General features: G+C 45.4%; 7 protein-coding genes, 2 long non-coding RNA genes and 3 other non-coding genes across 26 annotated transcripts; all 12 read left to right on the top strand.

Annotated features, from left to right (window-relative positions):
* The first annotated feature begins 20,719 nt into the window (after positions 1–20,719).
* MED18 (mediator complex subunit 18) lies at positions 20,720–29,689 on the top strand. Of its 3 annotated transcripts, XM_048502182.1 has the most exons (4): positions 20,720–20,755; positions 23,435–24,741; positions 26,697–26,777; positions 28,985–29,689. In XM_048502182.1, exons 3-4 carry the CDS (start codon positions 26,705–26,707, stop codon positions 29,536–29,538), a joined length of 627 nt encoding a protein of 208 aa, XP_048358139.1. In that variant the 5' UTR covers positions 20,720–20,755; positions 23,435–24,741; positions 26,697–26,704; the 3' UTR covers positions 29,539–29,689. The 3 variants fall into 3 exon arrangements, with proteins under 3 accessions (XP_048358139.1, XP_048358138.1, XP_048358137.1); XM_048502181.1 differs by lacking the exon at positions 20,720–20,755 and having other exon boundaries at positions 23,034–24,741; XM_048502180.1 differs by lacking the exons at positions 20,720–20,755; positions 23,435–24,741 and adding an exon at positions 24,775–25,841.
* A 21,090-nt stretch (positions 29,690–50,779) lies between these two features.
* On the top strand, positions 50,780–173,143 carry PHACTR4 (phosphatase and actin regulator 4). Of its 4 annotated transcripts, none has more exons than XM_048501322.1 (14): positions 50,780–50,866; positions 78,019–78,066; positions 133,733–133,909; positions 134,570–134,650; positions 140,272–140,436; positions 144,057–144,431; positions 150,874–151,456; positions 152,877–153,094; positions 154,307–154,463; positions 162,262–162,317; positions 164,430–164,491; positions 164,916–165,053; positions 167,673–167,749; positions 171,069–173,143. In XM_048501322.1, exons 2-14 carry the CDS (start codon positions 78,039–78,041, stop codon positions 171,082–171,084), a joined length of 2,133 nt encoding a protein of 710 aa, XP_048357279.1. In that variant the 5' UTR covers positions 50,780–50,866; positions 78,019–78,038; the 3' UTR covers positions 171,085–173,143. The 4 variants fall into 4 exon arrangements, with proteins under 4 accessions (XP_048357279.1, XP_048357280.1, XP_048357278.1 ...); XM_048501323.1 differs by having other exon boundaries at positions 50,795–50,878; XM_048501321.1 differs by lacking the exons at positions 50,780–50,866; positions 78,019–78,066 and adding an exon at positions 118,397–118,699.
* A 1,954-nt stretch (positions 173,144–175,097) lies between these two features.
* On the top strand, positions 175,098–181,886 carry LOC125435775. 3 transcript variants are annotated; one of them, XR_007244916.1, is made up of 6 exons: positions 175,098–175,144; positions 176,304–176,391; positions 176,770–176,835; positions 178,616–178,748; positions 180,454–180,510; positions 181,117–181,886. It is a non-coding gene; the product is annotated as an uncharacterized LOC125435775 (long non-coding RNA). The 3 variants fall into 3 exon arrangements; XR_007244917.1 differs by lacking the exon at positions 175,098–175,144 and adding an exon at positions 175,154–175,300; XR_007244915.1 differs by lacking the exon at positions 175,098–175,144 and having other exon boundaries at positions 175,328–176,391.
* LOC125435980 lies at positions 176,486–176,692 on the top strand. Its single transcript, XR_007244959.1, has one exon. It is a non-coding gene; the product is annotated as a small nucleolar RNA SNORA73 family (small nucleolar RNA).
* Positions 176,844–178,110, top strand: LOC125435776. Its single transcript, XR_007244918.1, has 2 exons — positions 176,844–177,356; positions 177,791–178,110. It is a non-coding gene; the product is annotated as an uncharacterized LOC125435776 (long non-coding RNA).
* LOC125435978 lies at positions 177,903–178,109 on the top strand. Its single transcript, XR_007244958.1, has one exon. It is a non-coding gene; the product is annotated as a small nucleolar RNA SNORA73 family (small nucleolar RNA).
* LOC125435977 lies at positions 180,141–180,347 on the top strand. Its single transcript, XR_007244957.1, has one exon. It is a non-coding gene; the product is annotated as a small nucleolar RNA SNORA73 family (small nucleolar RNA).
* A 2,768-nt stretch (positions 181,887–184,654) lies between the features above and the next one.
* RCC1 (regulator of chromosome condensation 1) lies at positions 184,655–199,350 on the top strand. 4 transcript variants are annotated; one of them, XM_048502058.1, is made up of 11 exons: positions 184,719–184,775; positions 186,500–186,622; positions 187,773–187,852; positions 189,870–190,057; positions 190,829–191,008; positions 191,102–191,225; positions 192,230–192,352; positions 193,624–193,773; positions 194,194–194,313; positions 194,918–195,070; positions 197,657–199,350. In XM_048502058.1, the coding sequence occupies exons 3-11, from the start codon at positions 187,795–187,797 to the stop codon at positions 197,827–197,829; spliced, it is 1,269 nt and encodes a 422-aa protein (XP_048358015.1). In that variant the 5' UTR covers positions 184,719–184,775; positions 186,500–186,622; positions 187,773–187,794; the 3' UTR covers positions 197,830–199,350. The 4 variants fall into 4 exon arrangements, with proteins under 4 accessions (XP_048358014.1, XP_048358015.1, XP_048358017.1 ...); XM_048502057.1 differs by lacking the exon at positions 186,500–186,622 and having other exon boundaries at positions 184,655–184,775; XM_048502060.1 differs by lacking the exons at positions 184,719–184,775; positions 186,500–186,622 and adding an exon at positions 184,848–185,102.
* A 1,971-nt stretch (positions 199,351–201,321) lies between these two features.
* Positions 201,322–211,900, top strand: RHBDL2 (rhomboid like 2). Of its 4 annotated transcripts, XR_007244900.1 has the most exons (9): positions 201,572–201,704; positions 203,692–203,935; positions 205,116–205,264; positions 207,103–207,215; positions 207,540–207,640; positions 208,342–208,402; positions 210,073–210,134; positions 210,238–210,373; positions 211,542–211,679. XR_007244900.1 is itself a non-coding variant. In XM_048501968.1 (8 exons), exons 2-8 carry the CDS (start codon positions 203,726–203,728, stop codon positions 211,722–211,724), a joined length of 879 nt encoding a protein of 292 aa, XP_048357925.1. In that variant the 5' UTR covers positions 201,322–201,440; positions 203,692–203,725; the 3' UTR covers positions 211,725–211,900. The 4 variants fall into 4 exon arrangements, 3 of the variants coding, with proteins under 3 accessions (XP_048357925.1, XP_048357924.1, XP_048357923.1); XM_048501968.1 differs by lacking the exons at positions 201,572–201,704; positions 210,238–210,373 and adding an exon at positions 201,322–201,440 and having other exon boundaries at positions 211,542–211,900; XM_048501967.1 differs by lacking the exons at positions 201,572–201,704; positions 210,238–210,373 and adding an exon at positions 201,415–201,552 and having other exon boundaries at positions 211,542–211,900.
* Positions 211,901–217,230: 5,330 nt separating this feature from the next.
* Positions 217,231–219,863, top strand: GJA9 (gap junction protein alpha 9). 2 transcript variants are annotated; one of them, XM_048501965.1, is made up of 2 exons: positions 217,231–217,295; positions 218,712–219,863. In XM_048501965.1, the coding sequence occupies exon 2, from the start codon at positions 218,727–218,729 to the stop codon at positions 219,861–219,863; it is 1,137 nt and encodes a 378-aa protein (XP_048357922.1). In that variant the 5' UTR covers positions 217,231–217,295; positions 218,712–218,726. The 2 variants fall into 2 exon arrangements, with proteins under 2 accessions (XP_048357922.1, XP_048357921.1); XM_048501964.1 differs by having other exon boundaries at positions 217,237–217,359.
* Positions 219,864–219,935: 72 nt separating this feature from the next.
* Positions 219,936–221,368, top strand: LOC125435675 (MYC binding protein). Its single transcript, XM_048501970.1, has 5 exons — positions 219,936–220,084; positions 220,192–220,264; positions 220,359–220,407; positions 220,518–220,650; positions 221,281–221,368. The coding sequence occupies exons 1-5, from the start codon at positions 220,070–220,072 to the stop codon at positions 221,323–221,325; spliced, it is 315 nt and encodes a 104-aa protein (XP_048357927.1). The 5' UTR covers positions 219,936–220,069; the 3' UTR covers positions 221,326–221,368.
* A 3,033-nt stretch (positions 221,369–224,401) lies between these two features.
* Positions 224,402–241,136, top strand: RRAGC (Ras related GTP binding C). Its single transcript, XM_048501963.1, has 8 exons — positions 224,402–224,763; positions 225,633–225,836; positions 226,450–226,649; positions 229,326–229,440; positions 231,173–231,315; positions 232,682–232,830; positions 234,512–236,876; positions 240,952–241,136. The coding sequence occupies exons 1-7, from the start codon at positions 224,479–224,481 to the stop codon at positions 234,661–234,663; spliced, it is 1,248 nt and encodes a 415-aa protein (XP_048357920.1). The 5' UTR covers positions 224,402–224,478; the 3' UTR covers positions 234,664–236,876; positions 240,952–241,136.
* Positions 241,137–253,780: the final 12,644 nt, after the last annotated feature.

Here is a 253,780-nt window from a genome sequence, read left to right as displayed (position 1 = left end):
AGTGGAGATTCATGGATCAGATCATAGCCTAATACTTTAACCACTACACTGTTGGTTATAGATGCTGGGGTAGGGTTAATAGAGTGATAAACCAAACATTGGCTTGCTTTAACAGACTGCAATCCATTGAGCTCTGTGTTGTGTTTTGAATTGTCTGTATCCAAATGGTTCTGGGTGGACTGCAAAATACACTCGTCCCCATAACAACCCTGCTAGAATAAAAACCTGCTGCCTCAGTCCACGTGTGTTTGCAGAGGGCTGCAGCATCTGCTCTCTCACCAGTGTGAGCCAGTCTGCCTCTGTATCAGCACCTGCTTGGCCACTGGATCTTGTACTCCTTTCTCTCTCTATATATATAGTTATACTTGTGTTTTATGGAAGTCTGACCCAAGGGTGCAAGCCCTGTTTGCTGCAACCAAAAGAGTGTGTTTTAATTTGGATATCTAGAACCAGCTTACAACATTGTTCTCCCCACCTTGCAACATTAATTCTGTGAGGAAAGTTAGGCTGAGAGTTATTAGCCCAAGACCACCCATAGAGCTTCAAAGACAGAGTGGGGGGGGGGGGGGGACTGAGCCTGGATCTCCCAGACCTGAGTCCGATTGTGTTGCCAAACTGACCATCTTGTGGCACTTTTAGAGACTCTCTCCACCTTAAAGGAGTCTCAAAACAGCATACAATTCCCCTTCCCCTCCCCACAATACATACCTTGGAAGGCAGGTGGGGCTCGGAGAGTTCTGAGAACTGTCTAGCTCAAGGTAGCTCAAGCTTTAGGTGGAGGAGTGGGGAAGAAAAACCTCATTCTCAGATCAGAGTCTTTCTCTCTTAATCACTACACCACACTGGCTTCCCACTTTGGTAAAAGTGGTCATAAGTCAGAGTCTGTGTTAATATGCATATCTAATAATAGCTGCCTTGAACCTAGTAGGTGATTGTCTCACTACAGGAAGTATTCTTCCTTGCAGGTTTATGCAATACCAGTCAGATCCATCCTGTTTTGACAGCATTTATTGTCTATCATTAAAGGCATACACAAAGAACACAAAGTTTTACATAACATTAATAAAAGTGTTTATCAGGCTAAAACATTTCACACCTCGAGTACAATTTTTAGTTCATGTTTTCTTAGCTGCCAGGACAAGCCATGATACTCCATGGGTTAATATACAAGAAAAGAAAATTCAGTGTCTCTATGTCTGATGATGAATTCAAGCTCTGCATGGTTCCAGGCTCTGTGTAAAAAGGGCAAAACAGTATAAAAAGGCAAATTCTCTGCAATTGGGGCTCCACAAATACATACCGGTAAGTGTGAAGGTTTTGGGAGTAGTGATCATGGGTATAGTCAGAAACCAAACAGATGATGTAGTTAGAAGTAGTCCACACCCAGGCTTCGTAGAGCCTTCAATTGTTTGATTGGATCTTTATTTTCTGCAGTACCTTTCTATGTAAAGCTACACACCTTGTATTGGGAAATTGGTATTTCAGAAGTTGGACAGTTGAAGCCAATTTGAGTCTCTTGTGGGGAAGAAAGGCAGGGGTAAAAATGAAATTTTTGAAATTAAAACCCTGTTTTATTACTGTGTCATTTTTGTCCAACATTCTCTGTGAGGCTGATTACAGAATTATCAAACAATGCAAGAAATACCAATATAAAACACACAATAAATAATAAAATGAAGCTGGAGTGTCCATTTGGGGAACAAAGGAATATGCTGTCTAATACATCTAATAAACTGGATTGTACTTCTACAGAACAATGACAGATGTTATAATACAGCCAGTGAACAATGTGGTACAAGCAGGGAGGGAAAAGAAAACTGGAAATGTTTGTAGTCTATCACAAGAGAACCTTTGAATTTCAGGTGTATTTCACATGCAGTTATCTGTTTCCCCTTTGGTTTTCCACACTCATTTCTTTTATATACTTAAGAGTATTTTTATCATGTTCTTTCTCCTCCAAGGAATGGCATACATAGTTTTCCTCAGTGGTAGGATTCAAATACTTTAACAACCGGTTCCGGTGGTGTGATTCAAATAGTTTAACAACTGGTTGTATACAAGCACCATTTTAACAACCGGTTCTGCCGAAGTGGTGCAAACCTGCTGAACTGCACCACTGGTTTTCCTCTTTATTTTATTCTTACAACAACATGGGCTGCCTACTCTGGGATGTGAAATTCATAAAGATTTTTGGGGTAGAGTCTGGAGAGGGAGGGGAGGACTTTGGGGATGGACCACCGAGGATATAATGCCGTAGAGTCTGTCCTCCGAGGCAGCCATTTTATCCAGAGAAACAATGTGTAGCCAGGTGAACTCTGGGAGATCTTTCCACCTCATGTGGAGGCTGACAATCTTAACCATCTTGTGTGGTACATTGTGTGGCCCAGTAGGGTTCACAGGAAGTAGGGATTTGAACAGTGGTGGGATCCAAAAATTTTAATAACAGGTTCCGATGGTGGTGGGATTCAAACAGTGGCGCCGCCACACACGCACCTCCAGTCCCTATTGGGCAGGGAGGTTGCTTTAGTAACCCCTTCTCGGCACTCAGAAAAAATAGTAACCACTTTTAGAGAAGTGGTGAGAACTGGTCGGATCCCACCTCTGGATTTGAACCTGGGTTTATTATGCTGCTGACCACCACACTGTCTCTCGTATTTTCATGAAATGTTCTGAAAACTGAAAGGAATTGGCCTGACAAGGGCTGTAAAGAAATGTGCAGCTTTGACATGGGTAGAGTTGGATGCACCCTTAGTACAGAAGATTCTGGATATCTGATATCTGATTACTTCTTCAGTTTACAGAGATGGATTTGTGGCCATTTCTAATCCAGTTTCCTACATGTTGGCTCAGGATGGAGGAAAAGAACTTGGGAAATTGTCTTGAGTTCCATTTGGACCAGTCACACAGCTAAACAGTGTGCTACAGATCCTTTGTTGTATGGCAATGTGACAGTCAAGGCTTAGTGCTAAAATTGCTTGCATTTATCATGCCACTGAGTGATAATCTTGGGCCGTACTCAGCAGAGGAAGGAACCCCAGAAGATTAGTCAAGATGCACAAATGGCATTCACAGTATGATGGACTGTTCTAGTCAGGGTTTCCATCTGGCCTGGGAAATTCCTGAATATTTGGGGGTCGTGCCCAGGGAGAATCAATTTTGGAGGATAGGGAACTTGGTAGGGATGTGAAGTCATAGAGCAGAACTTTTTTGAGCCTACAGGTGCCTTAGGAATTTTTGGTTGGAATTTTTGGTTGAATATGGATCAGCCCAGCCCTGTGTGTGAGTGCAGTAAAGCAGGTCTTCCGAACAAATATTTGCAAAAAGGAAAACTTACATTTATTTCAAGTAACTTTGGATCACAAGCATTGTTCCAGGTGAAAAGTAGATAGAAACCTTATACTAATGAGATAACTTTTCCTATCACAAGTGGGCATTCTAATCCTATCACAAGTGGGCCATCACTTATGTGCAAGTATGATCTGTGGGAAAGCCCCGGCAGGAGCAAGTAGCCATTACATTGTACCCGGTACAAAGGAGAAGAAGGAGGAAAATGGCTGCAGGTTGAAGAAGGAGGAGTTGGTGGGCAGAGCCTAGACATGGAGAGCAAACAATAGAACAGCTTAGAGCAGTGTTTCTCAACCTTTTCGAGGTCAGGGTACCCTTGACCTCACTCTTCATATCTCACGGTACCCCTGCTGCCACCCTCCACCGTCCCCTCCCATTGCCCCTGCTTGCCACACACCCCACCTTCCCCTCCCAGGGTGAAGGGAAGCACGGGGGGGTGGCTGCTGACCTTGTGGCAGGCCCTGCCCCATGGGCCAGCTCCATGTCCTTGCTGGCGCCGGTGGGAGACACCACAAAAATGAGGGGGCGCGGTAGTGTTGCCGCGGTACCCCTGGGACATGCTCACAGCCCCCCAGGATACCACCGTACTCTGGTTGAGAATGGCTGGCTTTGAGATACATAGCGCCAGTGGTGGGATTCAAATAATTTAACAACCGGTTCCAGTGGTGGGATTCAAATAATTTAACAACTGGTTGTTTACAAGCACAATTTTAACAACCGGCTCTGCCGAAGTGACGCGAACCTGCTGAATCCCACCACTGAATAGCGCCTCCCAATTGTCCAGGAATGCAAAAGTTACTTATTCATTTTTGAGGCAGGGTGACAGGCAACACTACAAAATGGGTGCCATAGCAGGCTGAGCTGAGTGACCCCCCTGGTGCTCCCTGGTCCCAACTGCCTCACAGCTGACCCACTGCTGGTCTTGTTAACAGAATCCTCAATCCTTCTCAAAGAAGCAGGAGAGAGGATCCAGGTGAGAAAAGCTCTGTTATTTGCACGAAGTTCACTGGCTCTGCTGACTTTTCTGAACCACATGGTTGGTGCCTGGAAAAATACTGACAGGTACCTCCGTGGTGCCCATGGGCACCGCACTGGAGAATCCTGCCCATCCTCTGAAGTTGCCATTTTCACCAAGGGAACTGACTTGTGAAGTCTGAAGAGCAGTTGTAATTCCAAGAGAACCCCAGACCCCACTGGGAGAATGAGAAAGCTTTCATTTTGGCTTTTTGTGGCACCCTTTCTGTCCTGGCTGGCTGTGTAGGAAATCAATGCTAGTCTTGGCTGGAGAGACTCAGCCATTTATGGAGGTGTTTTTGAGTGCCCAAGGGTTTGCCACGGCTGGCAAGAAGTGCTCAACCTCAACTTCAGGAGTGCCTTTGGAATAACACATTTATCTTCAAATAGCAGAGGTGGGCGTGCACGGTTGCGACAGAAAGCTTGGCTGTTTTGCTACAGATAACAGCAGTACAGCATGCAATGGCATTTCATACCACTTTCTGCGGCACTGACTGTTGTCAATTAGTCCCTGCTGCAGGTCCACATTTGGGGAACATCAGCCTGTCTTTTACTGCTCTACTCAGCAGAGTTTGAAGGCTTCTTCCACCCAATGAATGCTTTCTCTGGCTAGTTTGTTTTGTTTAGCATGCGAGAGACCCTTTGATCAAATGTTAGTGGTTGTATCTTCCACTGGACAGCCTCTACTTCCTCCCAGTATGCCAGGGGTGCAGTCCAATGTCAGACAGCCCCACTTTGTGCCTGCTCGGCTCAACTAAGCATCCTATGAGATACAGACAAACAAGCCTTAAAACTATGGATTGAAAGAGTCACTTTTCTCTCCTGCTTTTTAAAAAAATATTCAGACTGATGAAAAGTTCTGGAGAACTTAAAAGCTCATAGACCACGGGTGGCCAACCTATGGTACCCCAGATGTTCATGGACTACAATTCCCATCAGTCCCTCATGCTGGCAGGGGCTGATGGGAACTGTAGTCCATGAACTTCTGGAGCACCATAGGTTGGCCACCCCTATCATAGACAGTGTTATTAGTTGGTCTTAACAGAAGCTATTCCACGGCTTTTTGTTTTGGATTCTCCTCTGAATCCTTGAAACTTTGGGGAGGGTGTTCCAAAGGTGTGGGGAGGGAGTCATTTTACCACTGCACTAACATTGCCAACCTTCAGGTGATCGCTGGAGATCTACTGGGATTACAACTGATCTCCAGGCAACAGAAGGTGGATTGTGTGGCATTGTATTCCTCTGAAGTCCTCCCCCGCCCTTCCCAAACCCCGCCCTCCTTAAGCTCCACCCCCGAACCTCCAAGTATTTCCCAGTCCAGAGCTGGCAAACCTACCTCTGCACAGCAGAAGTTGGGAAAAGATGATGAAAGGGAACCTCTGTGTCCAGAGGCAGTTAACCTTTAAGCAATAGGATGTGACATCATAGAGATGCCCTGTTTGACCACCACGATGCTGAATTAGACAGACCACTGGTCTGATCCAGCAGGGCTCCTCTGATGCCCTAAATGGGCTTCATCAAGTCAGTCCTAGTCTGAGGTGGTTGAATGTGATAAGATAAGGCTGGAAAAACTCTACATCCAGTGGTGATTAGTTCATTAATGGCAGCTATGCCTCCATCATCACCTGTCAACAGGCATTGTTTGCACATGTAATAAAGGTTACTGCTGACAAAGCAGGTACATGCTGGAAGGCTCAAATTGCTTGGTAGCTTGCATGCTAACTGTGTGTGTGTGGGGGGGGGGGGGTGTCATGTGAGCCTGCCCGTCTGCATTTGGTGTGCTCCAATACTCCTGGCACAAAGAGGAGTGTGAGGTTCTTGATCAGTGGATGGTTTGCTGCACGCATAAATTAGATCCTTTGCAAGCTGGAATTCAAAGACAAGAAGAACAGTTTTGTTCCAGCTGGTTTTTGTACAGTATGAACTATGGTTCTGTGCTTGGATCTGACTTTAAACATCAGCTCATGACTAGAAAGGGAACAAGTGGGCAACGCCTTGACACCCCTTGTCCCCAAAGGCCCTTTTTGCAGGGGTGGGGAGTAGGGGTGGTGATTTGGTAATCCTGAATCACAGAAAAAGCCACAAGAAACCCCTTATCAGGATTATTCAGGTTTTTGCCAAATCAGCCTGGTGCTGAAAAAACCAAACATGATTCAGCTTTTTTGACCAGGGGCGCAACTGAATGTCGAGCACAGTGTTCAGTCGCAATTCACTTTGACTTGAGAAGGGACGGCGGGAAGAACTGGATTTTTTTTAGGTTAGAATACTAAAAACCTGAAAGAAATTCAGTAAAAGCTGAATAAAACTGATGGATATCAGCTTTATTTGACTTTACCAGAATGTCTGTGTTTTTATTATCTGAACCCAAAATTTACTAATTTTTATCGGTATTTATCCTTACCTAGGAGCCGCGTGGCGTAATGGTTAAGTGCTTGCACTGCCACTCACACGGTCAGGAGTTCGAGCCCCCTGTGGCTCAGATATCCTGGCAGCTGGCTCATGGTCAACTCAGCCATCCATCCAATCCTTGGTCGGTAAATGAGTATCTAGCACATAGCTAGGGGGTAAAGAATAGCCGGGGAAAGCAATGGCAAACTACCCCACAAAAGAGGCTTGCCTATGAAATCACTGCTCTCAGTGGTACTCCAGGGTCAGACACAACTGAAGGGGAAACTTTACCTTTATCCTTATCTACCATAACAGGCCAATAAGTGACTTTGGGCTAGTCACATATTCTCCACCTAACCTACCTCTCAGGGCTATTATTGGGATCACATGGAGACAGAAAGAAATTGTAAGTTGCTTTTGCCAAAAAAAAAAAGAGGGGTATATCTATGTAAAATAAGCATTAAATCAGCTCACATTGATCCTCCCATATTCCTGTGGCCTCAAAACCAGGGCTGGGGATGATGCTGGATGAAAGAAGCAAAACTCCACTTTCTTGCATGCTAAATCGTGTACTTTCAATTCACTTCCCGTGCACTTGGCTGCTGAATTTTATTGTGTGAAATTGCAAGGTCTACTTGCAAACGATGGTTACATTGCATCGCAAGTGGATGTTCAATGTGTGGAAAAGCAAAAATGGAGTTGTAAGGACAAGATACATTCACCCACTTATTCTCAGGCCTACCCACAACACTATCTTGCTGCTCTGATCCAGACAAAACTGCTCTGCAGGAGGGAGGAGAGGAAAGGGGGGAGGTGGCTCCTTCTACCGCCAGCTGCACGGAGGGAGGGTTCTGTTTGACCCCCTGCACAGGAGCTCAAGGCTTCCTTAACAGTGTTGTGTTCCCCCACCTCCTGCCTCCCTGTTGCCCAGGATGATAAGAGTTCTGCAGGAAGGACTGTTTGCTGAGAGTTATCTGCCTGCTGTGAGTTACTCATCAACCTTTGAGGAGAACCCTGGCTGTGCAGCGCCACAGATGTGAGGCAACTACGGGAGGGGGTGGGAGAGTATACAGAGCACTGTGGGTTCAGGAATTTGCCACGGCTTGATATGATTATTTATTCAGCAAAAGAGGTGTGGGATTGCACAGCCTCAGGTGGTCAGACTGTGGGTCCTGATAGTTGTGTAGGGCACGACTGGTGCAATTGTAGCTCACTAAGTGGTTTGTAAGGATGCCAATCTCCAGGTGGGACTTGGGATCCCCCGGAATTACAGCTCTTCACTACAGACTACAGAGATCAGTTTCCCTGGAGAAAATAGCAGCCTTGGAGGGTGGAGTCTGTGGCATCACCCCACTGAGCTCTCTGCCCTCCCCAGGTTCTATCCCCAAATCTCCAGGAGTTTCCTAACTTGGCTCTGGCACTCTATGATCCCTGCCAGAGAGGCTCTGGCAACCCTAATACTAAGAGCCAGTGTGGTATGGTGTGGTGTTGACAACCTCTAGGTGGGTCCACCATAGTATAGCGCAGGGGTAGGGAACCTGCGGCTCTCCAGATGTTCAGGAACTACAATTCCCATCAGCCCCTACCAGCATGGCCAATTGGCCATGCTGACAGAGGCTGATGGGAATTGTAGTTCCTGAACATCTGGAGAGCCGCAGGTTCCCTACCCCTGGTATAGCATAAACAGAGTAGGTGCACCTGTAGATCAGTGGATACACCACACTGCACCAACAACTATAAGAATTCCTATACTAATCAACTATATATGTACAAAATGCCCAAACATTGCAGTATATTGTGTTACTGTGCTGATAGATAGATAGATAGATAGAGAGAGAGAGAGAGAGATTGAGAGAGAGAGATTGATAGATGATAGATAGAGAGAGAGAGAGAGAGAGAGAGATTGATAGATGAGAGAGAGAGATTGATAGATGATAGATGATAGAGAGAGAGAGAGAGAGATTGAGAGATTGAGAGATGATAGAGAGAGAGAGAGATTGATAGATGAGAGAGATAGATAGATAGATAGATAGATAGATAGATAGATAGATAGATAGATAGATAGATAGATAGATAGATAGATAGATAGATAGATAGATAGATAGATAGATAGATAGATAGATGACAGACAGATAGATGACAGACAGACAGATAGGACACACACATATATGAATTATGCTTATTTAGAGTTCATGTGAAGTTTTATTTATAATAAGAATTTTAGCCCGTGTATTGTTGTTTATAATGTTATAATTGTGCTGTGCGAGAATGGTGATTATTTGAAGATTGCTTATCTAAAGACTGATTTGTAATAAGAAATTCAGAGATATGACAGATGTCTGTTTTAAAGAAATAGTTTAGTAATTTTTATTAGAGACATATATAATTGATTAGTATAGGAGTATTTATGGCCATTGGGGCAGTTTATTCAGTAACCTCCAGGTGGGACCTGGGGATCCCCAATAATTATGTCTCATCTCCATAGATCAGTTTCCCAGGAGAAAACAATTGCTTTGGAGGGAGAACTCCATTATAACCCATTGAACTTCTTCCCCTCCTCAAATCCTAACTTCCCTAAGCTCCACTGTCAAATCTCCAGGAATTTCCCAACCTGGAGTTGGCAACCCTAGGTTAGAGCATCAGACTAGCTGTTGAGAGACCCCGGTTTGAATCCTCACACGGTCAGGGGACCTTTCTGAGACAGGATGGCCTTGGAGCCCCACTGCTGTCTCTTAGCCCAGCCTGCTTCACAGGTTTATTGGCATGCGGATAAAATAGAGGAGAGAAAAATACGGCAAGGCGCTTTGGGGTCCCCCTTGAGGAGAAAAATGGGATATAAATGCTGAAATGACAGTGCACATGACTTGCATGTGTGCAATCCCTGGCATTTTCCCATTTAACAAAATCTTGGGAAACATCTGGCAAGAGACTTTTTACTGATTAAAGACAGTGCTAGAAAGATTGTGTTACATGGACCAAGAATTAAAATCAGCTCGTTACGTTGAGTACTTTCGTGAAAAGCTGATTGTTGCGGCAATGAGAACCTGCAAAACTTACCATATTTCTTTGAGGTTTATGCAGTCTTTTATTCGAGCAGGCATGACACTCGTATTTCTTTATTTCCTTGCTTCATCATTTGCTTTTATGGTTTAGATTCAAGGGGACTGGGAAGTTATAAAAACTACGCAGTGAAGACTAGTAAAAAAATAAATATAGAACAACGTGACAAAAGTGGGTTTTAGTATTCAAACAAATAGAAAAGCAGAACACAATCCAATAAACAGAGAAGTACAGTACATACAAAAAGCAATGCAGGGATGGCGAAGCCATTTTTAAAAGTGTAAATCAACATAGATCAAATTCAGCTAAAAACACTGGATCTGTTCATTGTGTTTTGCTTATTGGAACCTTTGGAAATAATTTCCGCTGACTTGGCTTCCAAGACTGATTGTGGGCTTCAAGGTGCTGCTAGAGATTATACTTCATTCCAGGTCAGGAAGGGCAGACAGCTCTGCTCAAGGACGAAGTCTGGAGCTCAAAGGTTACATCCACTGCTGAATAAGGCCATCTCTAAAGTACTGGCTGTGTCTTGGGGACGTGGAATTGGGGCTAGCCCAGAGGTGTATGCCCAGGACTATAGGTCCATGTATTTCAGAACTGCCTACGCTGACATTTCTATGGTTGCCAACCTCCAGGTGGGAGCTTGGAGATCTCTGGAATTTTAACTGATCTCCAGGCTACAGAGATCAGTTTCCCTGGAAGAAATGAGAACTTTGGAAGGTGGACTCTTATAGCATTATGCCCCACTGATGTTCCTTCCTCTCCCCAAACCCTGCTCTCCGCAAGCTTCACTCCCTAATCTCCAGGAATTTCTCAACCTGCAGCTGTCAAATCTGAGAGCGTATGCAGCCCAAAGGAGAGAATTGGTTTGGTGTAGTAGTTAGCGTGTCAAGCAAGGATCTGGGAGACCCAGGATCAAATCCCCACCCTGCCATGGAGGCTTCATGGGTGACCTTAAGTCAGTCACACACTGCAGAGGCTTAGCAAGGGGGGAAAGCGCCCAGTGCATGGTGCGTCCTCCGCCCCGGAACGCCCCTGCCCCGCCCCATCCTGCCGTGGCACGCCCCCGGCACACCCTCGCCACACTCCCATAGGGGTGTGTGCCATGTGCATTGCACCCCCCGTCCCTTGGAGCTACGCCTCTGACACACTGTCATCCTATCCTACCTCTCAGGATAAAATGGGGGAGCGAAGAGTGATGTAAGCTGTTTTGGGTCCCCACTGTGGAGGATGGCAGAGTATAAACAGCATGGATAAACAAATGAATATGGAACAAACTGTTGGAATAAGCGACTCCTGCATGCCTGGACACTGGGGGGTGCTGTATATCACTCTAACTGTGATGTTGCCTCTCTTGTTTGCCCTCCTTGTCTGGGCCAGGAGACCGCCCACTAACTTCCTTTCTTCCCCATGCTAGCTTCACTTCTGCTCTAGCCTTTGACCCGAGCGCATGGTCAATGGCAGCCTGCTCAGTGGGGCCTTTGCCACTGCAGCATCCACTCACTTCCACACACGTGATGGCGCGTTAGTTGTGCCCACTTGTCATAGGGAAAGTAATCTCTTTAGATAGGGTTCTTTCTATTTACTTTTCTTGGAACAAAGTTGTGAACTGAAGATGATTGAATAAATGTAAGTTTTACCTTTTACATTTATGTCTCTGGAGAACTTTCTAAAAACTGCATTCACACGCACTACTGGGCATATCCATGACTCTAAACGAAATCTAACACAAACAGGGCAATATCTTCAGGTAATCTAAACACAACCTTTCTTCCCCTTCATTTAAAACTGTTTCCTTCTAGGCTCATGATATGGTACGTTGTCCTCAGTCCAGCTGTGACTGAATCTCGTAGAGCTGTTGAAGTTTACACGGCCTCCTAGACGGGCAAAGATTATCAGTTGTAAAACAAGCCGGTTTTTTCCAGAGTGGGTAAACCTTCAGGTGACCTCAGAATTCTCTGCACAAAAAGCTGCCTTAGGATGAGGCCATTTGGAAGAGGGTTGTTTTTTTAATCTGAAAACTGTTTGGATGATGCCTGAAGCAGGCCCTTTGGTGCACCTGATGCCCTTCAGTTAGACCAAACAGAACTGAAGAGCTTACCTATGTGTTGGCAGGTGCTTAGTGGATTTGATCCGGCCAGCTTTTTGAGTGTTTCACCTAACTGCCTTCTGCTTCTGGCATGGTGTATTATTAGGGTTGTCAGCTCTCGTCTGGGAAGTACCTGGAGATTTTGGGGGCAGAGCCTGAGGACAGCAAAGTTGGGGGACTGAACTGGAGTATAATGCCATACAGTCCACCTTCCAAAATAGCTATTTTTTCCAGGTAAAGTGAGCTCTGTCACCTGAAGATCAGATGCAACCCCAGGAGATATCCAGCCACCAGCTGCAGGTTGGCAATTCTATGTTTTGTACCTGGAGGTCTCCTGATCCCAGAATACACTGAGTAGTCACAGAGCCCTCTTTTCCTCTTCACTTGTGGAGTTGCTTGTTAGGTCCAGTTCAGCACCTTGTTTAAATTGGGCTCTTGGCCATCACATGTAGCACCTCAGCAAAGAGGGGCCTAGAGATCTCCCAGAATTACAGTTGATCTCTGGATGACAACGTTGAGTTCCCCTTGAAAAAATGGCTACTGTGGAGGATGTACTGTATGGCATTATATCCTGCTGAGCTCCCATCCCTCCCTAAACCCTGCCTTCCCCAAGCTCCACCTTGCAAAATCTCCAGGACCTTGCCAACAATGGAGTTGGTGCCTCTAGATCAGTGGTGGCGAACCTATGGCATGGGTGCCAGAGGTGGCACTCAGAGCCCTCTCTGTGGACACGCGCAGAGCCCCCCCCCCCCCCCATCGAGGCTGGCCTGGGCCACTGGGCTCAATTATTAGCATTAAACCTAAGACCTAGTTTTGGGGAAGCAGTGTAGTAACCCTGTTAAGCGTTGTTAAACCCCACTGACTTTCATGGGAAGAACTAAAGCGCGATATTTTATCTGGGAGTAAGCTCGGTTGCTGACAATGGGCTTGCTTCTGATTAAACCAACCTAGGGTCGTGATTCACCCATTGGAAGAGTTGCATGGTTGCATCAAAGCAAAGCCACCAACTACCACCAAGCTTACTCCTGAGTAACGCACGCCTCGGAGCCAACCGTTTTTCTAAACTAAAACCTCTGCCGTGTTGGCACTTTGCGATAAATAAGTGGGTTTGGGGTTGCAATTTGGGCACTCTGTCTCCAAAAGGTTCGCCATCACTGCTCTAGATATTTGAAACCCATATAACATTATTTTCCCCGTTTTGGAGCTGCATGTGCCACTCCAAAATAGGACAAATAACTTGGAGGTCGCGGTGTTTTGGCACTGGAGAGGGCAGCAGCTCCTTTCCCCCCTACTCTGTGGTACTGAGACAAACTGGTCTCTAGAGGACCTTTAACATCCCATTACCCCACAACTGCTGTGTGTGTGTGGAGAAGGCAAGTCAGGCCTGTGTAGTTTGGACCAGAGGATAGCGGGTTTGGGGGAGGGAAGGGGCTTTGGGATAGATCCAGGGGCGTACCGCCCAAGGGGACATATGGGGTCAAATGTCCCTGGGCTGCGGCCATTTAGTTGCCCCCCCCACACCCTTCCTTTCCCCCTCTCCTTCCCCCCGGGTCCATACACTGACTTAAAGAGAAATGCAAAAAAAGTTGCTTGGTCGTGGCGAGGGATTTTGCACTGGGTTACATTTTCCCTAGATACGCCTCTGGATGCATCCCACTGTCTTTTTCAGTGATGAAAGAGAAAGGATCCCTCTTTAGGGTGGCTTGGGAACCCCTTGAAATTTGAGGGTGGAGGATGGGTGGAGGATTATCAGTGTATATTGCTATAAAACCCACCTTCCAGGGCAGCTATTTTCTCCAGGGGAACTGTTCTCTTCCTTCTGGGATCAGTTGTAATTCTGGGAGATTCAGGCCCCGTCTTTAACTCACAGAAGCTGTTGTGCTGAGGATCTTAACATCTGTGGGAAAGAAATTGAGTGGAGAAGTTTGTGGGATCCTATGCTTTATCTCTATGTAAAAGGCATGTATCAACTTTGCGATTCCCATCTGTTTTGATTGTTGCTCCATCAGCCCTCTCCCTGCATTCCTGTGGTGTCATATGGCTCCACCTCAAAATCTCCAGAAACTTCCCAGCCCAGAGTTTGCTATTTATAGGCACTTGCCTGGATTTTTAAAAAACATAAGAAAGAGCCTGCTGGATCAGACCAGAGTCCATCTAGTCCAGAACTCTGCTACTCACAGTGGCCCACCAGGTGTCTTTGGGAGCTCACATGCTGGATGTGAAAGCAATGGCCTTCTGCTGCTGCTGCTCCCAAGCACCTGGTCTGCTAAGGCATTTGCAATCTCAGATCAAGGAGGATCAAGATTGGTAGCCATAGATTGACTTCTCCTCCATAAATCTGTCCTAGTCCCTTTTAAAGCTATCCAGGTTAGTGGCCATCACCACCTCCTGTGGCAGCATATTCCAAACACCAATCACGCGGTGCATGAAGAAATGTTTCCTTTTATTAGTCCCAATTCCCCCCCCCCCCCCAGCATCTTCAATGTACGCCCCCTGGTTCTAGTATTGTGAGAAAGAGATAAAAATGTCTCTCTGTCAACATTTTCCACCCCATGCATAATTGTATAGACTTCAATCATATTCCCCCTCCTCTCCAAACTAAAGAGTCCCAAATGCTGCAGCCTCTCCTCAAAAGGAAGGTGCTCCAGTCCCTCAATCATCTTTGTTGCCCTTCTCTGCACTTTTTCTATCTCTTCGATATCCTTTTTGAGATGTGGCAACCAGAACTGAACACAGTACTCCAAGTGCGATCGCACCACTGCTTTATATAAGGGCATGACAATCTTTGCAGTTTTATTCTCAATTCCTTTCCTAATTATCCCCAGCATAGAGTTTGCCTTTTTCACAGCTGCCATGCATTGAGTTGACATTCCCATGGAACTATCAACTAAGACGCCCAAATCACTTTCCTGGTCTGTGACTGATAGCAGTGACCCCTATAGCGTGTATGTGAAGTTTGGATTTTTTGCCCCTATGTGCATCACTTTACATTTTGCTACACTGAACTGCATTTGTCATTTTTTAGCCCTTCACCTAATTTAGAAAGATCTGCTTGGAGCTCTTTGCAATCCTTTGCAGTTCAAACCACCCTACATAATTTGGTATCATCCGCAAACTTGGCCACCATGCTGCCCACCCCTACTTCCAGGTCATTTATGAATAGGTTAAAGAGCACTGGTCCCAAAACGGGTCCTTGAGGGACACCACTCCCTACATCTCTCCATTGTGAGAACTTCCCATTTATACCCACCCTTTGTTTCCTGTTCCTCAACCAGTTTTTAATCCACAGGAGAACTTCCCCTCTTATTCCTTGATTGCTGAGTTTTCTCAGTAGTCTCTGGTGAGGAACTTTGTCAAAAACAATGGAAGAACTTTGTCAAAAACAATTATCAATAATCCATTGATAGAGAGCTCAAACGATGTTAGGCTACCATCTGTTATGAATTTTCTACTCAACGGTTCCTGTGATCTTGTTTGTGAGAATGTTGCAAGTTTTTTGAGGAACTACTTGGTCAGGCGCAATCATTGCCTACATAGTAGTAACGGCTAAATTATTTTATGTGTGCGTGAATGTTGTGAATGTTCAACGCTGTTTTAATGTATTTTAATATTTTAATGTCTCAGTTAGTAGATAAATGCCCCTTTTTACTAACTCTGTAATTTATAATGCCAATAAAGGCTTTGGATTGGATTGGAAAAAAACAAAACAATTATCAATAATATATAAGCATTTTTTACAAAATTATCAATAGTATATATATATTTTTAAATCCTGCTGGTGTCAAGAAGGGAGGGTGAAATGGCAGGTGCAAAGGGAGGAATTGTCCAGTGCAGATTTTCCATTGAGACTGCAATGGGGAATTAATCCTGGGTAGAAGCAAGCATCCCGGGCTCTCCTCTTGGAGCCATCACCTCTGCCTTGTGTTTGGAGCATCTGAGGCCATAACTGGCAACAAGAGTCAGCATGATGTAGTGGTTATAAGTGTTGGACTGAGACATCAAAGTTCGAATCCCAAAAGAAGCTTGCTGGGTGACCTTGGACCAATCACACATACTCTGGCTAACTTCCCTCACAGGATTGTTGTGAAGATAAAATGGAAGACAGGAGGACTAAGTTATCAATTCAATTCAGTTCAATTCAACCTTTAATGGCATACAAAACTGGAAATACACTTACAATTCAGAACATTTAAATATTGGTATTTAAAATGTTTTCCAAGAACTTAGCCACTGCCAAGGTGATCGATGGACTACAATCACGTAACAAAAAAAGCGAACTAAGTTATCTGCTTTGGGTCCCTACTGGGGAGGAAGGCGGAATATAAATAAACATAAACTACTGTGAAATAGACAATAGAGGCATCGTCCCACTGAGCTGTAACTCCTCTTTGTATCTGTGCAGACAGAAACAAACGACCCTTTGGGGTTTTCATCATCTTTTCTGGAGCTCAGAGGATGATGTAGAGCCAGGTTGCCATCTTGCCAGCTAGGTCTTGGCAGTAGGGAAGGCAGAACTGTTTTTGTGTCACTGAGTCACACGCCTCCAAGCCATTCCAACTTGTTTTTGCAACTGAACATGCAACGCCTCCAACAAAGCTGTTTGCAGCTCTGGTGTGGCTGGAAGATGCCTTTGTTTGTGCCCTAGAACGCGGCAGCTAAATCTCCAGGAGCAATAAAATGCTTTTATTTCTACAACTGTGCTTGATTAATGTGAGCCCCCAAGGCAATAACCAGGGATGTGATAACCAGGGAGATAACACCTCCGGTTGTTCTGCAAACATCTGTTTAGAAGCATGATTAACAAGCACCTCAACAGAGAGGTCATTTAAGGTGCTCACGGTTGGCAATGTGTAATTTTGCTAGTAAAGGCTCTTTCCATGCAAGAAATTTACAATGTTTTGGGGCTAGAAATAAAATGTTTCCTCCATGAAGTTCTGTGTTGTCCCCCCCCCCCCTTTGTTTCCAAAAACATTTCCAACCAGTTTGTCTCTGTTTCTTTTTTTACCCTTTTATAGCAGATATTGGTCAATTCCCCACGGTCAATTTATCGTGTGATACTCACGCGAAAAACACGGTTTAAGCAAGAACTCCCCACTGCTTAAGTGCCAAACATGGATTCATCCCGGTTCTGGCACACGCTCCCCCACGTATCCTGTGTTTTTTCAGAACCTGCATTGAAGTGCACCTTTTTCCCAATCACGCTCTGAAGCCGGATCAGTGGGGAGAAACGGAGGACTGATGCAGCTTATTCTTCCTGCCCTTCGAACCTTCCAGCCAATCAGAGCACAGTGGGCTGTGCACAGAGCGCACGCAGCCTTTTTTTTGTGCCGCGCTAGGCGTGGCTACGAAGGAATATAAATAGGAAGCTACGGTATAATGATTTTCATAAATTGTTTATGTGTGGCTACATTCGAATGTAAAAACGAAAAGAATTATAACCTGAATTTTCAATCAGGGGCAGAGTAGGGTTCCCGCTCCAGTAGAATAGCCAATCAGAAGGCGGAGAAATTCTGCCTACGCAGCTATGTAGTGACGTAGCTACGCGGAAAAAAAGTTTTTTAAAAAGTTCCCGCCCCAACACAACACAACAGCCAATCAGGATGAGGAAGAACAGACCTGTCGAGCAGATTGCGTGTTCATGGGGAGTGTTGAATCTGTGATAGACATTGAGGTCTATCTGGAGAAGGTGAGTAGTAAAGCGGGCAGGTCAAAAATGTTCTGGAAACATTCCAGGTGACTTGTGCAGAAAACAACAAACACTGCAGTTTTTTAATGGATAGGATCTTCCAAGAAAAACCATGTTTAGTATCCTAACGTTAGGCACGTGTTGCTAGATATTCAAGTGCAGATCAGAGAGTGAGTTTGCTTTGGGCTAGTTCTTTTCCCTCTCAGTCTAGCTTTTTTCATAGTATTGTTGTGAGAATAAAATGGAGGAAGACAGAATAAGCTTTTATTACATTATTTATAGCCCTCCTTTCTGACTGGAAACTCTATGATGAAATTGGCCAAAGTAGTGGTGCGCAATGAGGGCTTCCCCAAGTAAAACTATCTGAAGGTGCCCTGTTCTTGGCTGGAACAGAGTGGAAGACACACAAGCAAGGTGTAACAGTTCAAAAACAAGGTTTATTGCTTAGAGAATTGAGACCCTAACTCCTCCCAGGGTCTAACTAAGGCTCATTCCGCACATGCAGAATAATGCACTTTCAAACTGCTTTCAGTGCTCTTTGAAGCTGTGCGGAATGGCAAAATCCACTTGCAAACAGTTGTGAAAGTGGTTTGAAAACGCATTATTTTGCGTGTGCGGAAGGGGCCTAAGATAAGGTACTTGCTTGACTGGTGAACAAACTTGAAGCTGTAGACTTTTATTCTTTCTTGGCTCCTTTCAAGAAAGTCCACTTGTCTATGCTTCCTCCTGGTTCCTTCAATCTTTTGTCTGGATTCTATTTTCTGTTGACACCTTAACTTTGCATTCTCTAGACTATATACACTATATATTTAGTCTATGCACCATAGGCGTAACAGATATTGCAGCCTTCCAACTCCCTAGGCACCTTAGACTGAGCTAAACAGGGGCATTGCTGGGTAATAAAGGAAGACTGCCTCTAGGAAAATTTCTTAAAGGGACAGGGGCTGACTAAAATTCCCTCCCTTAGAACACTATACAAGGAACTCAACCTATTATAACTATAGGGCAACTGATGCTTAATAAGAAAACAATAAAAGCTTCTCTGGGGGCATGACAAGGCGGCTATGGCGGGAGGCCTGACAGCCCTAACTTAAGATGTGACCTTCTTTCTATTATGTTAGCTAGAACTAGTAACAGAAGAACCTCTCTATTTTTTTGGCTGCTTTTATTTCCCTGGCTTGTGATTCCATGTTATTTGTATTTTGTTAATAATCAGCCTAACTGGTTGTTTAAGTACAGCTGTTTGTTCAGAACTGCTGGGGAATTCTACCTAATCTTATCTCCCACCCAACCCACATCAATGCCTTAATCCTTTTGGCCAAGTCACGGAGGAAGTGGATGCTAATCCTGTAGCAGAATTAAATAGTTAATGATTAGAGAAGTGGTTCTTGATCTCTTGTCCACGATGACCCAATAGGTTTGGAACACCATCCCAGAATGCCTCCCCCGTAAATCACAGATCGAAACTTAGGACACCAAAGCAGCACTACAGACAAGCCAATTTATTTACATTGATATGTTTATAATATCTGTGTTCAATATACATACCTCAGGTGTATTTTCAATGAGCCCCTATGCCCAATGCCCATCAGCCAATTTCTAATGTTAGCTTTGATTCCTGTTTGTGGAGTGCCACTTTTTAAAGCACCTGCGTGGAAAAATGGAGGATCTGGGATTTTAACCTCAGGGTGTGTGAATAGTATAAAATGCAGTCTTTTCAGAGGAGGTATGGAGATTTTCTTTCATTTAATTTGCACTGCTGCTTTTCTCTCAAGTGGCTTAAGCCATTCTCCTGTCCTACATTTTATCTTCATGACAAACCCTGTGAGGTAGGTCAGATTGAAATTGTGCGATTGGTCCATGGCAGATGGAGGATTGGAATCTGCATCTTACAGATCCTAATCCGACATTTTGACCATTACACCAAGCTGGCTTTCAGGACAAAAGAAAAGTAGTATTCACCCAAGAAACTTCCATGGCAGAGAGGGATTCAAACCTGCATTTTTCAGATCCCAGTCTGATACTCAGACCACTACAGTCATTTGGCTGTCAGCAAAATGGTTCCATAAACTCTCAAATGCCCTCAAACACCCCACTTTTTAACACCAACAAAAATGAAGAATTTAGCTTTCAAGGTTGTAATGCAGGAAAAGATTGGAAAGTTATGACCAAAAACTCATAAATCAGAAATGAATTTGCTTTATGAACAGGCCTCTATTGTTTCCAAAGTATGTTTCAGTAAAGTGTTAACATCCAGGTGGCAGTGGGTGGGGTGCGGTGGGAGAAGAAGGAGAGGAGTCAAACTTGGAGTGCTTTCAAAGTGTGATGTTTGCACTATTGGGAATCACAAAAACAACTCGTGCATAATTTAAACATTCTGTCATTATATTTTTTTTTAAGCCCAGATAATCTGATAGGACCTGATGCTGTTGCGTTCCTGAAGCTGGACTTATGTTTGCAAAACTCAGGTTAGGGCGTAGTGTCTCCCAGAATTAGAACGTAGATTACAGCGATGAATTCCCTTGGACAAAATAGCAGCTTTGAAGGGTGGAATCTACAATATATCATAGAATCTAGGAGAAACTGAAATCCTAGAGGGACATCAAATCCCCTATCAGCTCCTCCCCAGGCACTGCCCTGAAGCTCCAGGCTGGGCTGGCCAAACGCAAACCTAGGTAACCTAGGGGCCCCTCTGCACTGTAGAATTCGACCTTAGTTTGACGTAGGTCTGACCCGGGTACACCGCACAGCCGTAGCGTTGGACTCGTGTCTGTCTCGGCTCACCACCCTCTCACTGTTAAATTTTCGAGCTCGACTGGGAGGTGCAACTTCCTGGTGAACTCGGGTTGCACTCAAGCCGAAGCCAGCGGAGTGTGGAATCTCCCTCGGCTCAACTCTGCCAGCCAGCCAATCACAGTGCAGTATTTTCGACCATGCGCAGAACGGGAGACTCGAGGCAGCAGCGAGAAGCGCGCCTTTAAAAAATCCTCCTATGTAGCTCCTACGTAGGTAAACGGGGGGGAAAAGGGACGCGCACTCACGTTTCCCGCCATAGAACGGCAGCCAATCGGGAATGAGGAGCGGAAGATGCGAGGAGGTGGTCCCGCCCTCTGAACTCGGCTCCAGAGACACGAGTCAGCTGCTGCGCGGAGAAACGGAGGAGTCGAGCTCAGGTAACGATTTCCGCGGACACGAGTCAAACCTGAGTCGCCTTGTGCGTGCGGAGAGGGCCTAAGAGTGCCAAAAATAAGAGGGGGCTGCTCTACTGGTCTGAAGGAAAGTTTGGTGTTGATTGGTTTCTAGCATCTCCTTATCTGTTGAATGTCTTCTGTAGCTATTATGATGGAACACGGAGGATTTTTAAGAAACTGACATTTAAATATTGTTCGTTTTGAAAGCCCAGTAAGTAAAATGTTCCTTCTAGGCTTCTTACTTTCCCCTTGCTTGAATGGGACTGCCAAAGTCATACTGTGCCTAGGTGCAAAAAAACCCCTTGGCCTGGCCTGGACTGACAACAGTAGCCACACTGGCCTTGTAGTGCTCCTAGAATAGATCTCTGGGGCAGCTATTCTTGGGGCCTGGGTATAGTTCTAGTCACCCCACCTGGAAAAGGATACGGGGGGCCTTGGGCATGCCAGCCTCCAGGTGGGGCCTGGGGATCTGCCAGAATTACAGCTCATTTCCAAACTACAGAGATCAGTTGTCCTGGAGAAAATGGATTCTCTGTGACATCGGACTCTATGGCATTGTACCCCCTCTTTTTTCCTTGGGCTCCATCTCCACATATCCAGGAATTTCCTGGAGCTGGCAACCCTGCCCTCTCGTGCCTCCCACTGATGGCAGTTGGCCCTAATAGAGGGACAGAAAAAGGAAAATCAAATAAACTGATCAAAACGTTGGAACAAGAAAGGGTTAAGAGTTTGGGGTTTTGTAGCTTAGAAAAAAGACAATGGGATGGGGTGGAGAAACAACAGGTAGACATAATTGATCAGAACATGGATGGGAAGAGCTTTTTCTTTCTCCTCCATCATTCTAGGGCTCCAGAGCCCCCAATGACAGGGAGTAAATTCAGGACAGGGAAAAGGAAGTGTTGTCTTTCAATAACAAATAATTCGCATATGGAACAGGATGGGGTGATGGCCACTGGTCTGTCTGACTTGAGAAGGAAATTATAGGCCAATTACCCACCTGTGTCGGGGCGCGTGGTGGGTCTAGAAGCTCGTCACGGCAAGAAATGTTGTCCCATCGCACTTCTTCTTTGCAGTGCACCAAGAGAGGAGGCACGTTGGGCCAAGTTTCCCTGTCCTGACGCGCTTCCTCTTGTCCTGTGCGTGCTTCTCACTTTCCGCGGGGAAAGTGAGAGCACTTCTGGCACAACTTTTTGTGCCAGACTGGGGTGAGGGCAGGGAATAGCTGGTAGTGAGTCTTCAGCCATAGATAGATTAATGGAGGGTATGCCCACTGATACTTATTATTTAACTCTGATGGATGAATAGAATCTCCATATTCAGAGAAAATATACTTCTGAATACTAGTAGCTGGGGGAGGGATGGTTTTGGCCCCTACTTGTAGGTGTGTGGCAAGACACTGTTGGCATGGTTCCCAACTCCAGTTGGGAAATTCCTGGAGATTTGGGAGTGGGTCTCAGGAACCATAGCATTTGGGAAATGGAGGAACCTCAGTGGGATATAACGCCAAACATCTCACCCTCCAGAGCAGCCATTTTTTCCAGACAAGTCCATCTCTGCTGTGTAGAGGGTAGCTGTAATACTGGGAAAATTCCAAACTCCACCTGGAGAATGGGGACCTTAACTGTCAGAAATAGGCTGCTGAACTAGATGGACCTTGGGTCTGACCTGGCAGGGCTGTTCTTACCTTCTTAAGCCACCGTGGAAAAGCAAGGTGAAAAATAGAATAAGTAAATAAACACCTTCTCTGAGTCAGATGTGTGTTTTCTGAACTGCTTTGCAGCCTTTTGGTAATCCGATGATTCAGAAAGTCAGTACATTACAATCTTCCTCAGTCAGCACAGAACACTCGGAAGTAGGTAAGGGAAAAATACACAGACCCACCAGGACAGGATGTTTTGAAGCAACACAGAATAAGCTCTTCTTGGGCAACAAAGCACTCACCTTTCTCTCACTGCATTTCCTTATTCCTTAACTTTGGGCTTAAGGTCCAGCTGTTTATACACATTTTATCATATAAGACAGTGGTTCTTCACCTTTAATTCCCTCCCCCCCCGCATGTTAGCAACATCATCAAATTTCCCCACACCCTGAGGGGAAAAAATCAGGACATCACTCCAGACCAGGGGTAGGGAACCTTTAACACTCAAAGAGCCATTTGGACCCGTTTTCCACGGGAAAAGAAAACACTTGGAGCTGCAAATAATTTTTGACATTTAAAATAAAGATAACACTATATATATATATATATAGTGTTAGAGCCGCAGGTTCCCTACCCCTGCTCCAGACAATTATGTTTACATGGACAGTTTCAAGTGGGTAGCTAGTTCTGAGTCAAGCAACACCCAAAAGACTAACAAGATTTCCAAGGCATAAGCTTTCAAAAGAGGGGTGACACAGACAGCAGGCCTTGGATGGAGGATTTTCACTGGGAGGCCGGACATTGATCACATGGGCAATTGGTTTATGCTGCTCCCTCCACCCTGAGAGTAAAATCCCAGAAGTCAATTTTTCCATCTGGGTGCTCAAAAACATGTCCCTGAGCAAATAGGAACCAAGGCTAGCATTAAAGAATTGGTCGATGACCACTGGGCACAAGGGTCTCATTGAATATATGCTTGTATGTCTTGTATGCATGTCATAATTTTTTCTCTATAAATATAGGAGCAGGATTGGAGTCCAACAAGTTCTGAAAGACCTTCAAGATTTCCAAGCAAGGGTTGTCTACTTCCAGAGGGCACCTGGAGACCTCCCATTATTACACTTGATCTCCAGACGACCACAATCATCTCCCATGGGGTGGGGAAATGGCTACTTTGGAGGGTGGACTATATGGCATTATATTCTGCTGAGGTCCCTCCCCAAATTTTGTCCTGAAGTCACAGCTGGATTTGGCTGCCCGCCACAGTCTAGGCGACGAACGTATTTTTGCTGACCCATGGAGTCTCATGGATCTCAGTGGGTTTCCAGAATGCTCTGTGGGATCCAAAGGCTACAAGCTCCCTGGATGATATGATCAATGACTGGATTACTAGATTCTCCCAGGCCTTGATGGGATTGCTCCCTGGCATCTTCTCCGTCCTCCACTCCCCAAATACCATGGTTCTTGAGACCCACCCCCAAATCTCTTGGAATCTAAGCAGGGTCAGCCATGGTTAGTATTTGAATGGGCAACCTCCAAGGAAAGCCAAGGTTGCTATGTTGATTCAGGCAATGACAGACCACCTCTGAATGTCTCTTGCCTTGAAAACCCCATGGGGCTGCCATGAGTCAGGTGTGACATGGTAACACTTTCCACCACCAGTCATAGTTTGTATCCTGCCCTCACTTCAAGGAGCTCAGGAGTTCCCATCTCTCTTATATCCTTACACCAACCCTTTAAGGAAGGTTAGGTTGACTGGTTGTTACTAATCCAAGGTCCTGGTAACATTTGAACATTTGAACTAGCCTGAATTCCACACCACAGCCATACTGGATCTTGAATTGGTCCAAAGATTTAATAAGCATAGAGTGTAAGGGATCCTCAATCTTGTTGAGTCACTGGGCACTTAATGACCACCATGGTGGATGTGGACGACCACAAAATGTGGAGAGATTTCAAGACAAGTGTCCTCCTATGATGGAGACAGGTGCTTTTGCATTGTTTTCTTTGAAGCAATTCCTGCTTCAGTGAGAATGGTGGAAAAGCAGGACTGGTTCTTTGCTTTGGGGAAAAAGAAACAGGCACCAATGCACATCAGTGGGCAACATGTTGGGCTTCAGTGAGCCTGCATATGCTACTGAATGGTGCATTCCGTTTTCAGCACTGCTCAAGAAGTTTGCTATATCTGGTAATGTCAAGAATGAAGCTCAACAGCCCTTAGTTTGTTATTTCTGAACACCATCGACAACACAGCAGGAACTCCACCCACTTCAGCCACACACACCAAAATCTACAGTGGATGAAAAACTCCAAACAACCCTAACGAGAGGTACAGTACACAGTTCTCCAGCACTTTGGCCTCATGTGTATAAAGAAAGAAGGAATGTAATTGTGCACCACTTTGTAAACATCTACAAAAGATATCTTTCCCTTTTCACAACTTCCAGATTCCTTTCTAAGGCAATATTAAATGCAATTAATCACATTTGTTTGTTAGGATGCAAGTTACTCAGTTTCACCCACTCTACTGGCTGCAGTCCAGGGACTTGCAAACTCAACGTTCTTATTGCTGGACTGGGAAAGCAAAAATGGCAGTTGCAGGCTGCCTTCACTATTGCCAATTGAGCAGCGTTGGTGACACTTTGGTATTAGTCATTGTTTTGCACTAAAAAGCAAAGATCTTTCTCACCTTCTCACAGTTGGAAGTTTAGGATGGAAAGAAGCATGGAACATCCATCTACTGGCTCAGACTATTAGTGCTGACTTTGATAGACCATTTGCTCTGATCAGCAATGGGAAACGTTCAGATTATTTACTATCTGAGCCTTTTAACTGAAGATGCCTGGGACTGAACTTGGGGCTTTCTACAGATGAAGCAGATGTTCCAGCACTGAGTCATAGCCCATCCCCATAAAAACATGTCAGATATTGGACACATGAAGCTGTCTTATACTGAGATCACTGGTCTATCTAGGTAAAACAGAGAAGGTGAGAATGTTGTAAGCTACTTTTGGATAGACATTCCTAAGGGAGAAAAGTGGTCTATAGCAACCAATAAGATCAGTATTGTCTACTTCAACCAGCATGGGTGTTCAAGGTCTCAGACAGGCATTCGTAGTACTTTGGGCGTATGATAGATTTTTAACAGAGGAAACGACCTAAAAGCCAACTGGGGGCGGGGATATAAACTGAACGTCACGAGACAACATGGCTGCCTCCACTGAGAAGCGACCCTCTGTAAAGCGCCATCTTTAGGCAAAAGAGTGGGGACATTCTCTAGCAGGTTTCCGTACACTGACGTCACAGGCGGGCGCCGTAAGATTCGCACAGGAGAAAAACGCGTGTGGGTTTTGTTCGGAAAGAGGCAGGTGGGAAGCACGTGAGAGGCCGCGCAGGACCGAAGGTGCTTGGAGCTTTGCCGGCATTTAGGTATCGTGAGTTTACTTTTGCGGAAGTTTCTTCTCCGTTTCTCTAGGCCCATCCTGAAGTCTTAGTGCCTTTTGCAGCCGACTGGAGATGAGAGTCTTTGGGCTGCCTTCTTAAGGTCCATGTGGTTTAAGGTCCATATGGACGGTCAGTTCTAGACTTAATAAGTCCCCTACAGGTTTTTTTTTGTTTTTAAGCTGCAGCCCATCTTGCGGCAGGTAGGATTTTTCCCCAAGCTTGCCTTGCCCCATTTAAAGTCAACGTTATTGAACTCTTGCAATTAAAGATATTTTGTGCTCTGGCGCATGAAATGTCCATCTCGTTTGCAGTAAAGGTTGTTTAGATGGCTCGTTTATTATTTTGAATCCTGTCCTTCATCTAAGGAATTCAGGATAGTTAGTGTCTTTGGTTCCCTCCTCCTCTGTCTTATGTGTCCTCCAACTCTGTGAGGTGGACCAGGCCTTAGCAAATTTTCTTTGGCTTTAAAAGCCAGCACAAAAATTTAGGAGCCAGACTTGTAAAAGCCACACTTTTTCAGGGTAATGTATTACCATTAAAAAAAAATACTAGGTCCCACAATGAAATTTGTAGCCACTGGGCTACCTGGGGCTGGGAATTGGTCAAGCCCTGAGGCAGACTAAGGTGAGAGAGAGAATGAGTGGCCCAGTGGAAATAATGGCAGGACAAGGATTTAAAACTCCTGGTGGCTAAACACCATTATGTAACACTTTTAAAACATTACCAGAGCTCTATTTTATTATCTTGTCTGAACTTTCAAGATTTTCTTTTCCTAAAGCTGTAAAGGAAAAGCAGAGGAACTTCGTACTTGATTTTGTTTTCCTGTTTCTTCAACAACAGGTGATACCATGGAGGCGCCTCCTGTCTCTATGATGCCAGTCACTGGTGGTACCATAAACATGATGGAATATTTGCTCCAAGGTAAACTGCAGGCAAGAATTCACTTGGATTTTTTTTTCCATTTAACATACTGGAGGCTTGTGAAGAATCTTGGGAAATCGTGCATTTGGCTGCCCTAATTTTTTTCCCCAGGATTCTTTATAGCTCAATCCAGAGCTGTGGCAAACAAGGACAGCACCACTTGAGTTCTGGTCCACCCACTCCATGGGGCTTTCCCGCAGTGCAGGAAGCCTGAAAAAGTAAAAGAAAAAAGAAACAAACCTCCAACTTCCCCATAGGGGAGAATAGAGGTACTCTGCGAAAATTGCAGCGTATCTCCATTGGCAGCTCTGCTGGCATAAGGGAGCCGGGAGGGGTCTGGAGTTCAGCCAAGGTCAGCTCTGCCCCTGAAATGCCGGCAAAGCTGGGCACAGCAATTAAGCATCGGTGCGAGGCTAAGTGTCATGGGTGCTGCAGCAGTCATGTGCCAGTGGATTTTTAAATTCATGCTGCATTCAGAGGAAGATCCCCTTCTCCCCAGATTGTGCTGTCCATCTCTCAGATCCCTGAATCCACCAGTTTCTCTTCCTCATGTACCCCCTTCCTTGTTTGTTAACCATCAGCTGTTCTCAGCATTCTGTTTCTTTTGGCAGATGTTTGTCCTCATTGGGATTTTTTTTAATGAGTTGTGCTACTTGGTTGATTTACAAAGTCTTGCTTTTTCTAGGTACCTGGAGAATTCTTTTGAGTATGGTGAGACCCAAGTTTTGTACATAGGTGGCTTGGTCATCCACCCAAGCAACAGCCAGTTTACTGTTGAATAAAGTAAAGCAAAAGTCGCATGTTAAAGATGTGCAAAATTTACTCTGCTGTAAGTTTCCATGAGTCAGAGCTCACTAAACCAGAATACACGTTAGTCTTTGAGGTGCCACTGAATTTCATGCAAGAAATGAACATGGCTACATTTGGGGAATTATTAGATACTAGCAGGCCCGGCCACACTTCACTGTGGCTTTAGAGGCGGGGTTGGAACCGAGGAGGAAGGGGAGAGCCATACCAGCTGTTTTCCGCGGCTTGGCTGGGAACGTGTCTCCCTGGTCTCCCTGGGTCTGGCAGCAGGGGGTTTCTCGGCGTGAATGTGCATGCCGCAGCAAAGGCAGGCAAGCCACGCCCCCCCGAACGGCAGGCCCTCATTGGCCCAGCTGAAGTCTGGGGAAATTGGCAGTTTACGGGGCTCAGGTGTGACCTGGGACCCCGGCGAAGGGCACATTACCTGCTCGCCACAGGAAGGGACGTTGCCTGAAAATTTGGGGGTGATCAGTCCAGCCGTTTCGGCATTAGGGCGTGACTACCAAAGTCACGGTTAGCTTTTTATATATATAGATAGCAAGCAGTTCATTCCACATGGCTCCACTTTGAAGTGTATTTCTTCTGTAGCCAGCTAGCTATATTTATTTAAACATTTGTATCCTGCCTTTCTGCCAAGTAGGGCCCTTATGGCAGCAAACATCAGTTAAGAATACATTAAATCAATACATTAAAACAGCTTACGTTAAGTCCCCTCAAATCTCAACTGACTTATGGCGATCCCACTGGGTTTTCAAGGCGAGAGACAAACAGGTGGATTGCCATTGCCTGCCTCCATGTAGTGTAGTTCCTTGGTGGACTCCTATTCAAGTACTGACCAGGGTCAACTCTGCTTAGCTTTGGATTGCTAACGAGATTTGGCTACCCTGGACCGTCCAGGCTAGGGCTTTAAAATAATATGCACGGAGACATATGTAAAACTAAGAAGGAACGCCAGTAAGGAAATGCAAGACAAAACAGAAAAGTCTTTTCCCATTTGTGGAAGACAATGGTCAAGTAGGACCAGGCCTGTTTCACATATTTAGTTGAGACAGACCCAGAATTCTTACCATGTATATACTCAAGATGGAGCCACAGCCTTTCCTGGCTCTTTGTTGAGTGTACCTGTTTGCAAAGAGCAGCCTTGCACTTTTTTCCCATGCATGCTGATAAATGGAATGTGTGAAATATCTCCTAGTGCCAAGGGGAACTCTGAAAGCGCTCTCTCTCTCTCTTTCTTTAAGATCTTTGTGGCCTTTGGAATAATGCTTTGGGATGTTTTTGTAATGGCTTTGGTTTCTGAGATGCATTTGCTCTCACAGCTTTGGACAAATGGCAGGACAACACAGAGGGATCTTTTGCTTTTGTTAATGAGCGTGTTTGCCTCTTGTGTGCTGTTCCAGGGAGTATTTTGGATCAAAGTCTGGAGAGCCTGCTTCATCGACTCCGTGGTTTGTGTGACAACATGGAACCGGAGACCTTCCTGGACCATGAGATGGTGTTTCTCCTGAAGGGGCAGCAAGCCAGCCCTTTTGTGCTGCGTACACGCCGCTCTCTGGACAAACCTGGCACTCCTTGGCATTTGCGGTATCTTGGGCAGCCGGAAATGGGAGACAAAAACCGCCACGCCTTGGTGCGCAACTGTGTGGACATTGCCACTTCGGAGAACTTGACAGATTTCTTGGTGGAGATGGGTTTCCGCATGGACCATGAGTTTGTGGCCAAGGGCCACGTGTTCCGAAAGGGCATTATGAAGATTGTGGTGTACAAGATATTCCGCATCCTGATCCCAGGGAACACTGATAACATTGAGCCCTTGTCTCTCTCCTACCTTGTGGAGCTCAGTGTTGTAGCACCGGCAGGACAGGACGTGGTCTCGGATGACATGAGGAGTTTTGCTGAGCAGCTGAAGCCTTTGGTGCAGTTAGAGAAAATCGATCCTAAAAGGCTGATGTGAACACGCTGGTTTTACTGACTGAGGAGCTTCTGAGAGCTTCAAACAGCATAGAGAGATGTGTAGGAACAGAAGAATCAGGATGATCTGGTTGGCTTCAGAATCTTTGGTGTCTTGTTTTCCGGTGGTTCCAAATAAAAAAAAATGGCGATTAGTCTTGTGCTGCTTTTGAATTGCTCTTTCTGGACACTGGAGTTAGAGTCTAGAGCTGTATGTAAAGCTTCTTTGGAGAGCTGTGTGCGAATCTTCCTTCGGCCCGATTAATCGGAAACAGTCTGGATCCTGGCGCAGCAATGGCTCGTGTAACTGTCATCATAAGTGATATCTTCACATTCCTGTTTGATATACCAAAGTGTGATTTGTTCCCATTTACCAGAACTCCCTCTGAGTTTAGTTTACTTCCTGTTTTTCCTGCTGTCCGAGGGAGGAGTTGCTGCTATGCTGAGCCGAAGGCAGTTTTAAACAGATGGTACTTTTTTTTTTACTGCAATGCCTGAGGTCTGTCTTAAAAGCAAAAGTGCCTCTCTTCACAATTAAGGCCACAGCTGTATTCAGTGAGCTTGAGGATTCACTCTTTGCTGGAGAAAACAAGAAACCAGTCCTGGGAAGGTTTGCTAAGAATCCTACTCTGGTCTGTTCAAAGAACCTTACTCTCAGGAAAGCATCTTCAGGAATTCCTTGCTTGGCAGACCTGGCTATTCTGATCTGTACCACTGTAACTTTCGGGCTGGACAATGGTGGTGTACTTTACATGGGGCGGTCTAGAAGTGGCATGAGCCGACATTGACAAGTTTGCCCACCCTGTTGCATAAGTGGCACCTATGCCAACAGGGAGGGCAAATGAGGCAGCAGACAGGTGCCACATGGTCCTGCTGTGCCCAACTTGGAAGAGGTGGCTTCCCCAAGAGTCACGCCAGCCTAACTGAGCATGTATTTGCAACTGTGGGTCGATGAGGGGCATACCTGTGGGTGGAGCCGACTTTTGTCAGCTTCTACTGGGCTTTTGGCCTGGGAATGTCCCCCTCAGGGTCACAGCTGAAAGTCCATTTTGCCGTATGGGCCCTTTTCAGGTGGCTGGGGTTTTTCGTGTTTGCCGTGCCTTTCCATATCACCTGAAACGCTTTTGGAGGTGGTGTGGCAGCAACGCTGTCCCTAGCTGCATCGCCTTCTGGATTGGGTTGTAAAAGAGGGGGTTTGCCACTGCCTGCCCCTGCATAACAACCCATGTTTTCCTTTTTGGTCTCCCCATCCAAGTACCAACCAAGGCCACCCCTACTTAGCGTCCAAAGTCTGGTAAGATAGAGCTAGTCTGGTCTATTGGGCTGCTAGCTGTTTTGTGTACTATGTTACAAAATAAGTACATTGGGGAAAATTGCCATTTGCCTCCTGCCTTCTTAAAAGTTCTTCCCATGTCAGCCCTTCCCTCTGGCTGCTATGAAGGGAGAGGTGAGATCGTAAGCGCTCCCCCCCCCAATCAAGCTGGCATTCATGAGATTGTTTGGCAGAGAGACAGTGTGATGTAGCGGTTAGATGGTTGCACCAGTGAAACCAGTTTCAAAGCCCTGCTCAGCCGTAAAACTTTCTAAGATAATCTGAGACCAGTGTCTTTCCCATAGCTTAACCTCCTTCACAGGCTGTTGTGATAGTAACACTGGAGGTGGTGATGGGGACCATCTACATTGCCTTGATCTCCTTGGAAGAGGAACAGAATAAAAATATTTCAGATGGGCAGCCATGTTGTCTGCATTAGAACAGCAAGATTTGGGTCCTGTAGCCCCTTAAAGGCCGACGAGGTTTCCAGGTGATAACTTTCTGAGAGTCAAAACTGCCTTTGTCAAATCCCCTTCTTGTGTCTGATGGAGGGAGTTTTGACACTCAAAAGCTTATCCTGGACATCTTGGTCTTTAAGAAGAAGATGATGATTTTGGATTTATATCCCACCTTTCTCTCCTGTAAGGAGACTCAAGGTGGCCTACAAGCTCCTTTCCTTTCCTCTCCCCACAACAGACACCTTGTGAAGTAGGTGGGGCTGAGAGAGCTCCAAAGATCTGTGACTAGCCCACAGTCACCCAGCAGGAATGTAGGAGTGCAGAAACACATGTGGTTCACCAGATAACCTCTGCCACTCAAGTGGAGGAGTGGGGAAGCAAACCCGGTTCTCCAGATTAGAATCCACCTGCTCTTAGCCACCACATCTCACTGGCTCTTTAAGGAGCTGCTGGACTTAAATCTTGCTGCAGAATAGAAATGTAATAGACTCCTTCCTCACCTGTGGCTGTCTCCTACAGCAGCTATTCCACCCACTCACTCTGAATCAGCTTTATGAGTTAAAAGTGTAATCCCTGTTTGCTTTTTTTCTTCTCTGCTTCCTTTTCCTTTTTTTATATTGGGATGTATTAGATAGTGAGCAATTGCTTTTAATTGGAAACAGACTCAGGTGTAATGGCAGATAGGCGATCTATAAACGAAGCAATATAATTAAGGAGAATGTCATATCTAAAGTGTCGTCATTGGACAGTAAGTCTCATTCAAAGGCACTTTAATGACAAAGGGCTTTAACTGTGGTTATATGAAGTGATCACCCAATCAACTTGCTTAATTGTTTCATGGGAACAGAATGTAATTTTGCCTTGGGGCCGAAAATATACCTACAGCATCCTTTGCACCTCACCGAAGAAATACTCTGCCCTTGTGTTATGATGTCATTGATTTACGACTCATCCTCCCTGGGCTGGACCTTTCAGAACCACCGCGATGGTTCCACTACATAGTTTCCATTGTGTTGACATTAATAATAAACGTGCAGGTAATTATAGTTAAGTGGATGGGGAACATTTTAATGAAGGTGTTGTGCCAAAACAAAACTGAAGAAAAAAGTTTTCTAACGGTTGCCGAGGGCTTCAAGTCAGGATGGGGAGATGATCGGAAAACCTTTTACATGCCAAAGGCTACCTTTGAGAGGAAATGGATGCCTCTTAATGAAATGCAGGAGATGAATCTGAGTTGACGCAAGGTGGGAGCTTCCTTGGAGGTCTCTCTGAGCCCCAGAAGGGATGGGATGTCACAAGAAGCTGAGCTGTAACTGGAGCAGAGAAAGGGAACTGTTTGGGAATCCATCCTACCAATCAGCATCTCTCTCATAGATTCTCTATGTACTTAGTATTTTGTACAGGCAGATTTCTCCGCTGCTCCTTTTATTTTTGACCTTTATATTGGTTAAAAGCTGAGCTGTTGTCAATATTCTTTCCTTTCTGGAGCATTTTAAGTCCTCAACAAGCTGTTTCCCCTTCATTCCTTTAGTCTATTTCCAAAATTCTGTTTTTGTGCATCTCTGGAGAGTCATCCAAGTTGATTGGAAGCCCCTACTTTTTCCTGTGGGTGTTGTTCCTCTGTACAGAGGTGAGATGACTGAGTATTAGAGTGACGCCAATACAGCCCAAGTGTATTGTGATAGTAACATCACAAGAATTTAGCCCCCAGATTGGAATTACAGAGCTCCAGGGTCTGTGAAATCCCTTGAGAATCTCATGTATGCTGGAGGAAAGTTCAAGATAAAAAAGAATCCTTTTTGGTTAAAAAAATGAGCATATTTAAGCTTAGAAGGTAGGCATGCATATAATTCAATGTTAAATTTAACAATTACAGCAAGCAGAAAATTATTAGCATACTTTTGTTACACAGTGCACATGTCAGTTTTTGTGATTTTATTCTTCGAGTAGCAGTAAAGCCCTTTATGCAAACAAATACAATGGGCTCTAGAAAGCTGTAGAGAAGTGTGCTGATGAGCTTCTTGTTGGCCTGGTTGGGTCAGACTACTGACAGATTGGCAAGAGCCTTGTGGCTGACGGCATCTTTCCTTCTTGCCCTGTCCTCTGCCCCTCCCTAGTAGTAGAGAGGCCTGCCTTCACTCCCCCATCCCTCCTCCTGTTTGCTGTGAGTGACGCTTGGCTCTCCTCAGGGCAGTCTCATCTCTTTCCCATGGTCAGAACTGGTGTTGCATTGGGTGATGGAGGGCAGAGAGGCCTGGCGGATGCAGCTTCTAGTGGCCTCCTTTCAAGTCGCAAAGTGCCAGAGCAGTTGCTTTGAATGGCCACTGTGAGCAGGCCTTGCCCAAGGTGCTTTTGCCAGTTGAGGAAACTGGCAGTGGGCCTTTGGAATGGCACGTAATAATGGGTTAAGGCTTCACACCTGAGATGGAGTTGTGTTTCTTGGGAGGTGGGGTGGGAGGGAGGGAAGGTGTATTGGTGATTATTGTACTGTTAAAGCAAAGGATTGTGGGAGGTGTAGTCCATTTGGCGCCTCTGGTCAGAAATGGAGCCCTCTGGGCTACATCTTCCAGAATCCTTTAAGGAGTAAGTTGTCGGGAACACAGTTTGCCTTTTGTATGGTAGGATAGTGTTAAATTTTCATTTCTTAAGATGAGACAGATGAACTAGTCGAATATTGCAGCTGAAACTTTGTTTTGCATGTATTAATTTCTCAAGCACTGAAAGACCTTTCCCATCTGGTTTGGCATAGTGTTGGAGAATATAAGCTTCGGAAATCTTGGTCCCACTTGGAATTTTCCCTGAAATTCAAATGGCTGATCTGTTCCTGCAGATGGTCGGTGGTAGGATAAAGGAATGCACCCACATCAGCTGGAGAAGAGACTTAAAAAACTGAGTAATAATGGAACGAACCTCTGTAGAGTGTGGGTGTTATTTAAATGAGGTCTGGTTTCAGGAGAGCTGTTATGGATTGTCAGAACAAGATGACGGTGGTATTGTGCTTTGATTTTTTTTTTTACAACTTTTGAATTGACATCTAAAGTGCTGTGTCAACATGAAAGAATTTGTGATGGTTTGTAATAGAATGAGTTATCCAGGTGTCACTCGCAGGTGACCTGTCCAGCAATATTTCTTTGTTGCAGTGACAGGTTGTTACATAATGTTGATGCTTCACACATGCCTCTGAACTGTTAGTTGTCACGAGTTAATCCAGCACTATCTGCTGGGATCAAAGGAAGACTGTCTGCTCACTAGCCAAAGCAGGTTCACTGAAATACATAAGTTAGACAAAACCTTTTAGAAAACAGCCATGATTAAAAAGAATGGTTAAAACCCTGGTTAAAAACACTCCCTGTGATAATAATCTATTCAAATATGACAGGTTTTTTGTGCCATCAAATTGACTGCCAACTTATGGTGACCATGCAGGGTTTTCAAGGGAAGAGACATTCAGAGATGTTGCCTGTTCTGCCATTTGCACTGCGGTTGCAGGGGCCAGCCAGAATCGCTAGGATCCAGGAGGCAGCATGGTTCGCACAGAAACGTGTTTCCATGCGAATTGCTCAGCTGATAATGTACCCTGAGAATCCTCTGCCCAAGAATCCATCCCCACCTGAGAACCCCCCCCCCCCCACCTACTTGCTCGGCATGGTGGCGGCCTATTAGAGCATCCATTCTAGTGGCAGTCACTTGGGGAATCCACCATAATGGTGGATGGAAGGGGGTGGGTATTGAATGTTCCTTCTTGCCATAGTTCACACAGGCAAGCAGGAAGCATTTGCAACCCGAGTTAAAGGGAAAATGTTGTTAATTTAGCCATTTTCATTTAACCTGAGTTCAGGTCAATAAAATGGGTTAGAAGCATTTAGAGGGTGAGTTTTAAAAAGTCCTCAACCCATTTTTCATGGCCTGTTCAGAATCACCCATGGTTAGCCATTGCCTGCCTCCCTGTTGTGACCCTAGTATTCCATCAGGTCTCGCATCAAAATACTAACCAGAGCTGACCTTGCTCAGCGTTTTAGATCTGACAAGATCAAGCTTGTTTAAGCTATCCATATTAGGGCATACAAATGTGTTCATCAAGATTATTTTTTTCCTTTGCAATTTGTCATGCTGACAGTGAATCAACAGTCACAGTGTTCTCTGTTTGGTGGGTGGGTGAGATGGTGTAGAAGTTGTGAATGTGAAGAAGTCTTTGTTCAGCGTGATGTAGTGGTTAAGAGCAGGTGGGTTCTAATCTGGAGAACCAGGTTTGATTCCCCGCTCCTCTACCTGAGTGACAGAGGCTTAGCCGGCTATGCACAGTTCTCTGTGAACTCACTCAGCCCCACCTACCTCACAAGGTGTCTGTTTGGGGAGAGGAAGGGAAAGGAGCTTTTAAGCCACCTTGAGTCTCAGGAGAGAAAGGTGGGATATAAATCCAAACTCCTCCTCTTCTTCCTCTGTCTTCGTCTTCTTCTTCGGAGTCCACAGAAGGTGAGCAATAAACAGCAATACCGAAGCCTACACTATACACCTTTCCACTATTTTGACCTAGATCTTCTATCAAGAAAAGGGGGGGGGAAGATGGAGGGGGAAAGAGGAATGGTGGAGGACGTACAATTAAATGTGCATGCTAGTGATTGGGAGGTCGGCAAGATGAAATAAAGCAGACAGCTTATAAGAATTCCCTCCCAGTACAATCTTCCCTTCACATATCTGACAAAGCGAGCTATGACTTTTGAGAGCTCACTGAAATGAGTGTCTTGAAAGTTTAAGCTGCCACGGAACTTGAGAAAAAAACGCATTTATTTACCTTTGCCAGTGTTCGAATCTTGGTTATATCAGTAAAGACATATCTTGAATTAAGCTGGCATTTCCTGTATTGTTTGTGTGTGTGTGTTTCGCTGTCAAATCACAGCCAGCTTACAGGCTTTCAAGGCAAATGATGTTCAAATGTGGTTTGCCATAGCCTGCCTCTGAGAAAATTCAGTATCTGAGAAAATGATGGTTCCTTGATTCAACAGAGCCACCTCCTGGATGCCATGAGAACTACTCCATTGCCACAAATCAGATGATGCTAACAAACAGAAAAGTTGTGTAATACCTTTTTCGTTAATACCAACCAAACTATCCCCAAATAGCATGCTAGCATTTGCCCCATGGAATCAAGCAGAATTACCAGGTAAATTTATCCCATTTGGGCTCAGCTTACTCTATCAGCTAGTGTATCACCCGGAATTAATCTCCACATTTGTTGATGATTATCCTTGTTTTTTTTTCCTCCTGCTGTCTATCTTACAAGGGATCGGTGTGTTCCAGTTCATGGCTGCTGGACTTTACATCCTCAGAGAGTGTGTGGGTTTTTTCCCCTCCTGATTCTCTGACCTAGCAGCGTTTCATGCATCCTCACTCAGAACTGTGTAATCCCATCAACAGAGCCATCCTAAGAAGAGTGAGTCTATTGAATTCAACACATTAATATACAAAGCTACCTTATCCTGAATCAAGTTACTGTCCCATTGAGGACTGTCTACTCAAACTGGCACCTCCTCGCCAGGGTTTCAGGTAAAGATCTTTCTTATTACCTATTACCTGATCTTTTAATGGGAGATGCCAGGGATTGAACCAGGACAGGGGTGGCCAACCTATGGCACTCCAGATGTTCATGGACTGCAATTCCCATCAGCCCCTGCCAGCATGGCCAATTGGCCATGCTGGCGGGCAAATGATAACCAACCCATTTTATGAACATCTGGAAGTGCAGTCAACCACCCCTGAACCAGGACCTTTCACATGGCAAGCATGTACTTTACCACTGAGCCATGGCCTTACTCCAAATTAATGGGCTTAGAAGGTTGTAACTCTGTTTAGGATGCCACGGTGAATCTGCAACACAGCCTACATTTTAAGACTCTAGAAGCTGTACTTGGGAGGTTTCCCATTGGACCTAAAAACATCTGCCCCCATTTTGGGGAGGGGGGGAGCGGGTAATGGACCAGATAAAAACTTCTGCAGAACATAACGGGTTGTGCATAGTTTGGTACTAATAGAAAAATGAAGATTATCCTCTTTCCAGGCTTTCTCCTTCCTTACTACATCATTACTCAAACCAGGGTTGGTACATTCTTGGAAAGATCACAACCAAAGTGTATTTGTACACTGTGTGGATGTGAAGGGGCACAGGTTGTAGGGTACCACCCACTCTGGTACCATTTTCTTTGCCCAAGCACCTTGCAGAACACCCCTCATCACAAAGCTATTTGGGGCCTTGAAAATTTGATCATTGGGAATCTGTTGTGGGGTTGTTCTCAGCATAAAAAGCAACTGCCTCGTATTTGGCTGGGGGGGTCAGTACTTATTTTGTGTATTGATTTCCTTTATTTACAGCCCGCTTTTCCCCCCAGTGGGGATCCAGGATGGCTTACATTGTCTTCCTCTCCTCCACTTGATCTTCATGACAACCCTGAGGTTAGGCTCAGAGAATGTGATTGGCCTAAGGACACCCGTGAGCTTCCACGGTAGAGCAGGGATTTGATCCTGGTCTGACACTCTAACCATGTTGGCTCTTACGTCATCAGTTCACCCTGTTAGAGAGTCTCTTGAGTTTGATTTCCCACATATTGTATTCCTATTTTCAAAAGCCAGCATGATCTAGTGATTAAGGCGTGGGATTAGGACCTGGGAAACCCAGGTCCAAATCCCCATATGGGCCATGGAAGTTTGCTGGTGGACCTTGGGCCAGTCACAAGCTCTCCGCTTTGATCCTGGGTAGTATTTGCAGCCTATAACATCAGTTTCCATGTTTTTCATTTAGACAGTGCTTTTAATACTTGTGAGATCCAGGAACAATCTTGAACCCTAAGCAGCAGCATGGGACCCAAAGAGCAGCAAGTGCATGATGGGAAGTCATTTGACATCACAGTCATGCAGCAGGAAGAGGAGAGTCCTAGAGTCTCCACACCAGTCTCTGCTAAGAAGGAATACTTTCCGCCACTGAGGGATGTCACCTTGCACGGGATGCTCCGATTAGCATGTGAGCGAAGTATTATTGCTGTCAATGCATGTGCACTAGCACAAAGCAGTAATAAGCCAGCAGTCCTATGAAGGCTCACGACTTTGCAACTGGAGAGGTCTGCAACCCACCTGAGAGTCACAGTTCACAGGTCGAGGGTCCCCAGGTAGAGGGAGGGGTCATGGCTCAGTGGCAGAACGTCAGCTTGGCATGCAGAATGTCCAGGGTTCAATCTCCAGGTAAAAGGACCAGGGAGGAGATGAAAAAGACCTCTATTTGAGACTCTGGAGAGCCACTGCCAGTCCGAGCAAACAGTGGCTTTTTCCATCAAGCTACTTACATAATTTTGAAGATGTTTTTGATCCTAACATTCAGGAGACAGTTTGTCCACACTCCCTTTCTCAAAACGTTGTTTCCTGGCCACCATTTTCCCCCCATGCATGTGCTGTGGCAATGCTTCATAGTGTTGCTGATTTGTGATGTCAAAAATGGGGAGGGGGGGGGGCACCAGAAATAATAAATTTTAAGAGAAAAGGCAATACTGATCAAAAGTTTGGTTCAGTATAAGGCAGCTTCATGTTTGATTTATAAAGGGGTACTTTTTCCTGATAATCTTTATTTGCTAGAGTACGTGTGCTACTTTCTGGCATCTCTCTCTCTATATACAACTTGCTGTTCCACTAGTCAACAACATTATCTTCTGCAAGGTCAAATGGTTCTCCTGACTCTGAATTTTACTAACTGCCTCAAGTTACTTATTAACCATGGCCCGGAGCAGAAGTTCCTGGATTTTCATGTTCCCACAGTTTGCTTCCCTGCAAATCTCAAGATGATGGATGGGCAAGACAGCAGCATGTTAATGAGAGAAGAAAAGAAAGCTTTTGTAACCTTGTGTGTATACTTTACAAAGCAGTCTGGCAGCTTGCAGATGGTAGAAGCTCAGGCCTAACCGTAAAGTTACTGGATATGCAGATTGCATAGGCAGGTAGAAACAGTGTGGTCTAACGGCTAGTGTGTCAGACTAGGATCTGGGTTCCAATCTCTGCTCTATCATGAAAGCTGACTGTGTAACCTTCAGCTAGACACTTGCTCTCAGCCTAACCCACCTCTCAGGATAAAATGGAATTGAATGAATGAATTATAAATTATAAATTCATTGCATACAGCCACAGGCCTTTACAATCTAAAACATATAAATATCAAGTTAAATTTAAAACTAGTAATATAAAAAGAAGTTTAAAATTACAGCCATCATAAAATTTTCAATAAGACCATGTTTAATAAAATAAATACATAAATAAATAATAAATGTTTGCAAATCAAAAGGATAAAATTCAGTTCTAGAATTAAAACAATAATTAACATTATTTTTATAGCCTAGAGATAAAATTCAGTTAGTTGCTTTCTTTGCCCTGATTTTCCTAGCTGTCAGAGCAAAAAGTGTGGCTCTGTAAGAATCTGATAACAAAAAGGTTAATTTCCAGAAGTCAGATGAGAAATGTAAAGTAGTTCGTATATTAGCCAGGAATTTATTTCTAGGGTCACTGTATACAGGACATACCAAAACATAATGGATGAGAACTCCCACTGAATTGCAGCTTATGGAGGGATGGGGAACGATGTTGTAAGCCACTTGGCTATTCCCACTGGGGAGAAAAACAGAGTATAAATATATTTAAATAAATACATTCGAGGTTTCAAGAGACACTTGGTGAGACGCTATCCATCTCCCACCTCCCACATTTTCATGCGATTTAGAAAGACAAGCATATAGCAATTGATGCTCCCAGTCTTAATTGCTTCTCTTTACCTGTTTGGGCAAACCAGGGGCTGCCACTGCTAGAGGGAACTACCTATGTGCACTCTCCTACTTTCTCCTACTAGTTACAAGCTGCTGATTCTAGCAATGTTCCCTGCTAGTTCAGGCTTTTTGTGGAGGGGGAGAGGAGGTTGTCTCTGGATAGCAGCATGCAGCAGTTATTGCTGCTTCATGAGCTGGCAGATAGGCTCATTCCGCACATGCAGAATAATGCACTTTCAAACTGCTTTCAGTGCTATTTGAAGCTGTGCAGAATGGCAAAATCCACTTGCAAACAGTTGTGAAAGTGGTTTGAAAACGCATTATTTTGCGTGTGCGAAAGGGGGCATAGACTGGGGAGAAAAAGGCAATGTATCCACTATAATAGTGGTGTGCTAACCAGTGGAAGGCAGCAGGGATGGGGAGGCAGCCCCAGTCCATCCAGGGACCCCCAACCAGTCCCTGAAAATGCAGCTGCTTTCTAAAATGGGTGCTTCCCAGGCCAGAGTGCTTCAGCAACTCTCCTACAGTGCATACTCCCAATATTGACCCTGGGATACATGCTGGCGTACAGCAGTGGATTGTGTGTTGCACTAAGACCTGAGAGACTGAGGTTCAGATCACCATTCTGCATGAAAGTATGCTGGGTGACCCTGGGCCTGTGAGACCTACCTCACAAGGCTGTTGTGAGGATAAAGCAGAGAAGGGAAGATCATTGTATAGCACTCTAAGCTCTTGAGGGAAGGACAGAATAAAAATGCCCTAAATAAATATATCTTGTATCATGGGAAAAACTGTAGAGTAGTAATCCTGATTCCATTTCGTGCTACTTGTCAGTGCTTTTCTTCTAAGCCTGACAGTCATTGTTGGTTTTATTGCAGCTGTGTGTACAGTGCCTCAAGTTGCAGTGGACTTATGCTGCCTCTGTATGGTTTTCAAGACAGATGAGCAGAGGTGGTTTACTGTTGTCTGTCCTTGTGTAGAGACCCTGGACTTCCTTGGTGGACTCCCATATTACTATCCAAGGTTGACCCTGCTTAGCTTCAGAGTTTTGATACGAATGAGCTGTTCTAAGTCATTCAAGTCACGGTTTTGCTGTAATGACGCACTTGTTTATTGAAATGTGGGTTGTTTCCTATTATTGTTTGTAGAACGCTAGTTTAGGTGGAAAGTATTTAAAGATCAGACTGTGTTCACAATATTTCATGAATGCAGTGTTTTGATTCTTACACCGTCACCAACAGCAATTCTGCAGTGCTGGTCTGTATATTAATAGCACTGTATTGCACATGGAGAACGACATCCCAGGGAATTCAAGACAGAAGCAAGATTCAAACTGGGCATTTGCTAATTTGTTGCTGAGTTCTCAAATGTTCTTTACCCCCTGGTCATAAGGATTGTTTAGTTGTCATGGCTGGAGGGCCCCTTTTTTCAAAGAAGAGAAAACAAGTGTCTTAAGGCTAAGCAATCTCTCCAAAGTCAAATATAAAAGGTAATGCTGTTGGCATTGCTGATATCTGCGTCATACATTTGTCGGATTGGCAGTTGGCAAAACTTCCTATGTATTCAAAGGGGAAAGTTCATATCTCTTTTTTTCCAAGGCATAGGGGAGGAGTCACAGCAAACTTACTGCAAACTAAAAGTATGTTGTAAATAGATTTTCTAAAATAAGTTATTGGTGTTTGTACTTAAGGTGTAGGACTAGAAACTTGCAATAGCTTGCAGAGAACAGCAGAGGTCATTTGTTCTTGTAGTTTATTTATACATATGCAGATTCTTAATAACTAGGTTGCCATCAATAACAGCATAAGGGCCTTTCATGGTCCATCTAGTTGCATTCTTTGGGGTGGGGAAATGTGGGATTCTAAAAACAAATAGACACGTTTTATGCCAAACAAGGAGGTGACCAATTCTCTAGGCTTTTAAAAGCTACCTGGGATGCTTTTATTTATTTTTATTAATAAAGTATAGTTGCTGTTTTGTGGTGCCATCCCATGCAGATTTGATCCAGTCTAAGCCCATGGATTTCAGTGGGCTTAGGCTGGTGTAAGTCTGCATAGAACTGCACTGTTGCCCTGTCCCAGGAAAAAGTGAACATGTATCCTGTAGCACCTTAAATTCTAATAAAATTATGATTTGTTTAGCGCATTTTCATCTTACCCTTCCTCCAGACCCCTGAAAGAATACAGAACAGGCTTTGTTCAAAATGAAAAAGGCAATATAAATTATAATCAACAACACCAAAAGAGAACTTTTAAAAACCTTTTAAAATTCCCCATCCGTCTTAACTTTTTTTTTCATAATATCAAGTTTTAAAGGCAAAACCAAGATTCTGGTGGTATCTGAAAGCCATTGGTTGCCATCTGATACATACTTCTCCCTAGAAGCGAAAATGACTAAACGGAGGCTGTTGTATTTTGGTTACATTATAAGATGACAAGAGTCACTGGAATAGACAATAATGCTAGAAAACGGGCCAGGAGGAAAAGAGGAAGGTGATTTGGAGGTCATTAATTTATAAGTTGGAAGCAAGCTGATAGCTCTTCACACACACACACAAAGCCCCCAGACTGCAGTGGAGCTTACCTCTGAGTAAGGTTGCAGAGGTTTGCTTGGGCTCTAATGTATTTACTAGATATCAGAGGACGTGATCCACTGCTGCCAAAGCAAAATTTGCCAGTTTTAAAAGGGCAAACAGCAAAAAGTCTCTGCTCTTTCTCCATAATATTCAATTTGTATTCTGTATTTTGCAGATTTTCTATCCTTTAAAACACACACGAGAGCCACCCTGGTGTAGCAGTTAAGGTGCTGGACTATGATCTGGGAAACCCAGGTTCAAATCCCCACTTGCGCCATGAAAGCTTGCTGGGTGACCTTGGGCTAGTCACACCCTCTCAGGCCTGGCCCCTGCTAGTATTTGGATGAGAGACCTCCAAGGAATACCAGGGTCAGGGTCATGAGGTGGAGGCAGACAAGGGCAAACCACCTCCCATTGTCTTTTAACTTGAAAAATCCTATGAAATTGCCATAAATCTGTTGGAATTTCCAGCCTTGTTTGCATACAGAAGCAGCAGGGAATTCTGGGAAGCTGCACGAACGTTCTAAAGGTGACAGTTAAAATCCGTTGGTAGTGTCCTGTTCCCTCACAGTCTAGAGACTGCCTGACAGACTAAGTAAAAAGATGTTCTCTGTGCTCTGTAAACCAAATGATATATAAAAGTGCTCTGACTATATAGTAAAAGATATTGTCACACAACCAAACTGTAACTATGAGCCGTGGATGTAACTATATTTGTGATACTGTATATGTTTTCTCTCTCAGTTCTCCTTGTGTTTTTATGAACTTCTGAGGTAAAACGGCTGGTCTTTTCAGAGATAAACTATTCTAATTTAACATGCCGCACAATCCACATTTCCGCTCGTCACTTTGCTTGACAGGATTACACTAAATATACCCGAAAAATCCTATGAAGTTGCCATAAATCACACACAGAACCAACTTGCCAGTATTTAAGGGACCCTGAAAAATACCACTGTTTTTAAACCACAGCATAATTCGTTTTGCAAATCCTGGCTCCTTTTGGGAAACACACAATCGCCATTTGACAAAAAGCCTATGCATCTTGCAACCCCTTCTATCTCCCCTTTTGTGAAGGAACCCACATTCAAAAACAAAACACACTTGTTTCTCAAGATCCCCCCCCCCCATCTTTTCCCTGTTTTCAAGTCATTTAAATTCCACCACTTAGGGGAGCCACAACCGTCTTTCCCGGTGTGCTAGCCGGCTCCCTTAGCCTTCTAGCCGTGGCCCCCAACACCCTTCCCTGCCTCCCCTCAGCAGCACATGCCGTTTTCATTCATCCTGTGGAGACGGCAATTTAGCTTATTTGATGGAAGGAAATGCACCTCGGCTGTCCTGAGGGACGGACTGTGACACTTGAACTCTGCAAGACATTTTCATCAATCCAACTTTATTGGGGAAAATAAGTTGCTTCTGTGGTTGCTGGTGTTCTTCCATATTTATGGCTTCAGCTGACCTGAAACAACGTCTACTTCGCCTTGTATCTCACTGAACCATTTCCAGGTTCTTGCTGCCTGCCTGTTGGGTCGGTTGAATCCTTCTGTTATTCCCTGTGACCCCTCAACCAAACCTATGCCCTTGGTCATGTCTCCAGCTCCTTTCTTCCCTTTGAAGGCTTACCTCGCTCCATCGGGACTCTGTGTTGTCACAGCTGACCACCCAAAGATTTTCTAAAAAGTCAAATACCTGTGTGTGAACATGATGGCTTCCCTCAGCAGAGGAGTCATCAGAGTTCTGTAGGGGAGAGAGTGTTGGTGAATGCTTTGTCACTTTCCACCTGTGGAAATCGTCTATGAGATGGAAACCACTGAACTGATGACTGTCAGTCATGGCATAAATTGAACTTCCACGTTCAGGAACAGCCTGCTTTTGAATACAAAGACTGGGCAAAGACTGGGGGAGGAGGGCAGCTGGTTAATTTTCTCAAATCAGCAGGTTAGTCTCTTCTCTGGAGAAAAAGCTGGTGGACCAGCTCCTTTCATGTTCCCCTGGAATTACAAGCAATCTCTCAACAACAGATATATCAGTTCCCCTGGAAGAAATGGCTACCTTAGAAGGTGGAGTCTGTGGCATTATACCCCACTAAGGTTCCTCCCCTTCCCCTTCTCATACCTTTTCCTTTTTTGGGCTCCATCCACAAGATCTCCAGATGTTTCCCAACCCTGAAGTGACAATCCCAAAGGCAACCTGTCTTTCAGATCTATTGAACTGTCCCTGAGGGTCCATACTTCTGTGGAAGCTGTGCCCTGAAGATGAGATTCTAGGGAGAAAGAACTGAGACTACTCTCCATTCTCTGGCCTGTCTGTGCTTCCCCTGTTCTGCTTCCCACTGGCTTCTGGCCTTTTTGTTTGGAAGACAAGATTTCGAACTAGACAGGTAGTCTGATCCAGCAGGGTTCTGTTAATGTACTTTTGAAAGGGTGAGATAAATTCCAAGCATTCTATCAAAGATTGCAGTAGAGGCAATCTACTTCAAATTACCAGAAGGTGGGATGAAACACTGAAGGAAGATTTTTACCTCAGACTTCACTTTCTGACCTTTCAGGAAGCCTAGCCCCTGCTGAAATCAGGACAGTTCACTAGACACAGGAACGGCCTGATCCAGGAACGGCCTGATCCAGAAAGCTCTCTTTGGGACTATGTTTTCTGTCATTAAAACTACCACCCAAAGTTCTCTGCCTTTTCGTCTGTGCCAATGACTTTTATGTGCATCCCCCAGCCTCTCAAATGGGGGAACAATAGGTAAAATCGTTCTTGCTGGTGTTCCCTCCATGGTATTCCCCGAAGAATTGTCCTGCTCTGAGCCCCACTGGCTGGGGGCTCTGTTTTCATCCAGGGTTGCTAGCCTTGGTGCTGGGCAACAAAACTGTAGCAGCAGATACCTGTTGGCTCTGGGCAAGGCAGCAAGGAAAGTGCCCAGCAAGATCCCAAGCCAGAATCTCAATGAGTTCTGGAGTATTCCCTTCATGGAGAATCCATGGAGAAAGGGGCTTCTCAGCAGCTGGCTCTTGAAGGGAAGCAAACCAGCCTTTCGGATTGCTTCACACTGACCGAAAATCACTTAGTAAAGTACTGAATGCACTATCCTATAGGGCCTGGACCCTGGTTGGGAAAAGATAGCTCTCCTGCCCAGACGTGTAGCAGCAATGGGGATATCCGGGCCGGCTTGTTCTGGTTGCTGCCATTGACATCATGTGTCGGGAGCGGGGTCAGGGGCGTTTCAGTGGCGGGGCATGTTGGGGACATTTTGGGATGTTTCAGGGGTGGGGTGGAGTGGGGCGGGAGGGGGCACGTGGGCAGCTCATGCCCCGGTGCAGTTTCTTCACTGCTCCTGCCTGCATCTTCGCACAGCCACATCATCTTCCCACAGCCCCATCATAGGTACCATTGAGGGTCCCAAGCTGTGCTGCTTCTCGCTCATCTGCAAATCTGAGCCCTGCAGGGGAGGATGGACTACAAATGTAAATAATAAATAAATTGCACCCGACTCAGCGACATTTGTCATCTGGGAGAACACAATGGCCTCAATAAAGGGAGAGATAAACAGAGCTCCATTTCTTCTCCTTGCTATTGTCCAACTGCTGATTTCCTGCTCCTGATGTAAAGAATTCTTCATTGTTGCTCTTGATGTCTTTATCAAACTGTGCACCACATAATTTTTTTTGCATCCCTGATTGTCTGCTTGCATTTCATTTTTTGCAAGTGTAAGTTTTGTGTTTGCCTGGTTTGACAATACCTTCCATTTTGTGAAGGAAGCCTTTCCCCTCTAATAGCTTAATAGCTTTTTCATCCTGCCTATTAGCTATAACAGTGACTGCATAGAGTTGGTGTTAATGAAAAGACAGGAATCAAATACAATTGTTTATTTATTGACTTAATTTATCCCCCCCCCCATCTCCAGTGGGGAATTAAAGCAGCTGACATACTCCTCCTTTCCTCCATTTATCTTCTTAACCATCCTAATTAGGCTGAGAGAGTATGACTGAACCAAGGTTATTCAGCAAGAGTGGGATTCCAATGTCTATCTCTCAGTTTCTAGTCTGAAATTGTAATCATTATACCACAGTGTCTCTAAATAAAGAAATATCTGCACCGATGTTTAATTGTCACCTATTTATGAACCAGTTTGGAAGACAAGTTTAGCTGAAATGTAGGATGAAGAAATAGAGGAAGAGGAGGAGTTTGGATTTATGTTCTGCCTTTCATTCCTGTAAAGAGACTCAAGGCAGCTTACAAACGCTTTCCCCTTCTTCTCCCCACAACACACATCTTGTGCAGTAGGTGGGACTGAGAAAACTCCAAAAAATGTGACTAGCCCAAGGTCACCCAGCAGGTTTCACATGGAGGAGTGGAGAAAACAAATGTGGTTCACCAGACAAGAGTCTGCTGCTCGTGGGGAGTGGGAAATCAAACCTGGTTCTCCAGATTTCAGTCCACCACTTTTAACCACACTGGCTTGGTGATCAATAGTGATAAAAATAGCCTTCAGTGCATATTTATGATGTGTAATGTATCATTCTGGCATGAATTATGAACTGTTAACATACTGAACATTCAACGTTCAATCATGGTTAGTTTGGAACACATGTAATGAGGTTGCTGTCAAGTCACTTATACAATCTTCTCTGATTTTCAGACTAAACAGGGGAATAGCTAAAGCTGATAATCCAGTAGTGGGATTTGGCCTTTTGAAAACTTAATCAAACAAACAGTCAACCCATTTAAAAATCATATTAAAAGAGCAAAAAAGTAGGAACTGGTTTGATGGGGAACATTGAAATTAATAACCAAATAAGAGTATTATATAAATACTATCGACAAACTAATTCTAGTTTGGTTCTGATCTTCCTTCAAAAATTTTAAGAACTACCTTAGGCAGTAAATGACAAATAAAATCATCATGAAATCATCTGCTTTCATGAGTGTATCTATGTACCCCTCTTTGCCCTTCCAGGTGAATGATACCCCTTCAGTCAGGTTCCATTTGAATCTCACTCCTTTCTTTTTTAAAGTGTCTGTAAAGGGTGTAATGGTGGACACCTCCTCCACCACTGCATAGGTGGATTTCTTGATCTTCACCTTCTCATATGCAACAGAATGCCCGAAGGATGTTCCTTGCCTTTTCTCCTTGACCAAACATGGAGAAAAGGGTTTTACTAATGTGTAAGACCCTTTCTGCTTGCAGTTGGAGAGTTGCAAAATGCACCAGCTCCTGAAAGCTGCTGCTGCCCAGCTCCACACCACACCGGAAGTTGTGTGTGGAATCACTTTTCCAACCTAATTTGCAAGCAGCTGCAAGTTATTCTCTTCTCCTGGCTTGGAGAAATGATGTTGCCTGACTCCATGCAGTACTGGAAGTTTAACCAGGGTTCTCAGGAACTCTTGAAGTCATGCCTGAAGGCTCAGTTTGGATACTTCTGGGCCTGACACCCCTGCAACTTGAGTATGCATGCCCTGACTACCACATTTGCCAAGGGTTCCTCCACTTGCAAGCTGTCTTTGCATCCTTCAGTCAGGATAATTTGAAGTTCCTGGATGGCACGCATGGACGCATGAAGCCATTCTTGCACATTTAGCTTGGATATTTCAGGATCTCTCGCTTTTAGGGAAGACTTTGATATTTCAATCCATTCCTTAACATCTTTTGTGAAAGATTCAGGAAATTCCTTTTGGGCTTTCTTCATGGATTCTTCAAGCCATCTCTTCAGGTTCCATGTGACTGTTTTAGGACTTTCTTGTAGTGACACAGATGCTTGAAGCACATTCCTTATAGATGTTTTACAATCTCTTCTTATGTTTGCTATGAATGTTTCAAGCCACCCCTTTCTGAAATGCAATCTGGGAAATATCATTTCTGTACTTGGCTGCATAAACTCTCCCATCACATCCTGCCTGGATGCTTCAGGTTTTCTTTCTCTGATGGATTTTCCTGATTGTTCTAGAACTCTCTTTCTTGGGAGCTATATTATGTTAGGCAGTTTAGTATTTGACTGCTTAAGCTCTCCTACCACATCCTGCCTGGATGCTTCAGATTGTCTTCCTCTGTTGGACTTTCCTGGTTGTTCAAGAACTCCCTTTTTTGGTGCCTTTATGATTTTAGGAAGTTTAGTACTTGGGTGCTTATTATATGTCCTCAAATCTCTTCCTGTGTGGGTAGAGAGTTCAAGCTCATCCTTTTTAAGCCTCTTTCTGTTCATTCAGGTTAGAATGTGCATATTTTTGATCTATGTCCACGCAGTTTATCTCTGACCATAAGATATACTCATGAAGATGATCCACGCAATGTTCGTAATATTTTTTCTTTGAGTTGTCTAATTTCCTATGAAAAGCAAGTAATGTATGTGTAGTACATCTCAAGGAAATCATCTCACAGTCTCTTAAAAAAATCTCTTCAAATAGACTCTTTCCAGATGGTTCAAGCCCTCTCTTTTTTAGGCATTCTTTGGACCCAAGCCCTGTATATCCTGCATGCCCATTGGCCATTCCTGGCCACAAGGAGCAGCTGCAAAGCCTTGCCACTCTTCCCCCACCCCACCTGGACACTTTCCCCCTCCCTAATACTCACCTTCCAACCCTCCCACTATTATAAGCCTTACCTTCCAACCCGCCCCCACCCTCATACTCACCCAAAGAGGCACACCTCTGAAATGAAGGGATACGTTTTTCCAGGGCGTGCCTGAACTTCTGACAGGAGCTTTGGAGTATGGGCTAGGAATCACAGGACAGTCACATGGGTAAAAAGAGGCAGGCAGACAGCCCCTGAAGGTGAGTGCATGAGCATAATGCAAACCCATATTAATTTGCACAAGCTTTGAAAATGTGTCTCTTTAGCTTTTGTGACAATCAATGGCCGGGATGCTCTGTGCATTGAAGGTAAAGTAAGCTTCATGGAACTCTAAGGATCTTATTTCCAAATAGGATTCTTTGGAATCCAAGTATTGCTCTATTTTCAGAATCTATCATGATTCATATTAGTAAAATAAAGTAGTATGGAAATGAGAAAGTATATAAAACAACACATCTCACACACTCCCCCCAAGTTCCAGTGGACAATGGAAAAAACAGCAGTGGTTTTCTCCCCCTTGAATCAGTTTGACAGTGAGAAAAAGCTGTCATTGCTACTCGGAGGGGATAGAAATTGTTTGGTGTGTGCAGACCTTAGGTAGCTAGTTGGAATTACTTTCCTTGCAAATTTCAGAGAGTGGCATGGAAAATGTCATATCAGACACGCTTTCAATCTCTTTTCAATCACTTTATCCCCTAAATAATATCTCTGTCACCTTATTTCATATTGAAAGCATGGCCCTGGAAAATAACAACTGGAGAAAAATCAACTAAATTTGATATTAATGGCCACAAAATTGAACAGGTGAGGAACTACAGATACCTTGCCCTTGTTTTCAGCCACGATCTTTCAAACGTAAAACAGCCTTGACATCCATGTTGGGAAGAACCATAAAAAGAAAGAGAAAGCAAAAAATAATCTATTTTTCCTGTAGAGACCTTAGCAAATCATACAGAATCATGCTCCTAGGAAATTCCTTGGAGAAAATATCTGAAAGTTCAAAACAATTTTGGTGGTGGCTGTGTAGAGATGGTTGTGTAGGGATGGCTGTAAATTGGGGGTGTGCGGATTGCAGTCCCCCCAATGCCTAGTGCGGATTGCAGGGATGTTCATCGGGGGATGTTTTGTATTTTCGCTGTTTTGTATTTTCGTTGTGTGGACACAAGGCACAATGTGTGTGCACGATGACATTAAAGTTATTCTATTCTATTCTAATTTGAAGTTGGTATAAGAAATATAAACCTAGGTATGAGATTGCCGTCTGGCATTGTAGAGTGGGTTTTCATCTGTGTAAACATAACAAACGAAGGGAAGATTTCCATGTGTTCATTACGAACACAAACACAGATACAAACACAGATCCAGATTCACCAGGTGACTGAACTGGAATGTCATTGTGCTGCCTGGAGTTCAGAGCGGCCCAACTGTCAGGCCTGGTGGCCCGTCCTTCCTTCCTCCCTCTCGAGCGGCGCACACCTTCCCTCGAAGACTTCAAGTCCCGTCATGCCGCGCGGCTCTTCTCTCCTATCAACGGCGGGGCTTCCGGCGGTGGCGACGGGGACCTTCAGCGGCCCCGCAGGGACTCTGAGGGACAGGAGGCGGCGCGAGGTGAAGGGAGGGCGGCCAGGTGAGAAACCAGGTGGGGCCCGTTCCCCTCACCTGCCTCAGGTGTGCGCGTGCTTCCTCTCATGGCGGAGGGGGGTTCTTGACAAGTTTCCTCGACAGTTACCTTTCCCGTGTACGGGATCCCCCCTTGGGAGGGGAGGGTTTTCCTTCTTTCTTCGGTTGCCATCTCCCCCCTCCCTTTTCTCCTTCGCTTCTCCCACCCCGTTCAGTCGCGTTCAGGCTCTCCCCAGCCTTCCTTTCCCTGCTCCTGGATTTCTCTTCAGCTTTTCTTCCGTTTCTTGGTTTTTGTCCCTTTCCTGGGAGCGATGCAGCCCCCAAAACGAAACAGGAGCCGAGGATCACCCACAAGGCTCGCAGGCTGCGGGCATTTGTTTGCCTTGGAGGTGCTGTCTGCCGCACTCCTGATTAATGGTGCTTTTCAAAGGAGGCTGTTGAAAGTTAGCCTTGGTCTAAGGAAGAGACTTCGCACTCTGGGCTGTGGGATACCTTTGTTTCCAGACCGATACGGAAGGATGAGTGAGCTTTTGAGCTCTGCAGATAATCTTAAAGAGGCTGGATGATCAAGAAAAGGGGCAAGGAGGTAGTGAACAATGATATTGGAGGCATCTCGTCCTTTCCTCCACTTTTGGAGGCAGAGTGTTATCTATGCTGTTTATAAAATATTTTGTAAGGTGCCCTTATCACTAAAAACGCTCTCCACTTCTTCTCCCCCTGAAAGGTAGGCTTGTATGAGTGCTCCCTCTTGGCTCTCCCTCGCACATCAGTTTGGACTCTGGTATCTCGTTAAGTGTGCGTGTGTGTGTTTGTCTCTCTGGGCTTTTCTTTCCCACCTCCTCGTTCGGCTTGCACTGGCATATTAACACACCACAGCCTTTGCTTCACGCAGACATGATTTGCGCCACAAATCTTACAGAGTTGTGGTGTGTAACTCTGGACTACCTGCCTTTGTGAAATCAGGACTGAGTAGCAAAATAAAGAAAAGTCTCCAGCTGATTTTCATGCTGTATGTTAAAAACTAATTGGGGGGAGGGGGGACTGATGGATCTGTTGCTGCTGTTTTTCAGTCCAGAAAATAATTTTGTCTCTCCCCCTCCCCCTTCCTGGTAACTAGCACTGTAAGTTGTGCCAAATATATCTGTTATGAGTGTATGTGGGGGAGAAAAGGAGTGACTGGTAGCTTCAATTGGAGCCTTTGTGGGATGGTAGAATTTTTGGATTCTGAATTACTCTGAAAAAGGAGTTCATCCTCATAGCTTGTAGCTTCAGGGATTGAGCAGAGTGGCGTATTTTTGAGAGGAAGATCTGAACAGTTGTCTTCTGATCAGCCTTTCTCAAGCTGAGCCCCAAGTAAGATATTTGTCCTCCACTTTTTGACTCCTCCTCCCATCTAGCAGCCAACCAGGACTAATTAAAGGATTCCAGTTTACAATGTATGAATCACCGCTTGTCTCACTGTAGAGGATCTATGCCTTCCAGTCATGGTTATCTAAGATACAGTTCTTGCGTCTTTTCCTCTTGGATTAGGGAAGTGTCCTCATTTTCAGAGAGCAGGAGGCAAATATTTGAAGTTTCTCAAAGCTGGGATACTTTCCTTCGTAACCTCAGTGTAGGTTTTGTGAATTTTAAAGCATCTGTTCTCTCCTTAATATTTTTATTGTGCTATTCTGAACAAGCAAAACACACATCTCATATAAGCATAGTCAGTCATTGATGATGGTTTTATGTATATTTTCCAGGCTTCTTGCATCTTGTCTGTGAAGTCATACCACCTTCTGTCTTGTTTCCCATCCATCTGCTGGATTTCCTAGTTGTAACTGAATTATTTACGTTTTTTTGAGGACCTAGGATTGTATCTGTGCCAGCTGTGACCTAGACTTGCCGTGTGGAATGAAAAGGTTGAGCTGTTAAAAAGAATTAAAACTGTTTGTTGTGGGTTTTCCAGACTGTATGGCTGTGGTCTGGTAGATCTTGTTCCTAATGTTTTGCCTGCATCTGTGGCCAGCATCTGCAGAGGTGTATCACAGAGAGAAGTGTGTTACACAGTGTACACACTGGACACAGTGTGTAACACACTTCTGTTTGTGATACACCTCTGAAAATGCCGGCCACAGATGCAAGCGAAACGTTAGGAACAAGATCTACCAGACCACGGTCACACAGCCTGGAAAACCCACAACAAACAGTTGAATCTGGCTGTGAAAGCATTTGACAATTAAAACTGTGTCTGGAGCTCCTTTTCAGGATCTTGATTGCTAAATACAGGAATATTTTCCTCCATTGCTCTTTGCTTTACTTGTATTACTAGAATGTGGAAAGTGAGAGGAACGTAAGGAGGTGGGCTGAGATTTGCTGCAGGAAGCTTTCTCTTATTAACTTTCTGAAAGTGGACATTATGGTTTTCTATGAAATAAGTATGCTGGTAAAATGGCTTATGGTCAGCTACTGTAGCTGAAAATCACATCAAATGGTTATTCAGTGTCAAGTGAAGATTAAATATAAGATTTAAACCCGACAGAAATTTGGCTATGAGTCATAGAATCATAGAGATGGAAGAGACCCCCTAGGGCCATCAAGTCCAATCCCCTGCAATGCAGGAACACACCATCAAAGCACTCCTGACAGATGGCCATCCAGCCACTCTTTAAACACCTCCAAAGAAGGAGACTCCACCACACTCCGAGGTAGTGCATTCCACTGTCAAACAGCCCTTACTGTCAGGAAGGTTTTCTCTGATATTTAGGTGGAATCTCTTTTCCTTCACCTTGAACCCATTATTCTTGGTCCTAGTCTCTGGAGCAGCAGAAAACAAGCTTGCTCCCTCCCCAACATGACAGCATGACAGGTCTTGGTATCAAGAAAGCAGGTGGGAGTGTTGATTTGTTTTAGAGCAGTTGCTTGGGATGAAATGTTGAATGAGTCCAGCAAAGCAAGGAAGAATTGTGTTAACACCGATTACCCCTTTTGGGAATGGCGCATGTACTTGGGCTGGATCCTTCAGAAAATTTCTGTGTGCACCAGAGTGCTTACAAAAGCAGAAGTGCTCAAATCTGTTAGTATGTGCTAAGTGGAAGCTGAATGTCTCCCTGCTACCTTTTCCACATGTACAAGACATAAAGCAAGGGATTTTTTTCCTGATACAGCTTGAAATGTAAATTAAATGAAACCATACTGTACATTCCCTTATTCCACATGCCCACTGTGTTTTATTAAAAATTATATGAAGGCACTGTGTTCGAGTGGCTGTTGTGCTGCTTCTTGCACGGGTGGGATGATGCTAAGCCCAGTTTTGGTTCTGCTCATCCATTACTGGATCCACCCTCTTATTCATTGGCCAGTTACATGCAAATGTAACAGGAAGTCTTCTTGATTTCCATGGCCCACACTGTTTTTTTCTTCTTGTTCCTGTGTCAAATATACTTATGTAAATATGTGTACCCTGGCCTGGATGGCCAGGCTAGTTTGATTTTATCAGATCTCAGACTCTAAGCAATGCCAGACCTAGTTAGTACTTAGATGGGAGACCATCAGGGAAGTATTGGGTTGTTGTGCCAAGGCAGGCAATGGCAAACCACCTCTGTTCTGGCTGTTGTGCATTTTCTGGACTGTGTGGCTGTGTCTGGTAGTTTTTGCTCCTAATGTTTTGCCTGCACCATGGCTGGCATCTTTAGAGGCATGTCACGGAAAATTGTGTTTCTCTACACATCTTACTGTGATGTGCCTCTGAAGATGGTAGACACAGATGTGGGCGAAAGGAGCAAAAACTACCAGACCATGCCCACACAGCCTGGAAAAGAAGAGGAGTTTGGATTTGCTTCTCTTGTAAGGGGTCTCTCCTGTAAGGAGTCTCAAAGTGGCTTAGAAACTAATTTTCTTCCTTGCCCCACAACAAACATCTTGCGAGTTAGATGGGGCTGAGAGCGTTCATATACAACAGCCAGTTGACTCCAACTGTGAAAACCTTTGACAGTACATTGGACTACCTCTGTTTGTCTGTTGGGAAATGACATATATTGTCAGTCTGTTTGTCTGAGGGAGATGACATATATTGGCTTGATACTTCTTTCTACCATCAAATATTTGAAAAAATATATATTTAGGCACGGCACACATTTGCCTCCTTGAAGCCTGATTTGTCCTGTCAACAGTATGAGGTTGTGAAGACTGAGCATGACAGAATGCTCTGTATCACATTACACTGCAGGTGGGGAACACATTTGATTAAGTATTTTCCTACATAACAATATTGGGAGAGCATACAAAAATGCAAACCACATGCCTGCAGTTTGAATTTGGTGCCGTCTCCACTAGCATTTTGGGGTTCTGTTCTTTTGCACAAGTATATGAACTTGTCCTCCCGAATAACACTTGGTGCTTTTGAAGTGAGCTTTAGTCCGTGACAGTTTATACCACCATAAACCTGTTAATCTTTAAAGCACCACAAGGCTCTTTGTTGCAGTAGATACAGGACAGGCGATTGCATCTTTGTTTCCATGCTGTTGAATTAGTAGTCTGTGGTTACATAGACTTTCCGCACTTTAATTTTGAGAATCTTGAGAGCCCAGTCACTTCTGCTGACCTAGATCTCGCTGCGCAGTGGTCCTGCGTGATTGATTCCCTTGTCCATCTCTGGAGCTGCTGCAAATTGCTGTGGAGAGATTAGCCTATTGCTGGAGGGGGTTCCAGAATGAAAAAGGATATTGGGTGAAAGTAAGGGAAAATAGCCTTAAAGGCTAGCAGATTTCATTGTGATGTGGTCATAATAAAGGAGACTTTTACCAAGGAGATTTTTAAGGCGGCAAAAGGAGTGATTTGTTGTTTGGAAACCCATTTATGCTGCTTAACAACAAGTTTGAAAAAATTGTTTTAAAAAATCAGTAAAATCACAACTTCAATACTAAAATTTAAACCAATAAACAGCAGATAATGTAGAATATTCCACAGAACCTTAAATGAGCTTACTGCCCATTTCAAATGTAACATTCAGCAACCCTTTTGGAAATGTATATGATTTGGTTTTACAAATATTTTATTTGTTTATTTTATCATATTTTTATCCCGCCCTTTCCCAGAGGGCTCAGGGAGTGTTACAACAAGTTAAAAGCACAGTAAAATATTTGAATACCAAAATTAAACACTAAAACTATAAAAAATGCCTACAATATTCTAAAAACGGTTGATTAAGAAATAGTTTATAAAAAGAATAGATGGCAACTTAAAAGAATTCAAACTGTCTTGTTCCCACTCCTCCCCCCATTCTGGAGGCTGAGAAGAGATGTTGGTGCCGACTGGCTACTTGGAAAGGCCTGGTGGAACAACCAGGTTTTACAAGCCATGCAGAATGAAGATAATTTTTGTTCCACCAGACTGGAACTAGAGCCGGAAAAAGTCCTGAGCCAGCTGACAAAAGGTTCATCACCGATGAGTGGAGGGGCCTTAGAGGGCAATATGGGGAGATGTGGTCTCAAAGATATGCAGGTCCGAAACCACATACGGCCTTAAAGGTCAATACCGGAACTTTGAAGGTGACCCGGAACTCGACTGGCAGCCAGTGCAGATGTTGAAGAATTGGTGTTGCATGTGAACGGGAAAAAGAAAAACGGGTTCCTTTATAATGACCGCAACCCGTTACACATTTGCTGTGCAGAATTGACCCACGCTGGCCTGCTTCATTGTCCAGTTGCAGTCAGTGGCACTTCAGAGTTGATTGCTTTTGTTACGGTGTTGTCGCTTTGTGCTGCATACGGTACAACGTTCTGGATTTCTCCCCTTTGTGTGCACGTAAAACTGTGAGATCATTCCTTTTGTCGAATAGGCTTTAAAAGTTCATGGGAGGTAGAATGTTCTGTGGCTGCAAAGCTTGCCACCGGGCTTTGTGTAAAGAACTTTTCTCCCCAGCATTTATTTTTAGCTGTTAATTAGTAGTGTTTGCTGATTCTGGGAGCGTTTTTGCGATAACGGCTGCTTCTGGGTGTTGCTCAGGAGGGAATGGTGTCATGAATGACTCAAACAGTTGATTTTTAAAAAATTTGAGCTTTTGGCTCCATCTTTCCCCAAAGGCTAAAACCACGTCATAAAACTACTGCAACAAAAATCTAAAAGGCATCTAGTTCCATATCTTGTTTTGCTTCTGGCAGCAGTGAGCTGTCCCTTGACTTCAGCCAAGCGAAGACAGGGCAAACCAAAGCTAAACCACTCCTGTCTCAAAGCCCACTGAAATGAAAGGACTTAGAAAGTAGTAACTGTACTTAGGGTTCACTATTTGTTGATAGGCAGCCCGAGACCTTGCCAAATCCTTATTTACACAATAACGCTGCTCTGAATTGGCTTTATTTGCTAATGATGTGCAGTTCAACCCTTTCCAAGCCACGCAGTCTCCTGCGGCTGTGAACCAGACGGCATGCTTGAGAGGCAATGAGGTGTAGCTTTTAGTGTCCCCTTCTGCTGTGGAAGCTTGCTGGGTGACCTTGGGACAGTGGCACACTCTCAATCTAACCTATCTCCAGGGGCGTACCGCCCAGGAGGACATATGGGGTCAAATGTCCCCCGGGCTGTGGCCATTTAGTTACGTGGGGGGGAGGAAATTGCCCCCCACACCCCTCCTCCTTCCCTTAGGGTCCATACACTGACTTCAAGACCTGGTGCAAAAAACGTTGTTTGGTTGTGGTGGGGAGGGGAGGGTGGCCGCCCATAAAGGGAGGGGTGTGTGTGTGTGTGTGTGTGTGTGTGTGTGTGTGTGTGTGTGTGTGTTGCACCGGGCTACATTTACCCTAGAAACGCCTCTGTCTATCTCACAGGATTTTTGAAAGGGATAAATGGAGCAGGGCACAATGGTATGAGCTACTTTGGGGCCCACTCTGGAGAAGGATGGGGTATAAACAAAGTAAACAAAGAAAGCATCAAGCACTGCTAATTTTAAAGCTTGCTGTAGTCTTATTGCTCCCTTTCCCCCCTCTCCTTGTCTCTAATCCCTACGGAGATATCTGACCTTTCTTTTCTTTGAAATCTCTTTGCAGAACTTACCTTTTCAATGCAGTGCTTATTTAACCCCAGTCCTCACCCTCAATTGCCATGAAACCCAAGTATTTATAACTAGGGGCACTTCTGCACGTGCAGAATAATGCACTTTCAATCCACTTTCAATGCACTTTGCAGCTGTGCAGAATAGCAAAATCCACTTGCAAACAATTGTGAAAGTGGATTGAAAGTGCGTTATTCTGCATGTGCGAAAGTGCCCTGTGTGTTTCTTTTTCTTCCATGTAATTCCCATTGCAGTGACTTCTCTTTACTTTTCCTTCCGGCTGCCTAAACTTTCAGTGGCATTGCACTATAGGTCAGGGACTTGTGTCCTTCCCCACCTTGTTTTAATCAGCCAAATAGAGTGATAGTTCTACAAAGTCAGAATGTGATCTAGCTTGCACCAGTGCAAGAAAAGCGTCAGCCCTTTGCAGACGTCTCAGATGACTGTTTTACGGAAGGAGAGCCTTGCTGCGAACACTTTAATGCTGGGAGAACAGGAAAAGTCTGGTGGAGCAGTTTTCTAAAAATTCTATTGTGCTTGTGTTGAAATTGTATGTTGGTGGTGAGCGAGGGTTCGCGGTTGCTTACTTGAGGCTGGACACACTGTTTAGCACTCACATGGTGTTTGGGTTGTTACGAGCTAACTGACTGTGTCTTTGCGGGCGTTGGGAAGCAGCACTTGGTGATGGAGGACGGCTGTTGGGATAGCAAGATTGTGGATGCTTTGCTGCCAAGCATAAGTTGTGGAGCACAAGTGATTCTCCAGATTAAGGTTCCAAACCCAGGTGCATGATATTTTATGGTACTTCCTGCCACATCATAGATTGGTATCTTGCTGGATCAGCTAAGTATTATACTATCTTGATGGAAAGCCGGCAGTGGCAAGTCACTTCGGAATGTCACTTGCCTTGAAAACCCTCTGGGCTTGCCTTAACCTGGCTGCAGCTTGATGGCACTTTCTATCACCAACAGAAAACAAAATATAGAATGAAAGGCCAGGCAAACTAAATGGTAGAAAAATAATTATGAAAAGAGTTTCCTTTTGCCTTTGTTTGTTATGCACTCTTGCTCTAAACCTGTAGATTGAATGAAGAAGTAGTCAAATTATTTTCTTTTTGTGCCTAGGAGTATCAACTTGTGATCTGCTTTCCATTTTAGATAAACTTCCTCTGGTTTCTGCAGCATCTTAACCGGGCAATAATAGCTTACTTCCAGTATCAGCTGGTTTTAGCTGGATAACTAACACTTTGTTATAGAACTGCACATATTTTGGGGGAATTGGCAGTCACTGAATGAAAAGGTTTGCTGCTAGTCCAGGGGTAGGGAACCTGTGGCTCGAGAGCCGCATGCGGCTCTTCTGCCCTTGCACTGCGGCTCCACGAGCCGAGCTGCTGGCTCCATCCTTGCCTGCCCTGCAGGCCGCAGGGCGGACGCATCCATGCGCTTCTCAGAATGAGCGGAGTAAAAGGTAAAAATACCCCAATATATAGTGTTATCTTTATTTTAAATGTCAAAAATTATTTGCGGCTCCAAGTGTTTTCTTTTCCCATGGAAAATGGGTCCAAATGGCTCTTTGAGTGTTAAAGGTTCCCTACCCCTGTGCTAGTCCTTATGAGGGAGGCTTGATGTTGCGAAGGGAAGTGAAGACTTATTGTGGAGGGAGGCATTTAGCATGGCCATATCAAACTTCATTTTTAAAAATACATAACTTAAAGCATGTATTTGTCCTGTGTTTCCTCCAAGGAGCTCAGGGAGGCATGTATGTAAGGTTGCTAGTTCTGGATTGGAAAATACCTGATTTTGGGGATGGAGCCTGAGAAAGCGGGGTTTGTGGAGGGGGGACTTCAATAAGGTATGCCATAGAGTCCATCTTCAAAAGTAGGTATTTTATTTTTAAAAAATTATATTTGTACCCCTCCCATCCCAGCTGAAGCCAGGCTCAGGGTGGCTGACAAGAATTAAAACATAAAACATTAAAATTCCCATAATAAGTAGCTTAATTCTAAAAAGTACATATACATCTCAAGATGGCTGTTTCAAGAGGAGCCTCAGACCCCAAACCTACTAGTCTATGCTACCCCACTGATCTCATTTATTATAACTTATAGGGGGGACCTGTTTTATTCTGTTTTATTCTCACAATTTATTACAAATTATTTATTTCTGTTTTATTCTCACAACCAGTTCTGCAAGTAAGGTTAAGCTGAAAAAGAACTGATCTGACTTTGTGAGAATGAGAACTGGCTACTCCAAAGTACATTTTATAACATTGGGGTTTTTTGAACCTTGGCCTCTCATGTTCTAACCACTGCACAACACTGCACTTTTAATATCAACTTGTATGTGAGACAGTATGTTATTTTAGTGACTTGCGTCTCATCTGGGTCGAGATGTGAATCAGGTTACAGTAGTTCTGTTCGTAAAGTTACAGTGAATGTGTGTCCAATCTGTGTACAGTGTACATTTCATTTAAAAAAAAATATGTGTGTTGAGTGATTCTTATGGTAGATTCAGTGCCTGTACAGCCCCACATTTACTCAGGTACTGGTTCTAACTGCAAAGTGAATGCGCATTGGCCCTTTCTCACAAACAGGTGTACACATGCACCTGCAGAATATGTATGTGTTCGCTGAAATAGGTGGACAGGGCTAGAGTAACTTCCTCTTGGTGTTGTCCTACTCTCATTAATTACAGTAGGGAAAAGATCCAAGCCCTTAATTTGGCTGTCACACCCAATTCATGTTGCAGGCACGAATTGCAAATCAATGCTAAACGGTGTTGAAAAAAAACCATTTCCTGGGCAGCTGGTGCGAGATCAGTGGACCATTCCATTAATTGTCTCAGACTTTCTGTAGCGAATAGTTAACTTCCAGTATACCTGATGTGTCTGTTCACAGTACTGGAGACCTGCTATCGAAGCAGTGGGAATACGGAAGAGTTTATGTTGACATGGGATGAAAACCATTTGCTTTTTGTTATCCAGTATGGTTTTTTGTTCCTTTCTGTTGATATCCCTGTAACAACAGGAAATTGATGTGTGAAGAGTTATCTGAAGAACAAAAATTGAAGCCTAAGTAAATCGTAAACAGGCATTTGGTGTAACAGCGTGTTAGTGGTGAAGATTTCCCTTGCCAGCAAAACTGTGTGCCATTTAAGTGATGTATGCCTCATGCTACTGAAGGAGAAAGACTAGGAGGAATCTGTTCTCCTAATGATGCTTTCCCTGGTGCAAGAGGTTTTTCAGAGCCTTGGCCATTGGAGAAGTTCCTTTACACAGAGGAAAAACCCATTGCCAATGAGGTAGGTTTTGCAGGATTTAGTGGTGACATGCCGGGAAAAGGAAGCCTCAGTTTGTGCTGCCAAGAGTTGGCCACTCTTTTCTCATTTTTGTAGACTAATTTGAGAGTAATGCCCTTTGGCAGACAGATGATCAGCTCATCATAAAAACTGGATTTGTTTGCATTTTCAGTTAGTAAATAAGGTTTGGATTATCTCCTCTTTTGAAGGATTTGTTCTGATTTGGCTGCTTTAGCCGTTCAGAAATACCCCCTCCCCTTTCTTGAAATCCATTTTGCTGCCTGTCAGCCTCCAGGTTGCAAAACTCTTATGTGAGTCTCCCGTCTGACTGACTTGGAAACATTCCAGGTGGTGGCTTGGCTGTATTAAAAGTGATTGTTCTTTTTTCCCCCCTGGCTGTTAGGAGGTTAGAGGGAGCTGGAAGATGGAGATGCAGTTCTTCTAGTCCAGTGAAGGCAAACCTATGGCACTCCAATTGGCCATGCTGGCAGGGGCTGATGGGAATCATAGTCCACGAACATCTGGAGTACCATAGGTTCTAGTCTGTTGCTTTGCGGAACGAGCAATCTCTTTGTTTAAAATAGTGGAGTTGTCATGAATTTGGTAAAGAACTCTTAGGAAAGGCCTACACCAGGGGTCTGCACCATGGCATCCGCTGACACTTTTCCTGGTTCCTGCCAAATGTTTTTACAAGTTGACTGGGGCTAGGTGGGTCTTTAGCCTAGCGAGGCTTCTGATTAGTGACTGGAGATTTGATGGGCTAATTCTAATTTTAAAAAGAAGAAGAGTTTGGATTTAGGCCCTGTCTTTCTCTCCTGTAAGGAGTCTCAAACTCCTTTCCCTCCTCTTCCCATAGTGGACACATTGTGAGGCAGGTGAGACTGAGAGAGTTCTGAACGAACTGTGACTAGGTCAAGGTCAAGCAGCAGGCTTCATGTGTTGGAGTGGGGAAACAAATCCAGTTCACCAGATAAGAGTCTGCTGTTCATGTGGAAGTGTGGGGAATCAAACCTGGTTCTCCAAATTAGAATCCATCTGCTCTTAACCACTATACTCCACATTTCTCTTTTGGGAGCAGCTGCCACCACATGAATTTTCATTGTAGAAGCCACTTTGTGGCTTTCTGCACCTCGTGTGGCAGCCATTTTGTGGCTATATCTCTTCTTTGCTGTGTCGGAATTCCAAAGGTGACCCCAGGATCATAAAGGTTGGGGAACTCCAGGCCTGCATGGTCCATAGCCTTTGCTACAATCAGTAATTAAAAGGAATCTTTAATTTTGAAAAATATCAATATTTCTAGTCCTCACTAGAGAGACAGAGGTTTTAAAACAAAAGAACAACAACCTCAAATGACCTGAAGGAAGGAAGGCAAGTAAAAAGCAGCTCAGTCATTAGTTCTTAACTTTCCATCGGTGTATGTAACATCATTATTTTCTTCTAGCGTCCTTCTTGGAGCACTGATTAAACCTCACCACATCTGAGGGTGATGGCAAGTAACAGATGTAAACTGACAGCCAAATGCATTTGGGCTGCTGGTTTCTGTCGGGTGCCATGGTACATTTATGCACAAAATGTACTTACCGTAAATGCAAATTGCTGGGGCACTCAAGCCTTTGATGAATTTCCGACGAGGCACTTGATCCCTGCTTGAAAATTTGACTTTCAAAACTGGCAGGTGTGTTGAGGATGTCCGTGGAACACAGAAAGAATTATGACAGCTTGAGTCTTCGAACGTTTAATAACTGATCTCAGTCTGTTCAATAATTCATCCGTGACCATTAATGTCCCAGCAAACTTCGCTGCTCTGACCTGATTGGCTCAGTCAAGCCCATCTCATCAGAAGCTCAAGCAGATTCAACCCTTGTTAGTACTTGGATGGGAGAGATCGCCAAGGAAGTCCTGGGCTGCTGCGCGGAGACAGGCAATGGCCAACCATCTCTGTCAGTTTCTTACCTTGACAACTCTACGGGGTCGCCATAAGTCAGTTCTGGCTTGACAGCACTTTCCAGCACCACTAAACCAGCACCCAGGGGTCCTCTCCCCACAACAGACACCGAAGTGAATTGGAGGGACTGAGAGAGTTCTGAATGAACTGTAACTAGTCCAAGGTCACCCAGCAGGCTTCATGTGTAAGAGTAGGGAAACAAATCCAGTTCATCAAATAAAAGACCGCTGCTCATGTGAAGAAGTGGGGAATCGAATCCAGTTCTCTGAATTGGAGTCCACCTGCTCTTAACCAGCATACCACGCTGGCTCTGGTGGGGGACCACATAAAAATACAACAGGTATCCTCACGTTGATGTTGAAATCCGATCCTAACCAGCTGAACCCCCCAGCATTGGTTCCCGGATCTCACAACAGCACAGCTCTTGCGATCAGAGGAAGTTGGTGCCATTCTTTTGAGTTGCAGAGAAAAGATGCACGAAACTCCTTTGGCTAACTGGCTTCTGCAGTCTGTTCCTTTTATGGGCCTGTTTTTACCTAGTGGGGTTGTGGAGAGCTGTGTAAAAAAGCATAACTATGTTGAATGTCATGGAAAGACCAGGGTTATGCAGAAAGTATTCTGAGCTTAGATGAACGAATCTATCTTCCGCTGCCCATTCACATTACAGGAAACAGTGCATGAAGTGTTTCTCACTTCCTTGTGTTTTTAATTCTGTGCTCTGACCCTGGCTGATAGTTCCGGTGCTTTCACTCATGTTACTTGCATCGGTTTGGAAGCCCCCTGTCTGGTATTTGCTGCCCTCAATGTGAGGATGTTACTTAGTAGGCGTAAAGGTGAACCTTGTATACCTGGGGAGTTAGTCACTCGCTCACGTTGCATTGCTTTAGGGAACGGGGATTTCCTTTTGGAGTCATGTGATTGGGGTTCCTCTTTTTTGACACGTCATTGCTTGAATTGCTTACAGTTGGGAGGGTTCTGGCTGCCATTTATGTTTTGGGGGTAGTGCAAAAAAGAGCCCAAACTAGGAAGATTTGCTGGGACAGACTTCTCAAGTGAATGCCTTTACCATCTTCTACGGATTCATTTATTTAGAAGTTTATCATGCCCCCCCTCCAAAGAACTGCTGAAGGTAAGTGAAATGTTTGTTCACAGGCAGCATCTGTTAAGTTTTCAGTTTTCTATTTTATTAAAATGTTCAAAATACAACAAGTGCATATGTATTACACAACAAATACTCCATAGGGGTGTTGTGTGGTTTCCGGGCTGTATGGCCGTGTTCTAGTACCATTTTCTCCTGATGTTTTGCCTGCATCTGTGGCTGGCATCTTCAGAGACATGTGGCTGGCATCTTCTGAAGATCCTCTGAAGATGCCAGCCACAGATGCAGGCGAAATATCAGGGGAAAATGCTACTAGAACATGGCCATACAGCCTGGAAACCACACAACACCCCAGTGATTCCGGCTGTGAAAGCCTTCGACAATACATTAAATACTCCTTACTCCTAGCTGTAAAAATGAAGGTACGTTTGCAATCTGAATCAAGCGGAGTCTTTTCCACTGCCTCATTTCTATTTCGTTAATTTTTCTGCAAGCGGTAGCCGGGCCTTAGTAATGCTATGGTGTTCCCAATCTTGTTCAAGCCTTGATAGAGTAACCGAATGTCCATGACTGTTTTGACCTTCTTGTTTGCAGTTTTCCAGGGGAATGTGGAAAGTGGCTATTTGTGCAGCAGGTGTCCAAACTGCCCCATTCCTGTCCAGCTATGTTGGACTAATTGCTGCCGTGAGGTTGGGATCAAAATTGTAGCCACTTAACACTTTCCAGATGAGATTTTCATAATCAAGGCATGTGCTAAAGTGTCCAACATGGTTCTTTTGCACTGTCAGTTCATAACATTTACAAGGCCCTGTTGAACTTGAGAGTTCCGGAATGAAGAACTGTATGAAGTTGCCTTATATAGAAGTCAAAGCACTGTTCCATCAAAAATTGTCTATCTTACTGGCAGCAACCCTCTAGTCTCAAGCAGATAGTGGTCTTTTGCATTGCCTACTCCCTTATCTTTTAATTGGCGATGCCAGGGATTGAACAAGGGACTTCCTGCATCCAAATTTGATGCTCTTCCTCTGAGTTCTAAAATCTGGCCAGCCTGAAAGCTTTTAGCCATTTGCAAGGCATCTTAGGTTCTGATTGGCAGGCAGCTGTATATAGTCCTTGCAGGTTCCGGAGAGACCTTCAACTTTCAGCATTCTATTGCATTCCAACAGCTAGTGATCTCGATCTAATCAATTGCTCTGAGTTTAGTTTACCTTTTAACCACCCACTTTCTATCTTCTAACCTATTTTTCCCCCTCTTATAGATGTTCTGTTTGGATTTTGACCTCCTCTGCTGCCTTTGAACCTGATGAGAATTTGTGTAATTCGTGACCCAGGCTAGCTGATCTCATCAGGTCTCAGAAATTAAGCAGGGTCAGCTCTGTTTAGTACATGAATGGGAGACTGTCGAGGGATACCAGTGTCATTATGCAGAAGAAGGCAATGGCAAAACACAGTCTTTGGCCTTGGAAACCCTAGGTTGCCACATCAGCTGCAACTTTGCACACACACCCGAGTATGGCCTGATATCTGTTTTTGCCACCAAACATTTTTTGTAACAGGTTGTAGTGGCTTGTCCAGGCTGCGTGGCCATGGATCTTGTTCCTAACGTTTCACCTGCATCTGTGGCTGGCATCTTCAGAGGTGTACCACAGAGGGAAGTCTGTTACACACTATGTCCAGTCACTGGACACACTGATTACTTGGTTACTCATTGGTTACACTCTGGACACAGTGTATAACAGACTTCCCTCTGTGGTATACCTCTGAAGATGCCAAATCAATTAGCTGAATAACTATTAAGGCTGAATCCCTGAACTCCACTGCCACACAGCCCGGAAAACCCACTACAACCAATTTGAATCTGGCCATGAAAGCCTTCGACAATACATCTTTGTAACGGATTCCAACTGTGGGAAAGCCCTGCCCTTTTGGTCAGCTTGGTTACTGATCTGTCAGTGCACACTCTGATGAGTGAATGGATGGATTCCTCAGGAACCTGGCTTGGCATATGACGGGTTTGGTTGCTTTTTGCAGGTGGAAGATTGATAAGAAGTTGTCGGCCATAAGTAAGAAGGCATCAGCTTTATTAATCTGCATTTTGTCAGTGTAAGGAATTTGCAAATGAACTCATAATTTTGACAGGGCAGCTGCTTCTGTTTGTCCCTTTCTGCGGCTATCCGTTTCAGAGTTAAAGGTAGCTCCCCACTCAGGAGCTAGCTGCTGCAGACTTGGAAATATTTGACAGGCTTGTATCATATATTCCACATTATTCAATGCTGTGTTATCGGAATTGTGTGTAAAGGGGCATTGAGGTGCAGCCAACATGGCAACCCAGTAGGGTTTTCAAAGCAAAAGACTAACCGAGGTGGTTTGCCATTGCCTTACTCTGCATAACTGGTACCGTATTCCTTGTAGTCTCCCATCCAAGTACTAAGCCGGGTTGACCCTGCTTTTTCTGAGATTTGACAAGATCAGGCAAGCCTGGACCATCTGGCTCAAGAATTACACAACTTCTCATCAGTTTCAATTGGCTAGTTTTGCAGGTGCTTTGGTTGGTTTTCCAGGTGCTTGGGGTTTTTTTCCTGCCACAGAGTCATAGAAGAAGAAGAAGAGTTTGGATTTTTATCCCCCCTTTCTCTCCTGTAGGAGACTCAAAGGGGCTTACAATCGCCTTGCCCTTACCCCCTCGCAACAAACACCCTGTGAGGTGGGTGGGGCTGAGAGAGCTCTGAAGAACTGTGACTAGCCCAAGGTCACCCAGCTGGCGTGTGTGGGAGTGCATAGGCTAATCTGAATTCCCCAGATAAGCCTCCACAGCTCAGGCGGCAGAGCTGGGAATCAAACCCGGTTCCTCCAGATAAGAGTTCACCTGCTCTTAGCCACTACGCCACTGCTGCTCCATATGACTACCCATCTGTAACAGAGTATTAAAAGTGGCTTTTTCATATTCTCTTTTGGGAAGCAAGCTACTCTTTTCAAAGCTGTGGCCTTATATTCAGTTTTCTGGGTTCTGGTGTTCTTTTTTAAAACTATTGCAACAGGTTTTTACATTCTTGTCGAGTGAGGGTTTAGCAGTATCCTAGCCATTGGCTTGTGTTCAAGCGTGTTGCGCTTTAAAGTAAAGGTCATTGGGCAGGAAGCTGAGTTATTCCCGCCCATGTACAGTTCATAATTTTTTTTGTCTACTAGTTGTCAACATTTGAAAGCATCAATTGAAAGAATGTGGCTGATTCATGGCACATTTGTTCTGAACAAGTGGCAGCCTGTAGAGTCCTTGGCAGTCGCTTACTACAGAAGGTCTTCTTCCAGAAAATCATGTTTAAAGGCTGCTCTGAAAATTTGTGCATTTGTCTTTACTGGGCTGAGGCGTGTTTGTGTGTGCGAGAGGGGACTTAAGTGACCCCCTTGGTCCCAAGTTAATAATTCAGAATATGTTTATACAGGAGGCAGCATTTTATGCTGGAGACAAGGAGGCTGGTGTTCAAAGCCCATAGGGTCATTTGATCAAAAATAACTCTTTGCAGGCTGTTTGAAGATTGGAGAAAGATCTAAAGCACTTCTCAAGCTAGGTAGATTCTGTAATTAAAGCAGCGTAGCTGAAAAGAGTCCGATCGCCTGGAGACAGTAGACTTGAGAAACCCTTAACGTCCACATCAAACACAGCCCGGGTTGTAAAGTATCATAACACTGTTGGTTGCCAAGCACACATACAGTTATGTGCTTCTAAAAGTTATTCAGCAGTCTGACTAGCCCTGACTAGCCTGCTGTGATCACAGCTTGGGAGCTAAGCAGGGCCAGTCATGACCACCAAGGAAGACGGGGTTGCTGTGCAGGGGAAGGCAACGGCAGAGCACCTCTGTTTATCTCCTGCCTGGAAGACCCCCTGCACAGGTCCTGGAGTTGCCATGAATTGCTTGCAACTTGATGGCACACAGTTGTTGTTGTTATTCACATCAGCTAAAGTGTGGGGTTAGTTTCTGACCTGTAAACTACAGTGATGTCTTCTTCTCACTGCCAGAAATGTGAATTCCACTAGAGCTGATTCTGATGTCCAGCCTGCCGTAAGAGCAATACAGATCTGTCGCTCCGTCAGTACAGTGAGGTAGAGGCTGTCATTGGTTGGCGCAATAGTGGTTAGCGTGGTGATTATAATAACCGTTGGCAATATTTGAGAGAAGTGCCAACTTGAAGCTGACGTAACCTATTTGAGGATGATTTAATTTGGAGGAAGGCAATGGCCAGCCATCTTTGCCGCCCCCCCCCCCCGGTGCCTGAAACACCCTGTTGTGACTCAGCAGCACGTCCTTCCAATTCCTGAGACCCCAGTTCTCCCTGGGAAACCAGTTTCTGTGCTCCTCCACCCAACACAAGTGGGAGCTCACATGATTGGATGCTCTACTGTCGGATTCTCAGCCAGCCTTGTTCAGGATTGCTCTTTAGGTGACAAGGAGGAAACTTCTAATCTCTCTTTTCTGTGCCTCCTTTCCTGCGTGCTGGGTTCTGCACACCCATTCTGCCAAGTGAATCTTTGTCTCACAGGCTGGCTACCTGAAGTTTCTAGCTGAACCCCATTATTGTCAAATGGTCTCCTGGATACTTCCCTGAGTTACTTGGTTATTCCTCCCCACCCCCCAATGCAACAGTATATTATTAAACTAGGCAAATTGATTTTCTGCTGCCTACTTTCTCTAAGGATTATTTAGGAATCTAATCTAACCAGTGTTTGAAGCAGCGACGAGAAATCAATGAACGTGTCTTCAGGTTTTCTCTAGTAATCTGGCGATCGTGGATTACCTGAATATCAAATTACAGCTTTCTAGGACTTGTGGGAGTAAGCATTTTGATCGCCTTGCAAGTGAAACTTTAGTACCTTCTATGACACAGTGGTTCATGCACAATAATACATTTTTTTCACATTTTTACTGCCACGGCATGGACAGTTGTCACTGGCAGCCTGACATGTGTTGCCAAGTCTTCTTTGGTATGCTCATGTGACTAACCTTTAATTGCCATGTGGCATGAACTTATTGGATATCAAATACACTCAGTTTTATGTGCAAAGATTCTTGATTCTCATATGTTGGTTGGTCAGTCGGGGAGGGAAGTAAAGGAATTATTATTCCAAGCACACAGAACAGCCTCTAGGCATAAGCAGGGCCGAGTAAACATTGTAAACATTTTGAAGGGAAGTGAAATTGAGCTGTCCACTAAAGGCAGAAGAGGAGTCAGGGTTGAAGGGATGGAAAGCTCTCTCCTGTGCTTTTCAGGGCTTTACTGATGAGCGGGTAGGGAGGCTGGATCTACAGTAAGTACTTTGGATTGAATTAATCCGGTGTTTTGGACAGGATTAAAGATTTACCTTGTAAGAAGGTAGTTTTGCCCCCCCCCCCCTTCCCTACAAGTGTGACTTTTTTGGAAGGCGCAGCTTCTTAAAGAAGCATGTTGTTTGGCATCCCTTGCCACAATAGAAAGGGAACATTTTACGCAGGAAAGTTTCATCTTTTAAACAACACTGAGAACTGTATGTAAATATTAAAGAAAAGAAGAAGAGAAGAGTTTGGATTTATACGCCACTTTCTTCAACTGTTAGGAGCCTCAAAGGGGCTTACAAACTCCTTCCCTTTCCCTCCCCACAACAGACACATTGTGAGGCAGGTGGGGCTAAGAGAATTCTGAGAGAACTGGAACTAGACCAAGGTCACCCAGCAGGCTTCATGTGGAGGAGTGGGGAAGGAAACCTGGTTCACCAGATTAAAGGCTGTCGCTCTTAACCACTGCACCATGCTGGCATACTGTGGGCTGGCACAGTCAGATTCTGCATGGGCCAAAAACAGCGGTGTGAAAACGGTGTGAAAACAGTGTAAAAGGGTTTACACCATTTTCACACTGTTTTCACACCGCTGTTTTTGGCCCATGAGGAATCCACCATAGACTGTCCAAGTTTTATGTGGGTTCCTGTGATGATCTTGCCTGTCAAAATACTGAATTATATATGTAGAAGAACCATAGGGTTGCCTATTTCTGCTTCTCCCCTATAGCAGAAAGCAAAACAATTATTTATTTACTATATTTATAGTCCTCCTTTCTCACTGAGACTTGAGGTGGATTACGCAGCATAAATCAATGCAATCAATAGGATAAAACATCTAATAAGCAAAGGACTAGGTCCAGGATTACAGAAATTTAAAACAACCATAGGATATAGATATGAATGTTATAGAATGCAGATACAGTGCAGAAAAATGATATTTTTTTGTTTGTAGTTCAAAATCTTTGCAAAATTCAAAACACACACAACGACAAAAATTCACCAAATTATAAAATACTTCTGCACCAAATATTAACCCTTAAACCCTAAAAAACCACAATTTTTGAACACTTAGTCATTAAGCATCAAAATGAAATTAAATCTTTGGCTCAGTTACTGATAAAAAGTTTCAATTTCTCTATTGATTCTTATTTTAACATTTCTCAACCTTCAAAACCACTAGTCAATAATTTTTCCCTGTTTTGTCTAAATACTCTATCAAGGGTTGCCAATTGCCCATGAACTTCATTAAGTTATTTTGTTTACAGTGCAAAGAAATGGAATCACATCAGTAGAAAATAATGCACTGACAGCAGGATAATATGTACATCAAACAGATAACACATCCTACACATGGCGATACACTCCACAGTCCCCTTTACCCTTTTAAAATATATACAAATATAGCTGGTATTCTAGCAGTCTACACTGTTTCTGCTCCTCTCCCTACTTGTAGTCACTGGTAGAAATGGAAAAATAATTAATGATGACTCTGTACTAGGTGTTATGGGAAGATGCAGGGCTGCTGTTTTGGTGCCAGAGATCTGCATCCCTTGTGTGGTTATGGTTTTGAGAACTGTGAGAGTCTCCCCTCCCCACCGCTCTTGCAGGGTGGGCCAGTGCCTTGGTGAACTACTCACAGAGCAAAGAAACACACAGAGGTTAGCCATTTCCAACAGGCGGAGTGTAATGGCAAGCAGTTTACAGCACGTTTGCACCCTTCTCCACTCTTTCCTTCCTTTCCCCCTGGCCTTCTCTCCTGTGTTCCTTTTATCCCTGCCAAAGGCATCCCTCCCCCCCTTGGGCTCCCTGTTCTACAAGTCTACAAGTGGTTGGCGGGCTATCTGCTGAGCCCTGCTGGCTCGGGATTGGCCCATAAGGGCTCTAGGCCTTCCTCCCTGACCACAGCCTGTTCCGGGCTGGGCTGGCCGTGCACCACTCTGTGGAAATGCTGAGGCCTGTTGATTGCAGCTGTGTTGGGCTGTGCTGGCCTCACCCTTCTCAGTGGAATGGCTGAGGCCTGCTTCTGCTGTCCAGATAATTCAGCCAGTTCCCTGCAGCTTCTCCTGGCTTCTGGCTTCCAGGAAATTCTGGTATCTGTAGGTAAGTCCAGGGGTGGAATTGCCAGTTGCCGGGTATCTTGAGGTCCTTGGCCAACCATCTGGATAAGAAAGGAGTGTGTGGGAGCCTTTAGAGTGTTAGGAGGTAGCCCCGTCCCTGGACAGAAACCTTTCTGGAATATTATGGCAGTCAAAGGTTGTTGTTGAATGTCACCTGATATTTTTAGGCATATTCCATGCGTACCATTTCTGGTAAGCAAAATGGCACTTCGACTCAGCTATTAACAATGTGTTTGAATGTCATAGTAGAAATATAATGCTTGGATAGTTATATGGTATATTGTAGTAATGCACTGCCGACCCAGCAGCACCGTGGTAGAACGTTGGGACGCCAACGGACCTACGGCCTTGCCGGTCGCACCGCACCCCCACTCCTCATCCCCCCATGAGTCACGGGTCATGAACTGTCTGGCTCAATCACCGGGCGCAGAGACAATGGTCTTGCCCCCAGGTGAGGATTAGGCTCAGACGCTTACGCTCCTTTCCGCACGTAGCCAGGTGAGATCATGCATCACATGATGATCTCCCGACCTCCCGCCTCCCGCTCTCCCGGAACTCCCCGGTCCTCCCTCCCTACCGCCCCCCGATAGAATAACAATAAAAGGTGCCAGGAACCTGGCATGCGGGGAGACTGCAGCTTCCCAGAAGCCGCCGGACCTCCCCGGTCTCTCCCGCTGCTGGCGATCTCCACGCAGATGTTATCTCCAGCGTCTCGTAAGACTCGTTCTTGCGCTGACCACGTGGAGTGGGCAGCTACAAGCTGGTGCGAAACCGGGAATCCTCGAACCTCCACCCATAACCTGCGTCACGTGCATTACCTGGGAAGGGCAGCTGATACCTGCAGTCCAGCTGGATCCGGCGCTCGTCCAGGGACCACCCGTTTGGTATCGCCTGTCCTCTCTGAATGCGGCGCATCCAGGGTGCAGCGTCCTAGGACACTCTCGTCCGGCCGGAACACGGTGGTATGGGAGCTTGCAAAAGCAGGAGCTTATGACAAACGTTGGCGAACTGGCGTTAGCGAAATGCGGCAGGTCCCGTAAAGAAGAGGAGCTGCGCCAAATGGTTGAGGAGATTGAGCTCGGTGTCAACTGGTACCCAGAGGATGGTGAATCTGGGACTAAGGGGAGAAACATCGGGCACTCTTCGCTGACAGAGCCTCGTAGCGCCGATGTCGCTGCTACTGGCGATGGAGACAATGTTATGTAAGCCATCAGCCTGCAGACCTATGGCTCTAAGCCACTTGCTGTAGGCCGCCCTCAGCTTCCGATCTCTTTCACCTTCCAATTTCCAACCCGGAATTTTTTCTCTATCCGGCTAGAATTGGGCGCCCTGTCCCTCCTTCTGCCCCCTTGCTGCGCCTTAGCCCATTTCAAATACTCCCGGCGGCTCAGCCGCCCCCCTCCCCACTGCTCCGCCTTCATTTTTCCAATAGCCACGCACCTCCCGGATCAGGCGCCCACGTAATGGCTGGCGGGTTTCAAACTCTCGCCAGAAGCGTGTTAGCTTAGCGATCTGCAAAGGAAAAAGAAACCCTGGCGGAAGGCGATGCTGATATTCACCAGCATTGTGCCCGTCCATTTCACAGATACCGAGGGGGAGGAGGATGGCGTTGTTAAGCGAGGGTTGTCAGTACCGCCCTTAAAGCTGCCTGGCATCCTCACTGGAAGCTCCGCCATAAGCTGATGCGGGGGCGTGGGAGTCACCAGCCCCTATATGTGCGAGAGGCATGCTAAGAAGTGATTAGAGGGAATCACTTAATGGTTCCGGGCGACTGGAAGACCACCTTCGCATGCTCCTGGAGCCCTGCACAATTTGTGATCTGGGAGAGCCGAGTTCCGCCAGCAATGCTTTAGCAGGGCCTTGCCGCCTCGGCCCGCGCCTACACCGCCGCACAGCACACTGCGGCTTCGATGCCTTCAGTAACCCCAACAATCAGATTGTCCTGCGGTGGCCACCCCTTGCGATTAAGCACCGCCTCTGAATGCCTACAAGAGGCGTTTTGAAAGAATCCCCAATACGGACAGCCAACCCAAAGTTTTTTCTAGCACCCGGCAGAAGCCTCAAGGGGACCCCTGGCACTGAGTTTGTGAACCAGGCTCCGGGAGGCCCCTCAAGAGAGCAGGTTGATGCTTAGAGAGGAGGCCCAGAGTAGAACTCCTTAGCAAGCGCCTTGCCAAGGAGAAGCGCCTCAGCTGGAGATGCCGCCAGCCCGATCACAGGCCTAGGAAGGAACCCCAGAGCTGGCCGACATGCTCAAAGCTTACTGGATATGGTCTCGGGTCTTTAAGCCCACATCAAGAAAACCAGCCTTCTACAGCCCTACTCCGCTGCCGTGAGACAGCCCGAGGCGAGATGTCTCAATTGCGGCAAAGCCAGGACATTTCAGGAGGAATTGTAGGCTGCCTGGCGGCGGGGGCCACCACAACCCTGGCGGAGGGGTCACCTGCTCTCCCAGAGGCGAAGACCCCCCCAGGAAGGAAAGTCTAAGACCCGAGGCGGCTCCCAATGCCCGCTGGGGAGGCCAGCGCCGGGCATCTCCCCAGCCGGAACCAAGATCCAGCACCTCAAACCCAGCCGGAGCTCCCCCCGCCAAGCGAGATCTTTGCTGCCCCGAAGCTCGAATTATAGTGATCCCACTCCCCACGGAGACCATTGGGCTGGTCTTGCCAGCTTGCTCCCCCCTACGTCTATGCCACCTCCTGCTCCTGCTAACCCCTTCTACTTCCAAAGAGTCACCATGCCGCGCCACCGCAGTGCCCCAGAGATAGCGCAGCATTTCAAAATCTCTGCAGAGTCCACGGTCACTGAATTGCACAGCAGAAAGAAATGCTGGCCGGAAGAGGACTGCCGGGTTTTGAACCACTCACTCAGAATGCCCCATAGCCAATCTACACGGGACAATGAGGGCATGGAAAGGGGAAGATGCTTGCGCACAATGGCCTTAAGCCAAAAGTCCCTGCGTGAAGAAGAAGCCCCCCTTGGCCCTCTCTCCAGCTGTAAAGGTTCAAACCAGATCTCATAGCCTCTGAGCCTGTACCCAAAGCCCTAAGCTCGAAGGCTCCCAGTGGCAGCACAAAATCGTCGTCAGCATACCTCAGGAGAGAGCCAAAATCTCCAAAATCAGAGTTGCAGTCCTCCCTGCGTTTACTTTTATATGTATTGCTCTGTATGCCCTATGTAGTGTTCTGTATGTCTTGCCCCCTTTCAAAGAGACCCTAAAGTTTTCCCCTCATAAGGGGATTTTTCCGTGCTTCTAAGCTATGCTCTTGTGCTTCAATTAAAGTTTTTCTCCCTTCTGATTATGTGTGCCAATGCAGCTTGAAAGGCTTAGCCCATTACAGCATCCGCCATATGCATGGAAGGACACAGCTTCGTCGTGTTCCCCAGGATACCCGATGGGACCTGCTTCAAGAACTGCATACATCTTAGTTTCAGAACCTTCAAAACTCTCCTTCAAACCTCTCGCTTGAGAACCTTTTCGCCGTCCATCTATAATTGTGAATTGTTCAAGTTGCTTTGCAAAAAGCCACACCCTTCTCCTAAAGCCTTGGTTGCAATTCCCTGCCTTGTATCTCTTAGCGCCTTGAATGTTGCAAGTGATGCGATTTGTCGAATGGGCCAACCTAGCCCTATGCAGCTTGGCCAAAGGCTCTTAAGCGAAAGAAAGGGAGTAGTTCCCCCCCATCGACCCAATCAAGGGTCTCATCCAGCAGACCATATCCAAAGGAGTACTCTTCTCTATTTATTCTCTATCTATCAAAAAAAATTGCCAGCCCCACTCCAGGACTCGAGGCTTTCCATAAAATCATCTATAAGGATTAACTCAGCCAGCCGCATAAAACCCTGGGAAAGCGTTGCTTGTTAACTTTCTCTTCCATACAGGAGTCCAGCTACGCCATGCCAGGCCAGCCCCATCCCGAGGAGATGGGCGGGGCCTCCCTGGAGAGGATCCGACCCCGCCGCCCTGTCGAGGAGGGCCCGATTGCCCCAGCCTGGGCGAGATGGGAGGGATCTCTCTGGAACCAGCACACCCATTTGCTTCCACAAGGGATCCCACAGCCCAGCTGGTGCCCCCCCTGGGGAGCGGCAGCCTGGAGCCAGCTGTGGCTCAGAGGTTGATGCAGCGTGTTGCTTATCCTCATCTACAATGCAGCTATTCTCTCTCTCCCTCTCTGCCGCCCCCCTGGCTGAAGCTTGGAGTTGCAGCCAGGGTCATTCCTGATAGATTAACCCTTGGAACTCTCCGGCTGTTCTCAGCCGGCAGATATTGTTTGGGTCAGCCTTCTCTCTCCTGACCTTTGCTTCGTGAGAATCACTTGAACCTGCAATGCTAAGGAGCTTATCCAGTAGCTCTCCCTAAGCTCTTGAGAAATCCATGGACTCTAGCGCCATCGGCTCTAGCAGCTTTGGTAGTCAAACAGCAAGAGCCATGCATTGGACAATTCGCAACCGCGGTTGCCTTCCTTCCATTATCATCAGCCTATGTATCGTTTAGCCATGTTTTATTGCCTGTGAACCAACTATTCAAGTTATTGCATGCCTTAATTTTAGAAGTTATATTTATTTATTTGTTGCTGCATTTCGCCTGTGTCTGCGGAACTCTGCTACCGCCTCACCATCGTTCTGCCTCAGGCTTCACCCGAGCCCAAGCACAGCCACCCGCTCGCCCTTCCTCGACCCCCCTTGGAGGCAATGGCAGCCAGCTCCTAATAGAAGCCCAGTGTGTTTCCGCCAACTTCCCTTGTGGGAGTCGGACTTGTTTCCTGTAACACCATAAGACTATTGACCCGGCTAGCCTGTGCCCTTAGAAGTCATCAACTCCACCCCATTGCTCTGGATGCCCTGGCCTCCGAGCAGCAGGAACTTTCGTCAAGCGACTTTAGATAATGTCATTAGCCAGCCATTGATTATTTGTTGTTATTGCATCACCAAGGTTGTAGATGTACATAATGTGTTGTTTTAATGCTACGGTAATTCCCAATTGATCCATATGAGAATGCGTGAGCTGCAAGAAGTTGTATCTAATCTGAAATATGATGTTTTGCCCCATTGGTGGTCAGCCTCTGGAGCTGGCTGCGGGAGGATGGTTGAGTGCTATTGTACAGCTCTGCATTGGTTTAATTGTGTGCCCTCGTTAGCCAGGATCTTGTTTTAGTTCAATCGTGTCTAATAATGCCTGTAGCGTGTAAAGAAGCCCTCGAATTTCCCTTACCCATAGCCAAGTTCTAATGTTACACAAACAGCTTGGTCAGCTTGACCAGGCAATGGAGGAGACAAAGCGTCCTTTAAATGCGCCCCTTAGCATTTGGTCCCCTTTTCTAAAATGTAAGGAGGAGATGGTGGTAATGCACTGCAGGCCAACAGCACGTGGTAGAGCGTTGGGGCATGTAGCGGACCCCTCTGACCTTGCCGGTCGCACCCGCGCCGCACCCCCACTCCCTCATCCCCATGAGTCACGGGTCATGACTGTCTGGCTCAATCACGAGGCGCCAGAGACAATGGTCTTGCCCCAGGTGAGGAGATTAGGCTCAAGCCTTCGCTCCCCTTTCCGCTTGCGTAGCCAGGTGAGATCATGCATCACATGATGATCTCCCGACCTCCGCCTCCGCTCGGAACTCCCCGGTCCTCCTCCTACCGTGATAGAATAACAATAAAGGTGCCAGGAACCGGCATCGCGGAGACTTCGCTAGAACCGGACCTCCGGTCTCCCGCTGCTGGCGATCTCCACCAGATGTTGCTCTCCAGCGTCGTCGTTCTTGCTGACCATTAGATTAAGACTACAGTATATCCTGAATTATGTGTTTCCATAAGTGTGTTGGAACAGAGTGATGATGATTGTGTGTGTTGTACACAAAAATGTACACACTTTCTCTAATAGATTTTGAGTCCAGGAACAGAACAGGGCAGCACTTTATACCTGTGGGTGGGCAATGTTGTGTGCAAAGCTGATGTTTGTTTGCTACAGGCTTCCGTAACTCTTTTCTGCCACAAGGTGGTAAAAAGCAAGCAAAGGAGGTTTAAAAACAAAGCCACCAAATAATTCACAAAGTGAAAGTTGTCTGTGGCCCCATCATTTTGAATGTGTCTATGGCAGCCACACGAGGCCCAGGTGGAAGTGGGTGCTGGTGGCTACCTGGCTGGAAGTAATCGCTGCCGGACCAGAAGGGGTGGACCACTGTTGCTGGGGAAGCGGGATACATCCTGGTGCTGGGGCCTTCAAAGGCTGGTGATGGGCTTGGAGGGAGGAGGTCAGAGAGCCACAGTGGTCTTTGATCCATTCCTTGGCTTATAAAATAAAGATTCTGCTCCTACCCACTGTTTGACACAATGGGAATTTCCCACTAACGTTTCCCACTATCCTCCTTTGCAGAATTTGCCCAGAAAACTGGAATGTCAGAGGAAATGGAAAATAGCATTGGTAAGTATTTCCCCATTTTCTTTCAGGTCCAGTGTTTGTTAAACTCTATCTCTGCTGTCCATTAAAAGTGGAAGTGTGCATTTCATTTTGAATCTTGATATCAGGAAAGCTTCAGGTGAGTAGCCACGTTTGTCTGCAGTAGAAGAGCAAGATTTGAGTCTAGTAGCCCCTTAAAGACCAACAAGATGTCCAGGATATAAGGATTTGAGAGTGAAAACTAGTAGGAACTGCCATTTTTACTTCTGTCTGACAAAGGGAGCTTTGACTGTCAAAAGCCTGTACCTTAGAAATCTTGTGAGTCTTTAAGGTATTGCAGGACTCAAATCTTGCTTTTGGCATGGATCTTATAAGCTTTGATTTCTGGTAGCTGCCTGGGAGAAAAATACGTTAACTGTCGGATTTTGATCAGTGTTGGTTTTAAATTTGGAAGAATTTCTCTCGTGGTTTTGGTTTGGAAACCTCCACAGACTTTACATTTACCAAGGCCCATTTTCCAGCCTTGGTGAGTCAATAAAAGGCAGTGGGAGGGATCAAGGCCCTCTCTGGGGCTGTTTAGGCCTTTGCGGGAGAATTCATCAGAGCCAGGCTCAGTAGCAGCTGTGGGGCAACTTGCTACCACATGATTCGCATGATTCACCTAGGCCTGACTGTTTGCTATTGGGTCATAACTTTCTCATGTAGAGGCTGCAAAAAGGAGGGAAAGTAATAAGGACTGCTAGGTCAGGGATAGGGGAAATAGTTGGAGAGGTCCCCGGCAAATCCTTGCGGGTTCCCGACTTTAATTCTCGTAAAACGGTTACACCACTGAAATTCAACCTGCTACTACGCCATGAGTGTGCTTTGGCAGAGCAACCGATGACTGGAGGGGAAATTTCAGAAATGCTGGTCTTTATTCTGCCTATTATTCGCTCAAAAATCCTGTAAGGTGATTAAGGCTGAATAGCATGACTGAGTCATTCAGCAAGCTTCATCACAGAATAGGGATTCTGGGCCTCCCAAATTCTGCTGTGAACTGGCAGCAAAATGTGTTTCCACTTTGTCAGATGTAAAAATTACGAATATAGGAAACCCACCTTGTTCATTACTGTGTTGAGACATGATCGGAATTACATAGCTTGTGACTTAATGATTTTTCTGGCAGCCTGTTCCCCAAACAGTGTGGCCGTGGGTCGAACGGTGCTGGTTGTTCCCATGTAGTTGAAAGCTGCCTTCAGTGTGTTGCTCAGTTCCCTGGCACCGTTCCCTGCTGCCTTGTCCAAGTTCCATAATGATGGGGGTCCATTATTGGAGGGGGTAGCTTGGGACAGATTGGAAATTGGTCTACAAGCACTAACAATGTGGTTGGCGTGATTGCAGCTTTCGTGATGTTGGCAGGGCTTCCACCATGCGCTGTAATTGCTCTTTGGATTGAATGCATCAGTTCTGGTGATACCCTTGAGGCTGGTCTAGACCAGGCTGTTGAGCACTCTCTTTGGATGAGTTGAGTTGCAGTGTCTATTCCCAGATGAGTTTTGAAATGCTCTCTCTCTCCTTGGAATAACCCCAAATTTCTGACTCCTTCCTCCGGTAAAGCCCATCTTTATTTTTCTCTATGTACATTTTCATGCTATTATACATGGTGGGATCTGTCCATGTCTTCCTCCTCCATTTTACCCACAAGACAGCCCTGTGAGGCTGAGAGAGAGAGTTGTTCACTCAAGGTCAGTGAGTGAGCTTTGTGGCACAATGAGGATTTGAACCTGGGTCTCCCAGATCCCAGTCGCAACACTTCAGTCATCGTACCAAGCTGGCTTTGGGTAGCACGATGTGAAAATGTTCTTGCTGTGAGTTTCTAGCATTGCTGCTGTATAGACTTCAGCTCTCTTCAAGTTTCAGAGAACTCATTCTCTGAGGGCAGGGGGTATTTTGAGGGCAGGGGGTATTTTATGCTCAGTGTGCATGTGTGCCAGTGCATAGAAATTAAGGCACCATGTGCCTGCCCTTGCCAACACTGTTGTATGTTAAGCTCTCAGTGAGCAGTGTACTTTTGGACAATAGTGTTTTCTTCCTACATATTTATAACAAAAGAACAAGTGCCTTCTTTTGTCTTTTAAATTAGTATAGGAAGGGTTGTTAAGAGTATATGTTTGTTACAGGAGAGCCTTTGATGTGTAGCAGTGAATACAGAAGGCTAACATGGTCATACTTACTATGAAAACACACAAAGCTGCCTTCTACTGACCTAGCAAGGTCAGGACTGTCTGTTCCTTGCTGGACGCTGCTCTTCAGGGTTTCAGGCAGAGTCCTTTCGGGTCTTGTCCACTGGAAATGCCAGGGATTGAACCTTCTACACCAGGGGTCGGCAACCTTTACCACCCAAAGAGCCATTTAGACCCGTTTTCCATGGCCCCGAAGATCTACCAAGCCGGAGAGGCGGCTCCACACTGGTTCAGCCCCTCCACTCACCTTTCCTTCCAGCCCTGCTCTGGAGGGACACACCCACACTACCCTTTGACCTCCAGGCCACGTGGAGCCGCAGTATAAGGCTGAAAGAGCCACATGCGACTCCGGAGCTGCAGGTTGCAGACCCCTGTTCAACACGCAAAGCAGTACTTTGCCACTTAGCAATGGCCCCTTCCCAGTTGACTTATATGGATCCATATTCTTGGTCTATTCAGGTTAGTAGTGCCTACTCAGATTGGCAGCAGCTCTCTAGGATTTCAGGATGAAGGTGTTTTTACATCACTTTCTATGTAATTGGAGGTACCAGGTATTGAGCCTGGGACCTGCTACCTGCAAAGCAGATGCTGCATCACTGAACCAGGCCCTCTCTACGAAAGTATAAAAAGTGTTCTACAAGTATATTTATTTTTCCTACATAATGTGTTGGGGTTAAGGTGGCCTGTGTTGTATTCTAGGTTTATTCTCTAATAATCCCACTTGCAATCCCCCTTCCTGGCTGGTAGCTATTAAACTAAAAAATGAGGTCCTGTAAGGTTTTCACTCAGCACTGAACTATGTTAAGTACGTTAGTTTCCTTTAAAATCCCGCAATGGATCTATGGATGCATTCTATACAGTTCTAAAAAAACAGCCTCTGATTACAGGTTTCAGGTGTCAGGAGATTAATAATGTACTTGCTTGTGGAAAACACTTGACTGTAACAGTGAAAAGCTTCTTTTAAACACTGGATCCCAGGAGATTCTTAGGTTCAGCTGCCATCATAAACATTCAACTACCCCTTTTGATTTTATTTACTTTCTTTCTGCCTAGGGGATCTAAGCGGCTCACTTTATTTTGTTTTTCTCCATTTTATCCTCACAACAAACCTGTGAGGTAGGTTAAGCTGAGTGTGTGACCGGTTCCAGGTTACCTCCTTATCTTCCACAGCGGAATGGGGATTTAAACCAGAGTCTTCCAGATCCAAGTCATTCTGTAACCACCAGCCACACCGACTTTTGACAGGTTTATTTTTGAAGGTGGATAATAAGAGATTCCTGAGACCATTTGCTTTCATGGGTGTTTTAGTAGCCCTTAAGGGGACAATGTTTGTATACACTAAAAAATTCTGCATGGAAGCAGGAGAATACAGAGGTTCTCCTCAAATGCTGTATTTATGTTTATTGCATGCGTTGTTTTTCTGTATGTGTTTTTATAGTATGTGGTATTGTCAATGGAAAAATTTCCATCTGTTCTTGTGTGACTTTTGTGATATGTTTGGTGTTGCCGTTATCTGTATGTTTAGCTCTGCTTCAATTCCCATACAGTTTTGTGGGTGCTATGATCTTGCCTTTTGGTTTGGGACCTCTCTCCTTTCGCAAAAGCCAGGCAGAAGTCTCTGCCTTTTCAAGGAGTTGGGAGAAGGGAGCTGCCATGCCCAGCCGCCTAATGAGAATAACCCAGAAACAAAATACCTTGTTCTAAAGACCAACCAAAGTAACATGCAACATCGTGCAAGCTTTCAAGCTCTCCAGGATTCTTCATCAGTCTCGATGTTTAAAAACCAACACCCCTTCCTCCCCCTCCCCCCCAAAAAAATAGCAGGGAGGAGAGAACTATTTTCAGGCCATGAGCTTCAGTTCATTGACACACTTGCCTGCAGTTGCACATCTGTTTGGTTTGTGTGTTTATTTTAAAAGCTGAAGTTCGTACCTTCTGAATTGGAGTCTGAAAACATTTGCTCAGTCAACACAGCTTGCTTGGGCATCAGCTGCTGCAACTGCTATAGTCCATGCAGACTTGCCTAGATTCGTTCATTTCCCAAGTATTAACTAAGGACTGCTAGGGTCTGTTTCCAGCATGCTGGCTAAAAGAGAGCTTGGTGGAGTTGACCTTGAGGATTTACTTGATTAGCTTAGCAGAATATAGCACTTATTTCTGTGGCTTTAAAAAAAAACCCATGCGTTTCCCTCTGGGTGAGTTGTCTGACTTTTATCCTTTTCTCTTTTAATTATTTGCATAATGCATGTCCAGTTGTTGCTCTGATTTTGCGTGCTTTCCGGGAGGCACTGCTATACACTTTGTTGGCCACTGGGAGACTCCTAAGACAAGCAGAAGTCTCTGCCTTTTCAAGGAGTTGGGAGAAGGGAGCTGCTGTGCCCAGCCGCCTTATGAGAATAACCCAGAAACAAAAGCTGTGCACCACGAGCAAAATAATACGGTACAGTGCACAGAACTCCATCTATTTGCCTTGTGATCTCCAGAGGAGCAAGCAGTATTGCTTCCTGAAGTTATAAACCTTACTGAAGAGCATCTGTAATGTTTGGATGAGTCTGAGGACTTGGTATGAATCAGTGTGTTAAATGTTCAAGTGGTGTATGTTTCTGGCAGAAGCTTGATAAATTATTCCTGCTGAGAAGCTTTTTCTCCCCGTTAGAATATGTGTGCCCTCTGTCTAGCTAGTGGGCCTGCTTGAGGCATCTCACGAAGTTAAAAAACATAATGAAATAGCATAAGAATGATCAGTGAAGAAAACAAGCAAGCATTCAACAATATTCACAAAACAATCTTCAGGCCCGAAGTAGCTACTACTTTAAAGGGTAGAGCCTCTCAGTTTAATATCATGGGTTTTTTAAAAATTGACTTGGCCTCTAAAGGACAAAAAGGTAGGCGTCAGGCAAGCTTTAAGGGGGGAGAGCATCCCAAAGATGCGGTGCCATTTGATTCTCCTCCGTAGGAAAGCAAGACTTGGGAAGAGGACCTTATAACAGCGTTATGAACCCAATACATGTTCACTCCCCCTACCCTTCCCACATAATGTCCAAGCAACTTTTATAGACTGAGTTTGTTTTGGAGGATGAAGCACCACGGACTTCTGGCACAATTGTAGTCCTGTTTGTATGGATGTAGATGTAAGCACACTGAATTTCATCAGTCCAATTCTAACCCAGCTCCCCAGTCAAATTCAAGTCTGTTGTTTTTTGTGTCTCTCTTCATGCGCCATCCCCAGATAGGGCAAGCTGGTTTCAGTGTCTTCACCTATGCAGGGATGCAAATTGTGTCCCACCCACATACCAATGATAAGGGTTGCCAGTCTCCAGGTGGATGAACAAAACGAGGTTTGCACAATAGCTGGCTATCAGTCAAAACAAACTGAATTGTTTTTCCAATTGACTTCAATTAACATATACAGATAACAAGCAGAGCTGTCCAGCAAACTTTTTTCTAACTTCAAACACTGAACAGTTTCAATCAGGCCTATGTACAAAGCAGCAGTGTCAACTTAATGAACATTGTTTTGTTCCTGACACTAGTTGCACATACCCCCACCACCCACCCCGTTGTGGAAACGTGGTCATCTCCAGGTGGGGCCTGAAGATCTCTCAGGTTTATAATGGATCTCGTGAAGACGGAGCTCAGTTCTGTCGGAGAAAATGGCTGCTTTGGAGTGTGACCTCTTTGACATTTTATCCGACTGAGGCCCCTCCCCCCTTCTTAAACCTCACCACCCCCAGGCTTCCCATTCCAGACGCAGTAACTTTAACCAAGGATCTGGCTGTGTCAAAGCTTTCCCAAAGCCTTGTGTGGCAGGGCAGCATGATTCACAGTTGAAGTACTAGGGGGAAATAGGGCTGTGAGATAAGGGAAATAAAGTTATAAGATAATGGGAGAAGCCCGTTTCTCTTCTGAGTTGACACAATCCTAGCAACCGGCAATATCCTGCATGTCACTGGAGATAGGCACATAGCCGACTATATTTTTCTATCGTGGATCTTTATATTATTTATAAAGTGCCCAGTAGTGCACTGAGGTAATCCTTTTGTGTCAGAGTACTGCAGTTAGAGCTCTGCTTAGCACCAATTTCAGCAGAAGTCAGTTTCAGGTAGCCAGCTCGAGGTTGATTTGATTCAGCCTTCCAACCTTCTGATGTTGGTGAAGTGAGCACCCTGCTTGTTGGGGGTAAAGCGTAGGTGACTGGATAAGGCAGTGGCAAGCCATGCTGTAAACGCAGTCTGCCTAGTAAATGTCTTGATATGATGTCACCCCGCGGGTCATTAGTGACCCAGGACTTGCTTTACCTTTTATAATAATGCTTCATCAGTGGTAAGGGTTTGTTCCGGTCCACTGTACTGTAGGTTTACAATGTACAATGTGTTGCTATCACATGATTGCGTTTCACTACTGTAGTCTGTGCCTTTTCCCTTTCCAGCTTGCATTCCTCCTGCAGCAGTGCCCCTTCTGTGAAAGTGGTGTCAGTACACAGAGTGCCTATTGAAGACCTTGCTTCAATGCTCATTTTTTCCTCTTTGCGTTTGGGGTACGAAACTGGAAGTGAGCCTGACCAGGAGAAAATATTTTCAGGGTCAGTGTGGTTTAGTTGTTAGAGTGTCAGAATCAAAGCCAGGTCTCCCCAGTCCTATCAGCCATGGAAGCTTGCTTGGGTGACCCTGGGCCTAACCTGTCCCGGAGGAGGAGGAGGAGTTTGGATTTATATCCCCCGTTCCCTCCTATAAGGAGATTCAAAGGGACTTATATTCTCCTTTCCCTTCCTCCCTCACAACAAGCACCCTGTGAGGTAGGTGGGGTTGAGAGAGCTCTGAAGAGCTGTGACTAGCCCAAGGTCCCCCAGCTGGTGTGTGTTGGAGTGCACAGGCTAATCCGGTTCCCCAGATAAGCCTCCACAGCTCAAGTGGCAGAATGGGGAATCAAACCTGATTCCTCCAGATTAGGGTGCACCTTCTCTTAACCACTGTGCCACTGCTGTTACACTAACAGGGTTGTTAGTATAACACGGAGAAAAAGAGAACGTAAGGTGCTTGAGGTCGTCACTGGGAGACAAGTGGGGTATAGATGAAATAAATAAAATTCAGGAGGAGAGAGGACAGAGGCAGGTAGACATGGGCAGAAGGAGGGGGAAGCTCCCGTTGTCTGGAGTTTCTCTTGCTCTTTTCATTTAAGTAAATCTTCCCACCTCCTATTCTGCATGTAATTTGGGTAGATTCTGGTGTATACAAGCAGATCAGCTGGCATCACATACCGTTTGGATTGTCGCCCCTGGTGCAGACCTTACCTTTAGCATCTGGAAACAAAAATTACTGCTGGCTGTAATTCACATGTAATTATCTCAGGGCAAGCTTTTGAATGGGCCACTCACTCCTTGTCCAGAATGTAGTCTTTCCAGTTGTTCTTGCCTGTTTGACAAGCTCCAACTTGGCATTATGCCCCCACGTTTCTAATTACTCCAGCTACGCGCAACTCCTTGTAAATCTTGTCGGCTAGTTGTTTTGTTCTCAGGACTCTAGATGGCATACATGTGTTGAATTTTTTCTTTGTCTGTGTAGGATACCAGATCAGATTCCTGTTTGTTGCTGTTCCTGAGTTCTAAGGATTCACCCAATCTGGAGGTTTCTGTTGTTTAAGAAGAAGCGGAGTTTGGATTTATATCCCCCCTTTCTCTTCTGTAAGGAGACTCAAAGGGGCTTACAAACTCCTTTCCCTTCCCCCTCACTACAAACACCCTGTGAGGTAGGTGGGGCTGAGAGAGCTCAGAAGAGCTGTGACTAGCCCAAGGTCACCCAGTGTGGGAGTGTACAGGCTAATCTGAATTCCCCAGATAAGCCTCCACAGCTCAGGCGGCAGAGCTGGGAATCAGACCTGGTTCTCCAGATTAAAGTGCACTTGCTCTTAACCACTACACCATGCTGGCTCTGTAAATATGTAAAGTCAGTCTTCACCAATGACATTTTAAAATTCTTCAGATGTGATGCTGTCAAACTTCAAGGGTTTGAACATTTGTTGACTTTTAGGAATAGATATTTACAGTACAATCCTAACAATGTTTTCCCAGAAGTAAGCTTGACTGAGTACCATTCAGAAGGATTCTCAGTGGATCTGCTTAGGACTGTTCTGTCAAGTATAACCAAGGAGACCGAGCTGTGTTACAGTGGTCTTCATCTCAGCTTGTCACTCAGGGATAAGGAATACATTGTGAGACATCTTATGCAGGTCAGAACATTACCAGGTTTTTTTTTATTAGCACACAGTTTCAGGTGGGTGGCCATGTTGATCTGCAATAGAAGACCAAAATTCAAGTCCAGTAGCACCTTTAAAAAAACCAAGTTTTTGAGAGGCAGATTGTTCTTTGTCACCATCTAAACTTCTGCAAGAGGTTGTGTGCATGCTTGCATAGGTTTCTGGAAGATGCTGAAATATTCTTGTGGATAGCCTCTACTTATAATTTTGCTGAAATATTTGTCTAACAGAACTTTGTCCCATTTTCCCTTGGGGGAGCTCGGAGTGGAGCACACAATTCTCTTTGACCTCCGTTTTATTCTCACAAGGGTTCAGTGAATTAGGTCAGACTGACTGGATTGCCCAGGTTCACACAATGAGTTTCATGAGCAGGGATTTGAATCCCGGTCTTCCCAAGGCCAGTCATTGAACTCTTAACTAATGAACTATGATGTAGCCGCTGTGACTGTTGCTTCCTGAGGAATGCGTCTGTGTAACTTGGATTGCCAATGGGCCAGGATTGCCAATTGACAATGAGAAAAATGCCTTATATCTTTAATAGCTGCTTAATGTATAGAAACGGACAGTCAGAAATTTTCATGTCACTGTAGTAAACAACATCAAAAGGCATTTGATGCAAATCAAACTGGTGAGAACGAATGGCAAGAGGTGATCAGTTTAACACAAGCGTTCTGAGGGCAGGTTGGTTCACTATCAGGTTGGTTCACTAAAAAAGGAAGCCTATCTTTAAAAAACCACTGTCCCCTTCAAAGTGGTAGTCTTCTGTCACTCTGAATGGTGCAAAGTATCTGCTACAGATTCTTGAGAATCTCTATTTAGGAATTCTAAGCCTCATGGTATAGCAAATACACCAGTAGCTTTTTTCAAAAGTGTAGAAATAGAACACAAATTCTGCACGCACTGTCACTCAGTTATGCCCTGCCATTGCACCCAAGTCAGATTTAATTCAGCTTATAGGCCCACAGCTTCTAACTTATCCATATCTCCCTTGCAACTGTTTTTCCAGCCAGTTACGGTCTGGAGAAACTCGTCTGCGGGACTTGGACCAAACCTTTCAATCAAAGCAAACTTTGCTCACAATAGCTAAGTGTTCACTGCAAGTACCAACCTTTCATTTCTTTTTGGCAGAGTTGGCTAGGGGTGCTTTGGTGCAGCAGGAGACATGGAGACACCCCCCTCTACTGAAATAAAACAAATATGATTTGGTATACCTGGTGACCTGAATTCCCCTTCTGTGCTTTCTTTCTGTTTGAAGGAAGCACCTTAGATTTATTTCCAATTCTGATAATTTGCTAACACCATCATAAACTGAGGGATCACGGCAAGCTTTGCTTTGCTAGTGCATAGCTGCTAGTTCAGTAAAACTAAGAACTGTAAAGAGGGTTATTTCTGACATATATGAAGTAGCCCTGGGAGCTACTTCAGTCTAATTCAAGCCTTTACACATTTTCTGTGGTCCTACAAGCCAACTTAAACAGTTAGGTGCTAGACTCATTTTTCAGTCTTGAGGGTTACATATGTTAATGACCACATTTTAAAATTACCACTACCATGAAAATGAATCCTAAACTCCTCATGGTTTCTTGTGATTTTATTAATTCTGGGACCTTTTTTTAAGGGTATTAAATAAGTATAAGGCTAACTCTGGTTGCCCTCACCACAACAAAACCTAATGTCTAACTCCAGCCTAATTTCTCCCCAGTTTCACATAATTCCATCATTGCTTTAAAAAGCTCCATTCAATTGGATTTTGGAGTCAGTATTGGAAGTAACTAGCTAAGAAATTTCATCCAGCATCACTGAGTGGTATGAAGTTAAATTCACAGATAAGCAAGAATTGACAAGAATATAATGCTTGAGTGTTTTTGTGTTATACCACAATACATTCTGGTACAAAGCCATCAATAAACTTCGTGTTGCATTTGGCCAGCTTTTTCACTCAATCTTCCTAATTCCCTTCATTATTACTGTTCTAGTTCCACCTGACTTTTGCCTATGAAGGTTTCATGATCCCAAACATACCCTTTTTGGTTATCAAAGTGGATTGCTTCCTCTCTTTTTCTCCAGTAGGAAAACTAGTTGGATCCAACAATTTATACTTCCACTGAGAATTGCTGATGAAACAGTTGCTATGATTGCTGCGAATGCAAGGCTCCACAATGAGATTTTTAGACACTGTGGAGATCTAGGGCCTGGGATTGCTTTGTCAAGCCCAGGTCTAATATATGAATCTTCTCTTTCCTATGTTTGCCTTCAGTTCCTCCTTGTGGCTGGGTGTTTGGGAACAGTCCAGTCAGGGGCGTAACAAGGCAGCCCCGGGCAAACTGTAGCCCTGGGCAAAACCTGAGTTGGATGCCCCCCCCCCCCCCAATAGGCGGCCACTCCACCACGACCAAATTTTTTTTGCACCAGGACATTGGTACCTGCAGGGGGTGCATTTTTAGACATATCAGCACCAAAACTTCAGCATATCATCAGGAGACTGCCCTAATGATACCCCCCCAAGTTTGGTGCAGTTTGGTTCAGGGGGGCCAAAATTATGGACCCTCAAAACTGTAGCCCCCATCTCCTATTAGCTCCCATTGGAAACAATGGGGGATAGGGGCACCCCCTTTGGGAGTCCATAACTTTGGACTCCCTGAACCAAACCTCACCAAACTTCGGGAGCATAAGGACAGTCTCCTGATGATACGCTGAAATTTTGGTGCCGCTAGCCTAAAAACTGTGCCCCCTGCAGGCCAAAAATGGAAAACCACTAAAATACCCAAAAACGAACCCAGCATTTTGATGCCCCCCACAAGGTGATGCCCTGGGCAGCTGCCCACCTTGCCCAATGGGCATTACGCCAGTGAGTCCAGTTCTTAGCACAAAAGATGTGAAATTAATGTACTGAGCAGCAAAAATAACATTTCGGTGCTGGGGCCTGAAGACTCTTGCTACTGGTCAGATTTGATGCGTGGCTATTCTTGGCACACTTCTCTTCCTTAGTTATTGAATGAAAAAAAGTATGCAAAAGTATCTATAAGGCGAGAAATAGAGATTAAAGTTGGTTTGATCCCATGGATCGTATAGCAGAAGGTTTGAGTCACTTTTATTTTGAGCAGGGTTGAAAGCTTGCATGGTACAAATGACTTTGGTGTGGAACATGCTGCTTTGGGGTTGGCTTTCCAAGGGGATCCTGCACTATTGATTGCATGTGTGAACTGGGCTGAAGGCAAGCCTCAGGAAGAATTTCAGATGATTGTTAGGGAAGGTGATCGCTCCACCTTCTTGATGTTGCAGATCCACCTTCTTGATTGGTTGTGGTGGGTTTTCCGGGCTGTGTGGCCGTGGTCTGGTGGATCTTGTTCCTAACGTTTCGCCTTCATCTGTGGCTGGCACCACAACCAGTTGAATCCGGCCGTGAAAACCTTTGACAATACACCTTCTTGATGTTGCAGAATCGTCTTTGCGCTCATTTTCCCTTGTTTCAGTAGTGACGACTGGGTCAGAGTGGCAGCAGATTTGTTGCCATGTTTTGACTTGGGGCCCCTCTTCTAAAGCACACCAGGCTGTGTTCCTTGTTCCTACGATCTGCATGTTTGCATCCTAAGAGACGAGAGTGAAGGCATCAGCTTGAACAGCTTATACACATTTATGCCTGGAGAAGTTGGAAGTATATAAAAGTGGTTTCGAGAACTCCAAAGACAGAAAGAACAGTTATCGTATGACCATGTTGTCGGGGGCTTGAATCCCTTATATGGCATTTGTGCCAGAGGATTCCTTTCCTAAAGCTTGCAATCCTTGATTGTAACAGCAAGCCTGTCATTCAAAGCCCCGTTGGATTCCTCAACGACATTTCCAACAAAAGGAAGCTGATGGTCTGGTTTTTGAAGACGCTGAATCCACTGGTGACTTATCTCCTGTTTCCCATTTGGAATGGTACATGCTTCATCTGTTGACATGGGTACCAGGATATATAGTCAGATCCTTGGTCTATCAAGACCAGTCTTGTCTACGTCTGATCAGCAGCTGCTCTGCAAGGTGTCAAGTGCAAGTCTTTTGCATCGCCTACTTGATCCTGACAACTGGAAATGCCACAGACTGAACCAGGAACCTTCTGTATGTCTTCCGTGTTTCGAGAAGATTCTCAGCCCCTGTGCCGCAATCCCTCTCCTTGGAAATCTTGGACCTTGAAACTTGTGAGACAGCAGCCTCCTCCATGCCCTCAACCTCAGCTAAAGGCTTGTCTGCTGTCTTTTTTTTTTTTTTTGGATTCTGAGGGGGAAACCCCCCAGAAAAACTGACATGCCTGCTAGTCTTAGTTCTCATTGGACTAAACTAATTTTTGTATTGTTGAAGGCTTTCACAGCCGGATTCAACTGGTTGTGGTGGGTTTTCCAGGCTGTGTGGCCGTGGTCTGCTGGATCAAAACGTCAGGAACAAGATCCACCAGACCACAGCCACACAGCCCGGAAAACCCACCACAACCAATTTTTGTTTCGTTGATTCTCCAGGCTTCACAGTTGCTCAGAAAGCGAAATAGTTGCCTTGTATTCTTTGTGGTACTGTCCAGGACTCTCGACTTCCTCCTTGCAAATGATATTAAAGTATTGGTTTTACTGAGTTATCCCTGGCATGCCATTTGCAATGACCATGTTGGAATAAGTGTAGCATTCATAAGCGCATATTTGGAGGCAGTGTGTCTCTGAATTCCAGTAGCTAGGGGGCAGTTCTTCCCTCAGTAGTGAGAAACTGTCTCTTACTGAGTCAAACAGAGGTGACCAAAAACGATCTCATGAAGTTAACGGACAGATTTTTATTTACTGATGTGTTTATTTTGCTGTTGTCACATCTGACTTAACGGCTACTTTTGGTGGGGTTTTTAAGGCAAGAGATGTTCAGAGGTGGTTTGCCAATTGCATGCCTCCACATCACAACCCTGGTATTTCTTGGAGATCTCCCATCCAAATACTTGCCAGGGCTGACTCTGTTTAGCGTTTAAAATCTGATGAGATCAGGCCAGCCTGGGTTATCCAAGTCAGGGCAACTGACTGATTAACAAGTAGCAAACCACCATGGATTCTTAGAATGCTTGTAAATAATAATACAACAGTAACGGGCAGTTCTCTGTTTAAGTTTTATTTAATTATTTTAAAATATATTTATCTGGTCTTTAAACTCTGTTTGTAATGTTTTGCTTGCTGCATGGAGGATGCTTCAGATAAACAGATAGAAATTGTGGGGTTGGCATAGAGGTGGAGACCGGTTCATTCAGCTTCTCGGCAACCTCCCTATTGTCCTCCAGCAATTTCTACTTGCTTGTGACCCAGCTGTCTCCCTGATTCCTGTTCTGTTGTATTCAGAGGAAATGTTTGTTTCTCTTCAAATCCCCCCTTTTTATTTGCCTTATCAGCTTAGCATCTGTTTTAACAGTTTGTGCTTCTCCTCTCCCTAATTTGTGCAAGACTCCTACTTTTTCAGGAGGGAGCCACTGTACTTTTTAGGGGTTCTTTGACTCTATTTATTAACCTTTGTTATGTTGGAGATTTGCATCTTCTTGCATTTCCACATATGCTAAATGTAACAGCGCTATTGTTCCCGTACAATAAACCACCACTTACATCTTGTATCAGGAGCTGGACTCTTTCCAGGCTTTGGTCTAGGTCCTTACCTGCCTTGTAGACTGGTTCCATAACTATTCCAAAACATAGTCATTTATGATATCTAGAAAATTTGTCTTTGTAGTAACCTTTGTTTGCATCATAAAGGTAGCTGAAGTGTCCTATTACTTCAACGTTTTCTTTGGGATGCTGCCACTGGTTTTTTTTCTCCACTCAAGTGTTTCCTTCAGATGAGTATGTCCTCATTATTGCTATTTTTAGGGCTTAGTATTTCCACATATGGTGACTGTGCAGGAATTTATTCGTTTTCAGTCAGTTTGTTGGACTCAGCACTCTCTTGGACATACAGAAAATCATCAGTTCTGATCCATCTATTGCCTTTCATGTAGAGCATAGGTGTCAAATTGGCCCTGCTGGCATGGGCTGATGGGAATCGTAGTCCATGAACACCTGGAGGGCCTGAGTTTGACACCTATGATGTAGAGCTTATAGCCAGGACTAATTATGTTCTACTTATTTAGTCCCCCACTCCATTCCACTAGGATTCTGAAATGGATGTGTACTTGTGTTGTCGTTTAGTACCATGTATTCCAGTTTCCCCATCCTGACTTGAATGCATTTGTATAAGTACCTATCTTTTATTCACATTTTCTCTCATGACTCTCTGGTTTTCTTAATCAGCTGTCATTCCCATGCATACTCTCATTTTAAAGGTTCTGTTTTAGATGACCCAGAACATTTACAACAATATCCATTAGTAGGTCTTCCATTTATCTGTCCAGGCTAGGGAATTACCAGCCCTAGTTCCAATTTCCTGTACTTAAGGAACTGAGAAATGGGAGGAAAAAGTAGCCTCTGCATAGTAACAACTGATCTGTGACTCTTTGGCTATTAGTAACCCCAGTCTGCTTCCATTTCACTTCAAACTACCCCTCTCCTACAGGGTCTGCGCTTGCTACAGGTGGTCATGCCTGTAAACCAAACCCACATATTTGAAGTCTCCTTCCGTATACCAAGGAAATAGATCACAATGGGTGCCTCTGTCTGCAGTGGTAGAAAAGAGCAAGAGTTTAGTAGCACCTTAAAGACAAAATTTCTGGCAGGCTATGAGCTTTCATGAGTCACTGTTCACTTTTTCAGATGCAGTTAAAATGCGAGTCTGTCTGTCCTTAAGTAGAGGAGAGTGAATTCAGACACCCAATATCAATAGCAGGTAAATGACCTGTCTCATTACCAAGGCTAATTTCTCCACGCCTGTTACCTCTCTGCAGGAACCTCCGTGGCACAGAGTCCTAAGCTGTTATACTGCAGCCAAAGCTCTACTCATGAATCCGGTCCTGATGGAAGTTGGTTTCAGGTAGCTGGCTCAAGGTTGACTCAGCCTCCTGTCCTTCCAAGGGTGGTAAAATGAGTACCCAGCTTGCTGGGGGTAAAGTGTAGATAACTGGGGAAAAACAGTGGCAACCCCCCCCCCCCCTAAACATAGTCTGCCTAGGTAACTTTGTGATGTCATATCCCACAGGTCAGTAATGACAGGCTACCTTTACATATTATCCCTCTGCATTTCGCACCTAATCAGCAGTGGTGTAGCGCCAAGCGGGCGGGGTGTACGCGACGCACTGAGCGTGTGCCCCTGTGGGGGCGTTCTGGGACTGGGGTGTGGCAGGGGCGCGGGGCACATGCGTGTCCTGGGAGCAGTTTCCCCTCGCTCAGCCCCTGCTAATCAGTCACGGCTGCGATCATTTATCTTCTATGGACATTGCTATTGGATGTCTGAATTCACTCTTCTCGACTTAAGGAGAGAAGGGCTCTCTTCTATGGACATCCTATGCTATTGGATGTCTGAATTCACTCTTCTCGACTTAAGGAGAGAAGGACTTATATTCTAGCTGTATCTGAAGAAGTGAGCTGTGACTCACAGAAGCTCATATCCTGCCCAATTTTTTTATTTGTTAGGTCTCAAACCTTGAATCAATAAACTGATGCCATGTTGTTGATCAGCAACGTTTATTAGCAAGCAGTGAAGCACCCAGCCTGTTGAAGGCAGTTCTGGTGAACATGGTTTTTGCTAACCCCTTTATTCAGGATCAGTCTCCCATTTTCCCAAAGAAAGTGAGAAAGAGTTATTTTGGAGCCGAGGAACTCCAAGGTTGGCACCAGATAGAGATAAAGCCACCTGGCCTCCTGCCTCCACAGGACAATGGAAACATCCCGTTTTCCATAAGACTAGAAGTGTCAGGGATAAGCCTAGTTATCTACTCAGAGTGTGAAGCCATAAAGTAAAAGATCAAGGAAAGAATGCCCCATTACAGCAGTGGTAACATATAGCAGGCTGGTTACATATATCTTGTACTGATTACATTGGACAGGAATGTATCTCAAATCAACTAGGTACAATCCCTTACAGTCTTTAATGTGCTTATGGACTCTTGGTGTTTTCTGTTCCTTATACCAAATGATCAGTTAAGACCATGAATGTAAATCAGACATTCTCCACCTACACTTGGCAAGATAAACCTTTAACTGAGTCATGAAACCATCCCAAAACATAACCAAGATATGGGAAAAATACCTTCCACATTTCATTGGTCCCAAACCAAGCCATCATGTAAAAAATCTCAAGAGATACTTTTTGTGCCCATCTTGAGCAGGGGTAGGTTTTTGGGGAGGGGGTAGACATCTTGCCAGCTATAAAACATCTTTCTGAGTGTCTGACTGCAAGTACTTAAAAGCTGGGTGTGGTGAGAGGCAGGAGCCTTTTGCTACCAGCCAAAGGGCTCTTGGCTCACATCCAACATCCGCCGTGTAAGCTACCCTACAGGATTCAAAACCTGTTCATGATGAAGCCTTGTGTTTTTCCCCTCCCTTTTTTTGTTTCAGTGGAATTGTGTTTGCTTAAATTGTTGCTTAAATTATATTTCCATATTTTTGTAAGCCACTTCAGGCCCCCTCCAAGAGTAATGCAGGGTTATAAATTGAAAATGAAATTATCCATCTTTAAAACGAGTGGAATTTTGTTTGCCTTCTCCTTAGAAAAGCCACTCCTTATTTTCCAGATTACAAGATGGATATATACGATGAACGGCTTCATTTGTGTGGTGTTGAGGAAGGGGCAGGTTAAAAATACTCTCTCTTTTTGGTTAATCTTTGTATTACACTATTGTATAACAGTGGACTTGCAAATTGACTGTTGCGGGTTTTCCGGGCTGTGTGGCTGTGGTGTGGTAGTTTTTACCCACATCTGTGGCTGGCATCTTTAGAGATGTGTGGAGATGGTGACTTGCCCAAAGCACCACAATGAGTTTTAACCACCAAACAGTGATCTGAACTTGGATTCAGTGCTGTAACAGGGGATTCCAAGCTTGTAGGCATGCTTAGCTGGCAATACTGCACAATTTTTGTATTCAGGATCTTAGGTTGGTTCTTTGCATTGAGGACGAGGTACTATTTGGGTTCAGCTTCCGAAGCAAGGGGAATGTTTGGTGTTTGTCTGCTCCAGGTCATGTTCTTTAAGCACATACAACCTTTACAACTTCACAGGAAGGGACATACACATATGAGGTTACTCCTTTTGTTGCTTACACTGGTTGACCTGATGTTTGTTCATGGAAAAGGGAGACAAATTGTTCTGCTCAGGAATAATTTTGGCAAGTGTGTTCTCATACTCTTTCTACCACGCTGGTCCACTATTGGAACCATTGAGAAAATAAACAGATTGCCTCTCTATTAGGAATGAGCCCTACATAACACAAATGTATCTCTGTGTGTATTTTCCCAAGGTACGTACCTCTATGGTAGAGAACAGACCTGTTCAGTTTCACTTCAGGTTCTCAGACTTTAGCATAGCAAGTATTCCTCAAAGTAGAAAATTGCACAACATTGTGCAAGATTTTGAGCTCATCAGAATTATTCATCAAGCTGGATGTTACAAAAATTAAAAATATCAAGGAAGACAGCAACAGGTTTTTCAGGTCGAGATCTTAAGACCCTGTGTCTCCACCTATTAAAATTCATTCATTCATTCATTCATTCATTCATTCATTCATTCATTCATTCATTCATTCATTCATTCATTCATTCATTCATTCATTCATTCATTCATTCATTCATTCAAGAGGCTTTGGATGGGTGCTCCATTTGAGATATTCTATTCTAAATGCTGTATCATTACTGTAATAACTAGCGTTTTGATAGCATTTTAGAGTGATTATATGCTTACTGATCCGTATAAGGCAGGATGGTTGGTTACCTGTACTGCAGATGGGGAGATGAAGCTTCGGAAAGATGGTTTGCCTATAATGGTTTGCTGATTTGGTGGGTTCTGGATTGAGGTAACAGTTGAACCAATGACTTGGCATGTCCCATTTCCCCACTGTTTCACACGAGGCCTGCTGAGTTACCTTGGGCCAGTCACAGTTCTCTCAGAACTCTCTCAGCCTGCACAGAAGCAAGCAATGGCAAACCACCTCCAAATGTCTCTTGCCTTGAAAAAACTATGTGATTTGGCATGTGTGTGCAAAGTGCCGCTTCCGACTCAGGTCGCTTCCGACTCATGGTGACCCTATGAATCAATGTCTTCCCAAACACCCTATTGTCAACAGCCTTGCTCAGGTCTTGCAAACGGAGGACTGTAGCTCCCTTTATAGAGTCAGTCCGTCTCATGTTGGGTCTTCCTCTTTTCTTACTGCCTTCAACCCTTCCTAGCATCATTGCCTTTTCCAGTGATTCTTGTCTTCTCATTATGCAACCAAAGTATGACAGCCTCAGTTTAGTTATTTTAGCTTCTAAAGACGTTAGGCTTGATTTGATCTAGAACTCACTTATTTGGGGTTTTTTTTGACAGTCCACAGTATCTGTAGCAGTCTCTTCTAATGCCACATTTCAGAGGAATCTACTTTCTTCCTGTCAGCTTTCTTTATTGTCCAACTTCCGCACCCAGACATAGGCTGTTTCTGCACAGCCCAATAACAGCACCCTAGGGATGGTAAAAACATTGTCCCTGGGGCACTGTTTGCACAGCAGGCGCTGCTGCATCGCAGCAGCATCGTGCTTGTGCCCCCCAAGCGGTGCAAAAATGCCGCTTTTGAACCTCGCTCAGGGAGCAAGGTTTTTCAAAAGCGGCATCTTCTACCTGCTGCTGTGCGAACGGCAGCAGGTGAAAGGCAGCATTGTCCCCGTGCTGGCCCCAAATGCCTCCTTACCTCCTCCAGGCTTCCGTTGCTCTGTGGAGGCCAGGGGACACGCCTCCTGGCCGCCGTCCCTGCATCTGTCGCTCTGGGTGTCCCCTTGCCTCCACGGAGTAATAGAAGCCAGGAGGAAGTAAGGAAGCATTTGGGATGCCGTGCGGCTGTATGGAGCTTGCTCCACCAGCTGCGCAACCAGTGGGGCCGTTTGTGCGAATGGCCCCGGGGCTTGCATCAGCATGGTTCATGCCGATGCAGCCCCTCTACTCTGGCTGTGCGGAAACAGCTCTGTGGAAAGAGCCACAGTGATAGGGAATAGTATGACATGAATTACCTTGATCTTGGTTGCTAGTGACACATCCTTACACTTCAGAATCTTTTCTAGCTCCTTCACTGCTGCCCTTCCTACCCACACAAGCATTGCTGTAAAATTCTCTGAGATACTTCCCACAGAATCTTGCAGCCTTGAAGTGCCTTCTATAGCCATCTCATCCCACCATATTTTTTCTTCCCCTCTCTTCAAGGAATGGATGCCACACCCATCCTTTCCCCTCCTTTTCCAGTCGCTGGTTGTGTAAATGTTGGGTTAGAGCAGAGGTGTTCAACTCTGGCCCTTCAGATGTTCATGGACTACAATTCCCATCAGCCGCTGCTGGCATGGCCAATTGACTTATGGGAATTGTAGTCCATGAACATCTGAAGCGCCATAGTTGGACATCCCTGGGTTAGAGGAACATGTGATGATGGGCACTGCAGATCAAAACCATACCTGTGGGACTTCCGGTGGAATGGCGTTTCACTCTGACTGTGCATTGCTGATAGGGGCTATTTTGCCAGCTGCAGAGCAAGTTTTTCTTATCTCTTGCCTCCTCAGATGTTGGAGACTGGAAGGGTCCGGATTTTAGACCCACCAGTTCTGAAAAAATCTAGAATCAGCAGCATGAGTGAACTGTTGAGCTCTTGAGAACAGCCTCCCCCAGCTTTTGTTTATCTTGTTAGTCTTTATTTTTGTTCCAGCTTTTGTTTATCTTGTTAGTTTTTATTTTTGTCCCAGCTTTTGTTTATCTCGTTAGTCTTTATTTTTGTCCCAGCTTTTGTTTATCTTGTTAGTCTTTATTTTTGTCCCAGCTTTTGTTTATCTTGTTAGTCTTTATTTTTGTCCCAGCTTTTGTTTCTCATTAGTCTTTATTTTTGTTCCAGCTTTTGTTTATCTTGTTAGTCTCTTTTTTTGTCCCAGCTTTTGTTTATCTCGTTAGTCTTTATTTTTGTTCCAGCTTTTGTTTATCTTGTTAGTCTTTATTTTTGTTATCTCTTCCCTTCTTTTATGTTATTGTGTTATTGTTATTACTGTTATGTTTGGTCTACTTGCTTTTATCATTATTCCACCTTATTTTCTTTTCCTGTAATTCTTTGTTGATAAAATAAAAATTATTTTTAAAAACGGTATCTGCGGAATGTCAGCTTAGTGGAATCTTCAACAGGAAAAATGATCTTTACTCTAGAACTCCCTTTAAAGTTAATGGCGTATTAATTTTATATAACAATAGCCCGTGCTGCCTAGAGTGAACTGGAGAGAAACCACCAAGAAGTGGTGGGATAAGGGTCAGCTCTAGAAATCAAATACTTGAATTTGCTAATATAGGAATACAAGTGGGAATTTGAATGGAGAACTGCAGGGAATTTGAATGGAGAACTGCAGGATTGCTCAGGATGCGTGGAAGACTGTATCAGGCGAAGGCTAACGTTTTTAGCTGCTGCTTCTTTCCGAAACTCTGCAGTGCTGTTTTCCCACCCATTCCTCTCCCCGTTATCACTTTCTTGCCAGTTTCCTTCTCATTCTGCTGAATGACTTTGACATTGTAAACAATTGTCATTTTTATTGTGTCAGAAAGGCCGGGCCCGCATGATACCTGGCCTTTTATTGTACTCCTCCACACTTCCAGCAAGCCTGATAAAATCCTGATCTTCTGTTAACCTGACTCAGGTATAACATTTCTCTGTTTGGCCTCCAGGGTTCATGCGAACAAGCCAGACAAGTTGTCTTTGTAGATCCAGGGCTGCAGAACGTTCTGCCAGAGTGGCCATAGAGATCAGTTAGTCAGGTATCTGCAGTTTGATTTTAAAAGCATGCACTGATCGTCTGATGGTAGAATACAAGTGCTGGTGCATGTGCCGCCCTGGCATTCATAAGAGTTCATTGATTGGGACAAATGGAGCTTAAAAGATCATTTGGAAGGGTTTGACCTTCTGGTTACATGGATCATGAGGCTGCTTTGTGTGTTGAGCAACAGAAACGAAGAAAAATCATATAGAAATCCTATGGTCCCATCCTAAATATAAGCAAAACGTATTTTTAGCCTAAACTTTTAAGAGTCAGAACTCACTTCAAGTGAATCTTGCATTTATTTATTTACTATATTTATAGTTCACCTTTCTTAGTGAGACTTCAAGTGTAAATTACACAGTGTAAATTGATAACATTAACATGAAAAGGTATTTAGTAAGCAATGTATTAGGACTACAGAAAGCTGAATAAACATCATGCAGTAGACTCGATACAATGTGCAGATGTAATGGAGAAGAACAATGCATCAATGGTAGAAAACAATGGAGCGACAACAGGGTAATACATGCAGCGAACAGACATGTCCTGAAACAAAGTTGTGTAGTCCTTGGTCAATACTCCCCCCGCCCTTTTAAAGAATCTGATTAAGTGAACTCTGACTCACAAGTCTAATAAACTAAACTAAAAGCTTATCCTGAAATAAATTTTGTCCGTCTGTTGCAGCAAAATCAAATGGGAGCTCACCAGCTTCTTAAAGATGAACAACTGAGCAGCTCTTCAGTCCACTGCTTGTGGATTTCCTGACCATGGCCATTGAAGGGGAGAGTGAGGGCACTTCCAACCACTTTCTACCAAGAGTCTCTCAGCTTGAGAATTTAAGCTACAAAGCCAGCTGAAGGCTTGTTGCTGTCAGAAGGCGCGACTATAGTAGGAATGCATTACTATGAGTGTTGCTTGTGGTCACACCACACATTACCTGATCTGGTGAGCCACGGTGGTGTAGCGGTTAGGGTGTAGTGACTAGGATCTGGGAAACCCAAGTTCAGATTCTCGCTCTGCCATGGAAGCTTGGGTAACCTTGGGCCATTCACACGCTCAGCTTAACGTACCCCAACAGGTATGTTGTGAATGTAGAACCCAGGTTGGGAGTATGATGTCAGTTGCTTTGGGTAGAAAAGCGTGGTATAAATGAAGTAAAATAAAGAAAATTTTAAAATCTGAGCAAGTTCGAAAGATGCGGTTTCACCCTGTTTTGTATGAGAAAAGTGATGCTATACATATTTTTGTGAAACTTGAAGAACGAGCGTGAAGAAATGGCTCGCAACGTAGATCCTGTAACAGGATCAGCCCTGTGATGACACTTGATGCAGTAATGTTCATTATTCTCGGGCAGATTTAGTGTTGGGCTTGTAGTAACCTGAACTGGAAGTTCATTAAACTGGAAGAGTTTCTTCTGAACGGGTTTTTTTTCTTTGAGCAAATATTTATTCATAAATTGTTTCAAAAGGTGTATTGGTGCAATCTGCAAGCGGTGTCAAACCTATAATTAAGTTTGGATTCATGCTAGTAGACAGCCTAGCCAAAAAGCTGGGTGGGGGGGGGGGAAGGTGGAGAATGAAGAGAAAAATAAGTAAACTCTCTTAGCAGTTAAAAACCTTTTGAATGTTTGGAACAAAATGAGGGGAAAATGTTTTTTTTTTTAAAAATTGAAGCTGTTTTAACTGGACTCCTTTGAAACTTCTTTTCCGCTACAGATTAGTAGTAGCCAAAGTCTTCTTGAAATGATTTTCGGGAAGCTTGTATATTACTGAACTTGGTTTGCATTTTAATAAACGGTGTCCTGTCATTTAGAAGCTAAAATAAAGCAAGTGCTTGGAAAATGCTGGTGGTTTCCCAAAAGCTGAACCAAAAAGCTTTTTATTCGAGCTTTCCATCGCTAAGCCAAAAGAGCAAAGGCTATTAGTATTCCCGTAACTTTGACTATCTTGGACATAATGTGAATAAGTGGAGTAAAGTAATGAAGTGTGGGATTCATATGAGTGGGGTTGGGCTCATTTGTAGCGGTAAAGGAAATTTGAACAGGTGTTTTTCTGGCTCTTGTCAAACAGTAGTTTGCAAGGTTGAGATGGAAATGGTACAATCAACAACCTCTACCAACTTTTGTTATCCCTCTGCCCTACTCCCTCTTCTCCGCCATTACCATATTTTTAATCCCCGTCCATTTTAGAGCGTTGTGCTGATTTTTGAAAATTGTAATAAACAGTAGTTATTGTATTTTTACATGATGTAAGCTGCCCTGAGCCTGTAAGGGAAAAGGTGGCATATAAATTAAATAAATAAGGACATCCGGCCTCCTAAATGTTCATCCTTCTTCCAGTCTGTGGTAAGTGTTCCTTCTCTCCTTGATATCCTTATACACAATCTGCTAAGGGTTGGAATGTCAAGATGTTGAGCCTCCAGCCGTGGCAGAGTGGCGATTTGGACCTGGGCCCTCCCGGATTGTAGTCTGACACTGTTAGTGCTACACCACAGAGGTGTATTTGCCTAGTACCCCATGTCCCCGGGTGCAACCATTCCCATCACGTGGGGGCACAAAATCGGCCCTCCACATGACCAGAGAGTTGTGCAAGAGAGGCGGAAGTCTGACTTCGTCCTCCCTCGGCCCTGCCCACATCGTTCCAGAGCCAAGGCAGGGAGGACAAAGTCCCTGGGCCTCGCCCCCCCCCCCATGCATTCCTGCTGCTGGACCAAGGGAGAGGGGTGGGGGCGGCAGCAGTCTGCGCCAGGGTTGGAACCTGGCAGACTCCAATCCTGGTGCAGGCTGCAGCCGGGCTTGCCCTCCCCACTTTTATCAGAGTCCCTGCGGGGTCACTGATTGAGATGGGGAGGGGGCAGCTACAGCCTGTGCCCAGCTTGGATCCAGCCAGGATCCGAGCTGGACGCAGGCTGCAGTTGGCTGCTGGGCTGGGAAGAGGGGCTGCCCTCGGCTCTCCTTCTCTCCCAGCAGCCGGGACACCAGAGTTTGGACACCCCTGCTCAAGCGGTTGGATTCAGCAGGTTCGTACCACTTCGGCAGAACCGGTTGTTAAAATGGTGCTTGTAAACAACCAGTTGTTGAATTGTTTGAGTCCCACCACTGCCCTGCTCTAACCATTGCACGCTGGGCCCTTAACTTTTAACTTTTGAAATGATCGTTTTCTGCCCTCCACCGTAGAATTCTGTGGTCGTAGAAAGCACATCAGGCTATATATCAAGCAACTGCAGAGGTTTCTTCTGGTTATTTTCTGATTCATTCAGTTCGTCCATTTATTACATTTATAGGCTGCCCTTCTGCTTACGAGCTGAGGGCGGCTTTCAACAATACGAAAATAACAATACAAACACACAGTAAAAACAAAAGTTAAAACTCACCATCAACAACCCTAAAAACTCAATGGCAACTCAAACACTCAATGCTAAACATTCTCATTCTCATAGGCAGAAAATGGGAGGGGGGAGGAGTGGAAAGGAGAGGGAGGCCATCAGATGGTCAGCCGTTGCTGCCTCAACCATAAGCCTGGCGGAACAGCTCTGTCTTCCAGGCCCTGCGGAACTGCATCAAGTCACTCAGGGCCTGGGTCTCATCCAACAGAGCGTTCCGCCAGATTCTTCTGGTGGTATTTCCTTTTTTAAAAAAGACATGAATATGTTGAGAAGATATTCGGAGGAGGGCGGTTTAAAAATCTAATGAATGAATAGATAGATAGATAGATAGATAGATAGATAGATAGATAGATAGATAGATAGATAGATAGATAGATAGATAGATAGATAGATAGATAGATAGATAGATAGATAAATCCCCCCAAAAACTGTGTATTTGGAGAGACTATTGGAGTAGAAAACTTCTGTGAATGGAATAGCACTTTCTCCCCAACTAAAAGGTGGAAGTGAAAAAATAGGAAAGGAGCAGGTCATTTTTTAATGAAGACAAAAAAAACCAAAAAAAACCCCACATAGCTGTTATTGGAGATAGTCCTGAAATTAACTATCTTTGTAAATCCAATTTTTAAAATGGTGTATGTTTGGGGGAAAGCTCCGTTGGGCTCCCCCCCCCCATTCCAGATGTTTTTTGTGAATTCAACCAATCAGTGCCAATATTTTCCTGGCTCTGGCATATTTATCTCTATTCACTGCCATTTCTGAGCACTAGCAGATGAAGGCTCTCAATTTTTTTTTCATTAACTACGCAAGCTTTGTAAATGGAACTTTAAAAAATTTCAGTGCATATGAAAACAGCAAGAAAAATTAAACAAAATGAGCCAAGACACGTATTCCAACGGTCAGTGAAAGTAAAACAGCAACAGCATACAACGAAACAAAGAAATACTGTTGGTGCCTCCCCCAAAACCGTTCTCTAGTACAACTCCATTTTTGCCTACCCCTCTGCCAGAAAACCCCCCGAGGATATCACTCAGTTCCATACGTTTGGTGCAGCTAATTAGAAGACAATTTCCTGCATCACTACCCACCATACCCCTCTGCTGGAAGGAAACAGGACTCTACAGGTGACCTTAACATACATCAGAGCTTGTATGGAAGAAGACCATTTTAAGGTATCTGTGCTCAAACCACCAGAAAGGTTAGAAGAGGCACTTTGATTTGATTCTGAAAACAAACTGGGGACCAGTATGTTTGTTGTAATTTATTATTTTCCTCATTTGTACCTGACTTTGATCCCCAGCAGAAACCCAAAGTAACTTACAACGTTCTCCTCTCCTCCATTTTATCCTCACGAACCTGTGAGTTAGATTTGAGAGTACTTGGCAAGCTTCCATAGCAGAATGGGGATTTGAACCAGATCTCTGAGATACTAGTCTGATGCTCTTAATCACTTATGCCAAGCTGCCTCTTGATATGTTTTCTGGTCCCTGTCAATTTGCATTCTGGATCAGTTACAGTTTCCAGGCACAGGTTACACAAGATGCATTGTTGTAGTCCATTTCAGATGCTAGTAAGGCAGTGTGGCTAGGTAGCAGTTTTTTTTGAAAGTTGTACCCACCATGGCTCAGTGGCAGAGTATCTACTGTTAGTGCAGGAAGGCCCAAGTTCTCTCTGTGATACACCTCTGAAGATGCCAGCCACAGATGCAGGCAAATCATTAGGAACAAGATCTACCAGCCCATGGCCACACAGCCCAGAAAACTCACAACAACCAATGCCCTTATACTTCCATACTGTCAGGGATTGCACCTAGTTGATTGAGATGCTTTCCTAACTCAATGTAGCGTTACAAAATATATTGACAGTGATTGTATTTAGTTGATTGAGATGCATTCCTACCTCAGTGTAATAAGTACAAGATATATGTAACCAGCCTGCTGTACCTTACCACTGCTGTAATGGGACGTTCTTTCCTTGATCTTTTCTTTATGGCTTCACATGCTGAGTAGACAACTAGGCTTTCCCTGACACTTCTGATCTCATGGGAAACGGGATGTTTCCGTCATCTTGTGGGGGCAGGAGGCCAGGTGGCTTTATCTCTTATCTGTTGCCAACTTTGAGGTGCCTCGGCTCTGAAATAACTCTTTCTCGCATTCTTTGGGGAAATGGGAGGGGGGATAACTTCTGGATAAAGGGGATAGCAAAAACCAAGTTTGCCAGATCTGGCTTTACCAAGCTGGATGCTTTGTTGCCTACCAATCAACACTGCTGATCAACAATACGGAGTTCATTTATTGATTCAAGTTCCAAGACTAACACATACACATGATGCAGACTTGGCTGGTCACTTATGACAGGAAAAAGTACTCTTTAGATTCGCTTTCTCTCCTTTCTATTGCAACGTGTACATGACAGAATAACTACTTGAATAAATGTAACTTTTCTTTTTGCAATATACATCTTGGGGAATTTTATTTGCTGCTCTCAATATCATGCTTCTAAGACTGGGCAAACTCTTGATATATTAACCAGTATCCCTGTAATACTAACTGTTATAGACTAGTTCTCTGGTTCTGTATAAGGCAGCTTTATGCATACAAATCAGTCTAACAACATGCTGTTTAGCAGCTCTGTAACCTGAGCATTTAAAAGTGATGCTCCAGCCATGGGTATGTTAGTTCTATTTTTTTTAATGGTTTGTTTGTTAAAAGATAGTGATATTTCAATGCCCTTGCGACCTTGAGAATAGTGTTAAGAATGGCATTTCCAGTATAAATTTACCTCAGAAGAGTATTTTTTGACTATATAGTTCTTTACCAAGTACAGTTGAAGCTGGTTTGAATGGTCAGACTGGATATTTCCCATTCCTGTGGCCTGAACTAAACTTGTCAAAAATGACATCACCTTCTATGTTTTGACCCATGAGTAGTTTCAAACTCTGCTTCTTGGAGCTGTCTTTTTTTTCTAGCTCACTGTCCTGTAGGCCTCTGATCTCATTGTTTTACCTTTTGCCCACGGATCTTGTTTTCTGATCTCTTTGCAAGGCTAACGACAATAATAGAAGAGATTCAGCTTTCTCAGTCTGGCATTCTTGATGTTCCCAAGTTTATTAATGCAGGTTTTTTTAAGTACCTATGATCTGTGTGGGATGAGTCGGTGGAAGGAGATAAGTCAGACAGTGTGCAGGTTTACATTTAAACTTTGTGCTTGTTCATCTGTGTTCCTACATGTGCAAAAGCAAAAAAACAACAACAACGAACCATGTATTGGCTAGTTACATGATTCAGTGCTGATTGGCTAGATGCACGATTCTGCTATTTATTTGTTGGGTTAAGGAAGGGAAATGTAGCTATTTAGATATTCTGGTTCATGGGCTAGGGCAATTTTAGAACTGTCAGCTACCTGTTGCAGGACTTACAGGATTTATTAGGCTGTGTCAGGGTTTGGTTGAATCCCGTCTCTCTTAAAGTTGGCTCCTCTGCAGTACAGGAGACTGATGGCTCTTCAGCTTGTTTGAATCAATTTTCACCAGGACTCTCATTGAGCTTCTGCAACCTGCCTGTTTATGTACAATCGATCTGAAACAGGCAACCCATTAATCTTGCTGATTAGTTAGTGTTTTGTTTTAATCTTCTCTCATAAATTTTGTCTTGGTACAACCCGACTGTATAATGCAGTCCGGGAGACCTGGATGGAATCAATGTAGTTAGAGGACGGTATTCAGAATAGGAATATTGAAACTCTTCTGAACAACCTTTTTGATATTAACACTTCAATTACATTTGTTCTCTTCCTTTTCTTTCTGCTTTGTTGTTTCTTTTTCTTCTTTTTATATACTGTGTAATTTTCTTAAATTAACATCTTGACTATTGGCGTGTTCTTTCTTATAGATAAGACCGGATTATGTGCTTTAAGTTACATAGAATTTTAAACACAATAATTCTGTGTGAATTAACAGAAACTGGTGAGATATAGGGACCATTTGCTGAGAGTCAATTATGTAATTGTGGAAGATGGGTGTTAATGGTCCTGAATGTTTATTTAGTGTTACTAAACTTCTTTCTGTTGTAAGTCTGCATAGTTTGGAACATTTAGAATGGTCATACTAGTTCTTTAATTACTTCTCTTTCATGTATTTAATGGAAAACAATAAAAGATATTATAATTAAAAACGGTCCTTTAAGGTGGGAACAGGTTAGATAACTGGAAATGGTTTTCTTTGGGGGGGGGGGAAAGAGTCATTTAGGGGTACAGTTAACACTTGGACTGCAGCACAGGGAGAAGTAGTTTAATACCACCTTCCATGGCATTTCTCCTCAATCCAAAACTGTTGAGGTCAGCATCTAATTACTGTGATAGTTGCTTAAATCACTGACACATAACTAGGCAAATATCTGCACAGAACCAATTCTGGTTGCAGAAAACAGCTTGGACCGGGGAGGGCTGTTGTTGTCTTTTTCTTTTGAGAAAAGATTTGGAAGCCCCTGACATGGCTCTCTCACCGTAGTTTGATCCCAAGTCCATAGCTGCCTGCTTTCAGGTCTTGCTTAGTGAATGTAGAAAATATTCCTGGGCGTACGGCAGAAAATCGCGCAAGTACCTTTAAAAACTCTTCAAAATGGGCACTAGGGAGAGGGGAGGACCAGATGGAAGGAGCAAAACGACTAAAGAATGTTCAGAATGCTGTTGCTTCTACCTCTCCTGGCCTCAAGCGCCCACCAGGAATGTTTATAAATCCAGCACTGATACATTCGTCTGACAATACTGGCATGTTTTTCCCCTCTTCCTCCAAATTCGGATCTCCTTTTATCTAATCTCCAATATCCCTGTTGCTGAGATGGTTGAAAAGCAGTCGCCCCATTGTTGCTTGGGTTGAACCAACAGCTCAACTTTGTTTGAAAAGGGCAAAGGGATCCTCCTGCATTAACTTGGCTGTGATTGATTCACAGGCCGTAAATGTTTGAGTCAAGGAAGAGCATGTGTTGCAACAGCAGAATGAAGAATGTCAGGAGTCCACAAAGAGCAGCAGATATGTCAGTGGTCGAGTCATGTCAAGAACCTGTACAGTGATCCTCAGCATGGTACCCATGGGCACTATGTTTTCCTAATGCCCATGTGCTTCTTTGAGGAAAAGACAAGACAATCCCGGCTTTTCGCCATCTCAGTGGAGATGGAAGTTCTTCAGAAGAACCCAGGAGGTATTACTTATGTGTCTGCACAGAGCACCCATTCAGAAAAGGCTTTTCCATCATGGGAGGGTGATTAGCTTACTACCACGCTGTCACCTGGGACCAGAACGTTCTGCCAGTCATTCTTGGCGGTGTCCATTCTCATAATTCCAAAAATGGCCCCAGACTTGACAACATTGAGAACCGCTGGTGTACAGAGTGGCAGAAACATTAGTAGCTGAAGTATTTCAAGATACCCTATATCTGTGGTGGCGAACCTATGGCACTCCAGATGTTCATGGACTACAATTCCCACCCGCCCCTGTAGTCTGTGAACATCTGGAGTGCCATAGGTTTGCCACCACTGCCCTATATGACAGCAGATACGCGAGCAGTTCCTTGTGGACCTTCAAGCAATTAAATAACCGCAGAGCAGTGATTATGCAGCAAACGTCAAGTGCAGCTCATGTTTGGACACTTTTGTGTGGCTTCTCCAGCAGACGTTCTCGCTTGTCTATGCTTAGATTTCATTTGGCCAGTCTCTTGCCTTAGTGTTTGCTAGGGTTGATCATGCCTCTAGGCTTGTCCCAAGGAGAATGTTGCAGCTATCGGCTCTGGATGAAGAGTTTGAGAAGCCCAGTGGGACCAATGTCAAAGGATCACTGAAAATGCGTGATTGGGTAAGATGCAGCTTGGCAGGATGTAGCTCTGGAAGTGGTGTGTTAATGTGTATGTGAAGTTATTTGGTGGTTGATCCTCAAGCAGAGGGCTAGAATGCCTAAAGGAATACCCCTTCCCTCTCCTCCCTTGCATGCCACCCTCACTCCCTCTCCTCCCTTACATGCTACCCCTCACTCCCTTCCCTCTCCCTCCACTTGGGTGGGTGGGCCAGGGCCAGATGCCAGGCCCCCTCCCCTTCCCTTGCATGCCACCCCTCCCTCCCCTCCCTTGCATGCCACAAGAATCTACTGTTAGATTCTTAGCTGAACTGATAATCTGAGAAGCCTGGTGCATGATAATTTCCTGTATGAACCTTCCCATTTCCAAGGACAGTGGGAAACAATTTGCTGTAAATATAAACTGATATAGGGCCACTGGAGGGAGGGTAAGAGTTCTAGTAGGAGTCCCTGCATTTTCAATTGAGACATCCAGGGAAACCTGTTAAAATCCCCAAAATCTCTCAAACCTGTTAAAATCCTAAAGGTCTCTCAAAAGCACTGAAGCTTAAGCATTCTGTTAAAAGCTTGTCTCTTTGAAAGCATTTTAGATGGAATTTCTTTTGTTCCACACTCAAGTCTGGTCCACACACGCAGCAGACAGGAGTACTAGGATAGCACATCATGCTTTTAAACTTTGTTCTGTGTAAGTATAAGTGGACTGAGCCAGATTCTCTGTTTGCCGTATGCTTTGAATTTTTATGTCACATGTTTGTCGTGGTGAAGTGGTTTTTTTTGGTTCAAAAAAGTAAAACTGGCAAGATCTTTGAATCTCTTTAAAGCTCTTATTTATGTTCATGAATACATACTGCAGCTAGACTTGGGTCAATTTCAATAAGCCTTTATTGGCATATGGAACATAACAGTATAAATACAGTTAAAATTATAAGATAATTAAAATTATAAGATAAGCTAGACTTGGGTCTTGGCAATGAAGTATTTTCCCAGTAAAAACCTCCTCCAACCTCTTCCTTTTCGAAAAGTTGATCAGTGTCCAAGACCCAGCTTCCTCCTGTTTAGCAAGAGCAGCGCTATACATAGCATCTTCTTTTTTTGAATTTTTATTAATTTTCACAGTATATTTGACAAACAGTAGAAAAAATATTAAACAGAAAAAATTCAAAACAGACAGAAACAGAGCAAAAAGAACTGCATTGATATAATCATGATATGCTGGATCCCAAAAACAGCATTCTAGTACAGTGGTGGCGAACCTTTGGTACTCCAGATGTTATGGACTACAATTCCCATCAGCCTATGCCAGCATGGCCAATTGGCAGGGGCTGATGGGAATTGTAGTCCATAACATCTGGAGTGTCAAAGGTTCGCCACCACGGTTCTAGTATAACTGGAGAAACCATCACAAAATCTTAAATTCACTGTCTACTAACTCTGCAACATCTTTGCTAATCAGTCTCTTATATCATCATCAAATTAGTAATCTTCCCGTTATTATTATTATTACATAATTGATTCAGCATCAAATAAGAAATAAAGTTCCCATTTCTCATCAAATTTGTGTTTTGGCTGTCTTTTTACAAGGTTTGTTTAATTTAGCCATTATAGCATATTCTCTGATTGTATCTTCGCAAAGTTCTGTACTAAGATCTTTATCGGATTTCCAACAAGATGCAATTGTTAATCATGCTGCAGTTAATAAGCGCCAACATAGTTCATTAAGGTTTTCTGGTAAGATACCCAATAACATTGTTTTAGCAATAAGGGGAAATTTTAGTTTGATGCATCTTTCAATTATGTGTGGTTGGTGATAGCGGTTGATTTTGACACTGAATGCAGAAGAGTTTGGATTTATACCCCACCTTTTTCTCCTGTAAGGAGACTCAAGGTAGCTTTCAAGCTCCTTTCCCTTCCTCTCTGCACAATAGACACATTTTGAGGTAGGTGAGGCTGAGAGAGTTCCGAAGAACTGTGACTAGCCCAAGGTCACCCAGCAGGAATGTAGGAGCACAGAAACACATCTGGTTCACCAGATAAGCCTCTGCCACTCAGGTGGAGGAGTGGTGAATCAAACCCAGTTCTCTACATTAGAATCCACCTGCTCTCAACCACTACACCACGCTGGCTCTCATTTAATATGGATCGTGTAATATGACCTGAAATATTTGCCAATGCAGCAGTACAGAATTGTGTGCCTGCAGGCGAAGATCCACTAAGAGCTACAACTGATGGTCAGATTCCAATGAAACTCTTGTTGGTCTCCTAGGGCCCTTCCGCGCATGCAAAATAATGCCCTTTCAATCCACTTTCAATCCATTTTGCAGCTGGATTTTACTGTGTGGAATAGCAAAATCCACTTTCAAACAATTGTGAAAGTGGCTTGAAAGTGCATTATTCTGCATATGCAGATGGGGCCTAAGGTTCTACAGTACTCGATTCTAATTGTTTTCTACTGAAGACCTGCTGGGCTGTCCTCTGAAAGAGTTGATGATGTAATTTTTCAGTGTGCACAGGTAAGGCTGGTTCTGTGCAAAATGCACAGCCTTTGTGGGGATCTATTATATGAGAGGAATGGTGTTGTGTAAAACTTGCCAGTGCATTGTAATGCCATGTCACCCAACCATGTAGCTTGGGCGAGGCAATGTGTTAATGCTCTTCCTTGTTTCAGAGCCAACCCTTCATCCCTTTAAATAGCCAGTCTTTTCATGACTGTGCTTCAGGACTGTCAGGAGATGCAGCTGTAGTGTGACTTTAGCTGAAGCTCTTCCCTGGTCTGTCTACCCATCCCATCATCCTGTTCTATAATTGCAAATGATGGGGGAGGGTCCAATAGAAAGGAAACTCCCCCCCAGGGTAGGGTTTTTTTAATGCCCGCTGAATGATATTTCTTATGAGGAAGAAGTATAGCACAGTGGGCATTTGGTAACCCAAAGTGTTATTTCTGAAAGTCGTTGCGGAGTCTGCCTAACAGAAAAAAAGAAGAAATTAAGTTATTTGGTAAACCATTTTGGGAGAGGACGCGGCCTAAGGGTTTCAGGCCATATTACTCGGTTCATTTGGTGTCAAGAGAGAAACGGAGACAAAAAGAAAAATACAAAACTGATTTTTTTTTCTCTATAGTCCAACTTTTCTTCTGACTTTCAAGGTGGATTACAGATTGCAAAAAGCTATGATAACCTTCAGAGGAAGGCATTTGTACTATTTTTATTGCACTGTTTTTAAAATTGTTGTAATCCATCTTAAATCTCAATGAGAAAGACAAATTATACATTAAATGAATATTGCTGTGGATCAACTACTGGGAGTGTATATGTATGTATGAACCTACCTAACCTTTAGGGTCAACTTCAGAAGGTTTTGGGTGTGCCCACCCTCTGAGATTCTGCAGGTAGCTACCTTGGAGAGGGTTTTCTTGGCTGAGGTACCAAAACTGTGGAACTCTCTCGTCTGTCCCCATCTCCCACCATCAGTGAAGACGTCTTTGTTTCATCAGGTGTTCCCTCACTGATGGTTCCTTCCTGCTCAATGTTTTACTTGTTGATTTTTAAAGTATCCTATTATATAAAAGGCTAGCTGTGATGGCAACAACTCACTTCCAGCCAATCGCCACACAGGACTCTCTTTCATCCAGTTGCTATGCATACATGGCTTGGAGGCGGGGCTTACACGAAATGGGTAAAAAATAATACAAACAAAAGATGGAATGTGGCGGTTTCTCTCATTCTTGCCCTTCTCCTGCTCTGCTGAATCATTACAGACACTGTACCTTCCGCAGCTGCCTGAGGAGGAGCTGTCACAAGCATCAGCTGCTCCCTGTGGGAGAGTTGCAACTGTTGGCGGCAGCAACTGGGCTGTTAACTGTTGTGTGGTGACAGGCATCCCGGAAGAGGAGGAGAAGGAGGTGTGAGGTGATGATGCAGGGTCAATGGGGGAGGAAAGGCAGGAGGAATCTCTCCCCCCCCCCCACCAGTGGGTGCCATTAACCCCTGTATGCTGATTCTGGTTTCTGGGAAGAGGATGAGGATGAGGAAGGAGCTGGTGACATAGGGCCAAGGGGGAGGGAAAGGCAGGAGGGGTTTGCCCTTTGGTGGGCACCGTTATTCCACCAACAGTTTTCTAGAGCCCATTATATTTGTTCATACAATGGGCTTTACTAGTTGAGTTTAGTGGCACCTTTAAGACCAACGAAGTTTTATTCTCAGTATAAGTTTTCATGTGCATGCACACTGCTTGAGATATCTGCTCAGAGGAAAGCTTCATTTTACACTTGAAATCATTTATCCTGATTACTTAAAGGCTGAGCCCATCCTTCCCCCAAGGCCTCAGACAGGTAGCAACACTTCTCTATCTCTTTCATCCCTGTACCTTTTTGAGGCAGGCCCTTATTTTTACCTTTGCCTGCTATAATTCAATCAAGAAACCCTGACAAGCCACCTAATAAACTTGTGGTATGGTTTTGACTCTGGGTCCTCCATGTCCACGCTTTTGTCCAAATATGGACTTCCTTAGTGTTTGCTGACAAGCTTTGCAAATTGTCTGTTGCCAAAGTGGAAAATGAGATTATGTACTCTTGACTTATATGGACTATGTTAAACCTTGCAGCTTCTACTCAATTATTCTCCACCCTCCCGCCCCCCAAAAAGTTGTTCACATGTTTGAGTCTTAATTTGAACCCTGCTCCTGGGCTGTTCTAACATCCTAATCTACCCTCAGTTAATACTCTTAAATATCCTGGTTGGTTACCACTGATCGGATACATTGATTGTCCCTTTTAGCTAAGGACATAAGTTCTTCCTGAGTTGTCCTGAAGCCATAATTCACTGATATTCTCTTAGCAGCTTGGGAGCCACGCGTGATTCTTTGACATGACGTCTTGGGATTCTTTGAGCACCATTCCCCTAATGTGGAACCTGCCTCATGTTCTTACAAAGTGAGCATAGGCATTGCTTCATTATGCTTATGATTGGCAGGTGAGACAGCCTCTGGCAGAGGAATTGGAGGGTGGATGAGCTGCTGGTCTCATGCTGGAGACAGATGTAAAGGGCCCCCGAAATCAAGTGGATGCAGCCAAGCAAGGTTATAGTTATATATTTCATAGTTATATTATTGTGTGTATGTTTGGTGGGGTGGCACACAAAGCATACTGTAACGTAGTTCTTTTGGGCCTTTTCTGCATGCAGAGCTTACCACAAATTTTTCCAGTGGTCAGACTTTGTGTCTTGGAAACATTTTCTGTGAAATCATTCCGCACAACTCCTTTTTCTCTGTTGTTTTGGGGTTGCATTTATTCCACACACTACTGCTGAAAACATATTATCCCTGATGGTGGTGGGTTGTCATCCATGATGCAGAAGAACAACCCTCCCTCTTTTTCCCTTTTGCTCAGGTGCTCTAGTGTTTCTGCACAGTGACATTTTGAAGTGGCAATTCAAAAATTCAATTCAAAAATGTCTCAGCCTCTATTTCTACTATTTCCAAAATGGAAGCCAAAACAACCCCAAGAGCCGGTGCTGTGACTTGAAGGAACAGAAGCATGTAGCCCCGCTCTCCCCAAAAAAGTACTATAATTCTTGACCAAATTTGATCTACAGTAACACATAACCTGCCCTGAGTCCCTTGGGAGAGTGGGCAGGGCACAAGTGCGAGCGATTGAGTGAGCGAACAAAACAGACAAACAAACAAAACAGCAAAACAACCCAACTCAAACAGCAAAACAACCCAAACCAAACCAAAACAAACAAATGATAATTACTGCATCAGACCCTGATTACATTGTGATTAATCCTAGTACTTTCTTCAACCATCCCCAGCTTTAAGATCACTTTCCACCCTAACGTTATATCAGTAGTTTGATATGAAATTGACAAACCTGATCCCGTTGACTATGCTAGTTTGTATCTCTGCCTGAACATTAAGATTGCACGTTTTTGTGTGAAATTGTCAAAGCCAGTCCAATCAACCTTGCTAGTTTGTATCTTTACTTTGGTATTGCATCCCTAGTTCGACATGACAAAGAGAACATTAAAAAATCCTTTTGAAAGTGGCTGAAGGAGAGGTTGTAGATAAGGGCCAGGTATTTGCATAAAATGGAAGCAACCCTCTCTCCCACAAACTGCTGAAGCTGGTGGCATTACATGAAAGAACAGGTCCCCCCGCCCCCCACACAAACATTTTTAGTCCAGATCAGAACCACAGTAGCACACAGTGGTTTCTACAGCAGTCCCTTGCCAATTTACTTCTGCAGAAGCAATTTCCCTTGTCAGTTTCACTTGCCCTAACTGCCACAGTGTATCTTCACGTCAAGGTTACACTGCTGATTCAAGATGAAATTGGCAAATTTCATCTGATACAATTAACTTGGCTTGTGCCTGTGCCCTAACATTACATCACTAATGCCATATGACAAAGATAATTTTTTAAAGGAAGAATCCTTTTGAAAACAGAAGATGAAGAGGAGGAGAAAATGGCTGAAGGGGAGGTTGGGTGACTACACGAGACATGGGCAGAGACTGGATGCTTGGTGGAACAGAGAATTAAAGCCTACTTCAACATGATCGCACACTCAAGGGAAGCTGATGCAGAAACTGATGAACAAAACCAAATGAAGGGGAAAGTTCCCCAAAATCAAATGGAAGAAAAATTGTGCAGAATTAAAAGGAAAAAAGAAGTGTAATTTGGTGGCAAGGTTTTTTGTAAACAACTTGTGCAGAGAAGGCCTTGGTTTATCGTAATTGCAAATGTGGCTCTCTACAAACCACAGAGTTAGTACCACTGACATAAGAGTGCTCGTCTGTGCCTGCTTAGGAAAAAAGCCCCCTACATGTTCACCACCTTTGGACTTTGATCTCATTTGTGTGACTGTGCATTAAGAGGATTTCTTAGTGCTTCAAAGTAAACAGTTTTAACTTGAAGTGAGTTTCGTAAGAAGGCTAAAGCTTCAGTTTATCCAGAATTTGGATTCCGAGTCTTGGAATCCAGGATAGCTGAGTTTTTTTACAGGCCTGGGGATCTCCTCTCTAAGTAGAGGCCAACAAAATCAACAAGGGGCATAGGTCCTTGAAACGAAAGAGTGGAATCCCCCCCCCCCCCCAGGACATGTATTCTAGACATCACCTGACTTGATTTTAGGGCTGTTTTGCAGCGGTTCATGAAAACTTGGAACCCTGGCTGCTTTGAAGCAGTTTCTGTAATGAGAAGTACATGGTTTGTACTTTATTCTGTATTCCAAATGCCAGAAATTAGACCATTCTTGTGAGTATCTTTAGTTGGTCAAGTATCTGAGTGGCTCTGATTTTCTGCGCAGTGTTCTGACTCACACAAAATTGGTTTTGCAGTTTATTTATTAAAAGTATTTTGTATCCTTCCTCCTGGTTTTGTAACATTCCTGAGGTGATTGATGTCAATTAAAATAATGCCAAGTTAAAAATCCAAGCACGAGCAGAATTACTCCAACATGCAAACTAATAATCCCATTAAGGAGAATGGAAGCCAACCCAAGCTTGAAGCCCGAGTCTGAAGGAAGAGTGTCATCTCACCTTACCCAGGTTGTTCATCTATCCCTAGCATGGCATACTGGTTAAGGTGTCGGACTATGATTTTGGAAACCCAGGTTTGAATCCCCTCACTTCCATGGAAACTTGCTGGAACAGTCAGATACTATCAGTCCTGACCCTGGCTAGTATTTGGATGGGAGACTTCCAAAGAATACTAGGGGTGTGACACACAGACAGGCAACGGCAAACCACCTCTGAATGTCTCTTGCCTTGAAAACCTTATGGGATTGCCTTAAGTTTGTTGCAATTTGACTGCCAAATAAACACATAACTAAATAAAGATCTGTCAGTTAACTCCATGAGATAGTTTTTAGTCACCTCTGTTTGACTCAGTAGTAGACAGTACCCTCTGTTTCAGTTTCATTTAATTATTTTAAATATTTTTTAGTTATTTATCTGGTCTTCAAACTCTGCTATAATGTTTTGATTGCTGCATTGAAGACCCCAAGTTGTAAAGCACTTCAGTCTTGGTGAATTAATCGGGGGGGGGGGGGTTCCATTTACCTCTATTGCTAATCTTGGATACCAGTTTAGACCTCCACCCACCGCCCTCAATGGAAAGGTGAGAAAGACTTGGGTGTTCAGTGCTATAAAGTGAATATTATTATACCATAACTGCCCTGAACCTGACTGTTGAGCCAGGAAAGGGCGGGATATTAAGTTAAGGAAAAAAAATACTGAATAGTAAGTTGAATAGTTCCTTTGATTAGTCAGATTGTTTGCCTAATATAAATTTAATAGACTACAGGGTTTTTGTGAGGGCATGTGCAATTGTTACAATCAAAACATACCAGTTACATTTGTCTGGATTAGTTATGGTGTTCTAGCTTATATGTCTGATTCATGGTGAACACGTTGTGCATTTGTATTATATAAGAACTAAGAGCCCTTCTGCCCCCCCCCCTTTAAAAAAGTATTTATGCTCTCAATAATTAAAGCAAGGTGGTGAATTCCATTTTTAGTTCATTTTTATTCCACTTCTCCCCCAACGAGCTTGGGACACGGTTCTTGCTTCCTCCACGTTATCCTTATAATATCTTTGTGGGGTAGGTTAGGCAGAGGGAATGGCCTGAAGTCACCTGGTAAGTTTCATGGCAGGTAGAGGTTTGAACCTGGGCATTTCCCTGTCCTTGTCCAACCTCTGTAAGCACCACACCACAGCTGTCAAAACTGTTTTGTTCCATAAAACAAAGGGTCTTGTGTCTAGTTCTGAAATAGCACATACCGGGATGGGCATACCCAATCACAGTTGGGTGGGTGTCGTCAACAGTGTAGACCGCTTGTTTTGTTGATGGGTGCTAAACCCTTTTTAGCCTGGCTTTTCTGAAAAGCAGTAGTGATGTAAAGTTTTAACTTCTCAAAAATCAGAAAGATGGCTGAAATGTACCTTGAAATCTCTGTAAGCAGGAAGATGGTGGTTTAGGTCCTGAGAACTGTTTGGATATGTGTAGGGAATGTAGGCCCTGGACAGAGTGGTATGAAGAACTGCACACGATTACCCTTTTGAACGCTGCATAAACCTGTTCATTTTGTAAAGGTTCTCTGTTTTGTGTTTGTTGTAACGTGCTAACCCGGCTCACTCCACTGCATTTGGTGTGTGTGGGAGGGTTGTAATCATAACCAGCAATTGATTGGAGAAGTCATCTATACATAAAGATTGTGCCAAAGTCCACTCTCTCTTTTTCAAAAAGTGCAATTTAGTCTTGATTAGAAGAAGAAGAAGAAGAAGAGTTTGGATTTATATCCCCCCTTTCTCTCCTGCAGGAGACTCAAAGGGGCTTACAATCTCCTTGCCCTTCCCCCCTCACAACAAACACCCTGTGAGGTGGGTGGGGCGGTAAACAAGGCAATTGAAGGGTGTCAAGGGAGAATCAATGCATTTCAGGTGATCTGTAATGCGTGCCCACAGGGTTCGGAAACTCCACAGTATTGTATTTCTTTCTTGCTTTGTTTTTGGTTGAAGAAAAAAAAGTAGAGCAATTAGGGCTGGCCTGTTTATAAACTTGCTTTTTGAAGTCTCCCAAGAAATCCTGCTGGCCCCTTCCTTCCTTCCTTCCTTCCTCTTGCAGCCTTTAAACCCCCGCTTTTCAAGAGTGAGGGGTGTCAAGGGGTGTTCGTTCTTTTGCGTATGCTGGAATGACTCCTCCCTCTTCCTGAGATCCAGCCCTAAGCCAAGTACGCACTCTGGAATGACAGGCATTCCTCCTTGAAGGGAGCTGGCATGGGAGCTGATGTATGAGAATCGCAGAGTTGCCCCGGACAGGAGTGCAGGAGCGGCCATGCCTTGACTGGCACTCATGGCCAGTTCCCGAGGAACTCCGGCTTCAGCACTCTGCTCCTCCCGGCTCCAGATATAAGTTTCCTTGCCTGCAGGAGTTGTCTCGTCACTTTCAGGAAGGCCAATGTCTGCTTCCAGAATACACTCCTCGTCTTTCTTCTTTTTCTGAGCTGCCTTGAAGAAGCTAATAATGGGGCAGACTCTCTACTCAAGACCGGTAAATCCAGCTCCCTCGGGTGAGTAATGGAGGGGTCTAAGTCGCATAATTGAAGGTAGAGGAGAACTGGCAGATGAAGTCAAAGTTTGTGTCTGTGTGAGTGAGGGAGAGAGAGAGAGAGAGAGAGAGAGAGAGAGAGAGAGAGAGAGAGGAAAAAAGAGAGAATGTGTAGATTGTATAACCTGTGTGCTAATCTTGTAGAGGTTTCTGATTCTCAGAAGTAGTGATAATTAATTGCTTTATTCTTCAGGAGTGTAGAATCTTCTCTTTAGAATACACTTTGCCGTGCAGCTTATTGTGCTTGCTCGGAGTGGCTTTCCGTGCCTCATTTGTTAGGAAACCAGTCCCTTTGATCTTGCTTGTTTCTGCCAAGTGGTCAGATGATGGGAAAATCTGGAATCAGTCTTATCCTGCTAAGCCAGAAACAGGTGTGGAGTGAAATTTAACGGGGAACATTCATATTTGTCGGCTCTGTCGACATTAACCTTTGTCGCGTGTTTTTCTTTCCCTTATTGTAAGACAAAAAAACAAAGAAAACTTTACAAGATCTATATAAAGTGAAAACAAAAATATAAGAGATCTAGAATAAGGTTCTAGAAACAGTTTCCAAATATCTAAAAATAAATCCATGTACAGTTGCTGTCCATATGCCAGGTGTTCAAACATTGATAGAGTTTGAACGGTCCTCAGTTCATTGATTTACCATTGATTTGCATTTTTTAAAAAATCACATCTGTGATCTTGCTGGTTTTTGGAGTTGAAGTACCATAATTTGTCGGGAACAGGGAGGAGAACTAAACCAGACGAAGCGTCCGTTCTGTGGAAGGGCTGGGTTTGGAGGGTGGCGGCATGGAATTACGTTTGGTTTCAATGTCAAAAGCTAGGAATGGACTCCTCCCCAACCCTCCCCCAGTTGTTTCCCCAGTGTGATGTCCATTGTCCCGTGCTAGCTGTGCGGTTGTCTGGCAGCCTGGGATCCCATCCATAATGTGGCCAGAATCCCATCTATAGACTAGTGGATCCTGCCTTTTGCAGCAGTTCTTGCATTGAAGGCTTAAATCAGGACGCTGGATGTTAAGGGTTCAGATAATCTTGCTCTGCCTCTAGCATTTCCATTGTCATTTCAACCCCATTTGCTAGATTTCTCCTTAATCTAAACCCAGCAGACGTGTTTCTCGGATGATGCATGGCTATTTGAGGTGAACTGTTCATAGATGGAACAGATGGAGTTGTTTGCAAATTTTAGCTATGTTTGGTTTTGCTTTTTGTGTATTGTCTGGTTTCTGTAGAAAGCCATCTTGAGACTAAAACTGGGTGGGGCAGAAGCCTTTAAATCGGCTTTAAGCTTCCTGCAAGCGTTATCCCATTTCTGAAAGACTTGTTCCGTTGTTTAGAGGAAGGGAGGTATACCGAATTGTCCTTTGTTTGGGAGTAACCACAAAGAGAGAAAGCAATAGTACTTTTAACAAATTGAATTCAAGGTATGGCTCAGTGGAAGAGCATCTTCTTTGCTTGCAAAAATTCCTGTGCCCAATTCCGGAAATCTCTAGTTGATGGTAGGTGATGTGAAAAATCTCTACCTAATATCCTGGAGGGCAGCTGCCCGTGGACAATACTGACCTTAACAGACCACTGGTCTGACTCTGCTTCATGATTCAAGCTTTGAATGCGCGGATGATTATATAGGCCCTCACACAGCATGGGAGATGTGTAAGTGTGTTCGACATGGTACAATGCACAGAAAACAGCCTGTCTTAAGTCAGTTTTTGATTGTAAGAATCCAAGGGACATACCTTTCTTACTACACAGATAAGACAATTGGCCTTTCTCCTTCTGGAGAGAATGCCCTGCCGCACGTCATCATCGGGAGCGGTATAAACATTAACGTTTGAGCAAGTGTCATACAAGGAAGGCAGCCTGATGTCATTGGGGAGACGTGGAGAAATTCAGGCCCCAGTGTTAGCGTTTCTCAGATAAGGGACTCATCTCTGGAAAAGAGGCACCATCTGCATTCATCCCCAGCCTGAGGTTGAACTTCAGTTGGCAGCTATGGATTAAACCAGGGATTCCCCGCCCCCCACTTTAAAATAAAGTGCTTCATGATATAAAGAAGGAAGTGACACTTTGATTTCCATTGCATTATTGGGGAAAAAACAGTAGCTTTTCCTTGGATTTGGAAAGTGTTGGCTGTCTGGATAGCTCAGCCTTGTCCCGTCTCATCCAGTGCCAGGTACTTTTAATGCTTTTAAAGGGAAGAGTAACAAACTCTGATGCCTCCATTTCAAAACCTGTGGCCACATAAAGCTTATACTTTATTTGAAGTCTGCTTTTACTGTGTCTGGAAGTATTTGGTTAAATCAGTGGGCGAACCCAAATAAAGCTGCCTGGCTTCTAGTATTTTTCCAGATAACTCATTTCAGTGTTAAAAGAAACCTGCGTATAAGCCTTCTCAAGTGCAAAATGATTGCGTCTTCAGACCGTTGTACTGTCTTGATTTCAGACATAATTTCTTTCTCTCTGTGTGTGAATGTGAAATGTTGCAGGTAGAATTTGAAAGGCGCATAATGGGTGTGCACCAGGAGTCTGCCATTCTTCGTTCAATATCCCTGCCCAAAGTTGGGAGGCAGTGTACTGAGTGTACTGCGACTCGGTGTACTGAGCAGTACGTGTAGAAGACAACAATTGCTCAAAGAGGAAGCTGTGTTCCTTGTGAATCATTTGTGTTTCTGAATAAAGTAGTTGCATCAAAGACTGGGAGTTTCATTTCACAATAAGAGAACAGTAAGGGAAGCTGTGCCGCCTTGAGGGTTTGTATGGAGCAAAGGCCTACCCCCTCTCCTCAAGACCAGTAAAGAACTATTGATGGGACTTAGTCCCACAGTCCATTGTAATACTGATCTTGTGTTTATGCTCTTGATATTTTAATTTATGTATAAACTTTATGAAGCAATGCGGCTTTTATGTTTTAGAATTGCGAAGAAGACTGGTTAGTCCATGGGTCTCCAATGTGGTGCCCAGCGACACCTTTTCTTGCTCCTGCCAAGTGTATGCAGGAAGTGGGTGGGGACAGGGAGGGCATTGGCTTTGCCAAGCTTCTGATTGACAATTTGATTGGCTGTCCAGATTTTTTTAAAATGATGTTTTGGCTGCAGTTGCCACCAGAACACAAAGATCTTCCCTGTGTTACTGAAGTTACGCCATGGCAATAGCATTGTAGTTGTGTGATAATTTTGAAAATCTGAATCCTTCCTTACTTTGATATGATTTTTTTTTGTTTGAATGCTTTCCGAATTTTATCGTGTGTATTTGTTAAAGAATAGCTCTTTTACTAGAATCATGTTTTTGTTCTAGAGAATCTGTTCCTCAACTTTCTTGTTGTTTCGGTGTGTTATCTCCCCACCCACTCCCATTTTTTGTTGTGTTTTCTTGATTTCACAAGGAAAAACGGGAGGATTTTGAGTGGGAATAAACCCCACGGTCTCAAATAGGATTGCCAACTCGGGGTTGAGAGATTCATGGAGATGTGGAGTGGAACCAGGGATGGGATGCTATACAGCCATTTCCTCCACAGGAACTGATCCCAGTGCTTTGGAGATCAGTAATAATTTCAGGAGAGCCCCCGGCCCCACTTGGAAGTCCCCAACATCATGTGCCATTAGTGCTGCTGTTTATAACACCAGGCAGTACGGGAAGGAGGTTGCCCCTCGTTGTGCTCTGTTTTAACTCCGTTGTTATGAAAAACCGTCATAACAGATGGAAAACTTGTTCTGGTGTGGAATGGCCATTGACCAAACTGCAGACAGGTGCAGAAAAACTGCACTGGGGCCTGTTGCCATTTTTTCCTGTCCTCCCTGATCACATTAGTGTATCATCGTGAGTAGTGGCTCCCTTGTCTCAGGTGAGAGGCTGCTTTTGAGGTATAGTGTAGGTGAGTCGACCTATTCTGTTCCCTGTGTCTTCTGGCTTCCTGTGCTGCATAACAGGTTTCCACTTACATGCCCGGCCCTGTGGGTTGTTCTTGGCTCCGTGACATCAACCACCTACTTACTGTGCTGGCATGTAGTCCCAGGTTGGCAGGCAGTGGACTGCACCAGCAGCAAGTCCTAAATTTAAGCTTGATTTCATGAGCAGGGTGTTGGGCCTCAGAAGGAATCTACCAGTCGTGGGAGCAAACATGCCTAGTATTATTTTTATTTTACTGTTCATTTCAACTGGGTGGCCCAGCTAGCCTGATCCTGTTGGAGCTCAGGAGTTAAGCTGGGTTCCCCCCCCCCCCCGTTCATGCTTGGTTGGGGCCAAACCAAACTAAAATAACAGACCCCAAATGTCTCCCCCCTTAAAAGCTGCCTTCCAGTTCAAATCTCCTCAAAAGCCTTGGTGAACAGGCAGGCCTTGCAGCACCTCCTGAAGATCTGCAGGGAGCTCCCCCCCACCTCACTTCTTCAGGACACCCATTCGACAGAGCAGAAGGCATGACAGAAAAATCCTGGGACCTAGTTATTGCCCAAATTTAAAAGTGGTGTGTCCTCTGGAATGCTTTCCTACATTAAAAAAAATCATCTGTCTTATTATACTTTTTAATCTTGTCTTTTAAAAGAATCAGAATCAAGGGCACTTCTTATGCATTTCTTTGGTTATATGTCTCCAGCAGCATGAATAGCCCAGACTAGCCCAATCTCATCAGAACTAGGAAGCTAAACAGTGTCAACCACGGTCAGTGCTTAGATGGAAGACCACCAAGGAAGTTATGCAGAGAAGGCAGTGGCAAAAGCCACATGTGCTCATTTATTGCCTCAAAAAACCTCATGGTCCTGGGGTTACTATGATTTCATTGTGGCTTGATGGTACACAATTGTTATAGAATATGAGCATTTGGTGAATTCTGATTGGTTTCTGGGGGCTTCTGATTGAGAATATACCCCAGTGGGTGAACCATTTCTGAGTGACAATTACCTGAAGTGCCTCACTCAAAAGCTTACCTGCAGTAACAGATCCTCCCACAAACTGGGAATATGTAGACAAAATGTAATGAGTTACTGCGCTATAGGCCTAACCTCGGTAGCCCAGGCTAGCCTGATCTCATCACATCTTGAAAGCTAAGCAGGGTCAGCCTTGGTCTGTATTTTGATGGGAGACCTCCAAGGAAGAGGCAAGGCAAGCTTCCTCTACATGTCTCTTGCCTTGAAAACATTGTGAGATTGCCATGTCAAATATGACCTGTTAGCAAAATTATAATAAAAACACCATAAGACCCATTCTTCAATGGCTCTGCTTTTCCCAACTAGAATACCCCACGGATACATAGAAACTTTAAAAAAAGTTCCTCTGTAGACATTACAAAATGGATCTGTATGTCTGTAGACGGTATTATAGACATTACAAGCATCGCGATAGGAGAATACGTTGACTATTTGGCTAAGGAGAGTTGTACATCTCATGCACAGAGCAGTATGGACGGACCAATGGAAATGTATGTAGTGGACCTAAAGATAGACAAAAAAGTATTGGAAAGAAATGCATGGCAAAATTCAGAAAAAATTAAACATCAAATTTGCTGTAGATACTAAGAGTATGCTACTGGGCATATTGCCCCAAAACATTCCAAAAATCTTGCAAGAATTATATGTTAATGGCAGCCAGAGTTATATTTTCAACAAATGGGAAATCAGAAGAGTGTCCATCTTTAAAATGTTTAATGAAGCAGGAAGAGGGTGGTGTTAGAAGGACTACAGGATGTGTAGTGCTGTCAAACCGAGTTAAATATTTAGGAATAAAATGGCAAAATGATACAGGATTCAAAGATAATTACAAAGCAACATGGGTGAAGATAAAGAGGATCTGCAGAGATGGTCTAAGCTAAGAATTTCTGCAATAAAAATGAAAGTATTGTCAAAATTATGTTTTTATTTCAGATGTTGTCATTTCAGATGTTGTCAATCTATATGCATGAAAAAATGGAAGGAACGGCAGAAACTCAGTTCATATGCAATGGCAAAAAGCCAGTAATTAGATTTAAAATCTTTCAAGATGAGAAAAAAGAATGGAGGACTGGCTATACCTAATCTTAAATGACATTATCAAACAGCCAGACTGTTTTGGATTAGGGATTGGATGAAAAACCAGACCAAAGACTAATAAAATTAGAAACAGTAGATTTACTGTTTACCTATGACCCTTTCCGCATGGGCGGAATACAGCGCCCCAGGGATGGCAAAAACACTGTCCCTGGGGTGCTGTTCGCACAGGAGGCTGCCCCAGAGTAGCGTCTTCCCGCTGGTGTGGTGCAAAGTGGTGTCTTCCCACTAGCGTGGTGCAAACTGCACCAGCGGGACGCCGCCGCTTTTCCCGTCGCCTCCACTGACCCCTGGAAGTTGGAGGGCAGCGTGGGTGGGTCCCTGCAACCCTCCAGAGCGACGTTGGACAGGAAGTCAGTGGAGGGGGCTGACCGAGAGGCGGCTCCATGTGGAGCCACCTCTCCAGCTGGGGGGAAAGTTGGGGCCCTCGCACGATAGCGTGCTAATGGTCCCCGAGCCTCCACCAGCACAATTCATGCCGGTGGAGCTGCGTTTCTACTAATACTAGACGTTTTATTGGTGATATATATTGAGAATATGCACAAGAGCTATTAAGGGAAATATTGGAAATGTGCTGAAGTGGATGGCACTTTTTATCATATGTGGTAGACATGCACAAAGACAAAAACTTTAAAAGAAACACGTGCCAAAATCCAAAAAGTTTTAAAAATTAAATCTGCTATGGAAGTCAAATGTATTCTGTTTAGCATTATGCCAAAAATATCCCTAAAATCTTGGAAGAATTGTTCAGCTATATGGTAACTGTGGCCAGAGATACCCTTTCAGCAAAATGGAAAGCAGATGAGTGTCCACACCAAGAGAACTGAAAAAGCAAACCAGTTGAATATGTAGTAATAGCAAAATTAATGAGCTGTGTGAATAAAGGTCCAATTAAATAATTTTAAAATAAATGGAAAACATATTACTTAAGTTATTCCTAAAAGATGGGCAGTAGAAAATGAGGTTGTTGAAATATATGAATTATTAATAATCCTCTTGATCTGTTGAAAAGTGTCAGAGGGGGTACTGAACTAATCATATTATGATAATCACTACTTAATGCTCATCTCAGAGGCGTAGCTCCAAGGGGACGGGGAGGGGCGCAACGCACCGGACGCACCCCCCTGTGGGGGTGTGACGAGGACGTTCCGGGGGTGGAGGACGCACCGGTGCACCGGGCGCTTTCCCCCCTTGCTACGCCTCTGGCTCATCATTATAGTACTATTTACTGTTAACTAGTATACTATATGTATTTTTCTTTGTTATTTTGATATAATTGTAATTGTTGTTTTGATATGGTTTTTAATTTTTTTCTTTTCTGTTTGTCTATAAAAACAAACTCTTTAAAAGGATTTATTATAATAGTTATTACCACTCAATGTTTATGATTTTATCACAATTTTTTTCTAATACTTACTAATACTATTATTATTTATTGTTTATTTTATATATACACATGTTGTAGGTTCTTTTTCTTTTTTTCTTTGATTAAATAGCATCATGTTTCTGTTTTCCGCTGCTTGTTTCTTTCAATTAATTAAAATAGAATCTTATTAAAAATGGTTAACCTACTCAATAACCATAAGCAAAAATCTTATATTAGGACCATACAAAATAACACACTGTGGTATCTCCCCTGGCCACCCGTTCCCCTCAGGCGAGTGTGCTGTCCCACCTTCCCTGACCTAGGGGTTGTCCTCCCCAGCTGATGTTCTAAACCAGGGGTAGGGAACCTGCGGCTCTCCAGATGTTCAGGAACTACAATTCCCATCAGCCTCTGTCAGCATGGCCAATTGGCCATGCTGGTAGGGGCTGATGGGAATTGTAGCTCCTGAACATCTGGAGAGCCGCAGGTTCCCTACCCCTGTTCTAAACAGTCTCACCCACAGGGTGCCAAGATACGGGCGCGCCCTGACACTCTCCCCGCGCCCAGTCCTTTCCCCTCGCTCTGTTGCTTCACTGAGAGGGGGTCTGTCAGCCTCCTAGGCTCTCCAGCACTCCCCTTTCCCTGTTGTACCCTCACAGGGATAGGGTTCTACACGGGTCCCCCAGCTTGTTTCACAGCACAGCTGGTCTGCAGGACCCTTCCCCTGCCCTGCCTCTTTGCACCAGCAGCCTCCTTTCCCTGCCTCTTTCCAGCTCTCCCTTCCACCCTCTTCTCCCAGCCAACGCCCCTGTCCTTCCTTTTCCACCCCCTAATATCCCTTTCCCCCTTTCATTTCCCTCCCCGTCCCAGCTGTCGTCCCTCTTGATTCCTTCCATCGTCCTCAGCTATGGCTGGGCGAGCTTGGCCGGGCTCAGGGTCCCGCCCCCTCACTCTCTCTGCACTGTGTGTCCGTGTCGGCGGATCGGATGGTTGACGGGTCGGAGGATCGATGGCAGCCCGTCCAGATCTCGAGGCAGTGAGTCGCCGTGGCAGGGAGACAGCGTCTTGCCGGGGTGGAGAGGCGGCGGATTGACGGGGCCACTCGTCGAGCCGCTTGCCCCAGTCAGCTGGTGCAGCGCCGCCTCCTCTCTGGAAGCAGGCATTGTCACAGCCTCCTTTGGCTCCGTGACAAGTCCGGGCACTGCGCCGGGGCTCGCGCCCGGACACACACGTTGTGCCAGGTTTCAAAGTCTCTAGGACTCAATGTGCCAGGCTGGATGTGAGGAAAAAAGTAGGGGAGGGGTTCATAGCAAGAAGGTCCATTTGAATAATTTAAAGCATCAACAACTGAGAAGCATTTGTATAGCACATCAGAATGTTCACATTTCCCATACATGTTGTAGGAATTTCCTAATTTGTAGGAAACCAGAAAGATTAGGAGATGAATACTGATGTCCCAGAGGCCTGTGCGTATATGTGTGGTTGCTACTGCTAGGATTGCCACGTGGGAATTCATGGTAGAGGCAAGGTTCGAACCAGAAGTTTTTGGATCCACAATCTAGTCTCTTAGCATCTACTAGCTTTATTGTGGAGCTTTATTGGATTTTTAAGATACCGGTATTTCAATTTTTTTCCTGGGGACCACTAACACAGCTTTTTTTTTGCTGTCCCAGCACACTCAGGTTCTGTTGCCCAGCATCCACAGGGCAACTGAAGTCTCCTGAAACTAGTTTGAGGGGATGTCCAAATGTAGACTCCTGTGTAAACTGACATTTGCTGATTCCCCATAAACAGAGAAAAATGCTGTTTTTAGGATTCAGATCTCTCCAGGGTTTCTAGAAATTAAGCTGCCAAATGTAACAGTGGATGTACCAGTATGCCATTTGTCTCCAGTACCGATGTGTGTGAGTTCATGTGCATGACCTCCCAGGTGCCATGCAGTGCTCAGGCTGCCATATCACATCCTGCAGTTTGTGAGTTATATTTTAGTAATGTGTATTAGGATATTTGCAAGCCAGGAACCCCGCTTGCAACTTGCAGGTGGGCATCTAGTTTTACCGTACCCCACTGTATTCTCTTAACCATCCCTTAAAAGTCCCTATTCAATTGCCTCTTCCCTTTTCTTGCTTCCTTCTTTCCCTCCCACTTATCAGTCAACCTACCTTTTACCTGCCCTCCATCTTCAGCTGTGTTAATTATTAACTTCATTTATACCCCTTCTTTCTCCCCAGTGGGGACCCCAAACAGCTTACATCATTCTCCTCTCCTCCATTTTTTTCTCATAACATCCATATGAGATAAGTTAGGCTGAAAGTCTGCAGCTGGCCCAAAGTCGCCCAGAGAGCTTCCATGGCCAAGTGGGGATTTAACTGGGTCTCATGGGTCCTGATCTAAAACTGTCACTGCTATATCACACCAAGTTTTGTGGAATCGCTTCTGTTCTGCAGGAGGAAGCAGCCAGGCCTGGGTAAATCATGCAAGTCATGTGGTGGCAAGTTACCTGGTTGTTGTTTCTGAGCCTTGCCCCAATGAGTCCTCCCTCAGAGGGCACACAGCCCTGGAAAGGGACTCTCCCCCCACTCCCCACCTTTTCCTGCAGAAACCAAGGCTTGAAGTTTGGCAGTGGTGATGTAGTTACTTAGCAATGGCCACTGAGGGCATTCGTATCTTAAAGCTATCTGTGCTGCTTCTATAATTTCAACCCCGTCCCCCCAAGATTCTCATATAAAGGATCACTTCTTAAGCCATGCTCCCTTTGAGGAGTACATGGTGTATGTAGGTCTGCCACCGTTGCTTCTCCTCCACTAATTGAAATGTAGATTTTGTCCATTGTGTTAAAGATATGTTAGAAAAGCCATCAATATATCTCATTCTCAGCCTGGCCCCATCTGTGGCTCCTAAATCAAGAGACTGAGACCGTGGTCAAAATGACATTTCTTTCTACAAACCAAAGAACAACACCAGAAAAATCTGAATGTTTGAGCAGTGATCCTTTATATGAGAACTGGTACGTTAAAAGTGCTGTCCCCAATTTCCTTTGTGAAATGATGAAGGGTATGCTAGCTGTCTTGGGGCACTTTCTCATGAGAGATTAAAATCTATCTTTCATTTTTAAAATCCCGCCCTTCTTTCAAGGAGTTCAGAATGACAAGTGTATTCTCCCTTCCCCGTTTCATCCTCCTGTGAAACTTGTGAAATAGGAGAGGATAAGAAAAAGTAAGTGACAGGTCCAAAGTCATCCAGCAAGCTTCATGTCAGAATGAGGATCCAAAAACATGAAGCTGCATTTATATAGAGCAAGGCCCTTGGTCTGTCAAGGCCAGTATTATTTATTCTGACTGGCAATAGCTCTAGGGCAGGGGGGTCCAACTCTGGCACTTCAGATGTTCGTGGACTACAATTTCCAACATCCCCTGTGTGCCAGCATGGGCTGATGGGAATTGTAGTTCATGAACATCTGAAACGCCAGAGTTGGTCACCGCTGCTCTAGGGCAGTGATGGCAAACCTTTTCAAGACCGAGTGCCCAAATTGCAACCCAAAACCCACTTATTTATCGCAAAGTGCCAACACAGCAATATGTGTATATTCTAATAGCTTGAACTCACTCAGCACCTTTTGTTATTCTGCAAATAGCTTATTTTATTTATTTATTGTTTGTTTGTTTGTTTCGTTTTCTATACCGTTTTCTATACAGACCAAAGCAATGAGTGAATAGTATTTTGTCCTGGTTGGGGGAGTGGCGACGCAGTCCAAACTGCAAGCCCATTCTTCTGGTATTATGGAGGATGTCCATTTGGAAATAAAAATAGATGTTTTTCTTCTGTGAGACTGTTGAAAGTGGAAAGTAATGGGACAGGGGGGGGGGGAATATATCCAGGAAAGTGATGCTTGGGCTTTATGTTGAAAGAATAGAAGGCAGGAGAGAAACGTTAGACAGTTTCCTTTTTCGTTAATTTTATGTATGGGCTTCAGGCATCACCAGTGCCAAATCAAGTTTAATTGAATGCAGGGAGCCCAGTCATTCTCTGGGAGCCAATATAGTGTTTCCAGGGCTGGACTTGATCCGGGAGGTCTAAGGTTGAATCTGTGCTGTGCATTCTGGGTGACCTTGGGCCAGTCCCATGATCTCAGCTTCACCTAGAAGAAGAAGAAGAAGAGTTTGGATTTATATCCCCCCCTTTCTCTCCTGCAGGAGACTCAAAGGGGCTTACAATCTCCTTGCCCTTCCCCCCTCACAACAAACACCCTGTGAGGTAGGTGGGAGCTGCGAGAGCTCCGAGAAGTTGTGACTAGCCCAAGGTCACCCAGCTGGCATGTGTGGGAGTGTACAGGCTAATGTGAATTCCCCAGATAAGCCTCCACAGCTCAGGTGGCAGAGTGGGGAATCAAACCCGGTTCCTCCAGATTAGATACATGAGCTCTTAACCTCCTACGCCACTGCTGCTCCTACTTCACAAAGTGGTAGTTGAGCAGGGATGCCAGCCTCCAGGTGGGACCTGGAGATATCCTGGAATTAAACAGCTCATCTCTAGATACAGGGATCTGGTTCCTCTGGAGAAAGTTTTATTTTTATTTATTTATTTTTAAAAAATCTGGTCAGGTTTGCTCAACACTGCACAAGCAAACACTTGGTGGTGACATTCACTCCAAATACATTTACAAGTTAACAGTGTAATTCAAGCAGAACTGGGGACGTAGCAGCCCATGGGCTTAGAAGGATTGCATTGTAAATTGCTGATCTTCCACCATAAATAAGGCGCTTGATCTTTTCCTCCTTGGCAGTATACTAATGACGAATAGGCTTGAATGTGCCTTTAAAGGGTGTCGTTTCTATGCTCTTTTCAATGTGTGAATTAGCAAAACTGCCTTTACTAGTTCAGAATACAACACTGAGCGCTCTTGAGTATGGACCCTTTGCAGATATTTAGGAAAAGCAACAAATGGATTAACTTCCGCACCAGTTTTCAGCCCTAAAGTGCATTCATGGCTGTCACATCTCAGCAACTGTACTGGTGTGGTGTGGGTTAGGCCAGGAGTCTCCAACCTATGGCCCTCCAGATGCTCATGGTCTACAATTCCCATCAGCCCCTGCCAGCATGGCCAGTTGGCAGAGCTGATGGGAATCGAAGTCCATGAACATCTGGAGGGCCATATGTGGGAGACCCCTGGGTTAGATGGAGAGTTTGGTGACTTGTCTAAGATGGTCTCATTGAGGATAAAGGCCAGGAAAGGATTTGAACCTTCATTCTTTCAATGTTCAAACTTGGACATACTCTCTATTGAGAGTATGCGCAACTACCGAGAGTATAAACAGATACACGAGCCAAGCTCACAGTCTGTAATATGTGTCTCCCCATTATGTGTGTGTGGCAGTACAGAAGACAAAGGGTGATATGGGGAGTCACTGTGGTACTGTCTCTGTAGGATTTCAAGCCCTTTGCCTTGAAAATGACTTATTCTCTTTACTGTTCATGACATTTTCCTGACCTGAAAATATCTCTTGCTGCTGCTATTTACCCCTTTAGAGGATAAAGAGTTCCATAGAGTCATTTCTGCAGAGGATGATCCCTGCCCCTCTTGCTGTGATTTTGACCTGAATGGGGATCTTATATGCCTGCTAAGGGAGGGGGAGACCTGGGAATGCTAAACACAGAACTCTCAGGATCATTCGTTTTGTTTGACCCATACATTTCTCTGGAGACCTCTTTTCTCAGAGCTGAAATTGTAATAACTGCATCTGATGCATGCCCTGCACTAATTATGACTGTACATTAAAATCCATATCTCTGTACACTCTTTTTTTTTTAGATGATTGGGGAGGATAGAGTGGGGGCTCTTTGGTAGAGCATCCGGTTGGCACGCTGAACGTCCCAGGTTCAATCCCAAGCATCTCCATCTAAACCATAGGTGTCAAACTCGCAGCCCTCCAGATGTTATGGACTACAGTTCCCATCATTCCTGTCCAGCATCATGCTGGCAAGGGATGATGGGAACTGTAGTCCATAACATCTGGAGGGCCATGAGTTTGATACCTGTGATCAAAACAGATCAGGGGGTAGGTGATGTGAAAGATCTGTACTTGAGACTCTGAAGAATCACTGCCAATCTGAATAGACAAGACTGACCTTTCATAGACCAGTGGGCTGACTCAATGTAAGGCAGCTTCAGGCATTCAAGTTTATATTCTGCTTCTCCAGAAAACTGCTTGCAGGTAAAAAAAACCCAGTGCTGTAAAAGCACACAGAACACCAATGTAATTTATCAGTGATCAACACAAGACATGTGCATAAAACAGTGATTAAATAGGTATTTAAATATCCATAAAACAGTTTGCTGACTGAAAGCAGATCATTAAAACAGCTTTCTAAAATTAAAAACCCTTAAAAATTGGGGTGAAAATAAATGTCTTGGGCTGGCACTTAAAAGCTAGTAAGGCCTCAAGTGGGGAAGCATTCCAAAACAGAGGTGCCGCCACTGAAAAGGTCCTCTCTGTATTCGCTGCTTGCCTCGCTTCTGAAGGTGGGGATGCAGACAGCAGAGGGAGATCTTAGCTTGTGGGCAGGATGATATGGAAGGAGGCATTCCACAGCGATGCTTTTGGGAGCAAGAAGTCAGTGCTAACTGACAAGTACCAAAATTATTTGGAAAGGATGTGTAAATTTGTAACAGAGGCACCAAGAAAGGGGGAGAGGGGATGTCAACCATGTTAGGATGTTTGGGTAAAGGAGGTAGATGTTAATGCACGCGGAGGAGCATAGATGAAAGGATGGCATATGAAAACTGACATGCATTTGCTTACGGAACTAATTACGCCTTGCCATCTGTTAAGCGACACGTCTTATTGTTCCTTTCCAAAGTCTAAACTGGAAAACCCAAATGCAGCCAAGACTGCAAAAACAGCACAGATTTACATGAGCGCCCAAGTCTTGACATTACAGTTGTCTGAACCTCGCTTCCATTTGCCTTAGACATTGCACTGTTGATGCTTTCAGTAACAGGAATGCGCCACCCCCCATCGCCCTTCCCTTCACAGAGCTCTTCCTTTTTGAAAATGTTTGGAGAATGCCAGAACAGTAGGTGGAGTAGCAGGCTGTTATTGTGTAGCTTTCCTGAGATTGTTATTCTTGGCCACAAATGTTTGTTGTGTTTTGCTTTGTTTTTAATGGCAAAGGAGTGGTAGAACGGCCTGGCTTCTCTGATGGGGCAGCTAATTTCAGCAAGCTCTTTCTACAAATCCTCTCGACAGACCGTACAGCATTAAAAAAAATGTCTACTGTTGTCAATAAAGGCTTTATGTTGGCATTTATATGTCTGCAGTTTCTATTTTGTTCTTTTCTGACACCGGTTTATAATTTCAAAACATTCACCGTATTACTCTGCTGTAGCAAAGTAAAACTGAAATCAGTGGTGCCTTTCAGATCAGCCAAGTGTGGGCTTGATTCTGTGAATGTTCTAGGGTTGCCCCACTTAATGTTGTGCTTTACGTTTTCCTGCCTTTGACATTTATGTTCCTGCTCATCAGTTGGGAAAGCTGGTTTTGGGAATGGGAAAGCCTCTCCAAATGTCAGCTTATTATTAAGAGCTACTGTTTTCTTTTCTGTTCCTGTGTAGCTGAGGAAGTGGATCATCCACTGAGCGATGGCGGGATGGGAGCCGACGCTCTGGAGTCTGGGGACACGACGCCTCCCTCTAAGAGGAAAAGCAAATTTGCAGGCTTTGGCAAGATTTTTAAACCGTGGAAGTGGAGGAAAAAGAAAACCAGTGGCAAGTTCAAAGAGACTTCAGAAGGTAACTATCTCGGCGGCGGGATTGTTCCCAAACCTGCGGATGTTGTTTTTCTGTTGGGAAGGAACAATGCCTGTGTGTGGTTCTGTCCTTCCACTGAAATGGCTAGCAAGAACGATTCCACAGCTGGCGTGTCTCATATTTGAAATCAGGAACTTATCAGCAATAATATATGGGGACTCTTTCTTTAGCTGGCTCTCCAAAGCAGTACTCCCAAATAAAAGGCCATTTAAAAAAAACCTAGAGCAGCTGTCGTTAGGTGATGGGAAGGCAAGAGGAAACTGAAAGAGATGTACTGAGATAACACATGGAGAGAGATCAGTGGATTCCGTGACTAAGAGGTTTGGCAGCTGCTGCTTTTAAGGAATCATTGACTGTCTTGTACATTTGGAGGGTATCATTGTAGACTTCTTAGCAATGGGATGCTAACGTTTGGCCAGCACCAAGAGGTTGTGCGTGTGTAAGGAGATTGTGAACATAATGTAGAATCTGTACTTCTTCCCTGAAAGCGGTTAGGTGGGCCAACTTATGATGTCTTTAGAGAAAGAAGTTTAGGGTTGTTGTTTTTTTAAGTAGTAGGACTTTTTCTTTTGTTTTTTTTCCCAAACTTCCAACTTGCTCTGTATTGAGTGCTGGCTCTCTTTTTTCCAATTTTAATGTCAGTTTTAGAACGAAAGATTTCAATGCGAAAGCCAAGAGCGGAGCTCATTGAAAGAGGGCTTCTGTTCGAAGACCCTGAACAGGGTGAGTTTTTTCCCATTGTCTTCCTCTGCATATCCTTCAGACCCTGAGAATCCTCCTCTTCTGGCATTCTTGACTTATGTGATACCTCCCTGTCACCCTCTGCTGAATGCAATTCTGTAGTTCCCATCTGCTTTTTAAACATCTTCAGTGTGAACCCCTACAACTCCCTGGGGGACAAGTCTGTATTGCTGGTATCCTTTCCTTCCTCTCACTATCTTTCTAAACCCTGCTTTAGAACTTTCAGGTAGGTTAGAGTGCGAACTCATCTCTTGCCAAAGGGCCATTTCTTAGATGAGATATGAGCTTTTGAGCTTCCCCTGTGCAAGAATTCAGGGTACTCTACTGAAATTACCCCAGCTTGCCTCTTTACTCACTAGACCACATTGGTGATTGCCTGTTTGCAAGAGAAATAAAAAACTCTGAAGCAAACTTGATTCCAAATAGATTAATTGTTGTTTTTTCTTTCCTCAGCAGGGCCAGACTTATAGATAAGGATAGCCTGTGATGATTTTATGGTGTTTTTCTATGTTAACCAAATGGAGCAGCTCTCTGAAGAGTCTGTATATGATTTTTCTAAATAATTAAAATAAATGAATATTGTAGGAGTCCTTCAGACCTGCAGATTTGGTGCCTCAGAGTGTTGTAGTGGTTAGAGCACAGGTGTCAAACTCGCGGCCCTCCAGATGTTATGGACTACAGTTCCCACCATCCCTGCCAGCATGATGCCCTATGGGTTAGAGGATCAGAGTAGGGATCTGGGAGACCCAGATCCCTACTCTGCCGTGGAAGTTTGCTGGATATTTGGGGACAGTCACACATTCTCAACCTAACCAGAGGTGGGATCCAACCAGTTCTCACCACTTCTCTAGAAATGGTTACTAATTTTTTCTGAGTGCCGAGAAGGGGTTACTAAAGCAACCTCCTGCCCAATAGGGACTGGAGGTGCATGTGTGCGGGGCCCCACTGTTTGAATCCCACCACCATCGGAACCTGTTATTAAAATTTTTGGATCCCACCACTGAACCTAACCCACCTCATAGAGTTGTTATGAGGATAAAATGGAGGAGAATAGAATGATGTAAACTGCTTTGGGAAGAAAGGTGGGCCATAAATGAAAGCAACTAATTTATATTCCAAATGTGGCAGGGATAAAGGGATTTCCGTGCGTAGTCTCCCTAATGTCCTCACGCCTTATTGATGATACCTTCTGCTCTACTTATTTCTCATCTTCACACTGGCCGCATTCACAGTGTTGGTTTCCACCAGCTTTGAACAGGACATCCCTGTCTCTTCAAGAGAAGGGAAAGTGTAGCACATAGGGATCTCATTTGCTTTCCCTGCTAAGGGAGGGGAAAAGTCTCATTTGCAGAGCTCCAAAGTTGGGGTGGCTGGGGAGGTCTCAGATCTCAGAGTGGGTTGAGTGCCAAAGAGGGGAAAACATGTGCATAACTGAGAATCAAACCTGAAGGGAATGTACACTCAGAATGAAGGATACCCCGTTGAGACCCTGCACCTTGTCCTTGGCTTGCTGCTTTCTTTCATTCAGTTGGCTTTTAGCCTTCCATCAGCATATCAAGTCACATATATTCTTTAGTCCTTAACCCTAAACAAGCAGTTTACTCTTTCCATCAGGTTTTTAAAAGGCATCAAAGGCCAAGGACACTCTGCCCTGCAGGTTTTTTGAAGGGTATTTTTTTAATATCCAGGGCCAAAGTTTTTCTCCATTGCCAAGATAGCAGATTGAACTGCTGCTGTAATTTCCTCCTTGGGCAGACAATCTGAAAGCAGAAAATGTATTGAAGGGGAAGCATCAGTGACAGTCATAGTTTTTGCTTTTTGGATATTGCTCTGTCTGATATAGAGCATACCGTGAAAATGGCATGTGAGAAAAAGCTGAGAAAGGGCAAATAAAAAACTTTAAAATCTCTAGAAATGTCAAAACTTTTTTTTAAAAAAATATCCCAGTGCCACTGGGCCAAGGCTGATCATGTGAATGGCCTTGTCACATTACAGGTCTCTTTTTTCCTTCTGTTATGTTGAAAAGAAGTTTGCACCGGCCAAAATGAACTAAGGGGGAAATCAGAAGTGTGTGTATGGGGATGGGGGGAAGCTGTACATTCAGCCTGTTCCACATTCTTTGCGATGGGATGGAGTAGGGCAAAAGGATGAAAGATCTATCTCTTGAGACCTGTGGAATGTTGAATTGACCTTAGGTTTGAAAGCTGGGTCCATCTTTAGGGTTACCTTATCGTTATGGAAGGTGCAAAGTCTGGGTTTTACAGAAAGGTCCCCAAGTTTCAAGACCCTTCTAGCTGAGGTAATGGCTACTAAAAATATAGCTTTTATCCTTAGCTATTTTCTAGGTGTCTCACCGACCAACTAAAATGGTGGTTTAGTAAGAGCATCAAATACCCTGTTTAGTTTCCAGGTAGGGAACCTGTGATCTTGTGTTGTGTCCTGCAGTAAGAATCCTCTGAGGAAATGTCTAGAAAACTTCTGCCCCTTGTCGATGCCTTCTTGAAGGAAGTCTGATATCTGTTACTGATGGATTGCAGCTGTTCCCTGCCTTACTTCTGCACCTCCTCGCAAAGGCCTTCCACAAAGTGTTGTCGATCCTATTGATGGAACTTTTCCTGGAAGCCATAAGGGTAGCTTTGACCGCTGGACTGTGTCCTAGGTGGATAAAAGACTTGCGTTCAAATTCCAGGCAATCAGCTTGAGCCACTCCAGATGAGGATGCCAAATCAGACCTTGATGGAGCATGTCGGGTGACACTGGGATCATGGATGGTTGAATTTCTGATATCTGGAGAAAAATCTGTGAACCATGGTCTATGTGGCCAAAAAGGGGCCACTAGGATAATTTGTGCCCATTGCTCTCAAATCTTCCCTTTTACATGGGAGGGAATGCATAAAGGAGGGTCCTGGACCAGGGTGACATAAATGCATCTGTCCCCTCTGCTCTGGGATGTCAGTACCTCAGGAAGAAACATTCCATCTGATGGTTTTATTGGTGAGACAAACAAGTCCAGAAGAGGTGTTCCGAATATATCTCCGATCATGCCTAAGAGACCCATTCCCTTGGGTGCAGAACTTGTCTGCTGAGCCAGTCTGCTTCCACATTGGCTACCTCTTGGACATGTTCCACTTTGATGGAAGCCAGATGTTTCTCTGCCCACTTCATAATCAGAGTTGCTTGCTTGTGAAGCGCTGTAGACCGGGACTGCCCCGATTGTTGAACTAGGTCTTTGCTGCAACATTATCCATTCTGATTAGGACATGGTGGTGTAGAATCTTGGGCTGAAAATGTTGAAGTGCCAGATATATTGTGCGTGGTTCCAGCAGGTTTACTGGAAGTGTGCCCTCTGATCCGGACCACTGACCTTGAGTCAGAATCCCATCTACCCTTGCCCCCCCAGACTGAAAGGTTGGCATCAATGAGTATCTGTTTTTCCATTGATGCCCAGAAGGTTCTGCCCTGGTGTAGGTTTCAAGTCTTGGTCAACCAGCTTAAGCTGACCTTTACCTTGGTGGGAACTGTGATGGGTAGCTCTTGTTTCTGCAGTTCCAAGGTCCGTAGGAACTGTTGTAGCTCCCTTGAATGGAGCCATCCCCATTGAATTGCCTCTGTATTGGACACCAGCAGTCCCATGAGGGATGCCAACCTCAACCTGGATGGTTGTCTGTCCTTTATGACTTCTATGGCCAATTGTTCTGTTTTCTTTACTTTTTTTCCTGTAAGGAGAAAGCGTTGAGATGTTGTATTAGTATCTCTAGATTTGGCTATTAGTGCCCCTGGTAAGGCTAGAGAGCTCTTTTGGAGGTATATCAGAAAACCATAAGCCAGCTCACCAGAATTGCTCTGGCAGGGTTACTAAGGTGGACTATTCTGATAGAAAGGCATTTTGAGAAGGTTGCTATGCCTGATCTGTTTTGAGTGTGATCTCAATGATTTCCTCAGAGACAGCAATTTTTGTTTGTTTTAGGAAGATAAAAGGACACTTACTGCTGGAATGAGAGAGACATGCAAGACCAAAAAACAAAAACAAAAACCAATTACAAGGGGCTCCTGTGACAGGTTGGAGCAAAATGTGACAGGTTAGCTCTGAGAAGATGGTTTCCAAGGAAGGCACTTTTTAAAAAAAGATATTTATTTCATTTATAGCCCACCTTTCCTGCAGAGGCTCAAGGCAGATTACAGATTATAACAACTGTTCAGTGTGATAGCACAAGGCAGCCTGTAAACCATGCAATAGAACTGGGAATACAGAACTGGGAAAGGAACTGGGCAAGGAAACACGAACACCTGTCCAAGGCATGATGCAAACAGAACTTCCCAATAGCAGGAAGTTGTGAGCAGTTTTCTTTTTGAATGTGTTAACCTCTGTAGTATTGTGGAGGATGGGAAATGAAAGAATGCGGAGCAAAGTGGGGAGGGGAGACCTCATACAAAACAAGGGAAAGGAAAGAACCCCCCAGGTAGTTGCAGCCAATCTTTCCATGTGGAAAATGTAGAAGCGCCCCCCCCCCCCCGTACAGTTCATGGATAATTACCATTAAACCTGTCATTTTTGTGATGATATATTCAAAGAACTTGACTTTATGTGCGTGCACTCTTTCAGTCAATAGTGTCTGTGATGGTGTTTGGCTTCTGTTTAGAAATGATGAACTCCTTGGCTGTGTGGTTGTCTTAATCATGGTAGGGTCACATTCTGTCAAATCTTCTCATGTCAGCTTTTAATGAGATGGTCCCCCATATATGTAGGTTATACCATCAAGTCAGTGGCTTGTGGTCCCCATAATGATCCCATAGGGTTTTCAAAGCGAGATGTTTGGAGGTGGTTTGCCATTACCTGCCTCTGTGTAGCCCCTCTGGTATTCCTTGGCGGTCCCCATCCAAATATTAACCAAGGCTGCCTTGCTTAGCTTCTGAGATCTAACGAGATCAGTCTAGTCCAGGGGTCTGCAACCTGCGACTCTCCAGATGTTCATGGACTACAATTCCCATCATCCCCTGCCAGCATGGCCAATTGGTCATGCTAGCAGAGGCTGATGGGATTTGTAGTCCATGAACATCTGGAGAGCCGCAGGTTGCAGACCCCTGGTCTAGTCTGAGGCTATCTAGGACAGGAACACCTATATATAAGTTATGTAAATATCTGTAGCTTGTGAGAGCTGAAATCTGTATAATATAGAAATTATATTTTACCTCTCAAGCAAAGGTTGAAGCTTCCGCATCACCCGAGGTGGGTTGTACATAAAATCTGACATAAACATTTAGTAAATTATTGGCAATAGAATAGTGGCAAACGGTGCTTAAAATCAAATCAGTTTCTGTTTTTTTAGCTCACCCACAGAGACTGCAATATAGTCTAAAACTCAAGGTGATTTGTTAAAAAATAGTTTCCAGTATCAAATATCAGCTGCAACTGGTAAAAGCTGTATCTACAGATCTGGGACTAATTCTCTGTAATACGTACTGAGATTCCGTTATTGTGTACTCTTCCCCAGGCACTTCTGGTTTCTCATCTTCAGGCGTGTGTGTTCTTAGACCTGTTCCTACTAAGTCTATCGTTCTTCTTCCTCTTCCCCTCCCCTCCCCTCCCACCCCACCTCACACAGATGGAGAAGACCCGGACAAAACCAGTCACACAGCGCTGAAAAATGGACACACGATCCCCATTGACTGCTCCGGGGTCACCGGACTGAGCCACCTGGAGGAAGAGCCTGGGAAAAGGTCAAGCCTTAAGAAGCCCGTTTCATTGGAGGAACCAAAGAAATCGCAAGGTGACAAATTCAGAGGCGATTGTGGGAATGTTTGTTGGTGTGTGTTTGTGTATGTGTGTGTGTGTGTGTGGGGGGGGAGGCTGAGGAAGGAAAAAGTGTGCCTGAAAAAATGTCTCTGCAAATGTCTTTCTCCCTCTAAAAATACCAGTTTTGAGGTCTCTTTTTGTACAGTGTCCCCACCCACAGTGATTTCCCCATTCTAAGGCAAGCAAACTCACACCTTCGCTGCTGAGGCCTGACCCCACCCAGTTTATCTTTCCTACTATCAACCATGCTGTCTCCTACCCGCCCACACCCCTCTGGAACATGCCAGCCCTTCATCTCCTTCTTCGCTTGGGGAATTTGGCAGGCACCTTCACGCATTCCCGTCCCTGCTGCTCTTTTGAATATTTCCTCCCTCCCCCTCCCCCTCTGAAATGGAGAAATTCCATGGGCAACGCCTTAGACTTCAAATGGGGCCGAAAGACATGACCAAGATGGGGGCTACGCAGGGAGGGGAGTGGGGATTTAAGCCTTTCGAATCCTGCTGAGTTTCGTGGTAGTTGGCATGTCAAAATGCAGTGTGGGAGTTTGGTTTCAGTTAGCAAAAACGAGCAGGTTTTTCCTTCCCGATTCAGGTTGAATCAGAATTGAGGCTAAACCTACAATGTAATTTGCCTTGTACAAACAAATGGAGACCTAGGGTCTTTGTCTGGTCTGCACCGTCAAAAGTATTGGGAAAGGGACTTGTGGGGTATGGATAAGTAGAAGCAAGCCTGGGTGAAACTTCTCCTAGAGACCTCCTCTTGCCAAGCCCCTTGTGAGCTCAGCTACTGACCCAGCTTTTGGAAAAGTTCTGTAAGTGCAGCAGCCTAATTGATTCAAATCTTTCTGTTCCGCCTCTCCCACAGCTTGAGGCAGCTTCTGAACTATTTTGAAGCTTTGCCACATTACCTCTATAAAGGTTTGTATCCAAACGTGCCACAGATTGGCAGCAGTTCAGCCAACAGGGCCATTGGGTGGCCATGAGGGCTAGAAGCTTGGTAGCTGCATGGTGGTGTGATTGCATCCCTGCTGAAAACTGGGCTGACGAGTTATGATGCTGCTGCTGCTTTGTAAGCTTTGCTTGCCATGCTGATTCCAGGGAATGGTGGAGCCACACTTAACTACCGTTTTGCCTATGAGCCCCAAGAGCTGCTGTCTTTGCCACCAAGTCCCTTTCCCTTCGTAGCAGCCCCCTTGATAGCTTCTTTTTTGCTTCTCCCTTCACCACTAAGGCTGCTTCCAGCCCACCAACCATCCTTAGCTCAGCAGCTGTTTCTTCCATTACTTGTCTCTGTCCCCTCTCCGTGGGGTGGAGCTTCACCATCTCCCTGCTCCTTTGATTTGCAATGCTGCTAAAAGCAGAGACCGAGAGAAGGGAAGGGAGTGCAGCGTGTTTGCTCCTCCTGGGCAGGCAGATTGGAAGCTTTCCGTCTACTGTGTGAGGCTCTTGAAGCACGCTTTGGTCATTCGTTCTGTTCTCTACCCCAGGGTGTGTCTATTTGCTGCTTTAGATATATACACAAGGAGAAAATATATTTATTGCATGGACTCTTGGGGTATGATGTACTGGTCAAATGTCAGGACATTGGAGCGCTGGAGGTGCTGTATCGAGGACAGCGCTCTTCGTGGGTTGCAGGCATTCTGCGAATCCCTACAGATCTGCCACTTTTCTCTTCTGCCTTTGAAAGGAGATGAACACATGGCACTGCTTTCCATTGAGTCAGAGCCTTAGCCTGTCAGTCATGTCTGCTTTGATTGGCTGTGACTTTTCCTGGAAATCAGAAAGGTGTGCTTCACACCACCTCCCATCTGATCTGGAGATGCCAAGGATCGAACTTGAAACCTCCTGATTGCCAAGCAGATGCCCTATCCCTGAGCTGCAGCCCGGTCCCACAGTATGAAGCTGCCTTGCTCTGACTGGCAGGGGCTTTTTAGGTCTCACATCTTTCACACGAACTACCTGGGATTATTTTTAACTGGATGTCATAGATTGAACCTGGGACCTCCTACATGCCAAGCAATTGCTCTACCCCTGCAACACCTTGCTGGCATAGCTGCAAGGCAGCCGCTTCTTACATTAGAGGTTAAAAAAACACCCTAATTTTGTGCATGCAAGAAGCTCTGTGGGCTGCAGATGTTTGTGCTGAAAGAAACCATTAACTTCTGACACACAGCAACCCTTGTCTGTTATTACCTGAAAAAGCTTGGCAAGTGGTCCAAAAAGGGCAGAGGAAAGCCCTGAAAATAGATCAGGCTCCCTGAACAATAAAAGGGCCTAAGAAAGTGTTTTTGGCCATGTTTTTTGGTACCCTGTTCTACTGCCCTTCCTTCAAGGAGCTCGGGCGACAATTATTGTTCTCCCTTTTACTTATTATATTCACATCAGCCCTATGAGGTAGGCTATGCTGAGCAGCTGTGACTGGCCCAGGCTCTTTTCTGTGAGCTTCATGGCTGTGTCTGTGTGTGGCGGGGAGGGTCTTTCAGCCTGTATTTTCCAGCACCAACCGCTAAAGGTTCTTAAAAGCTGCACTCTAGGTAAGAGCAAGATTCAAGCTTGGTAGACCCATTAAAAAACAAACAAACAGATTTCCAGGACTTAAGTTTTCAAGCACCCAAGCTGCTATCATCAGAAACTCCAGACAAGGAAAGATTCCGTGATGGTTTCTTTGATAATATTAGAATATCACATCGGGATCCATTATGCAATGATTAATTAATACACTTTTGGGTAGATGTCTTCTCTGTTTAGTTCCTGTGTATTCTATAGTATTTTTGCTAATTCTGTTCTGTTAAATATATTGTGAAAATAAATAAGAATTGGGGTGCTCCGTGGTTTCCGGGTTGTATGGCCGTGTTCTAGCAGCATTCTTCAGAGGATGCCAGCCACAGATGCAGGCGAAACGTCAGGAGAGAATGCTGCTAGAACACGGCCATACAACCCGGAAACCACACAGCACCCCAGGGATTCTGGCCATGAAAGCCTTTGACAATACATTAAATAAGAATTTTTTTTAAGAAACTCCAGAGAAGGAGTATATAGGTATGTGATACACAGACCTCAGGATTACATTTGATGTGACTTCTGTGTCCAGTGGTTATCAGCCAGCTCCTTCGTGTTGGGTTTGCTCCCGTTTGCTCGGTACTGGTTTTAAAAATGGCCGGGTGGAGAATATGACCGCCTGGGATTTTTCATCCTCATGGTGGTGTTGAGCAGTATAATCTGTCCTTTGTCTCTCAAAAGCCATTGCAAATAGGGAGAAGGAGTTACCTTTAAATCTTGAATACCCCCCAATTTCCTCTCCCAAATTGCAACTTGTCGCTGCCACCACTCTGTAGAGTCACTGACCTAGTAGAATAGCACCCTGATTTTGAGACGGCTTCAGGAGGGCAGCCTGGTCGGCCTGTAGTAGAACAGCCACATTTGAGTCCAGTAGCACCTTAGTGACCAACAAGATTTCCGGCGCGTAAGTGTTGGAGTGTCAAAACTCGCTTTCTCAGACACCGGGTATCTCGAATCTAGCTCTTCTGATTTTGAGAGGGGTACTTTTAAGGATTTCCATGCTAAAAAACAAAGTTTTATATTTTTTTTCTTTTAGGATCCTCCGATGGTCATCTCTATCCAGAACTGGCCTCCAATCCTGAAACTCACGTCCCCAAGCAACCTCTGCTGCCTCCGAAGCGGCCGTTGTCCCAGCCCACTTCCCAGGAGGCGAACGACGTGCACGTGCCGGATCTCATCCCTTCCAGCGTGGCAAGGACTATGCCTTCTTCCATGACGACGGCAGCGACTGCCAGTGCAGCAAAGGGGGGCAGTTTTCCCACTGTCCCTTCCCCGGCCCCCAGAACTGTGCCCTCTCCTCTCTCAAATACTTACACGACTGCTCCCGTAAGCATGACCAATGCAGCCCCTGCTAAGCAGCCTCCTATCCCGCCTCCAAAGCCAGTTAATAGGAACAGCAACCCTCTAATAGGTAAGTGGGCTGCTCATTCGTGCATATGCATTCAGAGGGGCTCAATCTACGGGCTGCCTCGGGTATCCTTTGGCCGATCCTTGCTTGGCATCGGGTAAGGATGTTTATGCCTCAAAAGGGACGTAGCCCGTTTGCTGAGTCCGCTTTACCCTTTGTTGCTCTTGCAATGTACGCAACTGTGTATGTTCACAAGTTACGTACACCCTGCCTGGAGGCAAGAGCCATGTGTGTTTTCTGCCTTCTCTTCTGCTGAGTGAGTTTAATTCTGTGTTAATGTTGGATTATAGCAGGTGGGCTTCAGACAGTGCAGTTACAGGTGACCGGAGAAAGCACATCAGGCATTAACCACATCCGGAAAACTTACCATGTAACGTTTCAGCAAAATTAAACCAAAGTCCAGCGGCATTGTTCCAGACTAAGAGAATTCATTGCAGCGCAAACTTTCATGAGTCAGGTGCTTCGGGAGATACACTCATAGCAGAAATATTTATACTGAAAGTTACAGTATTTCTGCTGTGAGTGTACACCCTGTGCATCTGATGACTTGAGCTCTGATTCACCAACAATCATGCTGGAATGCATTTTGTTAAGCATTACATGCAACCCTTGACATACTCCCCCCTGCAAGTTAACGGAGCCTCAAAAGCCATTGTCTCTGTTTTCACCATTTGCAGATGTTATCCCAGAAGCTAAAAGGCATCTTTCGCACCTCTGGCACAAATACCTTGAAGGGCCATATTTCTCAATGCACAGCTAGTTGCTTAAGACTACAAGTTCTGGCCTAAGCCAAGTTGCACCTCTCTGAGCCTGCTGGTTTCTCCTACGTGCTTTTGGAGGCTTCTTGCAACCAGATTTAGCATAGCACTATACTGTCTAAATTGGGGTTGTGTAAGAGGCCAATAAAGTATAATCCAGGGTGCTAGTATGGCTGAAAGACTGCATTCCTTAATGTGTCTTTCCGTCCAAGCCACGGTTAACCAGTTGCAGAGGCACTGCGTATTCTTACGTCATTCCCCCAGACCGGTCTGCAACCTGCGGCTTTCCAGATGTTCATGGACTACATCTGGAGAGCCACAGGTTGCAGACCCCTGCCCCAGTATCTTCCTTATACGGAATCAGATCACTGGTCCATTAATGTCAGTATTGTCTCCTCCACAGGTGTCAAACTCATGGCCCTCCAGATGTTATGGACTACAGTTCCCATCATCCCCTCCCAGCATGATGCTGGCAGGGAATGATGGGAACTGTAGTCCATAACATCTGAAGGGCCACGAGTTTGACACCTATGGTCTACTCAGATTGGCAGCAGCTCTCCAGGATCTCAGGCAGACGTCTTTCACTTCACTTCACTTCATTTCACTTCCCATCTCATTTTTTAAAGGGACCTGAATGCCTCTGAGGCACCTGGCAGCTCTTACCACCCCATCCCATGACAGATGAGTTCAAGTATTTATCAACCTGCAGTGTTTCCTCAGCTTCTTGAAGCAGGACTCACTTCTTAACTTGCTCTGTCTTTTTGGGAGCTGTCCTTGCAAAGTGTGTCCAAGCTGCAAAAGGCCACACACCCATCCATCTCCAAGTTGCTGGTGGTTGTTAGCAAGCCCAAGTCCATGAGAATGAATGGGGATGCAGAGGTAGGGCAAGGTGGTGACTGGGACAGACAGGAGGCTGTCCTGCTTTTGAAGGGAAAATCAGCTGCTCAGATGAGCCTCTAGGAGTACTGCTCTAGCACCCAGTCTCCTGAGAGAGGGGCAGAATAGTTTAGCTCTGTCTCTGAGAGAGAAGAGAGTGCTTGATTGTGAGGTCTGTCTCTGGGGATGAGCAAACCTTGCACAATTTAGTCTGACTCTGAGGAAAGGGCAGGCTGGGGTGAGTAGAATCCAGCGGGTGAGAGGGGATCAAACCTAGTCGATTGTCCATAAAATCCTCCTTGTACCTGCAAGCTGTGTAGAGAAGTCTTCCTCCTCTCTGAAGTCAGAACAATGTTTATGCCTCAGTCAGATTTGCACTTGATCTACGGGGGCTGTGCTGCTGGTTTGTTCCTTTAAAACCAACCTGTAAATAAATAAATCTTCTTCAATGTTTATACATTAATCCAGCCTCAGAGATCCAGATAGTTTCCTTGTGCACCACAAAGCTTACCTCACAGCGGTGAATCGAAAGGCTTGTTAAATGCAGAACACTAAGAAACTGCTTGAAATGAACCTGGATCCCAAAAATCTTAAGCCGCTGTGGGGGAAAAAGGCTTGTCACAGTGACTCTTCCCAGTCCTTGGGGGGCTGTCTCCTCTCCAACTCAGGAATTAGAGCTTTGCACCCACTCAGGGAGCATTGCTTTGGGTCAGGTGGTGGAGCATTTGTTTTGGACTCAGAAAGCCTCAGGTTCAATCCCTGGTGTGAGTGAGTGTGTGTGAAGTGCCATTAAGTCACAACTGACTTATGACAACCAAGTTGGGGTTTCAAGGCAAGAGACTAGCAGAGGTGGTTTGCCACTATGCATAGAGACCATGGCATTCCTGGTGGAATCCCATCCAAGAGCTAGCCAGGACTGGCTCTGCTTAGCTTCTCAGACCCGATGAGATCAAGCCAACCTGGGCCATCCATCAATCCCAGGTACATCCAGGTAAGAAGAATCAGGTAGCAGATGATGCAAAAGACGCCCGTGAGAACGGCCGCCAGCATGTGAACTGGGATCTGGGAAACCCAAAACTGAATCTCCACTTTGCCATCATAACTTGCTTGGTAACCGTGGGCCAGTCTCACACCGTTATCCTGGCCTACTTCACAGGGTTGTTCTGAGGATAAAATGGAGGTGGGGAGAATGGTATAAGGTGCCCTGGATCTCCATTGGGGAGAAAGATGGGATATAAATGAAGTAAGTAAACAGAACAACTCCAGACCTTGGCAGGCCGAGGTTCTGAGTAGCACCAAGGCAGCTTTGTGATTTTATGTGGGAGAGCTGTGTGACCCACAGTCTGGGAACCGCTGCCTCCTGGAACAAATCCTAGCAACAGGCTTCTTCTTGTATTTAAAATCTAGGAGACACCACAGTGGAAGCTGTGCCTCTCACAATTGCAATTTTAATAAGTTATGTGAGGAAGGCATGTTTACACCAAGCGCAAGGGCTGATTCAGGGACTCTCGTGTCCCCAGCCATGCGATGGCTTTCTGTGCCGAAAACAGACTTGTTGATTTGCCAATTGGTTTGGTTTGAGTTGTCGTGGGAATCCCTTCCAACCAGCCTCTCTCTGGCCCTTCATAACATGGGATTTGATAGCTGAATTCAGGGAAAAAGAGGTTGGAGGAACAGTTCAGGAGCTGTTTCCCGAATGCCTGCAGAGCGCAGCTGCTTGCCCGGGCGAGAAAATTCTTGGAAGGTGTTACAGCTACTGAACTTTGCACCTGGGACTGAATTGGAACTGAAGCACCAGTGGAGGAGGGGGGAGCAAATGATACCTATGTCAGAAAAGTGTCTTTAGTACTCCTGCAGGGCGTGGCAACACCTGTGGTTTGAGGGCGAGGAAAGGAGGTGGAGTTAAGCGGTAAACAGATCTGGGGAGCCCACACCTGTTTCTGCTCACCTGCTGAGAAACCTGCAGTGGGAGATTGCTGCAGATTTCGCAATTTTACTCTGTCGCTTGCACTTCAGACCGGATATGTAATTGCCTTTTTTGTTTCTTTTGGACAAACCAGGCACATTCCTCTCCATTGAGCTCCTCCAGGCTCAACAGGCTCCTTATGATCACCCAAGGGAAGGCACAGGGGTAAAGGAACAGGAAAAAACGTAGCAGCCGGGGCAGGAATGTTGAGTGGGATGGGAATGATACGGCTACATAAGAACTCCTGAGATGGCGACTGATTAGATATAAAGAAAACAGAGACAACCCAACAGAGCATAAGCATGCATACATTTTAACAAGCTTCTGGGGCTAATTTTGCCATCATATGACAATATAAACCAGGGGTGTCCAACTCTGGTGCCTCAGATGTTCATGGACTACGATTCCCATCAGCCCTCCCAGCATGACCAATTGGCCATGCTGGCAAGGTCTGATGGGAATCGTAGTCCATGAACATCTGGGGCGCCAGAGTTGGACACCCCTGATATAAACCATGTCAGCATATGAGAAAATACCTTTAGTACCCAAAAGCTTATGCAACAATATAACTCCTACTTCTTAAGATACGCCAAGACTCTTGTGTGTGCACTGCAACAGTCTAACATAGCTATCTACCCTTCTCATACATGGTGCATCTTCTCCTTAAATACAAGGGAGTGTGAGGGTAGTACAGGGAGTTTATTTTATTCACTTTATATCCCACCTTTCTCCTCAGCGGGGATTTGAAGTGGCTTACTTAATTCCCCTCTCCTTTATTTGTATTTTCACAGCAACCTTGTGAGGTGGGCTAGGTTGAGTGGTGTGACTGGCCAAAAGTCACCCATGACACCGGGGGGATTAAAACCTGTGTCCCCCAGATCCTAGCTACATACTGGTTTTCAGTGTTGTGTGGGAAAGACCGTTCCGCCAGACATCCCACATAAGGCTTTAGCAGAGAGTTTGCAAGTTCTCCAATGCCAGAGCCTTGCATGGTCTTAGAGCAGCATCCCTAATTTTGTACTCACTAAGCGTGGGAGGGCTTAATGTTGTCATGCCTTAATATGGCGGCTCAGCAACCGCGTGTGTGAAAACAGCAGGCTGGGTTCCTGTTCAGCTGCTTAGAACTGTATTCGTGGGAGTGTTCTGTAACCTGGCTGTTGCTAGACCCCTGCTTTATTTCTAAGTTAGGAAGATGTCTGTTTTGGTCAATGCTGTGAGAATAACTGGAGAAATAGGCCCATGTTTGGTGCCTGTAGCAGCCAGGATCAGCGAATTCCATCAAAAATATTGGGCCTTTGATCTGCGAGAGGAGGAGGGTTAGGAACTGGAAGCATAAAATGGCCACTGGTCTTTGCTAACGGACTCTTGTTACAAGCTCCTGCAATCAAAGTGAACACCGTATATAAGTGCTTCTTGCTACATATCACAGGCTCATTGTGCTGAAGGATGACCTAGGAAGCTCGCCTAAACATGGGCCCTGCGGTCCCCCAGGGTTATCTTCCTCCTCCCCTCCCTCCCTCTGACCTGACTTTTCCTTATCTGTTTCTTATTAACTCTAGTTTGATAAGCATAAGAGGATAAAGAAGAAATAAGATGGATAAGAATGCCAATATGGTGTTTTGATTAGAGGGGTGTCGAACTCGCAGCCCTCCAGATGTTCATGAACTACAGTTCCCATCAGTCCCTCCCAACATGAACATTGGCTACACTGGCAAGGGCTGATGAGAATTGTAGTTCATGAACATCTGGAGGGCCATGAGTTCGACACCTGACTAGGATCTGGAGACCCAGGCTCAAATTCCCACTTGGCCATGGAACTCCCTAGGTGACCTTGGGCCAGTCACATCCTCACAGGGTTGTTGTAAGGAAAAATTGAGATGGGGAGAACAATGTAAGCTTCTTTGGGTCCCCACTGGGAGAAAAATGGGGTATCAATGAAATGAATGAGTTAAAATTAACGTAAATGAATAAATGAATAAAAAAATTAAAAATTAAATCTGGTGACAGTGGGTGAGTTATTCTGAATCACACTACAGATAAAGGGATCATATTTTGAAGGGTTCTGTACATTATAAACTCCCTGTAAATAGAAAACCAGAACAGCAAGTAAAGTGAAGGGTTTTTTTGCTTTCTCACCACTATGGTAGGTTTCTACTTACATGCAGCCTCTTATGATGCAAAAGAGAGGAAGAATGCAGAAATAGCATGGCAATTCTGTTGTCAAATCCAGGCGGTGGGGGGAAAAAATCACATATACACCCTGAGCCAGGAAGAAAGCACCAGATGACCCCTAACCTCCGTGTTGATGGCAGGAATTAGCAATCATTACATGGAATAACAAGCACAAATCCAGCATTTATTACTGCAATCCCCTTATATTGCTGGGTAATTTCTGATTTGTTGGAGTTTGATAGGGGAGTGTGTGGCATACCCAGAGAGCTATCCTAAGCAGAGTTATACTTTAGAAAGGCATAATTCTGTTTAAGGGTTACGCATAACTATCTAGTAATTCCCTAACATCAAAAGTTTGAACCCAAACAGTGGCGTACCGCCCTAGGGACATGGGGGTCACGCCGAGTGCCCCCCCCCCCGTGTGACGAAACCTAGTACGCATTAATAGCCATGTGTTCGCTGGTGTTCTTTACTCTGTTAGGCCATGTGCTTTTTCTGTTACTCGCTCATTAGCACTGAGTAACTTCTTTTTTACTTGGTGAGGACATAAGGTTTTTGCAAGACCTGCCTTGTCCCAGTCACCAGCGTGCATGCCTTCCTAAACCCTGTCTACAGATAAGGATGTCTGCTGTACCCAAATGTCATGCCAATCACCTCTCCTCTCTCTTTCTAGTTGAGTTGTCGCACGTGATCGGCAGCGGCTCGACTTTGCAGAAACCTTCCCCGCCTTTGCCTCCGAAAAGAGGCATCCCGCTGAATGTGTCTTCGTCCCTCGAAATGGCCGCAGTCCCCAGGTCGCCCAGCGACAGAATCCTGCCGCCATCCCATCGCCCTTCCTCAGCACCAGGGCACGTGATGCCTCCTCACCCGCAGCCCTCTCCGTCACCCCCTCTGCCTGCTCGCTTTCCTCCCGAACCCCAATACTCTCCACTGCCTGCTTCCGTCCACGAGGCAAGTCTCCTGCTTCCTTCCGAACTGCCGGTGGAGGCCCCCCAAGACAAGCTATCGAGTTTGGAGCCAGCCAGGAGGGCGGCCGATCAGGGCTTCGGAGAGCCTCTCGTGCCTTCTCGGCTGCCCCAGCTCCCTTTGCACATCCTTATCCAGCAGGCTCTGACGAGCCCCCTGCCAGCCACCCCGCCTGGGGAAGGGTCACACAGGGCTCATTCCTTGCTCTTTGAAAACAAAGGCTCCTTTGAGGAAAACAGCACCTTTGGCAGGACGAGGTCGCTTCCGGTTACCATTGAGATGCTGAAAGTGTGAGTTGTGTTGCCATGGCTCTTGGGGAAGTCTCTGCCCAGTCACTTTGGGGCCCCTTTTGATTCTCAGCTCCACGCATTTCTTCTGGTGCTATCCATGTTCAGAAAGCTATGGGGAGGAAGCCTGCTTCAGCATGTGGCCCTCATGACACCATTTGTAGCTTACTGTAAAGTTAGTGTCAGGTGAGCACCAAAACATGGTGACATGCTCCTTAGAGCTTAGGGTTTTGCATTGAATAAATACAGGAGCAGGGTGCTGGTATGGGAAAGATGCTCATGGGCTGGTTCTTGTGGTTCTGTCTTATAACATGAAGAGCTAGGAGTAAGACATTTGCTAGTCTCTTTTTGCTTACTGCTCCGCTTCAGAAAACAGCTATCTGAACTCATCAAATGCAGTTCTGCAGCCTGTAGAAAGTCTGCTAATGAAGCCCTATTTGCACATGTGTGTTTGTTTCTCCATGCTTTTGCTAGTTGCTGTGGGGCAGGGAGGGGGCAGAGCTGGAATCCTGTCTGAAGCGGCTGGACTTCCTACTCCCACCCCTTTGGTGTCTGAGACCTTAACGGGGCATTGTCCAGACCTGCAAGCATACAGCTTAAAAGGCCAAGCTCACAAGCTATTGAATTCTGTCTAAGTCTTAGTACATTGTTATCCCACCCTTCCTTCATCGAGGGACTGTATGCTTGGTTCTCCCTATCTGCCATTTTGGCCTCACAGCAACCCTGTGAGGTAGGTTAGACTGAGAGAGGGGGACTGGCCCAAGGTCACCCAAGGCAGAGCATTGATTTTAACCAACGTCTCTGCCAAGCCTTAGTCAAACCTTGTAATTGCTACACCTAATTCTGTGTGTAGAGTGTGCTTGTGCATGGCCCTGCTGACGAGCAACACTCCAAAAGGAAACAAAATCACCACCCCTAACCTGATTGCAACAATTTGAGTGCAGTAAATGGGGGGAAAGCTGAGCCATTAATAGCCTCAGTCATAGAATAATTGGATATGTCTGCGTGAGTAGGGAGAATAGGTGAGTCTGCACTGGATATATCTAGCCAGCAACTGTAGGTAGCCCATGTCATTGGGCGTAATATCATCTGTCTAGAGCAGGGGTTGGCAAAGAGTGAGGTTCTGTATTCATCTGTTAATTCCTCAAAAGAGAGTTAAAAACGACAACTAAAATCCCTAACTTTGTGACTTTGACTTTATGGTCCTTCCATGTTCCTAAAGTTCCCAATTCTGTTTTTGACCCCCCCGGAGGTCACACGCCTTGGCTTTCTGTAGGTACTTGTTCAATTTTAGGATTTTAAAAAATCCCTTCTCTTTAAAAATTTTATTTTATCCCATTTGTGACCGAGACACATAAACACAATGTGAAGACAGGGTGTGTAAACTCTTACAGGATTTTGGTAACTGTTGTCATTTCATTAGTCCAGATGATGACGAAGAGGTGGAGGACACCCAAGAAGACCCGCACCATTCCAATTCCCACGTTTACATTGGGGAGGACCCGATGGTCACAGTCATTCCCAGGCTAGTACTGCAGACCGTGCAGGATGAAGAAGAGGGGCCCAGTGACTCTGACTCTGAGGGACCTGTTCTGTACAGGGAGGACGACCAGGAGGAAGATGATGATGAAAGCCATAACAGTAAGAGATTGCCGCTCTAGGAATACAATCCAAAGGAACGTAGGAGGGGGCTCTGCTGGATCAAACCTAATGCCCCTCTGGTCCAGCACCCCATTTGTCACAGTGGCTTGCCAGTTGACCCTGAGAAAGGAGCTGGCAAGCAGTAGCCCTTGGCTGGCTATTTTGTGTGTGTGTTTCAGTCTGCTTTTGAAGTTAGGCTGAGTGGCTGACTGGCCCATAGACACCCAGCGAGTTCCTGTGACACAGCAGTCATTTCAACCTGGTTCTCCTGAATTTCGGAGCCACTGCTCATGTGTTCCAGATTTGGATACCTTTATTGGCATGTGAAAAATAAATTAGGATTATGAAGCATTAAAATCCCTAGGTTGTAAAAAGAAATAAATTTAGTGATTAAAACGGGTCCGTTCTTGTTTTAGCAAGACTTCATTTTTAGTGTCTGTGATAGAAATTTAGCAGCAGAGCTGGTGAGTCCTGGGTCCTTATCTGGCAAAAGGAAAGACGGTTCTGTTGTGTCCCTTGAGTTCTAGCATTATCAGAACTATCACACTCTTGATTTTAACCGTACTGTTGTGGTAGCCCCTTCCCCCATGAGCTAAGTCTCCAATCTGTCTTAAAAGGAAAAGTGTTCCAGCCCCTTACTGGTTTTGATTGAGTCCACAACCATCTAGTATCCTTTGTGGGATAGGGTATCTAGAATTGGGAAGGTGTTTCTGTCCCTTATTGCTTTTGATTGACCCCACAACTTTCTACAGCAGAGGTGTCCAACCCTGGCCCTCCAGATGTTCATGGACTGTGATGGCAGGGGCTTATTTGAATCACTGGCAGGGGCTTATGGAAATTGTAGTCCATGAATATCTGGAAGGCTAGGGTTGGACACCCCTGTTCTACAGTTGTAAAATGAAATATCTAGGACTGGGAAGGTGTTCCAGCCCCTTATTGGTTTTGAGTGACCCAACAACCTTCTATAGTATCTTCTGTGAAATGGGGTATCTGGAACCATGCATGATAATCCCACCAGGGGCTGTATATCTGCACTGAGATGAAAAGTCATGGAGTGGACAGGAATCAAAAGGAGATTTTCCGCTGTGACCATTTCTTTCTTTTCATGTCCTATATTTACAGTGGTGGAACAGTGCTGGAATAGATGTGGAGGGATATTGCTCCTGACTTATTAGCGATGAATATTTCTTTTCTCCATCTGTCTGTCTGCAGGTGCGCTAGCCAACAAGGTCAAGAGAAAGGATACCCTCGCCATGAAACTGGGCAACATGGCTCCACGGCAGGAGTTACCAGGAGAGAACACTTTCCCTCGGAAGAGCAAGGAGGAGTGGAATGAAATCCGACAGCAAATTGGGACAACGTTGATCAGGTAGGCAGAGCAGGAGAATGTGTGATTGGGGTGGAGGGCTGGGACTGCAGTATGGGAGCTGAGCAAACTGTCTCTGGGGAAGCGCTGATACTTTTTCTGAGAGAGAACGCTGCACTTAGCTCAGATACTGTAGTGATGCCCCTGCACAGCCGCCTGTGGTCGTCTTCTGGTTCTTGTTAGTCCATAGGGGTTTTTTTAAAAAAAAAATGATTAAAACAAATAAAAACCAGACTTTAAAACACAAATTACCACATGGTTGGACACCCCTGTTCTACAGTTGTAAAATGGGATATCTAGGAATGGGAAGGTGTTCCAGCTCCTTATTGGTTTTGGGCATTCTGGACATAAAATATTCAGTTTTTCAAACTTTTTGCCATGTACAGGTCAGGATAGCTTAGATGAATGAAGCTCATCAGCTTCTCCAAGCACTCTTCCTCCTTTGGGATTATATTTTTCTTCCAGTTTTGGGCAGGTATTAACCTTGCTGCTGCTATGGCATTGAGCACAAATTCACAGACTTCTTTCAGGAGGACATCCACTCATGGGATTGATTTTGGAGACCAAAGCACGGTGTATCTGCCCTGCAAGTATTAGAAGCACTGGCTCAGTCATTTGAACATGACTTTTAATTCATCCTTCCCCATACGGGGGAAAAAACCCCTCAGCAGTTTCTAGAACTGAAGAGTCTAAATAGGTCTTGGCACATAAAGAGGGGACCTCTGAAACATCTAGCTTCTACCTCGTTAATCTCTGCTCAGTAAAGGTAAACCCCGGCAAGTTTATCTCAATTGCTCAGGCATTTCACCCAATCAGTACAAAAACTACTTGCCAGTAGTTCGAGATCAAGTGGCAAGCCTGGGTTATTTGCACCCCCTCCCTGGATATAAAGAAGGCCCGTGCCCACCTCCTCCGGCTGAAATTTGCTGAAAGACCACCACTCCAATTTGCTTTATTGAAAAGCATGCTGGACGCTTGCTCACAAATGAATTCTTTGGGAGGAACTCACGCCTGCCTTTTCCCCAGTGTGTGTGTGTATGTGGTGGTGGGGATCTGTTTATAAAATGTTTACTGAGGTTCCAGGTTTCTCGAACTTGCCAGCCAGAGTTAGTTGTTGTTTAATGTGGTACTGCCGTTCATATACAACAGATTCTGGAAACTGAATCTGAATCAGCGGTATGAGTTGGGGTAGAGTGCATGAGAATGTTTTGGGATAGAAATCTGGCAGAGTCGTGTTGCTGTTATTTCCCATATACTTGTCTGGGACTTGTGGATCTTCCCCTATAGAAGAAGCCATTCCCTTGTGCAGAAAAAAACATCCCTCTGACATAAGTCTCTTAGAAGAACAGGGGTTGGGGTGGGGTAGGGTGAGGTGCTCCTTCCCTCAGCAGAAAGTGCCCCTGTAAGTGATAGGATGCACTCCGTTGCAAGTCGTTGAGTTAATAATAGTACCGAGCTGAGAAAGGGGTTGTAGTCGACCCACGTGGTCAGCGCAAGAACGAGACGAGACGCGGAGATAACATCTGGTGGAGATCGCCAGCAGCGGGAGCGCGGAGGTCCGTGTTCCTAGCGAATCTCCCGCGTGCTGGTTCCTGGCACCTTTATTGTGATTCTAATGGGGGCGTAGAGGCGGGACGGAGAGTCCGGAGAGCCGGGAGAGCCGGAGGGCGGAGATCATCATGTGATGCATGATCCTCACCTGGCTGCTAATGCGTCGGAGAAGAGCGTGGCGTCTGAGCCTAATCCTCACCTGGGGGCAAGACCATTGTCCCTGCGCCGGGTGACTGAGCCAGACAGTTCATGACCCGTGACTCACGGGGTTGAGGGGAGTGGGGTGCTGTAAGCGACCAGAAGGCCGGGGAGAGTCCTGCTGGTGTTCCAACGTTGTACCACGGTGCTGCTGGGTCAGCAGTGCATCACTATCTCCTCCTTTACATTTTGTGAAAGGGGACCCAAATGCTAGGTGATTTAAAGGGACGCCTGCGTCTCCTCACCGTCTGGTCAAGCTGACCGAAAGCTGCTTGTAACATTAGAACTTGGTTGCGGGGGTAAGTGGGAAATTGAGGGGCTTCTTACACCGCGTTACAGGCACATTAGACACACACTGAACTAAAACAAGATCCGATAACGAGGCATACAATTAAACCAATGCAGAGCTGTACAGTAGCACTCAACCATCCTCCCAGCAGCCAGCTCCTAGAGGGCTGGACCACCAATGGGGCAAAACATCATACTTCAGATTAGATACAACTTCTGCAATTCGCGCACTTTCATATGAATCAATTGGGAATTATCAGAGAGATTAAAGCAACACATATTACGCACATTTCACAACCTTGGTGATGCAACAACAATAAGTAATCAATAAGCTGCACGCGATTATCTAAGGTCGCTTGGACGAAGTTCCTGCTGCTCGGAGGCCAGGGCATCCAGAGCGTGTGGAGGTAGAGTTGATAGACTTCGGCATGGGCACAGGCCAGAGCGGCCGATAGTCTTAGTGTTGCATGAAACAAGTCCGGGGACTCCCACAGAAGTCGCAAGGGAAACATACCCGCCTTGGCTAGAGCCGGCTCGCAAGGCCAAGCTCCGGCAAAGGGGGGTCGGTGGGAGGGGCTGGGCGGCATCGGTGCTTGGGCTCCGAGGAGGTGAAGCCTGATGCAAAACAATGGTGAGACGGCAGTAGAGAGTCCCGGCAGGCAGATAAGGGCTGGAGAATGCAACAGCAACAGCAAATCACGATAACTTCTAAAATTAAGGCGTATGCAGTAACTTCCAACAGTCACTGGGGTCCGTATCATGAGTATTCAACAGATTCCCTTGGAGAATTGCGGCTCCAATGGGCATAAAGGGCAAGGCATCGTATTAATATGTTGGCAACAATATATACAAGACATGCATGTTTGTGGATAGGCTTAATACATTACATAAATGAAAACAATAGAAACATAGCTAAAACAGTACATGAGTCTAGATGTAAGGAAGGGGAAGGCAACGCCCGTGGTTTGCATAATTAAGTCCAATGCATGGCTCCCCTTGCTGCTTTGACTACCAAAGCTACAAGAAGCGGCATGCGTTAGAGTCCATGGGTTTTCTCAAGATGTAGGGAGAGCTACTGGATAGTCTTATAGCATTGTAGACCCAGTGACTCTCACGAGCAAGAAGTTGTGAGAAGAAGGCGTGTTCCAACAATTGTTCAAGCGGGCTGGAAAACAAGCGGAGGAGTTCCAAGGGTTAATCTATCAGGGAATGAAGTTCCTGGCTGCAATTCCAAGTTTCAGCCAAGGGGCTGCAGGAGAGGGGAGAGAGAATGGCGGCTGTAGATGAGGAGGCAGCGACACACAGCCAACCTTTGAGCCATAGCTGGCCCAGGGCTGCCATTCCCTGGGGGGGGGGGGGCAGCGAGGGCTGGCGATCTCCGTGGAAGAATGGGTGTACTGGTTCCAGGAGAGGTCCCACTCCCATCTCTTGGCCCCAGGCACAGGGGGGGTGGACTGGCTTTCTCAACAGGGCTGGCGAGGTCGTGGATCCTCCAGGGAGGCCCCGCTCCATCTCCTCCGGGATAGGGCTGGCCTGGTACATGGCGAGGCTGGACTCCTGTATAGAAGAGAGAAAAACAAGCGGCTTAATTCCCCAGGGTTTTATGCGTGCTTTGGCTGAGTTAGTTCTTATAGATGACAATGGAAAGTCTCGAGCCCTGAGTGGTAGGCGGGTACCTTTTGATAGAGAATAGAGAAGAGGCCTACTTTGGATATGGTCTGCTGGATAGAGACCTTGATTTGGTCCAATAGGGGAACCACTCCCCTTTCTGTATTTGTTTTGGCCAAAGCTTTTTCTTAGGGGTGCAGTTGGCCCATTCCGACCACTTATCACTTGGTAACACGCGAAGGCGCATTTACACAAGTGTTTACATTCAGTGCCGAAGGCTTGCAGGAGAAGGGAGAGATCACAACCAATGGCAACTGGCAAACAATCTTACAACTATAGTCATATCGTAATATTATAGCATTCATAGGGAAAGATTTAGAGAAAGATGCCAAAAGAAAACAGTTCCTGGGCTTGAGGGTTTTGATCACACGAGCAATTTGGAGAGGGGTTTGCAAGAAAAACCTTTTGTCCAGATCCCCAGATCTAAGGAGGTGGGTGCGCCAGCCGCATGAGAGTAGGAGGGTGTGCAGAAGGCCGAAGGCTGGGAAGGGGTTTGGAAGTCAGCTCTACCTTCCCTCCTGTAAAGGGGAGACTTTGGCCGGTTTGAGCTTCGCTTCCTGCACCTTCTGGCTGAGGCTGTGTAAAGATAGGTGTGGCTGGGAGACCCCCCCCCGGCAACGTGACTAGCCGTGGGCTCAGCTAGGAAATAATGAGGAGCATAGAAAATAATTCCCATGCCCGCGCCGTAATGTGGCAGTGTAAGGCTCAGATGGACGAAGGGCGAAAAAGGTTCTCAAAGGAGAGGAGTTTGAAGAAGAGTTTTGAAAGGTTTTAAACTAAGATGGAAGCGTTTCAGCAGGAGTCCCCATCGGGTATCCTAGGGAGCACTTATGACGAAGCTGTGTCCCGTTTAAAGGCGGATGCTGTAATGGAAGCGAAACCTTTCAAAGGCATTGGCACACACTTATAATCAGAAGAGAGAGAAACTTTAATTGAAGCAATAAGAGCATAGCTTGAGAAGCAATGGAAAAATCCCTCTTATGAGGGGAAACTTTAGGGTCTCTTTGAAAGGGGGGGCAAGACATACAGCAACATACATAGAGCATACCAAGGAGCACATATAAAATAACTTGAGGAGGGATTGGCACTCTGATTTGAGATCTTGCTCTCTGAGGTATCACCTGGCGATCTTTGCTGCCACTGGGAGCTTTGAGCTTAGGAGCTTTTGCACACAGGCTCAGAAGGCTATGAGATCTGGTTTTGAGCTCCTTACAGCTGGAGAGGGCCAAGGGGGCTTCTTCTTCAATGGGCGACTTTTTGGCTTAAGTGGCCATTGTCGCGAGCATCTTCCCCTTTCCATGCCTCATTGTCCTGTAGATTTGGCTATGGGGCATTCTGGGGAAGGAGGAGTTCAAAAGCGGCCAGTCCCTCTTCGGCCAGCATTTCTTTCTGTTGCTGAGATTCGAGTGACTGTGGACTCTGCAGAGATTTTGAAATGCGTGCACCATTCTGGGAGCACTGGTGGGAGGCATGGTGACTTTGGAAGTAGAAGGAGTTAGCAGAGCAGGTGCCATAGACGTAGGGGGGAGCAAGCTGGCAACCGGAACTCAGCCCAATGGTCTCCGTGGGGATGGGATCACTATATACTGAGAGCTGGGGACAGCGAAGATCTCAGCTGGGGAGCTCCCGGGGGAAGAGGTTTGAGGTCTGCCGGATGCTTGGTTCGGAGCTGGGAGATGCCCGGCGCTGCCTTGAGCCCAGCCCGGGCATTGGGAAGACGCCTCGTCTTAGACTTTCCTGGGGGGTCTTAAGCCCTCTGGAGGAAGACCCTCCTCCTCGTCAGGGCTGTGGTGGCCCCGCCCTCACTGGCAGCCTACAATTCCTCGAGGAGAAATGTCCTGGTTTGCCGCAATTGAGACACTCGCCTCGGGGCTGTCTCACATGGCAGCGAGAGAGCTGGCGGCTAGAAGGCTGGCTTGATGGGCTTAAAGAATCTACATCCTGGCAAGCTTTGAGCATGCCCGGCCAGCTTCGGAGGTTCCCTTCCTAGGCCTGTGATGACGCTGCGGCATCTCCAGCGGAGGCGTTCTCCTTGGCAAAGGCTTTAAGGAGTTCGGCCCTGGAGCCTCCCTCAAGTTGTCAACCTTGCCTCTTGAGGGGGGCCTCCTGGAGCCTGTTCACAAACTCAGCATAGGGCTCCTTTGAGGGGCTTCTGCCGGGTGCTAAGAAAAAACTTTGGGTTGGCTGTCCCATATTAGGGACTTTCAAAAACGCCTTGTGGTATGCATTCAGAGTATGCGACCGTAATGGAATTTGGCCACCTGGCAGGCGGCTTATTCTGTGCATTTAAGGGGTTAGCTAAAAGCTCTCAAGCAGCCATAAAGCTCTTGTGGTACAGGAGTGGCGCTCGCCAGAGGCGGCTGCCCTGCTAAAGCATTGCTGGCGGAACTTCGCTCTCCCAGATCCACAAATTGTGCAGGGCTCCAGGAGCATCGCGGAAGGTGGTCTTCCAGTCGCCCGAACCATTAAGTGATTCCTCGCGATTGCTCCTAGCATGCCTCTCTAATGTAGGGGGGGGGGCTAGTGATTCCTACGCCTCTCGCACGCATTTATGCGGAGCTCAGTGAAGGATGTTACTTAGCTTAAAGAGGCGGCAATCGACAACCTCCGAACAATGCCATATCCTCCCTCGATTTATCTGTGAAATGGACCGGGGCACAATGCGCAGAATATGCGGCATCGCTCTCTCCGCCAGGGTTTCTTTCTTTTGCAGATGCGTGGCTACATGCGCCTATGAGAGTTTTAGAAACCCGCATTACGTACGCTGACGGAGGTGCAGTGGCTTCGGAAAATGAAGAGCGAGGAGCAAGGGGAGGGGGGGGCGGCTGAGCCAATGGAGAATTTGAAATGGAAGTGGGCGGAGGAGCAAGGGGCAGAAGGAGTGACAGAAGGCCCAACGATTTGGTGGATAGAGAAAATCTGGTTGAAATTGAAGGTGAAAGATCGGGGGAGGCTGACCCTACGGGCAAGGAGCCATAGGGTCTGCAGGCTGATGGCTGATATAACATTGTCTCCACGGCTGTAGCAGTGACATCGCTGAGGCTCTGTCTGCTAAGAGTTCCGATGTTTTCCCCAGTTCCTTAAGATTCACCGTCCCCCTCTCTGGGTACCATGGACATTGAGCTTCAATCTCCTCAACCACTTGGCGTAGCTCCCTTCTCTTCACCGGGACCTACACGTGATTTAAGCTAACGCTTTCTAGTTCTCGGCTCAACGCAGCTTGTCATAAGCCCTGCTTTGCAAGCTCCCTTACTCACCCGGTGTTCCGCTTGACGAGAGTGTCCCTAGGGACGTGGTGTCTCTGAATCGCGCCGACCAGAGGACAGAAGCGATACCGGAACGGGTGGTCCCTGGATGCGCCGATCCAGCTGGACTTCGGTATCGCTGCCCTTTCCCCGAGGCACGGGAGCGAGGTGGGAGGTCTCGAGGGATCTCCCCGGTTTGAGGCACCCAGCTTGTAGTTGACCCATTGCGTGGTCGAAGCGTAAGAAACGAGACGAAGGCGGAGGACTTTTATCTGGTGGAGATCGCCAGCAGCTGGAGCGCTGGAGGTCCGGTGGTTCCTAGCTAATCTCCCGCGTGCTGGTTCCTGGCACCTTTTATTATGATTCTACTGGGGCGGTAGAGGGCGGGACGGGAGAGTCCGGGAGAGCCGGGAGAGCTGGGAGGGCTGGAGATCAGCATGTGATGCACAACTTCACCCTGGCTGCCTCGTACTGCAAGGGAGAAGTAGCGTAAGCCGCCTGGGCTCAATCCTCACCTTTTGGGGCAGACTATTGTCCGTTTTTCTGGGACGCTCGGTGACTGAGGGAGATAGTTCATGACCCGTAACTCATAATGGGTTGAGGGAGTGAAGTGCGGTGCGACCAGAAGGCCGTAGGTCCGTTGGTGTTCCAACGTTCTACCACGGTGCTGCTGGGTCAGCAGTGCATCACTACAAGGGGTGTCTAACCTGTCTTTGAAACTGTCTTTTGAGTGTGAATGAGCTGGAAAGCTGTAGTTTATCAGTAGCCATCACTGGAGAATGGGCTGGGTTAACGGTCATTCTTTCAGTTTGCCCTAAAACATTGCATTTGTGATTCTTTTCTTAAATTAGGCGGTTGAGTCAGAGACCATCAGCAGAAGAGTTGGAGCAAAGGAACATCCTTCAGCGTAAGTGAGAGCTGATTTTCTAACTACTGTTCCTTCATCTAATATGTAGTACTTCAGACTAGCTCAAGCTCATCAGATCTTGGAGGGAGGGAGGGGTGCGTGCCACCCCTCCCTCTCTTCCATTCCTTTGCATGCCATCCTCCCCCTCCTCTCCCTCAGCTAGAGTGGCCCCTCCCTTGCATACCTCCCCTCCCTCCCTCCCCCCCTTCCCCTTTCCTGCTGCAACATGTTTTAAAGCATCTGTGCAGAAAGGGCTAGCACAGGGGTCTGCAACCTGCGGCTCTCCAGATGTCCAATTGGCCCTTGTGGCAGGGGCTGATGGGAATTGTAGTCCATGAACATCTGGAGAGCCGCAGGTTGCAGAACCCTGGGCTAGCATGACTGGGTTAGTACTTGGATGGGAGACCACTTGGGACATCCAGGGTTGCTACACAGAGATACACAATGGCAAACCACATCTGTTCATATCTTGACTTACGGGGCCACCATGAGCCACCGTGACTTGATGGTGCTTGCTGCCACCTAGCTGCAAGGCACAGTCTTTGGCTGCTGTCCCACAAATACAGAGCAGAAACTTCACTTGCTACACCTGCTGCGCAACATTCTTCCTGCCCTGCCTCTTGCTTGCACTGGAGTTTCATTATGTTCCTAGCAGGCTGAAGCGCTGCCACAGGTGACCTAGATTGCAGCTAATGAATAATGTTTCAAAGGAAGGGCTTGCCACGTGAGGGCAGAAGCATTTTCAGTGGAGTTCTCTTTTTTTTTTTAAAGAAAAGATCCCTTTCTTTGTGATACCACTTATTTCTTCTGCTTAGGAAGGATGTAAGGGAAAGAGGGATCATTTGTTAGGAATGCAATGAATTGCAACAATGAAGAGGATGGGGAAATGTCAGAAGGGTCTGGGATGAGAGGCAGCGTGTATAGTACTGTCAGACTAGCATTTGGAAGACCCAGGTTTGAATTCCCATTCTGCTGTAGAAGCTCACCTTATGCCAACCACACACTCTTGGCCAAACCTACCTCGCCAGGTTGTTGTGAAGATAAAATGGAAGAACAGAGTAAGCTGTTTTGGGTCCCCATTGGAGAGAAAGGTTGGGTATAAATGAAGGTTAAATAAACACATTAAATATTTTTTACCCTGTTTTTCCTTTAAAGAATTTTTAGGATGCTGTACACAGTTCTCTAATTCATTTTGTCTTCACAATAAACCTGGGAGGTAGTTCCAGGTGAGTAGTCGTGTTAGTCTCTGGCAGCAATAATACGGGTCCACCTACACCTTGACGACCAACAACATTTTTTACAGCTTATGCTTAAACTGGAATAAAATTTGCTCGACTTCATGGTGCTGCTGCCCTGTGCTGGTGTATTCTGCTGTGAAGTAGGGCGGGCCAACAGTGTGCGGCTGGCCCAAGGTGAGCTTCGTGGAGTCAATGGGGATTTGAGCCTGCAAGTCTCACAGTGGTATCTGAATTGGTTGAGTGCAGCAGGCTACAATGTCCGGTTCAGTCATCATTGGCAGAGCAGAGGATATGAACTGGAGATGAGTTGATTTCAGAATTTGAAATCTGTGTTTCCCCGAAAATAAGACCTATCCCGAAAATAAGACCTATCATGATTTTTGGAGGATGCTTGAAATATAAGCCCTACTGGTAGTTACAGCTCAGGATGGTTCGATCCAGCAGGGTGCTCCCTGCCAATGAGGATGCAGCTTGCATCACATGAGATGGGGAAGCAACGGGCTGTGAGAGCCCACCTTAATGAATTGTGAAGGTACTGTATTTCCCCTAAAATAAGCCCTACCCCAAAAATAAGCCCTAATGCATCTTTTGGTGCAAAAATTAATATATGACCCTGTCTTATTTTCGGGGAAACATGGTACATACATGATACTATAATTCCATCCATACATCCACCCACCCACTCATCATCTTTCCTATCTATATACACATAGAGGCCATGTGCCTCTGACTTCTCTAATATGGTTTTGTCCTTCAGCAAATAGCTATAGCCCTGCCTCTCTCAGTGTTTGGCTGTGTTATTAATTCACACTCAGTTGGCGTTTCTGAGGCAAAGTGTTTCTTCAGAAGCTCATCAGATTGTTCTTCCCAACAGCAAAAAATGAGGCTGACCGGCAGGCGGAAAAGAGGGAAATCAAACGGAGGCTCACCCGAAAGGTATTGGAACTCTGCATGCTTTTATTAATGCACTCTGTGGCAGTTGGCTCATTGAAGCACGCTACATGTGGGTGGGGATTCATAAGATTTGTTCTTGGGTTCAATTCAGGCTTCTGGCGGCATTGACTTTGGCATGTGTGTAGCACTGAGCAGTGGGAGGTTGGAGAATGCTGTGCTTGAAAAGGGAATTTCTTTCTTTGTGTAAAGTGATGGAGAGGTCTATATGGTGTGTGTGTGTGCGCGCGCGTGCGCGTGCGCTCGCGCTCTTTCCATACAAGCTGCCCGGTGTTCCCCCTCACCCTTATTGGGCAGACAGAATAATCAGCCGAGCAATGCAATGTCTTTCATAGTTGTTCTGATCACAAAAAAGGAGCGTGGCTTTACTGAAGGGACACAAATGGATCTTCTCTGTGCCCTTTTTTAGCTTAGCCAAAGGCCCACAGTGGCTGAGCTGCAGGCAAGGAAGATCTTGACGTTCAATGAGTACGTTGAAGTAACAGATGCTCAGGACTACGACAGGCGAGCTGACAAGCCTTGGACAAAATTAACACCTGCTGACAAGGTGAGAGATGGGGGTGGGGAACGATGCACTGTTTGAGTTTTGGATGGGGCACTGTTTAAACTTGGGCGCTGCCTGTAGGTATGGAAGACCAATGCCCTGACCTGAATGGGCCAGGCTAGTCAGATCTTGGAAGCTGAGCAAGGTTAGTCCTGATTAGTACTTGGATAGGAGACCAGCAAGGAAGTCTAGGATGCTGTGCAGATGCAGGCAATGGCAAACCTGAAAACTACAAGATCGCTGTAGGTCAGCTGCGACTTGACAGCACTTGCCATCAAAATGGAAGTGCAAAGAGCTGTAAGCAGCGTTCTCCCTGCCCCCCTTTCCTCCATTTCTCATGACTCCTGCAGTACCATCTTACCCACTCACCCCTGTGTCATTGACACCTCCTGTGCAAAACCAAACAGGTGCAAGTAAATGCAGCGAACAGAGCAGGAATTATCAGTGAAGGAAAACTGTGGGGTTCATTCATGCACAAACTGGGAGCCTGCTTGAACAAGGTCTCCCCTGCGTGCGGATGAGGCCTGGTTTTGCTGTTTATGGAGACTGCGCATTAGATAAAACGGCCTTTATCCTACCACTCTACTCAGCAAAGCATGATGCCTTCATCTGGTTTAAGTGACTGGTTTGGCAGAGCAGCTCATGAAACTGCCTTCTGTTGAGTCAGGCAGTTGATCAAAGTCATTTGCACCTCTTCTGACTGGCAGCAGTTCTCCAGGGTCTCTGGTGGAGGTCTTCCATATCATCTGATACGGGTCTCTTTAACTGGAGATGCATCTACAATCTTCTGCTTGCCAAACAGATGCTCCACCAGTGAGCTACATTCTCTCTCCTAAATCAATGAGCACACAAGGCAGCCTTAGATCATTGGACTGTCAAGGTCCATAGGGTCTACTCTGACTGGCATCTGCTCTCCAGGGACTTGGGTTGAGGTCTTTCACATTGCCTACTGCCTGGCCTTTTATCTGGAGCTATCAGGAATGTGCAGGATCTTACTACATGCCAAGCAGAGGCACTGACCTAGGACCATACCACCTGCACTAAGGAAGAGAACTAAGTGGAAAGATGTCTCCTTAAGCTGGATGAAGGCTTTTAATTTTGCTAAGTGACAGGATACAGGCCAGGGACAGATTGTGAGGAATGGCTGGAGGGAGTGGAAGGAGTTAATTTAGACACTCCATTTTACTGCTTCAGAATTCTCAAAGCAAACAGACTGATTCTACCCCACCCCCTGTTACAATGACATTCAGCCCCTGCTGAAGCATGCTCAGTCCACAACTGTCCAGGGACGCAGCTCCCCACTTGGACCCATTCAAGGGTCCCTCCCCCGGAGCTGACCATGGCCTTGCACCAGCCAGTTGGCTTGGCCCTGAGTCTCAGAGGGGGATGGAGGGGCACCCAATGAAGGCCCCGCTCCCAGACTTAGGCCGGCTGCTGCCCAAGATGGCCCCGAGGGCCAAGAAGCATCTCCCCCGTCCCAAGCAGGGACCTCCTGCGCTCGTCCCAAGCAGGAGCCTGCAGCACCAGGTGTGCCAGAGCCCCGCTGAGCCACCCAGCAGCCGGGACGGCGAATGAGGGTGCACGGCAGCCCCGCCCCTGCCTTGAAAGGCAGGATGAGGATTGGCGGCCGAGGGCTGGCCGGGCTGCAACCCCGCAAGCCACACATGATTGGGGCAGCAGTGGGGGGAAGAGGTGGGACACAGTGGGCGGCGGGAAGGTTAAATGGAAGGGAAGGGGCGACAAAAGGGGTAGTGGATGAGAGGAGTGCTAGAGAGAGAGAGGAGAGGTGTAAGGTTGGAGAAAGTTGAAGACAGAAAGGACGTAGGGTTACAGCGCTTACAGGCCATAAGCCGCCCTGCGACCACCCAGGGTGAGGACGGTAATGACACCCACCGTGATGGGGAAGGAGGGAAGGAACACGCCCAACAAGGGGCATTGGATGAGATGGCCACTCTCAACAACTATCTATTTAGATAATGTTTGGTATCATATTTTTCTGCATGCCCATGGAGTCCACTGAGCCCCATGTTTGTGGATGACCTGATTCACTGGCTTTTATCAACTGCATGGGGAATAGCCTGTTTATATTATTGGGAGCTGTCCGAGGCCCTGATTGCTTAGAGAATACATGCACTCGCATGTATCGTCATTCTGAGCAGAGTTACATCCTTCTTAGCCAGTGGAAAATAGACTTTGAAAAGCTAAAGTTGGCATTTGCTGATATGAAAAATTTACAAGCTATAATTGTGATAAACAAATGTGTAGGCAGACATGTGAGAAAGTAAATAAATAAAAATAATGTTCACAGTAAGGAAGCTGGACAGCAGCTTTCCTTGCTTTCTGCGTAGGGACCTTTCTGGGCTCCTGACCAGATTCTTTCTTTTCAGCTCTGATTCTGGCTCATGATCAAAGAGTGCCTGAAGCGAAATGTAACACAGTGGCCAAGGAAAGGGCTGTTCTGGTCTTGAATAAGATGGCACTCAGACAGAAAAATCTGGCCAGAGCAGGGTTTTGAGAGTAACTAATGAAAGAAGTCACAGGAGTGGGATTGGAGCAACCTAGTGATATCCATATTTGTAACAATACCTCTTCTCTCTCTCTCCTTCCCCCCTCCCCATGCAGGCTGCCATCCGGAAGGAGCTGAATGAATTCAAAAGCTCTGAAATGGAAGTCCATGAAGACAGCAAGCAGTTCACTCGGTGTGTAAGCGGCGAGGCCCATTTGGTTGCATTCCCACTGTGCCTTATAGTGTTCCCCAGGGTTCTCCTTGATACAGTCAGGTTTTCAGTGTGCGGTGGCTCTGCGGCTGTGGAGAAACAGCCTACTTCTTTAAATTTCTAGCCTGTGGCGGGAGCCAACCCAAGCACAGAAGGCTCACTTTTTGAAATGGCACTGAATACCCTCACTGAGGAGGTGTCATGTTAATAAAGAAGGGAAGGTGGTCCTCCAGGAAATGGGGGAGCCTACTAGAATCAGGAATGTAAAATAATACTCCGCCGGAATATAATAATCTCAGCACATGAAGGGCATTTTGCCGGAGGGCTCCTACCTTCCCCCCTTCAGCAAAGGGCTACCAAGGTATTTCTACAACATATCTTCGCCGCACCTCCAACGTACCCGAATGCTAGCCCGACTGAACGCCCTACCCTCAGCAGTCCTGAGCGGCAGACTTCTTCAGATCCCGTACCAACAAAGAACGTGCCCCTGCTCACAAAAAAGCCATCGAAACAATCGAGCACACCCTCCCAGATTGCGAACTATATGCTTCATCTAGAAGACAACATGTAGACCCATACACTGAGAACGATGCCTACGCATCAGACAAGGTCAAATCTTTCTATCTGCTTTGTGATCACTCTCCTCAGAGATCCCTAGACCAGGGGTCGGGAACCTTTGTCACCCAGGGAGCCATTTGGACCCATTTTCCACAGAGGGGAGGGCACTTGGAGCCGCAGATACTTTTTGACATTTGAAATGAGGATAGCCCTGTATATGGGGTGGGGGGGGGTGGGGGGTTGCCTTTACACTTTACAGAGAAAATTGTATTTTATTTGTGTAGAGAACACATTTTGAACATTTTTTTGTGGGGGTGTGCGGGGGAAAGGGTGGAGCCTCGTGGGCGCGTGCACTGGAGGGAGAGAAGATGTGGAGGGAACCCTTTTTTTGTAGCGGATGGCTCAGTGGCGGCAGCTGCATGCCTGCTGTGGCAGTCATTGTGGCCACAGCTTGCCTGGGCAGCTGGGGTGAGACTTGGGACACCAGGACCTCTGAGTTGTCTGGCACGGAGTGCTCCCCTCTTTCTGACTTTCCCTGGCACCACCTTCTCCTCCGTTTTCCCCACCTCGTCCTTTTTCTTTCTCCCGGTTTCTCATGTCCTTCTCCCTCTTCGTCTCGCTACTCAGCACACTGACCTCTTCCGCGTGCAGCCCTCCACCTTTTATTCCCTCCAGAGCTTGCCAAGTCCTCTCCACCTCGGCCCCGTCTGGGTGTTGGGTTCCTCCTCCTGCTTCCCTCCCTCCTCCTCGCCTGTCCAGGCATCGGTTCCAGTGCCTGCTGGTGCCCTCTGCGGCTGTGGCCGTCGTCCCGCTGAGCGGGCACGACTCCCCTTGCCGCTCACCGCCCTGGCCGATTCGGCCAAGTCTGCTGCCTCCACGCCACGCCACCGCCAGCGGCCCTGTCCTCCCTCTGGTCCCAGCCAGCTGGCTGGGGCCAGGCTCGGTAGCTGCCTGCCGCTCCCTGCTGCTGTCGACCTTAGCAGGAGGAGGGCTGCCGCCAGCCGTCTCCATGGCGCTCTCACTTGCTGGAGCGCCCGCAGTCGGGGGATGACCTCGGTGAGGTCCGGGGAGGGGAGAGTCCCTGCTCCCGGACAGCTGTGTTGTGTCCGGAGCCACTGTGCAGGGGCGGGGGAGCCGCATGCGGCTCCCGAGCCGCACGTTCCCGACCCCTGCCCTAGGCGCTGGCACAACAGATTCGCCACAGATTTTAGTTTATTTATTTATTTATTGTTTTAACTGCTGGAAATTCTTTTACTTATTTTATTTACTTATTTTAACTTGATTCTCCTCAATCTCTCTGTTGTATTTTAAACTCATGCCAATAAAAGGTTGATGATGATGATGATATAATAATCTCAGGCCCCTTCTGCACATACAGAATAATGCATTTTCAATCCACTTTCACAATTGTTTGCAAGTGGATTTTGCTATTCCACACAGTAAAATCCAGCTGCAAAGTGGATTGAAAGTGCATTATTTTGCATGTGCGGAAGGTGCCACAGATAGGAAACTGTAGTGCAGTGCGAATCAGATACTTGTGTAAAACTACCAGGTCTATCTGCAGTAGCCCTGACCAGATGGCCCTGGTGAGCCTGATCTCATCAGACCTAGAAAAGCTAAGCAGGGTTGCCCCTGGTTAGTTCTTGGGTGGAAGACCACCAAGATAGTCCAGGATTGCAGATGCAGGTAATGGCAAGCCACCTGTGCTCCTCTCTTGCCTTGAAAACCTTACAGGGTCACCATAAGTCAGTTGCAACTTCACAGCATTTTACACACACAGTAGTTGACACCTAAAACCAAAAACACAATTCATCTATGAGACATGTGACAGTGTGCAACGGCGTTCTCCAGAACTCTTCATCAAACTGGATGTTACAAAAAACATTAAGTCCTAAAAGTGCTTGGAGACAAAGGCAGTTAGGTCATGATACTGAGTCCTGTTCAAGCCAGCAATGTATGCTAAGTGATGAGCAGATTCAAATGATGCTTGCTTCTTTCTGAAGCAAGTGGTACTACATTAGTTTCTCCACCTAGGAAAAATAAAGTCTCTTTCTTTTGAGAGCCAGCATGGTGTAGTGGGTAAGAGCAGGTGGACTGTAATCTGGAGAACCAGATTTAATTTCCTGCTCCTTCACATGAACTGTGAACTCTTATCTGGTAAACCAGATTTGTTTTCCCACTACTACACTCCTGAGGGGTGACCTTGGGCTAATCACAATTTGTTCAGAACTCTCTCTGCTCCACCTACTTCACAAGGTTTCTGTTGTGGGATGAGAAAGGGAAAGGAGTTTGTAAACTGCCTTGGTCCTCCTTACAGGAAAGGAAGGGAAGGTATACATCCAACCCCCTCTTCCTCTTTTTCTTCCTCCTCTTCCTGTAAAGCCAGGAAAGACCTACAAGTCCTGTTCAGGTAGAAAGGACAGAAAATTTTGGGAGATGTAAGGTGTTTGAATGAAGTATAAAGTCAACTGAGGCCACGTTGAGTGGCAGGTGATGTGAAAAGCCTCTCTGCCTGAGATCCTGGAGAACCACTGCCAGTCTGAGCGGACAGTATTGGCCCTAATAAACCAGTTGTCCAACTCATACAGCAGTTTCATGTGTTCCTGTGTTAGAACTCTTCACAAAACTTTCCTACAGTGTAATCAGCCATTTTGGCTACTCATCTTCTTTGGGCCTAGATGGAATGGATTTCTTTTACCATCTTTCAAATATTAACTGTGGGTTTTTTTCTCCTTTGTTGCAGGTATCATCGGCCATGAATGTGGTCTCTTTTTCTTTTTCAAACAAAGCAATACCATCAGAAAAGGAGAGGATTGCAGTGTTTGCTGTGTTAACCCAGCGAGGAGGGACCTTGAAGTTCGCTCAAGATTTGCCTTCATAACATATCCAGGAAGTGACTTTCTGCAGGGAACAGAAAGGGGTGTAGGATTAGAGCCTTTTTCAAAAGTAGCGCGACATCGGAAGGAATTTGTCTCAAGTGCCATTGGATCTCAATGGGAAAATGAAAAAAAAAACCCATCAACAAAACACTATACCTCACGCAATCAGCAATACGGCTTGTAGTCAGGGATTCGCCCTGTTGCCCAGATGTGTCATACAAGGTTCCATCATACGAATGGATAATGCACCCCACAATTCCTGTTCTGCAATCTCTGGCCATGTTGTCTACTGTAAATATGTTCTGTGAACTGTTTAATATCGCTTTGTCAAGGAAGAAAGAAGACTGGACTTCTTAGCAAGAGATCTGCAACTAGCAAAGAGATCTCTAAGCAAGAGATCTGCAACTAGCAAAGTGTGTGTGTGTGTGTGTGTGTGTGTGTGCCTGTGTGTGTGTGTCTGTGTGTGTGTCTGTCTGTCTGTGTGTTCACTGTATACAAAGCTCAAAAACCAATACCATCCTGGCAGGAAACTGACACATTATTGTTTTATGTCCTTTTGGCTTAGCTAATATTCAGAATCACTACTGACCAATTTTTCTGTTGTCCTATGGCGGAATTGTATATATTTTAAATGGCACGTGTTGAGTCTTGTAAAAACTTGTCATTTCCTTTTTCAGAGGACAGTAAAAACAAACTTGCTATAAACATTGCTTAAAAACACAAAACTTCTGCCTGTTTAACAGGAACTGCAAAGCCTGCAATGACGTCGTTGCCTTGGGGGAGCAGTGGCATGGGATATAATGCTTTTTTTTTTTAAAGAGTCATCGCTTCCTCTTTATTTTTCTTTTTTTAAAAAATGATTTTTCAAAGTTCGAGCAAAAAAGTTGCCTTTTCTAAACCCTGCAGCAAAACTGTATTTGATGGTTCTAAATTTTATTTTATCAGAAAAGGGCTGAAATGTGACTTTTTTAAACGGCAGAAGCAAATGGGATGCCTGTTCTTTTTTAAAATGAGTTTTTATGGAATGGTTAAGAAGGGCGCCCTGGATGGGAGGGGGGAGGTAATGATTATGGGGTTGGGGGGCAGGCTTTAATGTAAGCCGTTTTGTTTCGATTGCTGGTTCCTGGCTGAGCTTCTACTTCTCTTTCATTATGAATGGTCATGGGTGTACATGCTAGCCCATTTTGACTGCTAGCTCACACAGCTGAAGATGTCCCAGGTGACCCTGTGCTGGATTGATCTTGAGAAAAGAGGCCTTGATACACTTATACTACCATTTCGTCCCTAATTGCCAAACATCGGGGAGCAGGGTGATTCAGTGCAAGAGAGGGGCCAGACCTTGAATCTTTCAGTAGTTACATCACAAATGGGATTTTGTGACACATGGCTTCTCCCTCACCCCATCACTGAGAGAGGTTGCAGCCAGATGAACTTCTCTCTGCTATGCACTTTTCTCTTCTAAATTTAAAGTTTCATGCACCCCAGCCTCCTAACTGGATTTGCTCACCTTACTGGCAAGTCAGTATGGTTGTTAAGAGAGGGTGGACTGTAATTGGCATGTCAGGAGACCATGTCATGGAAATCCAAGTACAGTGTTCATGCCTCTGCCTTCTCTCCCCTCCACTTCAACTTTTTGAGCCTTTTTTGTTCTCCTCTCCCCCAGTCATGGTTCTGAGCAGCAAATCACTGTGAGAATATTTCCCATGGGATGGAAGCGTGGGGTTTGTCTTGTCCCTCTATAATAATCCTGAAGAACAAGGTGCAGAGAGAGAAGCTCTCGTGTGTAGAAAACACTGGAGTGCTGGTGCACTCTAGATCCAAACTGCTTTCATGATGTATAAAATATCTCTGTAGACGAAATCATTGCATTGTATATCTGTCTTCCTATCAACAAAATTTTATGAAATAAAATTATTTTAGGAATTTTTTTTAGAACAAAGCTTTCTCTCTCTTTTTTTTGCTCTGTTTCCTGCTACTTTACCTGATTTTGTGGCAGATTCTTTCTTGACTTGAGAAGCACAGTGGCTCCGATGTATGAGAGCATGGGCTTTGGGTGTTAAAAATGTTACGTTTCAGCCCCTGACATCTCCAAATTAAAAACTGAGGGTGCTTAGAAAGGAGACTTCTCTTTTGGAGATGGTGAGAACTGCTTCTAGGCAGCATGACTAGAATGTAGCATGGCAGACCAAACTGGTAAGAAATATTCAGAGAAAGGTCTTTGCTCTTACTGGCCCATGGCAATTCTGTTCAGGGCTATGAGATAAGGCAAGACTGGAAGAGCTTTCTATACGCATCCAAATGCAGTGGTAAAAAGATAGGAAAGCATTAACGTGCTTTCTAGTGGAAACTGAGAAATACCTAGAAAAGCCAGGTCCTCACCTGGATGGTCAAGGCTGGCCATATCTCGGAAGCTAAGCAGGGGAGTCTTCAGTCCAAATTCCCATTGAGCTTTCAGGTTTCTCGGGGCAATCCCTCTCTCTGCCTAATTCATCTTGTGTGAAGATAAAACGAATGGAGAAAACATGTAAAGCATCCCAAAGTCCTTGGTGTGATGAAACTATAATAGATGTCTCTTCTTGGAAGAAACTGTTCTGCTACCTGCCTGCACAGTGAAGCTGAACAGTGGGCTGTCTCCTTGTAAGTTTCCCCACTCCATCTTGTTCCTTGACTGCAGCCCTAGTTTTATATGGCTTTTGCCACTGGAGTTGCACAGTTCCTGCCATTTGTCTTTGTGGTCATCAAAAGCCCAAAGCCTTTGTCACCAGCAGAAAAGGTAATAAGGAGTGACCCATTATGCTTGTGCCTGTTTACAGTAGAAAGGCATCCCCAAATGAGAATCTACAGGACCTCTGTACCATCAATGCTTATCTTTGGCAGGGTGCAGCACCTATGTTCATGCCTGTGGAACTTGGCTGCACCTTTTTGACATAAATAAGTGCAGGAAAAACCAGAAGCAGTGAATATGAAAAGTTTTCTTTTCCTGTCTCCTGAATCCTATTATGCGTCCTCTTCAGTTGCATGAGTTTAATAGAAGAGCTCAAAACCTCATGAGAGTTACAGATCAGGCAAATCTAGCTCATGGCTCTATGCCCACCTGAATTTGTCTGTAGTTAGCTGTCTAGAATAAGAGTCATTTCAGTCCTTGTAAAAGTAAATGAAGCACAGAATAATTAAACACTGCAACTAAATGAAGGTTTTGTCAAAGGCTTTCACAGCCGGATTCAACTGGTTCTGGTGGGTTTTCTGGGCTGTTTGGCTGTGGTCTGGTGGATCTTGTTCCTAACGTTTCGCCTGCATCTATGGCTGGCATCTTCAGAGGTGTATCACAGAAGGAAGTCTGTTACACACTGTGTAACACATGGCACAGTGTGTAACAGATTTCCCTCTGTGATATACCTCTGAAGATGCCAGCCGCAGATGCAGGCGGAAAACCCACCAGAACCAACTAATTGAAGGTTGTTCATGTTACTCATCCCTGCTCCAGTGTATCTGTTCCCTCGCTATGAAGATGACACTCGAATTCCCCTGTCTCTCTGTCAATGCAGTAACCTTTTAACTGGTGGAGTATTAAACATGGACTGTCCCTATCTAGCTGGAGTCCTGTCCCAACAGAACCAGAAAGAGGCTGATTTAGTAAGCAAAAGAGGGAGGGTGAGAATTGAATGCAAATGGGAGAAAATGGGGGTGGGTTAATTACAAGGCAACGCAATTTACAGAAATCCAAATTTAAATTGTTTTAGTCGGTAACTCGGCAAAAAAAAGCTGTTCACGTCCCCACCCCCACACACTTCTGCATTTTGTTCCGCCCTCTGCTCGTTGAACGCTACAGCGCATGCGCATCGATTATCCAATCGGGTGTTTTTTTCCCGTCGCCCCTTGCCCTCTATAAGTACCCGGGTCTCGCGTTAGTTGGCCTTTTGCAGGCACGTGGCGGGCAGAGGTAAGGAGCGGTCGGGGCAGCGGGGAAAGTCGTTCCGACGTCCGTGCAGCCGCTGCGTCTGCTGAAAGCAATAGTTGCAGGAGGAAAGGAGGGCTGTTGCTTGTACACATGGCTTGGGCCGCACCCTGGGCTGGAGGTTGCTGATTTGTGTTTTTGGTACGCTGGCCAGTCTTGCTGTGTGTGCCATGCGGGGTGGGAGGGCTTGACCCTGTTTGCGTCTTTCTCCCCCTCTCCTTTTTCTTCTGTTCTCCTTTCTGCGCAGCAGTGCTGTGATGTAGATACAGTTGATAGTCTTCCGGGGAGGGGGGTGTCTCCAGATTCCTTGCAATTGCAGCACTACAAGGGATGTAACCCTTCGGGTTAAATGGTCGCCTGAGGGTGGATTCTAGGCCCGTTATGCCCTTGGGTGCGTTTTCCTTTTCCTCAAACAGCCCTACCTAGGTTCCGTCCAGAAATCTCCAGGCACTTTGTGACCCAAAGTTGTTAACCCTAGAGGCTTGTTAACCCTATTGCTCAGAACGTGGCTGGCCCAAGTTCTTCCAGGAAGTTTCATAGCACGATAGCCAGGTAGCTGCTGTTTCTTTTAGGTTAATTGTGACTTTTAAAAAGCTAGGGTCTGTGTTCAAATCTCCCTTTCAGCCACAAAGCTCATAGTCTACTTTCATCTAAACCAGGAGACTGCAACCTGCGACTCTCCAGATATTCATGGACTACAATTCCCACCAGCCCCTGCCAGCATGGCCAATTAACCATGCTGGCAGGGGCTGATGGGATTTGTAGTCCATGAATGTCTGGAGAGCCGCAGGTTGCAGACCCCTGGTCTAAACCTTTTCACAGGGCAGTTGTTAGGGCAAAATGATCTTGTGAAGGACATGTATGGTGACCTACATTTATTTGGGGGTAGGATACTTAAGGCTGTTCAGTGAGATTTAGATGTGAGAGAGGAAGAATAAGAAATTAGTATTCAAGATATAGACTTGTTTTCAGACCTTTTGTTCCTTTGTTGCATTCCTTCCCTAAGACCCACCCCAAAAATCAATGTTAGGTAGGGTGTACTGTAAAGCCATATTTTCCTCACTGCTGCAGAGATGAGGTTCTAAACTGTTTGGATGCTTTACGGTGCGTTCCTTACAAATTAACATTTCACTTCTTCTTGCAGTGGGAGTGTTTGAAAAATCTCAATTGCCTGTTTCTGGAAAGGTCGCTTGCCCCACAGATGAGCATGTCTTCTAGTTTTGAACTTCAAGGTATTCATAAAAGCAGGTTATACGCTTTGGTCTGTAAGGCATTCATCAACTCCTTACTTTTGGAGGGGAGAAAAGCTGCGTAACATGCTTCCATCCAATGGGGACATCTGGAGAGGTCGCTCTCTCTCAGCTCTGTCCGTGTGGCGTATGGGAGCTTAGGGTTTCATGCCCCATGATGTAGAGTCCCATTCCACGCTGTTGGAGAGCAAGTCGGACTCTTAGGTCTGCAGCCTGCATATTCCTACTGCTTCTCAGAGTCTTCGGACGGTGACTGGGGAGATAAACCATGCAGGCAACATTTCTTTTATTACAGTTCATTTCATTTGATCATTCTAGACTAGAGAGTTATTTGAACCCCAGTTTGTTTGTTTTCTCCAGTATCCAGGTTGATGGAGTCATCCTTCACTCCTGTAGCGTCTGTCTGTTTCATTCTGGAGGCTCAAGGTATTTGTGATTGCAATTCTTCCTTTCCCGCTAGCAGTGTAGATTCTCTGTTGTCAAGAACAGTGTGCTTACTTTATTTGGGTCATCCTCACTATGGTCCTCATGAGTGTGTTTTGTTCTGCTCCAGAGAATCATTCCTAGCCCCCACCTCCCAAGAACAGGACTTACTTCAGAAGAGTCAGGAAAAATTGCAGGAACTACCCATTTGGAACCAGGCACTTTAAACTCACTGTATTTGTGGCGCCTCCAAACATGTTATTGGCCCTGCATCCCTTATAACAGCTGTTTTTCAGCTGGTCTCAGTCCTCATGGCAGTCAGTTGGTGGTGGTGCCTGGTACCTTTTCTCAAAATTCCAAAACTTCACAGTCTCAACAAGATTAAGGAGTCCTGGTCTAAAGTCTGCCTGCCATGAACATGTTACAACACAGAAGATGCTAGATTCCTTCACCCTAATTAAGCAGCTGGTAAGGACTATATAAAAGAAGCCATGGTCCTCAGTCAGCAAGGCTGTTAACTAAAGGTAAAGTTTCCCCTTCAGTCATGCCTGACCCTGGGGACCCACTGCAAGCAGTGATTTCATAGGCAAGCCGTTTTTGTGAGGTAGTTAGTCATTGCTTTCCCCGGCTATTCTTTACCCCCTAGCTATGAGCTAGGGCAGTGGTGGCGAACCTTTGGCACTCCAGATGTTATTGACTACAATTCCCATCAGCCCCTGCCAGCATGGCCAATTGACCATGCTGGCAGGGGCTGATGGGAATTGTAGTCAATAACATCTGGAGTGCCAAAGGTTCGCCACCACGGAGCTAGGGACTCATTTACCGACCAAGGAATAGATTGATGGCTGAGTTAGTCAGGTACCAGGATATCTGACCTACAGGGGGCTCGAACTCCTGACCGTGTGAGTGGCAGTGCAAGCACTTAACCACTACGCCACACTGCTCCTGTTAACTACAGGACATTAATTCATAAGGTTGCTTATATGTTAATTCATAGGATTGCTACGCAAGTCAGAAGCGATTTGATGGTATTTAACACAAGAAGGTGCTACCCAGCAAAATGTTACCATCCAACAGGGACATCTGGGGAGGTCGCTCTCTCTCAGCTCTGTCCGTGTGGCGTATGGGAGCTTAGGGTTTCATGCCCCATGATGTAGAGTCCCATTCCACGCTGTTGGAGAGCAAGTCGGGCCCACGGGTCTGCAGCCTGCATATTCCTACTGCTTCTCTGAGTCTTTGGACGGTGACTGAGGAGATAAACCATGCAGGAGACACTGGTCGGTCAGGTTCTGTGCAAGCCCAGTACAATTACATTCAAGCAACTTTAGACATACTGGTTACTGAGTGATATTTGGGTATCTTTGATTTCCTGGGGAGCACATAGAAGTGTGGAGCAGTTTACCTTTGTGTTAGGCATTCAAAATTATCTGCTGGTATGAAATCATGGCAGTCCCCAGTCTTGCTGCACAACATTTTCTGTACCTTTCAGAGAGGCTGCTGGAAAATTTCTGTGGTGGGTGGGGGTGGAGGGCAAGCACAGAATCCCAAGAATTCCTTTATGTCATGGAACGCTGTTTTGCAATCTGGGCTTCTCCACTGACCTAGAGGGGCTTATTCCTGTTCTTGGGAAAAGAATCAAATGGACTCAACATGTAGGCACCCTGTTATAGTGGGGGAGCTCCCATCTGCTTTCAAGTGCTTCCCTAAACCATTTTCCGGTAAATGTGTTAAGAATTGAGGGACCTGATTCCCAAACAAACTTTTTCTTTTCTGTTTGTTGTAGTGGTGTTACTATGTCATCCTACGAACTTCACAACCCACTTGGAATCTGGAACCTGAACAATTGCTGTCATCCTAGCTGTGTTATTATGTGAAGGATCTGGCTTCTGGGTATCATAATTGCCACCGTTCCTCTGGTACCTACCCAATAGTTTTTCATTTTTATATGTGTTTATGTGAAGCCATTTGGTATCTGTTGTGGGTGTCTTCCTCTCATGCTGCTGTCAAACCATTTCAGGCTACGAAGGTGGGATTTTGGTGCAAATGTACATGTAGTTTGTTTGTTTTTTTTGCATGGTGGACTCTTTGGACGCATATTTAGTAGTAGCTGGGAGGATCAGCATTTATAGTTCACTTTTCTTCGGTAGATGCAAGGCAGATGAGGTGGGAGATGTGTTGTCAGGTTGCAGCTGACTTAAGGTGATCTCATAGGGCTTTCAAGGCGAGAGACTGAAGTGGTTTGGCATTGGCTGCCTCTACACAGCAGCCTTGCACTTAGTCTCCCAAGGACTAATCAGAGATGACCCTACTAAGCTTCTGAGCTCTTATGAGGTTGGGCTGACCTGGGCAATTCAGATCTGGGCCCCAAGCTTCTGAGCTCTTATGAGGTTGGGCTGACCTGGGCAATTCAGATCTGGGCCAAGGCAGATTTCAAAGTTTAATAACACAATAAGAGGATGATATCTACAGTAAGAAAAAGACAATACCTATAATGGACAATCAATAAAACTAGGCTACACAAAGCATGATGAAAACACAATACATTGGAATCACAGTATGTTTCACAGTATGTTTCCCTTATAAGAGGAAAGCGAAATGTAAATGTTTCATTTTGTTGTAATTCCCCAACGTTGCCAGAGCATGCAAGATCCGTATTGTAGACAAAATGGGGACTGCAATTAAATTGCATGAATAGATTATGGAGCCAAATCATTTGTAGTAAACAAGTGCTGTCAATTCGCAACTGATTTATAGTAACCCCTCATAGATACACAGAGGTGACTTGCCATTGCCTGCTCTGTATAGCAACCCTGGTATATTTTATTTGTTTCTTAGAACATCTGTAACCACCTTCTTGGCTCAAGGCTTTTGAGTAATAATTATAACACTACATTGAAACCAGTCAAAGTAATACTTCCCTCTCCTGAAAGATGCCTGCTGTTTGTACCCTATCAAAAGCCCTGGAAAAGTTGCAGTTCCTCAAGAGGGTTTGTGTGTGGCTTCACTCATCTCTGTGGCGGGGGAGGGCTATGATGGAAAAAGCCCAGGCTTAGTTCAATACCAAGTCTGCCACCCTAAGTGGGAGAGCAGTCTGGAGCTGGAGGCCTGAAGACCTTAGCTGTTGAATGGAAATATAGGAGTAGAGAGTCTTTATGGCTGTTTCATGAGGGATAAATGAATAAACTTCTGGCCCCTGATTGTTATCAGGATAGAATGACTGGAAATAGTTGACTAAAGGCTGCCTATCCCTGGTCTAGAGGCCAATATTTATGCAGAAGCAGTATCCTTGCAGTGTAGTGTATTATCAACCAACAGGGACATCTGGGGAGGTCGCTCTCTTTCAGCTCTGTCCATGTGGCGTATGGGAGCTTAGGGTTTCATGCCCCATGATGTAGAGTCCCATTCCACGCTGTTGGAGAGCAAGTCGGGCCCTCGGGTCTGCAGCCTGCATATTCCTACTGCTTCTCTGAGTCTTCGGACGGTGACTGAGGAGATAAACCATGCAGGAAACATTCTGCAATACTTATGACACAAATGTTACTTGAGGTGCTGTAATGTGTTAAAATGTGAAAAAATTACAGCAATAATAAGGGTTAAATTTTTGGTTTTTGGCCCTTCTAGCTTTGGCTGTGCCAGATATGAAAAGGCAGATTTAAAGCAATGCCAGAGACTTTTCAGGTACGTACCTTTACTACATTTTTAATAAACTTGACAGTTTCATGTAAAATACTAGCTAAAGCAGCTCAACCTCCTGTAAAGTCCCAAACCTGAATAAACTTTTAAAAAATGAAAGAAGTCCTTTCTGGGCAGGGAAATGGCGGGGAAGCCGGAGCTGCCATCTTGTATGGTAAGGTAATGTGCACTGCAAATATTTATCGGGTGCATAGCAGTCGCATGTTCTCAATGTTTTAAAGGCCCAAAGATGCTGTAGGTTTGGGACTTTGCACAAGACTTTAACATTTGACCTCTGGATAACTGGAGGTCCTGGATTTCTTTGCTTCAGAATATTATGCACTCCCTCAAATCTGACAGGCATCTGCCACTAGGAAGAGAATGTTGGCTGAAATAGAAACACCTCTCCAAAGTACTGTGGGTCGGAGATGCCTTGGGGATCTGTTTTGATTGATAGATGGGGTAGATATTAGATTAATCCAATTAGATTAATCCAAAGTTTTATTTTCCATTCATGAAGAAAGAAGAGTGGAAAGGCTAATTTCGGGGGTGGGCGGTTTATAAATTTGATAAATAAATAAATAATTGATTCTTCTTGTTTTGTTTTATCAGATCATTTTAAAGAAAACCTGGAAGGCATTTAGAAGACTGGCTTTTAAGAACTTGATCTTTTTTATCGTGCATCATCACAGAAAGGTGTTTGCAAGTCAACGAGCTATAGTCTTTCACTGAAAGATGACAGTAAAGTTCTAGAATGCTCCGCTTGGGTCCTAGTGCCTACCTATTCTCCATTCTGGAATAAAGAAAGTCAAAGAAATGGTGGATTACTAGTACACTTCGGCTGTCATCTTTCAGTAGAAAAGAGTATAGAGAATTGAAAGTGTTAAGCAGCATGATGACTGCTAGCTGGCATTTACTGGAGGCGGCAGCTGCATTTAAGAGAAGCTACAGCTTTCAGCTGGGTAGCCATGATGGTCTGCAGGGTGTGATGAGACTTCTTGGTTTTTGTTGCAGCAGATGCACTTTTGTGAACTGCTGCTTGTTTTCATGCATTGCTTGCCTTCATGTACTCATTAAAAATGCCTGTGTTACAATAAGCTTCTTAAGTTTTTACAGTGCTGCTAAGACCATAATTTTCAGCATCAATAGTACATTTTGAGACTCAGCTTCAAAGTTGAATTGTGTCACTCCAAGATGGTTGGGATGTGGCCTAGATTGCTGAATCCTGAAAAATCAATTTTGTGTGTCTGAAACCAAGCCAGTTTTTATGTTCTAGCTATTTATATTCAGCCATTTCTCTCCCCACTCCTCTTTTGACTTCCTGTTGTCTCTCAATCCCTGGTTGGATAACAATAAAGTTTGTTTTTCTGTCTTGTCTTTTATTGGTGGCTTCTTTATTGACTGCAGTTACTACTGGTTTTTGTTAATTATTTATTTCACTTATGCCCTGCCTTCTTCCCCAGGGAGGCCCAAAGAAGCTTGTATCATTTTCCCATTTTATTCTCACAACAACCCTGTGAGGTGGGTTAGCTTGAGATAATGACAGGCCCAAGGACATCATCCAGCAAGCTCTCATCATGGAGTGGACATTTGACCTTGTCTGATACTAATTAGTACATCATGGTTGTCCAAGTCTGCTTGCTTAACAGCCCCTTCGGGCAGTGGGATGTTTTATGTTGTTGGTTTGCTATTTCTTAGTTCAATTACTGAACAAAGGAAGTAGATAAAATGTAGGATTGTTTCTGCACACCATGTATCGGGTGCCAATGGCAGACCCAGCATTTTCCAGTATGTATGGGTTTTCTGTAAAGTGCCACATTCATGGCTATGATTTGACCTAAGTGTTGACCCTTGGACTCAATTATGATGTTTTAAAACAAGGGTTTTGATTTGAGCAGACCCAACATTCTTGGATGTATGGGCTTGTCACAATTTGCAGTGAGGTTGGATTTTAGGCATCTTAATAAATCAGGGTTTATTTCTTGCCCACATAAGCTGCAGTTCTAAACCAGTTTTGTGTAGAGGAGGCCCCCCCCCCCCCCACACACACACACATTTGCTGTACAGATTGTGGAAGTCCATTACAGAAAGGAAGTCTGCTACTGAGTAGTTCAGGCTTGGTAATATCCTTCATTTTGCTGTTTTTAACCCCCCCCCCCCAATTCTAGTGCAACAGCATTTTCACACCCAGCAAACTTGTTTTCACTACTGCACATAGCAGGACTTCCTGTGAACAATACCCCGAGCCCCTCATAGGTTGGTGTTGACCAAATGCCTGTTTGAAACTTCAATCACAGGAACAAAATAAATTGCACCAAGTGGTCATGTTCATTATTTCTGAAAAATTAGATCCTGTAGAAGTAAAATAGATTAATTGCCCCCAGTCAGTGACTGTGTTGTACCGAGTTACCATGTGTCACAGGACTGAGCTGTGGTGTATGTTCATTTGGAAAGGGTTGTAGGAAAGTATAAAGGAGTGATTCTGGTTCACTGGTGAAGCACCTGCTTCCCAAATGAAAAGCCTCGGGTTTCTTGAGCGTCTTGTGGGGATCTTTAGTTGAAGATGCTAGGAAAACTTCAGTCCTTGGAAGAGTTCCTGCCTTGACTGTTTTTTATTTATACTCTTTTCTAATGGGGGTGGGGGGCAAAACGGTCTGAAGTGTTCCATGTTATCTTCACAACTATCCTGCGAGGAGTTAGGCTGATCATGTGTGACTGGCCCAAGGTAACCCAGTTATGGTCATAGACTTTCACAGTCAGAATCAACTGGCCATGCTGGCAGGAGCTGATGGGAATTGTAGTCCATAACATCTGGAGTGCCAAAGGCTCGCCACCATGGCCCTAGTCTATGGCTACCAATCTTGATCCTCGTTGAACTGAGATTGCAAATGCCTGAGCAGACCAGGTGCTTGGGAGCAGCAGCAGCAGGCCATTGCTTTCACATCCTGCATGTGAACTCCCAAAGGCACCTGGTGGGCCACTGCGAGTAGCAGTGCCGGACTAGATGGACTCCGGTCTGATCTAGCAGGCTTGTTCTTATGTTATTAAAACAAGTATATATCTGAAGTAATTTGCAGGGCCATGCTAATCTCTATTGTTCCAATTTTAGCTTCTGAAGCGAGCAGGAAGGAACAGCATCAGAAATCTAGAGAAGCATTCATATTAACAAGAACGAAAAATCTTAGAACCTCAAAAAAGGAGGGCATTAAAATTAACCGATGGAAGACTATTCAAGTCCCAGTGTTCTCTGGCAGCAAACTTGATGTTCATTAAGCCTGATTTATGGCGCACATGAGCTTCTATATAATAAATCTGACCTCAACTGCGTAGTTACAGCTCGTGGCCTGAACAAGCGAAATCAACCCAATACAGACTTTGAATTAAGTGGTCTGATTTTGTTTTTCATTAAAATGGGCAGGAAAGAAAATCAGTGCACTTTCTGTCTACAGAAATGAGCCAGGTACTGCCCTTATATCCATGCATTTCATTTTTTCCTAAACGTAATACCTTCCATTTCTACCTCTTGAAATTAATTTTGTTAGTTTTGACCTAGTGAAATTCATGATTTGGGAATGGAGCATGGGGGGGGGGGGCAGGACAGGACCTTAGTGGGACATCATCATGCCACACAGCCCCCCCCCCCCCCAAAGCTCCTATTTTCTTCTGGAAAGCCAATATAGCCCGGTTGTAATTTTCAGATCTCCAGGCATCAACCGAAGGTGCTCAAGCTAACCCTCAAAAGTCCAAGCCCTCCCTACGCCCCGAGTTAAGCACAGAGAACGTTTCTTTTTCCTGCAATCATGTATAATCATCATGATTCAGAACTAGCAGCTTTTGAATCTATCGAAAGGAAGATCCGCAACTAGTTCAGCGGCAGTGCAAAAAAAACCGCAGAGCAGCTCTAGCCTTCCTCTTATTGCACCTGCTCCCTCCTGTAATGAGGGAAGTGGCGTGAGCCCAACAAGAAAGCAGGCACTGCAGAGAGTATTCAAGCACGGCTCCAATTGCCTAGCGGTGACTCTTACATGTCCCACCCACCAGGGGTAGTTTCGTTTCAAACCTTCTTATAACGCAGGTAGGGAAGCGTCGTACCCGCAACTGTAGCTAGGTGGCGTGCGACAGAGGATTATTTTTTTCCCTCCTCGTCCGACAGCCAATGGTGTTAGCACGGGAGCTCCTAATGCGCATGCTCCTCAGAAATCCGGACTCCAGGGGGCATTTGGAGAAGACTTGCTAGACTTTGAGCGAAGGGGGGGGGTGACTACAGCGAGGTAAGTGCCCCCCTTCTGTTTTACCCCGGATGTAACGTGACGGGGTGGGGGGAGCACCGGAGGGATCCAGCTGCCGGCAGAGGCGGGTGCCGGGTGGAAAGCGGCCGCCGATTCCTTAGATTGGCCGAAGTTGCCCGAGGGCCTCGGCCGGGCGCCCCACGTGGTTTGGAACGGTGGGCTCTGAACGTTCTACCGGTGGAACACGGAGTAACCAATTCGGGTTCCAGGCGAGCAGGGCAAGCGCGGGTCCAGCCCGTTTGGGGGGCAGCAGCCGCTCGTCCACCCCGCCGGCTCTGTCCGGTCTCCCGGTCTGGAGAACTTGCCGTGGTGGGTTAAGGGAGGGTCGACGCTGCGCCGACAGCGCGGGAAATTCAAATCCCGGCGGCTTTCCTTCGGGGGTATGTTGGAAAGGGCCGGGGGCTGTTATCTGGGGCGGGGGTTTGCAGTGCTCAGCGCGGAGGATCGTGTGCGTTTCTTGCAGTTTTTCTCTTAATTGGGAAAGGGCGAAGGCATGAACAGGGAGGACCGCTTGTCCCTACTCCTGGTAGATGGAACCCGAGGAAGGGATTCAAGGCCTTTGCAGATCCAGATCTGGTGGCTGTCTGCCTGGGAGCCTCGTGTAAACCTGCATGAGTACCATAATGATGTAGATTATTTGCATATATGCGAAAAGTAGCATCAGACGCGACTATCCCGGAACCAGGAGGAACCATGAGGTTTTTTTTTTGTGTGTGACTCTGATCAGTTTCTAGTTGAAAAGATCTCGGGATAAGAAGGAAATCCCCCTCTTAGACTTAAACGGCAGCTGCTGTTTGGAAGAGACGGATCGAAATGGATTCACTCTGTAGGAAAGCTTTGTGTTAACAGCTGAGTTCATTCCTTATGAGGATCGTCCTGTGGGAGTAAACTAATCTTCCTGACTGCCTCTGCATGGGGAGGTTTTTTTAAAGTCACCTTGATTAGTTCTCCAATTAAAAGGAACAAGTAATATGTGATGTGAAAGACCTTCATCGGAGACCCATAAGAACCTCTGCCAATCTGAGCAGAGAGTACTGAATTCAGTGGACCAATGGCCTGATTCTGTATATGTTCATGTGTGTTCTGTTGAATTTCCTGTGTTGTTCAGGAGGTTGGACTAGATGACCCTTGAGGTCCCTTCCAACTCTGTTCTTCTGTGAAACTAAGCCATTAATGAGTCTATCAAATCCCTGTTGTTCCCTGAGACCAGTCCATCATGGGGATCTCAGAAACCGGACCCAAAGGCGAGAGATTTTCATTGCTTGAATGCACCAGCAAACCAGGATTTATTTTCCCTTTTCTTTGCATTAACTTACAAACTTTTTTTTCTGTGTACCGGGACAGTCATGCCTTCGTTCATTTCTTTTTGACACCAACCCTGTGAGGTAGGTTATGTAGTCAGCAGACCAGATTAATCTAGAAAAGTATATGGGTGAATTTGGACCGCTTTCTTTCCAGTCTGGGTTAAAGACTTTTAATTGCTGTACCACACCTCGAAGCATTTTTCTTTTCTCATTATTTTAATAGCCATTTCTCTGCGCTATCCTTATTATGTGTTGCCATTCCAAATGCCACCAAGCTGCTGGGATGGCTGAGCAGGTGGCTCTGGGATTAGCGATGAACTTGAGTGTGTAACAATGCTCCCCTTTAGCAGATACCGTAGCAAATTGCTTTGGATATAATGTGGTGCTGTACATTTTTTTCAGCGCCTTCATTTAGACTCAGCTGCGACTTGTGGCTCTTTGCCCCACTCTCAGACTCTCGAAGCGAGAAGCCAAAATATTTGGATTAAAATAAAGAAGCGAGCAGAAGGACCTGGCTTTGATTTTGTAAGCTTCTCTTAGCGACATTTTTTCACACTTCAGATGTTACTTGATGTTGTCGTCTTCTTTAGGGACCTCACTGGAAGAAGAAAAGAACGGGATGTAAATATTTAAATAAATCAGTTTGTAGCTTTGCTTTTTTAATTTGGTGGGGTGGAGAGAGGACATTGGGGATCCAAGAGGTATTGTGAAGATTTGCAGGGATTCTTCATGCATAAAACTGCTGGGTCGCAGTGCAGAATTAAGATCCCTGCTCAGTCATGAAGCTTACTAGGGGACCTTAGGACAGTCACTCTCAGTCTTCCTCTCACTCTCAGAAGGAGAAGAGTTTGGATTTATACCCCACCTTTCTCTCCTCAAGGTTACCTACAAGCTCCTTTCCCTTCCTCTCCCCACAGCAGACACCTTGTGAGGCAGGTGGGGCTGAGAGAGTTCCGAAGAACTGTGAATAACCCAAGATCACCCAGCAGGAATGTAGGCGTGCAGAAACACATCTGGTTCACCAGATAAGCCTCTGCCACTCAGGTGGAGGAGTGGGGAATCAAACGCAGTTCTCCAGATTAGAATCCACCTGCTCTTCACTGCTACACCACGCTGGGAAGAGGGAAGGACTGCATCTGTTGTGTTGAACCTCTTGGAGGAAGAATTAGGTTAAAATTGGTTGGATGTCCCATCTTCTCATTTAGAGCTTGGCCTCAAGTGGCTTTCATGTTGCCAGTGCCCATGTTTTATTCTCCTGTTCAGTTTATCCTGTTGAAATGAGGGTTTTTTCCCCCCGTTACTGTTTCAGGTTTGCCTTGCTGCTGGCTTTAGCTCCCTTCCCCTTTTCTTTTTTTAAATTCTTGATCTCATGAAGCGTCTTTATACTGACTCAGACCCTCAGTCCATCAAGGCCATATTACCTACTCCGACTGGCAGCAGTTCTCCAAGTCTCACATCATCCACTGCCTGATCCCCTTCATTGGAAATGTCAAGGATTGAACCTGGGGCCTTCTGCTTGCAAGGCAGAGACTTTCCTTCTGAGCCACATCTCCTTCTTTATTATGCAAGCTATCGTTAGCAACATCCTTTTCGTTGACACGTTGAGGTTTACATCTAAAGCAGTTCTAGCAAGTCCGTGCTTTTAAAAGGAACCCTTTGCCTTTTCTCCCCCCAGCACCCCCCAGTACTAACGAAACATGCCCAGGAAACGTGTGTTGGAAAAAAATGGCGCACCCAAAGCAAAGCGGACTAAAGGTAAGAGCCCAGCTGTTCCTTTGCCTAGTGGCTTTTCTGTGGTTCCAGGTTTGTCTTGCCCATTCCTCCTTGGAGGCTCCTGCAGATTTGCAGTCTTAATATGCTGTAATAGTGACTGTCAAGGCCTGTCCCATTCATGACTTACTCCAGCATGGAGGGAAGCTTTGGCAGCCATTTTGTTTGTTTACTTCCTGCCGTTGTAGAACTCTTGAATGCGAAGTGTTCTTCATGTGGTTTACAAAAATGAAAACACAAAACAGTGGGATGCATGGAGTTGGATTCTGGCATGATGATGGGTGGGCCTGACTATGTTCTTCACTGGTTCGAAAATAATGGCTGGTCTCTAGTTAATCTTGGACCATACATACATAAATTGAAACCAGCGTGTGGTGACCCCAGGAGGGCGAAGGGACTTTTAAGGCAAATGAAAAGCAGAGGTGGTTTGCCTTTGCCTTCCTCTGAAATGAAACATGCTTGGTGGCCTCTCATCCAGTACTGATCCTGCTGAGCTCTGAGATCAGGCTATACCAGTGGTTCTCAACCTTCCTAATGTCGTGACCCTTTAATACAGTTCCTCATGTTGTGGTGACCCCCAACTATAAAATTGGTATATATAAAATATTAAAAGGCCATTTTCTGATGGTCTTAGGCGACCCCTGTGAAACAGTCGTTCGACCCCCAAAGGGGTCCCGACCCCCAGGTTGAGAACCACTGGGCTATACCATAGATTTGTGGCAACCCTACCAAGGGACCTTTAAGGCAAGTGAGAAGCAGAGGTGGTTTGTCATTGCCTTCCTCTGCAGTGTCGTTTTTGGTGACCTCCCATCCAAGTACATACCCTGGTTAGTTACTGAGATTTGATAAGATTGGGCTATGCCAAGCCAGCTTCCTTCCTGATATTGAGTGATTTTTCGACCAAAATATGCGTTATTTAAAAATCTCAAGTTGTCAACGTGCTTGCTGAGAGGATATAATTTAAAATTTGGAAACTCACCCCATTTTCCTTCAGCTGACAATGTTGCACTGACAGGAAAAAGTCTGGGTCCAGGGCTTGGAAGGAGTTGGGCACTTTGTCCAGATGTCTAAAAAAGTTATACTTTCTTTCTAATAGTCTCTTGAACGTTATGCTCTCCTAAGAGAATGGGTTCCATTGGTATTATTGGCTTGGAAGGATGTAATTCTCTTGCACTGAAGGAACTGGCTGGATTAATTAAATCTTGTTCACGGATATTGCCTCAAAATGCTCAGGGTCCAGAGTGTCAGACTCTTGAACGTGGAAATAACAGACTGTAGGAAAGTCCAAAAGCAGTTTATTCCAGGTGATGCGAAGAGTAACAATGTAAAGCAGAATCTGAGCTATAGAGCTCAGATCCAGGACTTATATCTTTTAATCCCCCCCCCCCCCCCGTTTCGCCCCACACCAAATGTCCATTACAGTTTCTACTACAAAGCTACAAAGGACCTTTCACACCTCTTTGAAGATGAGCTGGTGCCAGGAGATTGCTAGGAAAGGCAGAGGGAAACAGGAAAACAATTGCAAATCACACACAGCAAGACATCAAGATATTGACAGTCCTGACACAGAGGGCTAATCTATTGCTTCCCCAGTCTTTCCGAACACATTCAGTTGCACATGTCATCGATCCAGGCCTGCACCCCCACCCCCACCCCCAATTTTTTTTTTACTTGCCATCTTAAATGCAGTTGGGGAAAAATTCATTGGAAGAAAAGACCCAGTATCCATGTCTATGAGAAACTGCTGTTGACTGAAGGCAGTTCAGAAAAACTTGTTTTCTCTGCTTTTCTCCTCTTTTTATTTTATATCATACTATGTTGTTCATGGGCTCCACTAAACCACGTGTCTCCTGTTTTTTAGTGACGCTGTTGAGTACTCCTTCGTAGGTTCAGTGTAGCCCACTGGGGCAGATCCTGCCTGCGCTAACATGTGTGCAGGCTGTTTTTGCGCATCATTAATGATTGGCGTCCCTCTCTTGTTCTTCCTTTCACCTGTGTCCAGTCAGCCATCAGTCGCATCGAACAGAGGCGGGCCTGGTGCTGACCTTGGGCCAGGGCGATCTCGGGCAGCTGGGCCTTGGACCTGACATCCTGGCGAGGAAGAGGCCTGCCTTAGTAAAGCTTCCTGAGAAGATCATCCAGGCTGAAGCTGGAGGAGTTCACACGGTGTGCCTCAGTGAAACAGGCAAAGTAAGTCTGCAGATGTCCAGTATAGCATGAGGGGCTGTTGGTTCAAATCCGCACCCACCCATGAAGCTTATGGGGCCGACTCAGACCAGCTGCTCGCTAAGCCCTGCCTACCTCACAGGGTGACCGTGAAGATTGAATGGGATGGGGAGAGTCACATATGCTCCTCTGAGGTCCTTTGGGATGAAAATGTATATCCCTGTTCTTCAGCTCATGGGCTGGGACCCTCGAGTGAGTTGAAGAGACAGATCCATTGGGTCATGAGTTCTTATGGAGCTGTTTAGTTATGCACGCATCGAGAGCAGGCAAAGGCATGTCTCTTCTCCTTCTTTGTATGCTACCAGAGAAACAGTAGGAAGGCAAGGTAAAGTCAGTCAGTAGTGGCAAGGATTCCTTTGGCAGTGGTGTACCTTGTAGGGGGGCAGAAGGGGCTGACACCCCAGGTGCCACTTGCCAGTGTCACGTGGGGGTGCCTGCCACAAGCCTGCCTGCCCACCTGCTGGCAAGTGGGCAACCCATACCAAGCATGCAAGACACAAAGTTCACGTTTGTTGCCACAACTCCTTTCACGGCCAGCATGATGCCACCTGCTGCACCCACTTGCCACTTCTGTTGTGGTGCAGTATTTTGTTCTGTGGTAGAGGAATATACCATCTACTACCATCTTCCTGTGGAAGAGAATATATATACCGAAATGGCCTCCTATTTCAGTCCTTAATTTCCCTGGGATTCCTTCTGGATTTTTTGGCCACCAGGTATCTTTTCTGTCCCCAGATCTACACCTTTGGCTGCAACGATGAAGGGGCTTTGGGACGCGACACTTCAGAGGAAGGGTCTGACTCTGTGCCGGGGCTTGTGGATCTGAAGGAAAAAGTGGTGCAAGTCTCTGCTGGGGACAGTCACACAGCAGCATTGACGGAGGATGGGCGCGTGTTCATCTGGGGAGCATTCCGGGTATGTTTGGTTTTTTCCCCTGGAGATGCTTTGGCTGGGACTTTTTTCCTTCATGCTTGTTGACAACTTCTTTCTGTGGACATGTTTGTTCAGGACGAAAATGGTGTCATTGGCTTACTGGCTCCCACAAAGGGTACTGAGGTACAAGAATGCTCCAGCGGCAGTTCTGTGCCTGTCGAGCTACAACTGGATGTGCCCGTAGTAAAAATTGCTTCAGGTGAGTGGCGGTGACGTGAAGTGTTTGATATACAACAGACTTCGGTTGCTGTGGTTTTCCTTCTGGCATAATATCCCCTGTTCTAACTGTAATTGTATTGCTTTGGTTTACTTGTTTATTTTACTTATACCCCTCCTTTCTCCCTAAGATTCAAGTGGATTACAAAATGTAAAAACTGTGTGATCAGACACTACATAAGACATCCACTGAACAATGCAGTAGGCCTGTGATTACAATATTAGAAGACAGTGCAAACCATGAACCCATGAATCTTTTGTCATAATCAAATGTATTTTATCTACTGCTTGCTTTTTTCGTGAGTTGACCTTTTAGTAAACAGCCACCGACTGTGTATAAGTACAATAATAATTATATTAGTGTCGCAAATATTCCTTCTTGTAAATACCATAGACTATGTAATATTTTGTATAATGCTTTTAGTACTCTCATTATAGATTATAGATTAACATTTTGAAAAGTGCTTCTAGTACTCTTTTGTCTATGTATATACTATGGTAATGGTACCTTGAAACTGATGTACCTTGATCTTGTATTACTGGTCGCTGACTGTAAAATAAAATGACTTGACTACTCATGATTAACTTTGCCTCTGAACGTCATGGCAAAGGTTGTGGGAAAGCATCTCCTCTTCCTTAGCTGCAGATGGAACTCCCCTAGATCAGGGATTTCAAACATGGGGCCTGGGAAGCAGATCCAGCCTCTTGAATGGGCTTATCAGGCCTTTGAGCCAGCTGATGCATCCATCCATCCATCCATCCATCCCCCCCCCCCCCTTCTTCATCTGTCCTGGAGACCTTTGGACAAGAGAGGTGGGGTTTGCCTCAGCTGGTTCACGGGCCTGATAAACCCTCTCAAGGCAGCCGCCTCCCCAGCCCCCAGGCCCAGTTCAACTAAGTCGCATTTGTGTCACATGCGGCCCTCGAAACAAATGAGTTCAACACCCCTTTCTAGACATTTCCTTCATTTTGTCTTCGCTTTCGCAGGGAGCCATCACTTAGCCCTAGTGTCTGTGGAGGGGAACCTTTATACCTGTGGTTGTGGAGACAATGGCCAGCTGGGCCGAGTGCCCCAAATTTTCACTGCCAGGGGAGGAAGACGAGGACTGGGTGAGTTCATGAGATGAATTGTGTTGCTTTGAGACAGTTTGTGGGGAAGATGCGGCAGGTGACCAGTTTGGGGGTGTAGAGGTGACGTGTCCCCATAAACAAAGGGATTTCCAAGGTGGAGGGGCCAAGGCTTACCGTGTTTCCCCAAAAATAAGACAGTGTCTTATATTAATTTTTGCTCCCAAAGATGTGCTATGTCTTATTTTAAGGGGATGTCTTATTTTTCTGTGTTCTGTTCGTCAGGCATGCTTCCAAACAAAAACTTTGCTACGTCTTACTTTCGGGGGATGCCTTATATTTCGCACTTCAGCAAAACCTCTACTACGTCTTATTTTCAGGGGATGTCTTATATTCGGGGAAACAGGGTAGTAGCAGACCAGCTGCTTTGTATGCAGAAAGTCCCAAGTCAGATTTCCCTGAAACAGATCTGAGAGTAGCCAATAAAAGGTTTCAGAGGAGGCAAACAGACCAGTATTCTGGTTCTCCTTTTTATTTAGGAAGGGGCCACAGCTGCCTGGTTGAGCACAGAATTTACCTGCTGGGGGTCTTCAGTTCAGTCCTCAGCATCTCTATTTAAAAAAGGATCAGAATAGGCTATCGGAAAGATCACTCTTTGAAATCGCAGAGAGCAGCTGCCAGCCTGAATAGGCAATGCTGGCCTTGATAGACCAAGGATCTGGCTCAGAATAAGGCAGCTTCAGGAGCTCAGTTATGTCAGTGAAGAGGCTGTGGCTCAATGGTTGAGCATCTGCTTGGCATGCGGAAGGTCCCAGGTTCAATTACCAGCATCTCTCGTTAAAAGGAACAAGTAGTAGTAGAAGAAGAGAAGAGTTTGGATTTAGATCACCCCTTTCTCTCCTGTTGGAGACTCAAAGGGGCTTACACTCTCCTTTCCCTCCCCCGCCCCATAACAAACACCCTGTGAGGTAGGTGGGCTGAGAGAGCTCCGAAAAGCTGTGATTAGCCCAAGGTCACCCAGCTGGCGGGTGTTGGAGTGCACAGGCTAATCTGAATTCCCCAGATAAACCTCCACAACTCAAGTGGCAGAGCGGGGAATCAAACCCAGTTTCTCCAGATTAGAATGCACCTGGTCTTAACCACTACGCCACTGCTGCTGTAGGTGGTAAGAAAGACCTCTACCTGAGATCTTGTCGAGCAGCTACCAGTCTGAGTAGACAATACAGACTTTAACAGGTCAGTGGTCTGATTCAGTATCTGGCAGCTTCCTGTGGTCAGGGTCAATTCTTCTAAGCCCTCTCTCTTTCCTCCAGAACGCCTGCTGCTCCCCCAGCCTGTCCCCCTCAAAGGCAGTAAGGCCAAAGGGCATATCCATGATGTCTTCTGTGGCTCCTATTCTACCATAGCCCTCACCCAGGAGGGCCATGTCATTGGGTTTGGCCTCTCCAATTACTACCAACTGGGTAAGTTGCTGCCTGCGTGTCAAGGAAAGGGATTCATAAACCCCCAGTTGTTGCAAGAAGAGTGTGTTGGTGAGAATCTTACAAATCCTGTGTCATCAGGAAAGCTGGGGAAGAATGAGGAAACATAGTTTCTTCCTTGTCTTTATAGGAGGAAAAGAGGGGGCGTGATTCCTGCAAGCTGGATCATGCTTAAGAGGGGAAAAACAGCTCTGTCTGTCTGATCTTGTTTGCTGTAACTTTCAAGGGTTGTGGACTAGGCTAGGTGGTGGCTGTGTACATGTGTTGCTGCTGTACACACAGGGTGGAGGAATGTTGATTGCTGCTTCAATGAATCTTAACTGCTCTGAATTGTGGGTAAATCAGCCTGACCCCTCTGATTTGTGTCTGCAACTAACTGTGATTTCCTTGACTACCCCCAAGGTTCTGAAAGCATCGACACTTACTATTCCCCAAAGATTCTGACGGCGTTCAAGAACTCCACCAGATCCTGGGTTGAATTCTCTGCCGGGCAACATCATACTGTGTGCCTGGATTCGGAAGGTGAGCAGCCTAGAGTGTTATTCTCCAGAATGAGGAGGAATAACCGGATGTGTTTGTGAAAGGAGAGGATCGATGTGTGTGTTTGCCTGTCTTTATTTGGCTCCCCAAATATGAAAGTACCCAACGTTTCGGGCATCTGCCTGAAGCAGAATCTACTAAGCTTCCGTAACCCATTACTTCCTGTTTATTCAGGATTGGGTAATTGATTTGCCATGGTATGTTGTTCTGTGATCCTGTTTTTTCCCAGCTTATTTATTTATTTTTGCTCTGGGCAGTCCCAGATTTAGAGTGTTTTCAGGGTGGGGGGCTGATTAAATTTTTCACATACATTAAAAAGTGCAACCTTGTTACTCCTTTTTTGAAAAGGCCTTCAGAACCGTTTTACACCTTTTGTGAGGGGTCCTTTCTTGACCTCCTCAAACAGGTCATACGTTGAGAAAGCTTCCATGACTGGGAAAAAGATAACATCCTTTTTAAATCAGGATATATTTCACTCAAACATGTTTCCAGATTTATAGACGGTCTTAGATTTCCCCCGTCCTTTCTCTTCTGAAAATGTATTCCCGCCTTCCCTTGTCTCATTCTGCCTCTCAATTTCAAACAGGCACTGTGTATAGTCTTGGCAGAGCAGACTATGGCATGCTGGGCTTGGGAGAAGGCATTGAAGAGAAGAGCACGCCCACTGCCATCCCTGGGCTGGCGAAGGCATCCTCCGTCGCCTGCGGAGAACGGGTTGGCTATGCAGTTACAGAAAATGGTGAGTCTGAATGAGTCCAGGACCCCAAGGCCCTCAGCAAGTTGGGTGGCATGCTTGTTTGGAATCAAATTGCCACCAGGAATGTAGCTACATTTTTAAAAGAGAGAAACCTGTGTTTCTAGTCCCCATGTTTATTTGAGAAAGCAGGGCCAAGCAAATATTTGGAGGGTGGAAATGCTGGAAATTGCTAGGCTTAATATTCACGACATCACGAGACATCTTGTACTCTGGCAGAGTTGGGCTTTGCATTGTAACATGCTTTGAATTCCTGTTCTGGAAGTAAGTGGGATATAAGTTTTGCAGTAAGTAACTTTCAGAATCTCAGGATCTTGGTAGTGTGATGGTGAGAGCTTCCGTGCTGGATCAGGCCATTGGTTCAGCATCCTATTTCACCTCGTGGCTAACCAAATATCCTACAAAAGCCCTGAAGTGGGGCACAAAGGTTGAACTCTCCTATTCTTTCCCTCCCACCCAGGGCTGTTCTTAAAGAGCATTACTGGCCCTGAACAAAGGAGTTTCATTCAGTCATTGCGAGTAAATTGCCGTTGATTGACTAATTCTCCCTAAGGAGCGGTCCCGCATCTTGCTGGGGAATGGTATAGCCTGTTAAGAGTTTACTGTATCGTCTGGACCAGGCTACAATCAGAGTGGTAGTTGCGGGCATATCCATGATAACTCTGAGGGGTGAAATTTCCTAGTAGGGTTTTGTCTCTTATAATTTGCCCATTGAGGGTTATCTTCAAGTCTAGTGGTTTGTGTTCCATGTTCTCAGGAGATGTTCAGACCTGATGTTTCTTATGAGTCTCAAACAGAGCTGTGATGGTAGAAAAATGCCATCAAGTCCCAGCTGAATTATGGCAACCCAGTAGGGTTTTCCAGGCAAGAGACAGAGATGGTTTGCCATTACCTGCCTCAACCCTAGACTTCTTTGGTGGTCTCCCATCCAAGTACTAACCATGGCCAACCCTGGTTAGCTCTGAGACCTTACAGGAGCAAGCTATCCTGGGCTGTCCAGGTTTGTCCAGCCAGCCGGAACTGTACTTCCTTGATAATAGGGGTGAGGGAGGTCTCTTCAAGAAACAAGTATTTCCTTTTGATGCCCACTAGCAAGGCAGTTTTCATCACTGGCATCATCCTGCTGTCCTCTTTAGGGTTATCTTCATGTCTAGATGGACTACTTTAAAAAGTATTCAGGGGGCTTTCAAGACAGGACCAGACTTCTTCTCCCCCTTGTACATCTTATTTATTTTACGCATGTTTTTGAAAAATACATCCTCTTGAGAACCCACCTTTTGCCCAAGCGAAAACATCAAAAGAGCCATGCTGGATCTGACTAGTGGTCCATCTAGTCCAGTGATTCCCAACCAGGGTTCCGTGGTACCCTGGGGTGCCGTGAGCATGTCCCAGGGGTACCACAGCAACACTTCCAGCCCCCCTAACTTCTGCGGTGTCTTCCGCCGGTGCCAGCAAGGACAAGGACGGCCCAGGATAGCTTGCTCCTGTCAGCAGCCACTTCCTGCCCGACAGTGCTTCCCTTCACCCTGGGAGGAGAAGGTGGGGTGGGGTGGGGGTGACAAGCAGGGGCACTGGGAGGGGAAGGTGGGGGAGATGGCAGGGGTACCGTGAGATATGAAGGGTGAGGTCAAGGGTACCGTAATGCCGAAAATGTTGGGAAACACTGATCTAGTCCACCACACAGTGGCCAACCCGTTCCTCTCGTATGGCCAATAACAGAGCACAGAGGCTGAGTCATTCCGTTGATGTTGCCTCCTAGCCCTGGTATTCAAATATGCCTCCAAATATGGAGTCAGTCATCATGTCTAGTAGCCACTGCTAGACCTGTCTTCCACAAATCTGTCAAATGAACCTGTCAAGCCTGTTTATGCTTGTGTGACCATCGCTACATTTTCTAGCAGTAAATTCCAGAATCATTTCTTGTACAAAAAAAAATTATTTTGTTCGTTCTGAATCAATGGCCCTCGACTTCCTTGAGTTATAGTCTTTTGGGAGAGGGAAAGAAAGTTCAGTCCACTCTCTCTACCCCGTGTATAATTTTATGAACCTCTATCATCTCTCTCCCCCGCAGTCTCTTTTCTAAACTGAAGACATAAAGCTGAGTTATATTTAAATTTCTCAACCACAAATTGTATAGGCAGCTGAAATCAAGCACTGGAAGCCTAAAGCTCAGGGTAGCCTTCAGTCATAAACTGGAAATTCTGCCAGGGCTATGGGTAGGGCCGTGCCAACTGGCATAGCCTTGCCCACTTCTGGCTCCATTCCCTGTCCAGTGTTCTGTGCCTTGCAATGCAACTGGAATTTTTGCTCATCACTGGTCGGATTTTACAAGAGCAGGTATAGCCCCATTCAGCACGCATCTTGACAGTGAAAACTATCTACTTTCACTGGACCACTAGCCCATGACTGTTCCCTTTATAAAAAGGGACAATTGGGGAGACCAGAACTGTGTAATGCATGCCATGCATAGAGCACTGGAATTACCTTTACGTTTCACAGCCAGCGTGTTGGGATGTATCATGAAACTTTTAAAACTGTCAATGTGATCCGCACCCATCTCTTTCTTGGCAGGGCGAGCATTTGCCTGGGGCATGGGATCGAACCTGCAGCTGGCCACAGGGGATGAAGAGGATGCCTGGAGCCCTGTTCAGATGTCGGGCCAGCAGCTGGAGAACCGCACTGTCCTTTCTGTGACGGGTGGCGGCCAGCACACAGTTATGCTAGTCAAGGACCAGCAGAGTTGACAAGCTGGGATTCGAGATCCCAGCAAGAACTCGGGTGGAGGGATGGGTCCGCCTCCCTAAATCTTTAAGGCTCAGAAGACTAGCTTTTGATGGCATCCTGTCATACCTTCTGATAATCTTCCTTGGAGAGAAGAATTATATAAAGTGTTCTCCTGAAGGCTGGAATTTATTTAAATCTAAAAATTGGGTTCCCTCGGTAGCTGGAACAAGGTCTTTGTTTCCTAGCTCCCTTCACCTCCGTGGCGGTTTCTTTCCCTGCTTGTTAACCGTCAAAAAAGGTCAGCTGAAATTTCCACCTCTTGCCATGAAACCTGTCTCAGCCCACCTTGGCTGCTAGCCTTATTTTTTTTTCCCCTTCAGTCCTTTCTGCTTCTCAGAATTCAGGGAGTTCTATCATTCTTTGCTCCTGACACCCACGTTTGTCCTAGGTGACCTGACGTGCTCCCCTTTGTTTTGAACTTGGGTATTTCTTGAACCTCCCTGTTTCCTGTTTGGCCAAGGTGGTAGATGGCAGGTACCAACAATCTGAGCCACACCCAAATTAAAAAGAGAGGAGTGTGTGGTGGGGACATGTAGGACAAATTGGGATGCTGATGTCAAAGGGAGACAGGCGAACACATGGCATTTGGGGAAGAAAAAAGACAAAAAAAATACTTTGTTGCTTCCCAAACATAGCTTGAGAAAGTGTAACTGGGGCATGAGTCAGCTTTATGTTACTCCCATCTAGCCACAGTTGGGGGTCAGCAACTGGAGTGGGGAGTCGCTTGTAAACAACAGTTCTTCCCATTTTCCAGAACGCTCTGCCCATTCTCCGTTCCTTTGGGGACGTGACTGAGGTGGTGGTTCTTTTATTAGCGTATTACAAACCTGGCTCAAGCCATCCTCTTTTACCATCTGCCTGGTGTTTGGGGAGATGTTTTTAAACCATTGACTGGCTTCCTTTGATGGGAGTGTGGATCAGAACTGGATTGAATAACCTTGCTTCTGGGTTGTTGGCCTTTAAACACATTTTAAACTCGGAGCCCATCCATGGGAGCGGCGTGCAGCTGTGCTGGCAGATTTGCCCTCCCCAGGGCATTTTCCCCAGTGTAAGGGTGTTTTCGCCAGCGTGTGGCCACCACGGCCCTCCCTATTGCTGGGATGCAGCGCCAGACGCTGGCATCAGGATCCCAGCACCCCTGCCACTGGCGTGGCGTGGCTAACATTAGTCTGCTTCCTCCCAACCATTTGCTGTGCTACTCTGGTGGACAGGGCCTCAGACATATGGCACCAAAAAGGGTGGCATAAGTCTGTTACAGCCAATGGGGGCTTCTTGGTGGCAGGGAGGCCTTTTTGCCTTTCTAGCCTCCCTATGTCACTGGGAAGCCTCTTTGGGGGCAGCGGCTGCAGTGCCGTGGCCAGGCACCCAGCCCCTTGGATTGGGGCTGTTAATTTTTGAGGGGGGATGGAGTCAAAGAAAATATTTTGGAAGAGAAGCAGATCTGTACGATTCTAACATTTGGAATAAACTGAGTTTTGATAGCGCTGTGTGTTTTCTGGAAGACGGGTATCTTTTAAAGCCAAAATTCTTTGGGTTGGGGGATGGGGGCAGAAAAGGCCATCAAGCCACAGTCTGTTTATGGCCACCCCATATGCAGCACAAGAAAGATGGCAGGCTGCTGCAAAAGGAGTGTCACCAACCTAAAAGACCAAACAGTAATTTATGTCTCTCTTCCCTCCTCAAGAGATTACAAAGCAACATACAGTCCTCCAAAACTTTTTCTTTCTGGAGGGTGGGGGGACCCTTAGGAAAAGCAGTGGTTGCAAAGTAGATGTTTGAAATGGAAGGCAGAAACTGCTGTCCCTTTTTCTGTAAACAAATTACTTTCCATCTGATGAATTGCATTGTTGGATATTTAGTGCCATCCAGTTGGAATTGATTTATGGCAGCCTCTCGTAGGATTTCCAAAAGATGGCTAGAGGTGGTTCACTATTGCTTTCACTCTGTGTAGAAACCCCACTCTTCCTCAGTGGTCTGCTATCCAAATATTAAACACAGCCAGTCACACTGAAAACATCCCAGCTCTGGCAAGATTGGCCTCATCTGGGTTACTGCAATCGCTGTTGTTGAATACAGGCCAGCAGGGATAGGGAAACACTGATGAACTTTCAGATCTGAGCAGCTGTTGCAAACTGTATTGACTTGGAGCAGGGGTCACTGGTTGAAGGGCTTTCCAGTGCACAAATTCAGGGGCCTCTGCAGGAGACTTCTGCTTGGATGCAGCTGTTGAATCTAATCTGGCAGATTTGCACCACTTGAAAACCGAGGATCTTCCAAACGTGTTGGAAATAAAGGAGTGCTGTCTGGGAGAGCTACATGGACACATGCACTGTGCTGAAATTTTTGATTGACACTTTTTTGAAACCAGCATAAGGAATACCTTGAACACAGGGCTTGGTGAATCTGGAAGTGAAGAGTATTTTGGAGACTGGATCATTGTGGGGTAGAACTGGGATTACTTGGGTTCAGATCAGACTCTTTGTCACAACACTACTGCTTCCATTAAACAAACAGCCAATTAAAAATTCTATTCCCACGAATGCTGGATTGCAGGTGAGGCAGGAAGGGCATGCAAGACAGCTGGGAAATGTGCCATGAAAGGCTCTCACAGCAAAAATCAGGCTGTTGTGGAGTTTCTGGGCTGTGGCTGTCTGCTTCTAATAGTGTCAGCACAGAAAGAGACACCTCACAGTGATGTGCTTCCGAAGATGCCAGCCATCAATGTGGGCAAAACGTTAGGAACAAAAGCTACCAGACCTTGGCCACACAGCCCAGAAATACAACAGCCTGTTGAGGATGGAAAAACCATAGCCCTATGGACGGTATTACTTTTAATCCGTTACAGCTGCCGTCAATTTATTTCTAACACCAAAAAGTTTAAGTCTTTACGCACAAAAAGCGTCATCCCTGTAGCACTTTTGGCTACCCGTCCCCAGCACAAAGAAGGCCTGCACGAATTCACTAGTGCAAAAACAACACTGCCCCGTTGCCACAGTGCCTAACAGGGTCGTGAGGATAAAACGTCGGAGACGGGGCAGTGCTGGCCCCTTACAGCTTCGACTTATCCGCTCTGAGCCGTTTTGGGAGAGCGGCGGATACATTTAAAAATAAACACATCCCCTGTTTTCCGCACGTGCTCATCCGGGGCACCTGCACTGCGAAGCGAAGCCTTGCAACTCCTGATAAACGTGCTGTGCGGAATCCACTTCAGCCTCAGGATCCGAATCCTCCCGGCTGTGCCACCCTGCTCCGCCCCTGCTTTTACGCACGACCCCGGGGCCACCCCGAAGCACCCCTCCTCCGGGCCAATCGCCCTGGCGACCCTGCCCTTGTTCCCTTTAGCCCACCGCCATGCACACCCAGACGGCGGCGGAGCGCTTGAATGGCGCGGCTGGCAGCCCCTTCGAACCGCCTCCAGGCGCAGCCACGTCCCGGCCTCGGGGGAAGCGACGCTGGAAGGAGCGGCCGCCGCCACCGCTTCCTGCTCCTCGGCGTTGGCTCGGCCCGGGCTGTGGCAGAGGAGGCGGCGCCAGACGCCGCTTTGGGCAGCCCCGCCGAGCCCCAAACGCAGGTGTGTGGCTGCGCCACGTTGGCTCCGCCGCGCCGGGGATGCGCCCCTCTTTGAGCGGGAGAGCTTTTGCCGCCAGTCCCGGAGCGAGAAGGGGCGACGCCGGGAAGGGCCGGTGAGCGTCGGGCTGCGATCCACCGACGGGCGAACGACAGCCGCTTTAAGTAACCCCACTGCAGGGTGAAGCTCTTGCGATTGGTCGGTGCTGCGGCAGTGAAAAACCGCGAGTGCCTTGCGCGCTGGGACGGCGCCTGCGGGTATCCTTTGGTTAGTCCCGCGCGTTTGTGGGCAGGGGGCTTTCCTCTGCATTGCCTCCCCCGCCTCCCGAAGTCGCTTTCTTCCAGGCCCTCTGGAGGGAGGGGGTGACCCTCGGCTCGCTCCGCTTGCAAATATGCAAGCTCCACAGGATCAACTGGGTTCTGGGTTGGAGTTGTTGGGGGTGGAATGATGGCCCCTGGGAGTAGAACCGCTTTCTGCATCAAGTTTGTTATAAGGCTGGCCGCTTTGGTTTGGTGGGATTTCTGAAGATCTGGGGGTGGAGTTTGGAGAGAGTGGGGTTGATCAGAGCAAAGATCTCAGCTGGGTATCGTGCCAGGCAGGCAGTCCAGGGGAACAATGACTGCCCAGGTCAACTCTGTATTGAGGAAATTCCTAGAAGTTTGGTAGTGAAGTCTGTGGAGGGGAGGGGTCTTAATGTGTTGTCATGCCATAGAGGCCACCCTTCAAAGCAACCATTTTCTCCAGGGATGCTGGTGCTTGTATCTTGGAGATAAATTATAATTCTGAGAGATCTCCAGTCCCCAGGAGATTGGCAACCATAGGAATTGCAGGCTCCTGGGAGTGGAACAGCAGTCAAAGCGATATTATTATTATTTATTCGACTTAATAAACTGCTCTCCCCCAAAGGGCTCAGAGCGGTGTACAGACAATAAATTCCAAAATACAAAAAACATTGAATAACATCATTAACATACATAAATCGATAAAAACAGTAGCAGCGATACAACCCACTGGAGGATGGAATCCAGTTCTAACCCTGGGAGGGGACCAGCAGACAGCCAAAGAGCAACAGATGGTACATGGGCATCAGGAAGCTCAGCAGCCACCCCCCCCCGCCCCCCCCCCAAAAAAAACAAACCTGGTGGAACAGCTCCTTGCTGACAAGGATCACAAAATGACTCTTAAGGTTGCTAAATTTGGAAGGTGATGTATAACACTGGCCTGGAATTTTGATACATATACAAATATTATATATATATTCAAGACTATTATGATAAGTGGAGATGAGTTAAATTTAAAGGAAACTTTAAAACAAATTATAGTATATATGTTTTAGTAGGAAATAATTAGTATGGAGATTAAGATATGCAGTGGAAGCACATTTCATTGGGAGCCACTCCAAATTCTATTTATGCTTGGCTTCATTTCCTGGTTATGCTGTGAAACCACATCTCGTGGGTGTGGTGGATTCATTCCCCTGGATGCTTTGTGGGCAGAGTCAGGAGAGAAATAGCCATTCTCTTCCATTTTCATCATGCTGCAAGGAACGGGAAGGAATCAAAAGTCACTAAAGTGCTAAAATGGATCAGAATAAAGAGTCCAGTGGCACTGAGGACTGGTAGAATTTAATCTGAGTCTCAGCTTGCATGAGCCAGGTGGAAGAAACGTTGGCTCTGACTTACAAAAGCTTGCACGCAGAATAAATTTTGTTGTGCTTGAAAATACTGCTGGACCCTTGTGTTATTTTGTTGCCACAAATTATTTGGGATTAAAATTGCCTAGGGGTTAAGAACATAATACTTTGTACAATCTTATTCAAACGCCACACAGTCTTGACATTCATAGTTGTTCAGGCAGAGGACCGGTAACTCCCGAAAGAGTTACTGAAGGTCAGAAACAAGGAAGTTCTTATCTCAAACAATCCAATTTAAGTAGCAAGCGAGAAGTCTTAGGCCTAGTTTCCAATCTGGAATATTCATACCCCCAGGAATATGCGCCAGAGCTTTTGGGGATATGTGGAAAAAATACATAATGGGTTGCTAATATGGGGGTACAATTTTAAGGAAATGGGTTGCCAGGGGTATGCGAGAAAAAAAATGTTGATAACTAAGGCTAATTTTAGAATTACCCTCCACAAGGGCAGGATATTTTCACTATACTGAGTGCCTACATTTTGGGACAGTGATTGGGCAGGAGGAAAAGGCAGTGGTTTCGGGTCCAAGACAAATGTGCTGTTAATGTCCTTGTGTGCCAGGAGCAGACTGGATGTCTTCTGACTTCCCTCAAATATGGAGCTTGAAAGGATGAACCCTGAGGGGGGCACTGAAGCAGCAGAGGAAGAAAAGAGAGATGAGGAGCGACGTGCTTGTATCAGTTGGGACAGCTTCCATGAAACTGTTTCTAAATGGATGCTTCCAGAAAATACCAGAGCGACCTACCTTGAAAGAGCCAACTGCATCCCACCCCCCATTTTCATCCTTGCGATCAGTGTTGCTGAGGTACGGAAATGTTTGAAACCTTTTGTCTCATTTCTGCCTGTCTAAATTGCTAATGTAGAATGTGATGGAATGTGTTCCGTCTGAACACTCGCCTTGCAGTTCTTTTGTCAGCATTTGTTCAGATCTGTGAACAAAATTTTAAGGGCAACAAAATAGGCAAACTTGCAGTTAAATTACACTAACTACATTATGGCTATCAAAGACCTATGGGCAGTGGTGGGATCCAAAAATTTTAGTAACAGGTTCCCATGGTGGTGGGATTCAAACAGTGGCGTAGCGCCAATGGGGCTGGGTGGGGCACGACGTGCACAGGGCATTAATAATTTCTCTGTTACTGTAAAAAACTCTTATTGTAAAGAAAAAGTTCCTAATTTCCAGCTGGTATCTTTCTGTCCATAATTTAAACTCATTATAGCAAGTCCTATTGTCTACTGCCAACAGAAACTACTTCTCTAATTGACTGCCTGTCAAATACTTAATACTTCCAAATAATTTTGTTTCTAGAAATCAAAAGAAGGATATTTTCCTTAAACAAGGAACTTTACCATGTTATTAAAACATGTTTTTAAAACAGCCCAACAGGGAGAATTATCCCGTTTTCTACCTTTGCTAACCAGCCACATAGGAAACAACAGGACTTCATGATTTTTGGACCTAATGGAATTTCTAACGAAAAAGCAGACCCAATTAGTAACCCCCTCTCGGCACACACAAATAATTAGTAACCCACACTCGGGAACTGGTGAGAACCTGCTGGATCCCACCTCTGCCTATGGGCCAAAATTCACATGACAATAAATCATTGGATCACCACACCAAATAAATTTGGACTTGTACGCCACCATACCCAAAAGATTATAAACCTGTGCTTTCCATGACAAAATAATGGTTGCATTCGTATGTTAGAATTCTTTTCTAAGTATTCAGATTTTCATGTTATCAGATCAAAATATCTTGCTTATAGAACATATGTATTTGTTGTTGTGATTTATAACCTTTGATAGAAATGTGTCCAGTGAATATCATTTCTTAGAATGTTGATGAATTTATTGATATTAGCTTTAGGGTTATCAGATGTCTTTGCTCCTTCCAAATGGTTGTGAAGCCCAGTCCTGTGGTGTTAAAAGTACACCCACACACAACCATGTACCTGACTGCCTTGTGATTTCTTTATGTCTAGCTGACTACCTTCATTTATTACGCGGTTTCGAAGCCCCAGGAACAGTGGATCACTCTAGATTCCAGCATCTGGGAGAGTCCTTTTACATACAGGCCTGATAGGAGAGAAGAAGCATGGAGATTCTTGTCTTACATGCTTGTGCACGCTGGGTGAGCAACAACTTGCACTTACGTTGAAGTTGCTGGCAGTCATTTTGAGGGTCTCTTTTCCAATAAATAAATCTCCATTCATATCTGTTGGCTTCACTTGAAAAAGTAAATGTAGTGGAATCCAATGGAACAGTCTGCTACAGACAAGACTTTAGGGTGGTGATGGTGAACCACATGTGTCAAAGGTGACATGCCATGACGTTTTGGGTGACACACCAGCGTTCACCGACACCCGACACCAACTCCCTGTTTGAGTCATTTTTGTAATTATTTGTCATTTCTTTGTATAATACAGAGCCCTGCGTATGATTGGACTGTATTTTTTTAATGAATATGTGAAGAATTGTTTCTCTTTTGGATGGGGACCCACCACCACAGTCAAGTTAGGCATTTTCCACATTTTTTGATATGCCCAGCCCAAGAAGTTTTGCTGTCACTGCCATATGGCAGTGGTCCCTATTGGGGTGCCTGTAGGTGTCATGGCACTCACTGACACCATTTCTGTTGTCCACAAAGTGTTTTAGGAAGCGGGCCAGGTCAGGTAGGGCTTTTGCCCAGCAAACCTTTTGATTGGCTGCTGGAGATTGGCTGACTGTGTAGATTTTTTAAAATGTTGCTTTTGCAGTAGTTGTTTCCACAACACAAGGATCTGCACTATGGAACTGAATTTTGTGATATTTCCGCCTCCTGCAGCTTCCATATTGTTGCTGCACCCACCATTCTGTATCAGAATTCCAAAGATGCCCCCAGACTCAAAAAGGTTGGAGACCCCTGCCATAGGAGATGATGTGCTTTTTTGGAGGCAAGAGCCTGTGGCTTTGATCTGTGATACTCTCTTTTAAGGTGTGCAACCCGGATCTATTAAGGTCAATAAATGGATCTGTATATTGTTGTATATTGTTGTTGCCTTTGGACCTTACTGTATACCACTCAGAGCCCTTCTGGGGTTGGGCGGTATATGATGAAGATGATGATGTGTCCCTGAGACTAGGATGGGTCATGTATTTCCTTCCAGTGTGCATCTGAACAAGTGAGCTGTGACTCACGCTGAAATAAAAGGTGTTTTAGGCACAGTTGAAAGAGTGGTAGGTTCTTCACATCTTCTGCCCTGGTAGAGAACTTGCTTTAGTTTCTATTTAGTCCTGAGCTCAGAGAGCATGAAGAGGGGAGTAATAACTATGGTCATGGAAAGGCCCATCAAGTTACAGCCAGCTTATGGCAACCCCATTTTGAAGACGAGAAACAGAGGTAGTTTGTCTCTTCCTTGGTGGTCTCCCATCCAAGTACTAAACAGGGCAACCCTGCTTAGCTTTTCAGTTCTGACCAGATCAGGCTAACTTGAGCCCTCCAGGTTAGTGTGTAGTAACTATACTTAATATTAAATAGGCTGAGACCACTGAAATGTAAAGTGTAATGACAGAAAATGGGCATTCTGAGTGTTGATTATGGTTCTTGAGCCAATGAAGAAGAAGAAGAGTTTGGATTGATATCCCCCTTTCTCTCCTGCAAGGAGACTCAAAGGGGCTTACAATCTCCTTTCCCTCCCCCCCCGCCCACAACAAACAACATGTGAGGTGGGTGGGGCTGAGAGAGCTCCAAAGAATTGTGGTTAGCCCAAGGTCACCCAGCAGGAATATAGGTATGCAGAAACACATCTGGTTCCCCTGATGAGCCTCCACAGCTCAAGTGGCAGAGAAGGGAATCAAACCCAGTTCCCCAGATTGGAGTGCACCTGCTCTTACTACACAACACTGGCTCAGTGGAGGTAGACATAACTGCTTTGGAGAAATTACTTGCTAGCTCTTCCTTGTAAATTTTGTCTTTCATTCTTTTGGCAGCATTGCACATATCTTAGGAAATCTGTTCCTTCAGCTTCTTTTGGGAATCCCCCTTGAACTGGTTCACAAAGGACTTAGAGTTGGGCTGGTGTACGTAGCAGGAGTGATTGCAGGTAAGTGTGTACCAAGGAATTGAGAGGAGCAATAGAAAATGGAGTGTCTGCTAAGGCCAGTTCAAATGCTTAGCCTGAGTGTTCATGCCTGAATTGAGGAATGTCATATTGTGTGCTAGGACTACGAGGGGTGGATACTTGCAGGATAATGTTCAGTTCCTTATTGTTATGCGTAAGTGTTTATTGTTGCTAATGACAAAGCAATTACCCAACCTCATCCAGTGATGTCATTACACAGTTAATATAAAATCTTGGGTTTGTGCTAAGTGCTAGGAGGAAGCATTGTTTCATTCATATTCTTCGACGCTACCGCTTCCATTCCAGGTTCCTTGGCAAGCTCAGTGTGTGATCCGCTCCATGGCTTAGTAGGAGCATCTGGAGGAGTTTATGCTCTTATTGGAGGATATTTCATGAATGTTCTAGTGGTAAGGAAAAGAGCCTTAATAATAATAATAATAATAATAATAATAATAATAATAATAATAATAATAATAATAATAGTGTGCTGTTAAGTTGCAATAGACTCATGGTGATTTCAAGTCAAGAGATGAACACAGGTGGTTTGCCATTGGCTTCCTCTGCACAGCATTCCTACTTCAGTTGTTCAGTTGTTCTTCGTGGCTTCCCATCCAAGTACTAAACGTAGCTGATGCTGCTTCATTTCCAAGCTCTGATAAAAGTGGAATAGTCAGGGCAGGACATAAATTAAATATCCTACGGGGAAAGGGTGGGATATAAAATAAATAAGTAAGTAAATAAATATTCAGGTTTCCAAAAGGGCTATGTCCCACAGAAATTTGGAGGAGTTCTGATTTTCTCTTCTGGTGATTTATTTGCAAAGTGGGTGTTGTGAAAATTGTCACAAACCAGAGTAGAAGAGATCCTGGATTCAAAATTCTATATTGGCTCACTTTACTATATGAAAATAATGTGGTGAATTTGGCAATCCTCCCCTCCAACCACCCCCCACCCCGTCAAATATTGGCCTGCAAGATCACATTTCAAAGATTTATTTCCTCTGTTTACATAAGATGCACTTGGATGGTGGCAGCATCTGGAGCAGGCCTGAGAAAGTTTCTAGATGTGAAATTATTTGAGAGTTCCTTTATGCCTCTGTTCTTTACAGAACTTCCGGGAAATGATCCCACTGTTTGGAATTGCCAGGTTACTCTTCATCTTCCTAATAGGTAAGCTTCTCATATTATATACAGCCCCCTTATTGAATTTGGAGGAAATGCTTGCTTTTGTTCCTTCGCTGTGCCATTCTCAGAAAAACTGACAAGTCTCCTGTATGCATGTGTTAAATTAGCCATAGGAAAACTATTTATTTGACTCTTGGGAGAAACTTCTACATAGAAGCAGAACAATAGGGCCACATTCTGACCCACAACCATGTGGAGTCTCACAAGCATCATATTAATGTTCTTCAGTCTTATCTCAAGATGTAAAGGCCTACGGTGTAAAATTTTGGGAGAAATGTTTTATATTTTTTGTGAACTTAAAAAAATCTAATAGGAAAAGTGGAAAACTTTGAGGTGTGCTATAGTCCTGTGAAATATTTCTTCTGTCTCTTGGAATGAGTTAAATGCTTTTCCAGACAAGATCTTATTTACTCAAAATGTGTAGATTCTGCCCCCCTGCCAATGTCATCAGTTGGCAAAATGGGAAAAGGAGGGTGGGGGCATTGAAAGTTTTTAAGACTGGATTTTACTCCAATTATATAACATTCAAATTTTCAATTGGAAAAAACTGGGTATTGTCTTGCTTCAATATTTGCAAGCTTGCATGCAGGAAATTTGCCTTCCCAAGAACACTTTCTTGGGAGTAAGCTCTACTGACCTATGTAGGATTCTGAGTAGACCTGCATAGAATTGCTTTCTAAGGCATTAACATTGTTAAATCCCACAAATATGCCAATTTAATCAATGTTATGTACTAGTTGATATATAAATTAGGTGTCTTATGTTGTTACTAGGCTTAGATTTGCCTAATTTCAGTTTTCTTCTGAGGAAAAATGTTATTTCTCCATGGCTTTAAAATTTCTGGAAATTTGGGATCTTTAGCCTCATCTAGTGAAGATGGCACATGTTCTCTCCCCCCCCCCCCCCAAGTGTAATAGAACACGGACTCTGTTTTTGTGAAAAGATCAGCCCAATTCTTTGAGAGTGGGGTAAATGGGTGGATGGAGACAGTGTGGAGCCCTCTTTGCCTGCGTAAGGGCAAACATGCCCCTGTCCAGCCACCACACAGCTCCATGGTGTTGAAATTCTGAAGTTGATGCCACTGTGGAGCTATGCTGGCATCCAAGCAGATGCCAGCACCGTGTGTGTGTGTGCACGCGTGCAGGCCAGGGCATGCCCCGGGGGTTGGAGCTGACTGTAGTGGTCTTTCATGCCTGGAGTGCCAAAGTCAGCCAGGGCCTTGGACTTTTGGGTGGTGTAACTCCTAAAGCCCTTTGAGGTTTGGGGAAGTTTTCTACCTCCCTGCACTGCCTGAAAGCCCTCTGGCTATCAGGGGTTTGTGGATTGGGCTTCCTGCCTTTCACAATAATAATGAGTCTTCTGGAGGAAGTGCATTTTTTCATTTCACCCCCTCCCCTAAAAAAAAAAAAGTAGCCCTGTCTTAACTCATAGTTCTACAGCTCATTTTACATGCAGCATTTGAAGATTTAAGACTCTAGTTCCATTTTGAAGAGGTGTTCCTCTGCTGCCTTCTTTCCCTTCTTGCATTATCTCAAAATAACTTTCTGCACCTCACTTGGAGTTCCAGCCCTGCTAACTGGTAGCACCCTGTGGTGGGATTTGAAATGTTTGGGGACTGAACAATTGGCTTCTAACAATCTGTATTGATTTCCTAGTTGGGACAGACATGGGATTTGCTGTGTACAGAAGATTTTCTTCTCCCACAAATGAACCTTTAGTAAGTACCTATTTCCTTCAACAGAATTTCAGCTTTATTCTCTTGGATCATTCTTCACTTGGTGCGGATAAATAATCTGTCATTCTGTTTTCCTTTCACCCAGACTGTTGCAGTATCCTCATCGCTGTGATACTGAAGTGCTGCATGTTCTCTCATGCTTGGGATTATTTCTATGCATCCTGCAGTTTTCTTTCCTACAGCATGCTTTTCTTCTTTGGCACTTTAAGTTGGAGTGAGAGGTCAGTTTGGTGCTTAGAAATGTGTGAAATCTGCACAGAGAACCAAAGGGCAGTTTCTCAGTGTTCAAGCTGTAGGGGAAAAATAAGATGTACAAATGGGTTTTCCAAGCATCTGCTTTTTGGTTACAAATGAGAAGGATGACTTTACCTACTCTGTGCATTTATTTGCTGCCACGAGTTGAAACATGCAGAATAAGAGGTCCTTGATTTGTACAAATTGGCCATATATTAGAGGAGGCAAACAACAGAGTTTAGATTGTCAGCAAGGACATAGGTAAGGGGGTGGGGTTTCACGGGTTCAAATCCCCCATTACCTGTCCAAAGTTCCACCCCCCTGCTCATCCCCCCTCCCTCACCCCCACTGGCTTGGCTCCAAGCCAGCAGTCCCTTCTTCCCTACTTTCCAAGGAGAAGAGGCTGCCGTCCCTGGCGAGCTGCTTTTATAAGCACTGAGGCTGGGGGGCAGGGCTTGAGAGGTGTGGCCATGCCTCCCAAGCCCCGCCCCTGGTCTCAGTGCTTATAAAAGCAGCTCTCCGAGGCTGGGGACGGCAGTCTCTTCTCCCCAGAGGGGAGGGAAGAAGGGGCTGCCGGCTGCAAGCCCAGCCGGTGGATGGGGGCGGGGGAGGAAGGGGGTGGAGCAGGGGAGACTGCTGTCCCCGGCCTCGAAGAGCTGCTTTTATAAGCACTGAGGCCGGGGGGCAGAGCTTGGGGAGGTGTGACCACGCCCTCAAACGCACCCCATAACAAATCTATAGCTACGTCCCTGATTGTCAGGTTGAAGAAATTATCATGCTGAAGATCCTGGATGCTGTCCTGATGGCTGATGGCATCTACTGACTTGGGAGAGGGGGAATTGGAAGAGAAGGAGGAGGGGACACGCTTTTGCTTGACTTCCTGATCTTTCATAAGCTCAGATCACTTTTTCTCAGGAGCTCCTCTTCCTGGGAGCTTCCTCTTCCTTCCTTTGCACATTCGCGGTTGCATGGATTCCAGTCCATGGCAGTTCTGGTTGAAAAGGAGCCCAGCCCCTGGGAATTGTTCTCAAACTTTTAAGGCATGTATTCTGTTAGGAGGATTCAGTGACATTGCAGTAGCCGTGCTTGTAAAATGACTTTGAGATACATTTCTTATTCTTTCTGAATTGTCCTGTTCTTTTTCTCTCTCTTAAGGTTTCCTTTGTGGCTCACATTGCAGGCGGCCTTGCTGGCATGTCCGTAGGTTATGTCATATTCAGTTCTTTTGATCAGAATTTTTTTAAAGATCCAAGATTCTGGGTATGCATCGTTGGTTACTTGGTTTTTCTGGGGTTTGCAGTATTTTTCAACGTGTTTTTCTCACCCGCAAACAAGTAGACTTCATCACCTAACAGAACAATACACAGACAGTCTGATGATAATACAGTATTTTAAAATGTATTGCATATTTGTAATTTGATGTTTTAGTTTTTAAATATTATTTTTTAACCGATGGCATTTCTCAGAAACATACCTTTTGTACTTTTTCCATATTAAACAGCAACGATTTCTCACTGCTGTTGGTTTGAGGAATTATTTGTATCCTTTATTGTTTGGTTCAATAATTCATTGGTGCTGCAGAGGTGAGGCTCTGACGTCCAGCAGTAGACTACAACCTTGCTTCAGACGTAGCTGGGCCAGCCATTGGTCCAACCGTACCCTACTCCACTGTTTCCCAAACCCAAGCAGGGAAGCAAAGAAGGGCCTGCAGAATTGAGGCTGTTGAATCATTTGGTGAGGCAACTCTTACTGTAGACATCTTGATTACGTTCAGCAGGAAGATGGACTTTACTCTTTTTTTTTACATAAAGATGTCAGTTGAGTCAGTTGAGGGGCAGTGGTTAAGAAAATGGTATGCTTCCACATTAGAATATAGTCCTGAATGAACTTTCTGCATTATTGAACATGGCATTTTGATACAAGACCATTTATGCCAAAATGTATTTTTACTTTTAAACTTTCAAAGGGATTTGGGCGGGGGTGGGGGAAGAAACAGGGCTAGGTAGGCATTAGGATCCAGGCAAAGCATTCTACAACAAAGAAGGTTCGGCATGTTGAGTTCTGTGGTGTAGGAATATGCAATCCAACTTCCATCTTTATGTGAAACAGTATAGTTTATATAAGGAGCCGCGTGGCGTAGTGGTTAAGTGCTTGCACTGCCATTCACACGGTCAGGAATTCGAGTCCCCTGTGGGTCAGATATCCTGGCAGCTGGCTTATGGTCAACTCAGCCATCCATCCATTTCTTGGTCAGTAAATGAGTACCTAGCACATAGCTAGGGGGTAAAGAATAGCCGGGGAAAGCAATGGCTAACTACCCCACAAAAACGGCTTGCCTGTGAAATCACTGCTTGCAGTGGTACCCCAGGGTCAGACACGACTGAAGGGGAAACTTTACCTATAGTTTATATGCACTTTTCTTATGGAGAAGATTCTGGTAGAGAGAGGGGAAGAGAGAGAAAAGACTCTGCGTCTTCTCTGCATCAACCGACGGTAGTAGTTAACTGGTATTTCACTGAATTCTGGAAGCTCAGGTTTTGTGACTAAACGTCATTCTTCTCTCTTCATTATTTTCATATGCCTGTTCTTTGTATCATTTCAGATCTCTTAACTCCCACATAGCACTTCTCGGATCTCTTAAACCTGAGGTGCGCTCTGTTTTCCTGCTTTCCTCAAAACTGTCTTGCCATCATAATCACTCTGGATCCTCAAACATTTAGTCCCCCACACCTTTTGTGGTAACTTACGACTGAAACCATTCATCTCAGGAGAAGAACTGTTCAGGACACTACAAATGTAAAACGAAATGAGTAACAGCCAACTTTAACAATTCAGAATATTCAATAATTCCTCTCAACCTCCAGCTCAATACTGGAAAGAATATAAATAAGTCAAAGCACAATTTGCAACATACATAATGCTAAACCTAAGCCTTCCTAATCTTATCAGTACTATATTCCTTTTCCCATAGTGCTGTTAGGTTTGCGTGGCTGCGGGAACCAGAAGTGATCAAATAGTGAAGCTATGGAGTAGTGGTCCTGTAGGTATCCAAAAAGCAAACCTAGTTCTCTGTCCTGATGTCCACTGTCTCAGCCTGACCATATAACAAGGATTATCACCAAAGGATTTGTAAATCCTTTTTTAAAAATGGAAAGTTTCTGATATGCACTGTGAGGCTCCTGCAATGATATCAAGATACAATAAAATGCTTTGGCAAAGGGTATTGATAAACTATATCCAGCTCCTTTAAATACTAATGGGGTGGGGCGAGAGAAGAGAGACACTTTAACTGGCCATTGAGTGCTTTCAGGCAGTTGTAACATCCCCTGAAATGGACAGATCATTTGCTGACGTGCTTATGAGAAAGCGGGCACTGCTGTTCCTACAGCTGGCTTAATTACACTGGCCTCAGGTTTCATTTAGCTATGAAATGGGACATGACCGATTGATTTGCAACTCACTGTCAGAGCATGGGCTATTGACCAGTGGTTGGGAAATTTCAGAATCCTGATGCTTGCTTGTACAAGATACATTTCTTTATACAGTTCACATTAGAGTGAACTTTATACAGTTCACATTGGTGAACTTGATACAGTTCACACTGGGGGAGGGGGGGAACGGGACAAAAATGCCCCAATCATGGTGCTTCAGGCTGCAGTTTGCTCGTCATCGGTAAGACTAAAATTACCTTTACATATCACAACTATGCCCATCTCACCTGAGATTTCCCAGGGTTTTTAAAAACAACCACACCCTAACTGGCAATCCTTTTAGTAATAGTTCCTCTTCCAGACTTCTCGGGACTGTAAAGCGCAGTTCACTGACCACAGTATACATGATCTGTAGACAGCTAAAGGGAAGCAGACTGTTCTTCTCGTTTTGGCTTTTCTCCACACTTCCTCAAAGCCTGCACAAACACATTCTTGCCTTTTACGTGATGCTCCTGCAAGTCTCTTTTCTGGAGTGTTTTGTCTCATCAACATACAATGTGGAGAAGGGCCCACCGCTACTTACCTATCCAGTGAATTACAGCCCCCCAGAAGATGAGCTGGGGATGACTTGAAAAATAAAAGGCTTGTAAAAATGCTAGCCTTGCTTCTCTGCCACACCTTGGTGTAGTGTTTAACAGCAGGTGGACTCTAATCTGGAGAACCAGGGTTTGATTCCCTACTGCTCCACCTGAGCAGAAGACTTTTATCTGGTGAACTAGATTTGTTTCCCCACTTCTACCTTCCAGCTGGGTGACTCTGGACTAGTCACAGTTCTTTGGAACTCTCTCAGCCCAGCCTGCCTCCTAATGTATCTGTTGTGGGGAGAGGAAAGGAAAGGAATTTGTAAACCGCTTTGAGCCTCCTCGCTGGAGAGAAGGGGGAGGGGTATACATCCATACTCTTCCTCTTCTTAAAAGCCAACAAAAAGTACCTGTCCATGTTGGAACTGTACAGCAGCTGGAAAGTTCAACCTCTTGACACATTATAAATTAACATAGTTCACTAAATGGTGCCGACACAGGCAGTGGGAGGAAATCTGTGTTTTCACGAATAATGTATTTGGGGGAGAGGCAGTGGCTCAGTGGTAGAGCCACAGCAGATGGTCCCAAGTTCAACCCCCACCATCTCCAATTGAAAAGACCAGGTAGGTCATGTGACAGACCTGCCTGAGACCCTGGAGAGCTGTTTGCAGTCATAGATAGGACTGGCCAGGCCTTCTGACTTCTGTTTGCAATAACTCTGTCCCCTCTTCAGTGGCTTTTGGCTCTAGGTATAGTCCTTTCTCAAGTCTCTCCGTCGTATTACAAACAATGCTATGAGGCTACAAAGGGGGATTTTATCACATTTATCTCTGGAGTAGGAACAAGGACAAATGACACGAGTGAGGAGGCTTCTTCTGGGATGGCTTGCGAGAAGCGCAATTTGATGCCTCCTCGTCCGAAGCAAGGTTTGAGAAACAGAATCACTGTTTTAGATAACTGATCCAAATCTGGACACTTCTGACCCCAACTGAACATTTGGAGAAATGTCAACAACATTTGCATGGAAACAATGAACTGAAGTAAAGGCTGGAAGATTTTACAATAAGGATTTTACAAGCTGAGTAAGTACAGAAGTGCTGGCTGGCCTCTTCAGTTTTGTTATTCTTGTGGTTTGGCTCATGATGAAATTCTGAAAACAAGCTGCAGCTACAAATAGAATGGCATATTGATTGTTGCATGCTTTGCTTCCATTGAACTTCCAGCCGTGTGAGCGGATGTTCAGTTCTCTTGCTGTTCCGTGCAAGCCCTGCTTGGATAGGCGCAGAAGAGCCAGCTGCAAGGGATCCCAAATGCCGGGCTCTTTATAGGATCTAAGTTTTCAACCCAAGAAGGTAACGTGAAGTTATTGGTTACATTGAATCCTTCAGCGTCTTACTTACAAAATAAAGGTATAGCCTAACAGAAATTTCCGTTTTTGTAATCAAAGTTTTCTTTCTTTGTGAGAAGCGACTCAGTGGAATCAGTGTAGTAACTGAGTTCTCTCTGCAAATTACTTATACTCATGGAATTCCATACTGTCCAATGCCTTAGCAATAGAGGACAGCCAAATTGGTGCTGGGGTTAGATTGCCTGTTCTTGTGAGGCAAGGCCAAAGCATGCCAGACTTTTGAGTACAGAAAAAGGTGACTGGGAGAGACTGTATGTAAAAAGGAGCAACGCTTATCTACTTTCTTATACCTTGCATAAATAATATTTTTGTGTCAAGTTGCAGTTGAATCATGGTGACCTCAGGACCATGTGGCTTTCAAGGCAAGAGACGAACAGAGGTGGTTTGCCATTGCCTTTCTCTGCACAGCAACCCTGGGCTTCCTTGGTGGTCTCTTATCAAAATGTACTACCTATGGCCAAACCTGCTTGGCTTCCAAACTTTGATTTATATCCTGCCCTATCTCCGCAGGGCTCTGAGTGGGTTACAACATAACTTTGATGAGATCGGGCTAGGCTGGGTGGTTAGGTTGCTATGAGGCATAATTTTGTAAAACTCTACTATTTGGACTCAACCTGGGAAACTGACTGGCAGCAGATTCAAGACACAGAAATTATTGCTTTATGCCATGGGTATTTGTCCTGAAGAACTCACTGCCATGAGACATGGTAATGGTTGCTGGTCTAAATGGACTTTAAAAAGGGTTGGCCAGACTGATGGAGGATTGGTCTGTTACTGGGTATTAGCTAAGACAGTTAGGTTGAGAGAAAATTATCACACACTGGAGAAAAGTCAGCAGGGGAGGCCTTTTGGCAGTCCCTGCCCTACAGGCTTCTCTGGGCTATCTGACTTGTTGACCATTTCTGGAAGGCGGATGTTGGACTAGATAGCATGGTGAGCCAGGGTGGTGTAGTGGTTAAGAGCAGGTGGATTTTAATCTGGAGAACTGGGTTTAATTCCCCACTCCTCCACCTGAGTGCCAGAGGCTTATCTGGTGAACCAGATTCATTTCCAACACTCCTACATTCCTGCTGGGTGACCTTGGGCTAGTCACAGTTCTTTGGAACTCTCTTGGCCCCACCTACTTCACAAGGTGTCTGTTATGGGGTGAGGGAGGGAAAGGAGCTTGTAAACCACCATGAGTCGCCTTACAGGAGAGAAAGGTGGGGTATAAATCCAAACTCTTCTTCTAGATAGGCCATTAATCTGGTCCAGCAGGGCTACTCTTATAGACCTGCTACAGTCTTCTCATATGCAGATATGCTTTTTGCTCCAGATTCTGGATGTTATTAAATAAAAGGCCAGCTACAGGAAACGGCTAGGTTTTTTTTAAACAAAAATATTTTTACTTTATCCTGCGGAGACTCAGGAAGCAGCCAATGTAACAAGAGATTAACTGTGAACTAGAGGGCTCCTGGTTCAAATTACACATCCACCACACATTCACTATGTAAGCAGCCAGACTCACTCTCTTCCCTCAAACTTTCAAGATGATGATAATATGGGGATAGTTGGTAAGTAGTGTAGTGATGGTGTAAACTTTGCTCCAGCCAGGTTACTTTCTCCCACAAAACTCATTCAGAAGTACTGGCTGGTACTTAAGACGTGATTTGGATCAGGAACATAGAAGGGGCAAAAACATGACCCCCTGGATATAATGCTGGCCTCAACGTCAAGGGATGGTGTACATCTTTGTGGTACCCCCCCCCCCTCCGCCCCAGAGGAGCTCTTTACTTCCGTTCATACAGAAATGGGGAAAAGTAAACCACTGCTTTCACAAGGACCATTCAAGTGGGACAAATCTCTCTCCTCCCAATACTGCTGATCTCAGCTTCTGGTACAGCTGGAGAGAGCACTTTTATTTTCAGCAGAAAGTTATGCAGGGAGTTAAGGAAGAAGTACTATGCATGATTCAGCTCTCACCCATCCATTAGCATTGTACAGAAGTCCTTCCTCCCCTCAGCAGTGACTTCAGCACATGTGGCCCGACAGGAGGGAAGTGAGATTGAAGAGCAGAAGGCATAGCACAGGAGCACCCAACATGGTGCCCATCAACACCTTTTTGGTTGCCCACCAAGTGTTTTTATGAAGTAGGTGGGGCCAGGTAGTGCTTTCACCTGGCAAGACTTCTGATTAGTGTGCTGATTTTTTAAAATGTTGCTCGGGCAGCAGCTGCCACTACAGCACAAGGATCTACACTGTTGTACACCAATGGTTGAGAGAACTTGCTCATGTGAAGGAGGCCAAATAGAAATTTTAGTGCATTCTTTTTTATTGCTCCCAAAAGGCCTCTATAAGAAGTAAATATTGGCATCAAGTGTTGTCAAAGTGTGAGGGGTTATTGGATGACCAAAAATTTTACTTTCTTTTAAACAATTCAAATGAAGCTTTCTGTGAAATGGTAGCCAAATTTATCTTTGATGTAATTAATGCTTCGGAACTAAATACGGGTATGCAACCATTAAGCATCAGTGCGAGTCTGATTTTATATATAATTATATATTTTAGACTGTGAGTAATTTTTTAATATGCCAATAAAGGCTTTGCATGCTTTTACACTGTGGTACTGAAGTTAAGCTCTGGCAATCAGTTTGCGGCTGGCTATACTTCCTGTGGCAGCGATTTTCTTGCTGTGACCACCATGCCACATCAGATTTCCATATGCCCACAGGCTTTAAAAGGTTGGGACAATATTTTAAAAACTTAACTTTGTGTTTGAATGCAACAACTGTATGAGGCTGCTAGTCAGCAGAGTTATTCTGAGATAGACACATTGTTCTGAATGTTCTTCTTCCTGTGCCACAGATAGTTTATTTACACACATAACCATTTCTTTTATTCCCTTCCTTGACCCCAATGTGGCTAGAATGGCAAAGTAGCCATGGGAGACTGGAGTTTCCTGGGAGGAATTTTAGAAGAAGTCCACATGCACTCCACTACCATTGGCAAAGTCTGGCTAACCATCCTCTTTATATTCCGGATGCTTGTTCTTGGCGTGGCAGCTGAAGATGTCTGGAACGATGAGCAGTCCGAATTCATCTGCAACACGCAGCAACCTGGCTGCAGGAATATGTGTTATGACCACGCCTTCCCCATCTCTCTCATAAGATACTGGGTTCTACAAGTCATCTTTGTCTCCTCACCTTCCTTGGCCTACATGGGTCATGCCTTGTACCGATTAAGAACGTTAGAAAAAGAACGGCAGAAGAGAAAAGCGCAGATGAAAGCTGTACTGGAGGCAGCCGAATTTGAAATGACCGAAGATCGTAAAAAGCTTGAGCGGGAAATCCGACAACTGGAGCAAAGGAAGCTTAACAAGGCCCCCCTCCGGGGCTCGCTGCTCTACACTTATGTGATCCACATTTTTATTAGATCTGCCCTGGAAACTGGCTTTATGATTGGCCAGTATATTTTGTATGGCTTCCAACTGGACCCTCTGTACAAATGTCGAAGCGCTCCTTGCCCAAACGCTGTCGACTGCTTCGTCTCAAGGCCGACGGAAAAGACCGTCTTCCTCGTCTTCATGCAGTCCATAGCAGTCGTTTCTTTATGCCTCAACCTCCTGGAGCTTCTGCACTTGGTTTTCAAAAGAGCGCGAAAGGGGATCTACAGGAGGAGAGACGAGGTGGGCCAAGCCTACGCCGGCGACGCCCTGAGGAACGGGCTCGAGATGCTGCGACGCGCCGGCACAGCGGGGGCACCACCGAGACTCTCGCCTCCCACTCCCAGCTGGCTCCTGGAAAACCAAACGGGGCCGGCGCCGCTTTGTCACGCGGAGGGCCGCCATGAGCGCGGCGGGCCTGGGTCGCCCTCGAGGGGGCTGCGGCCTCACAACAGCAGCAGCTCCAACAACAACGAGGTGGCGCTGCAGGGAGCCGAGGCGGCCGCCTCTGACGCGCCCCTCGCCGGCCTGAAGGGAGGCGGCCCGTCAAGCCCATCGACCCGCCTCACAGAGCAGCGGAGGCCGCGCCACGATTCAGCCGGCGGCAGGAGCGCCGCTCCGGACCTCTGCGTCTGAGGCGCGGCCGGGCGAAGGCTGACGGGGACCGCCCTTCCGGCGCGCGCCTCTCGCCGATCTGCTCCTGCGAGGGCGCGCGAGCCCCGCCCTTTCCGTGCGGTCTCCGTGGCAACGAGGGGACGCCGCGTCGCCTTCCCAAAAGCCCCCGAGGGCGCGGCCTCCTTTCCGGCGCAGGCGCAGCGGAGGCAGTCGATAGGGAAGCGCCGATGGCGAACAGCAAGGTGTGTGGCTCGTGTTCGGGACGGGGCCGGCCGCCGGGGACGGGGCTGGGGCTGCGAGCGGCGGCGGCCGGCCTCCTCCAACTCTCCCGCGTCTGCTTTCCCCGCAGGCCGCCGACTCCAAGCGGGAGCAGTTCCGGCGCTACTTGGAAAAGTCCGGGGTGATGGACTCGCTCACCAAAGGTAGGCGAGGCGGGGACGACCTGGGCGGGGCGGGAGGCGGAGCCGCGGCGGCGCCTCGGCCGGCCCCCCTCGTTCACTGCCGCTTCTTTCCTAGTCTTGGTCGCCCTGTACGAAGAGCCCGAGAAGCCCAACTGCGCCCTCGAGTATCCTTTGCCCGCCTGCCCGCGCCTCTCCCCCACCCGCCCGTTCCTCCCCTTACGGACCGCGCCCGGGTTCCTCGTGGCCGTCGAGGCCCCTTAACTTTGGCCGCCAGTTTCCTGAAGCATCACTTGGGGGCGGCGGCGGCGCCGGAGAACCCCGAAGTGGAGGCCCTGCGGCTGGAGGTGGCTGAGGCGAAAGAGAAGTACGAAGCGGTGCTGGAAGAGAACAAGCGGCTGAAGGCCAAGGTACACCCCCCCCCCCCGCTTTCCTTTGACTGTGGAGGCAGGTGTGCGCCTGGCTGTCATGACCCTCGCTAAAGCTAGCTCGGTTCCTGCCGTGCTGTTTGCTGAGAGGTGCTTCGCATGCTTTCTGCCTCAGAATGAGAGTTATCCAATCAAGAATGTTATCTGCCTTTTGGACTGTGCAGGTCTGGGTGAAAGTGCCTCTGCTTTCCTCTCCCCTTCCCCTTGCTCCTTCGCTTATGGAAATATCTCACTTGATGGGGATGGGGGGAGGTCAGGAGGGAAAATATTACCCCTGGGAACATATAATCTGTTCCTTGTGAGGATCTGGCCAGTTCAGACGATGCAGTTATTATTCTACGCCTGCTATAAATAAACCAAGAATTCTATTCTACTTTTAAGGTGCTGATTGCTGTAGTTGAGCAGGGCTGTAGTTGAGCAGGGCTGTAGTTGAACAGAGCAGACTCTGGCCTCCTTTGCAACCGTGTTTTAAGTTTGGGACTGCAGGGAGCCCCTGGTCAGGGAGACAGTGGAATAAAAAGTGGTGTGGTTTCTTGTAGAAAAGCATATTTTTTGGGGGGAGGGGTGTTGCTCACTTTTGTAAGATGACTCCCCCCCCTTCTTTCTTTGCAGCTGGCGCAGTATGAACCACCACAGGAAGAGAAACGGGGAGAATAAGGTTCTTTGCATGTTACAAAAATAAAAGCACACATATCTAGTATTGTTGTCGTAGTTGTAGTATTCTGTGGTAAACAAGAGCAAAAATTAATATAAGACACTGTCTTATTTTCGTGGAAACATAGTAGTAATTATCCTGCTGATGGGAAGGTGCTTTGAAACACAAGTACTATAGGAGTAGAATTCATAATAATTGCTCTTCTGTTCTTAAATAGCATAGGCTGGAGAAGAGAGATGTGATGGAGCATTGAATTAATTGAGTCTCGTGCCAAGGAGCACTTAGGAAAACTGGTACTGAAGGTTGTCAGATAATCCTGACTTCCGTCATGCATCTTCCTTTACCTTCCACGTGACTAGGACAACTTCAGCCTTGTGTCTTATTATAATTTCCATCTCATCGAATTGATTCCCAAAGCAGCTCACAGGAATACAAAAAGGAGTGTGCATACTTTAGTTAGAGTTCAGCATCCCTGCTGCTGCAGCATTATTCATTCATTTTTGTAGTCTTCATTTCTCACATTCAAAAAGAATGATATATTTAATTTGTATACAGTGGTACCTCGAAAATCGACGCCTTCAATTATCGCCTCTATTTTCAGCGGCCACCAAGGGTACGCAAATGCCATTGCGCGTGCGCTAATGGCGTTCGCGCATGTGCAAACGGCGTCCCTCGAAATACACCGTTTTTGGAAATCACCAATAATCTCCGGACGGATTATTGCCGATTTTTGAGGTACCACTGTACCGCCCTCCCCCAGAGGGCTCAGGGCGGTGAACAACATTGTAAGAAAACAATGATATAGGAATACAAAACCAGCAATTCAGCATAAACAATAGTACCATCAGGTTAACAGCTAATCACAGCTAATCAACTAAAATAGCATCATCATCAACATTAATATAAAATTTCATAAGAGTAACATAGTAAGTACAAATTAACAATATAACATTTTATAATAAGATCACAAAAGCAATAATAATAACAGTGATATAGCATAACAGTATTCCAGTTACAATTCACACAGCAGCATAAATCCACAATTACATCATTACACAATAAATAAATAATATACCCTCCCCAAACTCAACAACCTATTAGTTAACCTGAAATAGTATAGACGATAGATGGTGTCTTCCTAATCATTACCTAATCTGAGAGGCCTAAACAACAGTCTGGTTTCAGATTTTATAACACTCAAGGATTGTTCTGCTTCAGGGTGAGTTATCTTTCCTGGCATCCCAGAAGCTTTTTCTAGGTGGCAACAAACCCTCTGGAATGAAATCCTTTCACAGTGTCTGTTCCTTTAAGTGTAGTAAACAGAATTATATTTTCTGACTCAAGCCCTCAAGAGTAGTTGATACGTGGAAACAAATACTGCATTGGCAAACCTCCATTTGGCTCACTGATTGCACATAATTGGGGGTGGGGAGATTTTAACATCCAATATTACCCCAGATTGGGAACTGCTGTTGTAGGCCATGCTGTAGGTGCTTCCTGTAAGTGGTGCCTCACATTTTTAACGCCAGGCTCCATTTCTGCTGTTTTTCCAAGGAATCCCATTTGAAAAGAGCAAATAACACTGCATTTGGGATGCTGCTGAAACAAACTCTGACAAGCACCTCTCCTTAGCTCCAGCAGGACCTCGTTAGCTCTCTGGAATTTGCCAGGGAAACCCATGGTGTCCCACAGTTTCCAGAAGGCAGTAAGAGGCTCTCTGGGGATTCCAGGCAAAAGCAACACGAGGTGAAAGCCACTGGAGAAGGAAAGCAAAGCCATGGGCAGTGGCAGTGTATGTCCACAGAACAATAAATCAACTTCCTGAGTAACTCAGCTTTCTCAGAACCAATCACAGTTCTCTATACACATGCGTGCGCCCTGTACCCCTGCCACGCCCCCGCACTGGCACGCACCCAGTGCGTCACCCCTTGTCCCCTTGGCACTATGCCATGGGCTGTATCTCAGTAATGCCCCAATGCACCTTCAAGTATGTCTCATACAGTAATATGTACATGATTCCCTGATCTCCACAGAATTAGATATTGGTAATCTTGAAAACCCAACATGAGTGACCAGCTTCTGGAATCTGGATATGTTCTGGCCTTGACAAATCTTTGGAGGCTCATGAGTGCATGGCATTTTCAGTGTTGGTGAATAAGTCACATATCAGATTGTTCTTACAAAAATCAAGTTGGACTTCATTTGTTTCTGCAAAGCTTTGCAGAAACAAATGAAGTCCAACTTGATTTTAATAGCTAACCCTCTGGAATTAAGGAAGCAATTGTAGAAGTGTTACTAGCACTTAATGAATTTGCTTATGAGATAATACTTGAAGGTGCATTGGGGCATTACTGAGATACAGCCCATGGCATAGCACCAAGGGGGCAAGGGGCATTACTGAGATACAGCTCCGTAAGTGCATACATTGTAGACTTTGTGAATTCACAGTCTAACTGCTACCCTTATTGTGTGCGCTGGAGGAACCAACCTGCCTGACGACATCATGAGGCTTGATGATACAGTGCACCTAGTGATAGCAACACCAGGGAGGATTCTGGACCTTGTCAAGAAAGGAGTAGCCAACGTGGAGTACGTCCAGATGATTGTTCTCAATGAGGAAGACAAGTCCCAAGATTTTGTTCAAATAATGGAGGACATCATTCTCAGGTTACCTGCGAACAGGCAGATCTTCCTCTTATTGTGTGTAAATAATTGCTTGCTTGCCATCTTCGGAAGGATAGCACAGAAAGAAGTATTTACCGTTGCACAAACTTAAGAATTTTCACGGGACTCATTACAAACGAGGGTGGATGGGGGAAGGGGAGAGAAAAAGCGACTGGTCAGGACCGGGGCTTTCAGCAATGGGGTGCTTGGGGGGGAGCCCTCTTGAGGTCCCGCCTTGCCAGGGTGGAGGAGCCCATGGAGGAACAGGACAGTCAAGACTAGAAGAAAGCCTAGAGCGGCAGTCCGTTTGCGGGGTCTCGTGCGTGGAGCCCTCTTCCAAGGGCCGAGGACGCCTTGAGAGCGGCAGACCCCGTTGCTAGAGAGCCGCCAGCCTCTTCCGCGAGGCGGCCCCGCCCCTTCCGGTCACGAGAAGCGGGCCCAATCACGGCGCGGTGTAGGCCGGTGGGCGCCGGGGCTGGGTCGAGCTGGGCATGGCGGCGCTGCAGTTCGGGGCGGCGAGCGGAGCTGAGGAAGCGGTCTTGCCCGGGGGCAGCTTCGGCGCGGCGGACTCGTTCCCCAAAGATTTCGGCTACGGCGCGGAGGACGACGACGAGGAGGACGATGACGAGGCGGCCGAACTGGGCGGCGGTGGCGGTGGCGGCGGCGGGCCTGGCGGTGGCGGCGGCTGCGGGCTGGGCCCGGGTGGCGACGCTTCCAAGCAGCCGCGCATTTTGCTCATGGGGCTGCGGCGTAGTGGGAAGTCGTCCATCCAGAAGGTGGGCGCGGCGGCCCTGGCGGGTCCAAACGGGGGTGGGCGGAGGCGAGAAGGATCCGGGCTGTCCCCCCCCCCCCCGGTATGCCTTTATGTCGGCCGCGATGCCTTAATCCGATGCAGCTCTACTGGTCCTGGGGCCGAACCGCCACTGGGACCGAACCCCACTTTACCCGGGTGGAGGAAGAGGGCTGCACTGTGCCTAGGGTGACAGCGGGCCCTTGTTCCTCTTTATTGGCCTGCTGAACTGAAACGGTGCTGCTTGGCTTCAGACGGCTGGCTGGGACATTATAGGGCAGTGCCCACCTTGGTCAGCTGTAGTCCACCCATCAGTACACCATAGGACAGTTCCTGTCTTGGCTAGCTGGAGTCTAACCATTGGTACACTGTAAGAAAGTGCCCATCTTGGTCAGCTGTAATCCATCTATCGGTACACCATAGGGCAGTTTCTGTCTTGGTTACCTGTAGTCTACCCATCAGTACAACATAGGGCAGTGCCCACCTTGGTCAGCTGTAGTCCACCCATTGTGCACAGGATGGAAGCAGGTGCTGGCAAGTTCCTTCTTATCCCTTGTGCTCACATCAGCAGGGCAAAGCCTAACATCTTTATTATCTTTCTTACCAGAAGGCATGGAGTAAAGTCCGGCATTACCCTGCCTGGGTTCTACCCTCAGTAGGGGAAAGTCTGGTGCTCCTGTTGTCTTATTTGATGGGTCCGTTGTGCCCATTCAGATCCTTGCCTGCCCTCCCAAGGAGGAAGCGCTCTCTGGGATGAGTGATCCTCCAAGGTTACAGTTCCCTGAAACTTGGCTCAGAAAGTATAATCCCCCAATCAAACCTCAGCCAATTGTGTGTGCTCTGTTTTGCCCTCAGGTGGTGTTTCACAAAATGTCTCCTAACGAAACCTTGTTTTTGGAGAGTACCAACAAGATCTATAAGGATGATATTTCGAACAGCTCCTTTGTGAACTTCCAAATATGGGATTTTCCTGGGCAAATGGATTTTTTTGACCCAACATTTGATTACGAGATGATCTTCAGAGGAACTGGAGCCCTTATCTACGTTATCGACGCACAGGTCGTTATGAATGAAAGAGTTCACATCGAGAATCTGTTGATGTTTGCAAGGATTAGAGTGGGCTGTGGGTAGCACTATTTCAGCAGTCTTTATGCCGTGTTTTATTTCATGGCAACCTATAGATGTTAAAGTCGAACACAGATATATGCAGGTGTCATCTTTTTTTTTGTAGTAAAGCAAACTATTACCCAAATCCTCAATGTGGATTTCAGTTTCTTCAAATAGTTTGGAGTAAACCTAGTGATTGGAAAAATGTAGAAATTGTCATGGCAAATCCCACAGAGATTCATTTGGTAGGGGCAGCAAGATCAGGGTATCATACATCGAGCACAACCATAACTAAAACTAAACCAACTTAAAACCATGTTTTAGATCCCACGTTTTGTGTGATGTCTGAACCTAACTTTTGTATAGCTTTTAATGGGTATTTAAACGAGCTCTGGAAGGCAAATATTTGGGTCTAAATTGTACATGGGGTCGCTTAATTTGTATGATTTCTCATGTTTACTCATGTCATGCAAATTATAGGTCTTGATGATCTTTTCTGTATAATAGTATAGCCGCTTTTTGATCACGCAAAGGCAGTAAGTTGCATGTTAAATCTTGTTAACAGGATGACTATATGGAAGCTTTAACTAGACTCCACATTACGGTCTCAAAAGCATACAAAATCAACCCAGACATGAACTTTGAGGTTTTTATTCATAAAGTAGATGGCTTGTCAGATGACCATAAAATAGAAACTCAAAGAGATATTCATCAGAGAGCTAATGATGACCTTGGTGATGCTGGACTAGAAAAACTTCATCTTAGGTAAGTGGAACTTTTTTCTTTGCTGCAGTTCATTGCATGTGGTTTCTTTCCGCCTTGCTTCTTGTGCTTGATTTGAGACCGAAAACTGAGCCAAACTTTCTAAGACTTGTTAATTTTAGTTATTGTATTTGTAATTTGCCTTTCCCACTGAGATTTAAAGTGGATTACACATTATCAGTTGATGTAGGCAGTATGATGAGACATCTAATAAGCAAAGTACTAGGGGCAGAATTAAAGAAATCTGGACAAGCATAGAATATCAGATACGGTACAGAATACAGACACAGTACATAAAGTTATAGTGTGTCAGTAGAAAATAGTGTATAACTAGTACATTCTATACTCAGTGATATTGTTCACAGAGCTTTTCCTTTCTGAACAGTTCTGTCAAGAGTGTCATTAAAATTTATTGTGAGTTTCAGTCTATAAAACAATGGTGGTAATCTATGAATAGCTGCTAGACATGATGACTGAAGGGAACCGCCACATCCAGAAATGTTAAATCTCAACACCGGTGCCAGGAGGCAATGTCAGGTTGAGACACTGGCCTCAAAGCCCTGTTTGTTGGCCCTTCAGGATAGCTGGTTGGCTGTTGTGTAAAGCTGTGCTTGACTGCATCAGTTCTGTGCCTAGAAGTTGGTGTAGAACAGCTAACCATTCTTGGTAAAAAAATTGTATTATTTTTGCACCGTTCCTGCTTTCATTCCTCTCTTGATTTGGTGGTTGATTTGGTGATGATTGCTTTGGTAATGCTTGGGGCCATCTTGAGAACTCCAAGGTTGGTCCAGTGAGGCTTCTCAGTCCCAGGTCTGATTAATAGAACTTCTTCCTTCCCCCTCACACACAGTGACCCCTGCTTTATGCCCAGAGGAAGCCAAAAAATGCTCCAGGATCCCTGGCCTGGAGGAAAATATGCGTTTGTAGCAATTCATAGTTGATTAACTGCCCGAGTCAATACAATTACCAAATTTTAAAGTTTTAAGTAATGAATGGAATAGCATTTTTGAAGCTTTAGCATTTGCACTGCCATTGGCCTGAGCCAAGTGGGCCCTTGGTGAAAGTGGTTGGGAGGCTTGCTCAGCTGGGCTCCAGTGAGTGCACTGAGAAGGGATGCTGGACATGTCCCCCTGTAGTGCCACAGGCTGGGTTCAAGTGGTGAAACAGCACTGCCTCCCCAACAGAGGCGTACCGGCAGAAAATGGTGCCTGGGGCAACACCTCCTCAACCACCCCCCCTGCCCCCCACTTACCTCAGCCAGCGGAGAAGGGTGGCGGCAGTACTGGGCCGCCTGGTGGGGCCAGGCCAACAAGTGCCTGGCGGGGAGCGCCTCTCCACGGGTGGGGTGTGTGTGTGTGGGACAATTTGTGATCTAATGGGTGGTGCTTGGGGTCAGTTGACTGCCCATGTCCCTCTTGCAGATACGCCCCTGCTCCCAACACTGCTGCTTTGCAGTGTTAGGCCCAGCTTAACTTGCTAGTGGCCTTTGCAGCCCTCCAGTGTAACAGAAGTCCCCGTGGTCCTTATGGAGAACAACCAAACCCAATGGTCATCCCTATTTACCAGAAAACACTGTTTGGTCATTCAACCCTTGACTGCAGCAATAATTCTGTTGCTGTTCAAGGGCAGATCAGAATATTATTTAAGTGTTTAATGCTGCACATACTAAAGGAGTTTGGGTCACATAGTAACAGACATTAAAAGAATTAGATTAAAACTAAGAATTATTTCCATATTGTAGCTGGGAAAGTAGGGAGGCTGAGACAGTGTTCACCTAAGGTCAGTGAGTATATTGATGCCGAGGTGAAAATTCCTTGTGGTAAGAAGAGATGATGTTTACTGGGGGTTCTCTTATTTACACTCTGGGTTCTTTAACTTGCCCTATATGTTTATAGACTGGAGAATCTAACTTAGGAATTAACACAATGATTTGATTTACTCCGTAGAAGGATTGGAAGCTCCCTCAAAGTAGAAAATATAGAAGAAATACATATACTGAAGAAGACACTTTAGGGCTCAAAACAGCTTTAATCTTCCGGAAATCTGTTTTTCTTCATGTTTATTGTAGTCCTATGTATTGGAGACGTATTCTTGTCCCTGTTCACTTTTGAATTCTATGCCGATGTCAGATTGTTATGATTGAACTATAATTGTTTTGGATTATGAGAGTATTGATTTGATATGTTTGGCAAACATAGATTTGCTACATTTATAAGTTGCTGTGTTTGGTATTCTATATATCCATTTTGCAAGTAAAATTACATGCCTATATTGTGTAAACTCAATAATAAGATACATAATTTCACTTAATAGCTCTAATACAAGAGCAGTATAACGGTGTTCTTTGCACAAATTGGCTTATACACACTTTTCCACAAGGAAGTGATGGTTTTAATCCTTTTCATGGACTCTAGAACCATTTTGCTTGTTCTTGATTGAGTTTATTATTTTTAATTTATTAGATTTAGGGAACCATGATTTTTGACATGTTAGGCAAGGAGAGCTATTAACAAAATGAGAAGGTGTAGAATAACTGTTGATGCTTCACTTTAAATATGTCACTAGTGTTTCTAATTGGCCAGTACATCCTTTGTTGCTTTAGTAATTCCTGTTTTAACCAATGCAGCAAGCACAAGTTGGAACTATTTGAACATTTAATTGCAACATTTTCTTTTGTAGTTTTTATTTGACTAGCATCTACGATCATTCAATATTTGAAGCCTTCAGTAAGGTGGTGCAGAAGCTTATACCCCAGTTGCCAACTCTGGAAAACCTGCTAAATATCTTTATATCGGTAAGCAGTGGTTTATTAAATGTTGCAGCCGAATTGAAATAGTAACTCAAATAGAAACACATGTATTCAGTAAAGATGGCCAAAATTGTTAGTGATGATGTATGATTAGTTGGGACATCTTGATGGCAAGTACTAAATAGCTGATATATTTTTGGTTAGAATCTCAGCCTTCTGCTTTGGTGTTATACTCTTATTTTTGACCAGCTAGAAAATCTGAAAAGTATAAAGGTGCCCATTACTTCTGATGGAGATCTTTGTTCCACTCTTCATTTAGGATTCTGTGGGTGACATGCTCTAAGTCGCTCCCTTTATTCTTATGACATCTTTATAGAGTTTAGGCCATTGCCCAGTGGTAGAGCTCACATGTTCTGGATATAGAAAATTCCTGGTATCTTTGGTTCAAGGATCCCAAGTAGCTTGTGTAAAGAGAGAACGTTCTCTGCCTCAGGCCCTTAGATTGCTGCCCATCAGAATATTCCATATTGGACTGAGATGGCCAGAAGGTTTAATTCGGTGAATGGCAGTTTCATGTGTTGATACAAGATATGTCAGACCGAGTGTGTGATTGGATGAGTTAACTAACCAGTGATCCACAAAAGCACTTGTCAGTATAAAGCGGGGGCGGGGGCAAACTTAGAAAAAAAGGGGGAGGGATTGAAATGCATGCAATACTTAGCAAGCCTAAACATGTTGTACAACTGTAACAACACAAAATGTTATAGTTAGTGTATAACATTGTAGTATATGGCAAGCTGTTTAAATATAAAACCATAAATACTGTAGTTTTCTACAAGCAAAATTGCAAAAACATCCAATAATAAATGAAAGGAAAAGAGCATTAAAAGGAAAGAGCATTAATCTGCCATAGTGCTACTTTAACATGTACCTTAATTTTGGTTATTTGTGGGGTAGAAAAACATAGTGTTGAAAATAGAAAATACAAATCTGGTAAAGTAAATGGTGCATTACCAGGACATAAACAGCCTCATACAGTCATAATAGGACTAAGCAGCATGCTTGGTTATCACGTTAAACTAATAAAGTTGAAAACCATGAATAATATTACCATACATATTACAGAATAGTGTGGAAAAAATTAATCACCTTTAAACAGTGGCTTGGATCTGCAGGAATGTTTCTGTGGTAACAGGATTTATGCCCTCAGAGACCTTGTCCTCCCCATCTTCCACTGCAGATCAAAATGCCTTCCATGAGCAGCATATCTGGGGAGCAGGAAAGTGGGAAAGTCATGCTTTTGCAGGCAGAATTCCCTCCCCTCCCCCATGGAAATACTCCTGGGGATCCAAGTCTTTAAGTATATGTTCCAGTCTATTAAAAATCTAACTACAAAAAATTTAATAAGATTCTTCTGTATATGCCATTAAAGGTTAAAATAAATGAAAATAAGATTCTTCTGTATATGGTTCAAAATGTCTAATTTTTCCATTTAAAAAATTGGAAAACATTGTAGGAAACCCCCCACCCCCCAAATTCATGTTTTTTTTTACCATGCCATCACCTTTACATGCCCAGTGCAAGGAGGATGTGAATCTGCCCTCTTCAGGGCAGTGATGGAAGGACAATCTCTGCACCCACCTGGTTCTTTTCAGTGAGTGAAACAATTACCCCATTTCTATCTTGTTGGCTACTCTGAATGTTGTTACTGTCGAGCTGTTGCACGTGTAAGATCTGAATGTTCACAGAACTGAATCTGGGTGTCCTTTCTTTAAAGAATTCAGGGATCGAGAAAGCTTTCCTCTTTGATGTCGTCAGCAAGATTTATATAGCCACTGACAGCTCCCCCGTGGACATGCAGTCGTATGAACTCTGCTGCGACATGATTGATGTCGTCATTGATGTTTCTTGTATATATGGGTGAGTGACAACACCATATTTCCAAAACCACTTAAGAATGGTTCAGAAACACTTGAAGACGAGTCTGTGGTTTCCTGCACTGTCAGAGATTGTAGCTCCTTCATCACTTCAGAGGTTGGGACAGTGATGTGAACTTATTGGCTTGGTTGTAATGAATCCTGGGCCAGATGGTGTCAAGTTGTATTTCATAGGTGAGCTGTTTTATTGCAAACTCAACTTCTACTGTAGCATGAGGAGCTGGATTCAGATCTCACAGGAATGAGTGAGACCCACAGAAAGGTTGGCTATAGCAGAACCCCCCCGGGCTTCACCTATGGAGAAGTGACTGACCAGTCTTGATGCAGGAGAAGATCATAATGCAAACTGCTATCTTTTTCAGAGCACCCTCAAGGTGGGCAATACAAATTTCAATCATGGAATGCTGATGAGGTTGAGCAGTGGGACTTGGAGAATTAAAGTTGCGTTCCTTCAGTTTCAGCTGCATCAGCCAGAATTTGACTGGTGCTATTCAAAAGTTTTAGTCAGTGTTCTGCATCTGTCAGGAATTGATCCTCTTTTGGGTGCTGGAAGACCTAGATTATAGGAGCACCTTAAAGACCAACGAGATTTCCAGAGTCAGAATTCCCTTCATCAGATACCTGTCAGGAACTTTGACGCTCAAAAATGTATATCCTAGAAATCTTGTTGGCCTTTAAGGTGCTTCTGGATTCAGATTCTCTCTTCTGCTGCTGACCAACACGGCTGCTCACCTGAAACCATCTTCTGGATGTTGTACTGCAATTGGATGAAAAATAGGCTCACCTTAAGGATGATGACAATTTCATGTCATTGTGTGTGTGTGTTATAACAATTTGCAATGAACAGAAGTTTTTATGTTGAAAATATGTTATGATTTGGGATGGTGGTGATGGGGTTCTGTGTGGTACCTTGGATAGCATAGCTTGGCTGGCCTTAGTCTTTTGTTTATAGTCTTATAGTTTATAGTTTATAAGGCTGGCCTTATAGACTTTTGTTCACAGCCATGTTTATCTAAAAGTGGAAGCCCAAAACACCATCCATGCAATACCTTTATTAGGATCAACCCAGTGACACATAACAGTGTGTAGCTTTTGCATTCCCCAGAGGTCTTCATTAGAGTTCATAGTCATAACATTGTCTTTTCTACCCAAATGTTACTCATAAGGTGCCTCTGTAGTAATTGAGTGGCTTCTTCAGAGTTTGCTCAGTGAACTGGCAATCCCTTGACCCATCTAGTGACTTTCACTCTTTAATGTGGTCAAACCACTCAAACTACAAAAAATGCTGCGTTGAAATCCCAGAGTTGAAATGCGTGGTGAACAGCTCCTCCCCCCCCAAACTGCTGTAGGCTAAAAGAGGACGGCAGCGGAAGCGCTTACGACAAGGAGTCCATGGCAATTATCAAACTAAATAACACGACTGTTCTGTATTTGAAAGAAGTGACCAAGTTTCTGGCCTTGGTGTGCATCCTCCGAGAGGAAAGCTTTGAACGTAAAGGTGAGGAAAAAGATCTTTTTGTTAATTGGCTAAATGGCATTTGCAGGTTGCTGGGGGGGGGGGGGGTTCCCCCTCAGGTCACAGCTTCTTCCAACTCTTTATTTTTTTATTTAGTTATTTATTATTTGGTTTATATGCTGCCCTTCCCCAACAGTGGGCTCAGGGTGGCTTACAAAAAACAATTTAAAATCCTGTACTATTAAAACTTCAATGGCGCTATAAGGTAAATCTACCTAAGCAGGGTGGGGTATGAGAAAGGAAGAGGGAAAAAGGAAAGGCTAGAACAGGGGTCGGCAACCTTCACCACCCAAAGAGCCGTTTGGACCCGTTTTCCATGGCCCCAAAGATCTACCGAGCCACAGAGGCGGCTCTGCAAGGAGCCTCCTCCGGTTCGGCCCCTCCACTCACCTTTCCTTCCAGCGCTGCTCTGGAGGGCTGGAGGGACATGCCCATGCTACCCTCTGACCTGCAGGCCACGTGGAGCTGCAGTATAAGGCTGAAAGAACCGCATGCGGCTCCAGAGCCGCAGGTTGCAGACCCCAGGGCTAGAAAAATCAAATGGGCGGGGACAGGGAGGCCAGACGCAATGGAACATGCTGGTGCTGTCCCTAACCATAGGTCTGGCGAAATAGTTTCACCTTACCGGCCTTTTAGGGCCTGGGTCTCATTTGACTGAGCTTTCCACCAGGTCGGGCTAGCGCCAAAAAAGAATAACTCATGCTGTACTCTTCGCCTTCTAACCAATGTCTGTGTAGCTGTAGTGAAAGCCAGTGTTTCTGAGTCACAGTATAAACCTGGGCAGGCTCATATTGTTACAACAGAGTTGTGAGAAGAAGAAAAAACTGGACAGATGAACCAGTGGCAACAAGTCAGAGCAAGGCATTTCTTAAAAAGAAGTGATTCACCTAGGTGCTCCAGAATATTATACCCGGCATATTTAGGTACCTTTTAATTCTTCATCAGAGGTGGAAACATGATTTCTCCTCGAGAAAGGTGATGATGAGGGGTGGTGTTCTGCTCACGTGAATACTTCAGAATGCCTTCTGATTCACCCTTGACTTGACTCGATGTGTTTTGGAAGCTTTGGGGACTTTCATGCTCTAAATATGCGGCAGCAAATTCACAGTCCTTTTTCAGCACTCCAAAAGCATTCTGGTTGATTTGCCGGCGTATAAAACAGGCACTTGCAACTCTACTGAATCTGTCTGAGCTGTCTTTATTAAAGCAGTTCCATTTCAGACGTAAACCAAGTTGGATCTTGAGAATTTTGCGGGAATGTTGGATTGCAGCATGTGGCAGCATTTAACATGGTGTTCCTTTTCGTCCTGTTAAGGTTTGACATTTGTTGCTGTAAACTGTTCATGGCTGACTTAGATTGTCAGCCTGAGTTTCGGGGAAAGTATGGGCGCTTTGTGACTGTTTGGTATTTCCAAGGCATCTCTGAGCCTGATGAGGTTAGCTGTACACGTTACAAGGAGCTTAGCAATCTGTGGAATCTCTGACCAGTATTCAGTTCTGGGTCTTGTAACTACTGCTGTACAAAATACCTTTCTGTCCCTTTTTACCACATAGATATAATTATGGGAAATTGCCTAGTAAATCATGAGCTGAGTCAGAATGCGAGAAATCATGCTCTGCTTCTCTGCACTGAAATCTGTGGTTGTTCCTTTTCTTCCCGCAGGTTTAATAGACTACAATTTCCACTGCTTCCGCAAGGCCATCCATGAGGTCTTTGAAGTGGGTGTTTCCTCCCATCGCTTCTGCAACCATCAAGCAAATATGTCCAGTCTAAAAGCAGTGACTCATAACGGCACCCCTAGAAACGCAGTCTAGGGGAGACCAAACCTTGGACGGCCAAGTGCTCGCCCGCCCCTGGTGTGTTTGTATAGGGGGTGAGTGGCCAAGAGGGACTGGCTGCATACGTTTCTGTGTGCATTCTGAACGAGAAGAGAAACCCTTGCCTTTTGGAGCTGGGTGTGGTACAAGCAGAAGGCTGCTAAGCCCTCAGGACTGGGAGCGGCAGCTTCTGTCTTCCATGTGGTGGCTCTTGGGAGTAAAAAGTCTCCTTCACCTGAACCATCTCCCTTGATAGAGCATGGAATATTCCAGAGCTGAGCTGAACTGACACATGCTCAGGATCCTTGTATGTTTAAACCTAAGTAGTGTTAGACCATTTGCCTTTCCAAAAAGAAAAAGAAAAGAAAAAGAAAAAAAAGTTTGGGACTTCATAAAGTTCAGAAGCTGAAACATTACACCTCATGGCTTAGTTTAGCACAGTTTGAAACATTCCACCTGGTTCTTTTTGTTTAATCATATTTTGCTGTAACATCTTAAAAAATAATAATATTTTGCTGTAACATCTTAAAAAATAATAATTCCTTGTTCCGTGAACTTGAAATTGCCATGCCATGCCATGCCAAGTTGTGCCAGCCCTCCTCGGTTTAAGTCCAACAGAACCCATAGAGCAACAGGGCTGAGAAGCCTGCACATCTTTTATAATTTGCTCTTTGTTTGAGATTATGATAAAGACAAGAATCAGTCATCTTAGTTCTGTTGCTTAGAATGGGGTTAGAATGTTTGTCTTGGATTCTAAAGGTTGGTGATGAGCTGGTGAATGTAGCTGGCAACAATTCCTCTTCCTGTTCCTGAAGCTGCTTCTTTACTAAAACAACTTGCATTTTCCTCAGTCCTGATTGACTTCTCTGGACTTTCCTCAGTCATGATTGACTTCTCTGGACTTTCGGTACTTGTTGTATTTTTGGTTTTGAAGGCACACGTCGTACAAATTTAAGGGTGAAGTTCTGCTAGGCAGCTTCCACCAAGCATAGACCAGCCTGGCTGGTCACCAGTTGGTCACCAGTTGGTCACCAGACCAACATCAGTTGGTCACCAGACAAGAAAAAATACTCCCCCCTCTTCCCCCACCCAATGGTTGGCAAGTTCCAAAAACTTTCCCTTAATTCCTTGATGCCAGCTTTCCTAGAATGACAACTTGCATCTGAGTACATGAACTATCTCTGTGACCTTGATTTGTAAAGAGGTTGTTGGTCCTTTTTCCTGTGGTTCATAATGTTTCTCTGTTCCAAGGTCTCAGGACAGATGTCTGTGTGAAGATGGTGCAGTCTGGGGTTTGAGAAACCTAATTTGGAAGGGAAGGCACTTTCATGTGATTCATGCTCCCTTTGGGGTGCATCAACAGAGTGCATTTCCTTCCAGTTGGTCTTTTCTGAATGTTCACCAGTTTCTGTTTCCGACTAGGGGCAGAGAGTTTCAAGATTCATTATTCCTGGGAAAGGTTTTAGTTGCAGAGGCTGCTAATTGTAACAGGTGCTCTTTCTAACTTCCAGCTGTTCCTGGCATTCAAACCTTATGATAGTTGGTCATGTGCAATTTAACAGTATTGTGTGTGCCATTTTTATTTATTTTTAAAGAATTTTGAGCCTGCCTTCTTCTAAAACCAGGCTCATCTTTGGCCCAACTGCACATTTTAATGAATGAGCTTTTTGTTGGAAGTACAATGTGTGGCTTTCTTTTGATTGTTCTGATCCTCAGGTCTGTAGCACGGGATGTAACGTGGAGTCTTTATTCAAGCAACTGCAGGAACAGGGCAATGTATGATCAAGAGGAAGTGGGGGTGGGATGTATTTGGCACCCTGAGCACCGAACCCCCCTTTAGAATTGCCTTGCTGTGTTAGACCCTCATTCATCTAGTCCAGTGGTATTCAACCCAGGAGTCTGCTGGGTCATGAGCCTATATACAGCTGCCCTTTTTTGACATTTTTGGGAGGCTTACTTCTATACTCATATGTAGTGCGTGAAGTCAGTCAACGATGGAAGAAACTGCTTTTCAGCATGGGCAGGCATTTTGGTTCCTCATTCTGTTTCCTCATTCTGACTAGCTGCTGCCTGTTCAGTGGATAGCACACAAATGCCTGTGGATGAAATTTCTGGGAAAATTGGAGATCGTTGCTTTAGTCCACCAGTCTGGAAAGCACGGAAGGTGGGAAGTATACCCTGGCATCCGTTCACAGCATTTGTACTTGAAGGTATCTGTGGAAGCTCCATTTAGTCAACAAGTCACCTTTCCCACCTTTCTCTTTCCTTTATCTCGGCCTTGTTTCTAGCACACAGACTGTGTCTCCAGAATAGCACCTCCAGTTGTCGCTCCCCTGTTCACTTCTTATTGTGCCGTTGTTTCTCTATCACTCTCTATTTCCTTTTCCTGCCACAGAGCCTCCTGCTAGCCACCACTACTTCAAACCTTGCTCTTCCCCTCTGTCACTGACATTGTTTCTGCCCTTTCTCTCGGCTTCCTTGTCTTCATGGATCCACCACCCTGGCCCTGAAGGCTGCAAGAGGTGCTGTTGGTTGCCTTTTGCCTATTCCCCCACCCTGTTCCTTTCAAGTTCATTTCTTTGTGTGCAGCTCTCTGCAACTCTCTTTATGTCCTCTCTTCTCCCCACCCCACTTTGTCTTCGTATCAGACCTTGATGGTTGGTTCACATTCCCACCTGAGAATGATAATTCCTCCATCCCAGCTGTTTTCCTCCTTCATCAATCTGTACCTCCTAGATATCATATTCACTAAGAGCAGCTTGCTTTATGTTTTCTTTCTGACTCCTCTGCTATGGGATGCCTTCTGGCTTATCACTCTCTCTGCTTCAGCATGGCTCAGCCTATCCCTACCCAGTCGTCCCACTCATTCCGTGGCCTGCAGTGCCTCATTGCGTCAGTGGTCTTGGAAGCCCGGTCACCTGCAACTCCTCCTTCCCCTTCTAGACCAACTGGCCATGCTGACAGGGGCTGATGGGAATTGTAGTTCATGAACATCTGGAGAGCTGCAGGTTGCAGACCCCTGGTCTAGACTCAGTTCTCCAATGAACCATTTCCCCACCTGGCTCATTTGGTTCATGACCTGACCTCAATCAGTTTAAAACTGGTTTCGTCCACTATAAATCCATCCTCTCTTTGCCTTTATTTCGCTAGCTAACAGAACTACAGATTCTTGATCCCTTCCAAGTCTATATAGGAATCCACAGAGCCTCTTTCTCATCTTCAAAGTCTTATTGTGGCCTACCCTACCACTTCCTGCCTTTTCACTCTCAGCCAAAAGGTTTGCCTCCTTGAGAGATAAAATGAATGCTCTCATCCTGTTCCTCCCTTGGCATGCCTTATACTTCCTAATTGCTTTTCCCAACTCACACAGTCAGTCATAATATTGACCCTCCATATGCCCTTGTGATCTTATGTCCTCCTGATTGCCATTTCCCCTGTCATTCCCCAGCTGCTTTGCCTGATTCTTCCCTAGAGAGCAGCAGTAGCATAGTGGTTAAGAGCAGGTGTCCTCTAATCTGGAGGAACCGGGTTTGATTCCCCGCTCTGCCGCTTGAGCTGTGGAAACATATCTGGGGAATTCAGATTAGCCTGTGCACTTCAACACATGCCAGCTGGGTGACCTTGGGCCAGTCACAGTTCTTCTGAGCTCTCTCAGCCCCACCTACCTCACAGGGTGTTTATTGTGAGGGGGGGGGAAGGGAAAGGAGTTTGTTAGCCCCTTTGAGTCTCCTTGCAGGAGAGAAAAGGGGGATATAAATCCAACTCCTCTTCTTCTTCCTAAAGCATTCAGTCATACCACTGTCCCCTCTTCCCCTTTCCCCAAAGCCATCTCTCAATACATCCTGCTTGCCCGAATACAGATCAGATTCTCTCTAGATTCCCAGAACATGCTGTTTAGTGTCTGAGCTCCCTCTCTTTGTTTCTTCATGAACCTATGTAATCTGGCTTCTGCCCTTTCACTCCTTATAAACCGTCCTTATCCACATATATTTACTTTATAGCCCTCCTTTCTCGCTCACATTCAAAGTGGGACTGGACAGTTTAAGATAATGCGATGAAATGGTATGAGACATCCAAGTGGGATTGGACAAATTAAAACAATGCAGTTAATTGGTGTGAGACATCCAACATCCAAAGACATCCAACATCCAATGCTGTAGGACTCCGCTTTATAAAAAAATTAGAAGCAGTACAAGTAGAAAACAATGTGGGATGGACTGTTCCCTTATAGAAGTGCCCTTCACTGCATTATAGCGCTTTATTTCCTTTGTAGAAATGCCATTATATCTCAGCCTTATTCCTTTCATAAAATGCCCTGTGAAAGAATGCTGTTTTGCACAGTTTAGAATAACAGACAGGTGGTCTTTTTGGCTTCTTCATGCAGGCTGTTCCACAAAGTGGGGCCAACTAACAGAGAAAGGATGTGTCTGAATAGCTGACGAAGAAGAGTTGGTTTTTATACCTCACTTTTCTTTAAAGAATCTCACAGCAGCTTACAGTCACCTTCCCCACAAGAGACACCTGGTGAGGTAGGCGAGGCTGAGAAAATCCCGGGAGAACTGTGACTAGCCTGTCATGATGGAGCATAATGGGAGGTGCTGTCCTGTAGATACGAGGGTCCCAAGGCAACGAAGGGCTGTGTGAGTAATAAACAGTAACTCAAATTTAACCAGGAACCCCGTAGGACAGAGTGGTAAGCTTCAGTACTGCAGTCAAAAGCTCTGCTCACGACCTTAGTTCTAATCCAGATGGAAGTCGGGCTCAGGTTGTTGACTCAAGGTTAACTCTACCTACCTTTACCTGAATTTAACCTGGTAACTGATGGGCAGTCAACGTGACTGCAGAGTTGTATACTTTGTTTAGCTCCTGATGGCTATATCTGTACACCATCCTCACCTGACACAGCCAGCTTTGCCATAGTTGACCACTGCCTGCCATTTAACACCAATCTTGCTGTTTCTCCCTGACCTTGGCAGATTCTCTTCTACCTGTGTGTAAATCACTCATTCAGTGTTCCACCAGATGGCAGCCCTCTTTTTCTACCTTGTAAATGGCCAGTCCTTGACCTTCTGCCTTTCTGACTCTATATACTACCCTTGGCTGTCCTAAGAAAGCCCATGGCTCCCAGCACCACCTAAAATCTGATGAAACCATCTCCCAAGTTCTCTCCAATCCAGTCTGCTTCTCCAGTTGCCTGTTTGTTATTAGGTGTCTCATCTCAGTATATCCAGGACTCCCCTCCTTTTATTCTTCCTGTTGTCACTGACACTGTTGCCGTCCACTCTTTGGAGCAGACTGTGTTTATTCTGAGGTGGGTAGTGTTACCTTTTCCCTTTATAACACTGCAGCAATTCAGTTCTTTTCACCCCACTAGCAAACTCTGATTCATGCTTTGATCTTCTCTCGCCTTGACTACTTTCCTCTCTGGTTACAGTTTTTGGGGGTTTCCAAGTCAGGCTGTTGCAGTAGTGCATCTTATGGCACCTTATAGACTAATGTAAGGTGCATCTTATGGCACCTTATAGACTAATATAAGGTGCATCTTATGGCACCTTATAGACTAATGCGGGGATTTTTTCTCTCCATAAGCTTCATACTTGTAAAAGCTTATGTAGGAATAAAAGCTTGTTGTACTCTGTCTCACAAAAAGAACCAAGTGTAGTCAGTAGTGGTGAGGTGGAAGTGCATGCTTCTTCAGTAGAAAATAGTCCCAAAGGACTGTGAGCAGGAGAGTGATGAGTTGGGGGTGGGTGGGTTGTTGCTGACAGGCCTGGCTTGGTGTTTGGGCCAGGGGGAGGGGGCTTACTTCTGGGTCTGGCAAGGCAGTTGCCACTTCCTCACTGGGTGAGCTTGATGTGGGGGGGGGGGAGGCTTGATGTTTGGGAGGGGGGGAGAGGGCTTGGGAGGGCTGGTGCTGGGCCCAGTAAGGTAGCCACCGCTTGGTTTTTGGGGCAGTGGGCGGAAGTGGCAGCGGATGCATTCACAATTCTACTTTTTTTTCTTTTGGTGAGACAGAATATACCCATTAAGGTACCACAAGACACCTATACATTTTTTTTCCTCTTTCATGTGACATAAGAACATAAATGTTAATGATGCTTCATCAGACCAATTTTGCCTCTAGCTCAGCACCCTGTTTCGACCAGCACTTCATCAGATTGCCATGGGATGAATGCTGAATCAGTGGTCTTCGATAGACAGTAAGTTAGGTGAGGAACATCAGCGTCTAGGTTGCTTTCATTCTTTGCTGATTGTTTAAAGTACTAGTTTTCTGTTATATCTCAGGCAAGCTCACAGCTGAGAAGAGCAAGCTACCAATGGAATCTGAGAGAAAATGCTGGCGTGAACGTTGTACACAGAGCAAAGATACGAACAGAGAAACCTGAAGAGAGTTGGGGGCAAGGAGATGCTAACACTCAAAAGTCCGTATGCAAGTGCTCACATTTTTGTAAATAAATAAGTTAAACACGCGTGTCTGGGCCTCAAACTTTATAATGTTGGGAAAAATATTCCACATTCAATTAATCTCCTACTTAGGATGCTTAAGCGGATGCAACTAAGACATTTGGCACAGGGTCCTCGTTTCCGCTAGTTTGCATTACCTCAAACGGGACATCTGTTGTGATACAGGGAAGCCTATAAGAAAGGCCATCATCTGGAAGTCCCATTTGGGTATAGAATCATAGAGCTGGAAGAGATCCCAAGGGCCATCAAGTACATAAGAACTAGCCTGCTGGATCAGACCAGAGTCCATCTAGTCCAGCACTCTGCTACTCGCAGTGGCCCACCAGGTGCCTTTGGGAGCTCACATGCAGGATGTGAAAGCAACGGCCTTCTGCAGCTGCTGCTCCTGAACACCTGGTCTGCTAAGTCCAACCCCCTGCAATGCAGGAACACACAATCAAAGCACTCCTGACAGATGGCCATATGTTCAATGTGTCCATTGCCTGCCTCTTGTGCGGACTGAGAGAGTTCTGAGAAAGCTGTGAACTGGTCCACGGTCACACAGCAGGCTTCACGTGGAGGAGCGGGGAATCAAACTCAGTTCTCTAGAGTCCACCACTCATGGGGAAGCGGGGAATCAAAGCCTGATCTCCAAATTACAGTCCACCGCTCTTAACTGCTAACCCTTTAGGCAGCATGGTTGCATTCTTGCTTTCCCTGTGAATTCCAATTCTACCAGACATGGGGAGCCTGCCTGTCAGGTTGCAGGAGTCTTTCCAGCATTGCTGGACTCAACCATGTCTGAAATAGCCCCCCTTCACTTTCTGAGACCCCCATATTTATATTTCACTCCCAGTTGATGTTTCCCAGTCTAATTACTGCAGTTGCTTGCTCATTCCACAAGATGGCAGTGCAGTTCCAAGGATGTATCAATTTTGAAAGCCTTTCACCAACATGTTCCCTGTAATATTCAGAGGAAATTGCAGTGACCGGGTTTAATGGAGTTTGCATTCTTATCTCAGTTGCTAGGGCTCTGACCAGAGTGCAAATTGGGACACCCTCTACCACTTTATCTTCCAAGAAAGACATGATTGTGTTTGGTTTTGTTTTTGAGCCACAGCACCACTGAGGAATACCTCCTTGTGGCCAAAACGAGACCTATCCTGCTCTTGACGAGTCTTGTGGAGTGCTGAACTCCAAGAGGTCCTTCTCTTCTGCTTTAGTCCTGTTGGTTCCGAGTGGAGAAGCTAAATAGATGAATCTGAACTCTCCAATGGCTGGTTCCTCAGATCAGGTTCGCAGTCGCAAAGAGACCTAATGGAGCCTATCTGAACCTGCAGCTGAGAAACAGAAAATGCACGCTGGCATCTTAAGTCTTAATAGATAAGTCTTATCCATGACAAATCTAAAAGAAAATCACTATCCTACTTCTCTGAACTTCATGAAAAACCTTCATTTCTGATACAAAACAGAGACTTGCTTCGTGTTCTGAAGATGTTCTTTTCATCAGTCACGTAGCTACCTTCTCTATTTCATAGGAAAGGACTGAACCAGGGGACATCTTTAGATAAATATAGCATCACACTTTACTTCCAATCCGATGTAGCAATGAACAGAAGAGCACCACCCCTCCTTGGATAGCAGATTTTATTCAGAATGTTGTCATGATAAGCACAGACATCACCTTGGGAAAAAGGAACTGCCTTCTCCATGCTATTCTTGTCCTTCTGTCTGCAGGGAAGATTGGGGCTGTCAATCTGTTGTCTGTTACATAGATACATCTTGTTGCATGTGTCCACGTCCCATTCCTCAGTGTTGTTGAAGTTATGGAACCTATGGGGCAGTTTTTCTTCTTGAAACATTAAAGGAACTGAAACAACCGAAATAGACTGAAATGATGGTGATTCTTTGCAGACGTCAGCTCTGAGAAAGAAAGTAAGCATCTCACATATATGGATTCTGAATTGGACATCCTTTTTGAACAATCAGCTTATAAATCTAGGTGGCTTGTCTCTGATTTCACCTAGCAGACCCTAAGCTTTGGATCCTGTGTTTTGGGTTCTCTAGTCTGATGGTCCAAATGACATAATAGCTTTTTCCAAAATGTACAGGATGCTGCCACAAGCCCACGGTTGAAACCAACTTTGGTTCCCCCCCCCAATAGAAAAACTGAATGCATGTAACCAATGCATGTATCCTTCCTTTTCACTCTTTGCTGCACAAATTCTACTATGTAAGTTTTACAGGTGAAGAGAAAAAAGTGACTTCCACACAAGGATGGGCCTTTCTGGTTTTCTCATTGCTGGTATAGCTGCAGATAAATCACAGCAGCAATGAGGCTTCCACACAACTGGTTTTCCCACAAGTCCGCTGACCCAATCCCCCAGAAGTTTCCACTGCCCACCTCTGGGCTGCCAGGGCTTCAGTAATTTTTTTTAAAATAGGCACAGGTATATCCATTGCTTTCACCTCCTGCATGTGAACTCCCAAAGGCACCTGGTGGGCCACTGCGAGTAGCAGAGTGCTGGACTAGATGGACTCTGGTCTGATCCAGCAGGCTCTTTCTTATGTTATTATGTTCCTTTTTGCTCATTTAAAACCTTTATTAGCTCACCTTCTATGGAACTTGAGGTGGCTTACAATGTAATAACAATATGAAACATTAAAATGCATAAAGCACATATAAGGCCATGAATTAAAAATCACAATTTAAAACAGCCAATAGGCAGAAAAACTAAACTAATTAAATGTTGTTCTGAGCAGTCTTCTTCAGCTGCCTCCTAAAAGTACAGAACGAGGGGGCCAGGCTCACCTTCCTTGAGAGCCAGTGTGGTGTAGTGGTTAAGAGCAGGTGCACTCTAATCTGGAGAACTGAGTTTGATTCCCCGCTCTGCCACTTGAACTGTGGAGGATTATCTGACTTATGGCAAATGTGACTTGATGGCAAAAGAAAGAAGGATCAAAGAGGCTCTTGACTAACTTATAGCAAATAGGTTTTTCAAGGCAAGAGAAGTTCAGAGGTGGTTTGCCATTGCCTGTCTCTGCATCACATCCATTCTATACCTTGATGGTCTCCCATTCATAAGAACATAAGAACATAAGAACTAGCCTGCTGGATCAGACCAGAGTCCATCTAGTCCAGCATTCTGCTACTCGCAGTGGCCCACCAGGTGCCTTTGGGAGCTCACATGCAGGAGGTGAAAGCAATGGCCTGCTGCTGCTGCTGCTGCTCCTGAGCACCTGGTCTGCTAAGGCATTTGCAATCTGAGATCAAGGAGGATCAAGATTGGTAGCCATAGATTGACTTCTCCTCCATAAATCTGTCCAAGCCCCTTTTAAAGCTATCCAGGTTAGTGGCCATCACCACCTCCTGTGGCAGCATATTCCAAACACCAATCACACGCTGCGTGAAGAAGTGTTTCCTTTTATTAGTCCTAATTCTTCCCCCCAGCATTTTCAATGAATGCCCCCCTGGTTCTAGTATTGTGAGAAAGAGAGAAAAATTTCTCTCTGTCAACATTTTCTACCCCATGCATAATTTTATAGACTTCAATCATATCCCCCCTCAGCCGTCTCCTCTCCAAACTAAAGAGTCCCAAACGCTGCAGCCTCTCCTCATAAGGAAGGTGCTCCAATCCTTCAATCATCCTCGTTGCCCTTCTCTGCACTTTTTCTATCTCTTCGATATCCTTTTTGAGATGTGGCGACCAGAACTGAACACAGTACTCCAAGTGCGGTCGCACCACTGCTTTATATAAGGGCAAGACAATCCTTGCAGTTTTATTATCAACTCCTTTCCTAATTATCCCCAGCATAGAGTTTGCCTTTTTCACAGCTGCCATGCATTGAGTTGACATTCCCATGGAACTATCAACTAATACCAACCAGGGCTGACCTTGCTTAGCTTCCGAGATCTGATGAGCTCAGGCTAACCTGGAACTGTTCAGGTCAGGGCCATCTTACTTCCCAAGCTGGAATGTCTGGAAGAAGACAGTTCTGTAGATACCTTGGTCCATTAAGGACAGTGGTGGGATTCAGCTGGTTTGCACCAGTTTGGTAGAACCAGTAGCTAATTTTTTAATGTAGTTTGGTGAACTGGCTGAATGAATCCCACCACCCCAGGGGAGGGGAAGCGAGGTGGCTTTCAGAGCCCCCGAGCAGGGGGGCGCCTTGCCACTAGGCTGCTCCGAGGCACTAAAAGCCCTGTCATCCCCTCTCTCAGGGGAGGGGGAGAGAGGGGGCTTTTAGAGCCCCGGAGCAGCCGGGTGCAAGCAGGCCTCCCCCAAAGGCTGTGATGCTGGCTCAGAGCGAGCAGGCCTCCCCCGAAGGCTGCAACACCATCCCAGAGGCAGCCAGCCCCCCATGGGGGCCTCCAGTGGCTGCCGCCCACCCAGGCTTCCTACCCAATGCTGGAGAAAGCCCCCCTGGGCTGTGCAGCTGGCCTCCTGTGGCCAGCCGGTGAAAGATGCCTGGCCCTTTTGGTGGCCAGGCGGCTGGCCTGGCGGCACGTTGGCCAAGCTACAGCCACCGCCTTCCCTCGCTCCCCCAGTCCAACTTCAAAAAGGGGGGGTGCAGCAGCCTGGTAAGTGGGCAGCGGGGGAGGCACATGGCAGGGGGTGCGGTGGGGGGTGAACCTGTGGGTAAATCATTAGAATCCCACCACTGAATAAGTGTAGGAGTTTCTCTAAATTACCAATTTCAATTTTTTTTTTAAGTAACTCATGAATCCCTTCCCTTGCACAGATTTACTCTTTTCCTTATATTTCCAGACGGGACCCTGTTTATTGCATGTCCTCCAATCACAAGGTACCATGTTTCCCTGAAAATAAGACAGTGTCTTATATTAATTTTTGCTCCCAAAGATGCGCCATGTCTTATTTTCAGGGGATGTCTTATTTTTTTGCTCCATGGCTGCATGCTCTGGTATTCTGTTCAACAGGCATGCTTCCAAACAAAAACTTTGGTACGTCTTACTTTCGGGGGATGCTTTATATTTAGCGCTTCAGCAAAACCTCTACTATGTCTTATTTTGGGGGGATGTCTTATTTTCAGGGAAACAGGGTATCAGGCAGAGGCAGAAGCAAGTTGCTGCTGGGACTCTTGTGTTCAAAGCCCTAGCCAGTCCTCTGTCACACTGCCCTAGTGCCACCTGAAATCTCTTTGGCATCGTTCTAACTCTAATTTTACTTAATGAAAATTCACAACAAACACACAGCATTATTGCTACATGTCTACCACTTGCTGTTTTAGTTAGCAATCATAGAATTTTAAGCAAGTTAAATGTCACAACATTATATGCCTTTGCTTCTTTCTGTCTCGCTTACCGTCACCTCTGAGATCAGGCTTCTATATAGTGTGCTGACAGTACATTTAGCTTGTTTACTTATGATGCTCGATCTGAATCAGAATTGTACAGGGTGGGGGATCTATGCCCAGAGGCTCACAGCAGCCCTTGGCACCCCCAGCAGCAACAAGGGGTATTCGGTGCTTGAACTTGCAGCTTGGATTTCAGTTGTTTTCATTAGAGGGAGGGTGTTTGTTCAAACTACTTCACCACAACAGCTTCTTCACCAACCGAAAGAAAGTGTGTGTGTGTGTGTTTGTGTGTGTGTGTGTGTAAATCACTAAACGATGTGGAAGTAGATGGAAGAAGAGCTGGAATACTTGTGTGATGCAGTGCGAAATGTGGGTCTACTTTTTCTTTCTGGGTGTGATTTACAGAGCAGAGTAATAGTGGAGTTTAAAGAAACAAACCCAGCTGAAGTTGTAATTGTTTTAGATATGTTCAGCCATAATTATACTGGAGCTGTGGCTCATGAGTAGAACATCTGCTTGGCATGAAACAGGTCTCAGGTTCAATTTCCAGTTAAAAGGATCAGGTGTGAGGTGATGTGACGGACCTCAGATAAAACCCTTGGAGAGCTGCTGCCAGTCAGTCCAGGAGATACTGAGCAGCAGTGGCGTAGGAGGTTAAGAGCTTGTGTATCTAATCTAGAGGAACCAGGTTTGATTCCCAGCTCTGCCGCCTGAGCTGTGGGGAATTCAGATTGGCCTGTACACTCCCACACATGCCAGTTGGGTGACCTTGGGCTAGTCACAGCTTCTTGGAGCTCTCTCAGCCCCACCCACCTCACAGGGTGTTTGTTTTGAGGGGGGAAGGGCAAGGAGATTGTAAGCCCCTTTGAGTCTCCTACAGCCCCTTTGAGTCTACTCCTCCTCCTCCTCCTCCTCCTCCTCCTCCTCCTCCTCCTCTTCTTCTTCTTCTTCTTCTTCTTCTTCTTCTTCTTCTTCTTCTTCTTCTTCTTCTTCTTCTTCTTCTTCTTCTTCTTCTTCTTCTTCTTCTTCTTCTTCTTCTTCTTCTTCTTCTTCTTCTTCTTCTTTATTGTTTAGACTTCTAGACTCAACCTCCCCTGTCACAGCAGGCTTAGGACCAGCATAATATGAGAGCCAGTGTAGTGTAATGGTTAAGAGCATTAATCTGGAGAACCAGGTTTGATTCCCCACTCCGCTTATCTGGTGAACTAGATGTGTTTCCGCACTCCTAGATTCTTGCTAGTCACAGTTCTTTGGAACTCTCTCACCCCCATCTACCTCACAAGGTGTCTATTGAGGGGAGAGGAAGGGAAAGGAGTTTGTAAGCCACCGTGAGTCTCCTTACAGGAGAGTCTCCTTAAATCCAAACTCCTCCTCCTCCTCCTCCTCCTCCTCCTCTTCTTCTTCTTGTAGCTAACAGCAATATTAGCAGTCTCACTAAAATCAAATCAACATAACAACGACGTAACAATGAAATCCGGTGCCTTAAAATAAACTAACCCACGAAAGAGGAACAATTAACTTTTCAATACCCCTTCATACATTCACATTAGATAATACTAGAAATAATGACACTGGAGGAAAAGAAGACTGGGAAGGAAGGCCAGCTAAGATGGATAAAACCTTGATGGCCCCAGAAAGCTTCAGACAGCTTTATGGTTGGGAGAAGGGCAGAGGTTCGGTGGTTGAGTATCTGCTTGATGTATGAAAAGGTCCCAGGTTCAATCCTTGGCATATCTATTTAAAACGAGCAGGTAGGAGGTGATGGGAAAGACCTCTGTATGAGAGCCTATGCAAGACTGGAGTACGAGTGCCAGTCAGATCAGACAGGACTGACTTTGATGGCCCAAAAGCCTGATAACAGTATAAGGAAGCTTCATATATTCATAACGAACTTCTAAGACAGCCATTTCCAACAGACTATGTCCCTAACCACTTACAATTATTATTAATACTTTGGCGTTTAAAACAGAGCCACTGTTTTCTTTCCAAGATCAATACTGCCATAACTATATCGGAAAATTAAATTATAGTAACTTTACATTTTAAAGGTCCCGTGAAAATTATTCTCAGGCAGAACCTAATCAATGTTATGGACTCAAAATATGTCACTCTACATTAAGCTGTAAAAAGATTAATGTACATTTTTTAACAAGAAATTAGTAGCTTAATGAAGTGGATAAAAACACTGTCACAACTTTTATTGGATCTAAATTGCATTGTAGTGGAGGTACAGTAAGTGGCTAACACGTAATGACAGGATGACTCATGACTAGGACTGGAAGGGTAATTTGCCCTCAGCTGACACACAACGGAGGCATTAACATCACAGCTGTCCCAAGCCAACAGAAGAGGCATTATTTCATTTCACTGCAAGGCTTTAAACAAAACTGTTAACTTGAGAAATATCGATCTCCTCTTCTGTGAAATGGTGAAACCGGAATGGTTAAAAAGTACATCTTAAAGCTGGGGCAATGACAGACGGAGAGGCACGCCTTAGTCAACTCAGAGTGGCATGACAGGAAGTCCTCATGGCTGCCACAAAAGACATGCCAAGGATCACATGTGTGACGGAAGATCTTTTTCCTCATTGGGGCTGGATTCTGAATGAAACCATGGCTGGCAGCTAGGGGTGCCAACTCTGGGTTGAGAAAGTCCTGGAGATCCAGGGGTGGAACATGAGGAGGGAAGGGTTTGGGGAGGGGAAGGGTGTAATACCATAGAGTCCACTGGGTGTGATACCATAGAGCAGTGGTGGCAAACCTATGGCACGGGTGCCAGAGGTGGCACTCAGAGCCCTCTCTATGGGCACGCACAAACAGAGTCGCCCCCCCCCCCCATCTTGGCTGGCCTGGGCCACTGGTCTTGATTATTAGCATTAAACCTAAGACCTAGTTTTGGGGAAACAGTGCAGGTAACCCTGTTAAGCACTGTTAAACCTCACTGATTTTCATGCGAAGAACAAAAGCGCGATCCTTTACCTGAGAGTAAGCTCGGTTGCTGGCAATGGGGCTTGCTTCTGAGTAAACCCTCCTAGGGTCATGATTCACCTGTTGGAAGAGTTGCACGGTTGCTTCAAAGCAAAGTCTCCGGCTACCACCAAGCTTACTCCCGAGTAACCCACGCCTCAGAGCCAACCATTTTTTCTAAACTAAAACCTCAGTATTCAGGTTAAATTGCCATGTTGGCACTTTGTGATAAATAAGTGGGTTTTGGGTTGCAATTTGGGCAGTCGGTCTCGAAAAGGTTCGCCATCACTGCCATAGAGTCCACCCTTCAAAGCTGCCATTTTCACCAGAGGAATTGATCTCTGCAGCCCTCCCTGGGTGCCATTTTCTCTACCTGGAACACTGTATGGGAACTGCTATTTCCTTTGTTGGGAAACTAGTGTGGGGCCATCACTGTGTGCACATTTTCCAGCTCAGCAAATAGCTGGGGGATCTCAGGTCAGGAGAACATCATGGGGTGAAGGACTAATGCGAAAGGTACTTTCCCATGTGTGCTGTGGTTCCTGTTCAGAAACAGTGAAGCATTGGCACTGCCAGCATGCGTGTGATACAAGATCCTGGTGGCAGCCAGGGGGACATTGTGTTGAGTGAACTGGCCCAAAGAGTAAACAGTCCAGAGTCTGATTTCAGCTAGAACTGATTCAAACAGATCAGCACGCCTCTCCACATACATTTGGAAATGCCAGAGTGTCCCAAACATGACAAGCAATTGGGTGGAAGAGGCCAAAAAAACCAGGTGGTAGAAATATTAGCTAATGGTCTAAACCACAGGTGTCAAACTCGCGGCCCTCCAGACGTTATGGACTACAGTTCCCATCATTCCCTGCCAGCATGATGCAGGCAGGGGGGTGATGGGAACTGTAGTCCATAACATCTGGAGGGCCGCGAGTTTGACACCTATGGTCTAACAGTGTTTAAAAAGCAAGGTTGAAAGCAAATTTACAAATCGGCCTTTTTCAGCCATTTTTATCTCCTCAGGTTGCTTGGAAATTATTTAAATCCACAGTAATTCAATTTGTTATGGAATAAATACCGCAGATATATGGGAAAAGCACAGAAGTGCATCCCAGAGACACAGGACTCATTCAGAGAAGAGCTCTAAGCCATCAGTCAGAGGGAGCTGTTAAGATCTGACAGGGGGAGGTAACAGGTGATTAGTCAGAATACATTGATTTTTGAAGGCTGAGAGCCAGGTTTTCAGGGTTAGCAGCGAAAACTAAAGATCTGAGGAATATCTCATCTTTGGGCTAAGTTTCCCTGCCTGAATGTGCTGGTATTGAACTGTCTTCGTAAACAGTCATAGGGGGAAATCTAGCTTCCAGGTAATGAACAAAACAAGAAACAAGGAGTCCCAGCTCATAAAGGCAACAGATAGCTGACTTAAAGAGGCTTTCTTTACTGAGTTTCCATCATAAAGATCCTGAAAGAACACTTGCAGTGTAGACACAGTTCTTTATTTTATTTATGCTGTTCAGCAGTTTTATCCAAAGTAATTCGAAACAGTTCACAGACAGGCTGCCGGTTCTATCCTGTTTTGATAGTCTTCATCAGTGTACAGTATTCTTACAAGGCAGGTAAGGTCATCAAAATAAGGCCATTACAAAGGTCATCAATATTTATAATTACACAAAACAACTTGAACATACCAGGCTACCACCATGGAGTCACTCACCACATTAGATCACATAAGCTTGTCAGCAACCTAAAGATCTGTTGCAAGAGCTTCTGGTATCTATGAAACAGTGGGCCACTCCCCACTTACCTCCCTGATCTGGAGCGTGCAACCCACGCGAGCGACCTCTTCATAGAAAAAAGCCTCCATGGCTTTTGACAATGGAGACATTTGTTCCCCACTCATTTTCCATTCAGGAAATAGCGCGGGGTTCCACATCAAGAGTCAAAGAGGCAATCGAGTGTTCTGATTGGCTGGCACACGTGTGCATCATTTACGATGGGAGTTACCAGCAGCCAGCCGAAGGCCGGGGAGCTCGGCATTTTGATTGGCTGACCCGAAAAGTTCGTTTGGATAAGCTGAACGCATTGTTTTGAGACATCTGCACATGATGACGTCACTACCTGTTGCAAATTGCTTGGGCAGAAAAATGAAAGTAAAAATCGGTTTCGGTTTACCGCCCGACAACCCTGTGCTCAGCGGCACTTTGTCAAGCTGCAAAACAATGGAGCTCGAGCAAAAAGAGCAAAAAAAAGAGCAATGTTGGCGACGTCTTGTTGTGCACCTCGTCTCAATTTCCGAGCACTTTCTGACGGGGACACCCTCCCCTAAAACAAATACATGGTTCCTGTTTGGCGAGGAAGCGCTGCTGGCGAATCCAGGAGTGAATCAGCAGCTCGTAAAGCAGCCGAGGTATGTTCCCTCACCCCCCCCTGTGGCACCTGCGGGGTTTTTGAAAATATTGCTCTTTTCAGAGGACCTAATTTGCCGCGCGACAAGGAGGTGGGAGAGCGGCAAATTAAGGGCAGCTGCGCAGTGGGCGCTGGTGACGTGGGGAACGTCCATCCTCCTCGTGTCTTTTAAAGAGGTGACCCCGCGGTTTATGGTGAGTGGGGAGTGGCCCAATATTCAATCCCAACAGGAACTGCACCACATTTTAAAGAGTAAATTACAAATAAGCGTACTTAGCTTGTTAGCTCTCAAACTTAGAGGAACATGAGTTTAAAGGAAACAACTAGCCTTAATCCACTGAAGATACAATGACTGTAAACACATTAATACTTTCAAACATCCTATTTTCTCAACTTTACTGTATATTAAGAATTGCAAGAAATTATTGACTTAATTCTCTGGCTTTGGGTTGTACATTAATGTTATGTTCACTTAACACATTGAAGTAAAATCATAATAAATAAGCTTTGTATCAAGTGATCACCCTACATTGTAAGTAAATTACTGATTTATGAGCTTTCATAACCAGTGATATAGCAAATGGCACCTTATAGTGCACTCTTTATATTTGTTTGCATCTTGTAAAATGTATAACTCCTGAGGTTATAAATTTTCTTCAGGTGACATAAATACGTTCCCTCAGAGAAAATGGATACTTTGGAAAGTGGGCTTTATGGCATTAGACCCTGCTGAAGTCCCCTACCTCCCTAGATTCCACCCTTAAAATCTCCAGGAATATCCCAACCCAGAGCTGGCAACCCTGAAAGGTTGGTGCATAACCCACCATGAGTATTTGTGAGAGGATCAAAAATCTTATACAAAACAGACAACTAGGTTTAAAGTACTGACAGAGGCGTAGCTACAAGGGGACGGGGGGGGGACACACCGGGTGCACGCCCCTGTGGGGGTGTGGTGAGGGCGTTCCGGGGGCATTCCGGGGTGGCACGGGGGCAGAGGACGTACCAGTGCACTGGGTGCTTTCCCCCTTGCTACGCCTCTGGGTACTCTGAGTATTTCTGAGCTCTACAAGAGCCCATTGTATAATTGGTGACTGCTTAACCTGTCATTGGCCACATCTTGCAGCCCGTAATGGAGAACAAAAAATGCTATCATGCCTTTCTAGGAATCGGTGGAAACTCTATGGCTTTATTGTGGGATTTTCAGCAATTCCTAGAGAGATTAAGACATTACTGTTGGACTGCCACTGACCCCTCCTGTCTTCCCTCCACATAATCCCACTGGTAATCAGGCTGTGTCTGGCCATGTTACTCACTGGTGGGCATCCTGCTTGCTGAAAGGGCTTTGTGACCAGAAGTGATGTCACACTGGTGATCCTCCCCTATTTCCCTCTTACTTTCCCCACTCCTCGATGTTTTATAGGGCTGCCAACTCTCACTTCAGAAAAACCTGGAGATTTGAGGGTGCACCCTTGGGAGGGCAGGGTTTGGGAAGAATAGGGACCTCAGCAGTGTGTAAAGCTGTAGAGTCCACCTACCGAAGCAGAGAGTTGATCTCTGTAGTCTGGAGATCAGTTGCAATTCTAGGAGATCTCCAGGCTCCAGCCGGAGGTTGGCAACCCTACTGGTTTAGTGGGCTTAATACAGTTTCCTGGAAAATATATGCATACAGCCACCAATGGCTATTAACTGTGGTGGGTAATGTTGGGATTTTTACTCCTTAGAATTGCATTGTGCAAAAGCAATCATCTGATTGTGTGGTGTAACACACATGGAGCCTCTTTGCAAATGGATAGGCTTCCTCTATTGTTAAGAACTCCAGTCTAAATGGTATGTGGTTCCTAATCTAGTCTAACTTACTAGGATAGATGGAGATGTCCACCTCATGGGACCAAGATGGAGAAGAAAGAGTGTGTTTGAAGAGACGGTGTGAAAGCAGGAAGGAAGGACGTTTCCCTGAGAGTATCGGTCTACACATCAAAGGGGTA

The sequence above is a fragment of the Sphaerodactylus townsendi genome, linkage group LG06 (genome assembly GCF_021028975.2).
Source record: "Sphaerodactylus townsendi isolate TG3544 linkage group LG06, MPM_Stown_v2.3, whole genome shotgun sequence".
Classification (NCBI taxonomy): domain Eukaryota; kingdom Metazoa; phylum Chordata; class Lepidosauria; order Squamata; family Sphaerodactylidae; genus Sphaerodactylus; species Sphaerodactylus townsendi.
This window is presented reverse-complemented; position numbering and strand designations above follow the sequence as displayed.

Bases quoted from the DNA above. Each gene is read 5' to 3' on its own strand.
- MED18 (XM_048502182.1), top strand. From the start codon at position 26,705: ATGGAGGCGCCTCCTGTCTCTATGATGCCAGTCACTGGTGGTACCATA. The intron at 26,778-28,984 runs GTAAACTGCAGG...GTGCTGTTCCAG, and splicing joins GATGGAATATTTGCTCCAAG to GGAGTATTTTGGATCAAAGT.
- PHACTR4 (XM_048501321.1), top strand. From the start codon at position 118,654: ATGGGGCAGACTCTCTACTCAAGACCGGTAAATCCAGCTCCCTCGG. The intron at 118,700-133,732 runs GTGAGTAATGGA...GTTCCTGTGTAG, and splicing joins GGTAAATCCAGCTCCCTCGG to CTGAGGAAGTGGATCATCCA. The intron at 151,457-152,876 runs GTGAGTTGTGTT...TCATTTCATTAG, and splicing joins ACCATTGAGATGCTGAAAGT to TCCAGATGATGACGAAGAGG.
- RCC1 (XM_048502057.1), top strand. From the start codon at position 187,795: ATGCCCAGGAAACGTGTGTTGGAAAAAAATGGCGCACCCAAAGCAAAG. The intron at 187,853-189,869 runs GTAAGAGCCCAG...ACCTGTGTCCAG, and splicing joins CAAAGCAAAGCGGACTAAAG to TCAGCCATCAGTCGCATCGA. The intron at 192,353-193,623 runs GTGAGTTCATGA...TCTTTCCTCCAG, and splicing joins GGGAGGAAGACGAGGACTGG to AACGCCTGCTGCTCCCCCAG.
- RHBDL2 (XM_048501968.1), top strand. From the start codon at position 203,726: ATGGAGCTTGAAAGGATGAACCCTGAGGGGGGCACTGAAGCAGCAGAG. The intron at 207,216-207,539 runs GTAAGTGTGTAC...CTTCCATTCCAG, and splicing joins CGTAGCAGGAGTGATTGCAG to GTTCCTTGGCAAGCTCAGTG. The intron at 207,641-208,341 runs GTAAGGAAAAGA...TGTTCTTTACAG, and splicing joins ATTTCATGAATGTTCTAGTG to AACTTCCGGGAAATGATCCC.
- GJA9 (XM_048501965.1), top strand. From the start codon at position 218,727: ATGGGAGACTGGAGTTTCCTGGGAGGAATTTTAGAAGAAGTCCACATG.
- LOC125435675 (XM_048501970.1), top strand. The intron at 220,265-220,358 runs GTAGGCGAGGCG...CTTCTTTCCTAG, and splicing joins GATGGACTCGCTCACCAAAG to TCTTGGTCGCCCTGTACGAA. The intron at 220,408-220,517 runs GTATCCTTTGCC...TTTGGCCGCCAG, and splicing joins AAGCCCAACTGCGCCCTCGA to TTTCCTGAAGCATCACTTGG.
- RRAGC (XM_048501963.1), top strand. From the start codon at position 224,479: ATGGCGGCGCTGCAGTTCGGGGCGGCGAGCGGAGCTGAGGAAGCGGTC. The intron at 229,441-231,172 runs GTAAGCAGTGGT...CTTTCTTTAAAG, and splicing joins TGCTAAATATCTTTATATCG to AATTCAGGGATCGAGAAAGC. The intron at 231,316-232,681 runs GTGAGTGACAAC...AAACTGCTGTAG, and splicing joins GATGTTTCTTGTATATATGG to GCTAAAAGAGGACGGCAGCG.